General features: G+C 46.8%; 1 pseudogene; it reads left to right on the top strand.

The window, feature by feature from the left end:
- Nucleotides 1-17467: 17467 nt before the first annotated feature.
- On the top strand, nt 17468-149200 carry LOC142309962 (uncharacterized; annotated as a pseudogene).
- The last annotated feature ends 76280 nt before the right edge of the window (nt 149201-225480 follow it).

The raw sequence follows: 225480 nt of genomic DNA, 5'->3' as shown, positions 1-225480 counted from the left end.
GGTCATTGACCTCAGTGACAGGGGCTGTCAGTGTGCTGGAGATCAGCGCAGGTAATGAACCTCGCTCCTGACAGCAGCACTTGTCACCCCCCTGCAGTGACCTGGGCTGACCCATTGATGTTAGCTCAGGTCACTGCATTGCTCTCCCAGCCAATGGGGAACATCCTGCTCTTCATTGACTGGGACAGTGTGGATCGTCATGGCAACCCCTTGGATTACACCAGACCTGGATTTGTTTTTCAATCTAATAAATTGGTTAAAGAGGGAATGTTTTGGGGAGTGTTTTTTCAAATAAAAATGTGTTTGTCGTCTATTTTTTTTTATTACTGACTGGGTTGGTGATGTCGGGTATCTGATAGACGCCTGACCTCACCAACCCCAGGGCTTGATGCCAGGTGACATTACACATCTGGTATTAACCCCATATATTACCCCGTTTGCCACCGCACCAGGGCGCGGGATGAGCTGGGGCGAAGCACCAGGATTGGCGCATCTAATGGATGCGCCACTTCTGGGGCGGCTGCGGCCTGCTATTTTTAGGCTGGGGAGATTCCAATAACCATGGACCTCCCTAGTCTGAGAATATCAGGCCCCAGCTGTCTGCTTTACCTTGGCTGGTGATCCAATTTTGGGGGACCCCTACGTGTTTTTTTTTTAAATTATTTATTTAATTTAAAATAACAGCGTGGGGTGCCCTCAGTTTTGGATTACCAGCCAAGGTGAGGTTGCCAGCTGTGGTCTGCAGGCTGCAGCCGTCTGCTTTACCCTAGCTGGCTACAAAACTAGGGGGAACCCTACGTCATTTTTTTTTCATTTTTTTGGCTAAATACAAAGCTAAGCACCCCTTAGTGCCACATGAAAGGTACCAAAGGGTGTTCCACTTTTTCTCCATTTTTTTCTCCACTTTTTCTCCACTTTTTCTCCACTTTTTCTCCATTTTTTTCTCCACTTATTCTCCACTTTTTCTCCTCTTATTCTCCACTTTTTCTCCACTTTTTCTCCTCTTATTCTCCACCTTTTTCTCCACTTTTTCTCCACTTTTTCTCCACTTTTTCTCCTCTTATGCTCCACTTTTTCTCCACTTTTTCTCCACTTTTTTCTCCACTTTTTCTCCTCTTATGCTCCACTTTTTCTCCACTTTTTCTCCACTTTTTCTCCTCTTATGCTCCACTTTTTCTCCACTTTTTCTCCTCTTATGCTCCACTTTTTCTCCACTTTTTCTCCTCTTAATCTCCACTTTTTCTCCACTTTTTCTCCACTTTTTCTCCACTTTTTCTCCACTTTTTTCTCCACTTTTTTCTCCACTTTTTCTCCACTTTTTCTCCTCTTATGCTCCACTTTTTCTCCACTTTTTCTCCACTTTTTCTCCACTTTTTTCTCCACTTTTTCTCCTCTTATGCTCCACTTTTTCTCCACTTTTTTCTCCACTTTTTCTCCTCTTATGCTCCACTTTTTCTCCACTTTTTCTCCACTTTTTCTCCACTTTTTCTCCTCTTATGCTCCACTTTTTCTCCACTTTTTCTCCTCTTATGCTCCACTTTTTCTCCACGTTTTCTCCACTTTTTTCTCCACTTTTTTCTCCACTTTTTCTCCACTTTTTCTCCACTTTTTCTCCACTTTTTCTCCTCTTATGCTCCACTTTTTCTCCACTTTTTCTCCTCTTTTGCTCCACTTTTTCTCCACTTTTTCTCCTCTTATGCTCCACTTTTTCTCCACTTTTTCTCCTCTTAATCTCCACTTTTTCTCCACTTTTTCTCCACTTTTTCTCCACTTTTTCTCCACTTTTTCTCCTCTTATGCTCCACTTTTTCTCCACTTTTTCTCCTCTTATGCTCCACTTTTTCTCCACTTTTTCTCCTCTTAATCTCCACTTTTTCTCCTCTTATGCTCCACTTTTTCTCCACTTTTTCTCCTCTTATGCTCCACTTTTTCTCCACTTTTTCTCCTCTTAATCTCCACTTTTTCTCCACTTTTTCTCCATTTTTTCTCCACTTTTTCTCCACTTTTTCTCCTCTTATGCTCCACTTTTTCTCCACTTTTTCTCCTCTTATGCTCCACTTTTTCTCCACTTTTTTCTCCACTTTTTCTCCTCTTATGCTCCACTTTTTCTCCACTTTTTCTCCACTTTTTCTCCTCTTATGCTCCACTTTTTCTCCACTTTTTCTCCTCTTATGCTCCACTTTTTCTCCACTTTTTCTCCTCTTAATCTCCACTTTTTCTCCACTTTTTCTCCACTTTTTCTCCACTTTTTTCTCCACTTTTTTCTCCACTTTTTCTCCACTTTTTCTCCTCTTATGCTCCACTTTTTCTCCACTTTTTCTCCTCTTATGCTCCACTTTTTCTCCACTTTTTCTCCTCTTAATCTCCACTTTTTCTCCACTTTTTCTCCTCTTATGCTCCACTTTTTCTCCACTTTTTCTCCTCTTATGCTCCACTTTTTCTCCACTTTTTCTCCTCTTAATCTCCACTTTTTCTCCACTTTTTCTCCACTTTTTCTCCTCTTATGCTCCACTTTTTCTCCACTTTTTCTCCTCTTATGCTCCACTTTTTCTCCACTTTTTCTCCTCTTAATCTCCACTTTTTCTCCTCTTATGCTCCACTTTTTCTCCACTTTTTTCTCCACTTTTTTCTCCACTTTTTCTCCACTTTTTCTCCTCTTATGCTCCACTTTTTCTCCACTTTTTCTCCACTTTTTCTCCAGTTTTTCTCCACTTTTTCTCCACTTTTTCTCCTCTTATGCTCCACTTTTTCTCCACTTTTTCTCCACTTTTTCTCCACTTTTTCTCCACTTTTTCTCCTCTTATTCTCCACTTTTTCTCCACTTTTTCTCCTCTTAATCTCCACTTTTTCTCCTCTTATGCTCCACTTTTTCTCCACTTTTTCTCCACTTTTTTCTCCATTTTTTTCTCCACTTTTTCTCCACTTTTTCTCCTCTTATGCTCCACTTTTTCTCCACTTTTTCTCCACTTTTTCTCCGTTCTTTTTCTATGGTCAGTCTACCCATTAGCTCTGCCATGCATACTGTAGCTCTACACACCTACTGCACATGTTACTTTATGATTGACATCTCTTTCGTACCAGAGCTGTCTAAGCCTACTCTGACCCCATATTTGTCATTACTATATTGTCCTTGTACTGTATTATGACATTTGTATCATGTGTTTCATTTCTTGCTGTGTTGCAATTTTTTTGCTGCATCCCAATTGTACCTCTACATTGTTCGAGTTTATGTTATTGTTCTCTCACTCTTATGTGATACTGATTATTGTCATTTTTCATGATTACATGCAGATAAGTCCAATCTGACGAAGGCTCAGGCCGAAACGTCATTTGTAACTTGTTTTGGACAAAAACATATATGCTTATGAAAAAAAAATTTTCTTAATACGGACCAATAAAGAGTGATTTTGCATTACTATCCATTGTGACTTACTGACTTAGTCTAGGAGATATAGAGTGCCGAGGTTACTCACTAATTTTATCTATTATTACCTCTGAGCACCTATATACCAGTGAGCAGAGCTTCCTCTACAGTAGTTCTCCTGATTAGGCATGCCCTTACCTCATGAGCAGGGCATTGCAGCTTTGGTAGCAACCATTACGACATGGACTCTGCTGCTGTGGACCCGGGGAGAGTGAGTGCAGATTGATTGCACCCACACTCCTCACATGAAGGGTCCGCACTCCTAGAAAATGGGGGATACGTTCCCTGAGTGTCTCCCCCCATATTCTAGACGGTCCAGAGTCGTCATGGGACCCCTTTATTTTTTTTCTTACAATAAATTGGTGAAAGAGGAAATGTTTTGGGGACTGTTTTTTTCAAATAAATTTCTTTTGTCGATTTTTTGTTTTTGTTAGTACTGACAGTTTATGATGTTGGGTATCTAATAGACGCCATGACATCACAAACTGCTGGGCTTGATCTCAGGTGACTTTACAGCTAGTATCAACCCGATTTATTACCCCGTTTGCCACTGCACCAGGGCACGGGATGAGCTGGGGTGAAGCGCCAGGATTGGCGCATCTAGTGGATGCGCCACGTCTGGGGTGCCTGCGGCCTGCTATTTTTAGGCTGTGAAGGCCCAATAACTATGGACCTTCCCACCCTGAGAATACCAGACCACAGCTGTCCGCTTTACCTTGGCTGGTGATCCAATTTGGGGGGACCCTACTTTTATTGTGTAATTATTAATATTTATAAAATAATTATAAAAAAGAGCCTGAGGGGACCTCCACATTGGATCCCCAACCACGGTAAAGCTGCCAGCTGTGGTTTTCAGGCTACAGCCGTCTGCTTTACCCTAGCTGGCTATCAAAAATGGGGGGACCCAACGTAATTTTTTTTTTTTAACTATTTTTTAAATAGAAAAAATTAATGGGCTTCCCTGTATTTTGATTGCCCACCAAGGTAACGGCAGGCAGATGGGGGTGGCAACCCATAGCTGTCTGCTTTATCTGCGCTGAGAATCAAAAATACCGCGGAGCGCTACGTCATTTTTTTAAAGATTTATTTTTACAGCACTGTGATGTCCAGCAATCAAAATACAGGGAAGCCCATTTTATTTTTAGTTATTTAAATAAATAATTAAAAAAAATATATATGGGCTCCCGCTGCATTTTTTGTATTGCTAGCTAAGGGTAATCCAAGCAGCTACTGGCTGCTAACCCCCACTGCTTGGTGTTACCTTCACTGGCAATGGAAAATCCAGGGAAGCATTTTTTATTTTTTTTGCCAAAAAACTACAAAAAAAGGACGTGAGCTTCGCCATATTTTTGTATGCTAGCCAGGTATAGCAGGCAGGTGCTGGAAGAGTTGGATACAGCGCCAGAAGATGGCGCTTCTATGAAAATGCCATTTTCTGAGGTGGCTGCAGACTGCAATTCGCAGCAGTGGGGCCCAGAAAGCTCAGGCCAACCGGTGGTGCGGATTCCAATCCCCAGCTGCCTAGTTGCACCTGGCTGGACACAAAAATGGGGCAAGGCCTACGTCATTTGTTTTCTAATTATTTCATGAAATTCATGAAATAATAAAAAAAGGGCTTCCCTTTATTTTTGGTTCCCAGCCGGGTACAAATAGGCAACTGGGGGTTGGGGGCAGCCGTACCTGCCTGCTGTACCTGGCTAGCATACAAAAATATGGCGAAGCCCACATAATTTTTTCAGGGGGCAAAAAACTTCTGCATACAGTCCTGGATGGAGTATGCTGAGCCTTGTAGTTCTGCAGCTGCTGTCTGTCTGTATGGAGAAGAGCAGACAGCAGCTGCAGAACTACAAGGCTCAGCATACTCCATCCAGGACTGTATGCAGAAGTTTTTTGCCCACCAAAAAAATGACGTGGGCTTCGCCATATTTTTGTATGCTAGCCAGGTACAGCTGGCAGCCACGGGCTGCCTCCAACCCCCAGTTGCCTATTTGTACCCGGCTGGGAACCAAAAATATAGGGAAGCCCGTTTTTTTTAATTATTTCACTTATTTCATGAAATAATTAAAAAACAAATGACGTGGGCTTCGCCCTATTTTTGTGTCCAGCCGGGTACAACTAGGCAGCTGGGGATTGGAATCCGCAGCACAGGTTAGCCCGAGGTTTGTGGGCGCCTCTGCTGCGGATTTCAGTCCGCAGCCGTCCCAGAAAATGGCGCTCTCATAGAAGCGCCATCATCTGGCGCTGTATCCAACTCTTCCAACAGCCCTGGAGCCGGGTGGCTTGTTGGGTAATCATGAGTTAATACTGGCTTTGTTTTACCAGCCAGTATTAAGCCAGAGATTCTTAATGTCAGGCACGTTTGACCCGGCCATTAAGAATCTCCAATAAAGGGTTAAAAAAAAGACACCACACAGAGAAAAAATACTTTAATAGAAATAAATACACAGACACATTAGAGACTCCATCTTTATTACCCCTGTCAGCCCTCCACGATCCTGCTCTTCTGTCTTCTTTCTTTCTAGTGTAGTAGTAGTGACGATTGTAGTGAGGAAAAGATTCACCAGCTCATCACTTGGGGCTGGGGAACCTCCATCCTCACTACAATGCTCACTACAATCGGGAAGCAGCGTACAGCCTTCACTCCGTGAGTGATCAGTGCTGGCTGCTAGCGGTAACGCTGACAGACGCGTTACCATAGCAACGGTGCTCTCGGAGCCGCGGTTAGCGGTGACGTCACCGCTAACTGCGTTGCTATGGCAACGGTGATCTCCGTTAATGACCGGCTGTGTCAGCCGGTCCCTAACGGAACGGGGAGTCGACCGTGTGCTAGAGCATGTCGCCGGTACACGGCGATACACATATGTGCACCGTGTACCGGAGAGATGCACTCGCAGGTCCTACATGACGTGTCATAGTCATGTGACCAGTCTGTAGCCAATGAGATAATAGCCACGTGACTGGTCACATGGCTATTTTGACGTCACGATAGGTCCTGCTTCTCTGCTGGCAGTGCAGGTCACCGGGAGGATTCAGCGATCATCGGATGGAATAGCGGCAGGAGACAGAGTGCAGAAGGGATCGCGAGGACCGGTAAGTGTTATGGCAATGTTTATTAACTGTTTGTGTACATTTATAATGCATTTTTATGTGTTTGTGATTGCCTCCCATTATAGCCTATACGTTCGAGTTCGGTTCGTCGAACGTTCGACGAACTGAACTCGAACGGGACCTCCGTTCGGCGAACCGCCTCGAGCCGAACCGGGACCGGTTCGCTCATCTCTATTCGTGACGCTACCTGTGGTGTGCAGATAGTATTAGCCGCCGCTGTGGGAAATCTCTCTCTTCTGGGGCGGATGGTGATGTAGCTCAGATGATACAGCTCTCTACAGGTAAAGCTATGGAAAGGGAGGCTGATGGTGGTAGTAGTCACCTATGGCGCAGGGGCACGATCTTGAGAGCGGCGACAGAAATGGAACGACACAGAGGATGCAGTTCAAGTTCTTTTACTCACTGGAAGCACACCGCAGTTGGAGTACCAGGCTGCGCTGTGATGGACTTCAGCCAATCCCAGATACTTCGGAGGTCGAGGCCGGTGTTTCTGTCTGTGCATCACATTTTGACGGTTTCCCTCCACCCCAGCTCCTGGGCCCTGGAACGGGTCACAGGTGCATGCTGCACTCCCCGCGAACCCTGGGATCTTCCTAAGAAACTGAGTTTCCAGCTCCAAACCACGGGCCCTGCACTGTCCGTGTCTTTGCTTATCTCCTCCTAAGTGCGACCTGGCGCTTGCTGCGCCCGGAGCTCACTTCTAACCGACTTATGTGTTAGATGGCTCCTCACTTCCCCTGCTGGTGCCCCACCTCCCGGGTTGCTGAACTAGTGGGCAAGAGGTCCCATACCTCGTAATGGCCATCCCAGCACCTACCTTGGCCCAGTCCCAGTGGAAAAGCTCCCATGTTATGTGTTGGTTGACTGTGTTGGTGGTGATTACCGGTGACGACCTCCTCCGTATCCGAGATGAATACTGCACCTTGGGTGAGGTGCAGTAACCTGTGGTGCCTGAAGCCACAGGGGCTTCACATACAGACAATAAAAACCTTACAGAGTAACGCATAGTTCAACAGTAACAGTAGGAGTGCTCATGAGCTTACAATCTATAAGGAAATAGGGGAACACAACAGGTAGAGCTTGCCATGTATGGTCCACCCATCATTGTAATAAATTGGAGGTGCTATTGGGTGCATGGAGAATGTGGGGGCAGATGAATAGTGGGGACCAGATTCTGAGAAAAAATTAGAAAGAAGGAACAAGGAAGAGTTAGATTAGTAAAGTGAGGTGTTAAGGGGGCTTTACACGCTACGACATCGCTAATGCGAAGTCGTTGGGGTCACGGAATTTGTGACGCACATCCGGCCGCATTAGCGATGCCGTTGCGTGTGACACCTATGAGCGATTTTGCATCGTCGCAAAAACGTGCAAAATCGCTCATCGGTGACATGGGGGTCCATTCTCAAATATTGTTACTGCAGCAGTAACGAAGTTGTTCCTCGTTCCTGCGGCAGCACACATCGCTCCGTGTGACACCGCAGGAACGAGGAACCTCACCTTACCTGCATCCCGGCCACAATGCGGAAGGAAGGAGGTGGGTGGGATGTTACGTCCCGCTCATCTCCGCCCCTCCGCTTCTATTGGGCGGCGGTTCAGTGACGCTGCTGTGACGTCGCTGTGACGCTGAACGAACCGCCCCCTTAGAAAGGAGGCGGTTCGCCAGTGACAGCGACGTCGCTAGGCAGGTAAGTATGTGTGACAGATCTGGGCGATGTTGTGCGACACGGGCAGCGATTTGCCCATGTCGCACAACCGATGGGGGCGGGAACGCACGCTAGCGATATCTGTACCAATATCGCAGCGTGTAAAGCGGCCTTTATTCCCGTCTAAACAATGTGTTTTTAAAGCATTCTTAAACATGTGGGGGCTGGATATTGATTGGATCATCCGGGATAGTGCATTCCAGAAAATTGGCACAGTAGAAAAGAAGAAGCGAAGGTGTGAGTTTCAGATTAAGGGGAATGTATATCTTAGATCAACTGCAGAACAAAGCGCACAGGTAGGGTGAAAGACAGAGATGAGGGAGAAGGCTAACAGTACAGAGAGTTGAAACAGTAATAGCCAAAAAATACAATACTATGTGTGATAGGATATTCTCACCCTGGAAATCTAAATAGTATTCTCTTTTACTAGTTGGAAGCACTGGTATTCACATGTATCACTATATGCCAGTACATTATGTTTTTTGTTTTTTTGTTTTTGTTTTTTTCTGTTAGTGTTTGTACATGAAAAGAAATCCTACATATCTCATGGTAAAAAGCTGAGTAAATTACATTCTTTTTTTTTTATAAAAACGTATATATCTCTGATACAAATTTTAATAAAATAGTGATAATTAAAGAGGTTGGCCACTACTTTATATATTTTGTCCATTTATTGTGATCAATAAATTAATTGTATTGTCAAATATTATCTGTTATCAATTTTGGCACTGAGCGGCGCTATCCCTGTAGCTTAGCGCTGATAATGTGACCCACCTCTGCCACAGCTTCTGGTATCCAGTGATGTCCCTTCAACTTATAGACTCTACAAGTTGATGTGACATGAACCAATCACATGGCCACTCATCCTGGTTGACTGTGCTGTGCGCAGTGTTTCACTGCACAGCCGAAGAATGACGCACGCGGTACAAGGGGTGTTTCAGCTTAATGTATGTTCGACGGTGCAAATACAGCTGAAATGCATTGCAGCAATGAGACCTGTCAGATCCCTGTGCTGGAAATTGCAGTGGCGCAGGGACACAAAAGACAAGAGCCAGCTCTGCGTTGAAGTTATGTGCCCACTATTTAATAAAATGAATATTCACTGCCCCTAGTCTATAATCCCACCCACCTCTCGGCACTGAAGTGGGCAGAGTTATGGGAGTGGGGAGTGGTCAATATGTATTTCCTTAAACAGCGGGCACATGTGGTTACCCAGCCGCTGGCTTACTGCAGCTGATGGGATGGGCTATCACATGTGCCTGCTGTTTCAGGAAATGAATATTCACTGCCCCCAATGCCCATAATCTCGGGCATCGGGAGCAGCAAATAAGATGGTAGCTGACATTGGTATAAGTGGTGGTGCATGGCAGTGCTTGCACTGTGTCCCAAGATGCAGGAGGTTCAAGATAGAGAAAGGAAGGAAGGAAGGAAGGGAAGGGTTTGGGTGTAATTTTGGGTGGGTGTGAAAGGTGCTGGCTTACATGCAATGCATGATTGATCTTGTAGTAATAGAATACAGGAAGTCAGGAGACAGTAAGTTTTTGATTAACCTCATCAGACCTACATCCAGCAATGAGGACGTGCTTCTAGAGAATGATTAAAGGTAATATTGGTAAAATAAAATAATGTATGTTTTGCGAGGGAAGACTTATGAAAAAAAATCAGTTATGGTACTGGACAACCACTTTAATATTAATGGGGGGTTGCCAGCACAAAATAACTGTGGGTACCATAGTACTAATAAAAATCATACTCTTCTAAATCCATTGCGGCATTTGGTAGAAATCATTCTTTATTCAAATATACACCCTTTGTGTTGCTGAGCAATAAGTGCACTTCCCAACTAATTGTTTTTTATCCATCTCCTACAAGCAGATGGGAAGATACGCGGAGCTGCGTGGACACATGAAAGCCACACCAAGTGCCTCATTAGCATATTTGAAAAGTCAACAATTACTGCCAAACACAATAGTTAATTTGGTCACTAAGGCTATGATTAATATTAGCACTACAGTAATTTCCCCCCTAGAAGGTGTTATGCTTGGTTTGAACAGTCATTTTGTGCTACATTTAAACAATTCTTATTAGATTACTAGTTTACTGTGTATTTCCTTTTCTTATGTATTCTTAAAAAAAAATTGTAACAGAATTACTGTACTAAAAATAAAAATTTGTAAAGCTCTGTAAAGTGAAACCCAATAAAATTACTATATTTAGCCACAATAAATATAGAAAACCTTTATATATGCATCTTGGAGAAAATTAGTTGTTGTTTTCTTGCTTTTTTACACCAAAATATTTAGTTCCAATAACAAATATGAATGTTTTGCAGTGCTAAAAAGTTAATAAAATACATATCTGTAAAGGTAAATCTCATCCATAAATATTTATGTATGTATATCAATATAGGATTATATAAACTGAAAACCACAACCCAGAAAAGGTGTAATGAGTCCCAAAATCACTAACACAAATGTGCAGGACAGAAAAAATAAACAATAAAACAAATATTATTACAAAAAAAAATTAAAATAGAACAACAAATACTAAATAATAAATGTTCGAACACAAAAGACACAATTGACACTTGACACATTGGTGAGTGAAGCAGAAGAGGAGACTCTCCTGAGAGTGAGTATAAAGATAATCAGTGAATAATTAGATATGCATTGTAAAAGCAAAGTGGCATGCAAAAGAAAAATGTATACATAATACGAAAAGATCAAAATTGAGGTTTAATAATATACATTATGCAGCCCAGATATGGAGGCTCACCTACCAAACATATCCAACGCATTTCACAAATGCTTTGTCAGGAGACTATCTCTTTATTAATTTCAAGGAGTCTCTACTTTTTGTTCACCCACCAACACGTGTCAATTATGTCTTTTGTGCTGGAACATTCATTCTTTATCATTTGCTGTTTTCTTTTAATCATTTTTGTAATAAAAGTTCTCTACTTTCCTACATATTTTTTCTGTTCTGCGCGCTATTGGTCACGCTGTACATAGAAAGATAGTCTAAACTTATATATATCTACAAAGAACTATTGTCATGATCCATGTCTGGCTCAGACGTCTCTGAGTCATAGCTGGCATCCCTTCTCTGGGTTATATTATAAGTCTTGTAGGGGTTAATTAATTCTGCCTCGCTCTGGTGTCAGGCTGCTATATTCTGGCGAAGCTCCTCCTGAGTGGCGCCAATGATATTTCCGGCTGTGTTATTGCTCCAATGAGTGACCTTTGTTCTGTCCTGACCCGTCTCCAGGGCTGAGAGAGCTGTCCTCTCCCACAATAGGCTCTCCCTATACAGTTCTATTGACAGTGAGCTGTTAATCACAGCAGGGGGTGTGTCAGACTAGCTGACCTCTAGCTGACTTAGTCCAGCAATGAGAATCTTCTGAAGCTAAAACAAACATTCCAGGTAAACAACTGCACACACTGTGATAAGAGACACATTGCTGAAATGTCTGTGTTAACTCTTACAGCATACTGTCTTCACATTACATAACAAAAACCTGCTCACAGATTCTTATTAAGGTTTTTGTTTTTTGCTACGCTTATTCTAAGACCCATACATTTTTTATTTGTTTGTGCACATATCAGTGTGGGGGCTTATTTTTTACAGGATGCATTGTACTTTTGAATTACAAGTGCAGCTAAATAGCAAAAAGAGAGCAATTCCACAATGTTTTTTTTATCTAATTTATTTTACAGTAAAAATAACCTGGTGATATGATTCTCCAGGTCTGTGCTATTATGATGATACCATACTATGCATAGTTGTTATTTTATTTAGGTGATGAAAAAACTTCAAAAATTTGAAGAAAAAAAATGTTTGTGTCGCTATTTACAAAAGCCATAACATTTCTAATTTTCGGGATATGGAGTTGTTTGTTTTATTTTATACACTGTTTAATCGATCAGATTACTTTACATTTTCATAGATCAGACTTTTCTGAACAGACCAATACTAAATATGTGCATTTTCTAATTTTTTATTTTTAATGTGATAAAAGGGGGGTGATTTGAACCTTTATATATATTTTTCCATATTTTTTCTACTTTGTACTGCATTTAATAGTCCCCTTAGGGTACTTGAACATGAAATAATCTGATATAGAACAAATCACAGTCTCCTATGAATGCCTGTCACAAGCTGGCTTTCACAGTACTATGATGACAGACACAGGAGTCCTCAGCTGACCTATGGCTGTCATGACAACTCATCAAAATCCTGCGATTGCGTCACCAAAGAGGGCTCTGAACAGTGTGTCCCCCTGCTGGAACAGAGATTGATAGCGGCATCTTACACATTAACAGCCATGGGTGGAGCATCGCTTCACCCGCAGCTGCTAGAGGCAGATGAAGGCTGAAGACTTCCTAGCCAGGTCCTCCAGAAAAATATTTTAGTTTCCCATTGACTTTCATTACGTTCGTTTTTGGTATGAATACATGAACAGTAGAAATTATTCAGCACAAATAATCCAAACTGAAATATTTTACTATTCGCCCATCACTAGAAATGATCAATGACATACATAGCATGTCATGGGATGTTAAGGGGCTAAAAGCAGTGTCTGCTCAACAGGTACTCCATGTCCCATTTATAATGCCCCTATATGACACAGTACAAAAATTTTCTTTTGATCATCGCTGTAATACCCCATCCAATGGAATAGTGTATGTCAAGAAATATGTGTTAATTTCACAGATTGCAAAGTTATCCTATTGCTACAGAATAAGTAGATATTGTGATGCCAAACACCTAGGTGTAATGAGATGCTAAACCACTAGGAGTTGCTAAATACACTAGTGGAGGAGATCTGCAGGGTAATCAAACAAGCCAGGGGTCAGGAGCTGGGAGATTACGTCAGTAACACAGGGGGAAAGAGAAGCCGAAGTCAATGAGCGAGCCGGGGGTCAGTAAACCAGTAAGTTGCATCAAGTACCTGGAAGAGAGAGGAGCCGGGGTCGGGGTGTGAGCCGAGGTTGGTAGCCAAGAGGACACATCGGGTACATGGGAGAGAGCGGAGTCGGGGTCAAGAAACAAGCCGAAGGTCAGGGAGTCAAGTCAGAGTAGGGAAGGACATGGGATGGATTACGAGGAACTAGGTAGTGGGACAAGATCAAGTCAGTCACTTACGGGAACCAGAGATGTACACTGCTAAACAGGAGCTATCACTGGCGTTGTCCTGGTGAAATAGCTCCTAGATTAAGCAAAGCAATCACCCAAAAGGCCCCTCCCACACCACACAGGACTAAACCAGGAATAACGAGTTTACTGGAGGAAAATATGAGGTCCAGTATTGGCTCTGCAGGAGAGCAGAGCACCGCTGATCAGATATAATGGCCAATGGACCACAAATATTTTTTTATCACTGTGCTTCTATCACTAGTCATTCAGACATTGGAAGCAGTAAACATTTAGGTACATCATTGTTTTAGTTAAACGGGTTATCCGGCTTATTTTACTTATTTTTTGTTATTTCGCTTTTGGGCTACATTGGGGCAGGTAAGTAGATAACAACTACCTACTTGCCCTACTGTCAGACCCTCTCCCCTGCTCAGAGTGGTCATGTGACCACTCCTGCCGTGATTTTGCTGCTTCCTATGATGATACGTCAACAAGGTGGGTATCACAGCTAACGTCATGTTGCCACCCTGCAGCCAACCAGGTACAGTGCAATGAGCCCCCGCCCCTCTCATCCTTCCCCGCCCCCTCCCCGCACTCCGTACTCACCCCTTTTCCCTGTGCGCTGCTATCTGTGCCCACTATGTGCCCGAATCCTGGACAAACAGGGTTGCCCTCTCTGTCTAGGTCACCGTCAGTGCTGTTTGCCACAGCTCATTGTGATGTATGGGGTAACTGTGCCCCCCTGCCCCATGCGCTGTCTCTCCCCTCCCACTGTGATGAATGCAGCCTCCTGCGCTTCTGGATTTTGAATACAGCCAGGAGCAGAGAGCAGGGACGTCACCTGACACCAGCGAACAACAGCACTGAGCTCTGCATCACCTAGCTGTAAGCAAGCTGCACTCATCACAGCACAGAGGAGAAGAGACAGCATGAGTGAGAGAGGGGGGGCAGAGAAGGGAGTGCAGGGAAGAGAAGACAGTGCATGGGTGAGAGACAGAGTGGGGGGAGGGGAGGCATCAGAGAAGAGCATGCAGGGGGAGAAAGAATGCATGGGTGAGAGACAAAGCAGGGCGGAGGCAAATAAGAGTGTGCAGGGGGAGAGAAGACAGTGCACAGATGAGAGACAGAGTGGGGGGAGGGGCATCAGAGAAGAGAGTGCAGGGGGAGAAGACAGTGCACAGGTGAGAGACAGAGCAGGGGGGTGGCAGAGAAGAGAGTGCAGGGGGAGAAGACAGTGCACGGGTGAGAGACAGAGCGGGGGGAGGGGTGTCAGAGAAAAGAGTGCAGGGGGAAAGAACAGAGTGCACAGGTGAGAGACAGAGTGGGGAGAGGGGGGGTGGCAGAGAAGAGAGTGCAGGGGGAGAGAAGACAGTACACGGGTGAGAGACAGAGCAGGGGGACGGCAGAGAAGAGAGTACAGGGGGAGAAGACAGGGCACAGGTGAAAGACAGAGGGGGGGTGGGGAGGTGGCAGAGAAGAGAGTGCAGGGGGAGAGAAGACAGTGCACGGGTGAGAGCCAGAGTGGGAGGAGGGGAGGCGGCAGAAAAGAGAGTGCAGGGGGAGAGAAGACAGTACACGAGTGAGAGACAGAGTGGGATGAGAGGGGGCAGCAGAGAAGAGAGTGCAGGGGGGAGAGAAGACAGTGCACAGGTGAGAGACAGATCAGGAGGAGGGGGGGCTGCAGAAAAGAGAGTGAAGGGGGAGAGAAGACAGTACACGAGTGGGAGACAGAGCAGGGGGAAGCAGAGAAGAGAGTGCAGGGGGAGAGAAGACAATGCATGGGTGAGAGACAGAGCGGGAGGAGGGGGGCGGCAGAAAAGAGAATGCAGGGGGAGAGAAGACAGTGCACGGGTGAGAGACAGAGCAGGGAAGGGGGCAGCAGAGAAGAGAGTGCAGGGGGAGAGAACAGAGTGCATGGGTGAGAGGCAGAGGGGGGTGGGAGTGGGGTGCTGGGGGGTTGGAGGAGACAAAGTGCATGAGGGGGGATTATATATATTATATAACTTCAGGTGTGTGTGTGTGTGGGTGGGTGTATGTGTGTGAGTATATGTGTTTGCCGCCCCCGTGGCAGCAGCCGAGCTGCTCGGATCCGGGTTCTCAGTGGCTCAAGGGTCTCCGGACCCGGGGGTCGTGTGGCCATTTAAATGAAGGGGGTATTTACAAGGGATTATAGAGTTCGTGATGCCACCCGTGGTGTGTGGTAATTAGGAGTACCACCGCTGCAGTTGGGAGTAACCGGGAGTGATGGAACGAGGCAGCAAGGTGCTAGAACCCTCCACGGGTAGGGGGAATGCCCCGGGTCTCGGTGTGGGGGAAGTGGTCGTGGGATGCAGGGATCATTCTTGTACTCACTCAGTCCATTAAGCAGACACCAACAACTGGGTAAACCAAGTCTCTGGACACCGCTGCCACTGAGGGGAGCTAGTTTGGGTCCCGTCCCCAATGGTGCTGTCTGGTGATCCGTGACCTTCCTCCTTGCACTAAGTTTACTTCTCTGGTGGTCCCGGTAGTGTGAAACTTGCCGGGTCCCGCTCTCCACTGTAAATAAGTGTGGGAGCTTGTTCTCAGGGCTCACGCTTGGGATTTTCTGGACCTTTTTTGGGTGGAAAGTCCTATCCACCTCATTGCGCTAGTGCCCCAATTTTTGAGCGGTTGGGAACGAATCTTGAAGGCGCCGTTCTCCACAGGTGAATTATCGGGTTGCATGCAGCTACTCCCCGACCTAGGGTCCACGTACCCCGTCGTGCCTTGGTCCCAGCACGGTGATGGTGCAAGGCCGCCAGCTGTCCTGCTCGACAGATCCGAGCCCCTTGCCACGATCCCCTGCGACCGGGGGTTCAACTCCTCTAGGCCCAGACCACCGTCTGCAACCTAGATAGTTTCCTTATGGGAGTCCCCGCTCCCGACCTCCTCAGAGCTCCTCACAGCTCTAGGGCTACTCTCTCTCCACTACTCACTACTTCACTCCTTCTCACCACTGACTACAGTCCTCACCTTCCCTCCCTGACCCCCCAGGTGAGCGACTCTATTCCACTCAAGCCGTCCACTGGTGTGTCTGGTGGGTGTGGTGCAGGGTGTATTTAGGATTTGGTTAGCTGATGTAGGCAACACCACTTGGTTAGGGACCCATAACCAAGAGGAAGGTGGATACTGCACGGGAGGGCAGATTGTGCAATACCCTGTGACGACCTGATAGTCCAGAGGCGTCACATGTGTATATATCTCCTATAGACTCACATTAGGGGCTATATATAGTCTTCATTACATTGTATTCATTTATCTATCAGGTGCTGGGGTAGAATACTGACAGGGAATGAATGTGCAGAGAGCGGGGCTGAACACTGAGGGTGGGAGGTGCCAGCTGTGACTGTGAGGTTCGGCAGAGGAAGATGTCATGTTTGGTTGAGCTGCAGGTAAACAAAGAGCTGCAGAGAATAAAGGGATAATTCAAGAGGAACAAAAGTTAGAAAAAAAAAAAAATAATGTAGGGGTGATTTATATGACAATACAGCACAGATTAGCTTAAAAGTTTTTTGGGAGTTTATGACGGACAACTCCTTTAAGAGTTTAACCGTAAAATGCCTGAATATTACAATTAGTATAATCTGTTTGAAGTGAAGAAGAGTTGTAGTTTTCGTTTCAGTCCTTATGTGAACTTGACCTGTCAACTAAGACCTGTATTTGACAGCACTCAGTGCCATAATAATAATTCAGAAAGGTTCCTTTTTCCAGGGAAGGGGACAGGGAATAATGTTTGTTTACGCTTTTGCACTTTGACTTCGTAACAGTTTTATGGAGCTTGCTGCTGATTTCCACCAGTACAAGTCATGCTCCAGGGTCATAAAACAGATGGCGGAAATCTCTTGTTTTAGTTCAAAGTTTATCTTTCATAAGCAGCCTCTTAGGATATAGTACAATATTCCTACAATTTCTTATTGAGGTTTTTTCTTTTATCCCCCGTGCTGATAAATTCATTCCATTCTCTCAGCACAATCTTTGTATGGCTTCACAGGCAAATTCTGTAAGGGTACACTTTCACGACACTGTAAATATCAATATACTACCTCCGTTACAGCAAAATATAGACCAAAGGTGGAATGAGTCTCTGCCTGAACCTCACATCAACTTTTCACTTGATTACTCCATCCAAAATGTATCTTCTGCGCCAGACAACACCTTTCACCGAGTCTTTCTGAGGGCAAAACCCAGATTTCGAGGGGTAAGTGCCAATCTTTTAAAAATAACAATATCTAAAAATAATAACATTGTATATGGAATCCGAACTGAAGAAACTGTACAGCAATGATGTAGTGATGGAAATGAATCAGTATAGTCTATAATGTGTGCCGTGGTAGATAGAATCAGGCTCTAAATGGTCTCTTCATAGACCTAAACCAGAAAACATCATTGTGATCATGGACATTCTGTGGTTCCACTTGATGGTGCCAAATGCACCGATACACAATGTTCCAGAAGTTTTCAATTTGATTTTGGCCTGAGGGATGTGAGGGCTAGTGAATAACATCAATACCTTTATCCTGCAACTGCTTACATATTCTGGACACACATTGATGTGCACCAAGGCAGAGCTGATATTATAGAGGACCTTTCACCAAATTTTTATGTTGAACTAGGAGCTCCAGAGCAAAATTAAATGTTTTTTCTTCTTTTGCCTCTCCCTTGTGGAAATATTAGCAATGAAAATATTTGGCACCTAAACAGTTAATTTTGTTTTAAGTCCAGCTAGACATTACCAGAGAGATTTCACTGGGGTGTGTATTCTTCCTCTTTCAGATGCTAATTTTTTATAACCAGCCAGCATTAACTGGGGAAAGAAGAACATGATTCACAACAGTTTAAAACATACTCAATGTGAGACATACAGTCATGGCTGAAGGTGTTGGCTCCCTTGAAAGTATATGTTTTGTTATACACATATGGATTTCCTTTGTGTGCATTGCAACAACACAAAAAAAACAGAGGAAAAAGGCAATTTGGACATAATTTCACACAAAATTCCAAAAATGGTCCTCATATTAGCCCTTTCACGACAGAGGACGTAACAGTATGTCCTAAATCATGAAGGGGTGATCCCCACTGGCTGCTGCAGTGTGCCGGTGGTGATCCTCGTACATTTCTGCTAATTTGAACAGCAGACGTGTGCCTTGCAGGCGCAGTGGATCCGCAATCCACCCACGACTGTTAACGCCTTAAATCACTGGGTCAAAATATGATAGTGCATTTTACAGTGCCCCTATCAGAGGCCCTGTGATGCGATCACGAGGAGACGATGGTTGCGATGCTAGCACAGGGTCATGTGATGACTCCTGTCGCTATCATGACATAGTTCCACAGACAGAGTGCCAGCTGTAACAAGAACACAGCATTTCCCCTGATAAGAGCAGTGCTGCTTTGATCAGGAGAAATGAATCAGTGATCAGACTGCTTATCCTTATAGCCTCCTAGGAAGACTAGTAAAATAAAACAAAGTAAAACATTTTTTTTAAAAAATAAAAAAAAATAAAAACCTAAAAGTTCAATTTACCCCCATTCACTGTATTGAAAATGAATGGGTTAAAAAATTAAAAAGTATACACATATTTGGTATCGTCGCATTCAGAAATGCCCAAAATCAATCTGAATGGTAAATGGTGTATTGGCAAAAGAGTTCCAAACACCACAATTATGTTTTTTGATCGTTGCAAATTTTGCACAAAATGTAATAACAGGCAATCAAAACATCAATGGTACCATTAAAAACGTCAGCTCGGGACGCAAAAAATAAGCCATCACTGAGCCCCATATCCTGAAAAATTAGATCGCTATGTGTCGCGGAAAATGGAGCAAAAACTGCATCACTTTTTTTGGACAAACTTTTGAATTTTTTTTATCCCCGTACATAAAAGTAAACCTATACATGTTTGGTGTCTACGAACTTGTACCAATCTGAGGCATCACACTGACACATCAGTTTTACCATATAGTGAACATGGTGAATAAAATACCCCCAAAACAATTTTGCAATCATGCTTTTTTTTGCAATTTTTCACACTTGGCATCTATTTTCAAGTACACTATATGGTAAAACTTATTGTTTCATTTAAAAGTTCTACTCATCCCACAAACAACAAGCTGTCATATGGATTGACGGGATAATAAAAAAAGTTACAGCTCTCGGAAGAAGGGGAGCAAAATAACCACCGAAAAAATGAAAATCGTCCGGGGTGAAGGGGTTAATATTTGTTTGCACACCCTACGGAATAAATATCTCAAATCATTTGCTTCCTATAACCATCAATAAGCTTTCTACACCTCTCAACTGAAAGTTTGGACCATTCTTCTTTTGCAAACTGCTCCAGGTCTCTCAAATTTGAAGGGTGCCTTCTTTTTTTAAGATCTCTCCACAGGTGTTGAATGGGATTTAGATCCGGACTCATTGCTGCCACTTCGGAACTCTCCAGCACTTTGTTTTCATCTATTTCTGGGTGCTTATTGAATTATGTTTGGTGTCATTGTCCTGTTGGAAGACCTATGATGTAGGACGCAAACCCAACTTTCAGACACTGGGCACTACAATGAGACCCAAAATCCTTTGGCATTGTTCAGATTTCATGATGCCTTAAGGCCGCTTTACATGCTGCGACATCGCCCGAGCGATCTCGTTGGGGTCACGGAATTTGTGACGCACATCCGGTCGCTTTAGCGATGTCTTTGCGTGTGACACCTATGAGCGTTTTTGAATCGTCGCAAAAATGTTCAAAATCGCTCATCGGTGACATGGGGGTCCATTCTCAAATATCGCTGCTGATTGGTGTACGAAGTAGTTCGTCGCTCCTGCGGCAGCACACATCACTATGTGTGACACTGCAGGAACGAGGAACCTCACCTTACCTGCGGCCGCCAGCAATGAGGAAGGAAGGAGGTGGGCGGGATGTTACGTCCCGCTCATCTCCGCCCCTCCGCTTCTATTGGGCGGCGGTTCAGTGACGCTGCTGTGACGTCGCTGTGATGCTGAACGAACTGCCCCCTTAGAAAGGAGGCGGTTCGCCGGTCACAGCAACGTCGGTAGGCAGGTAAGTAGTGTAACGAGTCCATGCGATGTTGTGCGCCACGGGCAGCGATTTGCCCGTGTCGCACAACCGATGGGGGCTGGTACGCATGCTAGCGATATCGGTCACGATATCGCAGCGTGTAAAGCGGCCTTTACACACAGTCAAGGCACCCAGTGCCAGAGGCAGCAAAACAACTCCAAAACATCTTTGAAACTCAACCATATTTGAATGTAGGCACTGATCTTTTCTTTGAAAGCCTCATTCCATTCTCAGTAAACAGTAGAATGATATGCTTTGCAAAAATCTCTGTCTTGATCTCATCTGTGTACAAGACGCTTTCACAGAAGGATTTTGACTTACGTACATTTTCGTAAACTGCAGTCTATCTTTTTTATGTCCCTGTGTCAGCAGTGAGGTTCTCCTGGGTCTCCTGTAACAAAGTAGTTTAATTTAATTCAAATGTCAATGGATAAATCACTCTGACACTGATGGATCATGACCCTGGAGGACAGCTTAATTTTTTTGGGAACTTGATTGGAGTTGCTTATTCACCATTCGGACTATCATATATTGCCACCTTTTACTAATTTTTCTCTGCTGTCTACTTCCAGGGCATTAGCTACAGTGCCATGAGTTGTAAACATTTTGATTATGTTGCACACCGTGCACAAAGGAACATTAAGATTTCTGTAGTTAGACTTGTAATCTTGAGATTGTTGATATTGTTCAATAATTTTTGTTTTCAAGTCCTCAGACAGTTCTATTTCTGTTCTCCATGCTTAGTGTGGCTCACACTGACACACAATACAAAAATTGAGTCAACTTCTCCCCTTTATATCTGACTTCAGGTATGATTTCCATATTGCCCACACCTGTTACGCGCCACAGGTGTGTTTGAGCAAGCATCACATGCTTGAAACAAAGCTAGTTACCCCAAATTTTGATAAGGAGCCAACAATTTTATTTCCCATCTTTGGGGTTTTGTGTAAGATTCTGTCTAATTTGCTTTTTTTCTCTGTTTTTTTGTTGTGTCATTCTAATACACACAAAGGAAATAAACATGTGTATAACAAAATGTGTAATTGCAATAATTTTAAGGGGGAAATATTTCATTTTCTGGAACAATGCCAAGGGTGCCAACACTTTTGGCCAGAACTGTATAATGTCCCCTCCTCACTGCTGGCGCACAGCAGACCTGAGTATGATTAGCTGGTGGCTTTCAGTACTCATCTCTAGCAGTGTGAGGGGACGGGCAGTACCGCAGAGTTGAGTCTCATTATAAACACTTCTAGTATCTCCCCCTTCATAATCTGTGCCAATACTAAGTAGTCATCCACACACAATGGGAAAAACACACTCCTACTATAGATTAGAACAAGCTATGTGTGATACATAATGACACAGTCTGCTCTCCTTACTGCAGTGATTACATGTGCCAGGGCACAGCAGACCTGAGTGTGATTAACAGCTATCAGTTTTCCCCTCCAGCAGTCAGTATGGGGATTGGGGCAGTACAGCAGAGTTGGCAGTACTACACTTGCTTTGACAATGCTAGTGTGTATTTCATCCTACAATAAAGCTCATTTAAATTTGAGAGAAAAGCTATTATATATGCTTGCAATGAGACTCAACTTTGTAGTAGTGCCCCTCCCCCCACAATGACTGCTGGAGATGAGGGATAAATCCCATTCAGGTCTGCTATATACCCAATTTTTTTTTTTTTTTGAAAAAAAACATTGTTTACATGCATTCCAGATGGGGACCTAGAGAGAGAGACAAAAAAAAAAATCACATAACACAAAAACTGCACAGTTCTACAGCATCTTTAGACGCACAGTGGACTGAAGTTTTAATGAAATCACATCTGAATTACTTGGCAAGGTGAACAAATATCCAACCATGTGATTTCAGAAAAATTCCTTCCCACCAAAGGCGCTGTTGAACTGGGCGGTTCAGATGCATTTTTTTTCTCTTTAAGCTTTGATGTGGAACCTGAAAAAAAATTGCATTTAAAAACCACCTTTCAATTTTAATCTAAGGCTGTGTGCGCACTTTGCTTTTTTTCATGCGTTTCCGAAGCTTTTTCAACCGCAGCGTTTTAATGCCAAAATGCAAGCGTTTTGATTTTCAAGCAAAGTCTATGGGAAATTAGGGCTTTCTTGTGCGCACAATGCTGTTAAAAACGCAGCGTTTTTGATGCTGAAAATTTGTCAAAATCTCTGCGTTTAAAGAAGCAACGTGTCAATTGTTTTTGCCATTTTGGCAGCGTTTTGCTAACATTGGAGTCAATGAGAAGTTTCAAAACGCATCCTTATTTAAAATCCCAGCGTTTTACATGCTTTTTTGATGCAGAAAACATGCTTTTTTGCCAAAATAAACGCATGCGTTTTTGATTTTATAATAAGGGCATATGTCCCTTTACACACACACACACATAGACTGACAATTAAATTAATGAAAATCAATAAATTAACGTAATTTTATACATAATATTAATAAATATTATATTATATAAATCTTAGAACACAGTTATCATTTTAATAAAATTAGCTATTTCTTTGTCGCTCCATTGGGAGACCCAGACAATTGGGTGTATAGCTTCTGCCTCCGGAGGCCACACAAAGTATTACACTTTAAAAAGTGTAACCCCTCTCCTCTGCCTATACACCCTCCCGTGGATCACGGGCTCCTCAGTTTTATGCTTTGTGTGGAAGGAGGCACACATCCGAGCCCGTGATCCACGGGAGGGTGTATAGGCAGAGGGGAGGGGTTACACTTTTTAAAGTGTAATACTTTGTGTGGCCTCCGGAGGCAGAAGCTATACACCCAATTGTCTGGGTCTCCCAATAGGAGCTAGAAGAAAAGGAATTTACGGTAAGTAAACAAAATTCCCTTCTTTGTATATGATTTTAATCATGATATTTGTAATCCTTTTTTTTCATAGTGTTTGAATGTTTAAACTTTATTTAGTAGTGTCAAAACGCATCTGACTTTAAGCAATGAAAAAGCATGTAAATCGCGGTAAAAACGCGGCCAAAACGCAGTAAAAACGCACTCGTATTTTTAGCGTTTTTGTGGTCAAAACTAAATTTAACAAAGACCATTTCTGCCAGAGGATGCGTTTACAACTGCAAGTAACTCATTAGAGTCAAAACGTTTTTGCACTGTTAACTCCTTCACGACCTTGGACATATATACGTCCAAGGTTGCCCTTCCTCGGTTATTGTGGGACCTGGCAGCGAGCCAGGTAATCCCTGCACATGTTTGCTTATTTGATCAGCAGATAGCAGACATGTGCGGCTAACAGACGCAGGTGGTTAAAAAAGTTATGGCTCGAGGAAAAAACTAAAACAAAAAATTGCTGGAGGGTGAAGGGGTTAACCCCTGCACCACTGGCCATTTTCCGTTTTTCATTTTCAGTTTTTCCTCCCTTTCTTCCGAGAGACATAACTTTTTTATTTTCCTGTCAATTTTGCCATATGATGGATAATTTTTTTGGGGACGAGTTGTACTTTTGAATGAAATCATTACGTTTACCATATAGTGTACTGGAAAATGGGAAAAGTAATCCAAGTGCGGTGAATTTGCAAAGAAAAATGCAATTGCGCGATAGTTTTTGAGGTCTTTATTCACAGTTTTCACTATATGGTAAAGCTGATGTGTCAGTATGATGCATCACGTCGGTACGAGTTTGCAGATACCAAACAACTTTTACTTTTATTTAAGGGGTTAAAAGGTTAAAAAAAAATTCTGACGTTTATCCAAAAAAAGAGAAGCACTTTTGCCACCATTTTCCGAGAGCCGTAGCATTCTCATTTTTCAGAATCTGGGTCTCAGTGAAGGAATAGCCCGTACTGCTGCCCCAAAGGGGCTCAAGGGAGGGCAGCATGTCTAGGAGGGATGCCAGGCCATATGGTCAGTGAGGGGTTAATGTGTAAAGTTAGTTTGAGCGGGAAATCTGGGGGTGGAACTAAGGGGCAGTTAGGACTAGGGGTCAGTTTGATTTGTCATGGGGTGGTACTGGGAGGGAGTCATATATAGGTCAGGTCAGGGGAGGGGGTGAGCATTCCTACCTGGACGATGACTGAAATCGTTGGAGCATCTGGATCCTGAAGATGGAAGACCTCATGGCACAGATGAAGAGGATGGTGGAGCAGCGCGGACAGCGGTGGATGAAGGAGCAGCTGCAGCGATGGACCGGCGATGACGCTGAAGATGGGACCCCCCTGCCTCCAAAGCGGCAGCGAAGATAGCGGCCTCCGGAGCACCTCAGCCCAGAGATGACACCGAGGAGCCGGCAGCAGAGACGGAGCCCCAGTGGAGGACGTGCAGCGGCGGCAGTGGTGGATCCAGGAGTCGGGACGTCGCGAGGCCTGTGCCGGAAGTCGGGCCGCGGGCATCAAGGCAGCGTGGCGGTGAGTGACGTGGCCGGCCTCCCCTCCACTTCCGGTTCGCGGTGCACAGTGGTGACGTGCGCGTCGCGGCTGCGTGACCCGGCGCGGTCACCTCACCCGCCGTGCTCACCTGACCCGCCGCGGTCGCGTGGGTCGGCGCGGTCACGTGGGTCGGCGCGGTCACGTGGGCCAGCGCGGTCACGTGGGCCGGCGCGGTCACGTGGGCCAGCGGAGTCACGTGGGCCAGCGGGGTCACAGGGTCAGAATGAGGCTGCATTGGCCCCTGCAGCACGTACAGGGAGACGAGCGGTGCCTATGCAGGTGCATAGGGCTCCAGTGCCGGTGGTGGATCCCATATGGAGACGGCCCGGATCAGCGGGGCCTGGCCTTCTGGACCGGAGGACGGACGGTGACAGGATGACGTCAGGGACTGCTGGAGCGCGCGGCGATGCCGGCCGGCATGCCCCAGGCAGGGATTATAAGGAGACACACCGGCTTCTGGATCGTCGCGGACGGCGCTGAAGACAAGTGGTTCTGCGGGCGGACGGGGTCAAGTGAGGAGGACGACGCCATCTCTGAGGAGGACGTCGCGGAGGACGACACCAGGGACCATATCGTTGACGACGTCGAACCGGCTGGAGTGCGACGCGGAAGACATGTGACGGCTGTTTCGGGATCTTCTCGGAGTCAGCCTGGTAAGACCACGGTTTTTCCTATTTCTTGTACAACTGGATTGGCAGTGGATGGTGAGTCTGGTGATATGAGTGGCGTGCAGGGTTTGAATGTGGTTGGTGGTATGGGCGGTTTGCCCGGTGGCCCGAGTGGTGGGCAGAGTATGAATGTGGTGCTGGGTGACGGCAGCGTGGCATCCGAGTTGCTGCGGTTGGTTAGGGGTTTATTTGCCCCCGTGGGGGGCCCTAGCATGGTTTGGCAGGGAGCGGCTGGTGCGATGGTTCAGGATGTTGTGGCTCCCACGGCCGGCGCGGTGGCCAGTGGAAATGTTGTTAGTGAGCCGGTGGTGGCGGCTCCCGCTGCCTCAGCTGCTGCTGCAGTGGATGTTGTTCGTTTAGATGACAAGGTGAGAGGGGAAGTGTATGTCTGCTTTGATGGGCCGTTAGGGGCGCATTTGAAGCAGGAGGTTAGGGAGAAAATATGGAAGGACGAATATGTTGAAATATTCTCGTTACTTCCGTTGGAGAAGTTTAACCTTGATCGGGTTAAACCGGATGAGAGCAAAAAGGATGAGGAAAAGCGGTGGCGTTATCGCCTTATTCCTCGCACTTTTCAGAATTGGCTGCAGGCATTTGTGATACTGGCCAGTGGGGTGGGGGGAAAGGCTCCGGATAACTGTTCGGCGCTTTTTTGTTATCTGGATTCTATCTGTGAAGCGGATAGGACCTATGGGGGGACTGCTTGGCTAAGATATGACGAGCAGTTTCGCCAGAGGAAAGCGGTCAGACCCAGTTTACGGTGGGACCACAAAGAAATCAGTCTATGGATGCGGCTAATGGCTGCGCCAAAGTCGGCATCGCAGTCCTTTCCAGGGGGTTCCGGCGGGGGATCATTTGGCACCTCGCCGGGGCCCAAAAAGGGCATTTGCTGGCAGTTCAACGAAAAGGACTGCCGCTTTGGGTCCTCCTGCCGATTTAAGAACGAATGTTCGGGCTGTGGTGGCGCCCACAGATATCTTAAGTGCTTCAGGAAGGGAAAAGGGAAGGCCGCAGAGTCTTCGTCAAAAAGGGAGGACCCCAGTGAGGGTAGATCGGATGGCACCATTTCTAAGTAGATACCCGGATCGGGTGATGGCGGAGTTATTGAGTGAAGGTTTTAGTTTTGGTTTCAAGATACCGTCAGTTGTTAAGCCTGGCGAGATTCGTTTGAAAAATTTACAGTCAACTCGATTACATGGCGAGATAGTTGCAGATAAGTTGCGGAAGGAGGTGGAATTGGGACGGATGGCGGGGCCCTTTGATGCTCCTCCATTGCCTGACTTGGTGGTGTCCCCGTTGGGGTTGGTCCCTAAAAAGGAACCTAACAAGTTTCGGCTGATCCACCATTTGTCATATCCTACTGGCAGGTCGGTGAATGACAACATTGATCCTGAGCTGGTTTCAGTATCGTATGTTCGTTTTGACAGGGCGGTAGAATGGCTAAGGAAGTTGGGTCGTGGTTCGCTTTTGGCAAAAACGGATGTGGAAGCGGCCTTCTGTCTGTTACCGGTGCATCCGGACAGTTTTCACCTGTTGGGGTGTTGGTGGGAGGACAAGTTTTATGTAGATTGTTGTTTGCTTATGGGCTGTTCAATTTCATGTTCGTATTTTGAGAAGTTTAGTTGTTTTTTGGAGTGGGTAATTAAGGAAGAGGCGGGCTTGGATTCAGTGTTGCACTACTTGGATGACTTTTTGTGTAAGGGGCCTGCTGGTTCTCCACAGTGTTCCCTTTTGCTTCGGACAGTGGAGCAGGTTGCTCGCCGCTTTGGCATTCCGTTGGCGCCTGAAAAGATGGAGGGTCCGGTTACGGTTTTGAAATTTCTGGGAATTGAGTTAGATACGGTTGCCATGGAGTGCCGCTTGCCGGAGGACAAGCTGGGGGATTTGAGGCGTTGTGTTCAAAGGGCCATGGAGGCCAAGAAAATCCATTTACAGGATCTGCAGTCCCTGTTGGGGAAGTTGAATTTTGCTTGTAGGATTTTGCCGATGGGAAGAGTTTTTTCCCGTCGCTTGGCTCAAGCCACTACCGGTGTGTTGCATCCTTTGCATTTTGTACGCTTGAAGGTCGAGCACAAGGCGGACCTGAGAGTGTGGTCCCGTTTTTTACAATTGTATAATGGACGGTCATTGTGGCTGCGGGAGGTGATGTCCAATGATGAGCTGGTCCTTTATATGGATGCGGCAGGGTCCAGTGGCTTTGGGGCATATTTTGGGGGGAGATGGTGTGTCGGCAGGTGGCCTGAATCTTGGCGGGTTTCTAGTTTAACCAGGAATTTGGCTTTGTTGGAACTTTTCCCTATTGTCGTGGCCATAGAGGTTTGGGGACAGGATCTGAGAGACAGAAAGGTGCGTTTTATGTGTGACAACCTGGGGGTGGTTCAGTGTGTTAACAAGTTGACAGCAGATTCCCCTCCGGTGGTGGATCTCTTGCGGCATTTGGTGTTGAAATGTTTGGAGTTTAATTTGTGGATTTGTGCTGTGCATGTGCCGGGGGTTTTGAATTCCGTGGCTGATGCTTTATCTCGCTTCCAGTGGGACCGTTTTCGGATGCTGGCGCCGGATACGGAGCAGCAGGAGACCGTGTGGCCCATCTGGTTGTGGGACCTGGTATGCAGCCGGCCTGGGAATTGATCAAACAATCGGTAGTGCCCAGTATGTGGCGCAGTTATACGGCGGCGTGGGATCGTTGGCTCGACTTGGTTGCCGAGGTTGGAGGGGATGTACCTGAAGGTGACAGGGTATATTTAGTTTTATTCATGATGGGTAGAGCAAAGGAAGAAGGCCTGTCATGGTCGGCGGTTGCTGGCAGGCTGGCTGGCATGGCTTTCTTTTTTAGGTTACAGGGTTGGAAGGACGTCACCAAGGATTTCATGGTGCGCCAGGCGTTGAAGGGTTACCGTAGGGCAAGGGCGTGCCGAGACCTTAGGCTCCCAGTGTCCTTTGAACTGCTGGACAATTTGTTGTCGGTTCTGCCCCGTGTGTGTTTTTTGGAGTATGAATGCCGTTTGTTTGGGACCGCTTTTGTTTTGGTCTTCTTTGGGGCGTTCAGAATCAGTGAACTGGTGAGTAGGAACACGAGGTGTCACGGAGGTTTGTTGTTGGAGGATGTGGCTTGTGGTGTGGATGCGGTATGGTGTTGCTTGAGACGGTCAAAGACGGATCAGCTGAGTAGAGGTCATGTGGTGGAACTGTGGGGTGTACCTGGCCTAGCGGAGTGTCCTGTTAAACAGGTGTCGGCTTTTTTGGAAGTGAGGGGAACCCGTTCGGGCTCCTTTTTGTCGCATCGACACGGGTCAGCCTTGTCCGGATACCAGTTTGTCTGCATCTTTCGGAGGTGCCTGCAGTGTTGCGGTCTCAACGAGGCTGAGTTCGCGTCTCATTCCTTTCGGATTGGGGCGGCGAATGAGGCGGCTCGTTGGGGCCTGGGCGCGCAGGCCGTCCGTAAGATTGGACGCTGGGACTCGGCTAGGTATAGATCATTTGTGCGACCATCCTTGTTGTAATATGATGGAGTGGGTTAGGTCGGGGTGGTATGTTGCTTGGTTTTCATTACCCGTTCTTCCCCATGTTCCCCTTCTCCTTTCCGTTGCCCCTCTCTCGCCCCTCTCTCGCCCCCCCATTTTGCCACCTTTTGTTTTGTAGGTTTACCATTGTTGGTGTGGGTTCTCGGCCATTCGTACGTGTACTGGGGTGCTTTTCGCGCGGGAGTAAGACCTAATGGCCGCCAGTTGGGTGTTCCCAGGGAGAAGGCGATAGTACGATGGATCGGCGTCAGGGGTATGATGTGGAGTGAAGTGTTGCCTACCTGGCGCCACCATGCAGAGTTGGATAGGCCACCGGATGTGGTAGTGCTACACGCGGGTGGGAATGACTTGAGTCTTCGGGTGTCTAGGGATCTGATTCAGGACATTAAATGCGACCTCCTGCGACTCCTGTCATCCCATCCGGGTCTAGTCATCGTGTGGTCTGACATTGTTGGCTTGGCGGCAGGCCAGGTCGGTGGAGGCTGTTAATAGAGCGCGATGTAAAGTGAATTGTGAGATTGGGCGTTTTGTTTCTCGGCTTGGGGGGGTCTCAGTTCGGCACCCGGATTTGGAATCGGCATCCGCCGACTTGTTGCGACGGGACGGGGTCCATTTAAATTCGGTTGGAAATGATATATGGGCCTTAGGGCTTATGGCGGGGGTCGAGAAGGCACTGGTGTTGTGGGAGGACGCACTCGCGGTGGCGGAAAGGAGGGGGGTGTCTGAAGATGGGGGTTGCACAGAGGAGAGGACGGAACCCAGTGCCGGAGCGGGTTACCTCTAACGGTGCAAATGTTTGGTAAAATGGGTCCTTGCTGGGTTGAGTCTCAGCGGGACATGGTGTGGGCAACATCTGGCCAGGGCTCTTGAGTCGGTGTGTTGCGGCTGAGGGTCAGGAGGTGGGCCGATGTTGAAAGGAACAGTTTTGGTCAACCTTCAGGTACCCCCCCTCCTTTGGGCTTTCTTCAATGAAGATTTGTATTGAAGATTTGTATTGTTATGTTGCTTAATTTTGTTATTACTATATGATGCTGCTGTGGCCTTTATATGCAATGTTACGTAGTGTTTGAGTTTGTTTTAGATAAGAACCACAGTGGGTATGGGATGTTGGGTAAATGGAAAAGGCCTTTAGTCTGACATTCCGGAGTCATGGCTTATTTTTTGCGTTCTGAGCTGATGTTTGTAATGATACCATTTTGTGTAGATGCAATGTTTTGATTGCCTGTTATTGAATTTAAAAAACAATTTGTGGCAACCAAAAAACACTTTTGGCATTTGTAATTTTTTTATTGTCATGTCCTGTACCAATCAGAGTAATTGATTTTAGATTTTGATAGATAGAGCATTTCTGAATACAGCGATACCAAATATGTGTATTTTTTAAAATTTGTTAACTGTTTTATTTTCAATGCGGTGAAAGGGGGTGATTTAAATTACTTTTAGGTTTATTTATTTTTTCATATTTTTAAAAACTTTTTTTTATTTATTTTACTATTCCCCCTAGGGGACTTTATCACTGCACTGTCCGACTGCTTGTTCATTTCTGCTGATCAGAGCAGCATTGCTCTGATCAGCAGAAATGCAGCAGTCCTGTGAGAGCCAGAGCAGTGAGCAGTGGTGACAGTACAGGTCACGCTGTGGAGCTGGGCTCCTGTACCCATCCCAGGTCCCAGATGTTGGCCTGGCCAGAAGGAGCTGGAACCCCGGTCGCAGGGGATAGTGGCAGGGAGCACGGTGCTGCTACAGAGAGCAGGCCGGCTGCCTTGTGCTACAACCGTACATGGAACTCGGCACGACGGGGTACGCGAACCCTAGGCTGAGAAGTAGCTTCACGCAGCCCAGTAATTCACCCGACGGGAACGGAATCTTCAGGAACCGTTCCCCACCCACTCCAGAATCGGGTTACTAGCGCAACAAGGGGGATAGGACTTCCCACAACCGTCCAGAAAATCCCAAGTGTGAACCCTGAGAGCAAGCTCCCCCTGCTAGCCACGCAGGTGAGCGGGACCCGAAACGCTTCAAGTGTAAGGGATCCACACGTAGGACACACAGTGCCAAGGGACAAGGCTTCAGGTCAACTTGCAACACCAAAAGGGCACGGACCCAGCATGCTTGAACAAGAAAAACAGGATACTTAAGAGTTTGGTTTACCTGGTGTCAGCGTCAGTGACTTTTGACTGTGTGAGTGCACGTTATCCCTTTGCACCCGAGGGGCTCCCCACTCCATCCATCAGCGGACCCCGGGACACCACTCCCCCTGCCCACGGAGGGGTTAACAACTCGAGCTGCCACACACCAGCGTCCCCGGGCTCCCCCCAAACCGGCAGTGGTGGTCCCTCACGTTACCCTACACCGTGGGTGGCGTGATGAACATTATCCCAAAACCACAAATCCCCCCTTTTATTTCCGAGGTAGCCACGCGACGCCGCTTTGGATCTGGAGACCCCTCGAGCCACTGCGGATCCGGGTCTGAGCAGCCCATCGGCTGTCGCGGGGGCGGCATAGACACACTGCAGTTCTCCCAAGCGGTAATTTGTTCACATTACCGACCATGAGAAATGACCTGTGGTTACCTCTCTGCAGTCTCGTTACGAGGCTGCATTCAGTACAGTTTGTCAGTCGCAGCTGGATGCAAGCGTCGTGGGACCTCGGTGGATTACGCCAGAGCTGGGTGTTGGAGGGTGTAATAAAGGGATGAAAGAGGGGGCTTTTTTGGTATTTTATTTAAAATAAAGGATTTTTCGGTGTGTGTGTTTATTCACTTTACTTATGGGTTAATCGTGGAAGCTGTTTCATAGACGCTGGTATGATTAAGCCTGGACTTAGTGGCGGGGATCCGCTGCCATTAACTCGTTATTACCCCGAATTGCCACTGCATCACGGCAATTGGGAAGAGCCGGAAACACTCCGGGACTGTCTCATAATGCCTGCGACAGTCCTGGGGCAGCTGCGGGCTGATATTCTCGGCTGTGGGAGGGGGGGGCATTAACCCTGGCCCTCGTCCTCCCCAGCCTGAGAATACCGGGCCGCCGCTGTGTGTTTACCTTGGCTGGACGGTAAAAATACCCAAGGTTTTTTTTTTGTTTTTTATTTTTAATATGTACGTTTGATTTCTATGTGTGATGTGTGTTTACTCTCTGCTCCGCTTCCTCTTCCTGTCAAAACGCAGGGCAGTGATGACCATTATGTCCCTAAAAACGCGAAATACCGCAGGGAATAACGCAGGAAAACGCAATGAACCGCACAGAATTTGCTGCCTGCGTTATTTCCTGCGGGATTTCACGTTACATTACAGTCAATGGAGTGAAATCCCGCAGCTACCTTTGGAAAAGAAGTGACATGCAAAACATGCAGCTGTCAAAATCCGCATCGTGCGCACAGCATTTTTTTTCCCATAGGATTTGCTGGTGAATCACTGCAGAGATGTTATGAACATTTTCTGCAGCGAAACATGCAGCAAATCCACAGGAAATCTACGACAAACACTGGCAAGTACGCACAGGGCCTAAAGGATAAATATCCCCAGCACTAATGCAGAGCTAGCCTCAATCACCCAAGATTCCAAACACATCCAAAGAACATATAATGTTCATGTTAACACGGTGTAATATGTATTAAGTGTATATACTGAATATCAATTTTCTAAAATAATAATAAATAATAAATAAGGGATATACTATAAATACTAGTATATTTATATCAAGTACGACACTAGATGTGATTGTGAGCAATAACAGCAGACCTGTGAAGGTGTTGATGAAGGCTATGTGTCGAGGGCAATATTATAAAGTGGTATGATGAAAGATGCTAGGGAAATGTATATATATAAAAAGGGAAATTGATTATGTTAATAAATCTATGGCAGATAATATTTATTCATCACTATTATTTATAAGTTCCCTATCAGCATGTCTTTGGAGTGTGGGAAGAAACCAGAGTACCCGAAGGAAACCCATGCAAGCATGGGGAGAACATACAAACTCCTTACAGATGTTGTCCTTGGTGGGATTTGAACCCAGAGCCCCAGCGCTGCAAGACTGTAGTGCTAGCCACTAAGCCACCGTGCTGCCATGTAGCCTGTTTTTCAATAAAGGGAGTGCTCAAAAATACTCAAAAGATCAGCTAATAGAACCAATGGAACCAATTGGTATTGTAAACCAAAGGTCCATAGGCATACTAAAGCGTATAGAATCAGACTCCTAATCACATGATGTTAACCAAAAATCTATGGATCTCCAACCTTAGAGATAGTGATGGGCAGACTCGCAAATACCCGGGATCAGCGGGTCCAACCAGGTTTAAAAAAAACCTGGTTCGGGCCAGGCGTTGATCCCAGATATCTGTAATAAGTCTATGGGGACCAAAATCTGGCGCTTTAAAATCGTGGTAGAAGGGATAGGGGGATTAGAACAAGCGTGTTATACTTACTGATTTTTCTGTGCGGCTCTAACGCTACTTCCAGGGCCGCTCATTAACCTCATATATATGCCCTGCTTCACCCACTCACTGGCAGTCCCTGCATCTCTGATTGGTTGCATTCAGATGCAGCCCCACCCTCTGTGACAGCTTGTCTGACTGCAACCAATCAGAGGTGCTGTGTGTGCATCTCTATATGTGTAAAAAAAATAAGTAAAAAAAAAAATTGTGCATAGGGTCCCCCCATAATATGATACCCAGCACAGATAAGGCATAAACCTACAGGCTGCAGATTGCAGCCGTGTGCTGTGGATCAAAATAAGTGTCATGTGGTGTTCTGCTCTAATCTCATCAGGTGTCTTGGCGTTTTCAGACTCTGTTCACACTGCAGAGTCTGGCATGAAACCTTGTGCTGTCAACTCCGGGCATCAACCAGTTTTGTGTTTCCTTGTGATCGGTCTAGTAGGAGTAATTTCTGCTGCTTTGTGAATTGCTGATGGGGTCTCAGTTGCTGAAGACCTATCACAGCCACTTCTGCCCTTTAAAAGATAATGGAACCTGGTCCCTCATGTTGATTATAGCTCTGGCTTTGCTACAGCGATACTGGTCTTGCGTGTGCGTGGTGATCCAGTTATTGGTGAAGTATTGTATACTATTTGGTGTGCGATGGAATTATCCTTGTTGTATGTTTATTTCCCCCCACGTATTGTCTTTTATCCCATGTGTGCTTGCAGTGAGTTTGAGTCTTTGTTTTTTCCCTGTCTGTCTGTATTTGTGGGATTCATTACTTCTGTCCCAGCCCTCACCAGGGGTGTGGGAGAAGGGGGTTATACTAAGGGTTATACCAAGGGTATTCAGGAGTCAGGGCTACACTGGCGTAACTGTGGAATAAGGTACAGTTTAGGGTCCTTAGTCTGAGGGCCAGTCTAGGCGCCCCTACTCCTAGTTACCATATCCTACCCGTAATAATAAGAGAGACCGCATGCGGTTTTTTAAATTATTTTCTAGTGAATTATGTAGAGCTATCATATTTTTTTGAATTATGGTTTTAAGTGGGGCCAGTATAATACCCAGGTAAGGGATGCCATCCTCTTCCCACTTAAAGGGGTATAACTGAGATAAGGTGGTTTTGGTAGCGGAAGGCAGAAAAAGCGGAAAAATGAGGGATTTATTAACGTTTAGTTTGTAGTACGAGATTTGTGAAAAAGAGGTCAAAATCTCCATTATATGCTTCAGGGACACCACCACATTGGTACACGATAGGATGACATCATCTGCATATAAGCTGATCACATGATCCATCTTGCCCGCTTTCACTCCCGAAATCTGCGGACACTCACGGATGGCCTGGGCCAAGGGTTCAATGGTGAGAGCATAAATGATAGGGGAGAGGGGGCATCCTTGATGTGTCCCATTAGTGATTTCAAAGCTCCGAGACATAAACCCGGATGCCAATACCTTAGCATTGGGGCTAGAATAAAGCGCCATTATAGCAGATAAAATAGGGCCTTCAAATCCAAACTTATCTAGTACCGATTTCAGGTAACCCCAGTGTACCCTGTCGAATGCTTTTTCTGCATCTAAGGACAAGAGCACACTGGGGGTTTTACTTTTCTCAACTAGCGCGATCAGGTCCAGCATCCTTCTTGTTCCATCCTTCGCCTGTCTGCCCGCCACAAACCCCACCTGATCTGGAGCAATTAGTTTCGGGAGAATTTTATGAATCCTGGCCGAAATAATTTTTGCATACAATTTTACATCGCAATTCAAAAGGGATACGGGCCTAAAGTTTCCGGGGGTTACTGGGGGTGTTCCCGGTTTAGGTAAGGTAGTTATTATGGCCTCAAGATTACTTGGTGAGATAGCTGCTGATTCTTGCCAAGAGGAGAAGATTCTCAGGATAAATGGGGACAGAATGTTAGTGAATTGTTTATAATATGTGTTAGTGAGCCCGTCTGGGCCAGGAGCTGAGTTTCTTTTTGCCGAATTAATTGCCTGGCGAACTTCTTGTATAGAGAAGATGCGGTACATTCTGGTATCCTCCATTTTGATACAAGTAAAATATATCTTTGTACCGTGTTAGCCAGTAGAGATAAAAAAATTGTTTAAAAGAACAGTTCTTTTAAACAATTTTTTTATCTCTACTGGCTAACACGGTACAAAGATATATTTTACTTGTATAGAGAAGGACACATTGAGCAATTTTAGCTGATCTGTGGATAACCGGGGGAGGTTAATGCTATTTAAAAAGGAACTAATTGTGTCTTGGGAGGGCTTTGGGGCGGTGGGGTCATCTTTAAGATTGTATAGTGATTGGTAAAAGTCAGCAAATGCATTGGCGATTTCTGTTGGGTTGCGAATTTTTGAATGAGGGCCTGATATAAGGAACTCTATTTTGTTTTGTACTTCTCTTTTTTTGACTCTCCTGGCTAATAAGGCTCCTGCCCTGTCACCCATGACATAAATTTTTAACTTAAAAGCTCTCAAATTTTTCTCATAGTCCACCAAAAGCAATTGGCGGAGCTGTAGTCTTAGTTTTCTGAGATCGTTCGAAACAGAGGGACTTGGGGAGGATTTATTAAGAGAGTCAAGGAAATTGATTTGATTTAGGATAGCTTTGGAAGCTGCCTGACGTCTTTTTTTCTCCCTAGTGGCGATTTTTATGAATGACCCCCTAATATAAGCTTTGTGAGAGGACCACAATGACTCCTCTTTTACTTCGTTATTATCATTAGATTTGAAAAATTCGTTGAGGTCAGATCTTAGTTCCTCAGCTACTTGTTTGGAAGCTAGAAGGGAATTATTCATTCGCCACCGGTCAAATATAGGCGAGCGATCTTGCTCTCGAATAGTCAAATAAATGGGGGCATGATCCGACCATGATATTATTCCAATTTTAGAATCTGAACAGTCTGTAATAAGTGTACTATCTACCAGAAAATAGTCCAATCGGCTGTACGAGAGGAACCGAGGAGAGAAGTATGTGTAGTCTCTTTCATTTGCATGATGGTATCTCCATATATCATGAAGGTGCCATTCTGAGACCACTGTCCTCATCTCCTTCCTCTGTACAGCAGCATTCGAACTGTCCAAGGAGCTTGACATTAACATATTGTAGTCTCCGCAAATTATTTGCTTACCTCCCGTGACTGCTGAGAGTTTAATCAGGAATTTGCGCAAGAAACAGATCTGGCCTGTATTGGGGGCATATACAGATGCAATAGTATACCTGGACCCATTTATGGAGCAATTTAAAATAGCATATCTGCCGTCAGGATCTGAGTGCTGGGCTAGCATAGTGAAAGAGACAGTATTTTTTACACAAATAAATACACCCGCCTTTTTTTTTTTATAACATGCATGCATAATAAATGGAAATTTAGGATTATTCAGCCGATACGTGTCATTTTGGAGAAGATGTGATTCCTGTCCGCAAATCACATCACATTTTGATCTTGACACTTCCCGCCAGAACATAGACCTCTTAGCTGGCGAATTTAGACCTTTTACATTTATAGACATACAGTTTAACACCATTATGCTAGAATTAGAGTCTCTTGGCTAAGACTGCAAGGAGGGAAAGGAAGGTTAGGTAGAACATAACACGCATGACCAACATTTGTCCAAAAGGAAAAAAAAAGTCCAAAAAAGGACCAGCGGCATGATAGGAAATTGCCGCCCTGGGGGCCAGAAGGACCTGGATGAACCATATCCAGAGGGCCTTCAAGAAAAATAACTAAGTCACAACCACGACTCGGAATATTAGATAACTCACGCTACGGACCACTCTTCATTAATTTTCTCCCTGCGGGATGGCCCTGCGGCTCTCAGAGATCTGTCTGGGAGATTCATCAAGTTCCACGAAGAGAGGAGCCTAGCCAGCTGGTTTGGCGAGTGACACACGTGGGTGTTCCCTGCCCGGGTGATCAGGATTTTGACAGGGAAGCCCCATCTGTAGGCGATAGCTTCATCTCTTAAGATCTTGGTGTAAAGAGCAAATTATCTCCGTTTTGCCAGAGTTCCAGCCGACAGATCAGGAAAAATGGATGATTTTTAAATTATTTAAATAAATATATAAAGGTGTGTGGTCCCCCCCAATTTTGATACCAAGCCATGATAAAGCTGACAGCTGGGAGATGGTATTCTCAGGCTGGGAAGACCCATGCTTATTGGGTCCCCCTCAGCCTGAAAATAGCAGCCTGCTGCCTAGGATTGCACTAAGCCCTAGATTAATAATGGGAGCCATCTATGAGACTTCTCATTACTAATCTATAAGTGAAAAGAAATAAACACAAACAGTGAAAAAATCCTTTATTTGAAATAAAATACAAAAAACCAACCTTCTTTCACACCTTTACTAACCCCCAAAACACCCAGGATCAACATAGTCCACACAAGGTCCCATGATTATTCCAGCTCTGCTACATCTGAAGTGACAGTGAGTGGGCACAGAACATGACCACCCAGAGTGAGGTTCAAGCAGAGAATGACTTAGCTCCAGTGATGAGTGGTGATGTCCCTCAGGTTATTCGCGGTTACAGGTGTAGGACCGTTTGAACATCCAGCTGTGACTGCAAATAACCTGAGTGACGTCGCTGCTCATCGCTGCAGCTCATTCTCTGCCTGAACCTCACAGTGGACTGTCATGTTCTATGCCTATGCACTGTCATAGATGTAGATATAGATGTAGACGAGCTGTAAACATCGTGGAACCTCATTTTTTTGGGGGGGGGGGACCTAACTGTATGTATATACAGATACATGCATCTACACAGCCCACATAATGCATGTCACGCGTACTGAAGGAAATATGTGAATAAATGTGTCCAGTGAAATGTGTCCCAATGTGGAATATGTGGGGTTAATGAACCACACCCATATACTGGATGCTATAAAACCACAATCTTTTCCCTACAATAACTAATTATGACTAAGATTCAGGGAGTTCAAAGGTTCAAAATGCATAATAACTCCCATGTCTTATAGACCTTTTGCCTAATATTTTTATTGAATATACTCTCATGAAGATGTTTTTAACCATTGCTCTCCTCTTTATATTTTTATATCTCTATAATCATCTTTTCACTTCTTTCATGTCACCTCATTTATTGTTATGCTATATATTTATGTATATATATATATTTATATATATATATGTGTATATATATATATATATATATATATATATATATATATATATATATATATATATATATATATATATATATATATATATATATGGATTGGTATCTCTTTCTGGTATCTGGTATCTTACTTTGCACCTGCCACTTTATGCTCTGTTTCCTGCTGAAACATCTATGTATGTATTTCTTTCTAGATTTGTATTTCTATTAATCCACTGTTACTTTGCACCTTTCACTTTACTCTCTGTTACCTGCTGGAACTTTATATATAGAAACAAACACTCAGTGTCCTTCTATATTCTCATCTCTTTTTTAATTACTGTTTTTTTGTTGCCAATAGTCTATTCACATTGGGTTGTGGTTATTTTCATTTTTATTGTCATCATCATTTGCCTACTCTATCTTGTACTTTGCATTTATAAGGTTCTATATTTCTGTGGTGAATAGTCATCCATGTGATCAAATGATCCGTTTATGGAGCTGAGCTGCTAGATTCTAGAGATCTTGTGCTCCCCTCGCCTTCCGTTTGAGGATGCTACACAGATGCTCAATAGGCTTTAGGTCTTGAGGCATGCTTCACTAGTCTTTACCCTCAGTTTTTTTTTCTAGCAAGGCAGTGGGCATCATCATGGAGGTGTGTTTGGGGTTGTTGTAATGTTGGAATATTGCCCTACAACCTAGGTTCTGAAGGGAGAGGATCATGCTCTACTTCCATATGTTATAGTACCTGTTGGCATTCATGATTCCCTCAATGAACTGTAGCTACCCACAACTGGCAGCACTCATGCAATCCCAAACCATAACACTCCCACCACTATGCTTGACTATAAGCAAGATATACTTTTCTTTGAACTTATTACTAGAGATGAATGAACTTGTTGAAAAAAGGTTCACCAAACTCAACCTTGTTCGTTCGGGTCGGGATCAGATTCACTGACACGTTTCTAAAAAATTGGCAAAGTTCCACTTTGTTCAGTAGCTGTTCACATTTACACTATTGCAGAAACCATTCAGTTCCAGTATATATAGACATGGCTTTGATTGGCCAGGGAAATCACTGTAAAAAAGGAAACAAAATGGTTAAAGCAGGACATATTTATCAGTCTCTGCACAGCTGTAACACTACTTCCAGGTCCGCTCATTATCCTTCATACATATTCACTGCCTCCCTCGCCCACCGGCAGTCCAGGCACCTGTGATTGGTTGCAGTCAGATGGCACCCCCATCCTGTGTAACAGATTGGAATCACACATGCTGTCTGGATTCCTCTAGTGTAAAAATAAATAAATAAATAAATTGGTGTAGGGTCCCTCCATATTATGATACCCAGCGCAGGTAAAGCATACGACTACAGGATGCAGCCCCAAATGTGTGCTTATCTTAGCTGTATATCAAAATATAGCCCCATGTGGCTTTTAAAAAATAAATAAAAAAAAATACATAATTTAAAAAAATGGCGTGCGATCCCCCCAATTATGATACCAAGCCATGATAAAGCCGACATCTGGGGGCTGGTATTCTCAGGCTGGGGAGGACCAATGGTTATTGGGCCCTCCAGCCTAAAAATAGCAGCCTGCAGCTGCCCAGAATTGTCACATCCATTAGATGCAACAATCCTGGCACATTATTTGGCTCTTCTTGATTCGGGGTAATATAAGGGGTTAATGACAGCTTACAGCTTCTGCTATTTCTCCAATTTATTAACCTCAAACACCCAGTTCTGACGTAATACATATGAGGTTCCACGATGTTCCTGGCTCTGCTACATAATGAAGTCACAGCGCATGGGCACAAAACGTGACCACCTGCTGTAGCTTCAGCACTGACTGACTGAGCCACAGCTGCGAGCAGTGATGTCACTCAGTTTATCTGCGGTCACAGCTGAAGGTTCCCAGAGTACCACACCTGTGACCACATGTAAACTGGTCTCAGATGACCTCATTAAACTCAGTGACCTCAACTCACATGAATTTATTCAGTTCAATGAGACTTGCATCTCCTGGCATTTTTATTTGCCTTGAGATAGAGATATGATGCTGAAACTTATACACCAAATTACTGCACCAAATCTGCATTTTCTGGCAAAAAACGCATCTAAATGAGATGCTGTTTTTATTCGATATTGATGTGTTTTTTTGCCAGCAGATGTAGATTTGGTGCAGGAATTTGGTATATAAATCTCAGCCATTTTGGTGCGATTTTCTGACAGGAGATGCAAGTTTGGTGCAGAAATCTGATGCAGACATTTCAGCACCAAATTTGCTTCTCCTCACAGAAAACTGCAACGAAATGGAGTAAAAACAGTTTTTGTGCATTTTTTTTGCCAAGAGATGCAGATTGGTGCTGAAATTTATACACCATATTGAATATGTAGTGGGGTAATGAGCGGAGCTGAAAGCAATGCGACAGCCACGTGCTTGACTCGGTAAGTATAACAGTCCTGCTATATTCCTCATCTTCTTTTGTTTGCAGCCCCCCTAGCCCTTACTAACACAAGCCTCCCTAGCCCTTATTAACCTCAGCCTCCCTAGCCCTTTCTAACACATACGTTTTGAGTCCCATTAAATTCAGTGGTATTCGTATATGTTCGTCGAGCTGTTCGTTGAACACTGGGAAAGTCAGCGAATGTGAACCGAACTAAACCTTGACAGATCATCTCTACACCTTACCTGGTTGCTGCCACACATGCTTGACACTATCTAAATCAAATAAGTTTATTTTGGTCTCATCAGACCACAGGACATGGTACCCTGTAATCCATGACCTTAGTCTGCTTGTCTTTAGCAAACTGTTTGCAGGTTTTCTTGTGCATCATCTTTAGAAGAGGCTATCTTCTGGGATGACAACCATGCATACCAATTTGATGCAATGTGCGGCATATGGTATGAACACTAACAGGCTGACCCTCCACCCCTTTAACCTCTGCAGCAATGGTGGCAGTACTCACATGTCTATTTTGAAAAGGATCACCTTTTGATATGACTCTGAGAACATGCATTCAACTTTTTTGATTGACCATGTCAAGATCTATTCTGCATGGAACCTGTCTTGTTAAACCACTGTATACTCTTGGCCACCATGCTGCAGCTCAGTTTCAGGGTGTTGGCAATCGTCTTATTTCCTAAGCCATCTTTATATAGAACAATTTTTGTTTTCAGATCCTTAAAAACTTCTTTGCCATGAGGTGCCATGTTGAACTTTCAATGACCAATATGAAAGAGTGTGTGAGTGATAATACCAATTTTAAGACACCTGCTCATAATTAACTAACACTAATGAGTAGAGATCAGCGAACTTGTTCGGAAAAGGATCAGCGAACTTGTTCGGAAAAGGATCGCAATTTCAAATTCAGCACGAGTCTCACCCATTTACGTTGCGTTTGGATACACAGAGCATTTTTTTCAAATATCGTCAACACTAGGGTTTGTTCGGTAATTGTTCGCACTTGCACTAATGCTTTTCTTCTACCTTCTTATCACTTTGGTTAGGATAGTGGTGCTGTATGATGAGAGGGGGGACGTTATTGATGAGGGGAAGGGGTGGGGACAGGTCAGAAAAGCAGCTGTTTTTTTGTTTGTTTGTTTTAACTTTTTGTGTGAATATTCCGGCAGCCAATAAGGGCACAGAAAACATCCAAAAAAACACCAAGAAATCCAGCTCTTGAGGTGAAGGAACTAAAGCATTTATTTCAACATGCAAGTACAAAAATCATATGACCAGCGCTACGCTTTTCAGGTGAAAAGAATCATGTGATTTTTGTACCTGCATGTTGAAATAAATGCTTTGGTTCCTTCACCTGAAGAGCTGGATTTCTTGGTGTTTTTTTTTATTTACTGGGCTGTAGAAGTGCCTGGCCATGCTCCAGGGAAGAGTCTGGGAGTGAGCACATACGCGATGAGCTGATATTCCTTTTGAACAGAATACATTCACAGCTTGTGTCATTGGCTCCGTAAGTCACATGTTCCTCTGCATATACAATGCGGCACTATTTTGTGATTCTACAGCTTAGGTACGGTGCTGCCGCCACTGCTGTTGCTAGACAGATAGCTTAGCTAGTGGGTTTCATTTTCGGTAGTTGAGATAGTTAGGAGGGCGGTAGTATAGAATAGGGAAGTGCAGGGACATGCAGTGTAGGGAACATTGTCCACAACAAATTGGCATTTAATAATTTAGTGATTGCTAGTGGTATGGGCATTACAAAAATTGCTATTTCATCATCTAAATTGAGATTGCAAAATCTATGAGGAAGTCAGATTTTTTCATTTAATCATCTAAATAATGGTAATTGTGTGGTTCAACCAAAAGTTGCTATTTCATCATCTAAATTTTGCAAAATCTGTGGTCCAGGGTAAAATTGCTATTTCAGCATCTAAATACTGGTAATTGTGTGGTCCAGCAAAAAATTGCTATTTCATCATCTAAATTGTACAAAATTTGTGTTACAGCTAAAAATTGCTATTTCATTATCTAAATAGTGCAAAATATGTGGTCCAGTCTAAAATTGCTATTTCAACATCTAAATACTGGTAATTGTGTGGCCCAGCCCAAGATTGCCATTTAACCATCTAAAAAGTGGTAAATATGAGGTCAATCTAAAAATTTCTAGTGCTTCATTTAAATCAGGGCTCTGAAACTCAGCTGGGTGTATGGACCACACATAGAAAAAAAGATAACTTGGGTGGCCGCATTGATTGCAGGAAAAAGTGACGGTTTTATTGGTACCATATTTTTTTTCTCTACACCTTTGGATCACTGTTTTTGAACATTTTTGCTCATTTATTATAATGGGCACTTTTTTTGTTTAAATATATATACAGTGCTGGCCAAAAGTATTGGCACCCCTGCAATTCTGTCAGATAATACTCAGTTTATTCTTGAAAATGATTGCAATCACAAATTCTTTGGTATTATCTTCATTTAATTTGTCTTTAATGAAAAAAAAAAATTGTCATAAAGCCAAATTGGATATAATTCCACACCAAACATAAAAAAGGGGTAGACAAAAGTATTGGCACTGTTTGAAAAATCATGTGATGCTTCTCTAATTTGTGTAATTAACAGCACCTGTAACTTACCTGTGGCACCTAACAGGTGTTGGCAATAACTAAATCACACTTGCAGCCAGTTGACATGGATTAAAGTTGACTCAACCTCTGTCCTGTGTCCTTGTGTGTACCACATTGAGCATGGAGAAAAGAAAGAAGACCAAAGAACTGTCTGAGGACTTCAGAATCCAAATTGTGAGGAAGCATGAGCAATCTCAAGGCTACAAGTCCATCTCCAAAGACCTGAAAGTTCCTGTGTCTACGATGCGCAGTGTCATCAAGACATTTAAAGCCCATGGCACTGTGGCTAACCTCCCTAGATGTGGAAGGAAAAGAAAAATTGACGAGAGATTTCAACGCAAGATTGTGCGGATGGTGGATAAAGGACCTCGACTAACATCCAAACAAGTTCAAGCTGCCCTGCAGTCCGAGGGTACAAAAGTGTTAACCCGTACTATCCGTCGGCCTCTGAATGAAAAGGGACTGTATGGTCGGATACCCAGAAAGACCCCACTTCTTACCCCGAGACATAAAAAAGCCAAGCTGGAGTTTGCCAAAACTTACCTGAGAAAGCGTAAAACGTTTTGGAAGAATGTTCTCTGGTCAGATAAGACAAAAGTAGAGTTTTTTGGGAAAAGCCATCAACATAGAGTTTACAGGAAAAAAAAAAGAGGCATTCAAAGAAAAGAACACGGTCCCTACAGTCAAATGTGGCAGAGGTTCCCACATGTTTTGGAGTTGCTTTGCTGCCTCTGTCACTGGACTGCTTTACCGTGTGCATGGCATTATGAAGTCTGAAGACTACCAACAAATTTTTCAGCATAATGTAGGGCCCAGTGTGAGAAAGCTGGGTCTCCCTCAGAGATCATGGATCTTCCAGCAGGACAATGACCCAAAACACACTTCAAAAAGCACTAGAAAATGGTTTGATAGAAAGCACTGGAGACTACTAAAGTGGCCAGCAATGGGTCCAGACCTGAATCCCATAGAACACCTGTGGAGAGATCTCAAAATGGCAGTTTGGAGAAGGCACCCTTCAAATCTCAGGGACCTGGAGCAGTTTGCCAAAGAAGAATGGTCTAAAATTCCAGCAGAGCATTGTAAGAAACTCATTGATGGTTACCGGAAGCGGTTGTTCGCAGTTATTTTGGCTAAAGGTTGTGCAAACCAAGTATTAGACTAAGGGTGCCAATACTTTTGTCTGGCCCAATTTTGGAGTTTTGTGTGAAATGATCAATGATTTGATTTTTGTTTCATTCTCTTTTGTGTTTTTTCATTGCAAGCAAAATAAATAAAGATAATAATAACACAGAATTTGTGATTGCAATAATTTTCAAGAATAAACTGAGTATTATCTGACAGAATTGCGGGGGTGCCAATACTTTTGGCCAGCACTGTATACATTTTTTTTATGGTAAAAACATTCATGCTATACACTGTATGCAGAATTATTAGGTAAATGAGTATTTTGATCACATGATACTTTTTATACATGTTGTCCTACTCCAAGCTGTATAGGCTTGAGAGCCAACTACCAATTAAGTAAATCAGGTGATGTGCATCTCTGTAATGAGGAGGGGTGTGGTGTAATCACATCAACACCCTATATAAGACGTGCTTAACTATTTGGCCACTTCCTTTTCTGAAGCAAAATGGGTCAGAAGAGAGATTTGACGGGCTCTGATAAGTCCAAAATTGTAAGATATCTTGCAGAAGGATGCAGCAGTCTTGAAATTGCCAAACTTTTGAAACGTTATCACCAAACAATCAAGCGTTTCATGGCAAATAGCCAACAAGGTTGCAAGAAGCGTGTTGGGCAAAAAAGGAACAAAATAACTTTTAAATGCAGGGCAATGCTCCATTACATGCATCCAACTACTCCACAGCGTGGCTGGCCAGTAAAGGTCTAAAAGATGAAAAAATAATGACATGGCCCCCTTGTTCACCTGATCTGAACCCCATAGAGAACCTGTGGTCAGGGCTGTATTTTGCCTTCGTGCTGCCCTAGGCACTTTAAGTGGTCGCGCCCCTTAGTGACAACGTAAAACTGAGTTTTCGCACACGACATCTGTTTAAGGCAGATCTACTCTGTAGCACACTTTAAAAAGTATCAATAAGAAACGAACCCCCCCCCAATGGGAATCACCACAGGCACATCAAAACATAGCATGAGTATAAAATATTCCCACCACACCGTCCCCACTTATATACTGTGACTGTGACACTGCCCCTAATAAACACCACACTGCCCTCCCTTATAAACTACTGTATATCCACCACACCTTCCTCGATTATGAAATATGATCTGTACATTGTGAGGAGGGAGCAGCATGATGTGAGGACAATGTCCCATGCATGCTGCCCCCTCCTCACAATGTCCCATGCAAGCTGCCCCCTCCTCACAATGTCCCATGCATGCTGCCCCCTCCTCACAATGTCCCATGCATGCTGCCCCCTCCTCACAATGTCCCATGCATGCTGCCCCCTCCTCACAATGTCCCATGCATGCTGCCCCCTCCTCACAATGTCCCATGCATGCTGCTCCCTCGTCACAATGTCCCATGCATGCTGCTCCCTCCTCACAATGTCCCATGCTTGCTGCCCCCTCCTCACAATGTCCCATGCATGCTGCCCCCTCCTCACAATGTCCCATGAATGCTGCCCCCTCCTCACAATGTCCCTTGCATGCTGCCCCCTCCTCACAATGTCCCATGCATGCTGCCCCCTCCTCACAATGTCCCATGCATGCTGCTCCCTCCTCACAATGTCCCTTGCATGCTGCCCCCTCCTCACAATGTCCCTTGCATGCTGCCCCCTCCTCACAATGTCCCATGCATGCTGCCCCCTCTTCACAATGTCCCATGCATGCTGCTCCCTCCTCACAATGTCCCATGCATGCTGCCCCTCCTCACAATGTCCCATGCATGCTGCTCCCTCCTCACAATGTCTCATGCATGCTGCCCCCTCCTCACAATGTCTCATGTATGCTGCTCCCTCCTCACAATGTCCCATGAATGCTGCTCCCTCCTCACAATGTCTCATGCATGCTGCCCCCTCCTCACAATGTCTCATGTATGCTGCTCCCGCCTCACAATGTCCCATGCATGCTGCTCCCTCCTCACAATGTCCCATGCATGCTGCTCCCTCCGCACAATGTCTCATGCATGCTGCTCCCTCCTCACAATGTCCCATGCATGCTGCTCCTTCCTCACAATGTCCCATGCATGCTGCTCCCTCCTCACAATGTCTCATGCATGCTGCCCCCTCCTCAGTGTCCCATGCATGCTGCCCCCTTCTCACAATGTCCCATGCATGCTGCCCCCTCCTCACAATGTCTCATGCATGCTGCCCCCTCCTCAGTGTCCCATGCATGCTGCCCCCTTCTCACAATGTCCCATGCATGCTGTCCCTCTCCATGAGCTCCTAATGCTGCCTTCCTCTTTTCCATAATGAGACCTTCATGTTGCCCCACTCATGCTAAGACCACCACACTAACGCTTATGCTGAGACCCCCCACACACACACTACCCCACTCTTGATATTGACTCCCCTACATTGCTCCACTCCATACTGATCCCACACATGCTGCCCCTTCTTCACAATGAGCTCCCAATGCTGCCCCCTCTTATTCTGAGTCCTTACACTCCCCCCACCCAATCGATTTTGTCATTGCACTATCCCTCATCCCTTGTCCTCTGTCTCTAGCATTAGCCCCTCTCTCCCACTCCCCCACCATCAGCCTCTCTCCCCCAGCATCAGCCTCTATCTTCCCTCAGCATCAGCCTCTCTTCCCCAGTCTCAGCCTTTGCCTCCCCCCAGCCTCAGCCTGCCCCAGTCTCCGCCTCAGCCTCCCTCCAGCCTCCCTCCAGTCTCAGCCTCAGCCTCCCTCAAGTCTCAGCCTCAGCCTCCCTCCAGTCTCAGCCTCAGCCTCCCTCCAGCCTCCCCCCAGTCTCTGCCTCTGCCTCCCTCCAGCCTCCCCCCAGTCTTTGCCTCTGCCTCCCTCCAGCCTCCCCCCAGTCTCAGCCTCAGCCTCCCTCCAGTCTCAGCCTCAGCCTCCCTCCAGCCTCCCCCCAGTCTCAGCCTCAGTCTCCCTCCAGCCTCCCCCCAGTCTCAGCCTCCCTCCAGTCTCAGCCTCTGCCTCCCTCAAGTCTCAGCCTCAGCCTCCCTCCAGTCTCAGCCTCAGCCTCCCTCCAGCCTCCCCCCAGTCTCTGCCTCTGCCTCCCTCCAGCCTCCCCCCCAGTCTCTGCCTCTGCCTCCCTCCAGCCTCCCCCCAGTCTCAGCCTCAGCCTCCCTCCAGTCTCAGCCTCAGCCTCCCTCCAGCCTCCCCCCAGTCTCAGCCTCAGTCTCCCTCCAGCCTCCCCCCAGTCTCAGCCTCCCTCCAGTCTCAGCCTCTGCCTCCCTCCAGCCTCCCCCAGTCTCTGCCTCTGCCTCCCTCCAGCCTCCCCCCAGTCTCTGACTCTGCCTCCCTCCAGCCTCCCCCCAGTCTCTGCCTCTGCCTCCCTCCAGCCTCCCCCCCAGTCTCTGCCTCTGCCTCCCTCCAGCCTCCCCCCAGTCTCTGCCTCTGCCTCCCTCCAGCCTCCCCCCCAGTCTCAGCCTCTGCCTCTCTCCAGCCTCCCCCCAGTCTCAGCCTCTGCCTCCCTCCAGCCTCCCCCCAGTCTCTGCCTCTGCCTCCCTCCAGCCTCCCCCCAGTCTCTGCCTCTGCCTCCCTCCAGCCTCCCCCAGTCTCAGCCTCTGCCTCCCTCCAGCCTCCCCACAGTCTCAGCCTCTGCCTCCCTCCAGTCTCAGCCTCTGCCTCCCTGCAACCTCCCCCCAGTCTCAGCCTCTGCCTCCCTCCAGCCTCCCCCCAGTCTCTGCCTCTGTCTCCCTCCAGCCTCCCCCCAGTCTCTGCCTCTGCCTCCCTCCAGCCTCCCCCCAGTCTCTGCCTCTGCCTCCCTCCAGCCTCCCCCCCAGTCTCTGCCTCTGCCTCCCTCCAGCCTCCCCCCAGTCTCTGCCTCTGCCTCCCTCCAGCCTCCCCCCGGTCTCAGCCTCTGCCTCTCTCCAGCCTCCCCCCAGTCTCAGCCTCTGCCTCCCTCCAGCCTCCCCCCAGTCTCTGCCTCTGCCTCCCTCCAGCCTCCCCCCAGTCTCTGCCTCTGCCTCCCTCCAGCCTCCCCCAGTCTCAGCCTCTGCCTCCCTCCAGCCTCCCCACAGTCTCAGCCTCTGCCTCCCTCCAGTCTCAGCCTCTGCCTCCCTGCAACCTCCCCCCAGTCTCAGCCTCTGCCTCCCTCCAGCCTCCCCCCAGTCTCTGCCTCTGCCTCCCTCCAGCCTCCCCCCAGTCTCTGCCTCTGCCTCCCTCCAGCCTCCCCCCAGTCTCTGCCTCTGCCTCCCTCCAGCCTCCCCCCAGTCTCAGCCTCTGCCTCCCTCCAGCCTCCCCCCAGTCTCAGCCTCTGCCTCTCTCCAGCCTCCCCCCAGTCTCAGCCTCTGCCTCCCTCCAGCCTCCCCCCAGTCTCTGCCTCTGCCTCCCTCCAGCCTCTTCCCAGTCTCTGCCTCTGCCTCCCTCCAGCCTCCCCCCAGTCTCTGCCTCTGCCTCCCTCCAGCCTCCCAACAGTCTCTCCCTCTGCCTCCCTCCAGTCTCCCCCCAGTCTCAGCCTCTGCCTCCCTCCAGCCTCCCCCCAGTCTCTGCCTCTGCCTCTCTCCAGCCTCCCCCCAGTCTCTGCCTCTGCCTCCCTCCAGCCTCCCCCCAGTCTCTGCCTCTGCCTCCCTCCAGCCTCCCCACAGTCTCTCCCTCTGCCTCCCTCCAGTCTCCCCCCAGTCTCAGCCTCTGCCTCCCTCCAGCCTCCCCCAGTCTCTGCCTCTGCCTCCCTCCAGCCTCCCCCCAGTCTCAGCCTCTGCCTCTCTCCAGCCTCCCCCAGTCTCAGCCTCTGCCTCCCTCCAGCCTCCCCCCAGTCTCTGCCTCTGCCTCCCTCCAGCCTCCCCCCCAGTCTCTGCCTCTGCCTCCCTCCAGCCTCCCCCAGTCTCAGCCTCTGCCTCCCTCCAGCCTCCCCACAGTCTCAGCCTCTGCCTCCCTCCAGTCTCAGCCTCTGCCTCCCTCCAGCCTCCCCCCAGTCTCAGCCTCTGCCTCTCTCCAGTCTCAGCCTCTGCCTCCCTCCAGCCTCCCCCCAGTCTCAGCCACTGCCTCCCTCCAGTCTCAGCCTCTGCCTTCCTCCAGCCTCCCCCCAGTCTCAGCCTCTGCCTCCCTCCAGCCTCCCCCCAGTCTCAGCCTCTGCCTCCCTCCAGTATCTACCTTTGCCGCCTCCCCCCCCGCATGCGCAGATCTCTGGTCTGCATTAGAGACACTCCCACGCTCCTTATGAATCCACTTACCTGCTCCAGTGCCCGCCGCCATCTTCCTGGCTCACGTGAGTATCCTCTTCTGACACCGGCTTCCATCACGGCGTCCTCCACGGCGTCCTGCTGTGAGCTCTGCATGTGACGTCCACACAGCAGTGGACGCAGCACAGAGGAAGGAGCTGATTGGCGCGCGCCTGTGACCCCGGAAGTGCAGGCGCCGGCAGTTCCGGGGTCAATCAGCTCCCTGTGCTCGGCGGCCACAAAAAAAAAAATGTAAAAAAAAAAAAAAAAAAAAAAAAAAATTTTTTTTTTTTTTTTGCTGCCAGAAGGTGCCGCCCCTCACAATCTGCCGCCCTAGGCACCGGACCACGGGTGCCTAATGGTAAATACGGCCCTGCCTGTGGTCCATCATAAAATATGAGATCTACAGGGAGGGAAAACAGTGCAACTCTCGGAACAGTGTCTGGGAGGCTGTGGTGGCTCCTGCACGCAATGTTGATCGAAAACAGATCAAGCAACTGACAGAATTTATAGATGGTAGGCTGTTGAGTGTCATCATAAAGAAAGGTGGCTATATTGGTCACAAATTTTTTTGGGTTTGTTTTTGCATGTCAGAAATGTTTTATTCTATATTTTGTGCAGCTATATTAGTTTACCTGGTGAAAATAAACAAGTGAGATGGGAATATATTTGATTTTTATTAAGTTGCCTAATAATTCTGCACAGTAATAGTTACCTGCACAAACAGATATCTTCCTAAGATAGCCAAATCTAAAAAAACCCCACTCCAAGTTCCAAAAATATTAAGCTTTGATATTTATGAGTCTTTTGGGTTGATTAATTACATAGTTGTTGATCAATAATAAAAAAAATCCTCTAAAATACAACTTGCCTAATAATTCTGCACACGGTGTATTTATTTTTTCTGTTTACATCTTATCCTTTTTTTGTAAGTAATATAGTTTTACAATTAGCAACATATATTAATTTTAACCAACATCTTTTAGTAATGTTCCCCATCCTGTTCCCCTTCTTGAAGTAATGTTCCCATCCTGGTCCCCATTCTGTAGTAATGTACCTATCTTTGTCCCCATCCTGTAGTACTATGCCCATCCTATAGTAATGTGCCCAATCCCTGTGTCCATCCTGTAGTAATGTGCCCATCCTGTAGTAATGTGCCCATCCTTGTCCCCTTTTACAAATGTGTCCCATCCTTGTCCCCATCCTTTAGTAATGTGCCCATCATGTACTAATGTGCCCCATCCTGTAGTATTGTGCCCATCCTCGTCCCCATTCTGTAGTAATATGCTCATCCTTGTCCCCATCCTGTAGTAATGTGTCCATCCTTATCCCCTTTTAAAAATGTGCCCCATCCTTGTCTCTATCCTGTAGTACTGTGCCCCATCCTGCAGTAATGTGCCCAACCTTGCCCCATTTTACTAATGTATCCCATCTTTGTCCCCATCCTGTAGTAATGTGCCCATCCTTACACCTTTTACTAATGTGTCCATGCAGGTCCTCTTCTTTTAGTAATGTTCCCTATACTGATTCTCTTCTTGTAGCAATGCCTCATGCTGGTCCCCTACTGTGCTCTTCTACACACACACACACACACACACACACACACTCACTCACACACACACACACACACACACACACACACACACACACACACACACACTAGTAGTGTCCCATCCTTGTCACCTACTGTGCCATTCTAAACACACACATACACCTAAACATGCTTCTCACCTATCCTCCACTCCCTGGGCATTCTCTACCTTGCTTCTTGCGGCCCACAGGCACAAGCCCCCCGTGACGATCGCGGTTGCTGTCAGTGCTTCATCTAAAATTCAGATTAACGTTTTGCCACTGCCATGCAGAGTGAGGCTCGCTGCACTATCCCAATGGCTGCCGCCAGACAATAAGATGCAAGCAGGTAACATCATACGTATCAGCTGCTTGCCTCTGATTGGCCAATGGCTGCTATTGGAATAGTACAGAGAGAGATTGGAATGCCGGTAAAACGTTCATCTGAAATAAAGCACTGAGCAGTGATGGCTGCAGCCCTTGAACTGACCACAATCATCAAGGGGGGGCACGTGTTTGAGACCTCTGATGTAAATAGTGCAAAATTTATGGTCCAGCCAAAAATTGTCATTTAAAATACTAGTAATTGTGTGGTCCAACTAAAAATTGCTATTTCATCATCTAAATAGCGCAAAATCTATGGTCCAGCCAAAAATTGCCAATTAATCACCTAAATAGTGGTAATTGTGTGGTCCAGCTAAAAGTTGTATTTCATCATCTAAATAGTGCAGTCTGTGGTGCAGCCAAAAATTGTCATTTAATCATCTAAATTGTGGTAACTGTTTGGTCCATCTAAAAATTGCTATTTCATCATCTAAATCAGTGGTCCCCAACCCATCGCTCATGAGCCACATGTGGCTCGCCTGCTCCTCACATGTGGTTCACCATCGGTCACCGGCAATGTACAGGGTCGCGGGACTATCTGTTTCTCAGGGCCTGCGGTTATTGGTTGGCAGAGTGGGCAGCTGATCCAGGGCCCCCTCTCTGAGAGGTCCCCAGCCTTTCAACCATAAACTTCAACAGTAATACAAGTTCTGTACTATAGCTGAAGTTTCCGCAGTTGCAGAATGACCTTTGGTGACATCACAGTCATGTGACTCACCTAAGGTCCTAACACTGCACTGTGAGAGTCTAGGCCTGCACATATGCAGTGTCAAGGACCTGCAGACCCCGCCTCTATTCAAATGTATACGCGTCTTTCAGGCCGTTATCACCGGGATTGGGGCTGCAAAGAGGAGAGGGACGAGCAGACACTGGTAAGCACTCCAGAGGAGCCAAAGAGGACATGTACAATAATTTTAGATGAGGGGCTGTGGTGGGGGAAGAGCGGTGTTATTTTAGAAGGGACATTATGGGGGCAGTGGGGGACTTTTATGGGGCACATTATGGGTCAATAAGGGACATTATGGGTGAGTGGGGGACATTATGAAGCATATTGGGGACATTATAGGGCAGTGGGGGACATTATAAAACAAACTGGGACATTATGGTGCAATGGGGGACACTATGAAACATATTGGAAGATTATGGTAAAATGGGGGACATTATAGAGTAAATTGGGACATTATTGGGCAATAAGAGACATTATGGAGCAAATTGGGATATTTTGGGGAAATGGGGGACATTAGGAAGCAAATTGGGACATTATAGAGTGAATTGGGACATTGTGGGTGAATGAAAAGCATTATGGGGTAATGAGGACATTATGAGGCAAATTGTCGCATTATGGGTCAATGAGGGACATTCTGAGGCAATGCTAACATTATGGGCAAATTGATTGGGACATTATGGGGCAATGGAGGAAATTATGAAGCAAATTAGGACATTATGGAGCAATGGAGGAAATTATGAAGCAAACAGGGACATTATGGAGCAATGGGAAACACTATGGGGTAATGAGGGTCATTAAGAGGTAATTAGGAAGGGGATTGTGAAGGGCGGCATAGTATAATGAGGAGCTGGGGGAATTTCTGGAGAGATGTAGTAAGTGGGAGATATTATAGAAAGGGCAAGTTTTGGGGGGCACTTTGTGGTGCTATTTTGGAGAGGAGCAGTGTGTGGGTGGATATTTTGTGCAGGAAGCAATTAACAACCCTTTCTGGTTCCACTTGTTTCAGCAGACATTATTAAATAAAAGGGGCCAGGATGAGGGACAAAAATCATTGGTATATGGTGGCAAGTAGGGCATAATTATTGCAGGGGCAATTTAGGGGACATTATTACTGATGAAATATAAGTTATTTTGAAGATACTGTCTTCCATGGGGGGAACTAAAGTTTGATGTAGTGTAGAAATTGGTGAAAAAGTGTGGATGTGCTCTGGAAGTAATCAGCTACAGGTTTATTTTCTGTAGAGTTGCATCATGGCAGGAAGAGGTGATTGTGGTCAGCGCCAGATGAAGAGAAAAAGCAAAGATGACTAACTTCAGGTAGAGACGTCACTGGTAAGACAGTGTATTACATGTAGACACAAAAACACACACACACACACACCATACACTGTATACTGAGCTCCTGTGTATAAAGTCACTGATGATCACTGTATTGCCTGTACACTATATATAGAGGTCGTGTGTAAAATGGCACTGATGATAATATTAGTGTGATTAGTACTGTGGTTTTTATTCATGATCATTATTGTAGTATTATTCCTCCCTGTGTGGTAGTAATCTGTGGTCTGGTCACGCTGTGGTGCTATTTGTCTCTTTTGTGTGGTATTTTTTTGGTCATTGTGTGGTCTGGTCATAGTGTTGTAGTATTTCTCCTTTGTATGTGGTAATATTCGGTTACTCGGTTACTACATGGTCTAATTATGGTGTACTGGTATTACTCTCTTGTATGTGGTTGTATTTGATCACTATGTGTTGGTAATATGTTGTCTAGTCATAGTGTTGCGGTATTTCTTCCTTATATGTGTCTGTATTCAGTCACTATGTGGTGGTAATATGTTGTCTGGTCACGGTGTGGCATTATTTCTCCCTTGTATGTGGCTGTATTCGGTCACTACATGGTGGTAATATGTTGTCTGGTTACGGTGTGGTGTTATTTATCCCTTGTATATGGCTGTATTTGGTCACTATGTAGTGGTAATTTGTTGTCTGGTCATGGTGTGGCGGTATTTCTCCCTTGTATGTGGGATTAAATAGTTCAAAATCTGTTGTCTAGCTCAAAATTTTAATTTCATCATCTAAATAGTGCAAAATATGTTTTCCAGCCAAAAACTGCCATTTAATCATCTAAACAGTGGTAATTGTGTAGTCCAGCTAAAAATTGCTATTTCATCATCTAAATAGTTGAAAATCTGTTCTTCAGCCAAAAATGATCATTTAATCATCTAAATTGTGGTAATTGTGTGGTCCAGCTAAAACTTGCTATTTCATCATCTAAATAGTGCAAAATCTGTGGTTCAGCTCAATATTGCTTTTTAGCATCTAAACAGTGTAATTATATGGTCCAGCCCAAAATTGCTATTTCATCATCAAAATAGTGCAAAATCTGTGGTCCAGTCAAAAATTGACATTTAATCATCTAATAGTGGTGTTTGTGTGGTCGATCTAAAAATTGCTAGTTCATCATCTAAATAGTGCAAAATCTGTGGTCCAGCTAAAAATTGCTATTTCATCATCTAAATAGGGCAAAATCTGTGGTCCAGCAAAAAAAAAAAAAAAAAAATAATTTAATCATCTAAATAGTTGTAATGTCGTGGTCCATCTAAAAATTGCTATTTTGTCATGTAAGGAGTGCAAAATTTGTCGTCCAGCCCAAAATTGCCATTTAATAATCTAAATAGTGGTAATTGTGTGGTCCAACTAATAATTGCTAGTTCATTGTCTAAATAGTGCAAAATCTGTGGTCCAGCCAAAAATTGTCATTTCAGTATGTAGACATAATTGTGTGGTCCAGCCCAAAATTGCTATTTCATCATCTAAATAGTGCAAAATCTGTGCTCCAGCCAAAAATTGCCATTAAATCATCTACATACTAGTAGTTGTGTGGTCCAATTAAAAATTGCTATTTCATCATCTAAGTTGTTTAAAAGTTGTGTTTCAGCCAAAAATTGGTATTTCAGCATCTAACTAGTGGTAATTTTGTGGTCCAGCTAAAAATTGCTATTTCATCATCTATATAGTGTAAAATCTGTGGTCCAGCTAAAAATTGTTATTCTAGCATATAAACAGTGGTAATTGTGTTATTCAGACCAAAATTTCTATTTCATAATTTATATAGTGTAAAATCTGAGGTCCAGCCAAAAATTGACATTTAATCTTCTAAATAGTGTTAATTTTGTGGTCCATCTTAATCTGGGGCAATTGATGACACTGAAGAAAAAACAAAAAGCAGCACCAAATGTGCACTAAAGCACTAAACATTCCAAACTGTACTTATTTTAAAAATTTTGAGATTTTTGGCAAAAAATTGCAATTTCTTGAGCTGCTTCGCCACGTCACGGCAAATCTCATTTGAAGCAGTCCTACACTAAAATATTTTTATAAAATGTGCCATACGGCCTCACATATGAATAGTAGAACTGCTCTTAGCAGCACTCACCTGGTCTATTTCAATCCCGTACCCATGACTGAGTCATGGCTGTGGGCGGGACAGGTCCAAGCAAATGCTGCATGAAGTAAATAGCCTGTGGACAAAGCCTGATGACTTAATGTGAACAGTCACCAACCGCCAAAATCTAGACAGATGGAATACATCCCAAATTGGGGTGCAAAGCAAGGTGGAGGTCAACCACCGACCAATTCAATGAAGAAAAACCAAAAGCAGCACCAAATGTGCACTAAAGCACTAAACATTCCAAACTGTACTTATTTTAAAAATTTTGAGATTTTTGGCAAAAAATTGCAATTTCTTGAGCTGCTTCGCCACGTCACGGCAAATCTCATTTGAAGCAGTCCTACACTAAAATATTTTTATAAAATGTGCCATACGGCCTCACATATGAATAGTAGAACTGCTCTTAGCAGCACTCACCTGGTCTATTTCAATCCCGTACCCATGACTGAGTCATGGCTGTGGGCGGGACAGGTCCAAGCAAATGCTGCATGAAGTAAATAGCCTGTGGATAAAGCCTGATGACTTAATGTGAACAGTCACCAACCGCCAAAATCTAGACAGATGGAATACATCCCAAATTGGGGTGCAAAGCAAGGTGGAGGTCAACCACCGACCAATTCAATGAAGAAAAACCAAAAGCAGCACCAAATGTGCACTAAAGCACTAAACATTCCAAACTGTACTTATTTTAAAAATTTTGAGATTTTTGGCAAAAAATTGCAATTTCTTGAGCTGCTTCGCCACGTCACGGCAAATCTCATTTGAAGCAGTCCTACACTAAAATTGAACTGGTCGGTGGTTGACCTCCACCTTGCTTTGCACCCCAATTTGGGATGTATTCCATCTGTCTAGATTTTGGCGGTTGGTGACTGTTCACATTAAGTCATCAGGCTTTGTCCACAGGCTATTTACTTCATGCAGCATTTGCTTGGACCTGTCCCGCCCACAGCCATGACTCAGTCATGGGTACGGGATTGAAATAGACCAGGTGAGTGCTGCTAAGAGCAGTTCTACTATTCATATGTGAGGCCGTATGGCACATTTTATAAAAATATTTTAGTGTAGGACTGCTTCAAATGAGATTTGCCGTGACGTGGCGAAGCAGCTCAAGAAATTGCAATTTTTTGCCAAAAATCTCAAAACTTTTAAAATAAGTACAGTTTGGAATGTTTAGTGCTGTAGTGCACATTTGGTGCTGCTTTTTGTTTTTTCTTCATTGAATTGGTCGGTGGTTGACCTCCACCTTGCTTTGCACCCCAATTTGGGATGTATTCCATCTGTCTGGATTTTGGCGGTTGGTGACTGTTCACATTAAGTCATCAGGCTTTGTCCACAGGCTATTTACTTCATGCAGCATTTGCTTGGACCTGTCCCGCCCACAGCCATGACTCAGTCATGGGTACGGGATTGAAATAGACCAGGTGAGTGCTGCTAAGAGCAGTTCTACTATTCATATGTGAGGCCGTATGGCACATTTTATAAAAATATTTTAGTGTAGGACTGCTTCAAATGAGATTTGCCGTGACGTGGCGAAGCAGCTCAAGAAATTGCAATTTTTTGCCAAAAATCTCAAAACTTTTAAAATAAGTACAGTTTGGAATGTTTAGTGCTCTAGTGCACATTTGGTGCTGCTTTTTGTTTTTTCTTCATTGAATTGGTCGGTGGTTGACCTCCACCTTGCTTTGCACCCCAATTTGGGATGTATTCCATCTGTCTAGATTTTGGCGGTTGGTGACTGTTCACATTAAGTCATCAGGCTTTGTCCACAGGCTATTTACTTCATGCAGCATTTGCTTGGACCTGTCCCGCCCACAGCCATGACTCAGTCATGGGTACGGGATTGAAATAGACCAGGTGAGTGCTGCTAAGAGCAGTTCTACTATTCATATGTGAGGCCGTATGGCACATTTTATAAAAATATTTTAGTGTAGGACTGCTTCAAATGAGATTTGCCGTGACGTGGCGAAGCAGCTCAAGAAATTGCAATTTTTTGCCAAAAATCTCAAAACTTTTAAAATAAGTACAGTTTGGAATGTTTAGTGCTGTAGTGCACATTTGGTGCTGCTTTTTGTTTTTTCTTAATTGATGACACTGTCCTGATGTCAGCCCCTAATTTTGCGAAATGGGGAAGTGGACTTCTAGTTAGGTGTATTTGTTGCGTCTTGCCTGTAGCAGTAAACTGGCACGCATACAGTTACCGTTCACTCATCTACCTCTCTTACTATCCTTAAACGTGTATTGCAATAACAGTTTATGAAGCTAATATTGCAGCCATCTGAGTATGGCTGAGCAAAAAAGCAGTTTGAGCTGGTGCATGAGGAGTGAGGGCCAAGACAGGGTTTTGATGTGGTAGTCCTTCATCCACTCATTGATTGACCTGTGTGGCATGGCGCATTGTCCAGCTGGAAAAATCAGTCCTCAGAGTTGAGGAACATTGCCTGAGCAGAAGGAATCAACTGTTTTTCCAGGATAACCTTGTATGTGGCTTGATTCATAAGTCCTTTGCAAAGTTTAATATATGTATAATATATTTAATATATATATATATGTAAATATATATACATATGTATATATATAGATAGATAGATAGCTAGATAGATAGATAGATATAGATATCTATCTATACATATATATCTATATATACAGTATATATATATGTATATATATATATATATGTATATATATACAGTTAGGTCCAGAAATATTTGGACAGTGACACAATTTTCGCGAGTTGGGCTCTGCATGCCACCACATTGGATTTGAAATGAAACCTCTACAACAGAATTCAAGTGCAGATTGTAACGTTTAATTTGAAGGTTTGAACAAAAATATCTGATAGAAATTGTAGGAATTGTACACATTTCTTTACAAACACTCCACATTTTAGGAGGTCAAAAGTAATTGGACAAATAAACCAAACCCAAACAAAATAATTTTTATTTTCAATATTTTGTTGCGAATCCTTTGGAGGCAATCACTGCCTTAAGTCTGGAACCCATGGACATCACCAAACGCTGGGTTCCCTCCTTCTTAATGCTTTGCCAGGCCTTTACAGCCGCAGCCTTCAGGTCTTGCTTGTTTGTGGGTCTTTCCGTCTTAAGTCTGGATTTGAGCAAGTGAAATGCATGCTCAATTGGGTTAAGATCTGGTGATTGACTTGGCCATTGCAGAATGTTCCACTTTTTTGCACTCATGAACTCCTGGGTAGCTTTGGCTGTATGCTTGGGGTCATTGTCCATCTGTACTATGAAGCGCCGTCCGATCAACTTTGCGGCATTTGGCTGAATCTGGGCTGAAAGTATATCCCGGTACACTTCAGAATTCATCCGGCTACTCTTGTCTGCTGTTATGTCATCAATAAACACAAGTGACCCAGTGCCATTGAAAGCCATGCATGCCCATGCCATCACGTTGCCTCAACCATGTTTTACAGAGGATGTGGTGTGCCTTGGATCATGTGCCGTTCCCTTTCTTCTCCAAACTTTTTTCTTCCCATCATTCTGTTACAGGTTGATCTTTGTCTCATCTGTCCATAGAATACTTTTCCAGAACTGAGCTGGCTTCATGAGGTGTTTTTCAGCAAATTTAACTCTGGCCTGTCTATTTTTGGAATTGATGAATGGTTTGCATCTAGATGTGAACCCTTTGTATTTACTTTCATGGAGTCTTCTCTTTACTGTTGACTTAGAGACAGATACACCTACTTCACTGAGAGTGTTCTGGACTTCAGTTGATGTTGTGAACGGGTTCTTCTTCACCAAAGAAAGTATGCGGCGATCATCCACCACTGTTGTCATCCGTGGACGCCCAGGCCTTTTTGAGTTCCCAAGCTCACCAGTCAATTCCTTTTTTCTCAGAATGTACCCGACTGTTGATTTTGCTACTCCAAGCATGTCTGCTATCTCTCTGATGGATTTTTTCTTTTTTTTCAGCCTCAGGATGTTCTGCTTCACCTCAATTGAGAGTTCCTTAGACCGCATGTTGTCTGGTCACAGCAACAGCTTCCAAATGCAAAACCACACACCTGTAATCAACCCCAGACCTTTTAACTACTTCATTGATTACAGGTTAACGAGGGAGACGCCTTCAGAGTTAATTGCAGCCCTTAGAGTCCCTTGTCCAATTACTTTTGGTCCCTTTAAAAAGAGGAGGCTATGCATTACAGAGCTATGATTCCTAAACCCTTTCTCCGATTTGGATGTGAAAACTCTCATATTGCAGCCGGGAGTGTGCACTTTCAGCCCATATTATATATATAATTGTATTTCTGAACATGTTTTTGTAAACAGCTAAAATAACAAAACTTGTGTCACTGTCCAAATATTTCTGGACCTAACTGTATATATATGTGCACATATATACATACATATACAGGGCACCTACACACATATGTACACATATGCATATACACAGCGTTCATAAACCTATACATATACACACACATATGTATATACACAGAGTGCCTCCGCACATATATATGTTGAAATACAAAGCACATACACACATATGTATGAATATAATACATACACGTACAGTATATGTCGCGGGCGGAGGGGCCACGCTCACTACGCTAAGGTCCGGGGCTGCTGCTGCTCGGTGGCTCGAGCGGTGGGCCGGACCCGGGGACTCGAGCAGCGCTCCTCGCCCCCGAGTGAAAAGGGGGTGTTGGGTGGTTTTTGGGGAGATAGTTCGTGACGCCACCCATGGGTCGTGGTGATGGTGGGCACCACCGCTGCTGGTGACGGGTCTCCCGGGAGTGATGGCGGGGAGCAGCTAGGTGTTAACCCCTCCGTGGGTAGGGGTCGGTGATCCTGGGGCCCGGTAGTAGACGGGGAGGCAGGAAGGCCGGGGTGCAGGGTTGCGGGGGCAGCGCGGCGCGGTGCTGGATGGCAGTGTTGTAGTCACTCAGGCACAGATTCACAGAGTCTCTGGTAAACCAAACGGCTGGATGGATGGGTCCCGCAGCCGGCTGCAGTGTCTTTGCTCTCCCCGGACAGGTTGATGGTGGCTGTCTTTCCCTGCACCGCTGTGAATGTGTTGACTCCGATGGTTTCCCACTGGTAGTCCGCTCCCTGGCGTGTATGTACCGAAGGAGCCCGTTTTGCCCGCAGGCGCTTGCCCTTGGATCTCTAGCCTCTGGCGGTGGCTTTTTATCCTCACTATATGGACTGTTGCCTTCTGTCGGGTCTTGGGTGTGAGTGAACCCCTGGGGTCCCGGTCACTATCGGATTTGACCTTTTCGGCAGCTCTTAGCCTGGTCGGGGTCTGATGGCCCTGCCTTTGTGCTTGGTACAGACCTGCTGCCCGGCTCGGTACCGGCGGGCCACCGCCCATCCCCAGTCCTACGGTTCTGCTGACCTGCACCACTCCTGCAGACGGCCACCACCGTCTGCCGACCTTGCTGTACGTGCCTGGGCTCCTACCCAGACACCAACAGTTTCTCTACTCTCGCTCTCCACTTCCAACCTCCACTCTTCCACTAAACTAAACTAAACTCAACTGACTACTTTTACCGCCTCCAGGCCTGTGAACTCCTCGGTGGGCGGGGCCAACCGCCTGGCTCCGCCCCACCTGGTGTGGACATCAGACCCTGGAGGAGGCAAGAAGGATTTTGTTTGAATATTGTTGCCTAACCAGGGGAGGGTGTGTGTGTGATGTTGTGTTTGTGACTACCTGGCTAGTCCAGGGCGTCACATATATACACACAGATATATACACATACCACATACTCACACATGTATGTATACACATGTGCATATACAGAGTGCACATACAAAAATGTATACAGTATATACATGAAACACACACAGATATGTACTGTCTATACATATAGTACATACACACATGTTTACACACATATGTATAATGTATAAACAAAGAGCAAATACACATACACAGCATATAAAACACATGTATAAACAAAGAACATCCATAGACACATGTATACACACATACATACACTCTAGAAGATTTACCAGCCTGTCTCCTACTCAGTTCTCCTAGACTCATGCAGGGTTCAGAACATTTGGTAACATGAAGGTGACATTTGAATCTTCACTGATAACGCTGGATTGTTACTATTAATAAAGTTTCTGCCTGTAATCGGTGGGTGGCCCTTATGGAGATTGGGGCCCTGGAGATGGCGCCAATGTTTTTAGTTTTTTTTTCTTTTACTTGTTGAATTGTATCACAGATTGTTTGAATTCAGAATTCTTTGCAGAACGATCGGCTCATCTTTTCTAAATGGTAAACATGTAAATATCTTATGTTTTACAGATTTCTCAGATTGTTTTGGCGCATTTTCATCTTGCACTTGGAATTGCCCTAAATTTTTTTGGTGGCAAAATTTATACATGGTACAGTTACATCATCTTCTGGGGACCACCATTTGTAAGTATCAAATTCCTTATCTATCTATCTATCTATCTATCTATCTATCTATCTATCTATCCATTATCTATCTATCTATCTATCTATCCATTACCTATCTATCTATCTATCTATCTATCTATCTATCTATCCATTACCTATCTATCTATCTATCTATCTATCTATCCATTATCTATCTATCCATCTATCTATCTATCCATTACCTATCTATCTATCTATCTATCCATTATCTATCTATCCATCTATCTATCTATCCATTACCTATCTATCTATCTATCTATCTATCTATCCATTATCTATCTATCTATCTATCTATCTATCTATCTCTCTATCCATTAGCTATCCATTGTCTATCCATTATCTACCTATCCATCTATCTAGTTGGTTATCTATTTCTTTATCTATTAATTAGTGCTGGAAATTGTTATCAGTCATTATCAGATTGCACACCATACAGGAACAACAATACTTGTGAGATGCAGGCAGTGTCACAATTAAACATTTACATAGAGGTTCCCTATAGGTGAAATCTTCTCTGGATGAAGTAGTTCTCTTTCTAATTTCTTCTCCATCATGTCCAAACACCATGGTGGCTTTTTACATCCACAGCTCTTCTCTCTATGATCTTCTACAGCACATCCCAACATGCTGAGCCACCATGTCAGGCCTAAAACACACTTCCACAAAAAAAAACGTCCGTGTGACACGGTCCGTTTTTCGGGTCCGTGTTCCGTTGTTTTGGGGCATTTCTCCGGTACGTATGGCATCTGTGTGATGGCATATGCGAGCCATGTGTACGTGTAAAATGCCCGTGTATGTGTACGTGGAATGTCCGTGTGGAATGTCCGTTTGTGTGTTGCACAATGTCGTTGATACATGTCGGCTGACAGCAGACAGAGTTGCGCGATGAGAATGAACTCGGGTGAACTTCACCCGACTTCATTGTCATGCCGCGGCTCTGTCTGTGTGCCCCGTACTGATTAGCGGTCACCTGTGAAGGATTCACCAGTGACCGCTAATCCCCCGAGTGACTGAAGTGAGCAGCCCTCTCTCATACTTACCGCTCCCCGATCACCAGCGCGGCGAGGAACAGCTGTGCAGAGAATGCGCGGCAACAATTACTTTGAAACTGCTGGCCGCTCATTAATCAATCTCGTATTCCCTGCTTTCCCCACCCACCGGCGCCTATGATTGGTTGCAGTCAGACACGCCCCCCACGCTGAGTGACAGCTGTCTCACTGCACCCAATCACAGCACCCGGTGGGCGTGTCTATACTGTGCAGTAAAATAAATAAATAAATAATTTAAAAAACCGGCGTGCGGTCCCCCCCAATTTTCATAACAGCCAGATAAAGCCATACGGCTGAAGGCTGGTATTCTCAGGATGGGGAGCCCCACGTTATGGGGAGCCCCCCAGCCTAACAATATCAGTCAGCAGCTGCCCAGAATTGCCGCATACATTATATGCGACAGTTCTGGGACTGTACCCGGCTCTTCCCGATGTGCCCTGGTGTGTTGGCAAATCGGGGTAATAAGGAGTTATTGGCAGCCCATAGCTGCCAATAAGTCCTAGATTAATCATGTCAGGCATCTCCCCGAAATACCTTCCATGATTAATCTGTAAATTACAGTAAATAAACACACACACACAAAAAAATCCTTTATTAGAAATAAAAAACACAAACATATACCCTGGTTCACCACTTTAGTAAGCCCGAAAAAGCCCTCCATATCCGGCGTAATCCAGGATGGTCCAGCGTCGCTTCCAGCTCTGCTGCATGGAGGTGACCGGAGCTGCAGAAGACACCGCCGCTCCTGTCTGCTCCACGCAGCTAATGAAGGCAATAGCGCGATCAGCTGAGCTGTCACTGAGGTTACTCACGACCAACGCTGAATACAGCTGATCGCGCTATTGGCTTCAGTGCAGCTGTCACTCAGCGTGGGGAGCGTGTCTGACTGCAACCAATCATAGGCGCCGGTGGGTGGGGAAAGCAGGGAATACGAGATTGTTTAATGAGCGGCCGGCATTTTCAAAGTAATTGTTGCCGCGTATTCTCTGCACAGCTGTTCCTCGCCACGCTGGTGATCGGGGAGCGGTATGAGCCGGGGGAAGACAAAAAACGAGCACCAATGTAAGTATGACTGAGAATAGCAGAAAAAAAGGTAAGTATACTGACTTTAATTTAAAAAAAAAAAAATAAGATCGCTAGTGTAAAAACGCACACGCACGAAACGTGCTGAACACGGACATACTCCGTGTGCGATCCGTGCAGGCACGGACCCATAGACTTTAGCGGGTCCGTGCCTGCGTGATGCCGGCCAAAAATGGACATGTTGTCCGTGTAGAAAAGCGCACACACGTACTTACCACACGGTCACACGTTCCGTGTGATTTTACGTGTGTGTGCCATCTACCATTGAATAACATGGGTCTCCGTGTGTACGTGTCTCCGGTACGTGCAAATACGTACCGCACACGTACAAATTTAACGGATGTGTGTTGCGGGTCTCAATCAGTGCGGGGAGCTGCCACTCTCAATACACAGAGTGGTGACTGAACCCATGCTGGCGCCACTCCACTAAAACTCGAATGCTGACAGGAGGATTAAAGTTCTTTTCCTCCCAGCAGTGGGGTTAGAGCTGCAGGCGCAGGACAAGATCCAAATATGATTAACCTGCAGATTAAAACTACAGTGGGTATAGAACGTATTCAGACCCCTTTAAATTTTTCACTTTTTGTTTCATTGCAGCCATTTGGTAAATTAAAAAAGTAAATTTTTTTCTCATTAATGTACACTCTGCACCCCATCTTAACAGATTTTTGCACATTTTTTAACCAAGAAAAACTGAAATATCACATGGTCATAAGTATTCAGACCCTTTGCTCAGTATTGAGTAGAAGCACCCTTTTGAGCTAGTACAGCCATAAGTCTTCTTGGGAATGACGCAACAAGTTATTCACACCTGGATTTGGGGATCCTATGCTATTCTTCCTTGCTGATCCTCTCCAGTTCCGTCAGGTTGGATGGTAAACAATGGTGGACAGCCATTTTCATGTCTCTCCAGAAATGCTCAATTGGGTTTAGGTTAGGGCATCTTTCTGGCTGAGCCAGTTAATAATGGTCACAGAGTTGTTCTGAAGCCACTCCTTTGTTATGTTAGCTGTGTGCTTAGGATCATTGTCTTGTTGGAAGGTGAACCTTCAGCCAAGTCTGAGGTACAGAGCACTCTGGAAGAGGATTTCTTCCAGAATATCTCTGTACTTGGCCGCATTAATTTTTTCTTCAATTGCAACCAGTCGTCCTGTCCCTGCAGCTGAAAAACACCCCCAAAGCATGATATTGCCACCACCATGTTTCACTGTTAGGATTGTATTGGGCAGGTGATGAGCAGTGCCTGGTTTTCCCCACACATACCGCTTAGAATTATCACCAAAATGTTCTACCTTTATCTCATCAGACCAGGGAATCATATTTCTCATAGTCTGGGAGTCTGTCATGTGGTTTTTGCAAACTCTATGCAGACTTTCATATGTCTTGCACTGAAGAGAGGCTCCCGTTGGGCCACTCTGCCATAAAGGCCCAACTGGTGGAGGGCTGCAGTGATAGTTGACTTTCTGGAACTTTCTTCCATCTCCCTAATGCATCTCTGGAGTTCAGCCACAGTGATCTTGGGGTTCTTCTTTACTTGTCTCACCAAGGCTCTTCTACCACGATTGCTCAGTTTGGCTGGTTGGCTAGGTCTAGGAAGAGTTCTGGTGGTCCCAAACTTCTTCCATTTAAGGATTATGGAGGTCACTGTGCTCTTATGAACCTTGAGTACTGCAGACATTCTTTTGTAACCTTGGCCAGATATGTGCCTTGCCACAATTCTGTCTCTGAGCTCCTTGGGCAGTTCCATTAACCTCATGATTCTTATTTGGTCTTACATGCACTGTGAGGTCTTATATAGACAGGTGTGCGCCTTTCCAAATCAAGTCCTATCAGTTTAAATAAACACAACTGGACTCCACTGAAGGAGTAGAACAATCTTAAGGAGGATCAAAAGCATGTGACTTAAATATGAGTGTCTGAGCAAAGAGTCTGAATACTTATGACCATGTGATATTTCAGCTTTTCTTGTTTAAAAAATGTGTAAAAATGTCTACGTTTCTGGGTTTTTTTCTATCAAGATGGGGTGCAGAGTCTATATTAATGAGAAAAAAATGAACTTTTTTAAATTTACCAAATGGCTGCAATGAAACAAAGAGTGAAAAATTTAAAGGGGTCTGAATACTTTCCGTACCCACTGTATATCTGCAAGTTACTTGAATGTTATTAACCTGCAGATTAACTCCACATCTGCAGGTTAATAGCTTTTTTTTTTACATGACAGGTTGCCTTTAAGGTACCAATACATTTTAAATTGATGGATTCCCTTGGAGGTCACTAAAATTGGTTGAATCAAGAGATATAAACAGATTTAGCAAACTGTGTGTGAGTGCCCCTAACTAATGATTTTTGAGGTGGATAAGGATTTGGCATGGGCAATGATTTTGGACTGCAGATCCTTTTGTTGTCTAAGGGATAATCCACCACCTGTGATTTCTAGAAAGAGCACTCTCATAAAGTATTCGGCAGAGTGAATGCTCCTATGTACAGTAGCATTAGGTGCAAGCAGAATGCTCACAGCTGTCTTTAGTGTATGGGGGCTTTATTCAAATATTTGTTCAGCTGACATATGTTACTTAATTTAGACAGATGTATTTTTAGTCCAGCACACTCATCCCATAATAATTGAGTATGAAGTCTAAAAAATAAAAGATAGCTACATCTACATCAGTAGACGACCACATCACCAGAGCCACCATCAGTACATGAAAATATCACCAAAATCACCATCAGTACATGAATACATCACCATAAACACTGTCAGTACACTACGACATAACCAGAATCATGGGTAGTACACAACTTCCTCCCTAGAACTACTGTCAGAACATAACTTCATCACCAAAACCTTTCTCAGTATATATCTTCAGAGCCATCATTAGTACACGACTACTTCGCCAGAACCACCATCGGTATATGATTACATCACCAGAACCACCATCAGTACACAAATTTATCACCTAAACTACCAACTGTAAATGACTATATCACAAGAACCACCATAACTATGTAGCAAGGACACATATACAAGATTATTTCAGTCTTGGAACATTTTTTTTAACACATCCAATTGTTGAACTTATTATTATTTCGAGATATGTTAAGTAAATTAACCTTAAAATTAACTTTGTCAATGGGAAAACCCCGATAAAGAAGGTCTATGCTGTGCTCCTGAAAAAGTAATTGCTCCATGCAGAAAAAATGACTAACCCACTTATGGTGTATGGCCGTCCTGTCATGCGCGGTCATGCGGTTCGCTACTACCATGTCGGACTCTGTCCACACTATGGAGTTCGACAAACAACCTATAATGTGCTACCCGGATCGACACCCGCAGTTTGCTACTACAAGTTGGACTCTGTACACACTTTAGAATCCAACAAGCAACCTGGCTTCTATTGAGGAGCTCTGTTCTGCTGGGTGTCGGTTGTTTTATTACCACTGCTTTAGGCACTTTAGGAGTTAATTTTTAATCAAGAAAGATAGCTTAGAAGTACAAACGTGAAAAATTATAAGCAAAAAACTCCTAAAATTACCAATTTTAATTTTTAATTACGTCTTAAAAGGGAATATCCCAACATTAATTTATAATATTGCCAAAAAAAGTACAGGGGAGGGGCCTGACCCTTAATTCACCCTATAGATTGCCCCTTCCTTGCCGCGGAGGTCGGCGCCCTAGAGGCCTGCGCAATTGGCGCCCCCGCTCAACGAAGACTATCCCTCCGGGCCCTAAATGACCCTAACAAATTAGGTGATAGTACTACGAGGATTGATTTACAATATTTGAACCAACAATAATGACACAGATATGCATAAAAATAGATACACTGTCACCAATATAATTAGACCAGAAACAGTGATGGGGTGCAATGACCCAGAGGAAAACCATTCAAAGATGAACTAGTGGTTCAAAACCAAAAAACCGCCCGACGCGTTTCCCCTCATCCATATGAGGTTCTTCAGGGGTGGAAAATTTAGTCAGTTCAAAATTACCACAATAGAAAATCAAATGTTGGTAGTCCCGTTTCACACTGAGAACCAATTGCCCCCACAAAAACATACACCGTCCCAACAAACATGAGATAGACCTGTCGACTCACACCTGTCAGGTTAAAGAGTCCACCAGGATGTTCAATTGCATATATAATGCTGGGACAGGGAGCAAAAAACAACAACAATAGTTCAAATATACAGCATTAAATACTTAGCTTAAGCCTCAGTGTGTAATAGATAAGGACAATCTCCACTGGACTCCCTAGATAAAGAGCAGGTCCATTATCCCCATATCAGCAGCAAATATGTTCCTCTGTTTGCCATCCTCCGGTCTAGAGGCAACCACAGTGCTATGATGCAAATTCAATAGGGGAGAGAGGAAGCCCGCATATTGTTCACCTTTTTATAAAAGTACCTAAACACCCTCTCACCTGTGATGAGGCCAGTGGTTAACCCCTTCTGGCTCGTGCACTGGGGGCACACGCTCAGGCGGATTGCAAAAGCCCTGGAGCCACTACTTCCGCATCTCCACGTGCCGCGGTCACGTGATCGGGATTCCCCGATGACGTCAATCCGCGCACGCGCCGCAACTCCCGCCCACTGCCAAACAACAGATCGGAGGGAAAGGCTGCGGTCACGTGAGCGGGTTACCCCATGACGCGCACCCGCGCGTGCGCATCCCATGCGTCCCACAATGGAACGCTAATGGAGATCTGCACCACCAGCCACGCCCCCTCCTCTCTCAAGCAGAAGAGGAGAGAAGAAACTCTAGATAAAGGAGTGTGCTGGGGACAAGACGTTCTTATATATAATGTAAACAACTCAGATCAACCATTAAAGAGGGGATAAGAGGATTAAGGTGAGACAATAGAAAGGATTGTTTCTTTTTACAAAATGGAGTCCCTATCCCATTAAAGATCACTATGATAGAAATTAGATAACAAAATTATAAAACCCAATATTAGGTGAATAGTCAAAGCCAGATCCTTTGCGGAATAATAGGCATGGCAGGAAAATATGGGCTAGACAGAATAGGGCAGATCTAAGGGCAAAAACAGAGGGGGACAGCCCATTTAACACTGTTGGACTAGTAGGCATGCAAGGAGGGAAGCATTATAAAAAACATCCAAAATGTAATTGTTCATTAAGTCCAGATGGACTCACAGTACAAAGCCTGTGAATCCATCGGGCCTCCTTCTGCAGGATGAGTCTGTCCCAATTCCCGCCCCTATCCGGCGGCGGGACAACCTCGATGGCATTAAAGGTAAAGCCATCCAATCCACCTCCATGCTCCATCCTAACATGCCTTGATATTGGAGTATCCCTGGCATTCCTTATATCTCCAATATGGTCTCCTATTCGTTTCTTAAATTCGCGTTTAGTTTTCCCTACGTATTCCTTCCCACAATCACACCTAAAGCGGTAGATCACACCCACCGTGGTGCAATTAGCAAATTGTCTATTGAAGTATGTTCTCCCTGTTACTTCACTGAGGAACCGATCTCCCCGTTTGACAAATCTACAAAAAATGCATCTCCCGCACCTAAAAGTGCCCACTTTTCTGGTGTCCAGCCAGGTTGATCCAGATGGAAAGCTATAATTGCTATGGACCAACCTGTCTCTGATGGTTCTACCTCGTCTAAATGTGATAGAGGGGGAGGGAGATATAACGTCTGCAAGGACCGGATCTGCCTTCAGGATATCCCAATATTTTCCAAGAATCCTGCGAACATCCTCCGACCGGTCATCAAAATTTCCGATAATCCTCATCACTTGTGTGGTGTCCCTAGTCTTTGTCTGCAAGGTGGTACTTCTTGGTGTCATGACCTCGTTCTTGTATGCTGCACTTAATACCTGTTCAGGGTAACCCCTGTGAAGGAACCTCCTCTTGAGATCACTCGCTTGATGGTAAAAATCAGCATTAGAGGAACAGTTCCTTCTCATCCGAAGGTATTGCCCTCTCGGTATTCCTCTCCTAAGACTCAGGGGGTGGTGGCTCTGCCAGTGGAGAAAGCTGTTAGTTGACGTGGGTTTACGAAAAGTCCTAGTTTGAATCTTGCCCTGGGCATCCCTAAAGATTGATATATCCAAAAAATCAATCTTGTCTTTTTGGAAATCTGATGTAAACCTCAAACCCAAATTATTCTTGTTTAGATCTCCCACGAATCTCCTAAACTGTGCTTCTCCACCCGACCACAGCACCAGCACGTCATCAATATAACGCCCCCAGAATGTTATATGGGGGCTCCACCAGGACGTATCCTCTCCAAACACGATGGTATCCTCCCACCAGCCCAGGTAAAGGTTAGCGTAAGTGGGAGCACATGGGCTCCCCATCGCTGTACCCCTGAGCTGGTGGAAAAATTTCCCATCGAATCTGAAGACATTGTGTTTAAGGACAAAGTCCAGGATGGCTATGATGAACTGATTGTGTGCAGAGAACTGTGTACCTCTTGTGCTGAGGAAGTACTCCACCGCAGTAACCCCCAGATCATGCGGGATGCAGCTATAGAGGGTCTCCACATCAATTGAGGCAAAGGAGACATTGTCCTCTATAGCTACATCCTCCAATTTCAGAAGCAGATCCGAAGTGTCACGCAAGTATGAAGGTAGCGCTGTGACAAAACCCCTCAACACCCTGTCAACATAGATGCTGCTATTTTGTGTGAAGGAGTCGACCCCCGACACTATCGGGCGCCCACGTAGGGGGTCGACCCCTTTATGCACCTTGGGTAGGGAGTAGAAAACCGGTAAAACCGGAAATTTAGAGTACATAAAGTCCATTTCATTTTTTGAAATCAGTCTCCGAGACTGGGCCTCCTCAAGTAGTGAATGGAGTTCCTGATTAAACCCTGCAGTCGGGTCTCTCCTAATGACTCCATATGTATCCCTATTATCCAAAATGTCACAGCACATCCTCCTATACTGGTTGTGGGTCATAACCACCAGGTTTCCACCCTTATCGGATGGCTTTATGACGATTGCATCATCCTTCATTAGGGTTTCCAATGCCTCCCTCTCCTCACCCCTCAGATTGCCTCTAGGGGTCCAATCCCTTTTCTTAAGTTGACCAAGTTCGTCCGTCACCAATTTAGTGAATATATCGATACTATTCACCTCAGAACTTGGTGGCATTTTTTGACTTTTGGGTCTTAAGTCTGTGAAAGGACCATGTCCCGGGACTGCAAGACTCTCGCTCCAAAGGTCACTTAGAGTCCTAAAGTCCGGGAGATCCTCCTCAGATATCCCCAGTCTCAGGCATTCCTGTTTGTCATTACATTTAAAGAAACGCCTCCACTTGAGTTTCCGTGAAAAGAGGTTAACATCCTTTATCCAACCAAACTCATCAAATGAGTTTGTAGGGACGAACGAGAGACCCCTAGATAAAACTTGGCGCTCAAAAGGGGTAAGGCAACGAGAAGTCAGATTAATGATGCAATCGTCATCTCCAGAACTTATCTGTAATTTACTCTTGCAGAGTTGTTCCGTAGATTGTAAAAGTTCTGATGGGTTCTCTGCTCTAAAAAAGAGGAAGAGGGCACACCCGAGGCTGAGGCTGTAGAGGAGGAGGTATGAGGGAAAGGTGAAAAATCCACTCTTTGCCCTGTGTTTTTCCTTGTGAATTTTCCCCATCTTCCCTTTTTCGATGTACCACTAGTTTGATAACTAGATTTAAGTCTAGCTCCCCTCTCAATGTCTGCAGATGCCGTGTCAGACTTCTCAGTATCGGACGTATCTGTATCTGATGTAGAGCTGTCTCTTGGAATCTCAACAGGGTCACCCTGGAGCACAGGGTAAACCCTACCCTCCCTAAACTCCAGTAGATCCCTGCTGAACTGCTTTTGCTTGCGATCCTTGATGGAATTCTGAAATTTTTCTATTGCAAACTGCAAAGCAGCTTCCTTTCTTGGGAAGTCTACGTCGGTTTTGAATTTGAGAGCCTCCTCAGTTAGTGAGGTTAACCTCCTTGAGGTATAATCAAATATGCTCCTCTCCTCCTTAAGGAGCACACCCATCAAACGTAAAGAACTCTCCGTCAATTCCTTCTCCCAGGCTATCACTAATTCCGGGGATCTAGATCGTTTGGAAGGAGTGAGGTTAATTCTTAAGCCCCTGGGAACAATCTTGTTTTTAATATAGTTCTCCAGGGACTGTATCTCCCACCAAGATTTTAAATTATCCTTATAACAGCCTGTAAGTTCTTGGAAGATGTTCCTAATATTTGAGGTTCTTGGTGTGTCAATACCAGTCACACAGTCAGAAAAGGCATCCCTTGCCTCCAATGCCCATTGCTCCCGGTTCACAGGCCCTGACAAAAATCCTGCCATCAGTTGTGTAAATTTTAATCAAGAAAGATAGCTTAGAAGTACAAACGTGAAAAATTATAAGCAAAAAACTCCTAAAATTACCAATTTTAATTTTTAATTACGTCTTAAAAGGGAATATCCCAACATTAATTTATAATATTGCCAAAAAAAGTACAGGGGAGGGGCCTGACCCTTAATTCACTGACTAAATTTTCCACCCCTGAAGAACCTCATATGGATGAGGGGAAACGCGTCGGGCGGTTTTTTGGTTTTGAACCACTAGTTCATCTTTGAATGGTTTTCCTCTGGGTCATTGCACCCCATCACTGTTTCTGGTCTAATTATATTGGTGACAGTGTATCTATTTTTATGCATATCTGTGTCATTATTGTTGGTTCAAATATTGTAAATCAATCCTCGTAGTACTATCACCTAATTTGTTAGGGTCATTTAGGGCCCGGAGGGATAGTCTTCGTTGAGCGGGGGCGCCAATTGCGCAGGCCTCTAGGGCGCCGACCTCCGCGGCAAGGAAGGGGCAATCTATAGGGTGAATTAAGGGTCAGGCCCCTCCCCTGTACTTTTTTTGGCAATATTATAAATTAATGTTGGGATATTCCCTTCTAAGACGTAATTAAAAATTAAAATTGGTAATTTTAGGAGTTTTTTGCTTATAATTTTGCACTTTAGGAGTTAATACCTTCTGGAGCAATGTGTGGTTTCTCAGAGAATCAAGTTGCTAGTCAACACCTTCAGCTGGTCTCCTCCTACTTAAGTCTGGGGAGTTTTCTGAGTTATCGACAAAGATAGCATTTGCTTAGCTGTTGCGATATCCCAGCATCTGTGGCAATCTTCTTTTTGGTGACCAGCAACTTGTCTGTGCTGTATGAATGTTCATTGGTGTGAATTTCTCCTTCCCCTTTGGTTTATTCTCCCCTCCCCTTTATTCTGTCCTTTTGTCTCCCCTCTGTGGATATTTGCAGTGTGCGTGAGTTTTAGTTTTACCCCTTTGTCGTTGTCTTTTGGGAGGTTGTTGATAACAAGCGCAGATAAAGCAGACAGTTGCAGGCTGCAACCTTTAGCTGTCTGCTTTACCTTCACTGGTTATCAAAAAAGAGGGGATCCCACACTGTTCTTTTAAAACACAGTATTTAAATAAATAATGATCAAAAATGGCATCAGTTCACCCCCTATTTTTCATAACCAGCCAAGGTAAAGCAGAAAGCTGTGGGATGATATTATTGGGCTGGGAAGGCCCATGGTTATTGAGATCTTCTCAGCCTAAAAGTAGCAGCCTGCAGCCAACTCAGAAGTGGTGCATCCATTTCATAAGCCAATTCTAGCACTTTGCCTGGCTCATCCCGATTGTCCTGGTGCATTGGCAATCAGGGTAATACTTTTTGGAAAAACCCAAATAAATATATGTTCAGCTCACCACTCTTGAGCAGGTATCTCCAGCCTCTGGTCCGGTGCAAGGAACAAGTGGTTTGGCTTCCACAGCTGAATAATCAGTACTATCAAGAGGAACAAGGGAGGAGAGAAAATCCAGCACCGATGTAGTAAAAATATTTTCTTATAATATTCTAATATAATATATTCTCTATAGATCCGGCTCAGATGAGGGGCGTATAGGTATATATATATCTCCGTGGCTACTCATTCTGATTATATTGCTTATGAATAAGGAGTCTGTTCGTCTCCGAAACGCGTTAAGCGTATTTATACTCTGCACTTGGTCACATTTTTCATTTTATGATTTTTGAATAAAAAAAAAAAAATTTACCACATCGGTACTGGATTTTCTCTCCTCCCTTGTTCCTCTTGATGGTACTAATACTTTTTGGGTTTATGTCAGCTGTGAATTCACAGTTGTCATCAAGCCCAGTGGTTAGTAATGGATGGGCATCTATCAAACACCCTTATTAATAACCCGGCAAATATAAAGTTTAAAAACACACAGACACTGGGGAAAAAAAAAGTTTATTTGAATAAAAAAACTCCCACACTTCCTCGTTCACCAATTTATTAATTCAAAAGAAATCCTTGGAGTTCTGACTTAATCCAATGGAGTAATGTCTCACGACATTCATGGATTCCTATGGAGCTTTTTTCTGAGAATGAAGCTCCATAGGTCACTCCCAGTCAGTGACAGATCTGAAATTTCTTAAGAGTATCGTTGTGGGACATTACACTTTGGATTACGTTGAAACTTCCAAAATTTATTTTGAATTAGTAAATTTGTGAACAAGGGAGTGTGAGGGAGTCTTAATTTAAATTAACTTTTTTTCCCCAGTGTCTGTGCGTTTTTAACTCTATAGTGCAGGGTTATTAATGGAGATGGCTGATAGACCCCTATCCATTGCTAACCTGTTGGCTTGATGTCAGCTGTCAATTCACAGCTTACATCAACTCCACGAGTATTACCCCGATAGTCAATGCACAAGGGCAATCGAAAAGAGCCGGGTAAGCGCAAGAATTGGCGCAATCTAATGGATGTGCCACTTCTGGGGTAGCTTCCGGCTGCTATTTTTAGGCTGGCCCAACAACCATAGGCATTCCCAGCCTGATAATACCAGCCCCCAGCTGTCTACTTTACCTTGACTGGTTATCAAAAACAGAGGGGACCCCACACCATATTTTTTTTAATTATTTAAATAAAGGATTTAAAAACCAGTGTGGTATCTCCTCTATTTTTGATAACCGGCAACTGAAAGCAGACACCTGAGTGTTGGAGCTCCCAGTTGTCTGCTTTACCTGCGCTGGTTATCAAAAATAGGCGGAAGCCCACATTATCTTTTTTATCGTTATTATTCACAGCAGTGTACAGTCATCTTCTGCATAAAATTAAGCTTTTTTATTAGCTGTGCTGCAACCTTTCAACAAACTTTAATAACATACGAACAAAACTTAAACTCTGAACTCGGACACAGACGTATTTTAAAAGTATGTGTTCAAGTTCAGCCCTGGACACCTGTTGTCTGGTACGAATGCCAAAAATTACCGTTTGGGTTCACTCAGCCCTAATTAGAGATGAGCGATGTTCGAGGTTTGCCAATTTCATGTTCGAGTGATTTTGGGGGGTGCTCGAGATTGAACTCGAACTTGAGCTTTGTGCTAAAAGCTCGACAGTTCGAGTTACGTTCGAGAACGGTTCGATCACCATAAACGTGGCTTTTCACAGTAAGGCTATGTGCACATGTTGCTATCTGCATGCGTCCTGCGTCCCCAGCACAATCCCTCTCCCTTTCCTACTCACCGATCACGGGCGTCTCGCTCCCCGTCTGTCACAAATCTGCGGTGTCTTTTCCTCTTTAGAGAATGGCTGCCGCTTCATTAGTCAATTAGTTATTCTGTGCTTTCCCCACCCACCGGCGCCTATGATTGGTTGCAGTCAGACACGTCCCCAAGCTAAGTGACAGCTGTCTCACTGCAACCAATCACTGCCGCCGGCAGGCGGGTCTATATCATGCAGTAAAATAAATAAATAATAATTAAAAAAAAGCGGTTTCCCCATATTTGATACCAGCCAGGTTAAAGCCACACGGCTGGAGGCTGGTATTGTCAGGATGGGGAGCGCCACAGTATGGGGAGCCCTCCAGCCTAACAATATCACCCAGCAGTCGGCCGGAATAGCCGCATCCATTAGATGCGACAGTCCCGGACTCTACCCAGCTCATCCCGAATTGCCCTGGTGCGGTGGCAATCGGGGTAATAATGAGTTAATCATGCCAGGCGTCTCCCCAAGACACCTTTCATGATTAAACTGAAAGTGAAAGTAAAGAAAAACACACCACGAAAAATCCTTTATTTGGAATAAAAAACAAAAAAACACCCTGTTTCACCCCTTTATTAATCCTCAAATACCCCTCCAGGTCCGACGTAATCCACACGACACTGTCAGCTCTGCTACAGAACACGAGTGCTCTGTATCAGCTCCATGTAGCAATCAAGTGAATTGCGCGTTCAGCAGAGACTTCAGCAATGCAGAAGTCAAGATCACTAAATCTGCCTATCTTTATCATTAGAAGCAGTAGCTGAGTAGATAGAGCGCTCGCATAAGAAGCATTAGGTCGTGAGTTCTTTCTTTCTCTCCTTTCTCTCTCCCCTTTCTTTCTCTCCTTTTGCTCTCTCCTTTCTTTCTCTCCTTTCTCTCTCTCGCTCCTTTCTCTCTCTCCTTTCTTTCTCTCCTTTCTATATCTCTCTCCTTTCTCTTTTCTTTCTCTCGCTCTCCTTTGTCTCTCTCCTTTCTTTCTCTCTCTCCTTTCTTTCTCTCTCTCCTTTCTCTCTCTCCTTTCTTTCTCTCTCTCCTTTCTCTCTCTCTCTCCTTTCTCTCTCTCCTTTATCTCTCTCTCTCCTTTCTCTCTCTCTCCTTTCTCTCTCTCTCCTTTCTCTCTCTCTCCTTTCTCTCTCTCTCCTTTCTCTCTCTCCTTTCTCTCCCTCCTTTCTCTCCCTCCTTTCTCTCTCTCTCCTTTCTCTCTCTCTCCTTTCTCTCTCTCTCCTTTCTCTCTCTCCTTTCTCTCTCTCCTTTCTCTCTCTCCTTTCTCTCTCTCCTTTCTTTCTCTCCTTTCTCTCTTTCTCTCTCTCTTCTCTCTCTTCTTTCTCTCTCTCTCTCTCTTTCTCTCTCTTCTTTCTCAGACTTGGCTATTATCAGCTGATGTGGTCATCTGACGGAATCAGCTGACACTATAAGTCGAGCGGTGAGGCCGGCTTTTTACCGCCCGGCCGGCTAAACTATCAGCTGATGCCGTCGGACAGGAGTCTGCACTGAAGTGTGTAGTTTTTTTTTTTGCACTGATGCATCAGCTGATTGTATAAAAGCCATTTATACAATCAGCTGCTGTGTCATGTGATTCAGGCCCTTGAACCTGACACATCATCTGATCGCTTTGCCTTCCAGCAAACCGATCAGATGATATTGGATCTGGATTGGACAGCGCGGGACCCTTGACCCAGGATTACTGCGGAGGGGGGTTCTTTATTTCAATAAAGATGGAGTCACTAATTGTGTTGTGTTTTATGTATAATAAAAATATTTTCTGTTTCTTGTGGTTTTATTTATCGGTACTAGAAATTCATGGTGGCCATGTCTAATATTGGCGTGACACCATGAATTTCGGGCTTAGGGCCAGTTGATAATATACAGCTAGCCACAACCCCATTATTACCCAGCTAGTCACCCGTCACCAATTTTTGGTTCCCAGCCGGGTACAAATAGGCAGCTGGGGGTTGGGGGCAGCCCATAGGTGCCTGCTGTACCTGGCTAGCATACAAAAATATGGTGAAGCCCACATCATTTGTTTTTTAATTATCTCATGAAATTCATGAAATAATTAATAAAAAATGGGCTTCCCTATATTTTTGGTTTCCAGCCGGGTACAAATAGGCAGCTGGGGGTTGGGGGCAGCCCGTACCTGGCTAGCATACAAAAACATGGCAAAGCCCACATAATTTTTTGGGGGGCAAAAAACTCCTGCATACAGTTCTGGATGGAGTATGCTGAGCCTTGTAGTTCTGCAGCTGCTGACTGTCTGTATGGAGGAGAGCAGACAGCAGCTGCAGAACGACAAGGCTCAGTATGCTCCATTCACTAGTGTATGCAGGAGAGCAGACAGCAGCTGCAGAACTACAAGGCTCAGCATACTCCATCCAGGACTGTATGCAGGAGTTTTTTGCCCACCAAAAAAATGATATGAGCTTCGCCATATTTTTGTATGCTAGCCAGGTACAGCAGGCAGGTACGGCTGCCCCAAACCCCCAGCTGCCTATTTGTACCCATCTGGGAACAAAAAAAATAGGGAAGCCCTTTTTTTAATTATTTCATGAATTTCATGAAATAATTAAAAAAAAATCGACATGAGCTTCGCCCCATTTTTGTGTCCATCCAGGTACAACTAGGCAGCTGGGGATTGGAATCCACAGCACAGGTTAGCCCGAGCATTCTGGGTCCCTCTGCTGCGAATTGCAATCCGCAGCCACCCCAGAAAATGGTGTTTTCTTAGAAGCGCCATCATCTGGCGCTGTATCCAACTCTTCCAACAGCCCTGGAGCCGGGTGGCTTGCTGGGTAATTATGAGTTAATACTAGCTTTGTTTTACTAGCTAGTATTAAGTCAGAGATTCTTAATGTCAGGCAAGTTTGACCCAGCCATTAAGAATCTTCAATAAAGGGTTAAAAAAAAGACACCACACAGAGAAAAAATACATTAATAGAAATAAATACACAGACACAGTTAGAGACTCCATGTTTATTACTCCCTGTCAGCCCTCCACGATCCTGCTCTTCTGTCTTCTTTCTCCTTCAACCCTTGCAGCTCTGCTACATCAGACAGCACTGCATGGGAAGAAGAATGCTGCTGTTCCCATGCAGTCTTTTCACTCCGTGAGTGACCAGAAGCTGCTGCCTGTTAGCGGTGACGTCATCGCTGACAGGCGCGTTGCTATAGCAACGGTGATATCCGATATTGACCGGCTGTGGCAGCCGGTGAATAACGGAATGGGGAAGCAGAATGGGGAGTCGACCGCGTGCCAGAGCATGTCGCCGGTACACGGAGATACACAAATGATCACCGCGTACTGGAGAGATGCACTGACAGGTCCTAGCATGACGTCAAAGCCATGTGACCAGTCTGTAGCCAATGAGATAATAGAAACGTGACTGGTCACATGTTTTTTTTTGACGTCACGATAGGTCCTATGCTGGTGCTGGTTACTGGGAGGACGCAGCGATTATCGGAAGGAAAAGCGGTGGGAGACAGAGTGCAGGACGCATCGTGGGGACAAGTAAGTGTTATGGCAATGTTTATTAACTGTATGTGTACATTTATAATGTGTGTTTATGTGTTTGCCTCCCATTGGTTTCAATGGGGTTCGAGAGTTTTGTCGAACGTCTCACCGAACCGAACTCGAACGTGGCCTCCGTTCGACGAACTGAGTCGAACTGAAGCCTCTAGAGGTTCGCTCATCTCTATCCCTAATTTTGAACTATAATCTCCCCAATATCATCACGGAATATTGTCCCCTCTTCTCACTGTGCCTCCCATGCAGCCCTTCTCCATACCGTCTCCCCATATGCTGTCCCTTCTTCATATTGATTTTGCCATGTGCCCCCTTCTTCATACTAATCTCCCCATGCTGCCCCTTTTCAATACTGAATCCCCCACCTTCTCTATATAGATCCCATATGCTACCCCATCTCCATACTGAGCCTCTGCCTGCCCCTTCTCAATCTTGAGCCCCCAAACTTCATACTGAGCCCCTCACACTGCCCCAGTCTCCATACTGAGAACTCCACCATCCCAAATTCCATACTAAGACTCCTCTGCTCCCATACTCTTCATACTGAGACTCCCACAACACATGTCAAAATATACTAATTATTCAATTGACCTACAAACCTATATTATAGAGGTTGCGTTTTTTCTTCTTAAAACAACTATTTTACTTTTTTGGATGAGTTTTTTGTTCAGACACAGGGTTGTTCGATGGGGTCCAAACTTTCCCCTTCTCTTGCCAATATAAGGTATATTGATGACGTGATAATTGTCTGGGAGGGAGAATTGGAAGATATGGAAAGATTTATTTATTACATGAACAATAATCCCTGTAATATTTTTTTTACCCATCAAACTGATCCCACTTCAATTTCCTTCCTGGACCTTCAATTGACAGCTAATGCTGGTACTGATAGTGTGCATTGTGACCTATTCAGAAAGGCAACTGCTGGCAACTCCCTATTATATGCCTCTAGTTGCCATCCACGCCATGTCATCAATAATATACCCATGGGAGAATTCATTAGGGCCAGACGCACATGCACTTCTGAATTCTCCTACCAGAAGCAATGCGATATTATTAAAAACAGATTCAAAAACAGGGGTTATTCCCCAAAGGTTATTGACCAAGCAAAGCTAAAATCTGAACAGAAAAATAGAGCACAATATTTGGAACAAAAATCCACTTCTTTTCCTGTGTCAGAATGGCCGGAGCACTGACCCCCCTCCCCCCGGGCATGTGTGGAGGCCAGCATGACACTGATTGGAGTGGAGGTCATGGTGTCACGGGTAGGGGAGGGGGAGTAAGTCAGGGTACAGTAAAAAGGTGATGCTGGGGGAGGAGCGGCACTTTTCCCGCTCTGGGACACCAGTGAGAGTCCCCATCCCTGTACCTGTTATGGACTCCGTGGATCAGCTCCTGGAGCGGCTGAGAGCTGCTGCTGGGACCATCCCCCCAGGTGGCTGCAGAGCCTGGTAGCAAGGATCTTCGGTGGGAGTCCGGGGGGGGGGGCAGGGACTGCACCCCTGCGACGGCGGCGCCCCCGGAGGTCTGGACCGGCAGAGATGCGGTCACCTGACCTGACTCCCAGGGCCCAGCGTCGCCGCAGAAGCTCCTACGGGGACCCTCCAGGCCGGACGCCGCGAGCTGCGAGGTCCAGCGGGCCCCGGCCTGGGAGGAATTCTAACGGGCGGCTGGGCCCAGCGGCGGTTGGCAGGCCTGCGCTGGAGTTGGGGGCGGGGCCTGCTGCCGCCTTGTCGGCGAGTGACGTCAGCGGTGCGGCGGGGCGCTCTGGTGATGTACCTGCCGAGCGCCCTGAGCCTCTCCTCCCTGCAGCATCGATGCCTCAGAAGGATCCCAGTGAAGTGGGTGAAGCATGGCGGCGGCGGTCGGCGACAAATCGGGCCTGGCATTCAGGGCCTGAGGCTACAGAGGCCCTGTCTGGAGGAGGAGCCACATGGAGCGGGGGCGGGGGGGGGGGCTGCGCTCGGAGAACCCTGAAGAGAATATGCAGCTCCCTCTCTTTTGTCGGCGCCACTGATCGACGGGTCCAGGATGTGCGGCCTCTGGGGCTTTGGGCTGTGCGGCTGCAAGAGCCAGTGGAGCGGAGTCAGAGGGGAGGAGCCAAGTCAGGCCAGATCGGAGGGACGTCAGGATGCAGGAGGTCCGGCTGGCGGGGTCTCTACCCTTGTGCAGCTTGGTGAGTATGATTCTATGTTTTGTTTGTCTTCACATGCTGGTCAGGTACACAGTAAGGGGGGGTGACAGGTCAGCTGGGGTTAGGATTGGGGGGTGCCAGCGGGTGTTAAGGGGAATACGTTAAGTGGGGAGTTGCCAGAATTTCAGTTGCGTTTGCCAGTTGCGGGCACAGATTGGGGGCCAGGGACACCCCGGCGCCAGTGGCGGCTTGGGTTAATTCGTCCGTCATTGCGGCTAGTGTGTACACAGTTGGGAGTATCTCTTCCACAGTATTAGTGGCAGTACAAACAGAAAAGAACAAGGAGGTGAAAAATTTATTTTGAAAAAGGGGGAAGGACGATAGCAAGAAGGTAGATGTGGGGAAGTGGCGCTGGCACTTGATTCTTCAGACATATGCTAATTGGTTGCAGGCGCTGCAGTTTGGGCAAGAGTAATTGGCGAAAAGGGGCCAGAGAATTGTTTTCATTTGTTTTGCTATATGGGCTCGATTGGTGAGGCCTATAGGATTGATGGGGGGTAGACCTGGATCCGTTATGGCGAGCAAGGTCATCAGAGGATGGTTGCCGTCCATCCATAAGATGGGATCAGAAGGATATAGGTTTGTAGTGGTGGGTGATGGTGGCAGTCAGATATGGTCAGTCATTTCAGGGCGGGGCGGGGTTCCCCGGCCGGTCAGAAAGCTGGGGTGTCAGTGGTCAGTGCGGACAGACGGGGTCCTAGAAGTCAGGTTCGTGTTGGTTAGTTAATGAGGGGGAATGCAAATTCGGTGCCACTTGCCGTTGTTTGGACACCTCTGCACCACTGTAAAGGAGCATCCCATGGGGTGTCCAAGGGTCAGACACCGGGGAGCTTAGTGCGATGCTTCCGTACCTAAATTGGGATCCTGATAGGGACAGAGCTGAAGTTTGAGGTTAGGTTTTGGGGAGGGTTTCAGGATTCATTTCCCTGTTTTGAAGTCCCAGGGACAACCAGGAATCTCTCTCGGCGTATCAACATGGGGCGGTGGTAGGTGGAAGTTGGGAAAGGAGGTGGCGTTGGGGAGAGTGGGGGGCATAGTTGGTCACCCTCCTACCTTTTTCTAATTTGTGGTTTCGCCATTCGGGGTGGGGCCCAAAGGGGGAGCCAGGTAAAGTCGGCTAATCCACTATTTGCCCCATCTCAGGGGTAGGTCAGCGAATGATGGTATACTGGCTGAGATTCGTTAGGTGTTGTATACGTCATTTGATGAGGCTACAAGTAGGAAAAAAGTTGTGGGGGAGGTGTGTTGATGACAATAGACAGATATTGAGGCAGCTTTCCGGATCTTACCGGTTCATCCAAAAATGTGTTCGGTTATTGGGTTGTTTTTGGAAGGGAGATTATTTTGGGGACCCCTGCTTGCCAATGAGTTGTGCAGTATCGGGCACATTTGTTGAAACCTTTAGTTCTTTTTTAGAATGGGTGGGGCATAATGTTTTTGGTTTGGCATCACTGGTACCTTACCGGGATGAATTTTTTGGTGTGTGGGATTGGCTGTTTCGGCACAGACACCAGCAATGGAATGGATGGCGAGAGGCTTTGGGGGTGCCTTTGGCATCTGGGAAAAAACTGTTGGGCCAAACACCTGGGTTTGTTGTTTCTGGTCATTGTAATTGACTCAGTGATTAGGGAGGTTCGGCTTCCTGAGGACAGGTTGCCACGCTTAAGGTTGAGGTAGCAAGGGCATGCCGGGTGAGGAAATTACAATTAAAGGAGGTTCAATCACTATTGGGGGGGAAATTTAATTTTGCATGTCGGGTAATGTCCATGGGCCGAGTTTTTCACGTCGGCTAGCTTGCGTTACAGCTGTAGTGGTTGCTCCTCAACCCTACATACGTTTGTCGGCGGAACATAGACCGGACTTGTTGGTTTGGGGAGAGTTTTTGGGGAGCGGGACAATGGTCGTTCGTTGCTTAAGGATGAGGTAGTGGATAATTTCAAATTGGAATTGTTTACAGATGCTGCGGGGACTCAGGTTTCGGGCCCCCCCCCTTTTTTCAGGGTCAGTGACGTGCGGATTGGTGACCAGAAAGTTGGACGGTGGAGGAGTTGACAAGGAATGTGTCGCTGTTAAAAAAAATTTTTTTCCAATGATGGTCGCACTTCATTTGGGGAGGGACCAGTTGTCGAATAAGTAGATCCGGTTCAACTGTGACAATATGGGGGGGGTGATGGCGATTAATAACGGCTCGGCATATTCTCCCACAAGTTGTTCTGGTGTTGCGGCAGCTGGCCTTTGTTTAGAAATTTGATACGTGTCACAGCAGCTCAGGTAACAGGTATAGAGAGTCTAATAGCGGACGTCCTCTCTTGTTTTCAGTGAGATTGTTTCCGGGATTTTGCAGTAGAGGCGGTCGGCAGCAGCTTGTAGTCTACTGCGCAGCTTTGGAGTGTAGTCTTCAAGCAGCAAGACTACTGATGTGGGCTGTTTGGCTGGTGCCACATGGGTGGCTTATCAGGCCACATGGGTTCTCTGGGAGTAGTGGTTGGGTGATTGCATGCTGATTGAGGATTCCCAGTTAGGGCTGTTCCTGGGAAAAATGGGGGAAGGGGCGATAACAGGTTGGTTTTTCACGAAGTGGAGTCATTCGATTGGAGGTTTGGCATGCGAGTTCTGGTTGCGAGGTGTACAGGACTTGACAATTTGTTGGGCAGTTCAGGCATTGAAGGGTTCGCATAGGGGCCGTGGGCCGCGTGATGGTAGATGGCCTGTGTTATTTAGCTTAGTGGAATGTGTGGGTAGGGAATTGCGAGTAGTTTGTACATCTGCATTGAGGTATCATTGTTGCGGTTGGCTTTTCGTTGACGGTTTTTCGGGGCTTTGCGTATTGGCGAATTGGTATTTCACAGTATGACGTGCCCCAGGGGGCTTGGGTAATAGTGACGTCCTATTTTTGGAGCATGGGGAGCGAATTTTGGATCCAGAATTTTTGTCCAGATATTAGTTCATTAGTGTTTTTTGGGCATGTTTGAGATCATTGGGGCTGGTTTCGGTGATGCTTGCGTTGCATTCTTTTCGGATTGGGGCGGCGATGGAAACCTCTGAGTGTGGTCTCCCTGCCGAGACAGTTAAACAGATTGGTCAATGTAAGTCTCAGCTTTGTAAGTCGTGGGTTCGCAATGGTTTTCATGGGAATTGATCGGAAGACTGGTTCTGATAGAGGGGACATGGGGGGGGTGTCATTCTTTGTGTTTGTATTGGAGCTACTTGGTATTTTTGTTAGTGCTTTATTTTCCAGACCCCCCCCCCCCTTTTTTCTTGCCTGGTATGGATCCTGGGCATTCTAATGTGTACTGGGGAGCACAGAGAGCAGATACGAGAAGAAACAGAAGACAGCTAGTCTGGTCAGAGGGATAGGGCTCTTGTCGGATGGCTTGAGATCAGGGGTATGGGGTAGAATACGGCGTTGCAGGGGGTGCATACCTATGCTCATTTGGGCAGACCCCCTGACATTTTGGTTTTACGCGTCGAGGAACTTATTTGGGTGAGCGGCTTTTTCACATTTTGATAAAGATATTAAGCATGATTTGTTGCGGTTATGGGTGTCTTTTCCAGGAGTGACAATTGTGTGGTGGGACATGGTTCCACGAAGGGTTTGGGCGGAAAGCATGGTCTGTGGAAAAGCTGAATGAGGTGCGGGTAAGTTAATAGGGTTATCTCAAAAACTTGTGGTCTGCAACGTGGGGAGTTTCAGCTCGGCATTTTGAGCTGGAGCGGGAGGTTGACGGGTCTTTGATAGGCGGATGGGGTGCATTTGAATGCAGTAGGGGTTGATTTGTGGGCCCTTGGAGTGCAGGGAGGTATTGAGCGAGCTTTGCTATTGTGGGGGGTCTCAGGCACTTGAAGGTTATCAAGGTGCCCTCGTTGTGGCAGGTTTATTGGTGGGTCCTTGAAGTTGGTGGTAAATTGGTTCGGGGAACCCATCCGGGTATGGATCCCCTCATTGGCAGAATGGTTGGTCACCTGGTGATTTTTGGGGGATCCCGACGGGGTATGTCGGGGCCCCCGTGGGTGTTTTTGGTGGTTAATGAAGGAATAACCCTTACACTTTGGTGTTCCTGAGCCAGTGTGGGTAACGGCTGGGAGCAATTTGGTTATATGGCTTGGTTATGGGAATCACCAGGGTTTTAGCTTCAAGGACCTTACCACAATGCAAATTTTTACATGTTATGTATTTGTTTAATAAATGGCTGCTATGGCCAAAATTATCCAAAAAGTTAAATCGGTGTCTGAGTGGTTATTAGCGGATAAGGGGAAATTGGAAAAGGGGTGTTTGTGCTTAATTTTGGCCGGAATCTACAATTCCAGGGTCATGCACAAACCTCTCCTCAGGTAGTTTTTTCAACCTGTTTTAGTAGTGATTATTATCATGTCATCGATATTGTCAAGAAAGCTTTACCTATCTTACAGGTTGACAACACCTTAAAAAATATTTTGGCTAATGGCGTGAGATTTTTGTCTAAGCGCAATACTACAATAGCAAATCGCATCTCACCTAGTGACCACACAATGCTCAATAAGAATATAAGTCACTGTTCACAAAATTCGTTACCCACATTGGGCTCCTACAAATGTGCTCAAAAAAATTGTGGTTTATGTAGGTTCATGCTTAATACCACCAAATTTATATCTTCTGCTAATAATCGAGAATTTACCATTAAGTCCTTTATTAATTGCGGTACCGCTGCGGTGGTCTACATCATCACCTGCACGAGCTGCCACGTCCAGTATGTGGGAAATACCTCCCGTACATTACGCCGTTGCATCTCAGAGCACGTCTATGATGTAAACCATACCACTACACGGAGCTTGTCTGCCGCATCTAAACATTTTTTAAATGTGCATGCTGGCAATCTGACATCGCTCAAAGTAAATGCTGCAGAATAAGTGATCCTCCCTAAAAGGGGCGGCGATTTGATAAAATTGTTACACCGCTGCCAAGCAAAATGGATAATTTTACTTAATAGCAGAATGCCGTATGGGCTCATTGTGAAAAATGAAATTTCAAATGTATTGTAAAAAGTCTATCTTATGTGCTACCTACTCAGTCGTGTTTCTACACATGTGATGTCATTTCTTTGTGATTTTCCCCTCCCCCTTGACCTTTTTTAAGGGCTTTTCATTTGAATGGTGTTGTCTCAGACTAAGGAGGTGACCCTCCGAAACGCGCACCTGTTTGAATTTTGCCACTTGTTTTTATACATATGGAATGACCTTTTAATAATTTTGGAATAAAGAAATTCGTTTTTTAAAATAATCTGGAACCTGGATGCTGGAATTTCCTTTCTTCATATTCACACTTCAGTGGGTCCTGCTGATGTCCGTGCACCGGTCAGATTCTTATGGAACTCCAAGTGGGTGAGCTGGTGTTTTTTTCTACTGAGACTCCCACAATGCCTGACTCCCAATACTGAGACCCTCACGCTATCCCATTCCCAATACTGAGACAAAGCAAAGATGACGATTTTATTGCATAGCCTCATGGAGGGGAGGTGAAAAATAAATTAAAAAATATATATATATATATATATATATATATACAATTATAAAACACTGAAAAACTGATGGCACTGACAGGAAAATTTGACATAGTCAACAAACTCCAAACTCTAAACTCTTATGTAAATCTGATCCAGTGCACTGTTGGACATTGTTTTTTTATGTAATGTATAAAAATGAATGTCTTTTTTTTACTCCTAAAAGTGAATTTATCAATTGATTTTGTTTTGCATAGTTGATCTTCTCAGGAATTCTGGCTGTTGTTGCTCACAGCGTTGTATCCTCTAAGTTAGTAAGTATAACCTGGAAAACCTCTACAATTCCACTGTACATTCATAACAATAATGTCACACTGATTTTTTTTACGGGGGCCGTAGAAGCAGGGCGTAGAGAAATGTACGTCGGGGTGAGAGGATTGCGGCACATAACAGCATTGCCCAAGGTAACTCTGTTTACTGTGTTCTGATCCACACTATGCTCCTTTGGGGCTTACAATGGCGGAGGTTAGTATTACGGTTGTGGGACTTGTTCCGATATAGGCCTTTACATATACCTTTTGGCATTTTTTGACTTGAGCGCCATCTTGTGGTCCTTTTAGGGAATTATTCCCGGGACATTGTAGTTCTGGGTTCTTTTCTGCACTATTACTAGTGATAGAATTGGTTGTGGCAGCTGGATGATTTTTGCACTATATATATATATATATATATATATATATATATATATATATATATATATATATATATATATCTCAAATGGATATTTGATATACATTTTATCCCTCATAATATTTATTGATTATTTTTCACATAATAGTTTATATTATATATATATTTGTTATAATATTCACTCATTTTTGTAAGGTATTTTTTTGTACTATTACTGTGTGCAATTATTTATTTGCACAGAATCACTTTATATTATTATACCTTATAAATTGCTGTACCAATTGAGGGAATAATCTATATTGAATTTTTATACTTTTATAATTTTTTGTGGTAGTTCCAGGTTGCTGTTATATAAACAACTCTTTATCATCACAATATGTAATTTTGCTTATTATGCCGCTGTATCCTCTAATTTATTCTGTATACATCAATGTTTTAATTTTTCTGTATGTTTTTAATATTGTTCACAATAAAATTGATTAATTTTATCGGATTTCTTGTTCCTTAATATTTAGAAAAATTACTTACAGAATTTTTTTAAAGCTTTTTTGATAAACAATTTGAACGGAAGTGTCCCTCTCTATGTTTTAACTGCAATTTTTGCTAATTTAATCAATCGCGATCTCAGCATTTAGGAGGATAGGAGCGAGAGTGCACTCCCTCTCATAACTGATCGACACTCCCATGTCCTAAGAGTGAGCATTATGCTTTCATGGCAGCCGGAGATCATCATGATGATAGTCAGATGTAAAAAGCTGTTAGACCATGACAGTATCATGGTCTAAAAGGCTTCTGTCAGTGTATGGCCTCCTTCACACGTCAGTGATTCTGGTACGTATGTGGCAGTTTATATATGTACCAGAATCACGGACATACGCAGACCCATTAAAATCAATGGGTCTGTGCACATATCAGTGACTTTTCACTGACCGTGTTTCCCTGTGGCGTACATGCATGTTCGTGTTTCCGCACGGAGACAAATCCATTTTTTTCTGGCATTACTGATGTCACACGGACCATACAGTGGTGTGATCCATGTAATACGTACCAGAAAAAAACTTACATTTTAAATATCATGATCTTTATACTCACCTTCTCCAACAATGCTGTCTCCGGCCGCTGCTGGCTGCTGCTTCTAAGCTGGCTAATTATACTCATGAATGTTCACTGCACAGCTGACCTGGAAGTAGCAGCAGCAGGGAGACAGCGGCGGCCGGACACAGCAGAGCCAGAGATTCAGCATCACGGACAGCGGGAGCGAGGACAGGTGAGTTTGGAGTACCTGATCTCCATGCGCTATTACTGGTCACGAATCACAGATAGCACATGGAGAACACACATGTGCCGTGAAATCATGGCAGACGGAGGGACACATATGTTTTTAACATGTTAGTGAAAAACGTTTGTGTTTTTCTCTGACAGGAGAAAGAGGCCTAGCACTGACACGTATAATCCATTGCAATGCATGTGCATTGTAATGGATTATACTAGTGATCAGAGTAATAAAAGTTAAAGTCCCATAGAGGGGCTAAGTAAAAAAGAAAAAAAATGTAAAAAATATTTTCAAAATATCACAAAATAAGATGTGATACCAATAGATCCGTATATTTATGGAAAACGTGAAATAAAGAAAAAGTACACATATTTAATATTGCCACACGACCATATCCACCCTCACCTTCAGTATCCTCACCCGTCCCTTGTAAACTGTGAGCCCTCGTGGGCAGGGTCAGCTCTCCTCCTGTACCAGTCTGTGCCTTTTATTGTTTATGAGTATTGTACTGGTTTTTATGTATATCCTTTTCACATGTAAAGTGCCATGGAATAAATGGCGTTAAAATAATAATAAATATAATAATAATGACCCGATCTATTAAACTGTCACACCCCTTCAGTGAATACTCAGGAAAAATTGTGTAACAAAGAGTACCACTTATTTTCTCCTATTACACTTTTGAACGTTAAACAAAGCCAAAGCAACATTTTAATGGAAAAAATAGTAATTTTCTATCTACTCAGCATAATGTTATACAATTTTGTGAATCGCTTGTGGGTTAAAAATGCTCACTACACCACTAGATGTGTTCTGACACCCTCACTCTGTACTTAAGAAGAACGAGTTGACAGACAGCTAAACTCTTTCCCATCGATGCACTGATTAGGACGCAGGAGGTCCTTGACAACTTTTATTGATGAGATCAGTGTAAAACTACAAGAAACAAATGAAAATACTCAGTACAACATACAACATATCTGAGATACATAGCATTCCATTTGATAAAGGACATACGGTGTAACGCACTAAATGACGAATACACAATAGCTATAATGACAGGATAATACTTGATATTAACATGCAGAACAGAGCAGGTACATTAGACAATTTGATGCGCTCTAACAAGGGGATCATAACAACTCACCGACTGTGCTATGTAGAGGTAAACGAAACTTAAGAGCTGAAACCCAGAGAGAGATCAGCGTGAAGGATGTCAGCGTCCATGAGGCTATGATGGCTGCTGTTGAAGAATAAGGGGCAGGGTCATGCAAAAGACTGATGGGAAACTACATAAGCCTTGATGGGACAATATAATGTACATTGCACAGTAACCAATGAAACAAGTGATAAACAAGTTGCAGTATGAGAACATTGCCAACAGATGGCGTTGTTCGATAAGTAAAACTCAACTTTATCCCAAGGCAGAGTAAACTAATTATATACATTTCCATAAAAGCATGACAAGATGAATTCCTTAAGAGGTGCAGTTTCCAAAACAGGGTCACATGTGGGGATTTTTGCTGTTTTGATATGACAGGGGATCTTCAAATGTGACATGGCATCCACAATCTATTCCAGCCAAAATTGCATTCCAAAATTCAATTGACATTCCTTCACTTACAAGTTCTGCTGTGTATCCAAATAGTAGTTGAATCAGAGTCCGGCTGTTTATAGCAGCTGTGAATGCTTAGGAGCTATTTCAGACATCAATTTTTTCATGCATGAGTTCTGTCTACATTTTTCACAAATAGAACTCATACCAATTATAGTTTATGGGGCTTCTCACTTGTCCATGTATTTTGATGACCAAGTGGCTCACACCAAAACATAAAGACATGTTCAATTTTGATGGACATGCAGAAGAGACATGGACTGTCATAGATGCCTAGGAATGCCCAGATAGCACCCTCTGCTGTGATGGTGTTGTGGTGACGGTGGTCACCATGCGGGTTGCTACATCTGTCAGATCAGGGACTCACAGAGGTTTTACTCTGACATAGCAGTGGAATTCCATCCTGATCCGAGTCACCAATCAAACATGCAAATGGAAGTCTATGGATTTGTGAAGAATCAGACAGCATTATAATGCGTTCCATGTGCTGAACGAGTTACATGTTTGTTAGATAAGAAAAGCTTAGGAAAACTTCTTGGACTTGAACCAAACACTGATGAAAATCTGATCCAAAGAATTATCTAAAATCACTGACATCTGAATGAACCCTTACTCAGACAGAGAATGCATAGCTTGATAAGTCATCAGGGGACCTAAACATTTCAGGTGACTAGTCAGAGGCAAGTCCCCAAAGGCTTTTCCTATCCCCTCTCTCCATGCACAACATGTCTCTCTTGTACATGCACTTCGGAATAGACATGCAGTTAAATCGAGCAAGGTGTGGAGAAGCCGCCAGGGTTCTGCCTCTTAGACTAGTCATTTGTGGCGCCCTGGACTAGCCAGGTCGTCACAGATAACACACAAACACCCCCACCCCCATTAGACAGGGACACCAGCCAAACACAAAACCTTTGTTGCCTCCCTCCAGTGTCTGATGTCCACACCAGGTGGGGCGGAGCCAAGCGGTTGGCCCCACCCACCGAGGAGTTCACAGGCCTGGAGGCGGGAAAAGTGACAGATAGGGTTTGGAGTTTGAAGTGAGAGGAGTGAGCACTTGGGTGTCTGGGTTTGTGGCCCAGGCACTGACAGCAAGGTTGGCAGATGGTGGTGGCCGTCTGCAGGAGTGGTGAAGCAACGTGGAACCGTAGGACCGGGGTGGGGCGTTGGCCCGCCGGTACCGACCGGGGAGCGAAGTGAAGCCAGCACACACAGGCAGGGCCATCGGACCCCGACCAGGCCGCCGACAATAGTCAAATCCGAATGTGACCGGAACCCTAGGGGTTTCCTAACAGCAAAAGTCCCGATTGAAGGCAACCGCCCACACCGTGAGGGTATACAGCTACCTTCTAAGGCTAGAGACCCAAGGGCCAGCGCCTGCGGGCAAACGGGCTCCTCCGGTACCCATACACCGGGGAGCGGACTACCGTTGGGGATGCATAGTAGTCAAACGAGAACATCAAGGTGCAGGGAAAGACAGCCACCATCACCTGTCCTGGGAGAGACACAGCAGCCGGCTGCGGGACCCGTCCATCCAGCCGTTTGGTTTACCGGAGACTTTGTACATTTCTTACTGAGTGAGTACACCCGTGCCATCTGGCACCGCGCCGCGCTGTCCCTGCAACCCTGCACCTCACCAACCCTGCCTCCCTGTCACATCATCAGGCCCCGGGACCACCGACCCCTACCCACGGAGGGGGAAAACAACATCCCAGCTGCTCCCTACCATCGCTCCCGGGATCCCCGTCACCAGCAGCGGTGGTGCCCATCTTCACCAAGACCCGTGGGTGGCGTCACGGACTAAATCCCCCAAACCAACCACCCTTTTCACTCACGGGCGAGGAGCGCCGCTCGAGTCCCCGGATCCGGCCCACCGCTCGAGCCACCGAGCAGCAGCAGCGCCGGACCAGAGCGTTAGTGAGAGCGCAGCAGCGACGGCGTCCTCCCCGCCCGCGACACATTCAAAACACTTAGGGCCAAAATTCATTAAGACTGGTGTTGTACACACAAATTGGGTGCAGATTACCCCACCACGACTTTGCAAGAAGATGATGTATTGACCCCATGGCATCTGTCCAGACGACCACTGCCTTGCTAAAGAAACTGAGAGTAAAGGTGGTGGACTGCTCAAGCATGTCTCAAGCCCTAAACCCTATTGAACATCTGTTGGGCATCCTCAAATGGAAGGTGGAAAAGCGCAAAGTCTCTAACATCCAGCTGCTCCATGTTGTCGTCATCGAGGAGTGGAAGAGGATTCCAGTAGCTCCTGTGCAGCTTTACTGAACTCCATGCTCAAGAGAGTTGAGGCAGTGCTTAAAAATAATGGTGGCCACACACAATATTGACATTTTGGGCATAATTTGGCCATTTAAACTTAGGGATGTACTCACTTTTGTTGACAGCAGTTTAGACATTAACCCTTTCACAACCAAAGATGTACCTATACATCATTGGTAATGTCTGTCACTTTAATACAGGCTCACATTTCAAGCCTGCATTATTCTATGCACATGTCAGCTGATCTGATCAGCAGACATGTGCAGCTGACAGGCGCGGGTGTATTGCAGATCCACATGTGTTGGTTAACTAGTTAGATCACACTGTCAAACTCTCACAGCAGAATCTCACACACGCTGGCAGAGATCGCGCCATTCCCAGCCGCGATCACAGGGCGCCGATGGGTTGTCATGACAGCCGAGGATAAGCTGATGACCCATGTCGCTGTCATGATTTATTTCCTGTGAATGCAGGCAGAGTGACAGCATTCACAAATCAGTATTTCTGCTGTTCAGAGGGATGCTTGATTGGATAACAAAGGCTTCAAGGGGACTAGTAAAATAAATAAAAAAGATAAAAAAAATCTTTTTAAAAATATACAAAAAAACCCTGTAAAATTTCAAATCTTCCCACTTTTGCCCCATTGAAAATAAAACAATAAAGAAACCCACATATTTGGTATTGCCAAGTTCAGAAATGCTTGATTTATTAAAATATAAAATCAATTAATCTGAACGTTAATGTGCATAGCGAGAAAAAATATCAAAAACTTTTTTTTGGTCACCACAACATTTCATTAAAATGCAATAACAGACAATCAAAACATTGCATTGACCCAAAAATGGTATAATTAAAACTGTCAGCTTAAGACACAAAAAATAAGCCATCACTAAGCCCCAGATCCCAAAAAATGGGAACGGTACGGGTCTTGGAAAATGGTGACAAAAGCGCAGAAAAATGACTACTTTATATTGTATCAAGCGTCATATCTTCAGTGTTCTCCCATGAAAATATATAATAAAATATGCAACATTATTATGCCAAATAATAACAGTTGAAGGCCAATCTGGCTTTAGGAAGGCCACTTGTGATAAATAATATCTAACCCTCCAATACTCACAATGGTTTTTGTTTTCCAACACAGATCAGAACATGCTACATTGCGCACACCTTCAGTATTCTCATCTGTCTTTCTGGACTGGTCTTAGGCTGCGTTGATGCATTTAATATTTTTCCATGTGGTGCAACGTGTAACAATGTGAGTATTATTTGATTTTTAAAAGTTTCAAGACAAATAGCTGGGACCTGAGCTTACAGCCACCATAATGTTTAATAGAAATAAATGTCAGCACTGTTTAGACACTAAGGCGGGCTTTACACGTTGCGACATCGCTAGCAATTGCTAGCGATGTCGAGCACGATAGCACCCGCCCCCGTCGTACATGCAATATGTGGTAATTGCTGCTGCAGCTTCACACGCACATACCTGCTCGGCGATGTCGCTGTGACTGCCGAACAATCCCTCCTTCAAGGAGGAGGTGCGTTCGGCGTCACAGCGACGTCACCGCGACGTCACTAATCGGCCAGCCAATAGAAGCGGAGGGGCGGAGATGAGCGGGACATAACATCCCGTCCACCTTCTCCCTTCCGCATTGCCGTCGGGATGCAGGTAAGGAGATGTTTGTCGCTCCTGCGGGTTTACCACAGTGATGTGTGGAGCTGCAGGAACGACAAACAACATCGTACCTGCGGTCGAACCGACATTATGGAAATGAACGACGTTACTAGAGTTGAGCGCGGTTCGCGGTTCAAGGTTGTCCAGTTCTAGGCTCGAGTGATTTTGGGGCCCGTTCTAGATCGAACTAGAACTCGAGCTTTTTGCAAAAGCTCGATAGTTCTAGAAACGTTCGAGAACGGTTGTAGCAGCAAAAAAACAGCTAATTCCTAGCTGGCTTTCCGCTGTAATAGTGTAAGTCACTCTGTGACTCACACTATTATGAAATTTCAGTGTATAGTGTGCGGGAACAGCGCCTTCAGATCACTGCTGTATGGATAATGGCGATCGCCATTTTTTTTTTTTTTTCTTGTCTTCCTTCCCTAAGCGCGCGTGTGTAGTGGGGAGGGCCAGCATGTCAGCCAATCCCAGACACACACAGCTAAGTGGACTTTTAGCCAGAGAAGCAACGTCATGTGTGATAGGATGTCCATGTCACATGTCCCTGCATTATAAAAACGAGTATCTGCCCGTCCGGACGCCATTATCTCTTCTGCGTCCTTGGTGTCAGACATCACTGGCGCAGCTCCGTCCTTTGTCCTATCGCCGATACTGCTGTATGCGCTCCATACACAGCGCTGGACAGCTTAGGGAGAGCACTTTCTATAAGTCCTTTTAAGGGCTCATACGGGCAGGGTCAGAGCCATAGGTGACAGGTCCTGAAAACAGAGACAGCGTCTGTGTAGCTAAGGTCAGGGATTTCCTCGCTGCATTTCCCCATTAGGAGGGAATAGAAAGGCAGGCTTCCTTTCCTCTACCCAGAGCCCCACAATCCTGGCACTGTACCCTCCTGTCCTCTGCACACTCCAACTCATTATAACTAAGCCATTATACTAGCAAACACTGAGTGTACCTAGTGTCATCCTAAACGTGGCTATTGGACTTCTGTATAGTCCCAGTAGTGCACAGATATTTGCAGCACGTCTGCCTGCATTGCACACTTAAACTGATAGTTACTAAGCCATTATACTAGCAAACACTGAGTGTACCTAGTGTCATCCTAAACGTGGCTGTTGGACTTCTGTATAGTCCCACTAGTGCAAAAATATTTGCAGCACCTCTGCCTGCATTGCACACTCAAACTGATAGTTACTAAGCCATTATACTAGCAAACACTGAGTGAACTTAGTGTCATCCTAAACGTGGCTGTTGGACTTCTGTATAGTCCCAGTAGTGCACAGATATTTGCAGCACGTCTGCCTGCATTGCACAATCAAACTGATAGTTACTAAGCCATTATACTAGCAAACACTGAGTGAACTTAGTGTCATCCTAAACGTGGCTGTTGGACTTCTGTATAGTCCCAGTAGTGCACAGATATTTGCAGCACGTCTGCCTGCATTGCACACTCAAACTGATAGTTACTAAGCCATTATACTAGCAAACCCTGAGTGTACCTAGTGTCATCCTAAACGTGGCTGTTGGATGTCTGTATAGTCCCAGTAGTGCACAGATATTTGCAGCACGTCTGCCTGCATTGCACACTCAAACTGATAGTTACTAAGCCATTATCCTGGCAATTTTTGCTGCCAGTTTCAGTGCCGTAGTTGCATTGTCAGGGATATTTATTCTTTATTATTCTGCTGTTAATAAAGCTAGATCACCGCTGCAATCTACACCACCTCTCAATTTTTACTACCACATTTTCAGTGCACAATCTTGTCGCAATCAACATGAGTGGCATAATGACAGATGCTGGTGGAAAGGGGAAGAGGCGTGGTGGAAAAGGAAAAAAAGGGTTTGTCCGTGGGGAAGGTGGCAAAGCTCCATTATCATCTGCTGAAGATAGACCATCTACCAGCAAAAGTAAGATGTCTACTACTTACTGTGGACAATCCGATGTGCTCCCTTTTTTACGGACACGAAAAACAGGAACAAAGGTAGATGATGGCCAAAAAAGGAAAATGCTTGAATGGATCTCAAGTGGTCCAACAAGTGCCCTCTCAGCCACTTCAAGTACCGCATCCAAAAAACACCAGTCCTCTGAGTTGTCATCCCAATCAAACTTGCTTTCTCCCAGCTCTGAAGTCTCCATCAGCCCTGCACAGTATGGTGGAACTGAGATGGCTGAGTCTGCAGAGCTGTTCAGTCACACTATAGCCTGGGAATCAGAGGTCTGCTCCCAAGCTACAGTGAGTACAGAACAGGAAATGGTCTGCAGTGATGCCCAGAACCTTTGTGACTCTGATTCAGGCTGTGAGGACCAAGTTTCTGAGCATAATGTTGACCCTTTGTCACAAACTGTAACACCTGTGGTTATAGACAATGAGGAACATACTGATGAAGATGAGACGCAGATACCCGATTGGGATGACAACTTAAATATTCGGTCAGGGCAAGAAGAGGCTCGGTCTGAGGGGGAGGGGAGTGCAAACACAACAATTGATGATGAAGTTCTAGATCCCACCTACTGTAAACCCACAGTCAGGCACTCGAGGAGGTCAACAGAGGTGGTGGAGGAGGATGCAACTGATGACGAAGTTACCTTGCGCCTTCCTGGACAGAGTTGGAGTACTGGTAGCACGTCTACAACTGCATCCTCAGCCACCACTCTGCCTCTGAGCACTAGTCGGGGTGGATCAACAGGTCGCATGCCCTCTAAGCCTTGCCTAGCCTGGTCCTTTTTTGGCATAGAAAAATATTGCCCAAATTATGTGATCTGTAAAATTTGTCATGGTTCTCTTAGTAGAGGTCAAAACCTCAGCAGTTTGACAACTTCTTCCATGAATCGTCACATGAATAAATATCATATGTCCCGGTGGGAAGTTCACCGTGCTGCAATGCGGCCTAGCGGAGTGAACCATCCACCGCCTGCCCCTTCCAGTGCATCCGTGCACTCTTCATCTTCTAGGACTGTGGGGACAGCTGTCACACCTGGTTTTCCACGCACAACTTCCACCACTGTAACCGCAACAGGCACTTTGCTTGGTAGGTCGTCAGTTGGTTTGGAAGGGGAAACAAGTGAGTGTGTACAGCTCTCTCAGACATCGATAGCACCAACATTGGATGAAGGCAACATCATGTCTCCGCCTGCACTTTCCTCACAAACCTGCATTTTTCCAGGGACACCCTACTCAACACCGTCTACACACAGCAGCCAGATCTCTGTCCCTCAGATGTGGTCAAATAAAAGGCCATTTCCTGCGACCCATGACAAAGCTAAGAGGTTGACTCTATCCCTCTGTAAGCTCTTGGCTACCGAAATGCTGCCTTTCCGCCTAGTGGACACACAGGATTTTAGAGACCTTATGTCTGTCGCTGTGCCCCAGTACCAGATGCCTAGTCGCCACTACTTCACTAAGAAAGGTGTGCCCGCGCTACACCAGCATGTCACACAAAACATCACCGCTTCCTTGAGAAACTCTGTGTGTGAACGGGTGCATTTCACCACCGATACTTGGACCAGTAAGCATGGACAGGGACGTTACATGTCGCTGACTGGGCACTGGGTAACTATGGTGATAGATGGTGAAGGGTCTGCTGCACAAGTCTTGCCGTCCCCACGACTTGTGTGTCAATCCTCTGTCTGTCCAAGTTCCGCCACTGCTTCTGCCTCCTCCACCTCATCTGGGTCCTCCACCTCTGCCCCAAGCCTGCCTGGTCAGGCCACCAGTGTTCTCACTGCGCATAAGGAATCACGCACCCCTCATTACTATGCTGGCAGCAGAGCGCAACGGCATCAGGCGGTCTTTAGCTTGACATGTCTTGGGAATAAGAGTCACACAGCTGAGGAGTTGTGGTCAGCTCTGCGGTCCGAGTTTAATAAATGGTTGTCTCCACTCAACCTGCAGCCTGGTAAGGCCGTGTGCGACAATGCTGCAAACCTGGGTGCGGCTCTTCGCCTGGGCAAGGTGACACACGTACCTTGTATGGCTCACGTGTTGAACCTTGTCGTCCAGCAATTTTTAACACACTATCCCGGCCTAGATGACCTTCTGACCAGGGCACGAAAACTGTCTGCTCACTTCCGCCGTTCAAGCGCCGCAGCTGAGCGACTTGCATCGCTCCAGAAGTCTTTCGGCCTGCCGGTTCATCGCCTGAAATGCGATGTGGCGACACGCTGGAATTCAACTCTCCACATGTTACAGCGACTGTGGCAGCACCGCCGAGCCCTGGTGCAATACGTCATGATGTATAGCCTGGGCCAACGAGATGCAGAGGTGGGGCAGATCACCCTGATGGAGTGGTCTCAGATCAAGGACCTATGCACCCTTCTGCACAGTTTCGACATGGCGACGAATATGTTTAGCGCTGACAATGCCATTATCAGCATGACAATTCCAGTCATTTACATGCTGGAGCACACGCTAAACACTATTCGGAGTCAGGGGGTGGGGCAACAGGAAGGGGAGGAACTACAGGAGGATTCATATGCGCAAGGGACAACAACATCATCAAGGTCCAGACGTTCATCATCACCAACGCAGCAGGCATGGGACCATGGGGGACAGGGATCAACAAGGGCGCATAGTAGCAGGCTAAATGTTGAGGAAGGTGCAGGAGAACATGAAGAAATGGAGGACGAACTGTCCATGGACATGGAAGACTCAGCAGATGAGGGAGACCTTGGTCAAATTTCTGTTGAAAGAGGTTGGGGGGAGATGTCAGAGGAAGAAAGAACGGTTAGCACCTCTATGCCACAAACACAGCGTGGACTTGGTCCGCATGGCTGCGCAAGACACATGAGTGCCTTCTTGTTGCACTACCTCCAACATGACCCTCGTATTGTCAAAATTAGAAGTGATGATGACTACTGGATTGCCACACTATTAGATCCCCGGTACAAGTCCAAATTTTGTGACATAATTCCAGCCATAGAAAGGGACGCACGTATGCAGGAGTATCAGCAGAAGCTGTTACTCGATCTTAGCTCGGCTTTTCCACCAAACAACTGTGCAGGTGCAGGGAGTGATTCTCCCAGTTGTAACTTGACAAACATGGGACGGTCTCGTCATCTTCAACAGTCTACCCGTAGCAGTAGGACCGTATCTGGTGCTGGTAACAGCAATTTTATGTAATCTTTTCATAATTTTTTTAGACCCTCCTTTGCAAGGCCACCAGAGACAACAAGTCTGACACATAGTCAACGGCTGGAGAGGATGATACAGGAGTATCTCCAAATGAACATCGATGCCATGACTTTGCAAATGGAGCCTTGCTCATTTTGGGCTTCAAATCTAGAAAAATGGCCAGAGCTCTCAAGTTACGCCTTGGAGATTTTGTCGTGTCCAGCTGCCAGCGTTGTCTCTGAACGTGTCTTCAGTGCTGCTGGGTGTGTGCTGACAGATAAGCGCACGCGTGTCTGTCCAGTGACAATGTGGACAGACTGACGTTCATCAAAATGAACAAGTCATGGATCCAGAAGGAATTTACTACCCCTGTGTCATCCTGGGGAGAGCAAATGCTTGTGGATTTGGAATGTGCTTGATGCAAATCAAAACATCCTGTTTGCAACTAGGGCACAAGTGCTGCGACTGATGGGGTGTCTGTGTGGGGCCCAATTTTTGGAAAAAAAGGGAGACTCCGCTTGGAGTAACCCTTGCTTACATTGTTTTTAAAAAATGATCCAAGATGAACAGAGCTGGGATCAGAAAAGACTTTGCTACCAACCCCGGTGTCATCCTGGGGACGGTTAAGAATAGCGTATTTTTGAATGTGCTTGATGCAAATCAAAACATCCTGTTTGCAACTAGGGCACAAGTGCTGCCACTGATAAGGTGTCTGTGTGGGGCCCAATTTTTGGAAAAAAAGGGAGACTCCGCTTGGAGTAACCCTTGCTTGCTGTGTTTTTTAAAAATGATCCAAGATGAACAGAGCTGGGATCAGGAAAGACTTTGCTACCTACCCCGGTGTCATCCTGGGGACGGTTAAGAATGGCGTATTTTTGAATGTGCTTGATGCAAATCTAGCTGTGAAGTGTACAACTAGGGCACAAGTGCTGCCACTGAATGGGTGGGTGTGTGTGGGGCCCAATTTTTGGAAAAAAAAGGAGACTCCGCTTGGAGTCACCTTGCGGTGTTTTACATGATTTTAGAAGGGCGTGCCATGCCTATATCTGTGTGTCCTCCTCTTTTTCCTTGTCCAGCTCTTTTGTTTTCGCATGAGTATATGTCCTTGTCACTTTCCCATGTGTTTGTGTTGTGTTGTGAGTTGTTTGTCACCTTTTGGACACCTTTGAGGGTGTTTTCTAGGTGTTTTTATGTGTTTGTGATTGCCTGCCATTGTTTCCTATGCAGTTCGAGTTCGGTTCGTCGAACGTTCGAACGACCGGTTCGCTCATCTCTAGACGTTACACAGATCAGCGATAGTGTACGCTTCTGTGCTCGTTCATTGTCGCACCTAGGATTTACACGTTGCGATGTCGCTACCGGCGCCGGATCTGTGTCACTAACGACGTGACCCTGACGATATATCGGTAGCAATGTCGCAAGGTGTAAAGCCCCCCTAACACTGATAGATTATTTGTAATCCCTATTGATGACATTTTTTCATTTGCTGTATAAAGGAGTTTAGTTCTGGTACTTCTATAATACATTTTTAAAGACAACTTAACTGTTATTTGGTCACTGTACTGTTTGTCTGTACTAATAACATAACTGTAGAAGAAGACATGGACCACACATACATCCAAATATTATATGTTGATTAGGCATAATTGAATATTTTGATTATTCAGCTTCTCGAATATTTTCCGAATACCTCGCCGCTATTTGACTATTCGCAAATAATCGATGCGCAATGTAAGTCTGTGGGAAACCCGAATAACAACTATTCGGGCTTCCCATAGACTTACATTTTGCATCGAATAGTCGAATATCGGCGAGGTATTCAGAAAATATTCGTGAAGCCGAATAGTTGAGGTATTTGATCATCCCTAATGTTGATCTACTTTAGCAAAATGAACAAAACTGAACACGAGGTTTATAATTAAAGAGAACATTTGTGGATTGTGCTCAGGTATCAGACACTGGCTGAATGATTTCAGCCATGTATGTGTCGCACCCCGGGGCAGGCGGGCTGCTTGGATCCGAACGGTCCGTTGCTCGAGGTGTTCCGGATCCGGGGGCACCGTCGACTAGTTTTAAATTAAAAGAAAAGAAAAATAAAATAATAAAAAGTCCGACTACGCCACTCGCTGTTTGCAGCCAGGGATGGTAAGGTCGCCGCTGCGAGTTCCCACTGGGGATGGTGGAGCCCTCCGCAAGCAGGGCTTTAACCCAAGGGTAGGTAAAGGGTTAACGTGGAGGCGCAGCGCAATAAGTCAGTCCAGACAAGAAATGCAGTTTGATTGTCTTTACTTACTGGATTTGAAACCCTGGAGATGTGCTAGATCCCAGGTGCGTACGTGTCCTTTATAGCTGTGCCAGTCAACCTGGTGATACTCTCCCACTGATGCACTCTAGTGTATTTGTCGGACATCCCTGGCGTGGAGCCCTTGGAGGTCCTCCTGGTGTTTGGGTCCTGCCACAGGCAGCTTGGACTATTTAACGGAATTTCTCCCAGTCCCCTCTTTGCTGCTGATGCCTCGGACGTTAGTGGTGGCAGATGAATCCTGGAAACCCACCCGCCTGGCAGAGTTAACAGATGGCTTGAAGTCCTGGTCTGTTCTGGGATCTGCACCTCGTGCGTGCACAGTACTGGGAGCCCTGGATGTCCACCCCACAGGATCCCTCTGTCCTTGGAGCTTGCTCTCTCTCGGTCTCCAGCTACTTTTCTCCTCTGAAGGGCTGATCTTTCTACTCAAGTCTTTGCGGATTCTTTGCTACTTTCAATGTGTCTCAAGATTCCTTTGTCTGTCTTGACACCTGTCTATTTTACTACCGCACACTTCTCTCCTCCAGTCTTTCCTCTTTCACTTCCTTTCTCTTTCTAACTATCCACACTCCCCAGGTCACTTTCTCCTCCCGCAGGTCTGGTCTCTTCCTCCCAGTTGACTGCCTGTTATCTAACAGTGCCCAGCCCTGTCATCTGGCTAGGTGAGGCTCCCAGCTGGGTACAGCAAATGTAAATGTCCTGGTGTGTTAGAGCGTGTGTAATGACTGGCACAGTCATGTAGGACCCGAGCTGTTACCTTGTTGTTACCTTGTTTTTGTGACACCTGGTTACCGCAGGGGCGTTACATGTTTGACTTTGAAATGCAGCAGTGTTTCAGAGAAAACACTTTCAAATTCGCACGGGAGACTAGCTGGCAGGCATGTCCTTGGTGGCTTCTTCCCACCCGCTGCCAGTAACTGACAGATCTCACTATACACACATGTAGGGAGAAACCAGTCACTGGCAGCGAGTGGGACCCATTGTCCAAATAGTTTCTATGTTGCTCAATCCCTGGCGGCTTTTAAAGTATGTTTTTCTCCGAAATGATGCTACGTTTTCTAGTCAAACATACATGGCTAACATCATCCAGCCAGTGCCTGATATGCAGTGCAGCATGTATCTGTAACGGTGCCCCGGGGCTGTAGTCATAGGCATAGGCACAGACATGGGGGTTTGAGCAGGTGTGGAGGTGTGACCTAGTCGCATAGGTACGTCTTGGTCACAAGCCAGTTTTCCATCAACTTATTCACACTGTGCGTTTCCATGTTCAGGGTTATTAAAGACCAGTCCACAATGGATGAAAACTGTATATAGTTTACTTGTAACATGTTTCAAACACCATTGCTTGCAACATTTTCACACTCTGTTTCTCATATAAGGCATTAACATTGTAGTACAGACCGACTCTTCCATTACGGTTGTAGACAAGATCATATCGACTACCAAGGAGGATGGGGGTTTGCTTACCTATCCCCTGGATATCCATATGCGTTACTGCAGTTAGACTACCCTACGTGGCTATAGTACTACTTTGGGATTACTTCTCGAGTCAATTCTCCCAATGCCAATGATCATCGGTCATCACTGAACCCACCACTGTTTGCACTGTTCACAATAGCCTTCTTCTGTTGGGTGGCGCTCTTTGGTCCGTCATTTCCTCCACAGAGCTTAGGCTACAATCAAATCACTGTCACCTTTTATTTCTGCTGCCGTTACTTCTACCATGGTTCATTCTCTCCACACCACACTACTAACTGGACCCTAACTCTTAACTCATCCTTAATGAACGCCTTAAAACATACCTCCCAACTTTTGAAGAAAGGAAAGGACAAAGTCTGCGGTGCGCTCAGCGCGCCATAGCAAATTTTGACCACACCCCTAGCCACACCCATTTGGCAGTAAGGGTATGTGCGCACGTTGCTTTTTACCTGCTTTTTACCTGCTTTTTTGCTGCTTTTTCTTCTGCGCTGTTTAATGCCAAAATGGATGTGTTCTTCTATTCAAGCAAAGTCTATGGGAATTTGGGTTTCTTGTTCACACTATGTTGTTCAAAATGCTGCCTTTTTGTGGCAGAACTTTGGTCAAAAACTCAGCTTTTCAAAGAAGCAACATGTCAATTGTTTTTGCCATTTGGGTTTTGCACTGCAAAGCTGAGTTTTTGACCAAAGTTCTGCCACAAAAAGGCAGCATTTTGAACAACATAGTGTGAACAAGAAACCCAAATTCCCATAGACTTTGCTTGAATAGAAGAACACATCCATTTTGGCATTAAACAGCGCAGAAGAAAAAGCAGCAAAAAAGCAGGTAAAAAGCAGGTAAAAAGCAACGTGCGCACATACCCTAAGGGTCATTCATCAGATGCCCCGGACTGTTCATTCATTGTCATAGCAGCCAGAATTTTCTTATATTTATATGTGTCACTATATGACATGTTGCTTATTTGTGCCTATAAAGCCGTGTTCACAAGTTGCATAAACTCTGTTTCTTTTTGTTTCTACCGCTGTCTGCGCCAAACTACACAATGCATTTTTGCTGCATATTTTATGCCTTTTCTACATTATTTAAGGCGTTTTTGGTTCAGATGTGAATCTGCGTTATTAAGTGTTTTTATTGTACAGAGAAGCTTTTTCCTGCATTTTTTTTAAGCTCCGTATAGAAACCTCTAGAGAAAAAAACAAAACCGCAGAGTTCAGAGGCGTCTTTTCACGGAATCACATCCACTTTGCTTGGACAATTAAACACAACAGAATATATGTGCAAAAAACAGCAGAAAAAATGCAATATTTACACTACATGTGAACACAGTCTAAGGGGCACTTTGCACACTACGACATCGTAAGCCGATGCTAGCGATGCCGAGCGCGATAGTCCCCGCCCCCGTCGCAGCTGCGATATCATGGTGATAGCTGGCGTAGCGAACATTATCGCTACGTTAGCTTCACATGCATTCACCTGCCCTGCGACATTGCTCTGGCCGGCGATCCGCCTCCTTATTAAGGGGGCGGGTCGTGCGGCGTCATAGCGACGTCACACGGAAGTTGGTCAATAGAAGCGAAGGGGCGGAGATGAGCTGGACGTTAACATCCCGCCCACCTCCTTCCTTCCGCATAGATGGCGTGAACCGCTGGACGCAGGTAGGAGATGTTCCTCGCTCCTGCGGCTTCACACACAGCGACGTGTGATGCCGCAGGAACGAGGAACAACATCGTAACATCGGTCATTTCCAAATTATGGAAATGACCGACGCTACACCAATGATACGATTACGTCGATTTTGCGCTCGTTAATCGTATCAAAAAGGCTTTACACACTACGATATCGCCTGCGACACCGGATGTGCGTCACTTTCAATTTGACCCCACCGACATCACACCTGCGATGTCGTAGTGTGCAAAGTGCCTCTAATTGTTCAAGCAAAGTGGATGTGACGTCATGAAATTTCCACCTCTTTTGCGTCTAAAGACGCTGCTGAACTGTGCGGTTTTGGTGGGTTTTTTTCTCTTAATAAGCTTCAGGAATCACATCTGCACCAAACATGTATCAAATAAGGGGGACAATGCATAAAAATTACCGCAAACACGCAATAATCAGAGAAGAATGTTATTGCGTTGTGTGGTACAGACACGCAGAAAAAAACACAGCATTTACTGTTGTGAACATATTTGGACTGGGTTCCGGGTTGGGGCTCCCTCTTGTGGCCAGTGCTGTTAGTAGAGTTGGTCTGCTTAACAGAAGCCAGACAGCTGATGATGATTGGAAATCATGCTGCTCAGACTGGGCCTATATAACTGAGTAGTGTTCTCTTGGTCAGGGCCAGTGAACAATGTTGTCTCCTGTTGTGCTGTGGACATTCTGGAGCCTGCCATATCTTCTGTTTCCACCTGAACTCCTTACAGATAAGTTTGGTCTTTGTACCTTTTGCTGGTTTAATTCCGTTTTCTTGTTGTTTATTTTTGTGGTACTAAGGCTTGTCTCCTGCTTTTGCTTGTGTGGAGTTCTGAGTGGAGTTGGATCATTCCTGTTGTGAATATATTTTCCAGTTTTGGGCTCCCTCTTGTGGTCAGTGCTGGCGGTGCAGTTGACTTGTGGAATGAGAGCCAGACACCTGTGGAGGACTGGCAATCAGGTCTTTCAGATTGGGCCTATATAGCTGAGTAGTTTTCTCCTGTTACTTGCCGGTGCTCATTGGATCTCCTGCGTGCTAAGGACATTCTGAAACCAGCCCTTTTCTCTACCAGAACTCCTCTCTAGAGATGAGCGAACCGGTCCCGGTTCGGCTCGAGTTCGGTTCGCCGAATGGAGGTCTCGTTCGAGTTTGGTTCGTCGAACGTTCGACGAAACGAACTTGAACTGCATAGGAAACAATGGCAGGCAATCACAAACACATAAAAACACCTAGAAAACACCCTCAAAGGTGTCCAAAAGGTGACAAACAACTCACAACACAACACAAACACATGGGAAAGTGACAAGGACATATACTCATGCGAAAACAAAAGAGCTGGACAAGGAAAAAGAGGAGGACACACAGATATATGAGTATATGCAAGGAAACGTCGATGCCATTACTGTGCAACTTGATCCCTGCTCATTTTAGGCTTCCAATCTGGATAAATTGCCTGAGCTTGCCACGTACGCCTTGGGGATCTTGTCGTGTCCTGCAGCCAGCGTTCTCTCGGAACCTGTCTTCAGTGCTGCTGGGGGTCTGCTTATTTAATCGTATGAACGTATATCTTACCATCATATAAAAATAAACACCAGACAATAGACAGTGATTGAAAAATATCAACAGGATAAAAATCAAATTTGAATATCAAGATTTTCTATATATGCAATAGCGTTATCATTTACAATATAGAAATCCTTCTTGTCACCATGGTAGGATCTCAGGGGGCACTCCTCAACAATGTGCTGTATAGTTTGATGATCTGCTCCACAGTCACAGGTCGGAGAGTCATATTTTCCCCACTTATACATAAAATCTGCACAGACGCCAAAGTTTGTTCTGATACGATTTAGAGTAACCCATGTTTTCCTTGGTAGATTGAAGCCTGGTGGAGGGTTTTGTAAATTAGGGAACATTTGGGGATCACCTTCTACTACATTGACCCAAAGTTCTCGCCATTTCTCCTCTAAATTGAAGTTTTGTTCATGTAAGGTTATTGCAGTTCGGATGGGTGGATGTCTTGATTTCAATCGTTGTATTGTAACATCTCTGATATTTTGGTGTATTGGAAGTTTTTCATTATTCACTACTTTAGTGTACTCTTTAAGTAGGAGCTTTTGTCTTCTTAGATTTGCGGGTGCGATATGACCCAGCACAGGTAACCAGTGAACAGGTGTAGGTCTAATAGCACCAGATATTATACGCAAAGAGTTGTTCAGCTGAGTGTCAATTAAGTTTACATGACAGCTATTTAACCATGCTGGAGCACAGTATTCTGCAGCAGAGTACACTAGGGCAAGAGTAGATGTTCTCAAAACAGATGTTGCCGAGCCCCATGAGGATCCACAAAGTTTCTGAATAATATTATTACGTGCTTTCAGTTTCTGTGCCAATTTATCCAGATGGGATTTAAAAGTTAGACTTCTATCAAGGGTTACACCTAAATATTTAGGATTGAAATTGTGTTTAACAGATAGGCCTTCAAATTGTACTTTAAGTTCAGTCTTGGCACTTGCATTGTGTAAATGAAAGCAACAAACTTCCGTTTTTGATGGGTTAGGTTTTAATCTCCATTGTCGGAAGTACTTTCCCATTACACTAAGATCTTTTGTAAGAACGTCCTCTGCTTCCTCCATTGTTTTGCTTACCATAGCAAGTGCCCAGTCATCGGCATATCCAAATTTCCGTGACACTGTTTTAGGAATATCAGCTAGGTACAGGGCAAACAGGAGAGGTGCCAGCACTGATCCCTGGGCCAGTCCGTTGTTTAAAGATTTCTTACAACTGGTTGAATCGCCCATAATAAGATGAAAAGTTCGATTTGCAATCATATTGTTCAAGAGGTACATTATTTTCTTACAAGGAATCACCTTCAGAAATTTATATAAAAGTCCTTCCCTCCACACAGTATCATATGCAGCAGAGATATCGATAAACGCCACTGAAACTTTCTTGTTCTTCTGGAATTCAGCTTCAATGAGAGTTGTCAAAGCTAAGACTTGGTCACTACAGTTTCGAGCAGGTCTGAAGCCGGCTTGCTCTATAGGTATTGAGTCAAAAATCTTTAGACTGATCTTGTTATATACTAAGCGTTCTAAGAGCTTATATAAGCAACTCAACAAGGCTATGGGTCTATAGCTTGATGGATTATCTTCAGGCTTCCCAGGTTTTAACAATGCAATTATTTTGGCATGTTTTAATTTACTAGGGACTTGAGCATTCTCCATAATATCTGAGAAGAACTTTGCCATCCATTTTTTCGCATAAGGTCCACAGTTTTTGAGAAATTCAGGATGGATCCCATCAGAGCCGGGAGCTTTGTTAATTTTAGTTTCAGCAAGGGCAATTTCAATGTCACAGGTTGTAAAAGCACGTGAGTATTCTTCAGATGGTGCCACTGATGATTTTAGTAGCTTAAACTTACTTTTAACTTCTATGGTGTGAGCTCGGTCTTTTGGGCTTCTTGAGATGTTCACAATGTGTGCTGCAATTTGATTTGAAGTTATAGCATTCGTTTTCTGCTTTACTTTACGATTTCCTTCTAGTTTTCTTAAAAGAGACCATGCTTTTCTGCTGGATCTTTTAAAGTCCAAATTCTCAACTGTTTCCATCCATTTAATACAACGTGCTGCATTCAGTTTGTTCAACAATTCCTCACCAATTTCCCCATCTTCACTCTCAAGAAATTGTCTGTACAGTTGTTAACATTCATCAGACCATCCTGGGATATATTCTTTGCGAAAGCCACGTGGTATTGATTTCTTTGCAGCTGTAATAACTGCTTTACAAAACCGTTCATAGTTTTTACTGATTGGTGGTATCCAGCCGATACACTTATCAAGGTGATCTGCAAACTTCTTCCAGTTGGCTTTGGCAAGGTTCCATCGAGGACGCGGATAGGACGTTACAAGAGGAATAGATACTCCAATGGTGATGATGACATGGCGATGCTGGCTACGAGGGAAATGTTTGACAACACATCGAGATGTAGACAAAGGTTGATTGTTTCTATTGCGTGAGACAAAACATAAGTCAGGATTGTATCCTCTCTGCCAGGCTGCTGACTGGAAAGTTGGAAAGTCCTTTGCATCAAAAACAAGGAATATATTATGCGCTTCAGACCAGTTTACCAGATACTCGCCATTGTCATCGTTGCTACCATATTGCCAAAGCTCGTGGTGGCTATTAAAATCTCCTATGTATACAGTAGGGTGTGGGTGAACATGAATGACTTCTGTGGGCCATTGTACTGCAGGAGGCTTGTAAATATTAACAATTGTGATATCGCCAACTTTGCTCACAACTTCATGGATGTCATTTTCAACAGATGTAGATACAAGCATTGCGTTTTCAATGTTACTTTTCACATATGTGGCTACACCGTAATGAGAGTCATATGTAGCACCAATTAGATCAAAGCCATAGATGGAGCCACGAACTAGGAGTTGATCTTCATTTTCAACATGCGTTTCCTGAAGAACAAGTACATCTATTTTGTTATCAGTGAGGAACTTGTGGAGGAAAACACATTTTAGGCGGCTGATACCTTCAATATTAATTTGGCAGATATTCACCATGGGTCCAAGATCTTTCATTTGAGGAGTGACATTTGTGACAATACCATTATATTTTTTAGGCATTGTCAAAGTTGGGGGTCTGCTGGCAGATAAGCACACGTGTCTGTCCACTGACAATGTGGACATGGCTCTCAGAGGACTTTTCTTCCCCTGGGTCAGCCAGGGGAGGCGAAAGGCACGCGTATTTTTGAGAGTGCTTCATGCAAAGCATCTTTTTCATTTTGAAAAGGGGGGTCAACTGATGCCAGTCAAGTGGGGTGTGTGTGGCCCAATTAGTGGAAACGAGGGAGACTGTGGTTGGAGTCCCCTCACTGTGTTTGGAAAAGAACCAAGATGAACAAGTCATGGCTCTCAGAGGACTTTTCTTCCCCTGGGTCAGCCAGGGAAGGCGAAAGGCACGCGTATTTTTGAGAGTGCTTCATGCAAAGCATCTTTTTCTTTTTCAAAAGGGGGGTCAACTGATGCCAGTCAAGTGGGGTGTGTGTGGCCCAATTAGTGGAAATGAGGGAGACTGTGGTTGGAATCCCCTCGCTGTGTTTTACATGATTTTCGAAGGGCATGACATGCCTAAGAGGTTGAGTTTCATCATCTGCAACTTGTTGGCAACAGAAAGGCTGCCTTTACACCCTTTTGAGACCGAGGATTTTCGAGACCTTATGCCCATTGCAGTGCCTCAAGAGCCGATGGCCAGTCGTCACTCCTTCTCCAAGAAAGGCGTGCCCGCGCTACCACAGCAGGTCGCACACAACCTCACCGATTCCTTGAGAAACTCTGTGTGTGACAGGGTGCATTTCACCACAGATACTTGGACCAGTAAGCATGGACAGGGGAGTTACATGTTGCTGACTGGGCACTGGGTAACTATGCTGAGAGATGGAGAAGGGTTTGCTGTACAAGTCTTGCTGTCCCCACGACTTGTGTGTCAATCCTTCCTCTGTATGTACAAGTTCCTCCACTGCTTCTGCCTCCTCAACCTCGTGTGGGTCCTCCACCTCGGCCCAAACCCTGTGTGGTCAGGCCACCATTCCTTGTAACTGCGCCCAAGGAATCCCACACACCTCCTTACTATGCTGGCAGCACAGCTCAACAGCATGATGCGGTCGACTCTTTACTTTGAAATGTCTGGGAAATGTGAGTCACACCTCTGAGGAGTTGGGGACGGTAAGCTCTGGAGAGTGAGACCGAGTTTCATCAATGGTTGTCTCCACTCAACCAGCGGCCAGGGAAGGTCGGGTGCGACAATGATGCAAACCAGTCTGCGACCCTTCTTCAGGGCAATGTGACACACGTGCCTTGTATGGATCACGCGTTGAACCTGGTTGTCCAGCAATTTTTAAAACACTATCCCGGCCTACATGGCCTTCTGCAGAGGGCACGGTGTAACGCCTGCCTGGATCGACACACTCAGGTGGGCTGTAAAGGATAGGCTAGAGGCAAGCCACTCACCAAGCTGGACACCCAGAACCCTGAAACCCTTTAACCCCTATACAGTGATTTGGAATTACACAGGGCCCAAGTTGATCAATACCTGTGGAAGGCTGCAGTTCCAGAGAATACGCAAATTAGGAGGACAAGAGTTTTTTAAAGTGCAAAAAGATACAAAAGTTTATTCAAACACACTGTGAGGATAAACATCCAGGACATCATAAAAACATGTTAAAAGTAGTACACGGACAACCCCCATGAGTAGTAAATAATCAAGCCATCTATGACATGTTGGTTCATAATAATATAGCCATACACTGCGAGTCACAAGAGAAAAAATGCAGAGCCTGCGTGTCAAGCAAACCACATTAGTGCACAAGCGAACTACTGTACTGTAATATAGCATTTAACACAATCATACATGCAATGCATAAGATTAAGGACAAGGTTACATATCGAATTCATAACATGTGAATTTCTATGGTACAACATAGCCTAAGGCCAAAATGTGGCCATGATCGCATTGCATGTGAACACATTGCCCCCGGTCCCAAAGGGACCCCTGCGCAGGCAAACTGTGGATAGTAACCCCAGAACCATACACATCAAAGGATGGATAATTGGAGGAGGGGGGGTCCGTAGAAAAGGAGCCTCAGAAGAGCCTACGTACGTTTCAATTTAGTTAAATCTTCGTCAGGGAAGAGGCATCTCCTACCATTCCCCCCTGACACCAGGCTTTAAGTAGCGGTGCAATGAATGCCGAACCCGGAAGTCCCATTGTCGGCGCACGCGTCAGGTGACCTAGGAAGTCGCGCGAGATGCCAGCCGTCACGTCGTGCTCGCGCATGCGCGGGAGCGGGGACGCGTCACCAAGGCTCCCGCGCATGCGCGCGACGCTCAGACGGCGGCAGCTACGAGCGAACAACCCCGGGTCTGGCGCGTGCGCCCCGAGACGACCGTATTGTATGAAAAAGAAGATACTATAATATATATAATGTTATCAGCAGAACAGTCCCGCAATATCATGTCATTATCACAGAAGTACACCATATAGGAAGTCCATTCTCAGGTCTCTGTGTAGATCGGGAAAATGTTGCTGCACAGATGTTAGTGTTGGAATTCTAATTTCTATGTCCTATAAGCAAAACATAGGGCATATTCACATTACATAAGCCTGGATACAGACGAGAATGTAAAGATCATAAAAATAATTAAAAAATGGATAAAATGAATAAAACCAGATGCAGGTAAAAGGGAGGGATGGTGAAATATACTGATGAAAAACAATATCAAGGCTGGATGTCATTAGGCATTAATGGAGCCACAGGAGAGAAAGGAATATGGTCAGTCATAGATCAATTTTACAAAAATGGAGCATAGCTCACTGACTCATTTAGTCCTTTTGGGACCATTGTGTCCAGGGTCACGATCCACTTGGTCTCGCACTGCGCCAGGCGTTTCTTAAGGTCACCACCCCTGATTCCTCCTGTTACCACATCGATCCCTCTTATTTTTAATTTAGAGGGATCACAGGAATGGTGAGATCTGAAATGCCTGGGCAGTGTCTTGAGTGTTGCCGGGTCCTCCTCTGTTTTGGCCGCAGCAATATCCCTCACGTGCTCCCTGACCCTAATGCGGAGCTCACGTGATGTGAGTCCCACATAGGTCAAGGGGCACGTACATGTTCCAGAGAATAGTAGTCATGCAGGGTCAAAAACATTAATTGAGGAAGAGGAACAGAATGGGATGGCCAGGACTTAATCAGAAAACAAGCAGAGGTGAAATGCGGATCGGCCAACGAGGTACATAAACAGCAAGCAGGAAAAGTAGTCAGGTAACAAGCACACAAAATCATAAAACTGACCTTGGGGTAACAGTAACAAGAGGTTCATAGCTTTGTCTGGCAGTGGTCTGCAGACAGGATGGGCCTAAAAAAGGGTGTGGTGTCTTCCCATTGGTTGTAGCTGAATGATGGTACTTCATCTGTGAGATACCCACCACCTACATTCAGCCTGTGGTTCTGTATCTGTCAAGGTAACGCAACCCAGTGGGTGACCATAACCTGCGTCCACCTGCACCGCTGGCATCGACTCCTTTCCCATCATCAGCACTATGCACGAAAGGAACACGTTGTCACCTGGCGACCGGAGTACAAATTGATTGAGTGGACTACGTTGGTGACTTAACCGCAGTGTGCGGCAATGATGCAAACCTGGCTGCGGGCCATCGTCAGGGCAATGTGACACACGTGCCTTGTATGGCTCACGTGTTGAATCTGATTCTCCAGCAATTTTTAAAATACCATCCCGGCCTACATGGCCTTGTGTAGCGGGCACGCTGCTATGTGCTCACTTTCATCCTTCGCACCCAGCAGCTCAACTTTCATCGCTCCTGAAGTCTTAGGGTCTGGCGGTTAAACGCCGGAAATGCGATGTTCCGACACGCAGGAATTGGAATCTGCACATGTTGCAGCGTCTGTGGCAGCACCGCCGAACCCTGCTGCAATACGTTATGACATATAGCCTGGGCTAACTTGATCCAGAGGTGGTGCAGATCACGCTGCTGGAGTGGTGTCAGATCAAGGACCTATGCACCCTTCTACACAGTTTACAAATGTCGACGAAGATGTTTAGCACTGGCGATGCCATTCTCAGCGTGACAATTCTGGTCATCTACAAGATGGAGCACACTGTAAGCATTATTCGGAGTCAGGTGTTGGTCCAAGAGGAAGGGGAGGAAGTACAGGAGGAGTCATATGCAGAAGGGATAATAAGATCTACAAGGTCCAGACGGTGAGCGGCACCTAGGCGGCAGTCATGGTGGGGGAGAGGGATTAACAAGGGCGCATAGTATCAGCAAAAATTGTTGAGGAAGGTGCAGGAGCCCATGAAGAAATGGAGGACGAACTGGCGATGGGCATGGAAGACTCAGCAGATGAGTGAGAGCTTGCTCACATTTCAGTTGTGCGAGGTTGGGGGAGAGGGCAGAGGAAGGAGGCACGATTCTCACCTCTCTGCCACCAACACACCAAGGACTTGGTCCTCCTGGATGCACAAGACACATGAGCGCCTTCTTGCTGCACTACCTACAACATGACCCTCATATTGTACGAATTCGAAGTAATACTAACTACTGGGTTGCCACACTGTTAGATCCCTGGTACAAGACAAAATTTGGCGAAATAATTCCTGCCATAGAAAGGGACACACGTATACAGTAGTATCTGCAGAAGGTGGTACGCAATCTTAGATCTGCTTTTCCACTAAACACCAGTGCTGCACAGGGTGAATCTCAACGCTTTGTCATGGATAGGAGGAAATGGTCTTTTACTTGTCCACATCTGAGGGACCGAGGGCTGGCTGTTGTGCTGAGATGGCATTGAGTACGGTGTCCCTGCAGTGTTGCACTTTTGGTCATATACCAAATGAGTTGAAAAAGGACAGATGCTGATGGAAAGGGGAACAGTTGTGTTGGAAAGGGGAAAAAAGTTTTTGTCCGTGGGTTTGGTGGTTAAGCAAAAGTAACATTTGCTGAAGAAACACCATCTGTTACGGTGGGACTGGCAGATTTGGATAAGGTGGTATATACTATGTTACCGCTATATAACGAAAATTAATAAGAAAAGAAAGAGAAAGGTATATATCCCCATCAGCAGTCAGTGTCCACCGTGCTCCCAGATGGAAAAGGAGAGGTTGGCAACTGGAAGGTTAGGTGGAGGATACAGATCTGTGTGGCTATGAAACTAATAGTAGCCTGAACCGAGTTAGACGCCACTCGGATCTGGAGACTGGGAGCCCTGTTAGCGTCACAGGGTCCACACGCCCACCCATCCCAGGAACTCCCTGTTAACATCACAGGGGCCATTCAGTACGCTGACCGTGTGCATTGGGGCCACACCTGTGGACAGCAGGTGCATCAGCAGCAGCAGGCCTGTTAATGCCACTGGGCTGCACAAGCAGGACTTGTAGTACAGGAGCTGGTCTTAACCGTTCTGCGTTACCAACTGTGGTGGCGGCCTGCATCGACGCCCTATCCCTGCCTACCTCTGGCCTAAAGCCGCAATGGGTTCAAGACATGGAGGTGTGCTTGATAGAAGACTGCGCACCTCCTTGTTGGCTCCAGCCCGTTTTTTAACCTGGGTCCGCCCCAAACCAGGGTGGACCACAATGCACCTCCTGGAGACAAAAGCAGAGTGACACGTCATGAGTGGCATAACTAGCGTCCTATTTGGAACCGCAACTTCAATAATGACCTGATGGCTGCCACGACACAAACACCTCACCAGTCATCGTCTGACCATCAATAATGAGGTGACAAGTCATAGGGGCGGGCCTCTGCAAACCATTTGGGAGTGGCCTGGCCACATCGTCAGGACACCTGATGCCCTGTGGTCTATATGGGCCCCCCACATCAGGGGCAGGGCCAAAGAGTTCATTACCGGACCTAGTCTCTGATGCAGTAAGTGCCTGAGCATGCTCAGTAGCATGAAATACAGTCTCTGAAAAAAGACTATCAGCTTTAGCATGGTGTCTAGGCACAAAACAGGACTTAGACCCGGCACGGAATGCAAGTACCTGTGCAAAGAGGCTTTTCACACTAAGTGTGGGAGCATGCGCTGTATCCCAAAATGAAGACTTAGCCTCAGGAATGGCACAGTCAGGCTGAGCATACTCACTAGGCGAATCACTGTAGTTAGGCTGCAGCTGGGTTAAATCGGCACACGCATGCGCACTAGCTGCCTCTCCACACTTACACGTGGAGGAGAAATTGCTCTTCGGGTGTGGACTTGGAGATGCTGTCTATGAACAGAAGGAAAAGCTAAAGGAAGCCTCACTTTCTATCCCTCCGAATGATCAAATGCAGCAATGAATTCCCTGAGTTTGCTATAACATTAGCATAGCAAAATGTGCATGAGGGTGTCATGCAGAGGTGCTGCAAATAGATTTGCACCAGTGGGACACTAATGGAAGTCCAACAGTCACTCCTTGTATGCCACTAAATGGCAGCATTTTTTGCTATCATGATAGCTTATTAAAAACAGAGCGGAGGGTGTCCTGCACAGGTGCTAGAAATATCTTTGCACCAGTGGGACAATAATGAAATACAACAGCCAGTTCTTGTATGCCACTAAATGGCAGCATTTTTTGCTATCATTATAGCTTATTAAAAACAGAGCAGGAGGGTGTCCTGCACAGGTGCTAGAAATATCTTTGCACCAGTGGGACAATAATGAAATACAACAGCCAGTTCTTGTATGCCACTAAATGGCAGCATTTTTTGCTATCATTATAGCTTATTAAAAACAGAGCAGGAGGGTGTCCTGCACAGGTGCTAGAAATATCTTTGCACCAGTGGGACACTAATGGAAGTCCAACAGCCACTTTTAGGATGCCACTAAGTTCACTCAGTGTTTGCTAGTATAATGGCTTAGTAAGAATGAGTTTGAGTGTGCAATGCAGGCAGACGTGCTGCAAATATCTTTGCACTAGTGGGACAATACAGAAGTCCAACAGCCACGTTTAGGATGCCACTAAGTTCACTCAGTGTTTGCTAGTATAATGGCTTAGTAACAATGAGTTTGAGTGTGCAATGCAGAGGTGATGCACATAGATTTGCACCAGTGGGACACTAATGGAAGTCCAACAGCCACTTTTAGGATGCCACTAAGTTCACTCAGTGTTTGCTACTATAATGGCTTTGTAACAATGAGTTTGAGTGTGCAATGCAGGCAGACGTGCTGCAAATATCTTTGCACTAGTGGGACAATACAGAAGTCCAACAGCCACGTTTAGGATGCCACTAAGTTCACTCAGTGTTTGCTACTATAATGGCTTTGTAACAATGAGTTTGAGTGTGCAAAGGACAGGAGGGTACAGTGGCAGGGTTGTGGGGCTCTGGGTAGAGGAAAGGAAGCCTGCCTTTCTATCCCTCCTAATGGGGAAATGCAGCGAGGAAATCCCTGACCTTAGCTACACAGACGCTGTCATCTTGTGTAGCTGTTAAACTCTGTTTTCAGGACCTGTCACCTATGGCTCTGACCCTGCCGGTATTAGCCCTTAAAAGGACTGATAGAAACTTCTATCCCTATTCTGTACAGCGCTGTGTATAGAGCGTACACAGCAGTATCGGAGATAGGAGCTGCGCCAGCGGTGACTGACACCAAGGACGCAGAAGGCAGATAATGGCGTGCTGGAGGAAAATGTCCGTTTTTATAATGCAGGGACATGGGACATGGACATCCTATCACACATACCGTTGCTTCTCTGGCTAAAAGTCCACTTAGCTGTGTGTGTGTCTGGGATTGGCTGACATGCTGGCCCGCCCCACTACACGCGCGCGCTTAGGGAAGGAAGACAAGGAAAAAAAAATTGGCGATCGCCATTATCCATACAGCAGTGATCTGAATGCGCTGTTCCCGCACACTATACACTGAAATTTCATAATAGTGTGAGTCACAGAGTGACTTACACTATTACAGCGGAAAGCCAGCTAGTAATTAGCTTGTCTTTTTGCTGCTAGAACCGTTCTCGAACGTATCTAGAACTATCGAGCTTTAGCAAAAAGCTCGAGTTCTAATTCGATCTAGAACAGCCCCCAAAATCACTCGAGCTGCGAAATGGAGAACCTCGAACCGCGAACCGCGCTCAACTCTACTCCTCTCAGATAAGTTGGTCTTTGTACTTCTGTTTATTGTTTCCACTTTATTGGTGTTTTTTCTGTTTTGATACTAATGCTTGATTCCTTTTTTGCCTGTGTGGAGTTCTTGGTGGAATTGGATCATTCCCTGCTGGGAGTGTCTGTATACTTAGCTCCATGATTCTGCTATGTATTCTGTTTTGTCATGCTTGTTGTTAAATTCAGTCCTTCATCTATGTTAGTGTTTTTGGGTCCCAGTAACATCAGAGTATTGATATACTGGGGGAGAGCCTGTGTGGGCTCAGGGTCTTTCGATATCAGGCGTGCTGAGATTTATTAGGGTTTTACGGCTGCAGACAGTGCTCTTTCCTATCCTTCCCTATAAAGATAGTTTGGGCCTATCTTTGCTGAATCTGTTTTCTGGCTTTGTATTGTGTTCTCCTATATTTCTGTAGTCTTTACATGTGGGGGGGCTATCTATATCTTTGGGTATTGCTCCAAGGCAGATATGCTTTTCTTATATTTCTATCTGTAAGAATATTTAGTTCTCCGGCTGTGTCGCGACGACTAGGTCATTGTAGTCTTGTCCCATGGCTACTTCTAGTTGTGTGTCAGGATTTGGTCTGCAGTCTGTTAAGGTTCCAGCCACTCTGATTACTTTTTGGGTTTCCGCATTTTTGATCCTCCTCGGTCACTGAATGATAGCACATTCCTTGCTGGGAATGTCTGTGTACTCAGCTCCATATGAATTGCAGTAACACCAGAGTACTGATATAGTGGGGGAGAGGCTTTGCGGTCTCAGCTTTTTTCCTATTAGGTGTTTTGTTTTTTTTTAGGGTATTGCGCGGCTGCAGACAGTGCTCTTTTCTGTTCTTTTCTATATAGATAGTTTGGGCCTCATCTTTGCTGAATCTGTTTTCTACCTGTATACTGTTTCATCTTGTCTCCCCGGCTTTATATGTTTGGGGGCTATCTATATCTTTGGGGGACTGCTCTGAGGCAGATTAGTTCTCCTTGTTTTTATCTCTTTAGGAGTAATGAGCTCTCTGGCTGTGTCGAGGCGACTAGGTCATCGTAGGCACATCTAGTTGTGTTGTCAGTTACAGGTCTGCAGTCAACTGAGTTTCCAACCACTCTGATGATTCCCTGGGTTTTCCTAGTTTTTGCCCCTTTTGATCCTCCTAAGTCACTGAATCATAACAGTCTATGCTATGTGTGAACACGGCCTCAGTGATACATTTGTATTGCATTTTGTATGGGTTTTAATAAAGAAAAATAATAAATTGTGCCATTTTTTAACACCATTTACCGATCCCCATAAATAATCTGATCGCTGTTTGTATTTTTTTCTCATTTCTTTATAGTAATTTCATGGGAACAAATGAATCTGACTCTTTCCTTCACATGCATAGAGATGCAGTATCTATCTAATATATAAAGCTGAATGTGTGTGTGTGTGTGTGTGTGTGTGTGTGTGTGTGTGTGTGTGTGTGTGTGTGTATGTCTGGGATTGGTATCTGCACCGTCGCAGCTACAGCCACAAAATTTTGCACACTCACACTTCTGGACCCCGAGAGCGTCATAGGCTATGTTTTGAGGGGAAATTTTAACCCCACGCTTTACAGTTATTCACCAAAAAACCTGCCTCCATTAAAGTGAATGGAGCTGGGAGCCACAGCGCAGCCAGAACTTTGGAAGAATGCGCAGCCATGCCCTTAAATGGAATGTTGGCGTGTCACAATGCAGCCAGGGAAAGAGGCAGACACAGACAGGGAAAGAGGCAGACACAGACAGGGTAAGAAACAGACATAGACAGGGTAAGAGACAGACACAAAGAGAAAGACAAAGAGACAGGTTGACAGGGAAAGAGACAGACAGGGAAAGAGAGGGAAAGAGAGAGACAGGTTAAGAGACAGGCACAGAAAGGTAAAGAGACAGACACAGACAAAGAGACAGAGACAGACACAGGGAAACAGACAGACAGTGAAAGAGAGGGAAAGAGACAGACAGGGTAAGAGACAGACAAAGACAAACAAAGAGACAGACACAGGGAAAGAGACAGAGGGAAAGAGACAGACAGGGAAAGAGAGGGAAAGGGACACAGGGAAAGAGAGGGAAAGAGAGGGAAAGAGACAGACAGGAAAAGAGACAGACAGGGAAAGTGACAGAGATAGATAGACAGACAGGGAAAGAGATAGATAGACAGACAGGGAAAGAGATTGAGACAGATGGAGAAAGAGACAGAGACAGTCAGAGACAGACAGAGAAAGAGACAGACAGACAAAGAGATAGAGAGAGACAGAGAGATATAAACAGAGGGGGAGACAGACATTATAATTACATTTATATCTATTTGTTTTGTGTTTTTTTTGTGTGCAGAATACATTTTTGTTAATACATTCTATTTTGTTAATAGCAGTTATTAGCCCGGGCGAAGCCGGGTAGTACAGCTAGTCTAATATATAAAGCTGAATGTGTGTATGTATGTATGTGTGTGTGTATGTCCGGGATTGGCATCTTCACCGTCGCAGCTATAGCCACAAAATTTTGCACACTCACACATCTGGACCCTGAGAGCATCATAGGCTATGTTGTGAGGTGATATTTTAACCCCACACATTCCAATTTACAAATCAATTTTTCCCCTATCTACATAATGGGGAAAAAGTGAAACAAAAAGTGTATCCGCAGCATCGCATTTACAATCACAAAATTTTGCACAGACACCTCATGCGACCCAGGGAACGTCGTAGACTATGTTTTGACAGGAAAATTTAACCCCACGCTTTACAGTTACTCTCCAAAAAACATGCCTCCATAAATGGAGCCTGGAATTACAGGTTATTAGTAGGAGCTGTGATTGGTTGCTAAATCACATAGGAACAAAAGATATTCAAAGTATAAGAAGCTTATATGTGAGGTAATAAGATGTCGGTGGGGAGACGGAAAGAGAGAGACAGACAGAGAGACAGACAGAGAGACAGACAGAGAGACAGACAGAGAGACAGACAGAGAGACAGACAGACAGAGAGACAGACAGACAGAGAGACAAACAGAGAGACAGACAGAGAGACAAACAGAGAGACAGACAGAGAGACAGACAGAGAGACAGACAGCGAGACAGACAGGGAAAGAGACAGAGAGACAGACAGGGAAAGAGACAGAGAGATAGAGACAGACAGGGAAAGAGACAGACAGAGAAAAACGGTGAAAGAGACAGACAGAGACAGACCTGGAAAGAGACAGACCTGGAAAGAGACAGACAGAGACAGACCTGGAAAGAGACAGACCTGGAAAGAGACAAATCTGGAAAGAGACAGATAGGGAAAGAGACAGATGGGGAAAGAGACAGACAGACATGTGTGCCGCCCCGTGCTCGGCTGCAACCGAGCTACTTGGATCTGGGCTTGCTGGTGGGTGGCTCGAGCGTCTCCGGACCCGGGGGCTCCTGTGGTCACTCTAATCTAAAAGAGTGGTTGGCAGTTTTGGGACGTAGGTGTATGGCCGGAGCCGTGTTTTAAATTTGTGACGCCACCCACGGGATGTGGTGCAGGTGGACACGACCGCTGCAGTTACGGGGCACCCAGGGGATATGGTATGCAGCAAGTTGTTAACCCCTCCGTGGGCAGGGATGGTGGCCCCGGGACCCGTTGGGGGTGCTTTGGTGGTGCAGGAAATGGGCAGCCGGAGGGCACTGGTGTACTCACTATTAGAATGAAACACTCAAGTCTCTGGTAAACCAAGACGATGGTGGTCGGTGCCCGCAGCCGGCTGCAGTCTGGTTGGTGGTCTCTGCCTTTCTCCTGCACCTGTTTGAATTGTTGGGCTGCCTGCGCTTGCAGCGTCAGGAGTCCGCTCCCCGGCTTGTGGATGTCGGGAGAGCTCGTTTGCCCGCAGACGCTGGCCCGTGGGACCTCTGAGCCTTGGCAGTGGCTTTCTATCCCCCTCGTTGGGCTGTTGTCTTCTATGAGGGACTTTGGGTGGGAAAGGACCTAAAGTCCAGACCGCAATCAGTTAATTAACTCAGTCCAGTAGTTTCTAGACCTCGTTTCAGGGTCTGAGAACCCCCTCTTGTGCTCCGGTTTCCGAGTCGGTTCCCCGGGTCGGTACCGGCGGGCCACTACCCTGTCCCGATCCACCACGGTTCCACCGAGCCGTCTTCTCGGCTCCTGCAGGCAGAGGCCTCCGTATGCCTCCTAGCCAGAGGTACCAGGGTTCCAACCCTGGCACCTGTCAGTCTGTCACAGGCCTGTCACACAGGCCTTTCCTCCTCCACTCCACTCTCAACTGAACTCCTCGTTAAACTGCTCTGTTTTCCTGCTTCAGGCTCTCTGAACTCCTTGGTGGGCGTGTCCAACAGCTTGGCTCTGCCCCCTGGTGTGTCCATCCAACCCTGAGGGAGGTGACTAGGGTTTTATGTGGTTGGCTGGTGTTACCTAGTTAGGGACTGGTGTAATGCGGGGCCCTATCTGTGACTACCTGGCTAGTCCAGGGCGTCACATTCCCCCTTGGTTAACCACAGACCATCCGCAGGCTGTCCGACCACCACCCGTTTATTTTTTCTTTAAACTGTAAAAAGATAAAAGAAAACATATACAATCATAATAACATTATTCACATCACATGAAAGCTTGTGGTCATCCCTTGCGGGAGGCAGTTTACTTCAACTTTTCAAACATTTTTATTAACCGGGAACGGGACGGGACCGGGTCCTTTTCATTTTTGCCCACCCAAGCAAACCTAGCCCTGATGCTGCCTCTAAAAACTAGGTCAGCACCCCTTTTCCCCAGTCCAGGACACGGGTTCAAGTCCGGGTGTTGCCCACACGGGCAGGGTAATAAGTTCCTTACCCAGCAGTCTCTCAGAGGCCCCACGTCCAGGGGACCCCTGACCCGGAGGGTTGTCACCGGTTTACATGGTGACGTGACCTCGGCCTACAACATCCTGCAGGCCCTTCCTCCAACCAGCCTCTCCGGAGACTGTAGGATGGTGAAAAGGGTGGTCAGGGATTATTTACAAGGCCCAATAATGTTTTTGGGTGGCCTGCAAGTTCTCGGCCTTGTCTCTATTTTAACTTTCAAACGGGAACTTTAACTTAGTCCCAACGGGGATGGGCAGCATGGTAGCCGGGAACTGCTACCTCTCAACATTCTTCTTCATCCTCGGGACTGTATGGCGGGGGAGGGGAATGGGTGTGCCTCTGGGCACTGCGGCTCACCCTCCTCTTTACATTGAGAGCGAACCATCCCCTCTCCCCGCAATGCCGGGTGTAGCTCACCAGCTCTCTGGGCTCCAGATCCCGATCGGGGTGACCAACGGGAAGATGCGGGTACACGTCCCTCCGGGACACACATATCTCTGCTTCCAGGCCCGGCTCATAGATGAACCCCCATCCACGGCGGGGGTCAAAACGCCGAACTTGGCCTTCAAAGGTCGGGCCCCACACCCGATAGGTGGCGCTGCGGAGATTGTCTTTTTCTCGGATGGTCCGGGCCAGCACCTCCGCTTTCTCCTTTTCCCGGGCCGCAATCTCTCGGCCCAGCTGGTTCTGCTGCCGCTCCCAATACAGAGCGTGTGCCTGCTCCGGGTCACTCTGCGCGGGGGTCGGGCCCAGCTGGAACTCCCCTGTGCCGGCTACGACCAGCACCTTTGGCTTTGGGGAACCCCGCTGTGTCGTGGCCTGCTCGGCTGCCTCGCAGCGGCAACCCCGCGACGCCTCAGCCAAGGCCTGGATCCTGGGAGCGGCCAGCTTCGCCCGCTGGGCCCACTTCTGGTCAACATCCACCTCCATCTAGGCCGGGCAGACTGCCGGGGCCTTGGGTAGCTGGGGCGCGGCTTCTTCCGGGACCAGCTGGTTCACTCCTGGGCCGGGCACCTTCCGGAGGTTACTTTTCCACGGAAGCGGTATTGGCGCCAGTCGGGTGACTGGCCGTACACGGGCTGCTTCCACAGGTGGGTCCTCACGGGCGGATAGGACGGACTCCGCTGCCGGTGTTGAGGGCAGCGGACCAAGCGGGGGGTCAGCGGCAACCGGTACGGACAGCGAGGGAGGCAATATAGACGGCAGGGGTAGACCGGGTCCCTCAGCCGCATCGGCCGGTCCCTCAAGGACATAGGGGCATGGGTCACTCACCTGTTCCACTATGGTTGCCTCCACTTCGCGTGCCCGCACGGCTGCAGGCAGCTCCTTAATCTCGGCCATCCACCGCTCCATTAAGAATCGTGCCTGGGCTTGTATCCGGCGACACATCTGCATAGTCCGCGCTTCCACCCACGCTGCTGTTCCGGGTGCGGGCTCCGGCGCTACGGGCTTGCGGGACAGGTCAGCCATGTCACTCTCGTGAGGTCCAGGAACCAAAAGAGTGGCAGGGTCTTGGAGTTCCTGCCCTTTATCAGCTCGGTCACATGTCGCTGAATCTTCACCCGCCCCCCCCTTGGTCATTTCGCGGCCTTCCTCTCTCCGGCTGGTAAGTTTCGTTTTCCGACTTCCGGAAATGCTTTACGGCCGTGTTCCCAGGGGGCGGGGCTTCATCTTTCATGCTCTTTTCGCGGGGAAGAAGACTCTGGCGGGAATCTTCGCGCCAAAAGATGCCAGCAAGATGGCGGATATTGAAAATTTTAAAATGGATCACCGTTGACTGTCCGTACAAGGCGCACTTCACTAGGTAGGTGAATGGGTAAGTATCCTGTTCGTGACGCCAGAAAATCGGTGTGTGCCGCCCTGTGCTCAGCTGCAACCGAGCCGCTCGGATCCGGGCTCGCTGGTGGGTGGCTCGAGCGTCTCCGGCCCCGGGGGCCCCTGTGGTCACTCCGATCTAAAAGGGGGGTTGGTGGTTTTGGGACGTAGGTGTACGGCCGGAGCCATGTTTTAAGTTCGTGACGCCACCCACGGGATGTGGTGAAGGTGGACACCACCGCTGCAGTTACGGGGCACCCGGGGGATATTGTATGCAGCAAGTTGTTAACCCCTCCGTGGGCAGGGATGGTGGCCCCGGGATCCGTTGGGGGTGCTTTGGCGGTACAGGGAGATGGGCGGCTGGAGGGCACTGGTGTACTCACTATTAGAATGAAACACTCGAGTCTCTGGTAAACCAAGATGATGGTGGTCGGTGCCCGCAGCCGGCTGCAGTCGGGATCCCCCACCCGGTTGGTGGTCTCTGCCTTTCTCCTGCACCTGTTTGAATTGTTGGACTGCCTGCGCTTGCAGCATGAGGAGTCCGCTCCCCGGCTTGTGGATGTCGAGAGCCAGTTTGCCCGCAGACGCTGGCCCGTGGGATCTCTGAGCCTTGGCGGTGGCTTTCTATCCCCCTCGTTGGTCTGTTGTCTTCTATGAGGCACTTTGGGTGGGAAAGGACCTAAAGTCCAGACCGCAATCAGTTAATTAACTCAGTCTAGTAGTTTCTAGACCTCGTTTGAGGGTCTGAGTACCCCCTCTTGTGCTCTGGTTTCCGAGTCGGTTCCTTGGGTCGGTACCGGCGGGCCACTACCCTGTTCCGGTCCACCACGGTTCCACCAAGCCGTCTTCCCAGCTCCTGCAGGCAGAGGCCTCTGTATGCCTCCTAGCCAGAGGTACCAGGGCTCCAACCCTCGCACCTGTCAGTCTGTCACAGGCCTGTCACACAGGCCTGTCCTCCTACACGCCACTCTCAACTGAACTCCTAGTTAAACTGCTCTGTTTTCCTGCCTCAGGCTCTCTGAACTCCTCGGTGGGCGTGTCCAACAGCCTGGCTCCGCCCCCTGGTGTGTCCATCCATCCCTGAGGGAGGTGACTAGGGTTTTATGTGGTTGGCTGGTGTTACCTAGTTAGGGACTGGTGTAATGCGGGGCCCTATCTGTGACTACCTGGTTAGTCCAGGGCGTTACACATGCAGACAGGGACAGAGACAGGTAGACAGGGAAGGAGGAGACAGCTAGAGAGACAGACAAAGAAAGATGGGGAAAGACACAGACCTTGATAGAGACAGAGAAATAGAAGGGGAAGAGACAGACGGGGAAAGAGACAGACGGGGAAAGAGACAGACGGGGAAATATACAGACGGAGCACATTACTTGGCCAATTTAGTTAAATCTGTGTGGAATATCTGTGGTGTTGAAATATATGTTGTGAAATGCTTCTATTAGCTTAGTTTTTCCCTTTTAATAATTACATTTCTATGTATTTGTTTTGTGGTTTTTATGTGCATAATACATTTTTGTTAATACATTCTATTTTGTTAACAGCAGTTATTAACCCGGGCGAAGTCGGGTAGTACAGCTAGTCTATTATATATCTCTGTCTATTATCCATCTATCATGTATCTATCCATCTTTCTATCCATCTATCATGTATCTATCCCTCTGTCTATTATCCATCTATCATGTATCTAACCATCTATCATGTATATAACCATCTATCATGTATCTAACCATCTATCATGTATCTATCCATCTATCCATCCATCTATCATGTATCTATCCCTTTGTCTATTATCCATCTATCATGTATATATCCATCTATCATGTATCCATTTATCCATCTGTCTGTCTGTCCATCCATTCATGCATCTATGTGTCTATCCATCCATCTAAGTGTCCCCCCATCCATCCATCCATCCATCCATGTGTCTATCCATCCATCTATGTGTCCATCCATCCATCTATGTGTCTATCCATCCATCCATCTATCCATCCATCTATGTGTCTATCCATCCATCCATCCATCCATCTATGTGTATATCCATCCATCCATCTATGTGTCCATCCATCCATCTTTGTAGCTCAATAATCAGCTTCTAGTTTCTCTACTGCTATATAGAGGTCAAGATTACCAAATTTTCCTATGTTTTTCAATAGAGGCAGTGGCTCAGTGGTAGAGCTACTGCCTATGGACAATGAGTTCACGAGTTTTAGTCCAGGCTGATCTGGAAAATGAGCAAGTGAGAATTTAATTTATCCACTGAACTGAAGGGAGGAGTCGGGACATCATCTGTGAGCTGCAGGACTGCGGGAGAGAGCTCTGAAATCGGGACAGTCCCGCAGAATCCGGGATGGTTGGGAGGTATGCTTAAAATCAGGAAATATCAGACTTTATATTTACTTCACTGTGGGCCGGCTTCTTTAGTTAACTCCTTCAGCTCTGTCATTATACCCGAGAACTAAGCTTCCCCTTCCAAATAGGGAACCCGGGACTGGTGACCCCTAATGGAGGCTGGTAGTACTGCGCCCATAGCCACACACATGGGGAACTTAAACATCTTAGTCTGCTTTCACACATCCGGTTTGAGCAGTGCGGCTCAATCCGGCTGTGAAACCTATGCAACGGATGTGGCGAAAACACCGCATCCTTTGCATAAGTTTTTTACATGCGGCCCGTCCGTTTTTTGCCGCTTGCGGCAGGCTACTGAGCATGCGCAGTGGCAAAACTGCATGCGATGGCCGGATGCGGTTTTTGCCGCATCGCGCCGCATCCGGCGTCTATATGCATGTATAGGAAAATGCGCCGCATCAGCCGGATGCGGCGCGATGCGTTTTTTTTACCGCACAGAAAAACGTGCCAGGCAATGTTCCATCCGGCCGCCGCATCGGCTAAATCTGCCGCATGCAGCAAAAAACGGATGGAACGCAAGCCCATGCGGCACAATGCGGCACTAATGTTAGTCTATGCAAAAAAAACCGCAACCGGCAGCAAAAAAAAAACAGTTGCGTTTTTTCTGCAAAGTGCCGGATTGTGCCGCACAGGAAAACCAGAGGTGTGAAAGCAGCCTTACTGTCACTACACAAATACATACACAGCATACACTCTCACAAAAACAATGACGTCTACAGGCGGTTGCAGGTCACGGGTCACTCTCCAAAATATCCACTGTCAGGTTGACTTTAATTTTCTGATCTGTATGTATAAGTCCACTAACATGTGATGTTAACAGGTTAGCAACACATTGAGAGGTCCAACATGGCATGGTAGTGGACTTATACATTTGTGCAACTGCAGTGTTGTTTTTAACCCGTTCTCAACATTGGACGTACCTCGTATGTCCTGATTGTCAATGCGTTCCTGACTAAAGATGTACGGGGTACGTCCTGGCAATTGAGCGCACACAGGAGCTGTGCACGGCACAATCATCTCAAGGACTTCTGCTTTCCCAACAGCAGGAACGGGGCCTGCCACCTCAACGGCTGTTTAACCCACTATATGTCACGGTCGATAACAATCGTAGAATTTAGGAGTTTGGGAGAGGGATTGCCAAATCTTTGCGATGGTGACCTGAGGTTGTCATGACTAACTTTGGGTCACCAAGTTACGGAAAGCCTCTGGTATCATGATCCCAGATACTTTTCTCAGTGATGAACTGACAGCTATAGTGCACTGTAAGGCTGGTGGATTGAAATACATTATGGCTGTAAGCAGGGGAATAAAAGGTAATATCCTATATAGAGAGTATGTAAAAAAAAAAATTAAAACATTTGTAAGAATATTTTTTAAAAAATCTGAAAATATAGAACATTTTTTTTAAAAACTTAAACCAATAAATATGTCAATTTATGTAAAAAAAAGTACCTTCAGCTATGACCAAGTAACCTGAGTGACATCAGTGCTCATTGCATTGCTCCTTATCTGACTGAAGTTCACAGCGGGCGGTCGTGTTCTATGGCCGCACGCTGTCACTTCAGATTTAGCAGAGCAGGAATCATCGTGGGACCTCAAGTGGATAATGTCTGATCTGGGCATTTTGGGGGTTAATAAATTGGTGAAAGAGGATGTTTTTGTTTGTATGTTATTTCAAATAAAGGAATTTTTCAGCGTTTGTGTTTATTTCACTTACAGATTAGTAATGGGGGGGTTCTCATAGATGCCTGCCATGACTTATCTAGATCTTAGTGAGCTGTTATTAAGCCCTTATTACAGCAATTGCCACAGCACCAGGGCATTCAGGATGAGCCGGGTAAAGTTCTGGAATAGTCGCAACTAATGAATGCGACAATCCTGGGCAGTTGCAGGCTGCTGTTTTTAGGCTGGAGGGGCCCATTAACCATGGGTCTCCCCAGCCTGAGAATACCAGCCCACAGCTGTTGGGCTTTATCTTGGCTGGGTATCAAAATTGCAAAATTGGGAGGTGACCGCACACTTTTTTTAAATGGTTTATTTAAATAATTTTGTAAAAGCCACATGTGGTCCCTCTTATTTTGATACACAGCCAAGACAAGCACAATGCTGGGTGCTACAGCCCGTATCCGTATGCTTTATCTGTCCTGGGTATGCATATGGATGAGTGATAATGAGCAGCCCAAAATCATTACAGCTGTGTTGGAGACTCAGTAAGTATAACGCGCCTGCTTTATTCTTATTTTCTTTATTTTTCCTTTTTTTTTTTTTTTATTTCCCAAGTTGCCGGATCTGGATCATTACCCGGAGTTCCCTGAGAACCCCAGGGCTAGTGATCGGGTACTTTTGAATCCGTGTGGGTTTGGACTTTTGGAATGCCCATCACTACTTGTTATCCTTCTGAAAATGCAAAATTTGGGGTAAATTAACATTTTTGTTGGAAAAAGCAAAATTTTAATTTTTTCCTTCCACATTGCTTTAGGTTGTATGAAGCATCTGAAGGGTTAAACTTCTTGGATGTGGTTTTGAGCAGTGTGAGGGGTGCAGTTTTTAGAATGGTGTCACTTTTGTGTATTTTCTGTCACCTCAGCCTCTCAGTCACTTCACATGTGGTCCCTAAAAAAATAGTTCTGTAAATTTTGTTGGAAAAATGAGAAATTGCTGATAAACATTTAATCCTTCTAACTTCCTGACAAAAAAAAATAATGTTTGAAATATTTGTGCTGATGTAAAGTAGACATGTGGGAAATTTATTAACTATTTTGTGTGACATAACTCTCTGGCTCAAGTGCGTAAAAAGTTTAATATTTGCAACATTTTAAGAATTTTCACCATATTTTTGATATTTTCACATAAAAAAATGCAAAAAATATCATCCTAAATTTACCATTATCATAAAGTACAATATGTCATGAAAGAAATCTCAAAACCACTAGGATCGGTTGAAAATTTTTAGAGTTATTAACTCATAAAGTGACAGTGGTCAGAATTAAAAAAAAATTGTCCTGGTCATGAAAGTGAAAACAGGCTCGAGGGTGAAGGGGTTAAATAAGTGGTCCATGCCTTTTTCTAAGTTGTATTCTAATAACCCCGCCATACAGATATTAAAGAAGTGGTTTGCCCATATTTATTACTGGCCACATCAATATTATGTTGAGAAACAAGGTTTCTCTCAAATACCTTGTGTGTGCCTGTGAGTAGCGCTATTGCAGACTACTCTTCCCTATCGCCGGACCCCCCCCCATGGCTCTGTGACCTCGAGGATAAGGTGATGTCACGTCAACTTCCTTCTCACCTGACATCACCGCGGCCGGCCCCAGTCTCCGTGAGTCACTAGACTCTGGGCGTCGTTTCACCACTCGTCACAGCCCAGCATTGCTCCTGCTTGTGCACTATGTAGTGAAGGAGGAGGGAGCAGAGAGATGATGGGCTGTGATGCTCGACTGTGATGAATGGTGAAACACCACCCACAGCCCAGTGATTCACGGAGACTGGGGCTGGCCGCAGTGATGTCAGCTGAGCAGGAAGTTGACGTGACATTACCAGATCACCAAGGTCACAGTGCCCGGGGGTCAGGCAATGGGGAAGGGCGGTCCGTAATAGCGCTGCTCACAGGAACTATTGGCAACACAAAGTATTTGAGAGAAACCTTGTTTCTCAACATAATATCGTTGTGGCCAATAATGAATATGGGTGAACCACCCCTTTAATTGTAACAGTACTCCGATAGGGAATGATTAAAAATGTCAGCATAGGTCACCTTATAATTTATGACTATCCCTGGTCTTAGTCCTATGTTAAGGCCTCAGTCATGTCAAGTCTCATAGAAATAAATAGTATGTGTTCTGTCTGAAAAATGAATGTCTGAATGAGTCCTAAAACTGTGATTATTCCAATGACAAAATGAGGTTTTTAATTGTTTTTTATTAAAGAATTTGTTTAGTGAGAATATAATACAAAAAAAAGTCTCAATATTGTTTTATTTCATTTACAGTTGCCAGCCATGACTGTTACTGGTTTTATCGTAATGACAAACATGCTTCAGTTAAGTTTTTCTGTCTATATCGTTTACTATGGGTACACTGCCCTGAAATACGTTTTGGATCGTCCCCCACAGCCACAGGTACTGTATGGATTTTGAAGCAAAATTATAAAAAGACTTGTAAACTACAATCCATAGGCAATTAAAGTAGAAACTATCACCAGTGGTTACCTGGACTAGGAGGGAAGAGTTTATAGCAGAGGTAATTAGCAATAGAAAACAGCTGCCAATACCTTTCATTCAGAGTTTCAGGAAGCAGAACTAGAACACGCAATCATAGAAAACTACCATCGAAAACAAGTAACCTAGCAGGCCTGCGAGGCCCCAGGTATGCGTTCTAGGGTTAAAGTTATAATTTTTGGATGACTTGTTATCTCTCCTTCATTTAGCAAAGTACTAAGCTCTTGATACTCCCCAAATAGGGATCAGTTTTGCACCAACTGTGTGAAAATACCTCAGGTTTTTCTGTTTGCACAGTCTTTGTAGAAACAATATTAAAGGAAGGTGTCTGCCCCCCAAAAAAGGTAATTTTTTTTACCATTTATACAATAGGAGTAGCCTATAAAGACTGCTCTATGTGGTAAAATAGTCTGTTGGTTACCACTAGTTACCATCTCTTTTTCCCTAGCCAGATAGGTTGAGGTGACTTGGACAATACTATTAACACTTTTATTTCCCTAGAACACCAGGAAAACAACCATTCATTGAAATGGGAAATTCCTAAGGAATTTCCAGCAATATTTTTTATAAAAGTTATTTATTTTAGCATTTTAAGACTCACTTATTTTATTTATTTAGGACTTAAAAATTGTTTTAATTTTTTTATAGTCTTCCAAACACTGGGCTTCATAGGAGTGCAAAGCTGGCAGTGAAGGTTGGCTTCAGTAGACCCTAGCCTACATGGCAACCCATCAGTACCTTCAGATAGTATCAGCTCCTGAGCCCACTTTGGACATACACTTGCCATTCATTTTACATAGATGTCGAGAAAGGATTAAAATGGGTTTCCAATTTTAGTCAACATTTTTCCTGATGTATTAAAACATTGTAGCATTCATTTCATATACTTTTCAAGTCTTAATGTGTTTTAGTATTTTTACATGTAGTCATTGAAAGGATACTTTTCTTGCTAACTTCAAGGGAATAAAAATCTGTCCTGGATATATAAGTTCTAGAGCAATACGGTTGTCATAGTTCTGATCCGTGATGCTCTGCTCTACAGCAGAGCTGGTGTTCTGTTTTGTATTTTGCGCCGGTGGATAGGTGGTGCCAATCCTCGTTTCCTGCCTTGGTGTTGGGAGAGGCCTTTCTCCAGGAGCCTCATTCCGTGTGATTGCTCTGCTTCATTAGGGAGCAAACTCACCCAGAATGCCGCCAGTCATATTACTTGCCTGCAGTAAGTGCTCTGGTTCCGTTTGTGCTTTCATCTTGTCCTCCTACCCTGGACCTGTTGTTACCCGTCTCCTCCCGTGTCCCTGACTCTGATGTTGTTCCCCGGCTCCTGACCTCCGGCCTATACCCTGTCCTTGGCTCCACTTCCTGGATTCTGACCTCCAATTTGTGCTTAGAGCTCGGCTTTGCTTCATCCCTGTGTTCCATATGTGTACTCCTGGCTCCTGATCATTGGTTTGTTTGACTTCCCCCGTCACTAGTTGCATCTGGTGACACCTAGTGGTAGTTGGTTACAACTGTACAATTATAAGAGCCCAACTGAGCAGAAACATAGATTGTTGTAGTAGATGTTATTAAATTTGGTGTTTTATAATTGCGTCACTTTTAGCTATCAGTGTTGTCAGTGGGGGTACTCAAAAGTTTAACTCTCCTGCAGAGACAATGGATTCTTATTGACATTTATGGGATGTTTGTAAAATGAATAAACATGCTATGCTTTGTTTATAGCTGGTCACTACTCTTGATAATAATAGAGATTCCGAATTCCACCATAGGATATCTGAGCAACTGATATCAAATAAGGGTCACTTATCCATATAAACAAAGCTACTTTACAAAGACTGATTCCTTCATAAAGTTAATGGCTTCTAAAAAATATATGCTCTGATATTTATATTTTTTAAAAGCAGAAAATGTTGTTTTAACAATGTAAGGAAGAAGATCCCGAGTTGGCCATGCCTTTGCAGAACCTTTTGTCTATATGGCAATCATTCACCCTCTGCAGGAACTTTCAACTAGAACTAGTCAGCCACAAAAACATAGTCCATCATCCAATAGCATGTACAGAAGAAAAGCGTCACTCATCATACATGTTCCAACAGCTTTGTTCAATTCTGAAACATTGTTCAAACTTTGAGAAATGGTGTGGTCAGCACCCAAGACAACGTCCTTTTTGCACATACACATGCTTTGTTGGCATCGGACTGTTGTATTTGATATTTCATTATAAGATACCACTTAACTTTTTGCCACAGATTTCTTTTCCAGCACAACTAAAGACTAGCAATGAGTGAATCTGTGGATATTTTGTTCACCGAACCAGCACAGACTAAAAATAAAATCAGGTTCGGCAGCCAAACTTGAGCCCGAACTTGACCCCAATCGTCAAACCCTATATAAGTCTAAAGGACCCAAACTTATGTGTTATAAAATGGTGTTAGTAAGGGCTAGAGGGCTGAAAATGAAAGAAAATAAGGAATAAAGGACAGTAACATGTACCGACCTTCCCTGCGGCTTTAACACGGCTTTCGGGTCCTATCATTAGCTCTCATGCATATTCACTATTCATCTACTGTCAGTCCCGACATCTGTGATTGGTTGCAGTCAGATGGCGCCCCTACCATCCGTGACAGCATGTGTGATTGGTTGGAATGACACACGCTGTCTCCGACCCTATTGTAGTGTAAAAATAAATAAATAAATTAAAAAAATGACACAGGATTTCCTAAATTGTGATACTCAGCACAGATAAAACAGACGGCAATAGGCTGCAGCCCCCAGCCTTGTGCATTATCTGGGTTGTGTATCAAAATATGAGGGACCCCAAGTGGCTTTTTTTCCTTACTTAAATAAATTAAAAAAATGACATACAGTGCCCAATTTTGATACCCATCCAAGATAAAGTGGACAGCTGGGGATAGTATTCACAGTCTGGTGATGCCCTCCCCAGCCTAAATATAGCAGCACACAGCCACCCCAGCATTGTCGCATCCATTTGATGTGACAATTCTGGCATTTTACCTGACTCTTACCTGGTTCGTCTCGATTGTCCTGGAGTGGAGACAAGCGGACTAATATAAGGGGTTAATCCCAGCAGTGATTTGTCAAAAAATTCCAGCTGTCATCATGCCCAAGGTTAGTAATGGCGAGGGGTCTATGATGCCAATTTTGTGCAGATATCTGGTGCAGATTTCAGCACCAAATTTACATCTTGTTTTGATGTGTTCTTCTGCCAGAAGATGCAGAATTGGTGTAGGAATTTGGTGTATAAATTCCAGCTCCAAATCTGCATCTCTTAACAAAAATAGAGGTTTTCTGCCAGAAGATATAGGTCTCATTGAACTCAGGTGAGGTCACTGAGTTTAATGAGTTCACCTGAGGTGAGTTTACCTGCGGTCACAGGAACCTCAAGCTGTGGCCATAGGTAAACTTAGTGAGCTTACAGCAGTCAGTGTGTGCCTGAAGTCGCAGTGGGTGGTCATGTCCTCTGATGGGCTCATGTGCTGCGACTTCAATATGTAGCAGAACTGGGATCATTGTGGGACATAGTAGTGTGGATTATGCCAGACTTAGGTGTTTTGGGGGTTAATAAATTGGAGAAAGAAAGTGTTATGTTTTTTGTTTTTCAAGAAAGGATTTTTGTGTCTTTCTGCTTATTTCTTTTTACTTACAGGATTAGTAATGGGGGTCTCATAGACTACTACCCATTACTAATCCAGGGTTTAGTGTCAGCTGTGATTTTTGACAAATCACAGCTGTGATTAACCCTTTATATTACTCCAATTTCCGCTGTACCAGGGTAATTGGGATGAGCTGGGAAAAGAGCCAGAATTGTTGCAGCTAATGGATGCGACAATTTTGGGGTGACTGCAGGCTGCTATTTTTAGGCTGGGGGAGCCAAATATCCATGGGCCTCCCCAGGCTGAGAATACTAGCCCCCAGCTGTCTGCTCTATCTTGGCTGTATATCAGAATTGAGGGGAGACCGCATGTCCTTTTTGAAAATTATTCTTTAATTTTAAAAAAGTCGCATGGGGTACCTCATATTTTGATACAGAGCCAAGATAACGGACACAGCTGGGGGCTGCAGCCTTTAGCCATCTGCTTTATCTGCACTGGGTATCACAACATGGAGGACCAGACCCTTTGCCATTTTTTAATCTACTTATTTTTACACCACTGTAAGGACACAGAAAGTATGTGTTATTACAAACAATTACAGATGCTGTCACAGAGGTTAGGGCGCACCCTTACTGCAACCAATCACAGACTGACTCTGGGCGGGTGAACTATGAATATGCATAAGAGCTAATGATCAGACCAGGAAGCAGTGTTACAACCTCGGGGAAGGTCGGTAAGTATAACTGTCCTGCTTTATTCCTTATTTTTTTTTTTCCTAAAAAATGTTATCATTAGAAATTCTTCCTGAGAAGTCCATGTTTGAGGTCCATGCACGGTATGGACCCCGAACTTTACAGTTAGGATTCGTTCATTCCTACTAAAGACCTTTGGATCTCAGAATACTTTTAGACCTTAATTCCCCACATATAGAGCATAGACTCAAGGACTTCTAAATTGCCCTTATCTAAAACACCACTAAACTAAATCATAGCACAGATCTATATACCTCAGATTGAATTCAGACTCCATACTGAGGTGGATTCCACTGTAATACCTAGATCTTCATTAGAGATGAGCAATGTTCAAGGTTCGAGGTTCGCCAATTTCATGTTCGAGTGATTTTGGGGGGGTGTTCGAGTCGTTTGACGAACTCGAACGATTTGGTAAAAGTTCGGTAGTTCGAGTTACGTTCAAGGACAGTTCGATCAACAAAAAGCCTAGCTAGTTACTAGCTGGCTTTTCACTGTAATAGTGTGAGTCACTGTGAATCATGATATTATAAAAATTCAGCGTATAGTGTGCGGGAGGGATGGGGTTTAGATTAGTGCTGCTGCTGAGTGCTGAAAGAATACCGATCGCCATTTTTTTTGTTCCCTAACCGCGCATACAGTGGGGTGGGCCAAGCTGTCAGCAAATCACAGAGACACACACTGCAAAGTGGATTTTTGCCAGACAAGCAAGGGCTGTGCATGTCACATGTCTTTGCTCTATAAGATCTGGCCATTTTCCCCGTCGCCGCCATTATCTCTCTGCTGTGGGTGGGTGACAGTCACCGCTCCCGCTGCTGCTGCTGTGTGCGCTATAGCCATACAGTGCAATCTACACAGCGCTTTAGGGATTAGGGACTCCTGCATTACAGCCGTTCATAGGCATTGTTGCTAGACAGGTCCGTGCAAACGCTGTGCAGGGCTTTAGATAACAGCATCTGGCTACATCAGCTCTGGCAAGTCCTTAGTGCATTTTTTCATTGGCAGGGATAGAAACTGAGGCTTCCTTTGCTGTCCTGCTACCTACAGCACCTGTGCATTCTACCCTCCTGGCCATTTTTGCTACGCTATTTTTATAGCAAACAGTGCTGACACTTAGTGGCATCCAAAAAGTGTCTGCTATACTAACTTAGTGTCCCACTATTGCCAAGCAAGTTCCACCACCTCTGCATTCTACCCTCCTGCCCATTTTTGCTACGCTATTTTTATAGCAAACAGTGCTGACACTTAGGGGGGCTTTGCACTTTGTGACATCGCTACTGATATATCGTCGAGGTCACGTCGTTAGTGACGCACATCCGGCGCTGGTAGAGACATCGCAATGTGTAAAGCCTAGGTGCAACGATGAATGAGCGCAAAAGTGAAAAACATCGCTGATTTGTGTCACGTTGTTCATTTTCATAATGTAGCTCCTGCTGCAGTTACGATGTTGTTTGTCGTTCCTGCGGCAGCACACATAGCTGTGTGTGAAGCCGCAGGAACCACAAACATCTCCTTACCTGCATCCACCAGCTATGCGGAAGGAAGGAGGTGGGCGAGATGTTAGTTCCCGCTCATGTCCGCCCCTCCGCTGCTATTGGCCGGCCGTTTGGTGACGTTGCTGTGACGCCGAACGCACATCTCCCTTGAAGGAGGGATTGTTCGGCAGTCACAGCGACGTCGCCGACCAGGTATGTGCGTGTGAAGCTGCCGTAGCGATAATGTTCGCTACGGCAGCAAACACCATATATCGCATGTACGATGGGGGCGTGTGCTATCGCGCTCGACATCGCTAGCCAATGCTAGCGATGTTGCAGTGTGTAAAGGCCGCTTTAGTGGCATACAAAAAGTATCTGCTATACTAAATTAGTGTCCCACTGGTGCCAAGCAAGGTCCAGCACCTCTGCATTCTACCCTCCTGCCCATTTTTGCTACGCTATTTTATAGCAAACAGTTCTGCCAGTTTTAGGGCCATAGTTGCATTGTCAGGGATAGTCAGTGTTGGTTCTTCAGCTGTCAATACAGCTAGACCACCTCTGCACTGTACACCACCTCTCAATTTTTGCTACGACATTTTAAGTGTCCAATCTGGTCACAAACAAAATGAGTGGCAAAAAGACAGATGCTGGTGGAAAGGGAAACAGGTTGTTGGAAATGGAAAAAAAGTTTGTGTCCATGGGGGAGGTGGTACAGCTACAGTAACATCTGCTGAACAAAGGCCATCTGCAAGCAAAAGTAAGATGTCTACTACTTTCCGTGGACAATCTGATGTGCTCCCCTTTTTTACGGAACAGAACTACTGTAACAAAGGTAGATGATGCACAAAAAAAGAACATGCTTGAATGGATCGCAAGTGCTCTAACAAGTGTCCTCTCCTCCACCTCAACTTCAACATCCAAAAAAGAACAGTCCTCTGAGTTGTCACCCCAATCGCAATTGCTTTCTCCCAACTCTCAGGTATCCACCCGCCCTGCAGAGTATGGTGTAACAGAGATGGGTGAGTCTGCAGAGCTGTTTAGTCACACTCTAGGCTGGGAATCAGAGGTCTGCTCCCAAGCTACAGTGAGTTCAGACCAGGAAATGGTCTGCAGTGATGCCCAGAAGCTTTGTGAGTCTGATTCAGGACCTGATGACTAAGTATATGAGCATAATGTAGACCCTCATTCCCAAACTGTAACACCTCTTGGTGGAGACAATGAGGAACATACTGATGACGATGAGACTCAGATACCAGATTGGAATGACAATTTAACTATTCAGTCAGGGCAGGAAGAGGTTAGGTCTCATGGCGAGGGGAGGGCAAATGTCGCGGGCGGGGAGGGCGCTGCACTCACTACACTCGGGTCTGGCGCTGCTGCTGCTCGGTGGCTCGAGCGGTGGGCCGGATCCGGGGACTCGAGCGGCGCTCCTCGCCCGTGAGTGAAAGGGGAGTAGTTTGGTTTGGGGATTTGGACCGTGACGCCACCCACGGTTTGTGGTGAGGTTGGGGCACCACCGCTGCTGTTGACAGGGATCCCGGGAGCGATGGCAGGGAGCAGCTGGGATGTTTCTCTCCCCTCCGTGGGTAGGGGGGTTGGTGGTCCCGGGGCCCGGTGAGGTGACGGGGAGGCAGAGTTGGCAAGGTGTAGGGGGGCGCTTGGACTGCACAGCGCGGTGCCGGACAGCACGGTAGTACTCACTCAGCCACAAATGGATGCAAGTCTCTGGTAAAACAAATGGCTGGATGGACGGGTCCCGCAGCCGGCTGCTGTGGTTTCTCCCGGATGGTTGGTGGTGGCTGCCTTTCCCTGCACATTTTGTGTATCTTCGGTGCCGATAGCTTCCCACCGGTAACCCGCTCCCCAGCATGGATATGTGCCGGAGGAGCCCTTTTGCCCGCAGGCTCTGGCCCTGGGAACTCTAGCTGTGGCGGTAGCTGTATTTCCCTTTTGCTGTTTGGACGGTTGCCTTCAATCGGGTCTTGGCTGTTTGGAAACCCCTGGGGTTCCGGTCACTAACGGATTTGACCTGTTTAACGGCGACTCCAAGCCTGGTCGGGGTCCGCAGGCCCTGCCGGTTTGTGCTGGCTTCACTTCGCTCCCCGGTTCGGTACCGGCGGGCCACCGCCCGTCCCCGGTCCTACGGTTCCACTTTGATCTGCCTCTACTGCAGACGGCCACCACCGTCTGCCAACCTTGCTGTTGGTGCCCGGGCCACGTACCCGGACACAGTCAGTCTGCTCCTCTACTACCACTTTACTCCTCACTCTTTCCCTTTCCTCACTTCACTCCGACTTCTCAACTCAACTGACTTCCTTCTCCCGCCTCCAGGACTGTGAACTCCTCAGTGGGTGGGGCCAACTGCCTGGCTCCACCCCACCTGGTGTGGACATCAGCCCCTGGAGGGAGGCAACAAGGATTTGTGTCTGACTGATGTGTCTATCTCGGGGTGGGGGTGTTGTGTTGTAGTACCTGTGATGACCTGGCTAGTCCAGGGCGCCACACAAACACAACGGTTGATGATGAAGTTCTAGATCCCACTTCCTGTCAACCCACTGACGACGAGGTTAGCTTGCGCCTTTCTGGACAAAGACGGAGTACTGTCAGCACGTGAACAACTGCATCCTCAGCCATAACTCTGAGCACAAGTCGGGGTAGCTCTGCAGGTTGCATGGGCTCCAATAGTTGCATTGCCTGGTCCTTTTTTGACATCGCAAAAGATCACCCAACTCATGTGATCTGTAGGCTTTGTGGGCAATCTGTAAGTAGAGGCCAAAAACTCACTAGTTTGACCACTTTGTCCATGAACCGTCACATGAATAACAAGCATAAGTCCCACTGGGAAGCTCACTGTGCTACAATGCCGCCTAGCGGAGCGGGCCAACCACCGTCTGCCCCTTCAACTGTATCCACGTGCTCTTCATCCTCTATGATTGGGGACAGCTGTCATACATGTTTTTCTACGCAGACCTTCCACCTCTTTAACCGCAACAGGCAGTTTGCTTGGCAGGTCGTCATCAGTTGTTTTGGGAGGGGAAACAGGTGCTGTTGTAGAGCTCTCTCAGACATCAAGAGCACCAAGTTTGGATGAAGGCAATATCATGTCTCTGCCTGCACTTTCCTCACAGACCAGCAGTTTTCCAGGGACACCCTACTCGACATCGTCTCCGCACAACAGCCAGATCTCGGTCCCTCAGATATGGACAATTAAAAGGCCATTTACTCAGAGCCATGACAAAGCTAAGAGGTTGTCTTTCACCCTCTGCAAGCTGATGGCTACAGAAATGCTTCCTTTCCGCCTGGTGGACACACAGGATTTTAGAGACCTTATGTCTGTCGCTGTGCCCCAGTACCAGATGCCCAGACGCCACTACTTCTCCAAGAAAGGTGTGCCTGCGCTACACCAGCATGTCTCACACAACATCACCGCTTCCTTGAGAAACTCTGTGTGTGACAGGGTGCATTTTACCACTGATACTTGGACCAGTAAGCAAGGACAGGGGCGTTACATGTCGCTGACTGGGCACTGGGTAACTATGGTGCGAGATGGAGAAGGGTCTGCTGTACAAGACTTGCCGTCCCCACGACTTTTGCGTCAATCCTCTGTGTGTCGAAGTTCCTCCACTGCTTCTGCCTCCTCAACCTCTGGGTCCTCCACCTCCGCCCCAAGCCTGCCTGGTCAGGCCACTCGCGTTGTAACTGCGCACAAGGAATCACGCACACCTCCTTACTATGCTGGCAGCAGAACTCAACGGCATCAGGCAGTCTTTACGTTGAAATGTCTGGGAAATAAGAGTCACACAGCTCGAGTCGTGGTCAGCTCTTGCGAGCAAGTTTAGTAAATGGTTGTCTCCACTCAACCTGCAGCCAGGGAAGGCCGTGTGCGACAATGCTGCAAACCTGGGTGCGGCCCTACGCCGGGGCAAGGTGACACACGTGCCTTGTATGGCTCACGTGTTGAACCTTGTTGTCCAGCAATTTTTAACCCACTATCCCGGCCTAGATGGGCTTCTGCACAGGGCACGGTCACTCTCTGCTCACTTCCGCTGTTCAACCAGCGCAGCTGACCGACTTGCATCGCTCCAGAAGTCTTTCGGCCTGCCGGTTCATCGCCTGAAATGCGATGTTCCGACACGCTGGAATTCGACTCTCCACATGTTACAGCGACTGTGGCAGCACCGCAGAGCCCTGTTGCAATTATGACGTATAGCCTGGGCCAACAAGATGCAGAGGTGGGGCAGATCACCCTGCTGGAGTGGTCTCAGATGAAGGACCTATGCACCCTTCTGCACAGTTTCGACATGGCGACGAATGTTTAGCGCTGACAATGCCATTATCAGCATGACAATTCCAGTCATTTACATGCTGGAGCACACGCTAACCACTATTCGGAGTCAGGGGGTGGAACAAGAAGAAGGAGAGGAAGTACAGGAGGATTCATATGCGCAAGGGATACCAACATCTAAAAAGTCCAGACGTTCAGCATCACCAAGGCGGCAGGCATGGGACTGTGGGGGAGAGGGATTAATAAGGGCGCATGGTAGTAGCCAAAATGTTGAGGAAGGTGCAGGAGACCAGGAAGAAATGGAGGACGAACTCTTGATGGGCATGGAAGACTCAGCAGATGAGGGAGACCTTGGTCAAATTTTGGTTGAATGAGGTTGGGGGGAGATGTCAGAGGAAGAAAGCACGGTTATCACCTCGCCACCACAAAAACAGCGAGGACTTGGTCCGCATGGATGCGCAAGACACATGAGCGCCTTCTTGCTGCACTACATACAGTACAACATGACCCTCGGATTGTCCGAATTAGAAGTAATGATGACTACTTGGTTGCCACACTATTAGATCCCCGATACAAGTCCAAATTTGGCGAAATAATTCCAGCCATAGAAAGGGATGCACGTATGCAGGAGTATCAGCAGAAGCTGTTACTCAATCTTAACTCTGCTTTTCCACCACACACCAGTGATGCACGGAGTGAATCTACTAGTTGTAACTTGCCAAGCATGGGATTGTCTCGTCATTATCAGTCTAACCGTACCAGCAACACCGTATCTGGTGCTGGTAACAGCAATTTTATGGAATCGTTTCATAATTTTTTTAGACCATCCAATGCAAGGCCACAAGAGACAAGAAATCTGACACATAGTCAACGGCTGGAGAGGATTATACAGGAATATCTCCAAATGAACATCGATGCCATGACTTTGCAACTGGAGCCTTGCTCATTTTGGGCTTCAAATCTTGAGAAATGGCCTGAGCTCGCCACTTATTCCTTGGAGATCTTGTCGTGTCCCGCAGCCAGCATTGTCTCTGAACGTGTCTTCAGTGCTGCTGGGTGTGTGCTGACAGATAAGCGCACGCGTCTGTCCAGTGACAATGTGGACAGATTAACGTTCATCAAGATGAACAAGTCATGGATCCGCAAGGACTTTACTACCCCTGTGTCATCCTGGGGAGAGTAAAGGCTGGCGTATTTTTGAATGTGCTTGATGCTAATCAACACATCCAGTTTGCAACTGGGGCACAAGTGATGCCACTGAAGGGGTGTGTGCGGCCCAATTTTTTGAAAAAAGGGAGACTCTGCTTGGAGTCCCCCTTGCTGTGTTTTTAACAATGAGCCAAGATGAACAAGTCATGGTTCAGCAAGGACTTTGCTACCCTGGTGTCATCCTGGGGACAGTTAAGGCTGGCGTATTTTTGAATGTGCTTGATGCAAATCAACCTTTCCAGTTTGCAACTGGGGCACAAGTGATGCCACTGAAGTGGTGTTTGTGGCCCAATTTTTGGAAAAAAGGGAGACTTTGCTTGGAGCAATGAGCCAAGATGAACAAATCATGGATCAGCAAGGACTTTGCTACCCCGGTGTCATCCTGGTCACAGTAAAGGCTTGTGGATTTGGATTGTGCTTCATGAAAATCTACCTGTCAAGTTTGCAACTGGGGGACAAGTGATGCCACTAAAGTGGTGTCTGTGGCCCAATTTTTGGGAAAAAGTGAGACTCTGGTTGGAGTCCACTTGCTGTGTTTTATATGATTTTAGAAGGGCATGACATGCCTATACCTGTGTCTCCTCCTCTTTTTACTCGCCCAGTTTTTTTTTCGCATGAGTATATGTCCTTGTCACTTTCCCATGTGTTTGTGGAGTCTTGGGAGTTGTTTGTCACCGATTGGACACCTTCAACCAATTGGTGACAAACAACTCCCAAGACTCCACAAACACATGGTAAAGTGACAAGGACATATACTCATGCGAAAACAAAAGAGCTGGACGAGTGTCTTCTATGTGTTTTTATGTGTTTGCCTCCCATTGTTGTCAATGGGGTTCGAGTGGTTCGTCGAACGGGGCCTCCGTTCGACGAACCGAACTGAACTCGAACGCCAGGGGGGTGGCTCATCTCTAATCTTCATCCTCCAGCTGCTTGGTGGTGAACCCAGAGATTGTCTAATTGTCTCAATAAGCATCTGCCCAATATATTTTCTAGACATAGCTCTTGTGAGAAAGGCCAAGAAATATGGTTTAGACGCTACCAAGAAAAAGCAGATAGATGACATTACTATGAAAAAACCACACATCTTTATCACACACTGGAACCAGATACAGTTAGGTCCAGAAATATTTGGACAGTGACACAATTTTCGCGAGTTGGGCTCTGCATGCCACCACATTGGATTTGAAATGAAACCTCTACAACAGAATTCAAGTGCAGATTGTAACGTTTAATTTGAAGGTTTGAACAAAAATATCTGATAGAAATTGTAGGAATTGTACACATTTCTTTACAAACACTCCACATTTTAGGAGGTCAAAAGTAATTGGACAAATAAACCAAACCCAAAAAAAAAATTTTTATTTTCAATATTTTGTTGCGAATCCTTTGGAGGCAATCACTGCCTTAAGTCTGGAACCCATGGACATCACCAAACGCTGGGTTTCCTCCTTCTTAATGCTTTGCCAGGCCTTTACAGCCGCAGCCTTCAGGTCTTGCTTGTTTGTGGGTCTTTCCGTCTTAAGTCTGGATTTGAGCAAGTGAAATGCATGCTCAATTGGGTTAAGATCTGGTGATTGACTTGGCCATTGCAGAATGTTCCACTTTTTTGCACTCATGAACTCCTGGGTAGCTTTGGCTGTATGCTTGGGGTCATTGTCCATCTGTACTATGAAGCGCCGTCTAATCAACTTTGCGGCATTTGGCTGAATCTGGGCTGAAGTATATCCCGGTACACTTCAGAATTCATCTGGCTACTCTTGTCTGCTGTTATGTCATCAATAAACACAAGTGACCCAGTGCCATTGAAAGCCATGCATGCCCATGCCATCACGTTGCCTCCACCATGTTTTACAGAGGATGTGGTGTGCCTTGGATCATGTGCCGTTCCCTTTCTTCTCCAAACTTTTTTCTTCCCATCATTCTGGTACAGGTTGATCTTGGTCTCATCTGTCCATAGAATACTTTTCCAGAACTGAGCTGGCTTCATGAGGTGTTTTTCAGCAAATTTAACTCTGGCCTGTCTATTTTTGGAATTGATGAATGGTTTGCATCTAGATGTGAACCCTTTGTATTTACTTTCATGGAGTCTTCTCTTTACTGTTGACTTAGAGACAGATACACCTACTTCACTGAGAGTGTTCTGGACTTCAGTTGATGTTGTGAACAGGTTCTTCTTCACCAAAGAAAGTATGCAGCGATCATCCACCACTGTTGTCATCCGTGGACGCCCAGGCCTTTTTGAGTTCCCAAGCTCACCAGTCAATTCCTTTTTTCTCAGAATGTACCCGACTGTTGATTTTGCTACTCCAAGCATGTCTGCTATCTCTCTGATGGATTTTTTCTTTTTTTTCAGCCTCAGGATGTTCTGCTTCACCTCAATTGAGAGTTCCTTAGACCGCATGTTGTCTGGTCACAGCAACAGCTTCCAAATGCAAAACCACACACCTGTAATCAACCCCAGACCTTTTAACGACTTCATTGATTAAAGGTTAACGAGGGAGACGCCTTCAGAGTTAATTGCAGCCCTTAGAGTCCCTTGTCCAATTACTTTTGGTCCCTTGAAAAAGAGGAGGCTATGCATTACAGAGCTATGATTCCTAAACCCTTTCTCCGATTTGGATGTGAAAACTCTCATATTGCAGCTGGGAGTGTGCACTTTCAGCCCATATTATATATATAATTGTATTTCTGAACATGTTTTTGTAAACAGCTAAAATAACAAAACTTGTGTCACTGTCCAAATATTTCTGGACCTAACTGTATGTCAGGTCACTTGGTTTTGCCAGGAGTCACCTATTTTCTACCCTTGACCCCTGATAAGTTTTGGTTTTCACCCTCAGCCCAGCCACATACATATTCATTTTTTTCTAGACATTTTTTTGTTTGACTTCCAAGACGAGGCAGGAGGACAATTAGCATTGTTGACCTTTGCACCCTTGTGTACTTTAATCACCCCTTGAGTTTTCTCACATGTATAAAAAACATCTTTAATGCAATTGTTCATGCATTACCCCTGACACAGTGCTGCTCACTGTTCTGCTAAATTAACCAGTGCTGCAAGGTTATGTTGGGTTTGTACAAGGATGTCCTTTTTCTCATGTTCCAGTGAGTCTCGTAGTGGAGATCCTCTCTGCCACCATGTCGCAGTGCTATCTGAAATATTTGGTTTCATATGCCCCCCTGAGCCAGCACATATACGGTGTACTATGTGATGGTGGATAGTGGATAGAGCCTGAAGCCAAAGTCTGAGTCTTAAACCTGTTCAAACCTAGCTTGAATCTATGTCTGCTTGCTGGATCTAGTTCACTCTGCAGACAGTTTAATGATGCAACTAATGACTATTATATGACGCACAACTTACCGTATGTCTTAGAAATGTCAAAATTTGGACATTAATATTTTGGATATGTCTGTAGCCTGTAGTTTAATGTTAAAGATGATTGAACCTTTTGAAATTCAACTTCACCAGATTTGAAGAAGTTTTTTCAAAAATTTGATTTCCGTTGAATTTATTCACAGTGAGTCATAAATAGTCAAACTGCCTTGAAGGAGAGAGAGCAAGAGAGAGGGTGAGGTATAGGGAGACAGTAAGGGATTAAATGAATATTTATTTCTCACGTGGTAAAAGTGACCAGGACATCCAATCAGTAGGTTCTACTCAACTAAACGAGTATGCTGATTGGCTGATTAGTGTTTGATCTCCTATGTTATTAGTTTACTTTCAGTTAGAATGTCAGATAACTTGAGGAAACCTTCCAGTTTAACAATAGTCAACATTTTATTAATTTTCTCTTTTCAGCTTCATGGAAATGAAAATCTTGGATTTGATCACCCCGACCCCCCTGCATATTTTGAAGCAACTTTCCATGAACCACCACAATTTCTCCAACCCACACCATTTCCACCCCCTCCTCCATATACTCATTTATCGCCACCTTCATCACCACCACCATTTAGTGAAGTGGCAGATTATGCACAACCACCACCGTACTCCGAATGAGGAAATTCCAGATGGATCAACAGGATTCACTTTGAGAAGGCGAGAAATGTAATGGTTGAAGAATGCACCCCACAAAGCAGATGATGGGATATTGCCAGAATATTTATGTCATCGGTTTCTAATTGGGGGTTACTAATTGTAGGTCTGATTGCTGTGGAGCACATGGATCCTTTCAAGTTTTTTTTCTTGGCCATCGCGTCTTCACACCTAATACTTTGTATGTAGTAGTTGCTTCTCAATATCAATCAGCAAGTAAAAAACATGCCTGACAAGATATTTGTATCTAGATGCATCAAAGAGGCTCTATAAACCAATGTGTGACATGTCAATGTAAAAGGGTTGTGCAATAATTATTTTCTATTGCCTATGCATACGAAGGGTACAATTAAAAAGCTGTAGTTTACTTACCTAATGCTGCTCCAAGGCCGTCTCTCTGCTGCTGCCACCGATCTTTAGTTGACTACATCAGCATTACCATGAACCAAGTGATTTGCTGCAGCGGTCACATGCACTTTAGTCATGTCATAACTACACCTGTCCATCTACTAGAATTCAGTCCAACATATCCTGCACGTTGATTGAATGCTGTGGATCCAGTACATTTGTTTATATCTTTTGACCTAATGTCTCCCATCTAAGACACCAAGATTACTCCAGCTTTAGCTTTATGTTTTAATAAAGCTACAATATTCATCTTTGTACATGCCTGGATTGGATTTGCCAAAGGTAAGGATAAGCCAAAGGTCAGGTCCAGGGCATATAAATTAATGGAGAAAATAAATTGTCCACTGATGATGATGATGATTGAGCTGAAAAACACAGTTCACCTAACTTTCACTCTAGAAAAAATGTTGACAACTTTATTACTCTTTGTACAAAAGTTTTAAAAGTTGGTCAACTTGGACCTAACTTAACAATCAGGTAGTGATGAGTGAACACTACCATGATCGGGTGCTCGATAATCGTAATGAGTAGTTAATTCTTGGAAGGGCTTCACTCGTGCAGCGAATATAATAATGGAAGTCAATGGGGAACTCAAGCATATTTTCCGGAAAAATTCTCTAGTTTCCCATTGGCCATTCGAGCATCCAAATGCTCGTTACGAGTACTGAGCACCCGAGCATGGTAGTGCTCGCTCATCACTAGTTATGAGTACTGAGCACCCGAGCATTGTAGTGCCCGCTCATCACTAGTTACGAGTACTGAGCACCCGGGCATGGTACTGCTCACTCATCACTAGTTACGAGTACTGAGCACCCAAGCATGGTAGTGCTCGCTCATCACTAGTTACGAGTACTGAGCACCTGAGCATGGTAGTTCTCACTCATCACTAGTTATGAGTACTGAGCACCAGAGTATGATAGTGCCCACTCATCACTAGTTACGAGTACCAAGCACCCGAGCATGGTACTGCTCACTCATCACTAGTTACGAGTACTGAGCACCCGAGCATGGTAGTACTCACTCATCACTAGTTACGAGTACTGAGCACCCGAGCATGGTAGTGCCCGCTCATCACTAGTTACTAGTACTGAGCATGGTAGTACTCACTCATCACTAGTTACGAGTACTGAGCACCCGAGCATGGTAATGTTCGCTCATCACTACTGTCAACCACTTACATAGTAATGACTTGCCCTATATTGCCATACCCCAGCAGTAAATGATGAACTGTCACTTAACAAAGATATACATCTTATTTCACTTACTCATTCTGTCCTCCATATCTCTAGAGAGAGTAACTTTTCCAAGTTTCACTTCAAAATTTCTAACAAAAATGCTGTTCAAGTGATGACACTAAGGACCCCTTTATACATTTGTATAAAAACGTCCATGTAAAACCGGTATCAGAATCATCAGTCTTTTCCATCAGCGTGCCATCAATATGTCATCCGTATGTCACTGGTGTACATCTGTGTTTTTCCTGTATAGCTAAAGAAAAAGATATTACAAAGCTTCTCCTATACTTTTAATGTTGAACACCTACAGCACACAGATGGCTCATGGACGCCATGCACGCTACAGTATCCTGACAGATACCAACAGGCAAAACCACCTTTTTATTGCACATCTGACTCCATTAGACTATGTAGAGCGAGTATCGTATCTAGCTCTGAATATCCCAGAAGTCACCTAGAAAATGGTAATGTTTGGCATATGGCTCAGTCCTGCGGTGCATAGCGGCATTGCCAGCTGACCAGTCACTGTTTGCTGTAACGTAACATGTTGATGCTTTATGTCAAGACTATGCACTATGCTTTAGATGGTTATATCTGTGTTATTATATTGTATTTTGTATTATGTTTCCATAGTTGATAGTTTTTCCTGTGTATGTCACAAATAGTACAAATAAACCAAATTGTAAAAAAATAAACTAAAATAAACATTTTTATAATAGTTTGTCTATGACCAGTGGAAAATAAACATCTCAACTAATTTCCAATAACCAGCATTCCTTTCTGGATTCCAAAATGTGACTTTACATATGATCTTTCATCTATTTATTTACAGACATCATTATCACTCTCCTCATTGGAGCTCACAATCTATGAGCAAGATGTCAACATGCTTGCATCAGAATATACTGTATTATATTAATTTCTACCTACCTTTAAAAAATTTACCGTATTTTTCAGTTTATAAGACATACCGGATTATAAGACGCACCCCAAATTTAGAGGAAAAAAAAGGTAAAAATAAAATGTGGTACATCTTACAATCGGGTGGTGTCTTACCAGGGGGGGTGGGGACAGCAGCGGTTGTGGAGCAGGGTCACAGGAGGCAGAGGCGGTGGTGGAGAAGGGTGGTGCTGAAGGCGAAGCGGCGGGTGTACCAGATGCTCGCTGCAGGTGCTGTGAAACTGTTGGCGGTGCGGGCTTCAAAAAAATGGCGCCTGGAGTTGGCATGTGCACAGATTAAACTTTAAGCTCAGCCGAGATCTCATCTGTGCTCGCGCCACCTCCGGGCGCCATTTTCCTTACGTACGCTGCTGGAAGATCAATGGGCTGGAGGCACGTGTGCAGATGAGATCTTGAGCTGAGAGCTCCATCTGTGCACGTGTTGACTCTGTGCGTCATTATTTGAAGCCCGCATCACCAACATTTTTAGGATGGCCCCTGCCTCACCGCGAACAGCAGAGCAGCCAGCAGCCCCCAACACAGCGCCAATAGCCCCTAGCAGAGCGCCCACAGCCTGCAGCACATAGCCAGCAGCATCCCCCCTGCTTCCTGCTACCCCTCTCCACCACCTCCTGGTAAGCTACTGTTGCGAGCGGCGGGGCGCTGCGCTCACTAACGCTCGGGTCCGGCGCTGCTGCTGCTGCTGCTTGGTGGCTCGAGCGGTGGGCCGGATCCGGGGCCTCGAGCGGCGCTCCTCGCCCGTGAGTGAAAGGGGTGGCTAGGTTTGGGGATTTATTCCATGACGCCACACACGGTTTGTGGTGAGGTTGGGACACCACCGCTGCTCTGGACGGGGGATCCCGGGAGTGATGACAGGGAGCAGCCGAGATGTTTCTCTCCCCTCCGTGGGTAGGGGGATTTGGTGGTCCCGGGGCCCGGTGATGGTGACTGGACAGTGGATGGCAGGGTTTGGCGAGGTGCAGGGTCGCGGGGGCGGCAGCGCAGTGCCAGGCGGCACGGTGGTACTCACTCAGCCAATGACGTAGACGGAGTCTCTGGTAAAACAAACGGCTGGATGGACGGGTCCCGCAGCCGGCTGCGATGGTCACCCCCGGTAGGTTGGCGGTGACTGTCTCTCCCTGCACCTGTGATATGTTTTCGGCTCCGATGGCTTCCCACCGGTAACCCGCTCCCCAGCGGTGTATTTGCCAGAGGAGCCCCTTTTTGCCCGCAGGCTCTGGCCCTGGGAACTCTAGCTGTGACGGTAGCTGTATTTCCCTTCACGGTTGAGCAGTTGCCTTCAGTCGGGTCTTTGCTGCTGAGAAACCCCGGAGGTTCCCGTCGCTGACGGATTTGACCAGTTTAACGGCAACTCCAAGCCTGGTCGGGGTCCGTAGGCCCTGCCGAATGGTGCTGGCTTCTCTTCGCTCCCTGGTTCAGTACCGGCGGGCCCCCGCCCGTCCCCGGTCCTCACGGTTGTGCGTCAATCGGCCTCGCCTGCAGATGGTCACCACCGTCTGCCAACCTTGCTCTTGAGTGCCCGGGCCACGTACCCGGACACCGTCAGTCTGCTCTTGCTCCTCCACTACTACTTCTCGCTCCTCCACTTCCACTCTCCCTAACTCAACTCTCTCCTTTCCCGCCTCCAGGACTGTGAACTCCTCAGTGGGTAGGGCCAACCGCCTGGCCCCGCCCCCCCTGGTGTGGACATTAGCCCCTGGAGGGAGGCAACAAGGATTTGCGTGTGTGACTGGTGTGCCTAACCGGGGTGTGGGGTGTGTTGTTGCAGTACCTGTGACATCCTGGCTTGTCCAGGGCGCCACATTCCCACTTGGTTAAACGCAGACCGTCCGCGGGCTGCCCGTCCATCACCGGTTTTATTTATTTTTTTATTCTGAAAAAGGTAAAAACACATAAACATTAAAACAAGCAATTTTATCAATCTTCCCTTAATGGGAGGCACTTTCTTTAATGTTACTAACGGTAGTCAACTTTATCAATGGTAACGGCTTCCGCTCTCTCCCGCCCAAACAACCTGGCCCTAATGCTGCCCCTAAGAAGTGGGCAGCACCCCTTGCCCCAGTCCATCACCAAGCTGCCCGAGCGGGTACGGTCTCTTTCAGGGGACCCACGTCCATGGGGGACCCCTGACCCCCGGAGGATGGCCACCGGTCCAGGTGGTGGCCGGGCCTCAGCCTACTCCACTGCGGGCCCTTCCTCCAATCTGCCTCTCCGGGGGCGGTAACGGATGTATGCCAACAATTATTTACATGCCACAAGTTTGTGGTTGCCCTGCAAATTCTCGGGCGTGTCCGTAAGTAGTTCCTTACGCAAATGGTGCAGACAGTCCCTACGGGGACTAGTTGCCGGCAACGGCCGGTTCAATCACGGTTGCAAATCAGATAACATCTTCGGCTGATTACTTTTCTTATCATTCGACTACTGATTTATACATTCAACAACTCACGGTACTGGTGGTCCCAATGGGGACAACTGCAGCGGAGAACCGCTGATCCTGGGGCGGCTACCACCGCGGAGGGTCGGCCCAGTCCGGGACCGGACGGTACATCGGGTTCTCCTTTCATAGGCAGTGCAGTCCGGAACCGCTGATCGCTGTTGGAAACGGTGGCGGGGGCAGCATGCTCAGGATTTCCTCTTCCATCAACTGTACTCTCTCTGGACCCCTTGCGGCAGGGCCGGTCCCCGGCTCCCACTCAATTAGGGCTGGTTCGGGAACTTGGGTGGCCTGGTCATGACGCGCCATGGCCGCCGCGGCCCCTTGCTCACGGGCCTCCACTGCGGCGACCATTCTGCGCATCTCCGCCCTCCAATCCAACTGCTGCTGCAGGCTCTGCACCCTGACCTTCGTGCAGAACCGGCCCAGCTCTCGTTCCAGCCACGCAGCGGTCCCGGCGGGAAGCTCACCCGGGCAGCCGTCTTCGAAGGCTACTCCCCCTCTGCTCCTCCAGAGCTTAGATGCTCCGGTGGCGGGTGCTCCCGCGCTCCAGCCCCAAGATGCCGCCATCTCTCCATTCGCGTACCCCCTTGGTTTCTTTCCGACACCTCCTCTTCAGGGGCGGAGCTTCGGCCTTCGCGCCTCCACTGCTTGGGAAGACGCTCGAGCGGGGAACTTTTTGCGCCCAAGATGGCGGCTTCTGAAAATTTTTGGCCATACACCTCCGGCAGGACACAAGGCACACTTCTACCAGGCGGTAGAACAGTAAGATCCTGTTCGTGACGCCAAGTTGTCACGGGCGGCGGGGCGCTGCGCTCACTAACACTCGGGTCCGGCGCTGCTGCTGCTGCTGCTCGGTGGCTCGAGCGGTGGGCCGGATCCGGGGCCTCGAGCGGCGCTCCTTGCCCATGAGTGAAAGGGGTGGCTAGGTTTGGGGATTTAGTCCGTTACGCCACCCACGGTTTGTGGTGAGGTTGGGACACCACCGCTGCTCTGGACGGGGGATCTTGGGAGCGATGACAGGGAGCAGCCGAGATGTTTCTCTCCCCTCCGTGGGTAGGGGGATTTGGTGGTCCCGGGGCCCGGTGATGGTGACTGGACAGTGGATGGCAGGGTTTGGCGTGGTGCAGGGTCGCGGGGGCAGCAGCGCAGTGCCAGGCGGCACGGTGGTACTCACTCAGCCAATGACGTAGACGGAGTCTCTGGTAAAACAAACGGCTGGATGGATGGGTCCCGCAGCCGGCTGCGATGGTCACCCCCGGTAGGTTGGCGGTGACTGTCTCTCCCTGCACCTGTGATGTGTTTTCGCCTCCGATGGCTTCCCACCGTTAACCCGCTCCCCAGCGGTGTATTTGCCAGAGGAGCCCCTTTTTGCCCGCAGGCTCTGGCCCTGGGAACTCTAGCTGTGGCTTTGCTGCTGAGAAACCCCGGAGGTTCCCGTCGCTGATGGATTTGACCGGTTTAACCGCGACTCCAAGCCTGGTCGGGGTCCGTAGGCCCTGCCGAGTGGTGCTGGCTTCTCTTCGCTCCCCAGTTCGGTACCGGCGGGCCACCGCCCGTCCCCAGTCCTTACGGTTGTGCGTCAATCGGCCTCGCCTGCAAATGGTCACCACCGTCTGCCAACCTTGCTGTTTCTGTGCCCGGGCCATGTACCCGGGCACGGTCAGTCTGCTCCACTACCACTTCCTCCACTCTCCAAACTCAACTCTCAACTGCCTTCCTTTTCCCGCCTCCAGGACTGTGAACTCCTCGGTGGGAGGGGCCAATCACCTGGCTCCACCCCCCCTGTTGTGGACATCAGACCCTGGAGGGAGGCAACAAGGATTTGTGTGTGACTCTGGTGTTCCTAACCGGGGTGTGGGGTGTGTTGTTGTAGTACCTGTGACGTCCTGGCTTGTCCAGGGCGCCACATTAGTACCAGCATGGGAAACTGGCAAGGGAACCCCTGTTTTCATTCCGTTTTCATTATATATATAATATATATATATATATAAAGCATTTTTTTCATTATATTGCCTTTATTTTTTAATCCTCCTTGAACTGGAGAGTTAAACTCCTTGCATGTACCATATACTGGAATGCTTCAGAATTGTGTAAGAGGGCGGACTAGGCCCGTGTGATCCTGCCCTGAAGACACCTATCACAGTGTATTATAGCATTGTTAACTGTGTTTATGTATGTAATCTGTTCATATATTGAATATGTAGGGCCATTTAGAGGCGGTTTTAGGTAATGCTCTCTGGTCTGGTGAAAGTATAGATTGTGCCTAGCAACAGGAGGATTATAGGTAGAGAACAGTTAAGCTCTGTGGGTTGCCTAGAAAAGGAGGAGCCAGTTACAGGGTACAGGCTGACTCCTTCTCGGTATAGTCAGTAGTAGTAGAGAGTGAATAGAAAGTTGTAATTGTGGGTAGTATAACGAGTAGGAACAATGCGCAAGCCAGATAGATACCTTAGACTGTAGTAAGTTGGCGCCTGTCAACTCATCCTCGGGTCAAGAGCGGGAACACAGAGCCTGGGAAGGAGTCCAGGCGTGGACAGGTAGAGGGTCATGAGCTCCAGGCCCAAACTCTACTGAGGTTCCCCTGTCAGTGAACTGACTCCAACAGTACAAGTTTTCAAGAGGATACTTAGCATAGACCTGCGCGAACAAGTTAGCACAGAAACCTATGTAATGATGCGCCAGGAGCGCCTCTGGCTCTGTAGTCGTGGCCTTAGTTGAATCAAGGCTCACCCCTGGCTCCATCACTACTTCAAGGTCGGGGACTGACTTGGTGGGGCAGAGCGTGGTGGTGTCGTCGCCGGCAGCGGTACAAATAGTCTTCAGGCCAGATGTGATGCAAACAAAAGACATATTTATTGACACACTTGACACACGTAGTCTCAATCCGGCGGTTGCAGACAAGAAAACACTTCCTGGGCTGGGGGACAACCTGCCCTAACGAATCCTCCCGTGGGGCTGTGCCCTGATTACTCCGCTTCACCGGGCTCCCACTGACGGTTACACACACACCGGACCCACACCGGTTGCTTCACTCTCCGAGGATCCGTACACTCTCCCGTTCTCTCCGGCGTCCCCTCTTGATTCAGCCCCCACACTCTGCCCCTTGATCTTCACTCTCTCACGTCCCGGATCCAACAACCTCACACACACTTACACCTTCCCCCAGGCTACAGCCGGCTCCTCCTCCCCGGTGGCAACAGCCGTCCCACCCGACCACTAGGGGTGCCCTAACACAAACTACATGCATATATAGATAACACATTTTTATTAATAACATATCCGGTACTATCTCCTTTTGTAGGGGTATGCTCACCCCCTACACACCTCCCCTCTTAAAACCCGAGCCTCCCGGCAAGGCTCATCCTAAAAATTACAACTTTTAAGCAACGTAATACATATACATTTCACTGCGCACCTGTCCCGCGCCCGGAGGCATAGCAGCGCTCCCGGTCTTCGGTGTATGCCCGGAGGCTCAACAGCGCTCCCGGTCTTTGATGTGCCCGGAGGCTCAACAGCGCTCCCGGTCTTCGGTGATCAGCGCAGGAACACAACAACCTCTTCCACAAACCGCGGAGGAGCCCCTGGCTCAGTCCAGCGAGCAGGCTCTCTCCGGAATCAACAGCTGGAACATGGAACAAAACTTTCTCCGGCTCAAACATACCGGCAGCAAACAAACAGGCCCGTCATCTCCTGATGTGGAGGCCTACTCCGGGTGGTAGGCCCGTTGCCACTCGGCCCTCTGCGCCTGTATGTATTCGGACAGGGACTGCCCGGGTAAGCGGCGCAGCCGCCGGAAAGGCTCAGAACGGGCGAGCTGTTCCGCCACTTCGACCTCCGGCTTGAACTCCTCAGTCTCGGGTGGAGGTGAGGGGGTCGCTGCACGGGACAGAGGCGGGCTTCCCACAACGATCGTTGGCTGTGTCGTTATATTCTGGTTGATGGCCAGTACCGGCGAGGGTCCCTTCTCCGGGTCAGTACTGGACGCGGGCATGACTGCCGGAGCTACGGACACGGTTTGTCGGGGTCGGGAGGCTGTAGCCAGCACCGGTCTTCGTTGTTCTTGCCGCCGGGCTTGGTGCTCCTCCCATTCTACCTCCTGTTGCCAACGAGCGGCCTCCTGCTCAGTGGGCGTACGGTGCACCCCCACCGCAAACAAGCCCCGGCAGCCCACTTCTCTCAGGAAACGGACCTTTTCCCCAGGGTACAGGGTATGCAGCCGCTGGGGAAGGCCCTCGGTGTCCAGGTGAACACGATTATAAAAATAATCATCTCCGGTCTCTCCGTCCCGGATAAAGCCGTAGCCTTCCTTTTGGTTAAACTTAACGACTACCCCAGTCGTAAACTGGTGTTCGAACTCTTCCCCATAAGGACCGGCCATTATCTCCCGAGTGACGGTCTCGGCCAGCAGCCGCTCTCGTATTGGATCCGGCTCAGGGGACGGGGCTCTTCGGGTCGGCTGGGGAGACGGCAGCACCGGATCCCAATAAAAACCCCATTCATCTCGCTCCAGCATCTGGGCATATTCCTCCGCCGGAATTCGAGGTGGCGCGGGCTTTTCAGACTCCACCGCGGCTGGTGGGGGTCTCTCTGGGCAGGGAGATGGGGCTCCCAGCATCCGGCTCCCTGACGGGATTTGGGCGGCGTAGGTCGTCCGGACCTCCGTGGTGGTCGCACCGGTCTCCGCATCCCATGTCGTGAGCCAGGTCACCCTGGTGGCTCGTCCCGGTCCTCTGGGTACGGCCGGCAAGAGGGCGGGGAATCCCTCCGCAGACATCAACTGCTTCTCGCGGTTCTCGTTCAAGCTCTCCATTTTCGTGTCGGGAGGCTTCTGTAAGTGCGTCAGGGTAAGTGGCGAGACCAGAGGAAGTGGAGGCGGGCTCACTTTTCCCGCTCTTGAAGATGCTCCACCTTTGGTCCCACACCACACATCAACCCCTACGCGGCGGCACTTCTTTTCTTTCAGAACACCGCCCACTTCACACGTCTGTCTATGTGCCCTGTGACTGGCGCCTCCCCTCTTTGGGCGGAGTACTCCGTACTTCTTCTTCGGCACCGGCCAGCCCCAGGCTCTTCTTTTGGCGCCAATTTTTCGCACCTTTTCTTCCTCAGCTTCACAGACGGCGGCCATCTTGTCGCCATCTTGTGCCCGGTCCAACGCCTTGGGCACTTCTTCCTCCCACCATGGGACTGGAAATCTTCTCTCATAGCCCGGATACGGTGCACTCGGCACCACTTGATCTCCGGCTTCTTGGGTTCCTGGCAGGGGAATCGCATCCTGCCGACTACGCCACATGTAATGATGCGCCAGGAGCGCCTCTGGCTGTGTAGTCGTGGCCTTAGTTGAATCAAGGCTCACCCCTGGCTCCATCACTACTTCAAGGTCAGGGACTGACTTGGTGGGGCAGAGCGTGGTGGTGTCGTCGCCGGCAGCGGTACAAATAGTCTTCAGGCCAGATGTGATGCAAACAAAAGACATATTTATTGACACACTTGACACATGTAGTCTCAATCCGGCGGTTGCAGACAAGAAAACACTTCCTGGGCTGGGGGACAACCTGCCCTAACGAATCCTCCCGTGGGGCTGTGCCCTGATTACTCCGCTTCACCGGGCTCCCACTGACGGTTACACACACACCGGACCCACACCGGTTGCTTCACTCTCCGAGGATCCGTACACTCTCCCGTTCTCTCCGGCGTCCCCTCTTGATTCAGCCCCCACACTCTGCCCCTTGATCTTCACTCTCTCACGTCCCGGATCCAACAACCTCACACACACTCACACCTTCCCCCAGGCTACAGCCGGCTCCTCCTCCCCGGTGGCAACAGCCGTCCCACCCGACCACTAGGGGTGCCCTAACACAAACTACATGCATATATAGATAACACATTTTTATTAATAACATATCCGGTACTATCTCCTTTTGTAGGGGTATGCTCACCCCCTACACCTACATTAGATGAAGCGCACCTTGACAGCGGTTGACACCATCATAGAGAATGGGTCTCTGTGGGTGGGATGAGACCCTGGCCAGGGAGGACTATATGACTTTAATGTGTGGGACTGTGGTGCCAAACAGTGAGGAGGAGGATGGAAGAACAGTAGTTGTAGTACAAGGAGTGATGGAGCATCCTGAAGTGAAACTGTGCCTTAAAGTTATTTGTGCTGTAAAGAAAATGTTCAACGTATTATGAAAAGTGTTAAATAAAATATTGTTCAGAAAGAAACCAACTTCACAGCGGAAGAATCCTGGTCTATACGAAGGCCTAGTCTCAGGTATGACTTGCACACACAAAGTTCACACCCAGCCAGGATCACCACAACCAATCCCTTATCCCTTACCTTACGGAGGTGGCTGGGGCATGGACCGCCGAAGTACTACCACCCCGGGCCACCCCCACAACTGTAAGCTAAGAATACCAATGTCCTATGAAGCTCAGCCTTTAGCAAAATTGTACAGGTGTACCAAGATGCCTGTAATGCCGGCCGTATTAATACATCAACAGCCCGCGATCATTTCCCACAGGCATGTAACAGCAGACTATAAATGGTTAAACAGCACTGGACTATTCAGGTCGTCAAAGGGTACTGTACAAACTATCCTACCCGTGCAGTATTCAAACCCCCATGGTTCTGGGTATCTATCTTGCAGTGCTTCCTCCATCGAAGAAAATCGGGTTTTTATCAGCCGCGCCAATGATCACTTCTCAGGTATTCAGATTAATGGATCTTTTATTTTGCACAGGTCTACACGTTTCTGGAGTCTCAGCTCCCTTCCTCAGGACCATCAGGCATAAGAACACATCAAATCAAAATCACATCAAAATAAAAGATCCATTAATCTGAATACCTGAGAAGTGATCAATGGCGCGGCTGATAAACACCCGATTTTCTTCTATTGTTCTCTGTTATCTGCCGTTTGGGTTGCTGCTGCCGTGATCCCAGTTTTCCATGCCTATATAGTAGTTGTGACTTTCACAACTTCATTTGGTGAGTATTACTGCTCCCTGTCTTTACCCCCTGTGTTATTGGGGTAAAACCCTATTGCGCTTCTTTTCCACAGCTCTCTACTCAAGTGCTGCCTACATAAGCATTCCCAAATCCTTTGCACCACATCTGTCAGGCACACCAGTGGGCCTCTTAAGCAGGAATAGGGCCGCCCGCCTAGGGGTCAGACAGGGAGGTGGGAGGTGTCAAGTCGAGTCAAGTAGTAACCTTCGAGCTGTGAGGAGCTCTGAGGAAGCTGGGAGTTGGAGCTCCCAGGGGAGAAGAAAACTAGGTCGCAGACGGTGGTCTGGACCTAGAGGAGTCGGACCCCCGGTAGCAGGGGATTGAGGCTAGGTGCCTGGGACCCGTCGAGGAGGACGGCCGGCAGCCTGGTCCTATCACCGGTCCGGGACCGAATGCATGATGGGGTACACAGACCCTTGGTCAGGGAGAACCTTCAGGAAACCCGGCAATTAACCTGAGGAGAACAGGGCCTTTATGGACTGTTCCCACCAGCTCCAGAATCGGGGCACTAGCGCAAAGGGGGAATAGGGCTTTCCTAGCAAGCAGCCCACCAAAATCCCAAGTGTGAGCCCTGAAAGCAGTCTCCTTCACTAAGCTACCGGACCACAATGGACATTTTAAAAGTTAGTGCCAGGAGGCAGGTTACAGACCACCTGCAGCACTGCAGGGGGCGGGACCCGGACGAGCTCCCCTTGAGAGGCAACGGCATTCAGAGACTTGGTTTACCCTGTTGTCAGCATCTGCTTCATTGCTGAGTGAGTACCCGTCTTACCCCTGCACTGCATCCCTGAATCACCATCCAGAGTCCCGGGGCCTGTCCTTACCCACGGAGGGCAACGTCACCAGCTGCCCTACTCCATCACCCTGGGTACTCCCAACGGCAGCAGCGGTACTCCCAATTATCGTACACCACGGGTGGCGTCACGAACTATATCAAATTCCCTGTAAATACTCCCTTTTACATTTGAGTGTGGCCCTTAAGCCCCCGGGTCCGATGACCCTCGAGCGACGAACGGACACCATTCCCAGATCCAAGCGGTTTGATCCGCTGCTAGGGCGGCACAGATCCACTAACCCCGTACTCGCCTAGCGAGCATAACACCATGCAAAGCACACAGAGACATGTCCGTTTTTTTCCAGAAGCACGGATGAGAAGGGCCAATACAAGTTTTTTGGTCCATGAAAAGCATGTACAGCACACGGATGGCATCAGTGTGCTATTCATCTGCTGTTCGTGTTTAACTTCTACATGACCTTTGTTGTGGGCTCGCACAGTGAGCCTGCATCCTTCCCTGCACAATGTCCGCTAAACTGACCAGCCGGTGTGCATCAAACAGCCGCGGGCTGATCTCTGATCTTTGACACCAGTATTTAACACATGCCGGTAGGGAGCACGTCATTCCCTACTGTGATCACAAGGCGCCAATGAGTTGTCATGATAGCTGGGGGTCTGCTGTGTCTGTCATGAAGAACTGCCCATGAACTCTAGCTGTGAGCAAACATTTATAGGAAGTCATCATTTAGTGCTGACACTGATACTCTACTCTGTATAACATGAGTTGAGATGATTGCAGCTTCAAACCAACATCAAAATAAAATGCAATAAGACCCGATCAAAACATTGCATCTACCCAAAAATGGTATCAGTAACAACGTCAATGCAATACATACTGTAAGCCGTCACTGAGCCAAAGATCCTGAAAAATGAAAACGTTACTGGTCTCAGAAAATTTTGCCAAAAGCAACATTTTTTTTTTTTACAAAGTTCTGACTTTTCTTTTTTCACCAATTAGATAAAAGTAAAACGATACATGTTTGGCCTCTACATACTTGTACTGACCTGGAGAATCATATTTCCAGGTCAGTTTTACCATATAGTGAACATGATAAATGAAAAACAAAAAGCAAAAATGAAATTGAAGTTTTTTTGCAATTTCACCGCACTTTGAATTTTTCATGTGGCGCCCTGGACTAGCCAGGTCGTCACAGGTACTGCAACAACACACCCCCCACCCCGAGATAGGCACACCAGTCAGACACAAATCCTTGTTGCCTCCCTCCAGGGGCTGATGTCCACACCAGGTGGGGTGGAGCCAGGTGGTTGGCCCCACCCACTGAGGAGTTCACATTCCTGGAGGCGGGAAAGGAAGGCAGTCGAGTAAGGGAGGTCAAAGAGTGAGGAGTAAAGTGGTAGTAGAGGAGCAGACTGACCGTCTCCGGGTACGTGGCCCGGGCACCAAGAGCAAGGTTGGCAGACGGTGGTGGCCGTCTGCAGAAGAGGCAGATCAACGCGGAACCGTAGGACCGGGGACGGGCGGTGGCCCGCCGGTACCGAACCGGGGAGCGAAGTGAAGCCAGTACAAACCGGTAGGGCTTGCGGACCCCGACCAGGCTTGGAGTCACCGTTAAACAGGTCAAATCTGTTAGTGACCCCAGGGGTTGCCAAACAGCCAAGACCCGATTGAAGGCAACCGTCCAAACAGCAAAAGGGAAATTCAGCTAAAGCCACAGCTAGAGTTCCCAGGGCCAGAGCCTGCGGGCAAAAGGGCTCCTCCGGCATATATCCACGCAAGTTACACAAAAGGTGCAGGGAAAGGCAGCCACCACCAACCGTCCGGGAGAAACCACAGCAGCCGGCTGCGGGACCCGTCCATCCAGCCGTTTGTTTTACCAGAGACTCTGCATCCGTTCTTGGCTGAGTGAGTACCACCGTGCCATCTGGCACCGCGCTGCCCCCGCGACCCTGCACCTCACCAAATCCCCAAACCAAACCACCCCTTTCACTCACGGGCGAGGAGTGCCCGGATCCGGCCCACCGCTCGAGCCACCGAGCAGCAGCAGCGTCGGACCCGAGCGTGGTGAGCGCAGCGCCCTCCCCGCCCGCGACAACCACACTTGTGTGTAAGACACAGTCTGTTTTTCCCATCCGTGTAGTGAAGTATCTTGTTACCAGTGTGTCTGTGCGTGTCATCCCTATATCATCTGTGTTTTTCCTGTATGACTAAAGAAATAAAGATATTGCAAAGATTCTCCTATGCTTTTAATGTTAAACACCTACAGCACACGGACGGCACATAGATGATACACTGATGTCTTCCATGTGCTGTACATGTTTTTCACAGACCCATAGCTTGTATTGGCTATTGTCAACACTAAAAAAAAGGACATATGAAGATCACCATAGGTTATGATGGGTACATGTGGTATCTGGGAAAAAAAAACAGATGCCACACACAAACAAAACATCTATATTTGAAGGAGGCCTTAATGTAATAATATTAATAATTTTATTCATTTATATAGCGCTATTAATCCCACAGCGCTTTACATACTTTGGCAACACTGTCCCCATTGGGGCTCACAATCTAGAGTCCCTATCTGTATGTCTTTGGAGTGTGGGAGGAAACCGGAGGAAACCCACGCAAACACGGGGAGAACATACAAACTCCTTGCAGATAGTGTCCTTGGTGGGATTTGAACCCAGGACCCCAGCGCTGCAAGACTGCAGTGCTAACTACTGAGCCACCGTGCTGCCCTTAATGTGTGAGATTAAGGTGATTAAGTGAGTTGTGGATACAAATCAACATTAAGAGCTGTTACAAATTAATAGATTAGTGACATAATAAATGCACTTACAAGTAAGTGCAAACATAATTTCTTATTTATATTATCTACATTTTTTGATAATTTTATTATCACAGTGCTCAGCATTAATGAGTGCACCCCCTATGAAAAGTAAGATTTTAATTTCAACTCTGCCTGATTGCAGTAATCCCTGGTTTCGCAGTACGGATTTGGGCGGATTCTCTCTGCACTGTTGGAACGTGTGTCAATTATGGCTATGTGCCCACAGGACTACATACTCGTGGATTTTGCTGGGAAAAACCTGCGGATTTATCTGGATTTTCTAGATAAATCTGCAGGTTTTAGCAAGTTCAGGCACTCCCCAAATTATCCTATGGTACATGGGGAGTGCTGTGTCCATGCTGCGGTATGTGCGGCTGCGGAATATGCTGTGGATGTCCCGCAGCCGCACATAACTGTGACGCCCTGGCTTATCAGGTCGTCACAGGGTATTGTGCAACCTGCCCTTCTGCACAGTATCCACTCCTCCTTGATTACGGATCCTGGTCCTTTGGTGTTGCTAACAGCTTAGCCAATCAAAATCTTAGAAACACTTTACACCAAACCCACCAGACACACCATTGGGGGGGCCTGAAGGGAATAGGGCCGCCCATATGGGGGGTTGGTAGGGGAAGGTGAGAGAAGTGAAACAGGAGTGGAAGGAGAAGGAGGTGGAAAGTGACTCTCTGGAAGAGAGAGGTCACTGGTCCGGAGCAGGGGTCCTGGAGTCTACTAGGTGGCGGACGTTGGTCTGGGCCTGGTAGTAGCTGGAACCCCGGTCGCAGGGGATGGCGTCAAGGGGCACGGACTGCCGAGGAGGGCAGCCGGCAGCCTTGAGCCATCACCGGGCAGGGGCCAGGGCATGACAGGGTATGTGGACCCTAGGCTGGGAAGTAGCTTCATGCGTCCTGGTAATTTACCTGACGGGGGTGAAGACTTCAAGATTCATCCCCAACTTGCTCCAAAATTGGGGTACTAGCGCACCGATGGGATAGGACTTTCCCAAATACAGTCCAAAGAAATCTTGAATCCTGAGAGCAAGCTCACTCCGTTAGCCATACGGGTGAGCGGGACCCGAAAAGTTTCAAGCTTGAGGGTCCAACTAGTGAGAAGGTGCCATGAAAAGGCCACAGGCTAACAGCAACACCAAGGGCACAGACCCCAGTGTGCTCCCTCTAAGCTGCAGTGGTGCTCAGAACTCTGGTTTACAAGCTGTCGGTGTTATTATTCCTGGACTGAGTGAGTACACTGAAAAGCCCCTTTTCCTCTACCCAACGGCACCCCCATCAGCATAAACCCCCTACCCACGGAGGGGTTAAACACCTTGCTGGTATTCCACCGCCACCGGGCTCCCCCCCACCAACAGCAGCGGTGGTACATCTTACCACGCACCATGGGTGGCGTCACAAACTTTCCAAATCCCCTGTACATACTTCCCCCCCCCGCTCTTCTTTTAATTCAAGTGTCCGCGCGGACCCCCTGGATCTGGAGACCCCTCGAGCCACTGCGGCTCCGGATCCGAGCGGCTCGGCCGATGACGTGGGGGTGGCACATAACTGCATACTGCATGTCAATTATTCATGTGGAGTTATCTGCGGATATCCTGCCTCTCCACTTTGGAGATAGAGGCCGGGACTTCCACAGGTAAGTCGCATGAATGTCCGCAGGTTTTCCGTAGATATTTCGCTGGAATCACGCAGCAATGAATAGCTGCGGATTCCGGGGAGCTGCTGCAGGAAACCTGCGGACGTACCCGCAGATATATCCGCAGGTGCGAGCTCCCATGGGCACATAGCCTAAGGGAGAGGTTGAGGGTGCAGCTGGAGGCCCTAGAAGAGGTGGAGGAGGCAGAAGCAGTGGAGGATGTGGTAGATACAGAGGTTTGTCAAACAAGCTTTGGTGATTTCAAGATTTGTGGAGCAGCTGCTTCCCCGCCTGAACCCACAGCCACCAGTGTCACCCAGTGCCTAGTCAGCAAAATGTAACTACCCTAGCCATGCTTTATTATCCAGGTGTCAGGTGTAAAATGCACCTGACTCGCCCACCCCAGGGTTTTGGGACACCCGGTGCCGGGCCGGACTAGTCCGGGGGTTGTCAGTGGTGGCGGGGCCCGACTCCGTGACCCTGGTGGGTGTCAATTAAGATGGCTTCAGTGGGGTTGATTAAAGTTTGTATTTTCGTGACGCCACCTGTGGTTTGCGGCTATTAAGCCGCCGCTGCTGTATGAGGCTTCCGGGGCTGGTGGTATGTCAGCTCGGATGGTCCTGCTCCCCACAGGTGGAGCGGTGCCCCGGGGCAACAGTTGGTGCTTGTGAGAGTCTATGGTGTGATGTTGTGTGAATAATACGGTGCAGGGCCGACAGGCAGTGAAAGAAACAGGCACAAACAGTAGTCTCTTTACCTTCTCCTCTTTTACTTGGCAACAGTTTAGTCCTGGGAGACCGTCACAGGTGGTAGAGGACTACTGCCGGCCTGGAAGTTACTGAGGTATCTTTTTGGCCAGATGAGTATGAGGCCTACTCCTGTTCTTTCTTTACTGTTATAGGACCCTGCTCTCTGGCTTAGCAATGGCCCTCTTGCTGCTGGGACCGGGGGTACGTCCCTCTCCCTGTGTGGTAGGCTGCGCAGGCCCTCTCTGGTGCTTCTCTGCTGGAGTCCACACCGGGCCCTGGTGATGCAGCTGTACCTTCGGGCTGTTTATGGGCCAGGTGCTTGCAGCTCTCCTGCCCTTCGGATTCGGCTACCAGGGAGTATTTTAGGCCCTGGTGGCCACATACTCCGATGTCCGAGTCTCTTCTGTGCCTCTCTGCTCTTCCTGCTTCACTGGGCCAAGCTATTCCAGCTCCAGGCCCCAGTCCGCAGGACAGCACTACTCTGCGTCTGCTTTCTCTGCTTTCTCTCTACAGACTGAACACTAACCCCTCCCTCAGGTCAGACTTAAGGAATGCTCCCTGGAACTCCAGGTTCAGAGCTCCCCCTGCTGGCCTGAGGGAGAAACTGTGTTGGATGTTAAACTTACTGGCCAATAGACCTCCCAATTACCTCCAGGCTCAGCATTAACCCTTTGGAGGGGCAATGCTGTTGTGGCGACCAGGTCCTGGGGCGCCACACTCCCCCTTAGTTAAACTCAGTTCTCCCGGACTGAAGAAAACAAAACAAGCCATGTTAGAACATTTCATCCCATTATGGGAGGCACATTTTCTTAAACGTTACAAACTTAAACAATACTATAAGAGTCCAGTGTGGCTCCCTGCCGGGTGTCCATTACACTGCTCCATGGGGGACCCGCCGCGATAAAACCCCCAACGTAGGCTCTGGGCGTGCGTCAGAGCATTGATGACCCCACTCTATGCACGCCGGATGGGTTTTTCTTTCGGGGGTGCTGAGCACACTGGTGCTAACTATGAACAATTAAAGTGTTGACCACTCATAGTCCAGTGACCCAGTTGTCCATATACTCAATCATTTAAATAAAAAGCATTTTATACACAACATTACAGACATTTTAAATAACTATATACATTCTAATAGGTACTTTTCTTTTTACTCTCTATACCTTGGAAGGGGCTGACCCCGAGTGCTACGTTGGGACCTGCGTAGCTCTGGTGTTTGTCCCTGACTACTTGGAGTGTCTGCTACCTCAATGCTACGGGTAGGCCTAACCCTGATAGGTATGCGTGATGATTGCCTACATGGTCTGAGAGTCGCCAAGGGTACGACAGGTTCACCACTGACAGGGGGTTGATTCTCCTGTTCCACTGCTGGAGTGTCATCTTGTGTTGGGGCGGACAGTTCCTTAGGTGGATCTGGAACCTCTTCTGTTTCTGGCTCGACCAATTGCGGGAACGTCAAGACTGGTACCACTATAGCATTATTTATTCGGGTCCAAGTTTTGGGGAATTTTCCAAGTATTGTTTGGATCATCTCTTCCTCTTTTTCTTGAATTTGGGGACTTTCTTGTACTTCCTCTACTTCCTTTTGGATTTTGCACCGTTCAGGGCACGCTTTCAGGCGGTCTCTAGAAACTGCTTGATAGGTCTTTCCTTCATCTTTGGTTATGAGACACACTTTACTGTTATCAAAATTGGTGGGAATAATGGTGTAGGGTTCATTCTCCCACTGATCATCTAATTTATGCGCCCTCCGCTTTTTCTTGAGGACCTGTTCTCCAGGTGCTAAGGGAGTTGCTGGGGCTTTTTGATTATAGTTCTGTTCTTGTCTCGTTCTTGCTTGGGACAGGCTCTTTTCTACGCATTCCTGGACTTTGCAGTACTGCTGTTGTCACTCTGTATCCCAATCTTCTATCTCTTGAACCGCTTCAGGTGACACAGTTCCCATCTCAAAGTCTACAGGTAACTTGCCAGGTCTTGCTCGCATCAAGTAAGCAGGGCTGCAGTTGGTCGAGTTTACTGGGATATGGTTATACAGGTCTAACAGATCTGGTAGCTTCTCTGGCCATTGGTTTCTTTCTTCCAGAGGTAGAGTCTTGAGCATATCAATAACCACATGGTTCATCTTCTTGCACAATCCATTGGTTTGGGGGTGGTACGGTGTTGTTCTGATTTTCCTACAGCCATACATGTTACAGAACTCTTGAAACACTTCTGCCTCGAATGCAGGACCTTGATCAGTCAGTACCCTTTCCGGATAGCTGTGAGGTCGACAAAAGTATGCCTGAAATGCTCTAGCTGCTGTTCTGGCTGTCTGGTCTTTCACAGGCACTACTACCAGGAAACGAGAGTAATGGTCCACAATGGTGAGGGCGTAAACATAGCCTGACCGGCTTGGTGTTAACTTCACGTGGTCCAGGGCCACCAACTCTAGGGGCTGCTTCATGACAATTGGCTGTAGGGGGGACCTCTGGCTGGCATCATCCTTCCACCTCAGGTTACACGGACCACAGTCTCGGCACCACTTCTCGACTGTCTTTCTCATGTGCACCCAGTAGAACCGATCGCGGAGTAGGGTCTCCAACTTCTTCCACCCGAAGTGTCCTGCTTTATCATGGTAAGCTGCTAGGACCATTGGAGCATCGCTCTGTGGTACCACTATCTGCCAGACGAGTTCATTCGTTCGCCAGTTGACATATCTCTTGCATAGCTTGCCTTGGTAGGTGAAGAGTCGTCCCCTCTCCTTCCACAGCTGCTGGGCTTCTTGTGGAGCGTTTGGACCGAGATGGATCTCAGCTTGTGCTAGCTTTTCTTTGACCAATCGCACGGCCGGGTCACCGTTCTGTGTCTCTTCCCAATTATGGTGGAGTAATGGGTTGACCGAGACCTCGTGCTGGCTTGAGCGCTTCTCTCCTACAGCATGCTCACACTGGGAAACACCTTGGTGATGGAAAACCGGTAACTCTATCTCTTCGAGTTCATCCAGGTCTTCTCCAGACTCGGGTAAGTGAGGCATTCTGGACAGCGCATCAGCATTATTATTCTTCTTGCCAGCCCGGTACTTGATGGTAAAGTCAAAGTTAGACAGCCGGGCCATCCATCGCTGCTCCAACGCACCTAGCTTGGCTGTTGCCAGATGTGTCAATGGATTGTTGTCCGTGAAGATGGTGAACTTGGCCGACGCCAGATAGTGCTTGAAGCGTTCAGTCACTGCCCAAATAATAGCGAAGAACTCCAGCTTGAAGGAACTGTAGTTTTCTGGATTCCTTTCTATGGGACGAACTTCCTACTGGCGTAAGCTATCACCTTCTCTCTGCCTCCCTGCACCTGGGACAGAACTGCTCCCAGTCCCACGTTGCTGGCGTCTGTGTACAGTACAAACGGCTGGCTGTAGTCAGGGTAGGCCAGAATTTCTTCTCCCGTGAGAGCCCCTTTCAGCCGGACAAAAGATGTTTCTATTTGGCTGTTCCATTCAAATGGAGGGCTTTGCTTCTTAGCCTTCTTTGGCTGGCCCACCAGGAGATCTTGAAGAGGCGCTGCTATCTTGGTGAAACCATCAATGAACCTTCGGTAGTAGCCCACCAGCCCAAGGAACTGCCGCACCTCCTTTACCATGGTGGGTCTTGGCCAGTCCTTGATTACGGTGACTTTCTCCGGATCAGGTGCCACACCTTCTGCGCTGACCACATGACCCAGGTATTGTACCTTTGGCTTCAAGAGGTGACATTTGGACGGCTTTATCTTCAGGCCATACTCCGACAAGGACTCAAACACTTCTGTTCAAACAAGGCTCCGATCCAGGTGTCGGATGAAGATGACAGGCGGGAACCGGATCCAGCTGGACAAGAGGACGGAGGTCACCACGTGGAGCTGGGGATTGGAGCCGGGTCCAGACTGAAGAAGATGGTGGAGTCACCAACAGGAGTTCCGCAGCAGTCGAGGATAGAACCGGTTGGCGTCACAGGACAGGCTCTGCGAGACAAACGAGGGTTAATACCGGACAAGGCAAAAGGGGACCTGAACTCCTAGCTTACTAAACACGTAGAACAGGCCCCGCCCACTTGGAAGAAGAATCCTCTTATACCCTGTACCTGTAAGCCATTATTCTGTTTTAGGACGCTGGCCCTTTAAGAGAGGGTCAATGACCGCGCACGCGCCCTAATGCGCATGCGCGAGGCCCGAGTGCCAGAGACCAGGGAAGGCAGCGGCACTGAAGAAGCAGGAGTGCTGGGCAGAGTGTCCTGCGATGCAGAGAGGCGCCTGGAGCGAGGACGCATGGAGGATGCTGGCGAGGGAGAGGGAGCAGGGTAGCCATGGAAAGGAGGAGCGGGGACCAGAGTGGTGAGCGGGGAGCGCCGTCAGGAAGCGGGGAGCGCCGCACGGGGACGGAGGGTACCGTACGGGTACCGGGGAGCACCGCACGGGGACCGGGGAGCGCCGCACGGGAACCGGGAAGTGTGACAGTACTATGATGGCTCAATTGTATTGAGGCCAATTTTCAGGAAAGTATCTAAGCACTGTATGCATCACCTTCTCTTTCTTTTCCATCAATTGAGGTGTACCGGGAATTTCTTCTTTGGCTTTCAATTGTTCTGGACATTTCTTTAGATGATCTCTTGAGACTATTGCTGATGTTTTTCCTTCATCTTTACTGATCAAGCAAGTCTTTTTATTATCAAAATTGGAGGATAGTACAGTGTAAGGTTCTGCTTCCCACTGATCATCAAGTTTATGAACTCTTCTTTTTCTTTTTAGAACAATTTCTCCAGGTGTTAAGGAAACAGCTCGTGCATTTTTGTTGTAATCCTTTTCTTGTATTTCTCTGCTTTGGTTTATGTTTTTCTCTAAACACTCCTGTACTTTTCTGTATTGTGCTTGGTGATAAGAATCCCAATCAGGTTCTGGTGAATTGGCTTCAGGAACTTCAACTCCCATCTCTAGGTCAACTGGTAATCTTCTAGGTCTTGCTCTCATTATATACGCTGGTGTATAGTTGATGGAACTCACAGGAATGTTGTTATACATGTCCACTAAGTCAGATAACTTTTATGGCCACATGTTTCTTTCTTTCAATGGCAAGGTTTTTAACAGGTCAATGATCAGTTGGTTCTTCTTCTCACACATGCCGTTGGTCTGTGGATGACCGTATAAGTTGCAAAACTCTTTGAATACTTCAGCTTCAAATGCAGGTTCTTGATGTGTTAATACCTGTTCTGGGTATCCGTGTGGTCTGCAAAAGTAGGCTTGGAAGTTTCTTGCTGCAGTTTGAGCTGTCAAGTTCTTTACTGGAATTACCACTAGGAATCTGAAATAGTGGTCCACCATTGTAAGAGCATATGTATAGCCTTTTCTGCTGGGTGTCAATTTTACATGATCCAGAGCTACGAGTTCTTATGGCTGCTTGGTGACAATTGGTTGTAGCGGTGCCCTTTGTCTGTCACGGTCTTTTCTTCTTAGGAACCACAATTTCTACACCACTTCTCTATGGTGGTTCTCATGCCAACCCAATAGAATCTGTCACGTAACAGTGTCTCCAACTTTTTCCATCTGAAGTGTCCTGCTCCATCATGGTATGCCTCCAGCACCATCTGGACGTTTCTCTTTGATACTACCACTTGCCAGACCATCTTGTGGGTTTTAGGGTTGGTAACACCTCGACACAGCTTGCCTTGATAGATGGACAGCCTGCTCCTCTCTTTCCATAGGTGTTGCACTTCGAGTGGGGTATCTGAGCTTAGGCATGAGTCAGGTTGGGTTATCAGCTCTTTAACCAGGCTAACTGCTGGGTCACCGTCTTGTGTTTCTTTCCACCCATGGTGAGGTAACGGGTTCAGCACAACTTCTTGACGTTTGGAGCAAGACTGTTGATACTGGGATGCACTGTGGCGGTGAAAAGCTGGCAGCTCTATTTCTTCTAGCTCATCCACGTCTTCTCCCACATCTGGTAAGTGAGGCATACTTGACAACGCGTCCGCATTGGTGTTATTGCGACCAGCCCGATACTTGATGGTAAAATCATAGTTTGTCAACCGGGCCATCCAACGTTGTTCTAGTGCACATAACTTTGCGGTAGCCAGGTGAGTCAGAGAGTTATTGTCTGTGAAGACAGTGAACTTTGCAGCCGCTAGATAATGTTTAAAATGTTCAGTGATAGCCCAGACTAAGGCCAGGAACTCTAACTTGAGTGAGCTGTAGTTCTCTGGGTTCGTCTCGGTAGGACGGAGCTTCCTGCTTGCATAGGTAATCACACGTTCTTTGCCCTTCTGCACTTGAGATAGCACGGCTCCCAATTCCACGTTGCTGGCATTAGTATATAACATGAATGGTAAGTTGTAGTCAGGATAGGCCAGAATCTCATCACCAGTCGGTGCCCACTTCATCTGCCTGAAGAAGTTCTCTTCTTCTTCAACCCATTTAAATGAAGGACCAGAAGTCTTGGCCTTCTTTGCCTGGCCTACCAGGAGTTCTTGCAAAGGTACAGCCATCTTCATATAGCCCTTGATGAATCTCCTGTAGTATCCTACCAGGCCCTGGAACTGACGTACCTCTTTGACGATGGTTGGTCTGGGCCAGTTATTGATGACGGTGATCTTTTCTGGGTCTGCTGCCACTCCTTGTGTACTAACCACATACCCGAGATACTGGACCTTTGGTTTCAGCAAATGGCATTTTGATGGCTTCAGCTTCATTCCATATTTGGACAATGCTTCAAATACCACTGCCAGATGTTTCAGATGTTATTCATAGGTTTTTGAATACACTATGACATTATCCAGGTAGAGTAGCACGGTCTCAAAGTTGTGATGTCCCAGGCAGCACTCCATCAGTCTTTGGAATGTTCCAGGTGCATTGCAAAGTCCAAATGGCATGCTATTGAAATCACACAGGCCCATTGGTGTTGCAAATGCAGTCTTATCACGGTCTTCTTCTGCTACGGAGACCTGCCAATACCCACTAGTGAGATCCAGAGTGGAAAAGTAGTTAGCAGCTTTCAGTGCAGCTTGTGACTCCTCTATGTGGGGCAATGGGTAAGCATCTTTATGTGTTATGCGATTTATTTGCCTACACACATCCTCATTGTGCCATCCTTCTTTCTAACTAGGACCAGTGGAGCTGCCCAGGGGCTACAACTAACTCTGATAACCCCAGCCTCCTTCATGTTTCTCAACATTTCCTTTGCACACTGGTAGTGAGCTGGTGGTATAGGCCGATACCTCTCTTTAATGGCGGGTTGGTCGCCTGTGGGTATATGGTGTTGTACCCCTTTTATCCTCCCAAAATCTAATGGATGCTTACTGAAAACCTGTTCATATTCTTGTGCTCCCCGATAAACTTCTTGTTTCTGGGGAGAAGGAGTGGAATCAGTGCCTACATGCAGTGTCTGACACCATTCCGCTAAATATTCTGGGTAACTGCTATCCTCTGCTGGTTCTGATGTGGTCAGAGGCTCCACTGCCTGGATGGAGTCATTGGTGACAGTAAACTGTCGCGCCCAGGGAAGGGGGTACTCGGTCCCGGGTGGTTGCAAATGGCAATGTCACTCTGGTGGTCGTTAAGCCCTGGGACTTATTTTGTAAAGGGGGTATTTAGAGTAGGGGTGAAAGTTAATGTATGTGACGCCACCTGCGGGTTGCGGTTAAAGGTGTAGAACTGCCGTTGCTGAATGTGGATACTCCCAGGGCTGGTGGTGGTTGCAGCAATGATGTTGGACCCTCCGCAGGTAGGACCGTGCCTGGGAGACGTGTAGGGCAATAACGGAGACCACACAGGGGTGTAATGAACAGTCTCTACTCACTTGGACCCAGGGATTGCTGGTTCAGGCCCGTGGAGTATCAGTGCCAATGTAGTGATCCATGTTGCTCTGTCCCCGACACTCTCTGTTAGTTGGGTCCCCGTAGCGTGGAGCGTTTGGGGCCCGAATGTCCCTTTTGGGGTAACAGTCTCCTTCTCCGTACGGGGAGCAGTGCGGACCCTGTAGGGAGGTAAGTGTTTGAACCCCGATCCTAGTTTACTGCTGATGCGCCCGGATTATTTGGTTCGGTGAAGTCCATGAAGGTGTCCTCACCGGGCAGGTGTTTATCAAGCCGTGTAAAACTGGCGCCTGATCTAGAGCCCTGTAACCCGTTTGTGCTCCGGTCCCAGTGGTACCTGTCCGTACCTGCCCTGGCGACCTCTCTCCCATGCCCCCGGGGTCACCGTTGCATGGACCCAGCTCAGGTACGTCCGCACACCTCTCTGTGTGCCACACTTCTCTAGACTGACTCCTGACCCCTCCCACCAGGCTGGCTAATCACGAGATTCATTCTTTTCCCCTTACTTGGTTAACCCTCTATGCCCGGTGTGGAGTTGAGAACTAGGATTTTGGTTGTGCATTGGTGGTATTGGCACTGGTACTCAAGGACATGGACCCTCGGTAGGCTGGTTCTGGTCCCAGGAGTATCAGTGACAATGTAGTGATCCAGGTTGCTCTGTCCCCGGCACTCTCTTGTAGTTGAGTCCCCATAGCCTGAAGCATTTGGGGGCCCCGACCATCCCTTTTTGGGGTACAGTCTCCTCCGTACGGCGGGCAGCGCGGACCCTGCAGGGTGGTAAGTGTCCGAACCCTAGTTTGCTGCTGACGCCCCCGGATTATTTGGTTCTGTGAAGTCCGTGAAGGTTTCCACACTGTGCAGGAATTTATCAAACCATTTCAAACTTGACATTTGACCTAGGGCCCTGTGGACAGGCGCACCCACAATACCGCCTCCATTTTTCAATATTGCTCGATATTGTATATTGGCTCTCCTTGATCTCTACCATGCTGCTGTTAGTCACTTTTTTAGTGAGCATATTGTCTGCATAATAATGTGGGCATTATCCTTTGAGCCGTGGTGATTTACTGCATTACACTGTTACCTAGTGAGATTTTTTGTGATCTTGTGCCTTTCTGTACATGGGTGGGTCATTGCTAGTCCCCCATTTTTTACTGTAAATGGTTTTAAAAATTTCTGCTACTTGTTTAATACATTTTCACACTTTTTGCATATACACTGTGCCTTTCTTGCTTTCCTTTCTATTCTGGATTTCTCCAGTATATAGTTTCTTTAGCTGTACCCTAAAAACCCTCCCTCCCGTTTTGTTTTTTGCTTGTTCAATTTGGGTTGGAGCACGCTTTTATTATTCTCACAATAATTTTGGTGGTGCCGTCTCTAATCTGTTTTTCCTGTTTGTGGTGTTTACCGGCACTGACCTTCCAGGAATCCGGGGTTAGATGTAGTACCCTGTGGCACCTGACACTCAGGGGCGCCACATATCCAAATCTTTTTATCTCTACTCGCATAGTGTGGCAGAACCACAGAGTTATCAATCATTATTTATTTGCTGAAATGTCACAGATTTAGGTATCAGAATTTAGATGCTGAAATTTAAATTGCTGGTGGGAACACAGAATTAGCAATCAGCATTTAGATGCTGAAATGTCTATTTCTGCCAGGAGGACAGAGTTATGCATTTGTATTTATCTGCAGTGATATATATGCAGCATCCTTTTAAATCTGTAGCAATCTCAAAATTACACCAACGCCACATTTCTACCTGTTAGGCCTAAAACACACGTCCTTGAAAACCACGCACGTGTAAAACGAGCCGTTTTTCGGGTCCATTTTCCGTTTTTTAGGTCCGTTTTTATGGTATGTGTGGCCTGCGTGTGTATCCCGTATGCTAGCCGTATGTGCGTGTGGAATGTCCGTGTGTGCGTGAGTGAAATAACTGACATGTGTGTGTGTTGTCCGTGTGAAATGTACGTGTGTGATGCAAAATGTCGTTACTACATGTCGGAAGACAGAGTAGCGGGATGAGAATGAACTCGGGTGAACTTCACCCGACTTCATTGTCATGCTGCGGCTCTGTCTGTGCCGTGTACTGATTAGCGGGTACCTGTGAAGGATTCACCGGTGACCACTAATCACCCGAGTGACTGAAGTGTCCCCCCCTCTCTCATACTCACCGATCCCCGATCACCGGCGTTGCACGGCGTTCACCCTGCTCCGGCGGCTTTTTCTAATTTGAAAAAGCCGGCCGCTCATTAAACAATCTCGTATTCCCTGCTTTCCCCGCCCACCGGCACCTATGATTGGTTGCAGTGAGACACGCCCCCACGCTGAGTGACAGGTGTCTCACTGCACCCAATCACAGCAGCCGGTGGGCGTGTCACTATGGAGTATAGAAATAAATAAATAATTAAAAAAACCAGCGTGCAGTCCCCCCCATTTTAATATCAGCCAGATAAAGCCATACGGCTGAAGGCTGGTATTCTCAGGATGGGGAGCTCCACGTTATGGGGAGCCCCCCAGCCTAACAATATCAGTCAGCAGCCGCCCAGAACTGCCGCATACATTAGATGCGACAGTTCTGGGACTGTACCCGGCTCTTCCCGATTTGCCCTGGTGCGTTGGCAAATCGGGGTAATAAGGAGTTATTGGCAGCCCATAGAGACCGACCGACGGACTGAGGGAGAGAACGAAACAGAAAAAGAAAAAAGACCATCACATGAAAAAAGCACAAAACGTAAAGGGAGCAAACAGAGATGCGTCCGTGTCACTTGGACGTGCGCACAGACCCATTGACTTTCATTGGGTCCGTGCTGCGTGCAGAAAACGGACATGCTTCCGTGCAAAACGCACACAGGTACGGATCATGGACACGGACAAACGGACATGCATCAAAAATGCACGTGGAGCTTTTATAATACAATAACATTGGTGCACGTTTGGTCGTGTCTCCAGTATACACGGAAATGGACCAAAAACGCACGTGTTTCACGGATGTGTGTTTCAGGCCTAACATACAGAGGGACATTTGACATAGGCAGCCAAAGACACAAGCCCTTATGTCTGAACGTTGGGGATAGTTTCTGTTGCCTGATTGGCTGCCAGAACATCCACTCATTAAGTTATTAAGTTAATAACAAAAGAAAACAGTCCGCCGCTCCGCTGATCTCTCCCCACCCCCTCGCCTCTTCAAACACCTTCTTCCCACTCATCATACAGCACCACTATCCTAGCCAAAGTTATAATAAGGTGAAAGAAAAGCATAAGTGCAAACGTGAACAGTTACCGAACAAAGGCTTTTACCGATTTTGAGAAAGGTGTTAGGGAATCTGAACCTGAATCCTTATGAAACCTTTTTTTGAACATGTTCACTCATCTCTAATCCTCAGCCCCTACATACAGCTTTCATGTGCAGTATATCACTTCTCAAGGCCCCGTCACACACAGAGATAAATCTTTGGCAGATCTGTGGTTGCAGTGAAATCATGGACATATTGTTCCATTTGTACACAGCCACAAACCTGGCACTGATTAGCGACAATTTCACTGCAACCACAGATCTGCCGCAGATTTATCTCTGTGTGTGACAGGGCCTTCAGCCTCTGTATATAGCCTCAATATGCAGTACAGCACTCCTCAAGCTCTTTGTATATACCGCCTCCATATGCAGTAAATGCTCCTCAGACTCTATATAAAAGATCCAAATGCATTATGTGACGCCCTGGACCCCAGGGGTCACAGGTAATAACACCTACCACATACACACATGCCCCCACCCCTTGTGAGGTCACACACACGTCACCCGAAAGTGAGACCTGATGCCTCCCTCAGGGCCAGTAGGGCACACCAGGTGGGCGGAGTCAGGCTAAAACACACGCCCACCGAGGAGACTACTGCCCTGAGGCAGGAAGTTAGAAGGAGTTGAGTTTATACAGTGACAGTGAGTGGTAGTGGAGCAGCTGTCAGGGACCCGGGTAGGAGCCTGGGCCCCCTTGAAACGTCAGGCAGGCAGATGGTGGTGGCCGCCTGCAGGAGTACCGGTACAGCAATCGGCGGAACCGTACGGACCAGGCCTGGGTTGGAGCCTGCCGGTCCTGAACCGGGGAGTCGACCGTGTACCGGAGCACCAGAAACCGGGTACTCAGACCCCGTCCTAGCTTAGAAGCCACTGAGTATAGGCAAATTGACTGATTGCTGGCTGGACCTCACGGGTTCATCCATACCCAAAGTCCCGAAAGAAGGCAAAAGCCCACCGAGACCGGGTGAGCGCCACTGCTTAGGGCCAGACACCCGACGAACCAGTGCCTGCGGGCAACCAAGGGCTCCTCCGGCAGCTCAACGCCGGGGAGCGGGCTACCACTGCCCAGGCAGGGGAGCCGAAACACAACTACCAGAGGTGCACGGGAAAGGGGCCACCATCAACCACACAGGGGACATCAGCAGCCGGCCGCGGGAACCGACCACATCCGAACTTTGGTTTGCCAGTGACTCTGAGTGTGAATTAATCGTGAGTACACCAGTGCCTTTTACCCTTTTACCCTGGAAGGGCTGACCAATTCCCCGATTCTAAAGGCCCCAAAAAAGGCTAACACAAAGGCAGTTTCAAAAAGCACCCTTTCATACACCGAGACACAGATTATCCGCAAACCATCCACCAACCGCTATAACAACTCAAATGAAATGGGCCACCTAGTGTCCCATTCCTTCACCCCTCTACGAAAACCTTTCAAGGCCTGCGGCACCCGAAAATCCCGCGACACGATCTACCAGCCCTAAAATCCTCACTCACTAATGCCAGGAGCACCAATAAATAATCTGCTCGACCATTACCAAACATCGCGCCCAAGACTGCCTGCCACTCAACCCACACTTTAGCATAATGGCACCAAGTCACCTCAGTCACCGAATTCCGAATCAAACCCACAATCACTGCCTCACCAGGCTCCACAAGTCCTCTGGACACACCGCTCCGATCTCGTCCGCCCCCGGCATCAACTCCCGAAACCTGCGGAACTGAAAATGAGATAAAGCGTCAGCCACCCCGTTGTCAACCCCCGGTACATGTTTCGCCACCACATGAATGTTCCACAGTAAGCATTTGAGCACGAAATGCCGCAGATATGCCACTACAAGCCCAGACTTTGCTGACAAGCTGTTTATTGCATGCACGACCGCCTGATTGTCGCAATGAAAACACACTTTCCGTCCAGAAAGTTGCGACCCCCACAACTCCACCGCCACCACGATTGGGAACAACTCCAGCAGAGCCAGATTTTTAACCAGGCCACCCTGCCGCCATTCCTCAGGCCACCTCCCGACGCACCAATGCCCCTGAAAAATGGCGCCGAAAACCGCCGACTCGGCCGCATCCGTATACAGTTCCAGCGCACCATTGGGCACCACCTTCTTCAACCACAAAGCTCGGTCGTTAAAACGCCGCAGGAGACATCCCAAACCAACAAATCTTCCTTGCTCTCCCGCGTGACCCGCACAAAGTGCCCCGGAGAACGTACACCTGCCGTAGCTGTAGCCAACCTCCTGGCGAACACCCGCCCCATTGGCATAATCCTGCACGCAAAATTCAGCTTCCCAAGCAACGACTGCACCAACTTAAGCCACACTTTCTTTGCCGCCAGCATTGCTGCCACCGCGCTCCGCAAATCCGCAATTTTTTCTTCCGGCAACCTACACTCCATCGCCAAAGAGTCAATTTCAATCCCCAGGAACCACATAACCGGCGCCGGCCCCTCAGTTTTTCCCACGCCAAAGGTATCCCAAAACGATCCACCACCTTCTGCAAGGTAAACAACAAATCAGCACAAACCATGGAACCCGCCGGCCCAACACAAAGAAAATTATCCAAGTAATGGATAATAGAGGACAAGCCGGACACGTCCCGCACCACCCACTCGACAAAGGAACTAAACGCCTCAAAATACGAACAAGAAATTGAACAACCCATAGGCAAGCAACGATCAACATAAAACTTCCCACCCCACCAGCAACCCAGAAGGTGCTGGCTCTCCGGATGCACCGGCAACAAACGAAACGCCGATTCCACATCCACCTTTGCCATCAACGCACCACGCCCCGCCGCCCGCACCGAGTCCAGCGCCTTGTCAAACGAGACGTAATACACTGCCGACAATGCCGGCTCAATGCCGTCATTCACAGACGACCCTTCCGGAAATGAAAGATGGTGAATGAGCCGAAATTTGTTCGGCTCCTTCTTCGGCACCACGCCCAATGGAGACACCACCAGATTACTGCACGGCGGGCTCTCAAATGGGCCCCCCATCCTACCAAGCTCAATCTCTTTCTCCAACTTCTCACCCACCACCTCAGGGTGGTCCCTTGCCGACCGTAAATTACAAAAAACTAGAAGCAATGCCTCAACCGCTGACGGAATCTGAAAACCATACAAAAAACCACAACACAAAAGCGACGCTGCTGCCCCGTCCGGATACCTATTTAAAAACGGCGCCATCGCCTCTATTTTCACCGGCGTCCTCCCTTTTACCAGACCCGTCCCCGGCCTTGCCCCTCCCTTTTTTAAAACACTTGGACAAACTATGTCCCCCCCCGCAGCCGAAGCACTCTTGCTTAAACCTACACGCTGCGCCAAATTTGCACTGGCCTTCATTAAATTGCCAGCACAATCCCTTTTTCTGTGTACCTGAGGGCCCGGTTCCCGTTCCCCCAGCACCGCCATGAAAGGGCTGACTCGGGGCCGCCATTAGGCGCATCCATAAGGAAATATCCTTATGGTCCCACCGCATATTGGGCCGCAACGCCTTCCTCTGCCTAAACTGCTCATCATACCGCAGCCACGCAAAACCCCGTACGTGCGATACGCCTCCCCAATAGCATCCATATAGCCGAACAGGGCCAAGCAGTGCTCCGACTCCTTTTCACCTATCACGCTAGCCAAAATTGCAAACGCCTGCAACCAATTGGAAAAAGGAACGAGGAATGAGCCTATAACGGCGCTTTTCTTCCTCCTCCTTTTCTTTCTTGGAATCGCTTGGCCTGACCTTGTCTAGGTTAAATTTTTCCAGGGGTAGCAGGGAAAATATCTCCACATACTCCCCTTTCCAAATTTTCTCCCTCACTTCTTTTTTGAGGTGCGCCCCCAGCGGCCCCTCAAAGCACACATACACCTCTCTCTTAGCCCTGTCATCCAGCCGGACCACCTCATCCTCCTTTTCCTTCTCCTTGTCTACCACTTTCTCACCCACAGGCTCCACTACTCCGCTAACTGCCACTGCCCCCACTGACGCCGACTCGCTGCCGACCACCGCCGTGCTATCTGCCGCCGCCGACCCCGTCCAGGCCGCCGCTGCCGCCGGTGCTCGCGCTAATCCCTGCAGCAGCCCCAGCAACTGACTAAGCAAAGCTGACCCCTCCGGCGCTGCCGTGCCCACAGCCGCCTCCCCAACACCAGCGCCCCGCGCCAAAATCAATGCCGAATCCACGGCTAGCTCACCCGACCGTGACGCAGAGATGGAAAACGGTTCTGCGACGTCAGCCGCCAGCTGCTCCTGTGATTCGTCTCCCGACCGGAGGGCTCCCTCTTCTTCCTCACTGTAGTCGTCCTCCACCGGTCCCGCTCCAGAGGACGCAGCCGATGCATCCCCTCCACCATGGCCACCCTCCTGGGCCGCCGCGTGGGCACTGGCGGTCGACATCCTTCGCTTTCTGTGCGGCGACAGCCCACGAGACTGTCCTGTCCCCTGGGCCGCCGCCGACCGAGTCCTCTGCCTGGAGGAGCCGCTCCCCGAACTCAGGGGGCTCCCCACCGTCGTTCCTCACCCTCCAGGGCCTCCGACTGGAACCTCCCGCTGGGTACTCCCCCGACCAGGGGAGACCGTGGCTGCCGGGCGCAGTGCTGCTGATCTGGGGGACCTGGCAGTCACCGCCGGGCTCCCACCATCCCCCCTGCTTTCCACAGCCTCGCAGGTATCCAGGTGGCGCCTGCCCACACTGATCCCCCTGCTGGCTGCCTGCGCCCGCCCCCCCCACTGTCCTTGGGGGGTTCTGCTGGCCTCATTCATATGCCGGGCACGCTCCCGTGTGGTCGCTGCCGCCGGGACGTGCCCCACCGCCGGGGGCCCGGCGTTCAAAGTGGGGCCCAGGCTGGACATGCCCCCTCTCCGGGCCTCCGTCCCGCGCTGGGCACCCCCCCCGATTCCGGGCTGCCACCGGCCTGGAAAATTGAGCCCGAGTCCTGGGACCGGAAGTAGGCCCCAGACCGGGTCCGCCTCCATCCAGGCCGCCGCTGGCCTCACCTCGGTGCTGGGCTCGCTCCCAGCCAGGAGACGCCGCTGGGCTTCGTACTCCAGCCCGAGGCCGGAGACCGGAAGAAGGCACCGGGCTGGCCACGCCCCCTTCTCGGCCACCGCAGCCTCGCCGGAGATTCCTCCCAGCGGCCGGGGCAGACGCAGGGAGCTGACGCTGCCACCCCGCCATTGAGGGTCCCGAGGGGGGCTTTCACTGGGCCTCCTTGCCCCCCCTGCGACTGGAGAATACCGGACCGGGGACCTGGAACGCCGCCCGCATCTAGGGGGGGAGCAAGGGGCAGGTGCCGACGGGGAAGCCCAGGCAGCCCTGATGTGGGACTGCACTGCCTGGGCCCCGTGCACCGCCATCGCCGCTCTGAGGAGCCTATCGAGCTCCTGGAGGTCCGCCATGCCATCGCTGGTTCCTTGGTCTGGGTCCTTCGCCGTCCGGAATCACAAGGGAAGGTAAGACCCCTCCCCTATAGCTTATATACTCTCCCCCCCTCCCCTATAGGGACCCTTTTCCACCAATCCCCTACAGTGTCCCATAATCTCCTTATTTTACTTTATTAACCCCGTCACTCCCTGCCTTCCCTCTGGTCATGTCGCCCCTCCCCCCTATGGGGTCCATGGCTTTCTGCGCGGCCCTCCCCGGCTGCGCGCCCCGTCCCACCACCACCACCCCACTACCTCTCCCCTCTAACAGAGCGACGTGGCCCCCGGTCCAGAGGCGCTCAAGCCACCGACAACCCGAGCCCAGACCTCGAGCGGCTCGGCCCGAGCAAGCGGAAGAAGCGGCCGGGCCCCTCTCAGGGCGGTACACATTACATCACTCCACCGCACATGTATATAGCTTCCATATGCAGTTCCTCCCTCCTCAGCACATTTTCATACAGCTTTCTTATACAGTACATCTCTTTTCAGTCCCTGTAAACAAGCACCATCTGCAGGAGGTTGTCCAGATTATAGATAAAAATTCAGTTCGGGACCCAAACTTCACCCAAACCCCAGATAAGTAAATGGAGACCCAAAGTTATGTGTTGTAAAATGGCTGAAAAATGGTCATATTACAGGCTAGGGAGCTTCAAAAGAAAGCAAAATGAGGGCAATTGTCCTGTAATTAAATGTGGATAAGGAATAAGACACCCCCCCATTCCCTCATTCACCACTTTACTGAATTAAAAAAATCCTTGAAATTCCAATGTAGTCCAATTGGTGAATAAAGACTCCCCCACACTCCCTCGGTCATCAGTTTATTAATTAAAAATAAATCCTGAAAGTTCTGACATAATCCAGAGTCCCACGACGCTCATCGATTCCTATAGAACTTTGTTTGGAGAATATTCTAGTTCACTGGCGGTAGGTGGTTTTTCTCATCCATGTTCATTTGAGACCCATACACCCAAGGTCGGGTACGGGCCCGAACTTTACCGTTCTGGTTCTGTCATCCCTATCTATCAGATTAAAGTAGTAAAATACTTCCTCATGAATTTTTCTGTTATTTTCAGATTTTTTTTTCTTGGGGTGAGGCATAGGATTAGCTCTCTGGAGGATATTTATTAAGAGCACCGGAATTGGGGCACCATATGCTTCAGAAAACTTTATTAGATAACTTGCACCATATACACACGTGGTCAAAATTGTTGACACCCCTCGTTTAATGAAAGAGAAACCCACAATGGTCACAGAAATACCTTGAATTTGACAAAAGTAATAATAAATACAAAATCTATTAAAAGGAACAAATGAAAGTCAGACATTCCTTTTCAACCATGCTTCAACAGAATGTTTAAAAAAATAAAACTAATGAAACAGGCCTGGATAGAAGTGATGGTTCCCATGTAAATAATGTGACAAAAGGCACATGTTAAATCAAGGTGTGTCCACTAATTAGCATTCCAGGTGTCTACAATCTTGTAACCAGTCAGTGGACCTGTATATAGGGCTACAGATACTCACTGTGCTGTTTGATGACATGGTGTGTAGCACACTCAACATGGACCAGAGGAAGGAAAGGAAATAGTTGTCTCAGGAGATTAGAAAGAAAATTATAGACAAGCATGTTAAATGTAAAGGTTAGAAGACCATCTCCAAGCAGCTTGATGTTCCTGTGACTACAGTTGCACATATTATTCAGAAATGTAAGATCCGTGGGACTGTAGCCAACCTCCCTGGACGTGGCTGCAGGAGGAAAATTGATGACAAATGAAAGAGATGGATAATACAAATGGTAACAAAAGAGCCCAGAAAAACTTCTAAAGAGATTAAAGGTAAACTTCAAGCTCAAGGAACATCAGTGTCAGATCGCACCATCCATCATTGTCTGAACCAAAGTGGACTTCATGGGAAATGACCAAGGAGGACGCCATTGTTGACAAAACATCATAAAAAAAGCCAGGCTGGAATTTGCCAAACTACTTGTTGAGAAGCCACAAAGCTTCTGGGAGATATCCTATGGACAGATGAGACAAAAATGGAACGTTTTGGCAAGGCACATCAGCTCTATGTTCACAGATGGAAAAAAAAAGGATAGCAAGAAAAAATCACTGTCCCTACTGTGAAACATGGAGGAGACTGTGTTATGTTCTGGGACTGCTTTGCTGCATCTGGCACAGGGTCTCTAGAATCTGGGCAGGGTACAATGAAATCTCATGACTATCAAGGGAATGTAGAGTGAAATGTGCTGCCCAGTGTCAGATAGCTTGGTCTCAGTCACAGGTCATGGGTCTTGCAACAGGATAATGACCCAAAACACACAGCTAAAAGCACCCAAGAATGGTTAAGAGGAAAACATTGGACTATTCTGAAGTGGCCTTCTATGAGCTCTGACCTAAATCCTATTGAGCATCTATGGAAAGAGCTGAAACATGCCGTCTAGAAAAGGCAACCTTCAAACACGAGACAACTGGAGGAGTTTGGTCTTGAGGAGTGGCCAAAATACCTGTCGAGAGGTGAAGAAGTCTCATTGACAGTTACTGGAATCGTTTGTTTGCAGTGATTGCCTCAAAAGGTTGTGAAACAAAATATTAAGTTAAGGAGGAGGAGGGTACCATCATTTCTGTCCAGGCCTATTTCAGGAGTTTTATTTTTTTTAATTCTGTGGAAGCTCAAAAGCAGCAATGTCTGACTTTCATTTGTTTATTTTCATAGATTTTTTTTTATTTATTATTACATTTGTTAGATTCAAGTTATCTCTGTGACCATTGTTGGTTTTTCTTTCATTAAACGAGGGGTACCAACAATTTTGACCGTGTGTATTATGTTTTAACAAAAACTAATCTTAAGACATCGCTCCAAGATGTAAAGCTTTCTCGGTGAATAAATACATTATTTCTTCTATTTAACCTTTTGCAGTGCTGCGTTGATTTTTTTTTTTTTGTTTACTTTGAGTTTCTTTGGTGATTCCTTTATCATTTTGCACCCACCATGGAAGACTGTGCTGCTGTTTTGTTTCAATATTGCATCCTACACACTTTCTACGCCTTGCCTGATAAGAGGATGTGGCCTCCATCTCATTCCTTCCTTTACTCTTTACTTTCTTCAATTCTTTACATTCATGTGTCAGGGATTACAGTATTACACGCCCACTGAAAGCTTTGACCTTCACTTGGAAAGCCCATTCAATTTATTTTCCTATTCTTCAAATACATTCCTGTAAATCAAGAGAAACTTGTTTTAAGAACAATCTGTAATGGAAACGTGCATCATCTAAGCCCTTATAGGGAACCTGTCACCAGATTTGGCAACTATAAGCTGCGGCCACCACGAGTGGGCTCTTATATACAGCATTCTAACATGCTGTATATAAGACCCCAGGCCACTGTGTAGAATGTAAATGTGAGGCCCCTGAATTAGTCAGGTCGTCAGAGGGTACTGCACGCTCTTTACTCTTAGTGCAGGACTCAACCCCCCATGGTTCTGGGTTCCCATCTGCAGTACTGCCTCCACCAGCATCTACAAATCCTAGTCACACCTCGCACCGCACCCTGTCAGTCACACTAGTGGGCTGCTAAGCTGGAATAGGGCCACCCACCTAGGGGTCAGGCAGGGGGTGGAAGGTGATAAGTCAGTCGGCTCCAGGGGAGCAAAGAGTTCAGTGGTAGCCCTCGAGCTGTGAGGAGCTCGATGGAAGCTGGGAGTTGGAACTCCCAGGGGAGAAGCAGCCTAGGTCGCAGACGGTAGTCTGGACCCGGAGGAGTTGGAGATCCGGTCGCGGGAGATTGGGGCTGGCTGCTTGGCTAGTCTTGGAGGATAGCCAGCAGTCGCAGTTCAATAGCCAGGATGGGACCGAAGGCACGTCGGGGTACATGGACCCTAGGTCGGGGAGAAGCTTCAGGCAACCCGGCAATAAACCTGCGGAGGACAGGGCCTATATGGACTGTTCCCATGAAGCTCAGAGATTGGGGGTACTAGTGCAACGAGGGGGATAGGGCTTTCCAAGCTAAGCAGCCCACTGAAATCCCAAGCGTGAGCTCCTGAGAGCAAGCTCCTCTGCTACTCCTAGTAGGGAGCAGGGCCCAGGGCCCAGGGAGCAGGGCCATCTGAACACTCTAAAATTTTGTGCCAAGAGGCAGGCCACAGACCACCAGGCAGTGCTGCAGGGGACGGGACCCGGACAAGCTTTCCCCAACAGGACAGCGGCATCCAGAGACTTGGTTTACCATGTTGTCAGCGTCTGTTTCTGTGCTGAGTGTGTACCTGATTAACCCCTGCAACCAGCTATCCTGCACTCCCCCTGTACCCCATCTCACCATCCAGAGTCCTGGGGCCTTCCTCTACCCGTGGAGGGTAACGCCATCTGGCTGCCCCACTCCATCACCCCAGGTACTCCCTATTACCGCACACCACGGGTGGCGTCACGAACTATCTAACTTCCCCTGTAAATAATCCCCTTTTTACATTTAAGAGTGGCCCCAAGCCCCCGGGTCTGGAGACCCTCGAGCCACGAGTAATCACCCCCAGATCCAAGCGGTTTGACCACTGTAGGGGCGGCACATAAAAATCAATATATAATACTCACCTAAGGGGCGGTGGGGTGCAGACCAGTCGGATGGGTGTCTCCATTCACCGGGTCCGGCACCTTCTCTTTCGGCCATCTTTGTCCTCCTTCTTCTGAAGCCTGGGTGCATGACGTGTCTGCCTCCGGACCCGGAGAACAGAGACACCCATCAAATTGGTCTGCACCACACCGCCCCGCCCCTTAAATAAGTATTATATAGTGTTTTCTATGTTCTTCACAGTGGCCTGGGCTCTTATATACAGTATTCTAGAATGCTGTATATAAGAGCCCACTGGTGGTGGCTGCAGTTTAGTCACCGAATCTGGTCACAGGTTCCCTATAAGGTCTTAGGGGTACTTTGCACACTACAACATCGCAAGCCGATGCTGCGATGCCGCGATGCCGAGCGCGATAGTCCCTGCCCCCGTCGCAGCAGTGATATCTTGTGATCGCTGCCGTAGCGAACATTATTGCTACAGCAGCTTCACATGCACTTACCTGCCCTGTGACGTCACTCTGCCCGGCGAACCACCTCCTTCCTAAGGGGGCGGGTCGTGCGGCGTCACAGCGACATCACACGGCAGGCGGCCAATAGGAGCGGAGGGGCGGAGATGAACGGGACGTAAACATCCCGCCCACCTCCTTCCTTCCGCATAGCCGGTGGACGCAGGTAAGGTGATGTTCCTCGCTCCTACGGCTTCACACACAGTGATGTGTGCTGCCTGCTGGAACGAGGAACAACATCGTACCGTCGCTGCTGCGAAATTATGGAAATGTAGGACCCTGCCCCGATCATACAATAATGACGCTTTTGCACTCGTTAAATGTATGTAAAAGGATTCACATACTGCGATGTCGACAGCGACGCCGGATGTGCGTCACTTTCGATTTGACCACACCGACATCGCACCTGCGATGTTGCAGTGTGCAAAGTACCCCTTAGATTATGCAAGTTTCCATTAAAAATTGTTCTTAAAACAAGTTTCTCTTGATTTACAGAAATTTATTTGGAAAATAGCAAAAGAGATTGAAGGGGTTTTCCAAGTGAAGGTCAAAGCTTTTAGTGGGCATGTAATACTGTAATCCCTGACAAATGAATGTAAAGAATTGAAGAAAGTAAAAAGTAAAGGAAGGAATGAGATGGAGGCCACATCACCGACCATTAGGGGAGTATTATAAAGTGATGTTTACATTCTACACAGCGGCCTGGGCTCTTATATACACTGTGTGCAGGATTATTAGGCAAATGAGTATTTTGATCACATGATAATTTTTATACATGTTGTGCTACTCCAAGCTGTATAGGCTTGAGAGCCAACTACCAATTAAGTAAATCAGGTGATGTGCATCTCTGGAATGTGGAGGGGTGTGGTGTAATGACATCAACACCCTATATAAGGTGTGCTTAATTATTAGGCAACTGCCTTTCCTTTGGCAACATGGGTCAGAAGTGAGATTTCACGGGCAAGACTGGACCAAGAAATATCTTAAGACTGATTTTTCAAAGGTTTTATGGACTGATAAAATGAGAGTGACTCTTGATGGGCACAGATGGATGGGCCAGAGGCTGGATCAGTAAAGGGCAGAGAGCTCCACTCCAACTCAGATGCCAGCAAGGCGGAGGTGGGGTACTGGTATGGGCTGGTATCATCAAAGATGAACTTGTGGGACCTTTTCAGGTTGAGGATGGAGTGAAGCTCAACTCCCAGACCTACTGCCGGTATCTGGAAGACAACTTCTTCAAGCAGTGGTACAGGAGAAGTCGGTATCGTTCAAGAAAAACATGATTTTCATGCAGGACAATGCTCCATCACATGCATCCAACTACTCCACAGCGTGGCTGGCCAGTAAAGGTATAAAAGATGAAAAAATAATGACATGGCCTCCTTGTTCACCTGATCTGAACCCCATAGAGAACCTGTGGTCCATCATAAAATGTGAGATTTACAGGGGGGGGGGAACAGTACACCTCTCGGAACAGTGTCTGGGAGGCTGTGGTGGCTGCTGCACGCAATGTTGATTGTAAACAGATCAAGCAATGACAGAATCTATGGATGGTAGGCTGTTGAGTGTCATCATAAAGAAAGGTGTCTATATTGGTCACTAATTTTTTTGTTTTTGTTTTTGCATGTCAGAAATGTTTATTTCTAAATTTTGTGCAGTTATATTGGTTTACCTGATGAAAATAAACAAGTGAGATGTGAATATATTTGGTTTTTATTAAGTTGCCTAATAATTCTGCACAGTAATAGTTACCTGCACAAACAGATATCCTCCTAAGATAGCCAAATCTAAAAAATCCCCACTCCGACTTCCAAAAATATTAAGCTTTGATATTTATGAGTCTTTTGGGTTGATCGAGAACATAGTTGTTGATCAATAATAAAAAAAATCCTCTAAAATACAACTTGCCTAATAATTCTGCACACGGTGTACAGCATGTTAGAATGCTGTATATAAGAGCCCAGTGGTGGTAGCCACAGGTTATAGTCGCTAATTCGCCATATCTGGTGACAGGTTCCCTTTATCTTACATAAAATTGTATCAACTACTCACACATCAACAATAGAGGTCAGTACTGAGCATTTTTATTATGGCCTATAAGAAATTATAATACTGTATTAGAAGTGACCTTTGATTTACTGACATTCTTCAGCTGAGGAGAAGCGAATCACACACATAGATATTAAATTAAGGTAAGAACTCTTATTTTATATTTTATGAGAACTGTACATTATAGACAGAGGAGAAGTATAAGAAAACACAGTTTCCATAAAGTGTTCCCCTAATGGTGCCGTTGTAGGACTCCCGATGTGTTTCACAAAAGCTTTTTTCTCGAGCTACTAACTTTCACTTTGCATCCAACCTAAGACAATAGCCGAGATGAGCCTACTTCGGTGCTATCCCCGGTTGGCTTTTCCCAGCGCTGTTCCAGGTAATTGACAGGTCTTTTTCTATAGACACACGTGGAACAGACTTGTCAATCATTTATAGAGATTGTGGGGAGAAGCCAGCCAGGGGCACATCTAGACAACACTTGTCTTTGGCTATGGTCCCTGGCTGAATCTTCTAATTCTCGTAAAAAACACTGGGCCATTTCAAAGATGAATCTGACTGAAATCAATCTATATTGACCAGTAAAAATATATATCTTAGTACAGTGTTAGCCAGTACATAGGAAAATAATAGAGTTCTTAGTGATTGATAATTTTTAATAGGAAAATATGATAATATATAGCAAGGTTTGGAGGTCACCTCATCAGACATAGTTGAAGTTTTAAAACGTTGAACCAGGATTTACTGTAGAAAGATAGTCTGTGATTGGTCATCTTTATCAGATGATTGGTGCGTGTCCGTCATTCCACCAATCGACTGTTATTTGCTCTAGCAGTTGAGTGATATAGGCAATCTATAGGATAGAATACTGTAAGGCCATACATTGTTTAGTTGCTGCTACCGATTACTGCACCTTATCTTCTATTCAAGTAGATAAGTAGATATTAGATCGTCACCCTCACCCAGTTTACGAAGGTTTATACGTCTGACAGATTCCTTTTAACCCTTACAAAATTATTCATTTTGATCTACAGTACACACAGCATCTGGTGTATTTTTAAACTTTGAAATGGATCTCAAACTCAAATAAATAAGAAAAATGGTTTTTTTTTGGGAGGGGAGGGACGACATGGCTTGGCCAGGAAAGTGAGCGACTACATAGCAGAAGTGCTTTGTAGACATTCCTCGTGTAATCAAGAGAGAGAGATCGGTTATATGCCGCACTATCACCAGATGACAGATTTTGATTATTCCATCTTTTTGTTTCACAGGTCAGGTCATCGCGTTTCAGGGACCAACTATTCCCTTTATCAGGACATCAAGAAACATCAAGTCTCAGTAGGAAGGGGATAGTCGGTCCCTGAAACGCATTGACCTGACCTGTGAACTAAAAAAATTAAATAATCAATATCTGTTATCTGGTGATAGCGCGGCATATAACCCATCTCTCTCATGATTGCACGTGGCTTCATCAGGGCTGCTGCTGTTGTGGCTCCCCTGAGGCTTCAGTCGCCACAGGGTACTGGTGCTGTGCTCAAATCTGGATCCAGAGGAGATCGGTATCAGTTTCACCACTTACACAAGTCAAACACATAACCAGGTTGCCTTCCCCACTGGGGACCGGGCTAGGGTCGGGTCTTAAGACAGTCACCAAACATGGGGGCAGCCACCCACTAGTGACAGGGACCCGGGGGAGGAGCAGCCCCCATGGGGAGTTAGGAGCCAACACAACAGTTAGGTAGTTCTCCAGCAGGAGAGGAAAGGAGCAGACTGTCTCACCGGTGGCTCTGGTGGGACACAGGAGTTCATACGGTCGCTGAGGGGAGAGCTTCATTGCTCCCTCGGGACCGGCGCAGGGTGCAGGACTCTAGAGAAGATCATACTTCAAGTTGGTTTTCCAGAATCTGCCGGGACAGGGAGATTGCATGTCTTCCTGGCCAACACAGTGCCCGGAGCACAATGCTATATAGGATCCGAGGCCTTAATCAGAGCCAGGCCCCATTGCGGAACCATGGCACCTGCAAACGGGACAGAAGTATTCCACTCAACGCGGACTGGGGTCCCCAAGAAGCTTTAAGCTACGAGGATCCATCTTACATGGCGTTAGGAGGAAGGGCCCACCGACCACCGGACTGACCTCCAAAGGAATTCGTGTTTGACGAGGCTCATCACAGCGGGTGACCAGTATTACCCGGGCGAGTGGCATAACTATGAGTAAAACAACCTGGAACTTCAGAGACTGTGTGAGCCTGTTATTGCCAGCGCTGACGCCCCGTGCTTCGGTGCCAATGGCCCAGTACAACTCTCCTCATCATCATCCCCGGGGTCCGCTCCACCTGTGGAGAGCGATACAATCTTGGCTGCTACTACCATCAGCCCCGGAGGACAGCAACAGCAGTGGTGGCTAATCCCTTGCCACGTACCGCAAGTGGCGCCACGAATTCTTCATCCCTACCCCTATTCCATAGACACCTCGGGATCATGAAACCAGGCAGGCCACCCGTGACATCCCATCTCCCCTGACCTTACACCAGGCTCAGCGACGAGTAATCCCTCATGCCCCGTGGGGTGTTACACTGTCGCCATTTTTCTCCATAAGCTACACTAGGAGTTGTGAATGTCACAACCCTAGTAGGTGTGTGTAATATCTATCTTTCACCAATTGTTATATTTGGTAAGATCCTATTGCGCTCTCTCCCAGCACAGTTACTGTATCGGGGACATTCCTGTCATCCCACTGGGCCTCTGTATTCTTGTATTTCGGCGGTGCCGACTCCTTACTGTCGAAAACAGATAACCTTGAGAACAGACTCTGAAAAAAAAAATGTAAGGGTGGTCGGCATCCCTGAATAAAACAGAGGGCAGTAATCCTACTGAGTATTTTGGAAAGAGAGCACAGGGGGCCTATTACACCACTACCACCAGGGGTCCCTCTGCATCCTGTTCTAATCAACCTACTTCATTATAAGGACCGAGATGCTATCCTCAGAGCTGCTCACAACAAAGGAGATATTTCTATCAATGGCCATAAAATTTCCTTCTTCCCAGATTACTCTATTGAGGTTTCAAAATGGAGACCGTAATTCCTGGTTGCAAAATGAGGTTAAGGTAATTTGAAAATATCCTACTCCATGCTTTATCCGTCGAAACTTAGAGTAGTCGCTCTTAAGGTGGTGTCACACACAGCGACGGCGACAACGACGCCGCTGCTAAGTCACCATTTTCTGTGACGTAGCAGCGACGTCCCGTCGCTGTCGCTGTGTGTGACATTCAGCAATGACCTGGCCCCTGCTGTGAGGTCGCCGGTCGTTGCTGAATGCCCTGCTTCATTTTTTGGACGTTGCTCTCCCGCTGTGAAGCACACATCGCTGTGTGTGACAGCGAGAGAGCGACGAACTGAAGCGAGCAGGGTGACGGTTTCTAGCAGCCTACGGTAAGCTGTAACCAAGGTAAACATTGGGTAACCAAGCGAAGTGCTTCGCTGGTTACCCGATATTTATCTTAGTCTCCGCCACTCTCAGTCTGCCAGTGCCGGCTCCCTGCTCCCTGCACGTGTAGCCAGAGTACACATTGGGTAAATAAGCAAAGGTTTTCTTATTAACCCAATGTGTACTCTGGCTAGGAGTGCAGAGAGCCAGCGCTAAGCGGTGTGCGCTGGTAACCAAGGTAAATATCGGGTAACCAGCGAAGGCTTACCCGATATTTACCTTAGTTACCAAGCGCAGCATCTCTTCCACACGTCACTGCTGGCAGGGGGCTGGTCACTGGTCGCTGGTGAGATCTGCCTGTTTGACAGCTCACCAGCGACCATGTAACAATGCAGCAACGATCCTGATAAGGTCAGGTCATCGTTGTGATCACTGCTGCGTCGCTACATGTGACCCTAGCTTTAGAGAGATCTTTTTGAGCGTCGGAAGGAGGCACTCTGCCGGATTGACTTAAATGAGCAAAGAATCCATCGAATTTCCCAATGCTGACATCTCACACCCTAAAGGGAGCTTTACACGCAACGACATCGCTAACGAGATGTTGTTGGGGTCACGGAATTTGTGATGCACATCCGGCCTCGTTAGCGACATCAACTGGGAAACGCACGAACAACCGCTAACAATCAAAATTACTCACCATATCGTTGATTGTTGACACGTCGTTCTAATCTCAAATATCGTTGCTGTTGCAGGACGCAGGTTGTTTGTCGTTCCTGCGGCAGCACACGTCGCTATGTGTGATGTGACGCCCTGGCAAAACCAGGTAGTCACAAATAGGCCCCTGCATAACACCTTCGCTCACTGGGAAACACACAGCCAACCATTAAACCCTAGTCACCCCCCTTAGGGAAAGACAGACACACCAGTGGGCGTGACCAGATGGCCCGGGGCGGGAAAAACAGGAGATCAGTTTTAGAGTTCAAGGGCAGAGGAGTGTGGAGGTCAGGCCTGTGTGTCAGGCCTGAAGCTGACTGACAGGTTCCAGGGTAGGAGCCCTGGTGCCACTGGCTAGGAGGCAGACGGTGGTCTCCGTCAGCATGAGACGGAAAAACGGCTCGGTGGAACCGAGGTGGACCGGGACAGGGTTGGAGCCCGCCGGTACCGACACGGGGAACCGACCCGGAAACCGTAGCACAAAGGGGGGTACTCGGACCCTGAAGCCAGGAACGAGAAAAAGTGGAACTGGTTAATTAAGCGATTGAGGCCAGGACTAGAGGTCCTGTCCCACCCAAAGTCCCTCATAGAAGACAACAGCCCACCGATTAGGGATAAGAGGTCACCGCCAGGGCCCATAGATCCCATGGGCCAACGTCTGCGGGCACGGCTCCTTAGGCCACATACAGCCGGGAGCGGACTCCTGAGTTTTATACTGGGAAAGTCCTTCTTACACAACGGTGCCGGAAAAGGATAGAGACCACCAGCCGGCTGGGGGATCCCGAACGCAACCGGCCGCAGCACCGGCCACCACCACCTTGGTTTACCAGAGACTTGTGTGTTTTACTAACAGTGAGTACACCAGCACCCCCTGCGGTCGTCATTCCCCCTGCACCAGAGCCATCGGGTCCCGAGGCCACCATCCCTGCCCACGGAAGGGTTAACATCTTGCTGCACAACATCTCCCCCGGGTGCCCCGTAACAGCAGCGGTGGTGTCCCACCTCACCACACACCGTGGGTGGCGTCACGAACTTACTACGGCCTAGCCCGTACATCTATGTCCCCCAACATCGTACCTGCGGCCGCCGGCAATGAGGAAGGAAGGAGATGGGTGGGATGTTCTGGCCACTCATCTCCGGCCCTCCGCTTCTATTGGGCAGCCGTTTAGTGACCCCGCTTGACGCCAAATGAACCTCCCCCTTAGAAAGGAGGCGGTTCGCCGGCCACAGTGACGTCACTAGGCAGGTAAGTATGTGTGACGGGGGCTAACAATGTTGTGTGCCACGGGCAGCGATTTGCCCGTGATGCACAACAAACGGGGGCCGATGCTTTCACCAGCGACATCCCTAGCGATGTCGCTGTGTGTAAAGTGGCCTTAAGTTACATGCCATCTGGCACTACCCGACTGAATGTTGGTGTTTTATCCTTTATTGTTAATTTATGGTCCAATGGACTTTTATATCTTGTCTATATACCCTATAAAAGTGTAAGGAGGGTAGCAGGTTATTTGCCCCCCCCCCAAAGACATCGGTTGTATTTTATGTTAATGTGTGGTACTTGTTTTTATGACATAAAAATGCATTAGTGTGCTTGCCAGTAAAGTTGACTATGTTTTCTCAATCTGGTGTGGTTTCCACATTTTGGGGTACAAGGGGGTTGGTGATGCACTCGGTCTGGCAGAAGTGAGCATGAAGGTCTCCTCTACAGAAACAGAAATACAACACAGCCAGGACTCAAAGAATCCTAAGAACCCTATATGCTATCTAGAGTGCAAGGGTAATAATGACGGAGTGCTTGCTCACGGCTACAGCCCAGTGGTGTGTAAGAAGTGGTGTAGTTTGCAGGATGCAAGTCACTTGCATGAAGAAGATGGGGAAGAGGAGTCCCGTTGCATGAGTAAGATGGTCGCTGAACTGGTATGGCCCAAGATGGCAGACAGCAGCATGGACTCTAAAATGGTGGCAGCTGGGGTACTAAGACGAAGAAAGACCATCCATTATTGGAATAAATAACACCAGAGAGCGTACAAATGTGCCTAGCTAACTGGAATGTTAGCCCTTAAAAAAGTATGTACTGCAGCCAAGATCCAATGCAGGATGGTTGGTGCACTCTGGAAGAGGGAGAGGTGCAAAATGAAGCATGACCCAGGGTGTGAGGATCTATAGCCCGCTTTACACGCTACAATATATCTTACGATGTGTCGGCAGGGTCACGTCGTAAGTGACGCACATCCGGCATCTTAAGGTACATTGTAGTGTGTGACAGGTACGTGCGATTGAACGTTAAAACATTCATCGCATACACGTCGTTGAATCCTGACGAATTGCACGTCGGGTTGTTCAATGTTCCCGAGGCAGCACACATCGCAGTGTGTGACACCCCGGGAACATTGAACAGATCTTACCTGCGTCCCTCGGCTCCCGCCGGCAATGCGGAAGGAAAGAGGTGGACGGGATGTTTACGTCCCGCTCATCTCCGCCCCTCCGCTTCTATTGGCCGACTGCCGCGTGACGTCGATGTGACGCTGAACATCCCTCCCACTCCAGGAAGTGGACGTTCGCCACCCACATCGAGATCATATGGACGGGTAAGTATGTGTGACAGGGGTTAATCGTTTGTGCGGCACGTTCAACAAATTAAATGTGCCACACATACGATGGGGGCATTGCAAATCGCATACGATATCGTTTGCGAAATTGCAACGTGTAAAGCAGGCTTATGAGTGAAGTAGGCACAGCCAAAGGCTGAGTCAGTGAGATTGACTAGTGACAATCACCAGACCAGCCAAGGAAGAGGCGGAGCACATTGATCAGGAAGTATGCTGTGAGTCACAAATGCCGTGGCCATTTTCTCTTTGATTCAAGAAGAGAAATTAACTTATCTTTACTGTCCAAGAAGTCATGGAATGCACTACCTTAGAGGTTGCCCAGTCCAACGAGTGGCCCATGGATGTTTGTGAGAAAGAGGTGGAAGCTGAGGAGGTACTTCATACCGTGACCCCCAGGGCCATGACAGAAAGCATATCAGCCCTGCAGTGCCACTATCAGCTAGCTGGTGCCTGAGCACGTCATTCTTCAGTGGTGCACCGTCCCACAACCAGAGATGGTTATTTATCTCCATAAGATTCAAGTGAATCATTGAAGCCGGATATCAGCTGAAGGGGGAATGCTGTTTCCCGCCAGACTCGCTGAAACTGTAAGAGAGGAGAAGGTACCATCCCCTACTTTTCCTGATCCAGACACAGTGTCACCAATCCCACACCTGCAAAAGAGTGTGAGTACCCTCAGGGAGAGAGTGTGGGTAACAGTGAAGCTGCAGATTCATTTGCACCAGAGTCTCCTGAGGAGCCATTGCTCACTGAGTTCAACTGGGGATGAGCTGTGTTCAGAGGTGGACTACGTTTGCCATGATAGGGATTAGACAAGATGGGGGAGAGGATGATGGTGGATAAAGGAAGGCAGTGTTCTGTTGTTGTCTCTCAGTAATCACACTCAGTGGAGATCTTCAGGCTATTTATTAGGTGGTATTGTCAGCCATAACATCTCTATCTTGGACTTGCTGCCTCGTTATCTTGGGTATCAGGATATTGTTCAAAAAGCCATGAATCATCTTGTTCTTGTGTTTTCCTCAAATATCTCCTATTTCTCCTTAGGCTTCTTCCGTCTTCTGTTACAATTTCGTAGGACCGAGGTCCTAGTTTCTGGACAACATTTGCCTTTTGCCAGTGTTTGTCGTATTTGCTGCTTGGCTGCAGCCGTATGTTGTCATTCCTCTGGAGATCTGGCAGATCCCTTGCAGATTTATTGTAATAGAAAGCTTGCCTATCTTGATTTTTCATTAGTTGAGCTTTGATGTTTCCCACCAACTTTGGCTTTAACAGATGACTAGCGGTTGGTATGAGTGTCTTTGTACGTCTACTCATGAGCCTCTGTGCCGGACTGCTGTCTATGCCTTTGGTGGGTGTGTTTCTATGATCCAGTATAGACAGATATACATCAGTACCTGCCTGTTTTGCTTTTTTAAGGAGTCTTTTGGCCGTTTTTACTGCGGACTCTGCTTTGCCATTACTCTGTGGATATCTTGGAGAAGACGTCTGGTGTTCAAATTCCCATCTCTTGCTGAAAGTTTTAAACTCTTCTGAAGTAAACTGAGCAGCATTGTCAGAGAACACGATATCTGGAATGCCATACCTGGCAAAATGGGCCTTGAGTTTTTTAATCACTGTTCTCGCCCTTGTGTCCTGTAACAAATCAATCTCCCAAAAGTTAGATAAATAGTCCACTGTAATCAGGTATTCTTTGTCATTCCATGTGAACACATCTGTTCGAACTTTTGACCAAGGCCTCTGTGGAATTTCATGAGGTTGCAATGTCTCCTTTTGTTGCTTATCACTGCAGGATGCACATATTTCACATTGTGCTATATAGTTTTTAATGTGGTCATTCATTCCTGGCCAATAAATAGATTCTCTTGCTCGCCATAAACATCCTTCCCTGCCTAAGTGCGAAGAGTGCAGTGTTTCCAGTATGTCTCTCCTGAGTGCTTATGCTATAACAGCTCTGTCTCCTTTAAAGATGATTCCTTGCTGCACTGACAGTTCATCTCTTATGTGGAAGAATGGAGAAACTTCCCTAGGTGCATGCTGCTTGTATTTTGGCCAGCCCTGCAAGATGACAGTCTTTAAGATCTGGAGTATTTTAGCCTTCTCTGTACAAGTCTGTATTTGCTTAAACTTGTCTTTTGACACCGCCAGATAGTCACACATATTGATGGTTTCAATTTCATTCTCCTCATCATTTGTGACAGGTAGGTATGCTCTGCTTAGAGTATCTGCAATCAGTAAGTCTCTTCCTGGACAGTAACAGATGTCAAAATCGTATTTCTGAAGTCGTAACAGCATGCGCTGTAGTCTCTTTGGGGCATTTAGTAGTGGTTTCTTTGTAATGCTCTCCAATGGCTTGTGATCAGATTGCACTGTTGCTCGTCGACCATAGGTGTACTGGTGAAACTTCTCCATCCCAAATACCACAGCCAGTAATTCCTTCTCAATCTGAGCATATCCCTGCTCTGTTGTTGTTAGGGCTCTGCTTGCAAACGTGATTGGCTGTTTCTTCTGCATTAGTGTAGCTCCAAGGCCTTTTTCTAAAGCATCACATTGTACCACCACTTCTCGATCTGGGTCGAAATACTTCAGGGTTGCTGCATCTGCAATAGCCTTCTTTACTGACCGGAAAGCAGTTTCCTGGTTTTCTGTCCATTCCCAGAGCTCATCTTTGTGGGTTAGCTGTCTCAGTGGCTCACACATATCTGACAGATGCTTGCAAAACTTGGAGAGATAATGTACCATGCCCAGAAATCGTTGTACTCCACACACATCAGTTGGGGTTGGCAAATCTTGAATTGCTCTCACCTTTTCTGGATCCACTTTTACACCATTTGAGGTCAGAAGATGTCCAATATATGCAACTTTTGTCATTTTCAGTTTGAATTTGTCCACGTTCAGCTTTATTTGTTTTGCTCTACATCGGTCCAAAAATTGTATCATCTTCTGATCATGATCCTTGATTGCAGATTCCATATCTTCGCCTTCTCCCACTATAAGGATATCATCTGCTATTGTTTTTACTCCAGGAAGTCCTTCCAAAGCCTGCATCAATTTCTGCTGGAACATCTCCGGAGCAGGTTTTAGTCCCATGGGCAGTCTCAGCCATTTATAGCGTCCAAATGGTGAAGAAAATGTCGTCAATAAACTTGATTCTTCAGTCAGTTCCACATGCCAGAATCCATTTTTGACATCACATACAGAAAATATTTTAGCCTTTGATAGATCTGGGAGAACATCCTCCAATGTTGGCATCGGGTAATGATTTCTTTTCAGCGCCTTGTTGAGTGGCTTCGGATTAATGCATATTCTTAACTTGCCTGATGGTTTCTGCACTATGACCAAACTGCTGATCCAATCTGTACTCTTCTGGACTGGTTCTATCATGCCTCTTTTCTGTAAATCTTGTAGCTGTACTTTCAGTGGTTGCATTAAAGCTACAGGCACCCTTCTTGTAGGTAATCTGGTAGGCTGCACAGTTTTATCAATTTCTAGCCTGTATTTACCTTCAAAACATCCATCACCTTCAAATAAATCAGCATACTCCATTTTTATTGTTTGAAAGTCCAAATTGCGCTCTGCATTTAGTTTGGGATTTGGTATATCCTGGGAAACCTCTACAGACATAATGTTCTGAGACTGTACTTTTATTAAGTCCATTGCCTGCACTGCTTTTACTCCCAGTATTGGTACATGGTTCCCACCATGCAGCACGGTAAATTCAGCTCTGTAACTTTTCCTGTTACATGGGTTTCGTATTTTGAGCTTACATGTCCCCATAGGTTTCAGAACACTTTTGTTGTACATCACCAGTACCTTATCCGTTGGCTCAATGGAAACCTGTTTGTTCAGCAGAGCACTTGGAATTACATTACAGCTTGCTCCACAATCCAGCTGAAATCTAATGGGCTTCTCATCCAACAGAAAGGTTGCATAGAGCTGCTTGGCATCCTTGACTACTGGCTGCCTGATTACATTGACATTCTCTGTTGCAGGTTGCAGCTGTAGCCATGTAATGTCCTCTGCACTGTCAGTGTCTGGTGTCACAGTGTGGACCTGTCCATGCTGTTTGCTTGTTCCCAGCCTGCAGACAGCTGAGAAATGATTCTTCTTGCCACATAACCTGCAGGTTTCGCCATATGCTGCACACTTGGTCTTGTCTCTCTCATGTCTCTTACCACAATATTTGCAGTGGACCGTGCTTATAGGGGAGCTTGGTCTTGTCTTTCCTCTCATAGATACTGCATGTACCTCATCATCATCATTATTATCACTGGTGCCTGCCATCATCTTCAGGCTGCGCTTTGTCAGCTCTGCAGCCCTGCAGATTTGCATGGATCTCTCTAAGGTCAGCTCTTCGTCTCTGAGTAAACGTTCTCTGAGGCGAGTATCCATAATTCCACATACAATTCTGTCTCTTATGAGGCTATCCCTGATTTCCCCAAAGCCACATGTTGCGGCCAATGTCCTCAGCTCTGTTACATATTTGTCTACATTTTCACCATCTGCCTGCTGTCTTGTGAAAAACTTGTATCTCTCCACAGTCTCATTTCTCTTGGGGTCACAGTGCTTATCAAATGCCTCCACAATCTCTGCTAGGACGCGGTGGTCTGTGTCTGGCAGTAAGGTCTGGGCTAGTTCTCTGCCTTTTTCCCCAATTAAGTAATAAAACAGCTTTACTTTACGTTTGTCATCACTGGGGGCCACTGTCAGATCCACATACAGAGTAAACTCCTCTTTCCAGTGTCTCCATGTCTGGGATAGATTACATGATGAGACATCCAGTTTCTGAGGGGGCTTCAGACCAGTCTCCATCTTGTATAATGACAGGAAATCTGTACTCACAGTTGCAATGATGTTCTGTACAGTCCCAGTCTCACACACAAGCTCTGAAGATTTGCAGGTGTCACATGAAGGTTCTGTGCCCAGCTGCCACCATGTTCTGTTGTTGTGTCTCTCAGTAATCACACTCAGTGGAGATCTTCAGGCTATTTATTAGGTGGTATTGTCAGCCATTACATCTCTCTCTGCTGCCTGCACTCTGTCTGCAGTACCAGCGAGTTCCCACTAGCTTGTGAACACATACAAGAAGAGAGACCCCTAGAGGCCCCTAGGGGACATACAGCATATACATATTGCTATAGGCTGTGCCATCATTACCACACTGAAGAAGTGGGAGCCCAGATTCCTGTGGAGCCTTTTATTGCAGTACCTCCTTCTACCACTGAGACCAAGATTTCTATCCAGGTCTTAGGGAATGGAAGTGCCTAGGTCTATATGGGAAGATCCGTGCAGCCTCAAGATGATCCGGCTTGCCTAAAGTACCCAGATCAGATGTGGAATTGAGGTGGTCACCATCCCCCAGAACCTGTAAAGACTTAAAAGAGAAGGCTTAACTTTAGGAAGAGGAATCCCTTATTTCTGTAGGCCAATAGGCCATGTTAATGTTGTTAGGGATTGAGTTCCAGGGTACCCCTGGTAAAAAAGAAAACTTAGGACCTGTCCAGTGACAGCAATGATAGCTGATTGATAGAAAAAATTGTGCCTTGTAACTCATACACACTAAATGCGTGACTTCTACGTAATTCAGCTCCTACTTGTCACCCTGTTTGCAATAGGTTTCTCTCTGTTTTTTTAAGGCAGATGACACAGACTGAAGCTGTATCTCATAGCATACAATGGAGATTCTGAACAAAACATAATATTTTACAGTAGACACGACTGAGGAGAGTTTTACTACAGATAATCATTGTATGGGCTCACCTACTATGTCACTGCTTTTACATAAGGAAAAAAAAATATTATTATTATTATTATTAATAACAGGTAGGTCTTCTGGTTCCTTTGGAAGGTTTCCAAGGTAGGCGAGAGTCTGATATGTTGTGGTAGTGAGTTCCAGAGTATGGGGGAGGCGCGGGAGAAATCTTGAATGCGATTGTGGGAAGAAGAGATAAGAGAGGAGTAGAGAAGGAGATCTTGTGATGATCAGAGGTTGCATGTAGGTAAGTACTGGGAGAATAGTTCACAGATGTATGGAGGAGACAGGTTGTGGATGACTTTGTATGTCGTGGTAAGGGATTTGAACCGGAGTCTTTGTGCAATGGTAAGCCAGTGAAGGGATTATATCTTTCCCTGCAGAGGAATCTTTCAGACGAATGCAATGGGAAAGGGGACTTTCTAGGAGGTAGTTAGTTGATAGTTATGATATCATTTGTCTGTGATGTCATCTGTAGATCAAAGAAAGTAGTGACAGAGGAGAAATACACCTCCAATGATATCTACACAGAAAAGCATGTACATACCATAATTCAACTGATCAACGTTGAAGAGCTTAAACTGTTTGCATACCATAAAAAATACAATTGCTAGAGTGCTGCATTAATACTCTCACATACCTACCACAAAGAATATGTAGACAAATTACTCATTGCATACAGCTTCCTGAGTATAACTTTGATTCATGTAACAAAAAAAATACAAATGTAAATGAAACGTAATCACAATGACCGCATAAACTATGGCAATTATGGAAGGGAAATCATGACTTGGTTGGGATTGGAATAATGCAGGTCTAAAGAATTCAAACTTTAACCAGACCAATATCATTTATATTCAAATTCTTTAGACAAGTAGATTTTAGCATCAACGTCCGTTGCAATAACAGCTTGAATACAGTTTCCACCAGCTTTGCATACTGTGTGTGCGTGACTGTCACCTCTTGTTCCTGGAACATTCGCCCCAGGCCATTCAGGTTGGTTAGACGAGGCTCGCAGACTAGATTTCTCACGTATTTGCACAGTTTGGATTTCTTTCATACAAATAGAGAATCCTCTGCCTGCGTCACTTTGATACTTTATGGTAAAACCCAAGCTTTGCTTGAATGTTTTTTTTATTTTTCATTCGTTCAAGCAACCCCCTACCTCCTCCATACAGGTCAGTTGTGTTCAACACTTTCTGGTGGCAGACTGGTTCTTTTTCTCTTAAAGGGAACCTGTCATGTTGATTTTTGATATTAAACCACCCTCAATGTGTTTTACATGATACAACATGGTTCTCTAAAAAAAATAAATTGTATTTATTTAAAAAAAAAAAAAAAAAGAGTTGATATACTTAGGTAAATCCAGTGCAGACCTTTTGTTTTCAGTCATAAGGGCAGCCTTTTGCTGGTAACCAGTCATGTCAAGTTCGAACAAAATAGTTTTTTGAACTTAGTCACACCCCCTGCAGTGTAATTGATTATACACAGGTCCTTTACCAGAACTTTTCTGCTTAGATCATCCTATTATGGTCACATGATCGTGACATCACACAGGTCCTGCCTACATAGACCATTTGTCCAATGCTGAGCTCTTCCCATTACAGTCACATGATCTTGACATCACACAAGTCCTGGGTAGTCCAATACTGATCTCCGGAGCTCAGCTGGTCAATGCAGGACCTGTGTGATGTCATGATCATGTGACTGTAATGGGCAGAGCTCAGCTCAGCATTAAACAAATGGTCTATATAGGACCTGTGTGATATCCTGTGAAAACATGCACCAAACCTCACAGTTCAGCAGTGTCTTTAGACACACAGCAGGTGAAGTTATCATGAAATCACATCCACTTTGCTTGGACAGTTAAACACAGCAGAAGTTCTGTGCAAAAAAAGCAGCAGAAAAATTTACCTTACATGTGAGCATGGACAAGGTGGATGTGATTTCATCTAAACGCCGCCCTTGGTGCATCTAAAGACACTGTTGTACTGTGCAGTTTTGGTGTTTTTTTTCTCTATGGCTCTAGGCTACTACAGTGAAGGAAATAATTATTTGATCCCATGCTGATTTTGTAAGTTTGCCCACTGACAAAGACATGAACAGTCTATAATTTTAGGGTAGGTTAATTCTAACAGTGAGAGATAGAATATCAAAAATAAAATCCAGAAAATCACATTGTATAAATTATATAAATTTATTTGCATTTTGCAGAGAGAAATAAGTATTTGATCCCCCACCAACCATTAAGAGTTCTGACTCCTTCAGACCACTTAGACGCTCCTAATCAACTCGTTACCTGCATTAATGACAGCTGTCTTAAATTGTCACCTGTATTAAAGACTTCTGTCCACACACTCAATTAATCAGTCAGACTCTAACCTCTGCAACATGGACAAGACCAAAGAGCTTTCTAAGGATGTCAGGGACAAGATTATAGACCTGTACAAGGCTGGATTGGGCTACAAAACCATAAGTAAGTGTGACGCCCTGGCAAAGCCAGGTTGTCACAGAAAGAGTTAATCCTCCTTGGTAACCTGATCCCACACCGGTGCAGCAGGACAAACCACATCCCCCAGTGTAAGAGAAAAACCGAGGAGAGGGGAGGGGCTGGAGCAGAGTGTGTGGAGAGACAGACAGAAGAGGAGTCTGGAGTTGTAGCTCCCAGGCTGATAGTGAAGCGTGCTCCGAAAGGGCCTGGACAGGCTGTTAGTGAGGAAGGGGCCAGAGGTAGCCGGAGCAGGATAGTGGCCCGCCGGTACCTAGGGTGACCCGGATCACTGCAGGGGAGTGGATTCCCCGTTCCCGGCTGAGGAGAAAGAGGAAGAGAGTGGAGAGAGAGGCACCTGGCTGCAGGGAAAGAACAGGAGCTGCTGCACCGTGTGTGGGACACTAACACCCCCGTACCGAAGGCTGCGGACACCGGCAATTCCTAGTTTACCAGTGACTCTGTGTGAAATACTTGTGAGTACGCCCGTGCCCTCGGGCACCGCACTGCAGCACTGCGCCCTGCTCCCTTCTTATCCCCGAACGGGCCCCGGGACCAACTGCCCCTACCCACGGAGGGGCTAACATCCAAAGCTGCATCCCAACACCGTTCCCGGGAGTCCCGCACCTTCTTCGCAGCGGTGGTGTCCACCATCACCACAACCCATGGGTGGCGTCACGGACAATCTCCCTTACCAATCCCCTTTTTACTGTGGAGCCTGGGATCACAGATCGGGTCACGCCACCGTGATACCCACAGAAGTGACCTCGTGGCCTGGATCTGAGTACTCCCTGGTCCCCGGGCGTCACATAAGACGCTGGGTGAAAAGGAGACAACTGTTGGTGCAATGGTAAGAAAATGCAAGAAATACAATATGAGTGTCAATCGACATCAATCTGGGGCTTCATGCAAAATCTCACCTCGTGGGGTATCCAAGATCATGAGGAAGGTGAGAGATCAGCCTAAAACTACACAGGGGAAACTTGTTAATGATCTCAAGGCAGCTGGGACCACTGTCAACAAGAAAACCATTGGTAACACATTATGCAGTAATGGCTTAAAATCCTGCAGTGCCCGCAAAGTCCCACTGCTCAAGAAGGCACATATGCAAGCCCATCTGAAGTTTGCCAATGAACACCTGGATGATTCTGATAGTGATTGGGAGAATGTGCTGGGGTCAGATGAGACAAATATTGAGCTCTTTGGCCTTAACTCAACTCACCGTGTTTGGAGGAAGATAAATGCTGTCTATGACCCAAAGAACACCATCCCCACTATCAAGCATGGAGGTGGAAAGATTATGTTTTTGGGATGCTTCTCTGCTAAAGGCACAGGACTACTTCACCGCATCAATTTTGACAATGGATGGAGCCATACCGTAAAATCCTGAATAACAGCCTCCTTCCCTCCACTAGGACATTAAAAATGGGTCATGGCTGGGTCTTCCAGCACGAGAATGACCCAAAACATATGTGGCACCCCTGAGGATTCAGTCGCCACAGAGTATTGAATCTGTCTTAAGGTGTAATGCTTATCCCAGGTAAGAAGAGGTTAACCGCTGGTGCTTGGAGCTTACACAATACACTTACATAAACACCCAGTTAGTGATCCAGCACTTACCATACTCAGGAAGTCAGGCTGGCAAATTCCCAGGCAGGATGAGTCATCAAAAAGGTGGGGGCTGCCTGGGAAGTAAGCTAACACACCTAATTTCATTTAAGAAAGAGTCTTTCCATAGAACAGTCTTGGAGCAGAAAGGAGCAGACAGCCTTAGGAGTGTAGAGTTTAGAAGACTGGTCCTGGGGACGGGAGCCTGGAGGAATTAATCCCAGGAGGTTGGTTGTTATGATTAAGAGGCGAACGCCTCGAAACGCGTAAACCGGTGTTTTTGGGGCCAGTTTGCTGTTTTTTTCACCTACCATCAGTTGTGGTTTTTTTCACCACATTTTTCTAATAAAAGAAGTTTATACTCCGTATGTGCTGGAAAAAAAGGTTTTCTTGAATTAGTCCCAGGACCAGGGACCATGACACCACACTGAGTTTGCACAGGATGGACATAGAGAGAGAAGCAGGAGACGACCTAGTGGAACTGTGAGACAGAGGAGCAACTCGGTAGTCGGAGGGTGAGTCGGGACAGGCGCCAGACAGGGTGCAGAGCCCACGGTTAGGGGAACCTTCATGGACTCTAGCACATCTGCAAGGAAAGAGGATTTCACATCCCATTGCCCACCACCAAAAGTCCCGGGGCACAGCAGCAGATAGAGACAAAAGCCACGGCCACGGCAGGGTCCATAACAAGTATCGTGCTGCCTGCGTACGGGACGGCAACTAAATCCAAGGACACTGGGGTAACAAAGTAGCTTCACACCACAGGGATCCACACTACAAGGCGCAAGGAGGAAGGTCTCACATGCTTCACAACACCGGTGGTGACCTCTGCTTCATGCGGGATCGACAGGGTCCCATCACGGCGATAACCGGTACACTGCGGGCACAGCACACGAACTGTGAGTAAAACACCTGAAACCAAAGCTCTTGCATGAGACTCTAATTTGCCGGCGCCGCCGCCCCGCGCTTCGGCCCCAACGACCCTTCCCCCGTCACCATCGTCCTCCCCGGGGCTCGCTCCACCTGTGGAAAGCTGGACTACCTGGGCTGCGGTAACATCAGCCCCGGAGGAGAGCGACATCTCGCAGCGGCGACTAATCCCTGGTCGCGCACCACAGGTGGCGCTGGAAAGCAAACCCCCCCATTCCCCCTTTTGACTCTCGCTTTGCCTGTGGCAGACGGAGCCACGGTGCCAGATCAGGCCATTCACAGCAACCCCACAAAACCACTGGCCCGGTGACGAGTTATGCCCTGCAGGGGTGCTACGTATATGACCAAGGAAACAAAGGAGTGGCTCAAAAAGAAGCACATTAAGGTCATGGAGTGGCCTAGCGAGTCTCCAGACCTTAATTCCATAGAAAACTTCTAGAGGGAGCTGAAGCTCCGAGTTGTCAAGTTACAGTCTCAAAATCGTAATCATTTAAAGAAGATCTGCAAAAAGGAGTGGACCAAAATTCCTCCTGACATGTGCGCAAACCTCATCATCAACTACAAAAATACGTCTGACTGCTGTGGTTGCCAACAAGGGATTTTACCACTAAGTATTAAGTCTTGTTCCAGAGGGATCAAATACTAATTTCTCTCTACAAAATGCAAATAAATTTGTATAATTTATACAATGTGATTCTCTGGATTTTATTTTGGATATTCTATCTCTCACTGTTAAAATAAACCTACCCTGAAAATTATAGGCTGTTCATGGAAACACTATTGTATTTTTAAGGGCCGACTCAAATCTTTTCTGTATTATTAAAAAAAAGAACATTAAAGGGAACCTGTCAGGTGCAGCATTAAAGGGAACCTGTCAGGTGCATTATGCACCCAGAGCAACGAGCAGTTCTAGGTGCATAGCATAGATATCGGGATCTTTAGAAAAAGTATTGCTAAAGATCTTTTATCTTATGCTAATGAGCACAAGGACTAGTCCCAAGGGCGTTATAGCCTCAAACTAGTCGCCCTCTTAGCATGTTAGCACGCCCACAGGAGCGTACTAACATGCTATTCAATGCAACGTCACGAGCGGTGCAGCGCGTACCTGTGCTCGCTGTGACCGTGCTTCTGAATGCCCAGTCCCTGAGGAGGAGGAGCTATGAGGACATTGCAGAGAAAGTATTAGAAGTCAGGACAAATCCCTGATATGGTGTTCCAGTGGGACTGATCGCTCAATTTGGGAAAGTATGTTTTTGTTGCAAATATTGGAGTGTTGACAGGAAAATGCACACATTTTTTATGCATTTTTGATGCAAGCTTTTTCCATACATTTAAATGTGTGAAAATGCTGAAAAAAAATCTGAAAGAATTGACGTGCTGTACATTTGAAAAAATGCTTTGAAAGCTCAAATCTGTAAGGAAAAAGAAAAGCAGCACAAGCATAAGTTTTCAGAAATCTCCTTCACTTTGCTGGTACTGTAAGATACTGCATTTTTTTCTGTGGCAAAAACCCAGCAATATGTTAATAAGCCCAATCAGCAGTGATCAGAGCTCAGCTCTGTACAGTTCCACTTGCGTTTTGCACGGATGAGTGCAATCTGATAAAACATTGGATTGCTCTCACTCTCACATAGTGCAAAACTATGGGGCAGTGTCCATCTGCGATTGATTTCTCATGCCATAGCAACATGCGGAATGAATCGCAGCATGCAGCATTTGGCAACGATTCTCGGCTCACACCCCCCCATACAAGTCTATGGGAGCATGGGAAACATCGCACTGCACTTGCAGGTAATCCAAAAGCAGTGCGATATATGCAGAGACAGGCCGGTGAGGAGATGGCAAGAAACTGCTCCCTCCCTCTTCTCCACAGCTGTGATATGATCGCATCACAGTCGCATGACCCTCGGCTGACGCTTGTGTGATGCCCTGGACTAGTCAGGTCGTCCCAGGTAGTCACACACACACACCCTCCCTCCGATTAGGTGACAGCAGCCAGCCTAGAAACCCTTGCCACCACCCTCCAGGTTTAATGTCCACACCAGGGGGGCGGAGCCAGGTGGTTGGCTCCACCCACCGAGGAGTTCACAGGCCTGCAGGCAGGAAAACAAAGACACAAGTTGTAGTGCAGAGGGGAGAGAAGTCAAGTTCAAGGGCCGACCTGTGTCCAGACCTGCCAACAGTCTACTCCGGTGGCTTGGTCGGAGCCCAGTCATCTTTGGCAAGGAGGCAGACGGTGGTGGCCGCCTGCAGGAGCTGGGATTACAGCCGGTGGAACCGTAGGGACCAGGGTCGGGCGGTGGCCCGCCAGTACCGAACCGGGGAACCGATTGGAAACCGGAGCACCAGGAGGGGTACTCAGACCCACTACAAAGCCCTGAACCAACAGGGCCGAGTCAAATCAACTGATTGAGGACTGGACTTAAGGACCTATCCCACACAAGACCCGTTAGAAGACAACAGCCCAACCATACAGGGTAAAGCCACCGCCAAGGCAGTCAGGGAGCGGACTACCGTTGCTTAGGCATTGGAGTCAAAACATTCATACAAGGAGGTGCAGGAGAAAGGCGGAAACCACCAACCTATTCTGGAAGAAGCTGCAGCTGGCTGCGAGCCCCGTTCATCACCCTGTTTTGTTTACCAGAGACTCCAGTGTATTGTGTCATAGTGAGTACACCAGTGCCTTCGGGCCGCGCACCGCGCCGCACAGCATCAGCACCCAGCACGTACCCGCTCCCCCTCCTCAGCACCTCCCTCGGGCCCCCGGGACCATTGCTCCCCTACCCACGGAGGGGTCAACACCAAGCTGTGCAACATCGTCCCCGGGAGGCCTAGTTAACGGCAGCGGTGGTGTCCATCCATTCACCACAACCCATGGGTGGCATCACGAACTTACATCCCAAACCAAACGACCGCGGCCCCGGCCATGGAACTCCCCGTCGAGTCCCTGCTTGTAGTGCCAACTCCCTTGCCGAGCGACGTGACCCCCGGGTCCGTTAGAGGCTCGAGCCACCACCCACCGTACGAGCACGAATCCGAGCGGCTCGGCGGTCGCAGCCGAGCCCGCGAGGCGGTACACTTGCAGCAGAGGGTCATTAGTATATCACTTCTAATGCCCTCGCATTGGAAGCTATGCGCAAGTGGAACCGAAGCCTTAGACAAATACTAGCAACATAGCCAGAATCGACCATATGTGAATGGAGCTTAACTCATGAGCCCAATCCACACATGCGCACCCAGCACTGACTTTTCTATACTTCATTGTGCATTAGGAGGTGAAAGGGGTTGGTCAATACCCAACATAAATGTTATGTCTGGGAAAAACCCTTTGGCCCAAACCTTAACCCCTTTACAACATATGGCGTAAACTTACATCATACATCATGTCTCTGCCTTTGACGCCATATCTTTCTCTTCTCACATGATGGCTGATTTAAACAAAAAAGAACAGCTGAGACTTGGCTGACTATTGGTAGTGTGGGGGTGGACAATTGAGGTGTATGTTTGTCTTGTACATGTAAGTCTCGGATTGTCCTGACAGCAGAGGTGGTGCTAGTGAGTGGGACTGAGAACATTTCTGTGTTTGTGGCCCGTAGAGCAGGAGGCAACATGGTGCATGTTCAGTTTGTAAAGACTCATGGGCTGACCTGCAGTATGTTGGCTAATCCCATCTCCATCTATGCCATTGACTTTGCGCTGCTTGCTCATGGGCTGCCTAACACAGATTGTACATGATATAAGATTAAAGCCTGCTTTACATGGGATGACTGATTGTGCGATTTCACAATCGATCGTACCCGCCCCCGTCGTTTGTGCGTCACGGGCAAATCGCTGCCCGTGTCGCACAAAGTCGTGAAACCCCCATCACACGTACTTACCTGCTGAGCAACCTCGCTGTGGGCGGCGAACGTCCACTTCCTGAATGGGGAGGGACGTTCGGCGTCACAGCGATGTCACACAGCCGCCGGCCAATAGAAGCGGAGGGGCGGAGATGAGCGGGATGTAAACATCCCGCCCACCTCCTTCCTTCCACATAGCCGTCGGGAGCCGTGGGACGCAGGTAAACAGAGTTCAAAACTCCCGTGGTGTCACACGGAGCGACGTGTGCTGCCACGGGAACGATGAACAACTGGCACAAGTAAAAATAAACGATATTATGAAACTGAGTGACGAATACATGACTCACGATTTGTGAGCGATACTGGTTTCACACGAGACGACGTCGTGTATGATGCTGGATGTGCGTTACGAAAACTGTGACCCCAACGATGCATCGTGCGATCCGTCGTCTCCTGTAAAGCACCCTTAAGGGTAGGACCTCTGCTTTTTTAAGTAATTTCCTATTATGTCCTGGATGGCCTTCACACTCCTATTGTACTGGGTCTACCCTGATTGGTGAAACATAATCATGTAGTGGATAGGCAATCCAGGGAAATTGTGGAGTGGGGAAATTACTGTCTTGATAATTGCCTGAACACTTCTCTTTCTGCAGTCTTTAGGGAAACCTTAATTGTATTTTTGTCTGGTTTTGAGGATGTATTTTCAGAGAGGAGACCTCCCCATCTCCAAGTTCAGACTGTATAATCTTTCTGGTCCAGAGAGACAAGCCATAAAAGATTAGAATGTTGAGAGTCTGGACAAGAGACATATCTGACCCTCCTCTTCACCCATGGTGGCAGAGTTCTTCCTCATTAAAGGCTACTTTACACACTGCGATATCGGTCCCGATATCGCTAGTGTGGGTACCCGCCCCCATCTGTTGCGCGACACGGGCATATCGCTGCCCGTGCCGCACAACATCGCCCAGAGCCGTCACACATACTTACCTGTCCAGCGACGTCGCTGTGACCGGCGAACCGCCTCCTTTCTAAGCAGCGGAGGGGTGGAGCTGAGCGGGACGTAACATCCCGCCCACCTCCTTCCTTCTGCATAGCAGCCAGGAGGCAGGTAAGGGGAGCTTCCTCGTTCCTGCGGCGTCACACGCAGCGATGTGTGCTGCCGCAGGAACGAGGAACAACTTCGTTACTGCTGCAGTAACGATTTTTAAGAATGGACCCCTATGTCGCCGATTAGCGATTTTGCACGTTTTTGCAACGATGCAAAATTGCTTATCGGTGTCACACACAACGGCATCGCTAATGCGGCCGGATGTGCGTCACAAATTCCGTGACCCCAACGACTCCGCGTTAGCGATGTCGCAGCGTGTAAAGCCCCCTTTAGAAGAGGGATGGGTGTCTCCTTCGCTCTTGTTTGGATTTTTGGGAATTGAATCAGATTACTATCCAAGACCAATATTCTCTTCTTTTGATTCGAGATATATTCAATGGGGACTGATGTCCAGGCAGATATCTTGGATCAACTTTGAGCCAGAACAGTTTTTTTTTTTCAAACTTGGTTGGACCCGCAGATCCTGGGTATCAGGTATGCCCATCGCAAGTTAAGGATCATTCAGACATTGGTTCATGTCGTGGTTTGGTTATATATGAACTTTGTTGCAATTGTGTAATATATGATACTTATCTCCCTTAATTTGAACACGACACTGCTGTGAGATTTCACCTCCTTTTTCTTGCTTTTTCTTGAATCTCTCCTTGATGACCTTTTATTTTCTTATCACTGATGTTTTAATTATACCAAATTAAGTAATATATGTTATATTACTTGGTGGGTGGTCCTTTGGTTTACTCCATTTTTTCATTCATTGTAAGTATTATGTCATTATTCACTCAGTTCTCTTTGATATCACTTAATGGGGAAACTTAACATTTGAGTCATGTTAAGAGATGAGCAGACCCATGGAAGTATGTGTTCTCCGGGCTTGGCTGGACTTTAGTTAAAAGTTCAGTTTGGGGCCCAGAATTTACCAGAACTTGACCCTGGACCCCAAACCCCAAGTCAATGGAGATCCAAAACTTCTGTGCTATAAAATGGCTTTAGGCCCTGTGCGCACTTGCCGGTTTTTGCCGCGGATTTCCTGCAGATTTGCTGCATGTTTCGCTGCAGAAAATGTTCATAACATCTCTGCAGTGATTCACCACCAAATCCTATGAGAAAAAAAATGCTGTGCGCACTATGCGGATTTTGACAGTTGCATGTTTTGCTGCGGAATTCCCGCAGCAAAAACAATTGCATGTCACTTTTTTTCTGCAGGTAGCTGCGGGATTTCACTCCATTGACTGTAATGTAATCGTGAAATCCCGCAGGGAATAACGCAGGTAGCAAATTCTGTGCGGTTCATTGAGTTTTCTTGTGTTATCCCCTGCGGTATTTCGCGTTTTCGGGACATAATGTTCATCACTGCCCTGCGTTTTGCAGGGAAATGAGGTCATTATGACAGGAAGAGGAAGCGGAGCAGAGTAAACACACACACATCATATTCACACACATATAGAATACATATACAAATAAAAAAAGCGAACAAAAAAAAAACTGTGGGCTCCACTGTATTTTTACCGTCCAGCCGAGGTAAACACACAGCAATGGCCCGGTATTCTCAGGCTGGGAAGGGCGAGGGCCAGGGTTAATGCCTCCCCCCCCTTCCCGCAGTCGAGAATATCAGCTCGCAGCTGCCCCGGGACTGTCGCATCCATTATGCGACAGTCCCGAAGTCCAGATTGCCATGATGCGGTGGCAATCCAGGTAATAAGAAGTTAAATGGCAGCGGATCGCTGCCATTTCAGTCCAGGCTTAATCATGGCAGCGTCTATGAGACAGCTTTCTTGATTAACCTGGAAGTAAAGTGAAGTGCTGAACTGAAGTAAAGTGCTGAAATTAAGATAAGTGCATAGTTTCAACACAATTACATAGTGGTGATAACTGTAATTGTTGAATTTCATTAGGGAATTGTGTGTCTGTTTGTGATTCTGTGCAAAGGGAAAAAAAAAAAAGGTTAGTCTTGTGATTTAATTAGTAGGATTAGTCACACCTGTTTCTAGAAGCTTCCAGCAGCTTCTGATAGTCATTGTACATCTATATAAACCAGCCAGTACTAGCGAGGGGCTGAGCGAGCGAGGTGCTGAACTGAAGTAAAGTGCTGAAATTAAGATAAGTGCATAGTTTCAACATTCAACACAATTACATAGTTTGACACAAGCACATAGTTTGAATTTATCCTTATACGTTTCCCATTGGGTTTCTTTCGTTTTTTTCTCTTTGTTTTTCTACTTTACTGTTGATCCCCATTTGATAGGTGCTCCATGGACAATGCTACCAGGTGTGTATCTTGTCAGATGTATGCATGCCTTGAGCAGCCGTTTGAGGGTGAATATGTCTGCACTCGATGCAAGCATGTTGCGTATTTGGAAGCCAAGGTAACTGATCTAAATAAGCAGCTTGCAACACTAAGGGGCATTGCAAACCTGGAGAGGAGTTTAGAGCTCACTGAGCTTTCTCTGGCTGGGGCCAGTGATATGGAGGAGGGTGGAAGTGGGCAAGATCAGGACCCAGAGGTAGGTAGCTGGGTAACAGTTAGAAGAAGAGGTAGGGGGAAAAGTGTCAGGGAGCCTAGTCCTGACCTGGCACAACCTAGTAAATATGCCTGTTTGGCTGATATTAGGAATGAAGGGCCTGGACTAGGGTCACTACAGCAGGACGTTGCTCCTAGCAACCAGGAAAACAACTGCTGTAGGAAGGAGGGAAATAGGAGTGCAGCAAAGCCCAGACAGATGTTGGTGGTAGGGGACTCTATAATTAGGCGGACAGACAGGGTCATATGTCGCCGAGACCGTGAATGCCGAACAGTGTGTTGTCTGCCGGGTGCTCGGGTTCGGCATATTGTGGATCGGATAGACAGATTGCTGGGTGGGGCTGGGGAAAACCCAGCGGTCATGGTGCACATTGGTACTAATGACAAAGTTAGAGGCAGGTGGAAGGTCCTTAAAAATGATTACAGGGAACTAGGAGAGAAGCTGAAGTCCAGGACCTCCAAGGTGGTGTTTTCAGAAATACTACCGGTGCCACGAGCGTCACTAGAAAGACAGCGGGAGCTTAGGGAGATAAATATGTGGCTTAGAAATTGGTGCAGGAAGGAAGGGTTCGGGTTCATGGAGAACTGGGCCGACTTCTCAGTCGGCTACAGGCTCTACGGTAGGGACGGGCTGCACCTCAATGGGGAAGGTGCAGCTGTGCTGGGGGAGAAAATGGTCAGACGGATGGAGGAGCTTTTAAACTAGGATCGGGGGGGAGGGAGGGTAGTGGAGCAAATAAGGGGATAGATAGAGCAGATAGAGACAGGGAGACGGTAGGGGTCAATGAAGGATTAGGGGGGGATGGGACATACAAGGAACGTAGGGAGGCTAGGAGTAATAAAGGTGTTAATAGGATTAAATGTCTACTGGCAAATGCAAGAAGTCTTGCAAACAAAATGAATGAATTGGAGACTCTTATGTCAACCATGGATTATGATGTGGTGGGCATTACGGAAACCTGGCTGGATGAAAGCCATGACTGGGTGACAAACATACAGGGTTATAGTACATTTAGGAAGGACAGGAAAGGCCAAAAAGGTGGTGGGGTGTGTATATTTATCAAATCTAACCTAAAACCTGTGTTGTATGATGACATTGAGGGGAACAGCAACAATGTAGAGTCAGTATGGGTAAATGTACATGGGGAGGGGAATAATGGAAAAATGCTAATTGGAGTTTGCTAAAAGCCTCCTAACATACCTGAACAAATAGAGGGTGAAATGCTTGAACAAATTGAAAAGGCAGCTAATAATAATAATCGGGTTCTTATTATGGGGGATTTCAACTATCCAGACATACAGTGGGACTGTTACGGTTGCTGCGAGCACTGGAGACTATGTCCAGATTTCTTGCTACTGCACATGTGCGAGCGCTGGAGACTAAGTCCAGATTTCTTGCTACTGCACATGTGCGAGCGCTGGAGACTAAGTCCAGATTTCTTGCTACTGCACATGTGCGAGCGCTGGAGACTAAGTCCAGATTTCTTGCTACTGCACATGTGCGAGCGCCGGAGACTAAGTCCAATCTTGGAGCCATTGCACATGTGCGGGTGACATCATCGCTGACACGAGGTCACATGTCTCTGACACCTTCTATGCCGATTGGTCGCTGGTCATGTGCTTGTGACGTCTTGCTCGGTGATAGGCCAGCATGACGTCACTCCTGTCGTTCTGGCAGCGGATTGGCTCTGGTGTCCTCCATCTTGGATGAGGCACAGAGTCTATATAAGACCCTGACACACGCCGCATGGTGCTCAGTCCTCTTGGTTCATGCATATGAGTAGACGCTCTGTGCGCGTTCCTCTAGGCATTCCTCTGTCTATGCTAGGTGAGCGCTACCGGCAGGGTAGCGTTCTTATACCTTACAGCTTCGGCTGCTGTCCGTATCCTTACCTCTTAGGGGAGCGGACATAGGCAGGTGCCTGAGGCACATGGTCTGGCTGGGCCTTGTGATTCTACTCGTAGGTGGACGTTGCCGCTAGGGTAACGTTCCTTATACTGCGTCTGGCAGTTGTTCGTATCCTCGCACACTAGGGGAGCGAACAGAGGTAGGAGCTTTGTGCGGCTTACGCTGCTGTTCGTCTCTTTTGCACCACTAGAAGAGCGGACCTAGGCAGGTGCCATATCTAGTGGTTCGTGTCCTCGCACACTAGTGGAGCGAACGCAGGTAGGAGCTTTGTGCGGCTTACGCTGCTGTTCGTCTCTTTTGCACCACTAGAAGAGCGGACCTAGGTAGGTGCCATTTTGCACACATTGCCTTTGTCTCTGTGATTATTAACAGAGATCATTCCACACACCCTCCAAGTAAGGGAGGAATTGCTTTACTTACTTATTATATCCTTCTGTGAGTTAACAGAGGTATTGCACTCTGCCATAGTCTGCAGCAAAGTCTTTGCACGGTGGACCCTGACTGTCTGATACTCCTTTCGGTTATTATCAGACAGCCCCCCGTAACATTAGGACTGAGCCAAGGGTCTGGCAGTTATGGCAGAATATCAGCAGTTACACCGTTACATACAAGTACTTGAGTCACGGCTCAAGAGTATAGAGGATAAACCTCAGACCATGGTGACATCTGCACATGATCCTCGACTTGCTCTGCCAAACAGATATTCTGGCGATGCCAGATCATGTCGTGGTTTCATTAGTCAGTGTCAGATACACCTAGAGGTCAACTCTTCTCGCTTCTCTACGGAGAGGTCCAGAGTAGGCTTTATCATCTCCTTACTTCAGGACAAAGCCTTAGAATGGGCGACTCCCCTATGGGAGCGCTCTGATGTGGTTACTCTGAGACATCAAGACTTTCTTGATGCTCTTAAGGCGGTATTCATGGGTCCGCAGGTTACCCATGATGCGGCCCTGAGACTGTTAGATCTATCTCAGGGTTCGTTATCCACTAGTTCTTATGCCATTGCTTTTAGAACTCTGGTGGCAGAACTAGATTGGCCAGAGAAGGTGTTGATTCCTATCTTCTGGAGAGGGTTGGCAGGCTATGTCAAGGATGCCCTTGCTACTCGTGAGGTCCCTGCTTCTCTGGAGGACTTGATCACAGTAGCAACGAGGATCGATGTACGCCATAAGGAACGTAGACTCGAGGTCTCTTCCTCACGCCCTAAGCATCGGGCTATTCCAGTTGTTGAGGGTCCACTACCATCTTCCTCAGCATCTGAAACATCTCCCACTCCTATGGAGTTAGGTCATACGTTCTCCAGACTACGCAAGTCTGGTCCTCCTATATGTTACGTATGTCGTCAGGCTGGGCACTATGCCAACAAGTGTCCTAGTCGTCAGGGAAACTCCCTGGCCTAGTAACCATTAGAGGGGGGTTACTAGAGACGTCTTCTGCACCCTCTAAGTGTTGTATCCCAGGTCAGCTCTCGTTATCTGAGAATACATGGCCTATTATGGCTTTTGTGGATTCCGGAGCTGACGGGATTTTTGTGTCCTCAGGATTTGTAAAGGGACACAATATTCCCTCTATCATGTTAGAGGCGCCTATTCCTGTCCGTGTTGTTAATGGAACTATGTTGTCTGACTCCATTACATTGAGGACAGTTCCCTTGCGCCTTTCCCTGTCTCAGGGTCACATAGAGGAGATTTCTTTTCTTGTTTTGCCTGAGGGTATAGACGACGTCCTTCTGGGTCTTCCATGGCTTCGGACTCATGCTCCTCACATTGACTGGGAGTCTGACAGCATTATTAGTTGGGGTTCGAAATGTCAGTCCCGATGTCTTCCCTTACCACCTAAGGTCGTTGCGGTTGCATCAACTGATCTCTCTCCCATACCTACACCCTATTTGGATTTCACTGACGTGTTCTCCAAACAGGGTGCTGAGGTTCTTCCACCCCATAGGCCGTATGACTGTGCCATAGACCTTATCCCAGGTTCGGTTCCACCTAAAGGCAGGGTTTACCCCCTGTCGATACCTGAGTTGGAGGCCATGTCGACCTATATAAGAGAGAGCTTAGAGAAGGGGTTCATTCGTAAGTCTGTCTCTCCCGCGGGAGCTGGGTTTTTCTTTGTTCGAAAGAAAGAGGGTGATTTGCGTCCCTGCATAGATTACAGGGGTCTCAACGCAATCACAATAAAGAACAAATACCCATTACCTTTAATTTCGGAGCTCTTTGACAGACTGAGAGGAGCTCAAGTTTTTACGAAGTTGGATCTGCGGGGTGCGTATAACTTGGTACGAATTCGAAAGGGTGACGAATGGAAGACCGCTTTTAACACCCGAGACGGTCACTATGAATACCTCGTCATGCCTTTTGGGTTATGTAATGCACCCGCAGTATTTCAGGACTTCGTAAACGATGTGTTCAGGGATTTACTGTTATCCTCAGTAGTGGTGTATCTGGACGACATCCTGATTTTTTCTCCTGATCTGGAGACTCATCGTCAGGATGTCGTTCGTGTCCTTTCCCGTTTAAGGGAGCACTCATTGTTTGCTAAACTCGAGAAATGTGTATTCGAGCAGTCCTCATTGCCTTTTTTGGGTTACATTATCTCACAAGAGGGTCTGGCTATGGATCCTGCGAAGCTCTCTGCTGTCCTGCAATGGTCCGAACCTCATTCCTTGAAGGCGGTGCAACGCTTCTTAGGATTCATAAATTATTACAGGCAGTTCATACCCCATTTTTCTACTTTGGTGGCCCCTTTGGTGGCCTTCACTAAGAAAGGTGCTAATCCCAAAGCCTGGTCTACTGAGACATCTCAGGCTTTTGAGGCAGTAAAAAGACACTTTTCAACTGCTCCCGTTCTTCAAAGACCCGATGAGAGTAAGCCCTTCCTCTTAGAGGTTGATGCCTCTTCAGTGGGTGCTGGTGCGGTCTTGTATCAAAAGAACGGTGCAGGTAGAAAAAGGCCGTGTTTCTTCTTTGCTAAAACCTTTTCACCGGCAGAGAGAAACTATACCATTGGGGATAGGGAACTGCTCGCCTTGAGATTAGCCTTGGAGGAGTGGCGTCACTTGCTGGAAGGAGCGAAACATCCTTTCCAGGTCTATACAGACCATAAGAATCTGACGTACTTACAAACCGCTCAGCGTCTGAATCCTCGCCAAGCCCGCTGGTCCTTGTTTTTCTCCCGCTTTCACTTCTCCATCAACTATTTGTCTGGGAGTAAGAATAACAAGGCAGACGCCCTGTCTCGCTCTATGCTTTCTACCCAGGAAGAGATTGACGAACCTCGTCTTATCCTTCCCTCCAGGGTTTTTCATACGCTCTCCCCTGTGACGTTAGACCAAATCCCACTGGACCTTTGTTCCGCCTGATCGACAGAATGATATACTGTCATGGGCCCACACCTCAAAGGTGGGTGGGCATTTTGGTATTAGGCGGACACGAGAGTTACTGGAGAGGTGGTATTGGTGGCCACACTTAGCCAGCCATGTCAAGAGATATGTCGGTTCCTGCTACTCGTGTGCTCGCAACCGTCCATTACGGCAGAGACCGGCTGGGCTCTTGCATCCTTTACCAGTGCCAGATAGACCATGGGAGGTGGTAGGCATGGACTTTGTGGGTGATCTTCCATGTTCACAGGGACATAGATTTGTGTGGGTCATTACGGACCATTTCTCCCGGATGGTTCATCTCGTACCGTTATCGAGAATCCCATCTTCCAGGGTACTAGCCAAACTATTCCTCAAGCATGTCTTTAGGCTTCACGGGATGCCAGATCGTATCATTTGTGATAGAGGCCCGCAATTTACTTCCCGTTTCTGGCGAGATCTTTGTAGCCTTCTGCAAATTGAGTTGAATCTCTCTTCGGCATACCATCCGGAGACTAATGGTTTGGTTGAATGTACCAATCAATCTATGATTATATACCTTCGACACTTTGTTGCTGAGAACCACGATAACTGGTCCTCTCTCCTACCCTGGGCAGAATTTGCCCTTAACAATTCGCTGGCTGAGGCCACTGGGCAGACACCGTTCGTACTCAATAATGGGCAACACCCTAGGGTACCGGTACCGTTTCCCGCTGCTGCACCTCCTCCTCTTGTGGCCGACTGGGCAACTAATGCCAGAGAGGTTTGGGATCGGACTCAAGAGTCGATCCAAGCAGCTAAGGACCGTATGAAGACGGTGTCCGATCGGTTTCGTCGCCCGGCTCCTGTCTTTTCTCCAGGGGACTTTGTGTGGCTCTCTGCAAAACACGTGAGACTTAGAGTGAGCTCTGTCAAATTTGCTCCTCGCTTCCTGGGTCCTTATGAGGTTCTTCGACAGGTAAATCCTGTAGTCTATCAATTGAAGTTACCTGTCCATCTTAGGATTCATGACAAATTCCATGTCTCACTGCTAAAGCCGGCTATTTTACCTCACGCTCGTGAAGTGCACTCTCCTGCCTCTGATTCCTCTCGCTCTAGCTATGAGGTACGAGCCATAGTTGGTTCTAAGATGGTTAGAGGGCGCAAGTTCTTCTTGATAGATTGGGAGGGCTATGGCCCGGAACATCGCTCTTGGGAGCCTGAGGAGGCTGTCCATGCTCCCGACTTAGTTGCCGATTACCTGCGTCGCTGGGAGGGGGGCCCTTGAGGGGGAGGTACTGTTACGGTTGCTGCGAGCACTGGAGACTATGTCCAGATTTCTTGCTACTGCACATGTGCGAGCGCTGGAGACTAAGTCCAGATTTCTTGCTACTGCACATGTGCGAGCGCTGGAGACTAAGTCCAGATTTCTTGCTACTGCACATGTGCGAGCGCCGGAGACTAAGTCCAATCTTGGAGCCATTGCACATGTGCGGGTGACATCATCGCTGACACGAGGTCACATGTCTCTGACACCTTCTATGCCGATTGGTCGCTGGTCATGTGCTTGTGACGTCTTGCTAGGTGATAGGCCAGCATGACGTCACTCCTGTCGTTCTGGCAGCGGATTGGCTCTGGTGTCCTCCATCTTGGATGAGGCACAGAGTCTATATAAGACCCTGACACACGCCGCATGGTGCTCAGTCCTCTTGGTTCATGCATATGAGTAGACGCTCTGTGCGCGTTCCTCTAGGCATTCCTCTGTCTATGCTAGGTGAGCGCTACCGGCAGGGTAGCGTTCTTATACCTTACACCTTCGGCTGCTGTCCGTATCCTTACCTCTTAGGGGAGCGGACATAGGCAGGTGCCTGAGGCACATGGTCTGGCTGGGCCTTGTGATTCTACTCGTAGGTGGACGTTGCCGCTAGGGTAACGTTCCTTATACTGCGTCTGGCAGTTGTTCGTATCCTCGCACACTAGGGGAGCGAACAGAGGTAGGAGCTTTGTGCGGCTTACGCTGCTGTTCGTCTCTTTTGCACCACTAGAAGAGCGGACCTAGGCAGGTGCCATATCTAGTGGTTCGTGTCCTCGCACACTAGTGGAGCGAACGCAGGTAGGAGCTTTGTGCGGCTTACGCTGCTGTTCGTCTCTTTTGCACCACTAGAAGAGCGGACCTAGGTAGGTGCCATTTCGCACACATTGCCTTTGTCTCTGTGATTATTAACAGAGATCATTCCACACACCCTCCAAGTAAGGGAGGAATTGCTTTACTTACTTATTATTATTATCCTTCTGTGAGTTAACAGAGGTATTGCACTCTGCCATAGTCTGCAGCAAAGTCTTTGCACGGTGGACCCTGACTGTCTGATACTCCTTTCGGTTATTATCAGACAGCCCCCCGTAACAGGGACATAGAATCTTCTGGTTCTGCTAAAAGCTGTAAGCTCTTATCTACCATTCAAGACCATTTCCTCTCTCAGATGGTAGGTGAACCGACCAGGGGAGATAATTTGCTAGATCTGGTCCTGTCAAATAGACCGGATACAATTTCAGATCTACAGGTCCGGGAGCACTTGGGCACCAGCGATCATAATATGGTAAGCTTCGACATAATATTCAATAGAACATTTCAAAGGGGGAATGCTAAAACCTGGAATTTTAGGAAAGCTGATTTCAACAAATTAAGGGAAGAGCTTAAATGTGTAGATTGGGACAGAGTCATGGTAACTGGGGATACCGAACATAAATGGGGTAAGTTTAAGGATATACTACTAGAGTCCTGTAAAAAACGTATACCCTCTGGTAATAAAATGTCCAGGAATAAAAAGAAACCACTATGGATAAATAAGACTGTACAAAGTATAATAAAACAAAAACAAAGGGCGTTTAAAATCTTAAAGGCTGAGAATACAGAAATAGCATTGCAGGAGTATAAAGATATCAATAGGCAATGCAAAAAAGAAATCAAACAAGCAAAACTAGCTACTGAAACAAAAATCGCCAATGACATTAAAATAAATCCCAAAATCTTTTATAAATACATTAATGCCAAAAGGAAAACAAAGGATAGTATCGGACCCTTAAAATATAATAACAAGTTAGTTATAGAGGACAAACAAAAGATTGAGATATTAAATAGGCATTTCTCATCTGTATTCACCAAGGAACTGACTGTACCAGGGATCATTCAACAAGTGAAAAATCAAAGTCCACCACCCGATATAATTAATTTAACACAAGATGAAGTACGCCTACGTCTGAGTAAATTAAACATTGACAAATCCCCAGGGCCAGATGGCATTCATCCACGAATATTGAGGGAATTGAGCTCCGTAATCGACAGACCGCTGTATCTCATCTTTTTAGACTCACTTGTAACAGGGTTGGTGCCTCAGGATTGGAGGATTGCTGATGTGGTACCGATATTTAAGAAAGGTAAGAGGGTAGATCCAGGCAACTACCGTCCAGTAAGCCTGACATCAGTAGTATGCAAAGTTTTTGAGGGCATTTTAAGGGATGACATGCAAAAATATATTGCAGAAAATAATATGATAACTGACAAACAGCATGGATTCATGAAAGATAAGTCGTGTCTAACCAACCTGTTGGGGTTCTATGAGGGGGTAAGTGCAAACCTGGATATTGGTAATGCAGCTGATGTGATTTATTTGGACTTTGCAAAGGCATTTGATACTGTACCACATAATAGCGTTATACTAAAGCTCCAGAAGCAAGGACTAGGGGACACAATATGCAACTGGGTAAGGAATTGGCTAAAAGATAGGAAACAAAGAGTAGTCATAAATGCTACATTCTCTAAATGGGCTATAGTCAGCAGTGGGGTGCCGCAGGGATCTGTGCTAGGACCGATTATTTTTACTCTCTTTATTAATGACCTTGTGGATGGGATTGATAGTACAGTGTCAGTCTTTGCCGATGACACCAAACTATGTAGGATATTAAAAACTGACCTGGATAGTACAATATTACAAAAAGATCTGGATAAGATGTCAGAATGGGCAGATACTTGGCAAATGAGATTTAATGTTGATAAATGTAAAGTAATGCACCTAGGACGGAGTAATCCTATAGCTGCGTATACATTAAATGGAAGTAAACTCGGGACTACAGAACAGGAGAAGGACTTGGGTATTCTCATTACAAATAAGCTGAGCAGCAGCACTCAATGTCAAGCAGCAGCTGCTAAAGCAAACACGATTTTAGGGTGTATAAAAAGAGAGATTAGATCCCGTGATCCCAACGTATTGTTACCCCTCTATAAATCACTTGTAAGGCCACATCTGGAATACGGGATCCAGTTTTGGGCTCCACATTTTAAAAAGGACATTCAGAAGTTAGAGTCAGTTCAAAGGCGGGCAACTAGACTATTACAAGGAATGGAAGGCCTCCCATATGATGGCAGATTGAAAAAGTTAGATATGTTTAGCTTAGAAAAAAGACGTCTCAGAGGAGATCTCATTTATATGTATAAATACATGTGTGGTCAATATAAAGGACTGGCACATAACTTATTTCTTCCAAAAACAATACTAAGGACCAGGGGGCACTCACTGCGAGTGGAAGAAAAGCGATTCCGACACCTAAATAGGAAAGGGTTCTTTACAGTTAGAGCGGTCAGACTGTGGAATGCCCTACCACAAGAGGTAGTAATGGCAGATACTATAACAGCTTTTAAAAAAGGGCTGGATGATTTCCTCAGTACACAAAACATTGTTGGTTATAAATGACTTAGTGACTAAATGTAGAACTGGTGGAGGAAGGTTGAACTAGATGGACCTAGGTCTTTTTTCAACCTAAGTAACTATGTAACTATGTAAAAGTGAATAAACAAAAACACCACGAAAAATCCTTTATTTAAAATAAAAGACAAAAAAGCCCCCTCTTTCACCCCTTTATTAACCCCTCCAACACACAGCTCCGGCGTAATCCACCGAGGTCCCACGACGCTTGCATCCAGCCGTGACTGACACACTGTACTGAATGCAGCCTCCTAACGAGCCTGCAGGGGTAATTACAGGTCATTTCTCACAGTCGGTAATGTGAACACACTACCGCTCGTGAGAACTGCAGTGTGTCCTCACAGGGACTATCTATTGATTGATAGAGGACAGATCAATCTATTGATTATCTATCCATCTATCTATGCTTCTATCTATCTATCCTTCTATCTATCTATCTATCCATTATCTATCTAGTTCTCTATCAATCTATATCAGAAGGAAATTACCTTTTTTTTTTTTTTTTTAATATGCTTTATTGCATTAAATGCATTAAAACACATGTACCAACCCATGGAAAAAACGCACCAAAACTGCACTGAAACCGCACCAAAACGCAATAAAACACATGCGGATTTCGGTGCGTTTTTTTACCGCGGGTGCGGTAATCTTTCAGTGCCTGCAAAATTTTCTTAAGAAAATTCCATTTTCTAGTGCGCACAGGGCCTTGAGATGGTTGCAGTTAGAGATAAAGGGGTGCAGAAGAAAGCAAAATGGGGGCACTTGCCCTGCAAACGTGTGGATATGGAACAAATAAAAAAATTATGTGGTCTCCCATCTATTTTTGATAACCAGGACAGGTAAAACAGACAATTGTGGGATGCAACCTTCAGCTTTCAGCTTTACCTTGGCTGGTTATCAAACATTAAGGGGATTGTTTTTTTTAAAATAACTTAAATAAATAATTTAAAAAATGGCATGGGCTCTGCTCTATATTAGATGACCAGCCAAGGTACAGTGAACAGCTTGGGTCTGCTATTATCAAGGTGGGAAGGCCCATAGTTATTTGGCCTCTCTCAGACAAAAATGGCAGCCCTCTAAAGCCCCAAAATTAACGCATCTATAGATGCGCCTTTTCTGGCACAGTACCTGACTCTTCCCGATTGCCCTGTTGTGGTGGCAATCGGGGTAAAACTTTGGAGTTGATGTCAACTGTTAATTGACAGCTGACATCAAGCACAGGGGTTAGTAATGGATAACTAATGCAGCAAGTGTAGAGTTAAAAAGACACAGTCACAGTGAAAAAAATGTTTATCTGAATTCACACTCCCCCCCCACACCCTCGTTCACCAATTTATTACTTCAAAATAAATACTCAAAGTTCTGCCATCATCCAATAGTGATTCCAAATATATTGTGGAAGTTCTGGCGTAATCCATAGAGTAATGTCCCTCAGCGCCATCGATTCCTAAGCAGCATTGTTCTGAGCATGAGAAATTACAGGCCTGCCTTTGACTGGCAATTACCTCTAGAGCCTCATTTCGAGAATGTTTTCAGAATGAGGCTTCAGAGGTCACTCCTGGTCAGCGTAATTAAAAGAATTGAACAAAATGCCATGGGATCCCCCCTATTTTTGAAAACTGGCTAAGGTAAAGTTGACAGCCGAGGGTTGCAGCCCACAGATGTCTATTTTACCCACGCTGGCTATCACAAATAGGTGGAAGCCTTATTGTTAACCCAAGTGTACAGTTATCTTACATATGCAGCAAAGCTTGTTGATTGGCTGCACAGCAGCCTTTCAACAAACTTTATTTAACATACAAACAGTACTCAAACACTGAACTCAGACACAACTTTTTTTAAAAAGTCTGTGTTCGAGTCTGAGTCCGAAACACCTGGTTTCCGGTACGAACCTCGAACTTTACAGTTCGGGTTCGCTCATCCCTAGCCGTATTCCTAGCTTGGAAAAAT

This window comes from Anomaloglossus baeobatrachus, chromosome 5 (genome assembly GCF_048569485.1).
Source record: "Anomaloglossus baeobatrachus isolate aAnoBae1 chromosome 5, aAnoBae1.hap1, whole genome shotgun sequence".
In the NCBI taxonomy this organism is placed as follows: domain Eukaryota; kingdom Metazoa; phylum Chordata; class Amphibia; order Anura; family Aromobatidae; genus Anomaloglossus; species Anomaloglossus baeobatrachus.
Note: the sequence above shows the minus strand (reverse complement) of the source record. Positions and strands in the feature narration are given on the sequence as shown.